General features: G+C 41.9%; 2 protein-coding genes across 4 annotated transcripts; one reads left to right on the plus strand and one right to left on the minus strand.

Annotated features, from left to right (window-relative positions):
• Nucleotides 1–4,658: 4,658 nt before the first annotated feature.
• rnf26 (ring finger protein 26) lies at nt 4,659–9,872 on the minus strand. Its single transcript, XM_063038353.1, has one exon. It carries the CDS (start codon nt 9,565–9,567, stop codon nt 8,197–8,199), a length of 1,371 nt encoding a protein of 456 aa, XP_062894423.1. The 5' UTR covers nt 9,568–9,872; the 3' UTR covers nt 4,659–8,196.
• A 92,600-nt stretch (nt 9,873–102,472) lies between these two features.
• On the plus strand, nt 102,473–235,718 carry mcamb (melanoma cell adhesion molecule b). 3 transcript variants are annotated; one of them, XM_063038205.1, is made up of 16 exons: nt 102,473–102,618; nt 189,407–189,534; nt 196,117–196,330; nt 206,644–206,714; nt 207,744–207,840; nt 208,625–208,807; nt 213,675–213,796; nt 216,116–216,284; nt 220,931–221,055; nt 222,073–222,211; nt 222,849–222,970; nt 223,628–223,763; nt 224,125–224,163; nt 228,987–229,131; nt 229,999–230,116; nt 232,117–235,718. In XM_063038205.1, the coding sequence occupies exons 1-16, from the start codon at nt 102,534–102,536 to the stop codon at nt 232,117–232,119; spliced, it is 1,896 nt and encodes a 631-aa protein (XP_062894275.1). In that variant the 5' UTR covers nt 102,473–102,533; the 3' UTR covers nt 232,120–235,718. The 3 variants fall into 3 exon arrangements, with proteins under 3 accessions (XP_062894275.1, XP_062894273.1, XP_062894276.1); XM_063038203.1 differs by having other exon boundaries at nt 232,122–235,718; XM_063038206.1 differs by lacking the exon at nt 196,117–196,330 and having other exon boundaries at nt 102,481–102,618; nt 232,122–235,717.
• Nucleotides 235,719–243,793: the final 8,075 nt, after the last annotated feature.

The following is a 243,793-nucleotide window of genomic DNA, read 5'->3' on the forward strand; positions in this document are numbered from 1 at the left end:
GCTGGAGAATTGGAGGATAGCTAATGTTATTTTGCTGCTTAAGAAAGCTTCTAAAGATAAACCAGGGAATTATAGGCCTGTGAGCCTGACATCAGTAGTGGGGAAGTTATTGGAAAATATTCTACGGGACTGTATAGACAAGTGTTTGGATAGACAGGGACTGATTAGGGATAGTCAGCATGACTTTATGTATGGTAGGTTGTGTCTAACCAATCTTATAGTTTTTTGAGGAAGTTACCAGGAAAGTTGATGAAGGCAAAGCAGTTAGTGTTATCTACATGGACTTTTGCTAGGCTTTTGATGAGGTTCCACTTGGGAGGTTGGTCAGGAAGGTTCATTCACCTGGCAGTCAAGATGAAGTGGTAAATTGGATTAGACATTGGCTTCGTGGGAGAAGCCAGAGAGTGGTAATAAATGGTTGCCTTTCTGACTGGAGGCCTCTTACTAGTGGAATGCTGCAGGGATCAGCGCTCGGTCCATTGCTGTTTGTCATCAATATCAATGATTAAATCATAATTTGGTAACTGGGTCAGCAAATTTGTAGATGACACCAAGATTGGGGGTGTAGTGAACAGCGAGGAAAACTACAAACAAGAGAAAATCTGTAGATGCTGGAAATCCGAGCAACACACACAAAATGCTGGAGGAACTCGGGCAGCCTGCCGAAGGGTTTTGGCCCAAAATGTCAACTGTACTTTTTTTCTATAGATGCTGCTTGGCCTGCTGAGTTCCTCCAGTATTTTATGGGTGTAGCGAGGAAGACTATCAGAGCTTGCAATGGGATCTGGACCAGCTTGAAAAATGGACTGAAAAACAGCAGATGGAAGTTAATGCAGACAAGTGCAAGGTGTTGTAGGACCAGTCAGGGTAGATCTTACACAGTAAATGGTAGGACACTGAGGAGTGCATTAGCATAAATGGATCTGGGAATACAGGTACATCATTCATTGAAAGTGGCAGCACAGGTAGATAGGGTCATAAAGGAAGTTTTTGGCACATTGGCCTTCATAAATCAAAGTACCGAGCAGAGGAAATGGGATGTTATGTTGAAGTTGTATAAGACATTAGTGAGGCTTAGTTTGGAGTATTGTGAGGAGTTTTGGTCACCTACCTGCAGGAAAGATGTAAATAAGGTTGAAAGGCTCACAGAAAATTTACAAGGATGTTGCCAGGACTGGAGGATCTGAGTTATAAGGAAAGATTGAATAAGTTTGGACTTTATTCCTTGGAAAGTAGAAGACTAACGGGAGATTTGATAGAGGTATACAAAATTATGAGTATAGATGGGTAAATGCAAGCAGGCTTTTTCACTGAGGTAGGGTGGGACTACAAACACAGGTCATAGGTTAAGTGTGAAAGATTAAATATTTTAGAGGAACATGAGGGAAAACGTCTTCACTCAGAGGGTGGTGAGAATTTGGAATGAGCTGCCAGCATAAGTGGTGGATGCAAGCTCGATTTCAACATTTAAGAGAATTTGTATGGTGGTGGCATCCGTTAGTCTCCCGAGACCATGGATCTGCACCTGGAAAGTCCAGCTTCAGTCTCCCTGTTGTGCCGTCATGGTGAGGCAACACTGGAGTGTCCTCTCCAGGGCGTAGGCCTGGGCAAAGTTGTATGGAAGACCGGTAGTTGCCCATGCAGCAAGTCTCCCTTCTCCACAACACTGATGTTGTCCAAGGGCCGATACAGCTTAGCACCAGTGTCGTCGCAGGAGTTGCCAGAACGAGGTTGAAAGCAACGTCGGACTGCCTTAGGGACTCCAGCTCCGGATTTGTCCTCAGGGTTTACTCCCGAAGCCTTTCCCATCAGTGGGCATGGCCGCAAGGCAGCTGAGGTTTGCAATCAGTGTTTCCCTCTCTTAGATGGACTGCCTTCCCAGGCTGATGAGCTCCATCTACCCGAAGCACTAGTTTTAAGGCACCAGGACCCGCCTTCGCCCCTTCTCCTGTCAGTAGAAACAGTTCCACCGGGCTCAGAGGCTAAGCCACACGAGAAGGCCAGGAGTTGGACTTGGTTGTCAGAGGCTATTTGAGGGGCATGCCGTGAGGAGCACTTTTAGGTAGTGGGAGCTTGTCCCCACTACCACTCCTCGAATTGACAACCTTGGAACCATTTGTATAGGTACATGGCTAGTAGGGCTATGGATGGCTAAGGTTCAGGTGCATGACGATAGGAGTAGGCAGCTTAAATGATTCAGCCACAGACTGCATAGGCCAAAGGGCCCATTTCTGAGCTGTCCTTTTCTATGACTCCATGATTGGCAGCTCAATGTTCCAGGGTTCTGTTGCTTTAGATGTGATAGAGCAGGAGTGATTAAAGGAAGAGGGTGGCATTACTAGTCAGGGAAATTGTCACGGCAGTACTCAGTCAGGACAGATTGAAGTACTCATCTAGTGAGGCTTTATGGGTGAAACTAAGGAACATGAAAGGTATGACCATGTTAATGGGGCTACATTACAGATCACCCAACAGTCCACAGGATTTAGAGGAACAGATTTGTAGAGAGATCGCACTGTTGCTAGAAACATAAGGTTATTATAGTAGGTGATTAGAGTTTTCCACATATTGACTGGGACCCCTATATGGTAAAAGGGCTGGATGGGAAAGAGTGTCAAGTGTGTTCAGGAAAGTTTCCTTCATCAGTACAGAGGTCCCAACTAGAGAGTGTGATACTACATCTCCTATTACAGAATGAGATGGGGCAGGTAACAGAAGTTTGCATAGAGGAAGTCTTTGTATCTAGTGATCATAATGCAATTAGTTTCAAGGTAATTATGGAAAAAGACAGGTCTGGTTCTTGGGTTGAGATTCTAAATTGGGGAAAGGCCAATTTTGATGGTATCAGAAAGGGTCTGGCAAGTATGGATTGGGACAGGTTGTTTTCTGGCAAAGTGTACTTGGTAAGTGGAAGGCCTTCAACAGCGAAATTTTGAGAGTACGGAGTTTACACGCTTCTGTCACAATAAAAGGTAAGAATAACGTGTTTAGGGAACCTTGGTTTTCAGAAGATATTGGGGCCCTGGTTAAGAAACAGGAGTTGCACAGGCAGGAACAAACAAAGTACTTATGGAGTAAAAGAAATGCAAGAGTACTTAAGAAGAAAATCAGGAGGGCTAAAAGAAGACATGAGGTTGCTCTAGCAGGCAAGATGAAGGAGAATCCTAAAGGCTTCTACAGATATTATAAAAGCAATAGAATAGCAAGAGAAAAATTGGTTCTCTGGAAGATCAGAGAGGTAACATCTGCATGGAGCCCAAAGAGATGGGGGGTGGGGTGGGAAAGAGGTTTTAATGAATTTTTTACATCTGTATTTACTTGGGAGACAGACACATAGTCTATTGATGTGAGGATATGTAGCATGGAGGGCATGGACCCCATACAGATTTCAGAGTAGGAAGGGTTTGCTGTCTAGAGGCAAATTGTGTATCTAAATCCTCAGGGCCTAGCAAGGTTGCTTTGGGAGGAGGTTGCTGAAATTGCAGGGGCCCTGGCAGAGATATTTACAACACCCTTAGCCATGGGTGAGGTGCGGAGGATTGGAGGATAGCTAATGTTGTTCCATTGTTTAAGAAAGGCTTTAAAAATAATCCAGGATGGATTAATACAAGATAGTGAGCCTGATGTCAGTAGTGGGCAAGTTATTGAAAGGTATCCCAAGGGATTATATATACAAGTATTTGGATGGACAAGGACTGATTAGGATAGTCAATATGACTTTGTGCATGTCAAGTTGTATCTAGCTAATCAGAATTTTTCGAGGAAGTTACCAGGAAAGATGAAGGCAAGGCAGTGGATGTTGTCTACATGGACATTAGCAAGGCCTTTGATAAAGTCCCGCATGGGAGGTTAGTCAAGAAGGTTCAGTCCCTTCAGATGAAATTTAATGCAGACAAGTGTGAAGTGTTGTAGTTTGGTGTGGACCAACTAAGGTAGGTCTTACACAGTGAGTGGTAGGGCAGCACAGGTCCATAATTTGTTGAAAGTGGTGTCACAGGTAGATAGGGCTAAATAGAAACCCTTTGGTATATTGGCCTTCATAAATCAATGTATTGAGGACAAGCATTGGGATGTTATGTTGAAATTGTACAAGATGTTGGTGAGGCCCAATTTGGAGTATTGTGTAAAGTTTTGATGACCTACCTACAGGAAAGATGTAAATAAGTTTGAGTGCAGAAAAAAAAAATTGAGTATGTTGCCAGGACTTGAGGAATAGGGAAAGGTTGAATAGATAATGATTTTATTCCCTGGAGTGTAGAATGAGGGGAAAGTTGATAGAAGTATACAAAATTCTGAGCAGTATAGATAGGGCAAGCGCAAACCGACTTTTTTGACTGAGGTTGGGTAAAACTAGAACTAGAGGTCATGGGTTAAGTGTGAAAGGTGAAATGCTTAAGGAGAGCTGAGGGGGAATTTCTTCACTCAGAGGGTGGCGAGAGTGTGGAACGAGCTGCCAGCGCAAGTGGTGGATCCGGGGTCAATTTCAACATTCAAGAGAAATTTGGTTAAGTCCATGGGTGAGAGATGGTCCAGGTACATGTCAATGGGCGTAGGCAGATTAATGGTTTGGCATGGATTAGATGGGCTGAAGGCACTGTTTCTGTGTTGTCGTGTTTTTAGACTCTAATAATAAAAAATAGATTTATTTTAAACAATTACATATTCAGCTCACTGAATTAAACACAGTGCAGCCAGTGAAGCTGATCTTAGCAGCTGTCCGTTTTACGGATCATACAAACAATACTCATTAAAGAAAACACAAATTTACAAAAAAAAACACCAACATTATTTATATTAAAAAATTCAGCTTCCATGCACTGATTGATTTTCTACTGATTGCATTATGACATGATGGTTACCAAGTTTTAGCCAACCTATTCAGCAACTAAATTAAAGGAATATCAGAATGCTTCTTGCACCCCTGTTGCTGCTTTGAAGATCTTTGACCAAATGAACATTTCTGTTAACTCATTTTGTATTTCTGAAGTAAACAGCAAGCTATCATTAACTGCAGTATATAGTGTACTCTATATCCAATGGCTCACTTGACGGATATACCACCCAATTTAAAAAGAAATCACTCAGCCCACAAAGGGGGAAAGAAAACCTTCAAGTCCAGACCCATTCAATACTTTTTAACCCAATGTTCACAAATATCCAACCTTCAGAAAGAACTACTGGATGCTATCAAAAGTGGGAGGGGGAGAGTTACCATATGTTCCCATAATCACCATTGAAGTTAATTGCAATGCTGTACCTCATTATCAAAAGCCCCCAATTAGCATGACTTATTTCCTGCCTCAACATCTTTATTGGGAAAACCATGGGAAAAATAAAACAGCCTTTAAGTCCTAGACATGGGTCAGAAAATACTGAGTTATTTACCGAGTCGGTTACACGAACCTTAAAGAATTTTAGCTAATCTTTACTGCTATTAACAACTACATTCCAAGGTCCCAGGAAAATAGCATAGAAACCCAAAACCTGCAATAATTAAGATTCTGCTTGTCAAAATGATCTAAATTCATTGTAAACATGAACAGATTACAGAGTAGGGGCTTAATTCCATTGTGCCTGTTTTAATAGGAGGTGCGGGGCGTAGGAACAGCTCAGTAAGAGAGAGTAGCTGGGTGTGCTGCTTCGAGCTTCTCCAGGTCATACTCAATTAATTAACATTGTTGGACTAAAATTCTAAAGGGATTGGACAGGCTAGATGCAGGAAGGTTGTTCCTGATGTTAGGGAAGTCCAGAACAAGAGGTCACAGTTTGAGGATAAAGGGGAAGCCTTTTAGGACCGAGATGAGGAAAAACTTCTTCACACAGAGAGTGGTGAATCTGTGGAATTCTCTGCCACAGGAAACAGTTGAGGCCAGTTCATTGGCTATATTTAAGAGGGAGTTAGATATGGCCCTTGTTGCTAAAGGGATCGGGGGTATGGAGGGAAGGCTGGTACAGGGTTCTGAGTTGGATGATCAGCCATGATCATACTGAATGGCGGTGCAGGCTCGAAGGGCCGAATGGCCTACTCCTGCACCTATTTTCTATGTTTCTGTGACTCCTGACCAGATTCACATCTTGGCTTGTGAATAGGGGCAGAAATAATTCAACAAGAAAGGACTAGGAGAAAATCCTCAAAACTCTATGGCTGGAAGTGATTTCATTACACTTCATTGAAAGTGGGGGGCAGGGGTAGTGGGAAATTTCTTCACATTTGTTCTCCACTCAGTACAAAAAAAACAATAGGACATCTAGGCTGGAGTCTACTCTTGAGGCCAAGGGAAATAAAGAGCAGCACGATAATATAGCTGGTACTGCTGCTGTTTCACAGTTCCAACAACCCGGGCCTCTGATGCCATCTGTGTGGAGTCTGCATGTTCTCCCTGTCAGTGCATGGGATTCCTCCAGCCATGGTGGTTTCCTTCCAAAGATGTACAGCTGGTAGGTTAATTGCAGAATATGTTACCCTAAGTACACAGGTGAGTGATAGAAACATAGGACTTGATGGGAATGTGTAGAAAATAAGTTACAGAGAAAATTATGGAAGGGAAGTACGATTGCTCAGAAGGCTGGCAAAGACTCAATGGACTAAAATAAAATGTCTTCCGATGTTGTAAGGAAATAGGGGAGTTAAAACTTACTGGGCTTTTTGGTGGCCATCAACCCTTTCTGCCAGTTTTAAAGATTGACCACCATCTTTATATCATTTAATTTGTCTCACCTTCCACTATCAGATTTTAAATGTGTTCTTTCTTCCCCTTAATTCACCTTATTCATTCCCCCCCCCCCTTAGCTCCAATGAAAGATGATTAACTCAAGCATAATTTTTTTCCTCAGACATTGCCCGATAACCCCCAAGCTGGGTCTTTTTGTGCTCAAATTTGGGGTAGGGTTTGAATTCAAAGTTCAAAATCTCCATCTACATTATATAAAAAAAAAGAGGTTGGAGAGTGGAACAGCATATCGAAGATGAAATGCCCAATACTTCTGCAATGTGTTTAAGACAATCCAAGTGTTTGTTATCACCAAATTCACATTAAAAAGACATTAAAAAAGACTAATGTGCTGTTGTCTTCTCTTCTTACTAATACCTGTTATCCCCAAAAAGTTTCATCCATCTCTTTAAATTCCATAATCTGCAGAAAGCAAACCCAATGCATGGTACTTGACAGAGTAAGTCTACACTAAGTGTTTCCAATCTGAACCACGTGCAAAATTTGGGTCCCTAGCACAAACAAGAACACCTCAAACATCAGTTGCCATCAAAGATCTCCAAACGTAGTTGCTAGAGCATTAATCATCTCTTGTCTGGCTTCCCATCCACCAGATGAGAAAGAAATTACTTTAGCTATTCATCCTGGAATAGACACTTGTGCTGTTAGAAACCACGACTGTTGCCACTTATATTACTGCAGATGAAGAACGTCACTTTGAAAAGTCATACTTGTGCAACAGAAAGCATGCATTATTCAGCCATATTCTGCAGTGGTAAACGTTTGGTACTTGAAAGATTGTTATTTGTTTAACCAATGTCTTTATCATTTAATGCATGATACGTTTCACCATCAAGATCTCCAATTCCATCTCAAGTTCTCATTCCAAGACAAAAATTGTTTGAACAAAAAAAAATGGATCTGAAATGATGCAGATCCATACCCAGTGCCTCAAATATGTATCTGCAGCAACCCCATTCCATCTTTGATGAGGAGTTTTAATTACAACAGCAAACAAATAAGTGTCTATCATCTCAAAATAATTCACATTTTTTGAAAAAACATAAGAAAATTATACATAGGTGGACCCTATAGGAAGCTCAGAAATGCAGGATTATTGGGCTCTCCCCTGTGCAGTTCACCATTAATAAAAAAAATACACATCTGACAGAAAAAACAACCTATTAAAAAGTTGGCTATTTCTTTTTTTTTAAATAATTAAAGGAAGCAGTGAGTTTGGTTTCCCAATGCCTTATAGAAGTAAATTACTAATGTAACATTCTTGAACAGCAGTACTTAGATTAGTCATGGATGGAAAAAAAATCTACATTCTGACACTAATGGCTAAGGATCTGCATAGAAACTTGAATCTCAGATTGCCAAACCATCATTGGACCCCCCACAACAAAATATTTTTATCATGATTTTTTAAAAAAATAATCTGCTACACTGGCTTTTTCCTGTCCAAGCTATTTCAAACAGTTGATCAGAAATATACATCTACGGTTTGTAAAATCATTTGTCGGCAAAGAGGGCAATTGTGTTGATAGGCGGGCTGCTGCAAGAGGATACCCGTGCAGCCTTGACAGAGACACAGGTGTCTGCATGGAAGCAACAACACAGATTTTGCTTGGTCCTGACAGATGACACATTTCTTTCGTTCTTCTTGCTCCCTCAAGAGCATCCAGAGGTCATTCTCTGCAGGGACATTGTCATTATTGTCCCTGGTGCCTTCTGGTCGCAAAGGCTGATCTCCAGTTTCTGGACCACTAGCACCAGTCTCAGGCACAACCACCTGTTGCTCTTCAGCAATGTTCTCTCCTTGAACATGGCTTGATTCTGTTTCTTCCAGCATATTGACTGGTTGTTGTACTACAGCTGTTTGGTCCTCTGAGTTCCTATCAGGAAAAACCTGAATCCATCTTATTTGGTCAAGTGGCCAGAAATTCACATAGTCTGGGTTAAGTCTCTGCAGCTGTTGACTGTACACTCGCCGCCAGGTCTCCGAATTTACTATTAGCTGTGCATTAGTCACTACTAGTGTGCAGAAATGCAAGATCTCTCTCCTTACCCGGTTGAGATTTGGAGCAGTATTTAAATGAAGACTCACTTGATTAACAATCCTCAACATGATCTCTGGGTTTGCGTAGATCATTGCGCTGGAAATGACAATAAAAGTGATTGCCAAGCCGTAGAGATTTAAGAGAAACAAGTCCGCCAGGACGCTGGAGACAGAGATGAGCACTTCAATCACAAACTGGCAAGGGGTCCAGAGCAGGATCACGTTGCCCACCACGCTGCTGGATAGGTAGGCCAGGATGGAAGCAAGAGCCTCTGCAGCCTTCACCAAAGGGTCGCCCAGCACTGCGACTACCGACAAAAGGTTCTGTGTCCCAATGAGGAACATGTTGATGATGGTGTTGACCAAGTAGGCTACCAGGCTGGCCAGGATCCCCACGGCATCCCACAGTTGCTTGAGGAAGAGGTGTCCGGAGCAGAAGGCGGTGGTGAGGCCCCGCTGCAGCTCCTCACGTCCCCGCACGCTCAGGTAGGACATCAGGTGCCCCACCATCTTCAGACTCTCGGCCAGGCCACATACCGCCCTCAGCAGACTGCACACCAGGTTGAAGGCGAGCTGCAGGCCGCCGCGGCACAGCTCGGCTGCCTCCAGTGCCAGTAGGCAAAGCAGGTTGGAACAGAGGCTGAGCACATAGGCGGCAGCCGCGGGGATGGAGAGGACCAGGTGCACCAGGGCCGAGACCACCGCCACCACCGTGGACACTAGCCAGAAGTTGAGGTCCAGCAAGAAGTAGAGCAAGTCGAGGGCTCGGACCAAGCCGACGATGAGACTAGCCATGGCGTGGACCAGAAAGCCACCGCTGCAGCCTCAACGACCCGCCCCCGCCACAACTGTCAAGCGCGATTCAAACATAAACACGCAGCCCGAAGCAACCGATCGAAGAGATGAGCGGCGAGGCAGCACAGAGGAGCGCCGAGAGCAGCTCAGGCACCGGCCCGTTTAAAGCCCTTCGCAATGCAGCAAGCTAAATATTGATTTCATATTTAGCTTGGTCTTGATTTCACTGTCGTCATCATCAATATTACTTAACTCCGCGGGACAAGTATTGTTTATTTACCTCCAGAGTTGCTGCCTGCCCTGCGGAGTTTCTCCGACATTTTGTGCGTTGCAAAGTCGAAGTCGAATTTATGGTCATGTGTCTAGAAGTGCATCTTATCCACGGGTGCAATGAAAAACTTACTTGCAGTACCATCACAGGCACATACCATAAGGCCCGTTGTGTGAAGTATAGCAGCTGGAGCAAGTTTTTAATTGCACCCCTACCTCACCGAACGTGTACATTTGACAATAAGCTAGAGAATCAGAATCTGGTTTAATATCACCCGCCTATGTCGTGAAATTTGTTGTCTTTGCGACAGCAATATAATTCAATAGATAATAATAGAAACAAAACTGTGAATTATAATAAATATATATTACTAAGTAGTTAAATTAAAGAAGTAGTGCAAAAAAAGTAGTGAGGTACTGTTCACGGGTTCACTGTCCATTCAGAAATCGGACGGCAGAGGGGAAGAAGCTGTTCCTGAATTGTTGAGTGTGTGTCTTCAGGCTCCTGTGCCGCCTTCAAGCTCCGGTACTGCCTTCGTGATGGTAACAATGAGAACAAGACATGACCTGGGTGATCAGAGTCCTTCATGATGGATGCTCCCTTTTTGAGGCATCGCTCCTTGAAGATGTCCTGGATGCTATGGAGGCTCGTGCCCATGATGGAGCTGAATGAGTTCACAATTTTCTGCAGCTTCTTTCGACCTTGTGCAGTAGCCCCCAACCCACCCCCCATACCAGACGGTGATGCAGCCAGTTAGAATGCTCTCCATGGTACATCTGTAGAAATTTGCAACTGTTTTTGGTGACATACCAAATCTCCTCAAACTCCTAATGAAATATAGCTGTTGCCGAGCCTTCTTTGTAGCTGCATTGATATGTTGGGCCCCAGATATATCCTCAGAGATGCTGACACCCAGGAACTTGAAATTGTTCCCTCTTCCACTTCTGATCCCTCAATGAAGACTGGTGTGAGTTCCCTCGTCTTACCCTTCCTGAGGTCCACAATCAGTTCTTTGGTCTTACTGACATTGAGTGCCAGGTTGTTGCTGCGATACCACTCAACTAGCTGATATATTTCTAGTCATAACCAACCTCTCAACGCACTTCATCACCATAGATGTAAATGCTACTGGACAATAGTCATGAAGGCAGCTCACCCTGTTCTTCTTGGGCACCGGTATGAATGTTGCCCTCTTGAAGCAGGTGGGAATTTCCAATTGTTGCAATGAGAAACTGAAAATGTCTTTGAACGCACCCGTCAGCTGGTTGGCACAGGTTTTCAGAGCCCTACCTGGTACACAATCAGGGCCTGTCGCTTTGCATGGGTTCACCCTCTTGAAAGATGTTCTGATGCTGGCCTTCGAGACAGAGGTCACAGGGTCACCAAATGCTGCAGGGATCCTCATAGCTGTCGTTTTACTCTCCCTTTCAAAGTGAGCATAAGAGGCGTTGAGCTCATCTGGGAGTGAAACATCACTGCCGTTCATAATGTTAGGCTACGCTTTGTAGGAAGTAATGGGCCGCAAACCCTGCCAGAGTTGACATGCATCCGATTCCATCTGTAACCTCTTGAGTGACCCAATAACTGCCTCTCTTCTCTACTTACCCCTTCTGCCACCATTGTTGTGTTCTTTATATGTACCGTGGGTTACTCATAAAGCCACGTATTCTGGAAGAACATAACTAGAACTTTTAATTAACAGCAAACAGCAACGACGTCTTAACATACAAGCTTCTCGATCATTCTGTCATTTCTGCGCATGCTCCCGACTCTGTCCAATCATGTTCTTACACGTGACACGTGATATCACCACATTTTCCTTAAAAAGAAAAACAAGTAGCAACATTGATCTGAACAAATAAATAATTTAACATGTCTCTATCAGTCTCTCTGGTGGTTCCACACGGTAGGCTTATTCAGAAAGTCAGAAGGTCTGGGATCCAGGGAGGTTTGGCCAGGTGGGTTCAGAATTGGCTTGCCTGCAGAAGGCAGAGGGTGGTGGTGGAGGGAGTACATTCAGATTGGAGGATTGTGACTAGTGGTGTCCCACAAGGATCTGTTCTGGGACCTCTACTTTTCATGATTTTTATTAACGACCTGGATGTTGGGGTAGAAGGGTGGGTTGGCAAGTTTGCAGATGACACAAAGGTTGGTGGTGTTGTAGATAGTGTAGAGGATTGTCAAAGATTGCAGAGAGACATTGATAGGATGCAGAAGTGGGCTGAGAAGTGGCAGATGGAGTTCAACCTGGAGAAGTGTGAGGTGGTACACTTTGGAAGGACAAACTCCAAGGCAGAGTACAAAATAAATGGCAGGATACTTGGTAGTGTGGAGGAGCAGAGGGATCTGGGGGTACATGTCCACAGATCCCTGAAAGTTGCCTCACGGGTAGATAGGGTAGTTAAGAAAGCTTATGGGGTGTCACCTTTCATAAGTTGAGGGATAGAGTTTAAGAGTCGCAATGTAATGATGCAGCTCTATAAAACTCTGGTTAGGCCACAATTGGAGTACCGTGTCCAGTTCTGGTCACCTCACTATAGGAAGGATGTGGAAGCATTGGAAAGGGTACAGAGGAGATTTACCAGGATGCTGCCTGGTTTAGAGAGTATGGATTATGATCAGAGATTAAGGGAGCTAGGGCTTTACTCTTTGGAGAGAAGGAAGATGAGAGGAGACATGATAGAGGTGTACAAGATAATAAGAGGAATAGATAGAGTGGATGGATAGCCAGCACCTCCTCCCCAGGGCACCACTGCTCAATACAAGAGGACATGGCTTTAAGGTAAGGGGTGGGAAGTTCAAGGGGGAAATTAGAGGAAAGTTTTTTACTCAGAGAGTGGTTGGTGTGTGGAACGCACTCCCTGAGTCAGTGGTGGAGGCAGATACACTAGTGAAGTTTAAGAGAGTACTAGACAGGTATATGGAGGAATCTAAGGTGGGGGCTTATATGGGAGGCAGGGTTTGAGGGTCGGCACAACATTGTGGGCCGAAGGGCCTGTACTGTGCTGTACTATTCTATGTTCTATGTTCTATTTACGAACACAAGTAGACCTTCTAAGTGGTTCACACAGTTCTTGTGTTTCGTTGTTATTTCCTTGTTTCGTCTGGTCTGCATCAGTTAACTGAAACTCTGAAGTTGGCTCTTTCTTAAGGTCTTTACAATTTCTTCTTAACACTGTTCCTTCTTCTGTTTGGACCATGTACGATGTGGGTTGTACTTCTTCAAGTACAGTAGCTTTCTGTGTCCATGTGTTCATCTTGTCTTGTATCCTTACTTCATCTCCTTGGTACAGTTCAGGTAATGGACGAGAACATCTGTCAAAATATGTTTTCTGCTTTGCTTTACGTTCATCTTTCCATCTTTTCACTTGTTCACCTCCCTTTGTTCTCAGAAGGCTCTCATCTATTGGCAGATTGGATCTCAAACAGTATCCCAGCTAGAGCTGAGCAGGTGAAAATCCACATTCAAGTGGGGTACTTCGATAGGCTAACAAAGCTTTATAAAAAATCACCTCCACTATCTTTTGCTTTGTGTGTCAGTTTCTTGATAATTCCTGCTGACTTCTCAACCAATCCATTAGACTGAGGGAAAAATAGACCAGATGTTGTATGAACAAAGCCCCATTCATGAGCAAAATGTCTCATACATTCACCATTGGATTGTGGACCATTGTCTGTGAAAACTTCATCAGGTACACCATGTCTGGAAAAAACTGATTTCATGCATGTAATTATGTCCTCTGCTGTTGTTCTGCTCAAACCACACACTTCAGGATACAATGAGTAGTAATCTGTTATTAATAGATAAGCTTTGTTGTCAGTTACAAAAAGATCAACGCCTACTTTCTGATAAGGTCTCTGAGGACTAGGATGTGGATGCAGTGGCTCCTTAGGGTTGCTAGGTTGGTATTTAAAGCATATTTGACAAGAAGACACCAATTCTGCAATTTCTTGATTCATCCTGGGCCAAAACATCACTTCCCGCGCCATTCTCTTACGCTTTTCAATACCTTGGTGGCCGTCATGAATTTTCCCAAGAACTTCTTTTTGGAGACTTTTAGGAATTACAATTCTGCTACCTTTGTACAATATCCCATCCACAACAGACAGTTCTGATCTGTGGTTCCAATATTCTTGTACTTCTGAGGTAAAGTCATGCCTATTATCTGGCCATCGATCCATCACCAATTGTATAACCTGACTGAGAATTTTGTCCTTCTCTGTCTCCAGACGCAACAGTTCCAACTTTTTGGGAGCAACAAGTACAGTTTCTATGACCATATCAACAAATATCTGAACATCAACAGCGTTCCTGTGACTGTCTTTTGTTGTTGGATCCACAGCTCTGGAAAGTGTGTCAGCTGTGTTCATGAATTTTCCAGGTGTGTATGACACATTCAATGCATATCTTTGCAATTTGATCACCATTCGCTGAATTCGCAAAGGACAGTCACTTAAAGGTTTGTGAAACAATGCAATCAGAGGCTTATGATCAGTTTCAACATCAACAGATTACCCTGACACAAACTGATGAAATCTCTCACAAGCAAACATAATGCTGAGCAATTCTTTTCCAATTTGGGCATACCTTGTTTCTGGATCAGATAATGAACGAGACGCATATGGCACTGGTAGCCATTCCTGCTCATGTTTCTGGAGTAATACTGCCCCGAAGCCTGCTTGAGATGCCTTACATGAGATTTTGATGGGTCTCTCAGCATCATAGGATTTCAACACAGGTTCTTTGGTGAGCACTTTCTTGAGGTTTTGCCATGCCTTCTCCTGTTCATGATTCCAGCTCTATTCGTTTTTCTTTTCTGTTATCTGCCTCAATGGAGTAAGCTGTTCCGAAAGATTGGGTATGATTTTCCCATGTAGTTGACCATTCCCATAAACCTTTGAACATCCTTTTTACATTGCGGGCTTGGCACGTTCTCAATAGCAGAAACCTTCAATGGACCAGGACGCACACCCTCATTGCTGACGATATCACCCACAAATGTAAGTTCAGTCACTCCTATTCAACTTCAGGTTTGCCTTGTGTGTTGCCTCTAAGACTTGTCTAAGTCTGGCGTCATGCTCTTGTTTAGATGATCCCCAAACAATAATATCGTCCATGGATGTATCTACACCCTCAATGTGCTCATATAGCATGTGAATGGTTTTATGGTACACTTCAGGAGCTGATGCAATTCCAAATGGAAGCCTAAGAAAACAGTATCTGGCAAAAGAAGTGTTAAAGATACACAACTTTGAACTCAGTTCATCTAGTTTAAGTTGCCAGAATCCAGAGGATGCATCTAATTTACTAAAGCACTTTGCATTAGCAAACTGTGACATAATTTCTTCACGAGTAGGCAACTTGAAATGCTCTCTTTTAATGGCTCGATTCAAGACTCTTGGATCTAAGCAAATCCTCAGTTTTTCATTTTTCTTATCAACCATGACAAGCGAATTGACCCATTCAGTCGGTCCATCAATTGTTTGTATGACTCCTGGCCGTTCCATTCTGTCAAGCTCTGTTTTCAGTTGATGACGTAATGCAAAAGGTACTTTTCGACATGGATGTACTACGGGTGGCACTGTGTTGTCAATTTTAATCGTGTGTTCTCCTGGAAGACAACCCAGCCCTTTGAACAAATCCTCATACTCTTTCTTCAAATCACTGTATTCTGACTCTGTGTCACGATCCAAGACTAAAACTCTTTTCACCAAATTCAGTCTCTCACAGGCAAATAAACCCAGTATTGACTGTACATTCTTTGGCACCACCACAAATGAAAGCGTGTGCACAATATTTTTGTGTGATACTTTCGCCACACATGTTCCTTTAACTGGAATGTCTGCACCTGAATACCCAGTCACTTTTATATTTGTCTGATGTAACTTTGGTCTTGGCTTTAATGCATTAAACTCTGATTCTGCAAGAACATTTACTTGTGCTCCAGTATCCAATTTAAACAGAATAATGTTTTGGTTCACTTGCAATGGCCAGTCATTCTTACTCCATTTGTTTTCACAAAGCACATCTATATAAAACTCCTCACTTTCATTTTCAAGCACTGTACTTACATGTTTTATTTCCTTTCTACTTCTGCAACAGCGTGAAAAATGATTACTCTTAGCACAGTTGTTACACATTTTTCCATACGCTAGACACTTTTTAGGTCGGTGCTCCTGCCCACAGCGATCACAAAGTTTTTTCTTTCAGATGACGTTTTGTTCTCTGTCGGTTTCGTTGCCGTTTCATTATTTTTCTAATACAGAATGTTCGCAGTTATTCACAGCGTGTACTCTGCAGTCTCAATTAAAAGCTCTTTAGCCTGCAACTTTACGGTTTCCGAAGCTTTGCAGAGAATCAAAGCTTTTCCCAAATTTACGTTCTGGTTCTCTTAAGCGTCTTTCTCTCAGAGCATTATCCGGAATGCCGCAAACAATTCTGACCTTAATAAGAGAGTCCATCAGCTCTGCAAACTCACATGTTTTACTGTGGTTTCTTAATTCTGTAACAAATTGATCAATCGTTTTACCAGCTCTCTGCCGACAGGTAAATAATTTGCACCTTTCACACGTCACATTGTACTTCGGAATACAAAATGCATCAAATTTGTCCATTATCGCTTTTAGATTCAAATTATCTCCATTCTCAAAAGTAAAATGGCTATATACCTCAATTGCGTCGTCCCCAATCACGTGGGGTAGAATTGCAGCTTTCGTTTCCTCCATTTTATTATCTGCTCCGATTGCCGATAAATAAATTTCAAAACGTTGTTTAAATCTTTTCCAGTTTTCAGCTATGTTCCCAGTCAGCTGAAGTGTTTTCGGAGGTTGCAAAACTTCCATTCTTAAAGCTGTTAGCAAACAACGAAAAGGTTTGCGCTTTTTTTTTGATTATCTTCGCTTCTCCCTTGTTAGCAAAACGAATTATTCTTCCAGACCGACTTCTGACACCATGTTGAATTCTTTATACGGACCGTGGGTTACTCATAAAGACACATATTCTGGAAGAACATAACTAGAACTTTTATTTAACAGCAAACAGTAACCACGTCTTAACATACAAGCGTCTCCATCATTCTGTCATTTCTGCGCATGCTCCCGACTCTGTCCAATCATGTTCTTACACATGATATCACCACACCCCATGATGACCATGTGTAATTTTATATGCAATTTGTCTGTATCTACATCCCTGTGATTCTATTACAAATAAGCTTTTCATTGTACTGTACCTCACTGTACTTGTGGCATATAGCAATAAACCCAACTTGGCACACTGATGCACCTCAGCTCTACGTACTAGCTTGGACATGCCTTTGACTCATGCCCCAAGGTCTTTTATTCTCCCTGCCACATCTATTCATGACTCTAATAAAGAGATGTCCATTGCAGGGCTGTTGGTGGCAAGTTACAGTGACTTTGGGAACTTCGGAGGGAGTTTCAGCTTTTCCTCTCCATTTTAACTCCTCGTCTTCTGTACTGTTTCTCGCCTTTACCTGGTTCCCACCTCACATCTTTCTCTCCTTCCTCTATCCCTCCTCTGTCTCTTCACCCCTCTCTCTTCCATTGTTTCAAATCCCTAATTCTCTTGCTCTCCTCCTTCCTGGTCTTGGATGTGCAGCTTGCTATGCCAAAGAGTTACTCATTTATGACCCTTTTCAACAGTCAGACATCCATTCTGCCATGTTTCCATTAATTAACATGTTCTGCCCTACTAATTAATGGCTACGGAAAATGGTCGATACAGGCCAGTCCATCACAGACGAAGCCCTCCCCACCTTTACGTCACTGTCACAGGAAAGCAACATTTTTGATAAGACCCCCACCATCCAGGTCATGCCCTCTTCTCACTACCTTTGGGCATGAGGTACCAAAGCCTTAGATCGCCCACCATTATTACCCTGCAGCCATCAGGCTCCTGAACCAGCTTCAGCAATTTCATTCACCACTATTTCGAACTGATTCTATGATCTACAGACTCATTTTCAAGGGCTCTTTACAACTTGTGCTTTTAGTAATATTTTTTATTTGCACGGTGTGTCTCTTGCACATTGGTCTTTATTTCTGTATAGCTTTAAACAAAATTTGACAGTATTTTGTTTTTTCTATAAATGTCTGCAAGAAAATGAATCTCGATGTAGTATTTGGTAACATAACCATCCTTTGATAATATATTTACTTTGATCTTTGAACACTGTAGAACAGATGAAAGTCTGGATACATTATCTTGAGGATTATTCTGGAGTTATTAAAATGAGAACCAGGTTCAAGAAATAGATCCTGTTCACAATTTAACTTCAACTGATACTTTAAGGCAATTGAAACCAATCATTAGGTGTGGGATGATCTGATTTTGTACCATTGAAACCATGCAGGTGAAGCTATTAGATGAATTGCTTCTGTTAATTGGAAGTCATTGAAAACTTCAGGATGAGAGCAGGAAAGCATTAAGTGGCCATCTCCTGTATGAACACATTGTTAAAGGCATATCTTTGTCAGTTCATATGCAATTCGGAACAGGTCTGTTTTGTCAAAGAAAATTCTGGCTAGTTGTATATAATGGGAACATCCCTCAACACTAATAACAGAGGAGTATTTTGGGTGTCTGGGGTTTGTACTTTAAGAAGCTGTTTGACTGGCTACCAGTACTGAATAGTCAAAGGAGTATTACTATTATAAATACTGTATGTTATTCTGCAAGGTTGCCTGTCTACATTCAAATGTTAAGGTTATAAACATTGAAACTGGAGTTAATCATTTAATATTGTCTTGGCATTTAAAAAGAAATGTAAAATGCTGTGTGAAGCAAGCAGAAAGAGAGTCTCTCCAGAAGATCTGCTATTTTGGATAAGGGATTCTAAAAAGTCTGGAGCTGGAGCTGATGTACTCAGGACCATCGGGGAGGCTGAAAATCTTGGAGATGAGACTTTTGCCGAGGTGGTTGCACCCAGAGTACAGGCTGCAGATAGTGGACAGGTAACCACCAGGAGAAGTGAGGGGAGTAAGCAGTCCGTGCAGGGTTCCCCTGTAGCCATTCTTCCAGTCATAATGCTTTTATCCTTCTCTAATCATTCATACCTCATCAAAGAGTTCAATGAAGTTGGTCTAGCAAGATTTTCCTTCTTGAGCATTCACGTCGCACATTTTTGTTTGGTTGACAATTTACTTTGTTGAGCAGTAATTTAGAAGTCTTTCCAAATCTATCGTTTTACTTATTTCCCTGTCTTTTTTTTTTAAATAGAATGCCAGTTATCTGCTCCCATTCCAACTCTGTATCTGTTTCTGATCAATTATTAAGATATGTAACAGTGCATCTGATCGATTATTTTAGAATTCATCCAGTCCTGGGGCCTAATCAACTTGAGTTTAACTATTTGCTGATAAAACTCTTGCAAAGACTTTATTATCTCCGGAGCTGATACACTTGTAGTCAGCCTTGCCCTTCTACCCACTGTAAACTTGAGGTCGCTTGAATCTCAGCAGCCCATAGGTTAGTGTACAAAGTTCTGTTCATCCATCTGTTACTGTTGACTTAAATAACACATTCAAAATGCTGGCGGTACTCAGCAAGTCAGGCAGCATCTATGGAAAGGAATAAACAGTCAACATATCAGGCCAAGACCCTTCATCAAGATTGGAAAGGAAGGGGGAAGAAGCCAGAATAAAGAAGGTGGGGGGAGGGGAAGGAGTACAAGCTGGCAGGTGATAGGTGAAACCAGGTGAGGGGGTTACTATTGACCTAAAGTGGCTATTAGTTAAATTACCATCCTTATTCTCAAATCTCCACTTGCCCTTCCTTCTCTCTGCACTTTCATCGTGCCAGATAGCCCTACAATACATATCAAAACTTCTCTAACTCTGGCTTCATCAACATTCCTGACTTTAATCATTGACAGTCATGTTTCTGTCCCTCAATTTCCCTCACCTCTCAAATAGCCTCCTTAAATTCCCTCACTAATTCCCTTTCCTACTTTAAACTTTACCAGATAACTCTGACTAATCTGCTCTTACTTGTCTCATGTGAAATGTAATAAGGTTCCTCTTAAGGATGTTACATCACCAAAAGGAATTAAATAATTTTACATTGTTATTTTCTCTCAGCCAATAGCTTGCCAGGAATTTGAAGAAAATTCCTTCAAGCCATTAGCTTTGACAGAGGTCAAATTACTTTTACACTTAAAATGGTAGTATTGCAGTTGGTGCAATGCTTTACAGCACATCAGCTGTAAGAATGGGGTTTGATTCATTCTGTAAGGAGTGTGTACGTTCTCCCTGTAACCGCGTGGGTTTCCTCCAGGTGCTCCGGTTTCCTCCCACATTCCAAGGACGTGTGGTTAGGATCAGTGAGTTGTGGGCATGCTATATTGGCACCAGAAGCAGGTCGACACATGCGGGCCGCCCCCAGCACAATCATTGCTGATGTGATCTGACACACGTGATGCATTTCACTGTACATTTCAATGTTTCGATGCACATGTGACAAATCTTTAAAAATCTTTTTTAAGACAAATAACATTCCTTGTCAAAAGTTATATATGTGTAACACTCTGGTTCCGTTGGCTGCGCAAGTCTAGGGGAGACACCCCCCGGCCCCGCCAAGCGTAGGAGATTGAAGTGCAAGACCCCCAAATCCCCCTGATTGTGTGGATACTGCGTGATTTGTACCACAAAATAACGGACAGCACATCGCATACAATTCAAAGATTTAGCTTTATAATTCTTAATTTGACTAAAGGGTTAGTGAAGAAAAAGCAAGTGAAGAGAAGGGCCCATTTTAAATGAAACAGCCTAATGTGCACAAGTTGGAGCTCACGGTTTCCCCTTCGCCAATCCTCCTTCGCCCTCCCCAGGTTTCATCGAATCACGGCCCCACTCTGGGCCGACTCCTCCGACCTCTTCTCTCCCGCGTCTTCTCTCTTCTCCCCTCTCAAAAGCCCCAAGCCCAGCCTTAGTGTCCCCCACCAGAGAAACCTCCCCTGAATCCGTTCATCCTGATTGGATGGCACACATTTCTCCTATCTCTTATCTTCAACAGTAACCCAAACAAGCAGCTTACACAGAGAACAGAAAAGCACAACAGACAAAAATATGAACCATGTGAACCAGGGCATTACATATGATTGACGCGATAAATATTAAATTTCATTATGTTCCACATGATAGGCTAGAGCGGATTGGATGTGGGAGTGGGATGGAGTTGTGGGTGTGGTTATGTGTGGGGGACATATGCAGTCTTCAGAGTTAGGTACAGAGCATATGATTACGCTACCTTTTACCTCTTCATGACATGGAGCAGTTGAACTATACAGCTCATTTAAATTGATATCCCATGTTTCAAAAGTTAAAAGATTGCTGTTTCACAGCCTCCTACTAATTTCATATCTGATTGGGCTCTCATTTCCCCATGAATACAGAACCACTGCTTTCATCATGTTTCTAAATTTATCGCTTTGAAAACATCAGAAATCAAAGCAGGAAAAGGTCATACTGCCCATTGTTCAAGTCCATGGATGATCTTTTACTGCACAACCACTTTCATATACTAACTCCATGTTGCTTAATTTTTTTTTTACACAAACAATATATCAAACAATTGGAACTCCACGGTCCCCCCAGATAGAGGGTTCCAAAGATTCAATACCCTCTGAGTGAAAAATCTCACTTCAGTCCTGAATAACTGCTCCTATTCTGAAGAAAGTGACTCCTAGTTCCAGATACCTCAGCCAGAGGAAATATCATCCTCATATATCTGTCCTCCCAAGCCCCTCAAAAAAAAATTTGCAGGTTTCAAGAAGATCACCCCTCATCCTTCTAAACTCCAGAGAGTTTGGGCCAATCTGCTTAAACTTGGAAATAATATAGGGCTTCTATGCTTCCAGGGTTTGAGTATTACAGAGTGTAGATCAGAGAATTACTGAAATTGTGGTCGTTAATTGGGTTCCAGAATGGAACAAGAGTAAAGGAATGTAAGAAAAAAGGTGGCAATGTTTTCAAAATAATAGTGGTTCATCTGCCACTTTAAAAGAAATGGGGGGGGGGGGAACAATGTTTAAAGTTGCCAGTGTAGGAAGGTATGATAAACAGACTTCCCTCTCCCTTGTGACACATTGCCATTAATTTGCAAGCTTGCCTATAAATTTTATATTACCAGTTATAATAGTATTTATAAAAAGAAACTGGAAAGAAAAGGAACAATCATGTACACTAACTCAAGTCTTCCCCTACCATTTAATCTGCTAAATTTGGGAATGTGTTGGTTGAGTTAAATTTAGTGTCACACTTCCCGCCAAGTTCAGTGCCAAAATCATTTGAAGGATTTCTTTGAGTAATACTTTTACTCCTTGTAATTTTATAAATTACTTTTAGTTCATCAATCTTTGAATTTCCATTTACTGTATTCAAAATCTTTATTGAATCACTGCATGGATAACTGCTGATATTTGCTCTTTAAATCTGATGCATTTCTTGTCCAGTGACTGAATGATTTTGCTGTGCCCTTGTAGGGCTTCAAAGGGTAAAAAAAATCTCATGATGAGCAAGTATTTTTTTAACCTCATTCTTTTGAAATAATCACTTGTTTCCTCATCTGTTATTTTTGTTCTTTCCAATCATGAGAACAGCACAATACACTTCTGTATATGAAGAGCCTATGTCCAATTGGACTGAAGTGGAACTTGGGTCAATGTGATAACAAACCTTCTGCTGCTGATTTTGCTATGATTTATACGAGCTGACTTTCTTCCAAAGGAATCACAGCTGCAGACCTATTTGTTCTTGCAGAAACTAGGCCACCAATTAAGTCAACACCAGTTAGCAATAGTACCACAACTGCTGGCTTGTCGCTTTTTGGGAGCTGGGTGTGGTGTTGCTTGTAATATGAAAGGCAGGTGTGGTGGTTTAACCATGGAAGTGGCACAGCAGCTGGATAAAGTGTTGAAGAAATCATGTGTCCATAAGACCATAAGGCATAGGAACAGAATTAGGCCATTCAGCCCATCAAGATTGCTCCACAATGGCTGATTTATTATCCCTCTCAACCCCGTTCTCCTGCCTTCTCTCCATAACCTTTGACGAACCTATCAACTTCCAATAAATATACCCAATGACTTGGCCTCCACAACCGTCTATGGCAAAGAATTCAACACTTTCACTACCCTCTGGCTAAAGAAATTCCTCCTTATCTCTGGTCTAAATGGACATCCTTCTGTTCTGAGGCTGTGCCCTGTGGTCCTCGACTCATGCTAGCCTTTATTGGCTGTGACTTAAAGTGTAAGGATCGAGATGTTATATCGCAATTTTACAACTTAGGCCACACTTGAAGTAGGTGTGCATTTCGGGTCGGCAGACTATAGAAGGGATGAGATTACACTGGAGAGAGTGTAGAAGAGACTCAACAAGGTGTTGCCCAGATTAAAGGACTTTAGTTACAGCAAGGGATTGAATAGGCTGTGTTTGTTCTCCTTAGAGCAGAAGAGGCTGATGGAGCTACGTAAGATAATAAAGGTGAATAGAAAGAGTAGGTAGTTAAAGTCATTTTCCCATCTTGAGGGCATCTACTACAAGAGCACCAAGGTAGGAGGATTAGAGGGGGATTCTTTTCCCATGATGAGCCTGTGGAATTGGTGGACGCAGATGCCAGTAAAATTAAACCTGATTCCGATTCTGAGATGTCCTCACATTTATCAAGTAGCTTGACAAGTACTTGATTCGCCAAGCCATAAAAGGCTATGGACTTAATGTGGGTAAATGCCAATGGGGCCAAATGGAGAGTATAGATATAATGGATCAAAGATCCTGTTTCTGTGTTGCATAACTCTATGACAACGCGAGGCAAAAATAGGTACTATGACACATACAGTGGCATGCAAAACTCATTCTCTCTCGTGCCCATTCAGTCCATCTTGATTCCCTCCACCCCCACACAGTTACACCAGGGGTAATTTTGAGTAACCGATTATCCTCTAACCAGCATGTCTTTGAAATGTGGGTGGAAACTGCAGGAATCCCAGAGGTCACAGTGAACACATACAAACTCCAGAAACAACACCTGAAGTCAGGATCAAACCGTGGGGCACCTGCACTTTCTGTGTCACACTGTTCCACACTGATATTTTGGAGATTGTGCCCAAGTTTCTTCTGAAGCCAACAACTTGATTGGTAGGTCATATCCGAGGTTCTTCTGAATCATAGTTGTCACTTTTTACCTTAAGAGATCGTAAGTGTGGTCTGACTAGTGTTGGATAATTTGAACATTGGCCCCCTCTGTCTTCCTCTATACCTGATTCTTGATATGATCCATAGAACTAGGAGTATTTAGCATCATAAAAGTTATAATGTTTTTCCTTCAACCGTAAGTGAAGCATTTGTGTTCTGTTAACAGCCCAGAAATCCTTCCATTTTAATTTTTGACAGTTCAAAACCAGTTGCTGCTTAAATTTGTAAAGTACCATCAGACATCTACAGGACTAAATAGAAACATTTTCACCCTTTTCATGTAAAGACAAGTCAGAGAATCTGAAAACCCAAACAAAACTGCAAATGCTGGAAATCTAAAATAAAATGGTGGAAATACTCAGCAGGTCTGGCCACATCTGATGGAAGAGAAACAATTTGAGGTTTCAGGTCCTGATGAAGAGTCTCGGCCCGAAACATCAACTGTGTTTACTTCTTCATGGATGCTGCCTGACCTGCTGATATCCTCCAGCCTTTAGTGTGTGTTACTAAGGTCTCAAGTTGAAGACCATTTGTTGGAAAGACTGTCGATTGTAAATTATGACTCAGTTTAGGTTTAACAGCTTTAGGAGCCAAGTTATTTTATTTTAATGAGCCAATACTGAGTGATGTGCATTGTTACAGTATCTGAGGAATAACTGAAACAATGCAGCAGTGTCCCAAATAGCAAGTTAACAGCCATATCCGTGTTGACACACGTAAGGTCTAAGCATGTACATCCTGCTAGTTATAATCAATCAGGACTTGGTGACTTCTTTTTAATTGTGCACTTTGGAATGCCTGGATTTCCCTTGGAAGTCAATCCACCCACAATCAAATGTAGGAAATGCAGTCATGTGGTGGTTGTGTATATCCAGCAATCCCCACCGGAAATGCGCTTGACAATGTGATTGTGCATTGTTGACATCTTATTAAAACATGCTGGCTGCAGGAAATTTTCACTGTAGACAAGGCACAATAGAAAATCTGAGCAATACTGTTCACAATTTATGAACCGTTAGCGCAGACTTATGCAACGATCCCAGTTTGGTGCATTAAATTAGCTTTGAAGAAAATCAAGGTGATTCCATTATGAATTTGCATACCCACCAGCTAGCCTCAGCAAAACTTGTGAACCAAAATTTTGAATAAAGGTCAAGATAATTGAGCTTGATCCTATTGGAAAAGAAGTGGCCTAATTAGAATTTTAGTATTAAAATTGGAAAAAGGTGATGCAGGTATGTAATTTAATTACTCCGGCGAACAATTTGTACAATGGGATGCTGAGAAGGAAAATTAATCACAGTATTTTCACTCAAATGATTGTGGTGTAGAGTACTCCATCTAAATGAATTTGTATACAGTCCAATTGCCTGATAGAGAGCTCTTAGGAGTCAATTTTACATTTTTTTCTCTAAATTTTGTTTCAAAGAATGAGAGATTTCTTCCTGTATTTCGAAAGTGCTTGTAATTGATGGTGAGTATGGCTGATGAGCTTGTAGCTGGCCAGTGGTGTAGTGGTATTTGCAAAGACCTTGTGGTCCTGGGTTCGAATCTGGCTGGCTCCCTGCACACTTTCCATCCATGCCGGATTGAGAGTTGGGTTAAATAAAACAGTCAAATGCTAAAGAAATGGCAAGATTGTCTCCTGATGTGCCACAAGGCGTGGAGAGGAACAACAAAAAATGGCTATGAGCATGAGCAGTCTGTGATAAGTCTGACGCTACCTTCATACATTTTTTTACAACTTAACAGAATTATGATTAGGCGGAATATACTAGAGGATTGTAATTGTTTCTGCAAATCTTTTTTTTTTAATTTTATTTTTATTTGGATAAGGAATTCACAAATATCATGTACTTTTTTCACATATATAACCTTTTCCATTTTTTTATATGTATAAAACTATAATTATTTATACATTCTTCAGTACACATTGAGATGATATAAAAGGAAATTAGACACTTAAATAGATAATTATGTACTGTGGTAATTCTAATCTATTAGGCTAAGTAATGGTATTAGTTGTTAAGAAAAATAGTAATAATAATTTCCATATATCTCTTCCGGACCATTTCTACTGGTCCAAAATGTTGTATGTAAGCCTATGTAACAACCATTGTAGGTGTTTATATCCTAACTTGTTCATGCTTGCTCCTGCCCGCAGACATAATTATCCAATCCCTATATACTTATTTACTTAATTTTATCATTTTTTATCCCTTTCCCAAATCTTTCCCTTTACTTGTGTTAATTCTCTATTTTCCAAAAGAAAACAAAAAAAAAGACATTTAGACTAGGGGTGCTTACGTTAGCAATATTACTGTGTTGATGAGAAGAGCAGTATAAATCATTAGGATAGTCATCTAAAGTCTGCTTGCATTGGGGTTATATATTCAATCCATTTATTCCAGATTTGATAAAATTTTTCTTTTTGAATTCTCAGGGAGTAAGTCAACTTTTCCATTTTAAATATTTCCAAGATAATTTTGTGCCAATCTTCTAATGTAGGTGGTATTGGATTTAGCCACTTTCTAGTGATTGATTTCTTACTTCCCGCTAAGAGGGCCTGCAGCAACTTTATATCTTCCTTCTGTTCAAGGAACAATACATGCCCCAAGTAGAGCGTCTCAAAGTTCAGAGGTATCTGGGACCTACGTACCTTAACTAATGTTCTATGAATACCTTCCCAATATAGACTTAATTTAGGGCAATCCCAGAAAATATGAAAATGATTTGCCTCCTTGGAGCCGCACCTTCTCCAACACGTCACGTTTGTATCATTATATTTTTCCTGATATGGGGTCTTGAAGTATCTTATAATGTTTTTCCAACAATGTTCTTGTTTCTGCAAATCTATAAAAAGAATTGTAGCACAGCCAAATGTGGGGCCAAAAGGGTGAAACAGTAGAAATTTGTGCACAGATTAAAATGTCTACAGAGGACCCCATCTCTCTTGCATTACATTCACTGCTGGATCACCTTGAGAATAAGAATATCTACTGTATGTCAGAATGCTATTCATTGACTACCTGTACAGCATAGTAGTAGTGGTTAGCACATTGCTTTACAGTGCCAGCAATTAGGGTTCAATTCTCGCTGCACTGAGCTTGCACCACTATTCAGTCATGGCTGATTTATTATCCCCCTCAATACCGTTCTTGTTTCTTCTCCCCGTAACCTTTGACACCCTTACTAATCAGAACCTATCAACCACCACTTTAAATGGCCTCCACCACCATCTGTGCAATGAATTCCACAGATTCACCACTCTGGCTAAAAATTTCTCCTCATCTCTGTTGGAAAGGGATGTCCACTGGTCCTAGACTCTCCCACTAATGGAAGCAACTTCTCCATGTCCACTCTATGTAGGCTTTTCAGTATTCATAGATTTCAATGAGATTCCCTGTCATTCTTCTAACTTCCAGTGAATACAGGCCTAGAGCCATCAAACACTGCTCACACATTAACTTGTTCATTCCTGGGATCATTCTTGTAAACCTTCTCTTGGACTCCCTCCATTCCCAGTGCATCCTTTCATGGATATGGGGCCCAAAACTGCTCAAAATACTCCAAATGTGGTATAGCCAATGCCTTCTAAAGCCTTAACATTACACCTTTGCTCTTATATTCTAGTTCTCGTGAAATGAATGCTAACATTGCATTTGCCTTCCTTACCACTGACTCAACCTGTAAGTTAACTGTTAGGAAATCTTGCACTAAAACCTCTGGTTTCTGAACTTGCTCCCTGTTTAGAAAATAGTCTGCCACTTCTTTGTGCATTCTTCTAATCTGTCCAAGTCCTTCGCAGATTTCTTGTTTCCCCAACACTGCCTGCCCTTCCACCTGTATCACCTGTAAACTTGGACACAAATCATCAATTCTGTCATCCAGATCATTGATATTCTTTGTTGCTTGTTGCACCTGTGCATTAATGTATTTGTGCACATGAAAATAAACTCGACTTTGACTTTGGTGCTCATCAGGGTTGTTTGCACAGTGCACTGCTCCCTATGTACCCATAACGCTGTGGCTAGGTGTAGTGACAACTTGATCTTTAGGTTTGCTAATGATATCTCTTATTAACAGATCGACAACAATAGTGAGATGGAACACAAGAAGGAGATTATAAACCTTGTGTATTGGTGTCACATTGTACTTAACATCAGCAAGATAAAAGAGATGGTTGTTGGTCGAAGGAAGTTGGGTGAGGGGTGGTTGGTGATTGACATAAGCATGTCTTCGTCAACAGAACCACTGGCGAGATGGTCAACAGCTTCAAATTCCTTGGCATCCAAATTATCTCCAACCTCAACCTCGCGCTGTTGCAGTCATCAAGAAAGAAGATCTGTGTTTTCACTTTCTTAGTTACTGAGAAGATTTAACATGATCATAAGGATTCTCTCAAACTTCTACAGACTGAAGGTGCATAGTCAAAGTTTTAGTAGCAGCTTCTTCCCCTCCACTACCAGATTTTTAAATGCTCCATGAACCCATGAACACTACCTTGCTATTCCTCTTTTACTCTACTTATTTATTTCACTTTTTTATGGCAGTTAATAGTAATTTTTTAATGTATTGCACTGTACTGCTGCATAAAAATAACAAATTTCATGACATATGATAATAGTACCGGATTCTGATTCTGTAAGTATTCCGATAGGTTGCATATCAGCGTGGTATGGCAACAGCTTTGCTCTTGACCAACTCAACCTGCAGGGCATGGTCAATCCACTGCTCAGTCTATCACAGGCTTGTCACTTCCTTCCATTCAGTCCATCTTTGCAGCAGTCTCAATATGACTTCATGCTTTTGGCAAATTGAAAAGAGGTTCTTAAAGAAGGGACTAGCAGAGTAGATAAAGATAAAAGAGACACAGGAAAATCTGCAGATGCTGGAAATTCAAGCAACACACACCAAATGCTGGAGGAACTCAGGAGGTCAGGCAGCATCTATGGAAAAGAGTGAACTATCGACGTTTCAGGCCAAGACCCATCTTCAGGGCCTGATGAAGGGTCTTGGCCTGAAACGTCGACTGTTTACTCTTTTCCAAAGATAAAGCCGTTGGTGCAGTAGCATCAGTACCGGACCTGGCGGCGAGTGTCCCAGGTTTAAATCCGGCTGGCTGCACACTTTCCATCCATGCTGGGTTGAGTGTTGAGCTAGCAACTCGGCCTCGTAAAAAAAAAGACAAATGCTGAGGAAATAGCAAGGTTGCTACCCGATGTGCCATAAGGCACAGTAAGGAACAACAAAGACAAAAAAGAGCCTTGTTCTTAAGTCACTGGATGAGCATACAAAGCCCTGGATTAATATTCTAGAAATAAGTCTTCAGGTTCCACCATAGGAGCTGGTGTATGTACAACTAATTACTTAATGTGGTACTAGAAGTTTGTATCAATAATGTATTATACTGTTGATGTAGAGTGAGAATGTTCGGGTGATGAATGAGATTCCACTTAAGTGAGCTGCCTTTTCCTTGTGTCTAACATCTTGATGGTTGTAGAAGCTGTACTTGTTTAGGGATGTGAAAAATATTCCAATGCACTTCTGATAATGGAAAGCCCTGAGGGACTCGGAAGTTGAGTCACTTCCTGAAGGACCTTTTGCAGCCTTTGATTTCCCCCTCTAATCACAATATTTATGTGGCTGGACCAGTTACATTTCTGATTAAAATGACCTCAGGGATCTTTATGAAAGGACTGAACAATAAAAACTCCCTTTGAATATCAAGAGGATATTGTTAGATTTTCTGTCATTGGTAATGATCTCTGCCTGCCACTTGAGTGGGGTGAATGTTACCTGCTTATATGCATGATCAAATACCCCTCTCTGGTGCCTCTCCAGACACACTCAAGAAGTTCACCACCAGCCAGTAGAAAGCAGATTGTCCAATTGGCATTCTATTTATCACTCTAAACATTCACCTCCTCCACTGGTATACTGTGGAGCAATGTATACCATCATTATGGAATATTGCATTTATTACTTACAGTACTTCTGCATTGCCTCCCAAACTCATGAGCATATGAATATCAGCATCTGAGGGTTGCCTTCCAAGTAGCATCTCTGGCAAGACCTCAAGGTAGCTGTCCACCGCCGTTCCCTGACTAACCTAGCACAGTTTGAGCAATTTTACAAGGAGGAATGGGCAAATCTTGTTGCATCATGTTGTGCAAAGCTAATAGAGACTTATCCAAAAAAAAACACTACTGGCTGATATAGCTGCAAGAGGTGGTTCAACTAACACTGAGCAAAGGGGGATGAATACTTTTGAACTGCTGACATTTCAGTTTTTCATGCTTCACAATTCTCCCCGTTTTTATTTTGGGTTCTACTGTGGAAAAAAAAGGATAATATGATTCACAAATAAAAATTCTCAGTTAAACTGATCAAAATCCCTGGTTGTAATACTCACTTATGAAAACAAAGGGTTGGAGACTGAATACTTTGGCAAGGCACTGTAGTTTTAAGGAAGCAGGGAGGCTGCAGAAGGACTTAGACAGATTAAGAGAATGGGCAAAGAAATGGCAGATGGAATACAGTGTTGGAAAGTGTATGGTCATGCATTTTGGTAGAAGGAATAAAGGTGTAGACTATTTCTTAAATGGGGAGAAAATTCAAAAATCCAAGGTGCAAAGGGACTTGGGAGTCCTCTTGCAGGATTCTCTAAAGGTTAACTTGCAGGTTGAGTCTGTGGTGAAGAAGGCAAATGTAATTTTAGCATTCATTTTGAGAAGACTGGAATATAACAGCAAGGATGTAATGCTGAGGGTTTATTGGTCAGACTACACTTGGAGAATTATTAGCGGTTTTGGGCCCTTTATCAAAGAAAGGATGTCCTAACGTTGGAGAGGGTTCAGAGGAGGTTCACGAGAATGATTCTATGAATTAAAGGGTTATCATATGAGGTGCGTTTGATGGCTCTGGGCCTGTACTCGTTGGAATTTAGAAGAATGAGGGGAGGATCTCATTGAAACCTATTGAATGTTGAAAAGCCCAGATAGACTGCATGTGGAGAGGATGTTTTCTATAATGGGGGAGTCTAGGACCAGAGGGCACAGCCTCAGAATAGAGGAATATCCATTTAGAATGGAGATGAGGAGGAATTTCTTTAGCCAGAGGGTGGTGATTCTGTGAAATTTGTTGCCACAGGCGGCTGTGGAAGCTAGGTCATTGGTGGAGGTTGATAAGTTCTTGGTTAGTCAGTACGTGAAAGGTTACAAGGAGAAGGCAGGAGAATGGGGTTGAGAGGAAAATGGATCAGCCATGATGAAATAAGGAACAGATGCAATGGGGTGAATGGCCTATTTCTGCTTCTATGTCTTATGGGACATTTAAGAGACTCTCATATAGGCATATAGATGAAAGAAAAATGGAAGGCTACGTGGGAGAGAAGTGTTAGATTGATCTTAGAGTAAATTAAAAGATTGGCACAATTCATGCATCATAGAGCCTGTACTCTGCTGAACTGTTCTATGTACTGACCTGAGAAGATATCACTGATCCATCCACATCAGAATAGAACCGCATATTCAAACTCCTTATGCAACTCTGCTGTAGGAGTACTTCTGCCACAAGGTTTAAGGAAGCAGGTTTTCATCAGCTTCTCATAGAAAATTTGCCACCATCACTCCCTTCCTGTGGAATGAATGAAAAAGAACTTCAAAAGACATTTGATTAACTGTTGAAGGAGAAGTTCATAGGATCAGAGAATAATATGCATTGATGGATAAAGGAGAGAAAAGAAAATAGGAATACTGGGTCATTCAGCAAATTATTATGAGTTAGGGTCTCAGAGGGATCAGCACAGGTGAATGAACTATTTATCATTTATGTGAACAACCAAATGTGAAGATTATCATGGTTCTGAGAACGTCTGGAATACCCCTGAGCTGGGGTAGTTGAGGTCACAGCCTTTCTAATTGCCCTTGGCAAGTTGATGTCATCAGCTATGTAGATGTTACATATGGTATATCAGCCACTGTGAATGGACCTCTGTGAATTTTCAGGGTTACTGATAAGGATAGGATAGCAACAGGTTATGACTGCGATTCCTGGTATATCACAGACACCCACACATGAGGTGACTGAGAGACCAAGTTCAGGCCAACTGTTTTACTTACCTAAGGAGTTTGCATCCAGGACTCTCATTGGAGTTAACACACCACCAGCAGCCGACTATAATCAAGCACTTGAGAAACTGCATGATGCCGTCTCCAAACAAGAAACAGTCCATCCTGATACAGTTCAAATCTTAGTCAGAGACTTCAATGAGACTTGTTTGAAGAAATCCCTGCCTAATTACCATCAGCATATAACCTGTAGCACCAGAGTTCCCAACACATTAGACCACTGTTATACTAAGATAAGAAATGCCTACCGTTCCAAGGCCAGACCACATTTCAGTAAATCGGATCATTTGGCTGCCCTTCTCCTACCCGCATACAGGCTAAGGCTAAAGAGCAAAGCTCCAGAGATTAGGACAACAAAGAAATGGTCGCAAGAGGCAGAGTAGCGGCTGCAGGATTGCTTCAGGTCTGTGTGTCAGGGCCGTGCTCAAGGACTCATCTGTGGATCTGAATGAATTCATCACGGTTGCCATGGACTTTATTAAGACAACACACAGACAATGCTGGAGGAACTTAGCAGATCAGGCAGCATCTACGGAAATGAATAAACAGTTGAAGCTTTGGGCCACAACTCTTCTTCAGGACTGGAAAGGAAGGGAGAAGACACCCGAATAAGTGGAGGGAGGGGAAGGAGGACAGCTGGAAGGTGATAGGTGAAGTCAGCTGGGTAAGAAAGGTCAAGGGCTGGAGACGAAGGAATCTGATAGGAGAGGAGGGTGGACCATCCCATGGGAGAAAGGGAAGGAGGTGAGAAGAGGTAAGAGGTCAGAGTGGGGAATAGAAGAAGAGGAAAGAGGGAAGGACACTTATTTTACTGGAAGGAGAAATCAATATTTACGTCATCAGGTTGAGGCTCCCCAGATGGAATATAAGGTGTTGCTCTTCCACTCTGGAGGTGGCCTTATTGTGGCACAAGAAGAGGCCATAGACCAACATGTTGGAATGACTTTATAAAAATAGTTGTAGATGAGTAATCATTTAGAGTCTTCCCCAATCAGAAGCCCTGGACGAACCATGAGATGCATAATCTGCTGAGTGCCAGATCAGAGGCATTCGAGTATGGTGACCAAGAAAGTTACAAGAGATCCAGGTGCAATCTCCGCAAAGCCATCTCACAGGTGAAGTGGCAATTCCGAACTAAATTTGAATCAGTGAAGGATGCTCAACATTTGTGGCAAAGCTTGAATGCTATCACCTTTTATAAAGTAAAATGCAGTAGGCAACAACAGGGCTTCGCTTCCAGATAAGTTTGATGCCTTCTACGCTCGCTTTGACCGTCAGGATATGGAGGAACCATCACAAACTCCCACAGCCCCTGATGATCTTGTGATTTCAGTCTCTGAGGCCGACGTGACAGCAACCTTCAGGAGGGTGAACTCATGGAAAGCATTCGGCTCAGACAGGTTACCTGGCCAAGTACTAAAGGCCTGTGCTGATCAGCTGGCTGGAGTGTTCACTGAGGTTGTCACATGCAGTGGAAGATTTGTCGATGATGTCCTGCATGTCAGACTCAGAGCTTGCGTTGAGAGTGCAGTCGACAGTGAATAGGAAGTCTCTCAGCACCGCCTCTTTGACCTTAGTAACAGCTTGAGGCCTGCGCAGGTTGAACAGCTTGCCATCCATCCCGTATTTGATGTGGATTCGAGGATCGCTGCCCTGGGATGCTTCAGTCAGCACCACACTGATCGTCATGCTGAAGAGGGTGGGTGCCAGCACACATCCCTGCTTGACCCCATTTGTGACCGAGAAAGCAATAGAACAGCCATCACCATCGAGCACATGAACTGACATCCCGTTATGAAACCGCTTGACCATGGTGATGAATCTGCAACCAAACTTTGCCATGATCTTCCATAATCCCTCTCGGCTCACAGTGTCAAAGGCCTTTGGTAAAATCAACAAAGGTGGTGTCGAGCTGTCTGTTCTGCTCCTGGCACTTTCCCTGGAGTTATCTCGCAGCAAAGATCATGTCGATGGTTTCTCTTCCTTTCTTGAAGCCGCGCTGACTTTCTGGGAGATGACCTTGTTCCACATGAACTTTTAGCCTGTCTAGCAGGACTCTGGCTAAGATTTTCCCAGCTATTGAGAGCAAAGAGATGCCTCTATGGTTGTCACATGCTTGGCGGTTTCCCTTCCTCTTGTACAACGAATGATCTTTCATTTTTTGTGGAATCTGACCCTTCTCCCAGAAGGACTGGATGAGCTGTATCAGTTTGCTGGTAATGAGTGGACCACCTGTTTTGTAGACCTCTGCTGGTATAGCATCTGCTCCAGGAGCCTTGTCGCTTGACAGCTGGCCAATTGCTTTCTCAACTTCCTCTTCTTGGGGAACAGAGTCCATCTCATGGTTGATGTCTACTTGATTGAGATAATCAATTGGTTCCCTGTTTATGGAGGCTGGTCTGTTCAGCACAGATTCAAAATGCTCTGCCCATCCGTCCAGAACCTTGGCCTGCTCAGTGATGAGTGTGGTGCCATCTGCGCTTAGGAGCGGCGAGATCCCAGAAGACTGGGGGCCAAACAGTGTTTTGATAGCATCAAGGAATCTCTGCGAGTCATGTCTATTGGCGTAGCCCTGAATTTTGTCAGCCTTTTCGCAGAGCCGAGTCTCGCATCTTTCTGAATTTGGCTTGAACTATTCTGCATGTATTGGCAAATGCTGACTTCTTGGAGATGCAGGAAGGATCATTCTGATAGGCTTTATGTAGCCTGAGCATCTCCTGCAGGAGAGCTATTATCTGCTCGTCATTCTCGTCGAACCAGTTTTAGTTCTTCCTTGTTGTATGACTAAGCGCCTCGAAGGAAGCAGAGTAAGCATGATCCCTGAAAGCAGCCCAGCCTTTTTCAACATCTCCTCCAAGATGAACATTGGTGAACTGTAACTGGAAGCTATGAACCAGGCGGAATGCAGTCATACCCGACTTCAGCTTGCTGACGTTGAGTTTCTTGGCAAATTCCCTTACATGTGGGCGTCGTTTGGGTTGGATGTGGATGTTAAGTTTGGAAACAATTGGACGGTGGTCTGTCCAGCAGTCTGCACCACACAAGGCTTTGGTTACTCTGACGTTGCGTCTGTCACATCTCCTGGTGATGATGTAGTCAATCAGGATGCCAGTGCTTAGAGCGAGGATGCATCCTAGAGGTCTTGTTACAGTTTGGCAGGTGGAAAACTGTGTTGGTGCTTATCAGATCGTGCGTGACACAGGTTTTCAGCAGAAGCAGGCCGTTGCTGTTGCATTTGCCTATCCCATAGTGCCCTTGGACTCCATCCCAGGTATTGCGGTCTCTTCCCACTTGAGTATTGAAATCTCCAAGGTCAAGGAGCTTGTCGACCTTGGTACAGCCACAAACATGGAATTAAGCTCTCCATAGAACTTGTCTTTGGCTTCCTTTGGGTTGGACATCGTCAGGCCATAGGCGCTGATCAGCATGACATTGCGTTTGTTCCTCAGGGGTAGTTGCATGGTCATTAGATGATTTGTTCTACCCTGTTGAAATAATAAGACCAGAAGACATAGGAACAGAATTAGGGCATTTGGCCCATCAAGTCTACTCCGCCATTCAATCATAGCTGACCCATTTTTCCTCTCCTCAGTCCCACTCCCCGGCCTTCTCCCTGTAATGGTTCTCTAGTACAATAAGGTGGGCTCGTCACTTGACAACTTACCTCGTTACGATCTTGCACCTTATGGTCCACCTGCACTGCAGTTACTCTGTAGTTGTTACACTTCATCTGCATTCTGTTAATGTTTAAACTTGTCTCACCTCAATGCACTGTGTAATGATTTGATCCATATAGAACAGTATGCAAGGCAATTTTCACTGTATCTCAGCACATGTGTCAATAATAAACTGGTTCCAATTCCAATTAATCGACATGCCTTTGGGAATGTTGCAGGTGTGTGTCAGGTGCTTTAACAGATTCAATTTGTGGCAGCTGGGCTCGCTAGTGTGGTGCTGAGAAAGAGTGGGCTGTGCCATATTGTGCAACTGCAAAAGGATTCAACCTATGTGAGATACAACCTAGAGAAAGCAGAGCCTCTTTGAAATATTTATCATAGTTTCTCTACTGTAATTTCTGCAGGTCCTGAAGGAAATTATATACACAAGGTAGGACCGTCTAGGTAATACTACTTGAAGTTAACATTGTGAAAATACTCATTGTTTTATACTTATTGCTGACTCCAAGGCCACATGAGTGGATATTTATGCTACTGTATGTGTTTTTGTGGTATGTAGAAAGTTCCCGTTGTCCCTTTTGCTTTCTCTAGGTTCCCCTCTGCAGGTGAAGTATGGAGAATTGTGGATTGTTTTCTGTCAGTCCCTTTTGTTCTGCAAAGACATACATGTATAAATTATGAGCCTCTTGGTCATCCAACCCTGTTTAACAGATTACAACGAACCTGGTTATCATCTCAACTCCTCATTCCTGTATGACCATGGTAATCTTTCACCTCTTTGCTTATCAGATATCTTTCTTTCTCTGCCAAACATATTTAAAAGCTTTGCTTGCACCAACCATTGAGGAAAAGACTCATGGGCCTCTGAGAGGAAAAAAAAAATCTCATCCTTGTCTTCTTTGTTTTCACATGGTAACTCTTAATTCCAGGATATGCATCCTCTCCACTTCCATCCTTTCAGGACCCCTTTTTTGATACTGTACAGAGGAGCCCAGGACAGAAGAAAGACTCAGGAATCAGATTAATGAGGGGACTGAAATGGTTCTGTGGAGACCATTTCCTGATTGTGATCAGGGCAGTTGGCTGATCTTGTGTAGGGATGAAGCTGAATGCCAGTGGTCTCTGCCTGGATAGCAAGGGAAGGAATTGAAGAGGCAGAGGAATGGCTATAATTGTTTGAGGAGTGATGATGTGATTTGGATAAAGGTGAGTGTACCACTGTACTTGCCTTTCCTGATTCAATAGCTAATAACTTGAAATAGCTAATACTTTTGAAGCTACAGTATGTCCAGTCAGATCTAGAGTCATAGGCTCACAGAGCACTACAACACAGAAACAGGCCCTTTGGCCCATCAAGTCTGTGTTGAACTGATATTCTGCCTACAAACAAGAGAAAATCTGCAGATGCTGGAAATCCGAGCAACACCTGCAAAATGCTGGAGGAACTCAGCAGGCCAGGCAGCATCTAAGAAAAGAGTACAGTCGACCCTTTGTCCTGAAACGTCGACTGTACTCTTTTCCTAGATGCTGCCTGGCCTGCTGACTTCCTCCAGCATTTTGTGTGTGTTGCTGTTCTTCTACCTAGTCTCATTGACTCGCACCTGGACCATAGCTCTCCCACTTGTGTACTAATCCAAACCTCTCTTAAATGTCACAGTTGAATCCACACCCACCAATTCCACTGGTAGCTCATTCCACACTCATGGCACCCTCTGAAGTTCCCCTTCAGGTTCCCTTTAAAAAAAAATCCCATTTCATCCTTAACCTGTGTAAACTCTGAGTGAGCGCCATAGGAAGTTTATTTTAAGTAATTTATTAAATGTACTATCAGTGGTGATCAGTGCCATGGTAATGGCCAGAATCCATTTCAGAGCTAATGCATAGACAGTTTGGGAGAAGGAGAACTAAAATAAGCCCCTCAATTGAACATGTGATCTCTCTTTGACATGATTGACACAACCTTCCTCCAATGCCCCAGTTGATCAGGTGAGGGGGGCTGACCTCTCCTGGTTCGATTCTTGTATCCAACTGAGCCAAGAGAAAACTTCTCTTCCCTATCCCTTCCTATTACCTCTAGGAATTCTCCGAGAATCAATCCATGGCTTTGTCCAAATTTTTAACTGGATGCTTCCTCTTAGTACAAACACTCCATTTTGAATACAGAGAATGTGCATTGGCCCCCAGGTTAACTTTCTGGTCTCAGATGTGTGAATGTGTGTCATGAACATTGGCATCGGGTGTCAATCAAGCTAACCAGAGATTCTAATTAGGTTTCGAACTACAAATGACTCTAGCCAGCTTCTAGTTAGCTACAACACAGACATGATAACTCTAGTCTGTCTAATTATTGCCCAAATCATCCCAATCAACAACATTTGGGAAGATGTTATAAATAATGCTGTTAAGTGGCATTTTTTTCACCAATAATTTCTTCTTTGGTGCTCAATTTGAACCTTATTCAAATCACTTGGTATCAGACATAATTGCATGTTGGGCCCGTTATAAGGCTGCACTGTCTGCTCCTGACAAAAACATTGTGTTTACTTCAGTATAGAGTCAAGGAGCCATGGTAAAACTGAAGTCAATATAAATCAAAGGGAAATCTCTCCACTATCTGGTGCAATATGTCACAAAAGTACAACTGATGGTTAATCACCTCAGCCTAGGGTAGTGCTACAGAGATCCTCAAGGCAGTATCCCACACCCAACCATTCTCAAACTCCTATCTCCCATTATAAGTCGGGATATTCGCTGATGATCTCAAAGTTCAATTTAATTTTTTTTAAATCACAGGAAGTAGTCAGATATAGACAACATTCAGGAATAGACTATAGTTCAACTTCTAGGAATGGGCAGGGAATGGTCTTGCCAGTGATGCTGTCATCCTGTAATTGGATTAAGTAAAGACAACTTCAGGCTTCTTCAGAATCAGGTTTATTATCATTAACATGTGTCATGAAACTTGTTTTGCGGCAGCAGTGCAGCACAATACATTTTTTAAAAAAAGTGAAAATAAGAAATGTAAAAATAGTGCAAAAAGAGATGAAGACTTGAGGTAGTGTTCATGGGTACATGGTCTATTCAGAGATCTGATGGTGGAGATGAAGATTGTTGTTTATAAAATGTTGAGTGCATTTCTCAGGCTCTTGCACCACCTCCATAGCAATGAGAAGAAGGCGTGTCCTGGATGGTGAGGGCCCTTAATAATGGATGCTGCCTTCTTGAGCTGTTGCCCACTGAAGATGTCCTCAATGATGGGGAGGCTAGTGCCTATGATGGAGTTGACTGAGTCTACCCCCCTCTGCAGTCTCTTCCAATCCCATTCGTTAGTGCCTCCATGATTGACAGTGATGCAGCCAATCAGAATGCTCTCAACAATACATCTGTAGAAATTTGCTAGAGTCCATGCTGTAACAGACAGTGGGCCTAAATTTAGGAGTGATTTTTGAGAATAGCAAGAATATGGTTGCCTCTGATTCATCAACCCTGCTTTGTTTTACCATGCCCCCCCCCACCTACGAGGATTTCCATCCTTGCCCTACCCTACTGACAGCTGCCTCTGAGCTGAAGTTCAATACTGAAGCTGCAGGAACCTCAACTGTCAAAATGGCTCCGGTCTTTTGCTTGATATCCACCAGTAATGAAAGCTGGCTCTTACAGCCTGGCAAAGACTACAGAATGCATTATGTGCTTCAAGATACTCAGAATGCTTCTGGTTCATTGCCAGGAAAGCTGTTACTGGCCATCCAAGCATCCAGCATTCAGAAAGGCTCTCTTGCCAAGTTTATGGTGCGAGGAGTGGAGACAGGGGAGGAACAGCATCGGGGAAGAAGTGTAGTGTTCACAGAACTCAAATGAGTGACTCTGCTCAAAATGGTGTCACCTTCAGGCGGCCATGTGGTTTATCAGAATGGCAGGGGTTTCGGAGGAAGGAAAGGGTCTGTAATATATTGCTCATGAGTGAAGGTGGGCCCAGGGTGGAGGGAGGAATAAGAAACAGAAATCACAGGCAAGATTCAGAAAAGATCAAGGCTGATCATTGGCAAAGAACTTGTGGTGGTGATGAGGTGAAAGGCAGTGAGCATAGGAGAGGTGAGGGCGAGATTGGTTGGAGTTGAGGCTTCTGTTATAGTTCTAAGGAGTGGAGCTGGTGGTGGTCAACAATAATATTGTAGAGTTACCAGAAGGATAAGAGGTAAATAAAGGGATTACCCTTTGTAGGTGCTCATGTAATGTTGCACTGAGACACCATGGTTGTTCCTGGGTGCCAAATGTTTTTCACATATTGTGCAAAGGCATTAAGTATGCCTTATACCTGAAATACATCATATCTCTTCCTGTATATAAAAATGCCTGTTTGGTGCTTCATCTTAGACTTGTGTTGCCAAGGCTGCGACAGCAGTAGGTGCATTCTGAACTTACATGTCTAGAAATCCAGGCTCAAGTGAGAAAGTAATTAACTCATCTGCAGGGTTCTCCTCTTGATGTCATTTTGAAAGGAAGTATTTGCCCTTACCCTGTCATCCCTGACAACCTCAGTTCTCCTAAACCTTAACCTGGCCCTATTTACCTGAAGTCCATTGAAAAGCTATTGATGTTCCAGCTTGCATTCTACCAGCAGGTCCATTTCCATCATAACAAGGCCTATTATCTGAGGCTTCTCAAACCACTTGGAATTCCTTGGTCAAAATCAGTGGCTGAACTAAAGAATACATTAAACAGAACTCAAAGTCAAACATCTCTGCCTCTTTCCCCCCCCCCTTTGGATTATTCCCCATAAGTAAATGTGTTTGGCACTCAATGCACAATGAATTCGGCCTCAGGAAATGTAACTTGATTGAAACACTGTAACATTAATAAAATGGAAAATTTATCATAGAAGCTAATTTGTTTTGGGGTTTCTTCCCCAATGTTGGATGATGTTTCTGACTAAGATAGTTAAAATCCCATTTGAAATGTGTTATGTGCTTAGTTTCTACTGTACTTACAATCACAGAGAGCTTCAATGAAGTTCCCAGCCTCTCTTCACTAAGGTAAATAGAGGAATAAAGATCTAAAGAAGTAATGAGTAGTAAAATAGCAATGAAAGGTCAATAATTTGCTGGTTTGCTGCAGGTATTTTAAATAAGGCATTTCTAGGAACTCTGCTGTTTCTAATAAACTGACATTGATTTTTAAAACAATGTCTCCTCATGTGAAGAGGTAAAAGAACCAAGGATGATTAAGGAAAACTACTGCTGGAGTGAACACACTGCTAGATGCAGTTACTCCATATATTCAACTGGTTTAAAATCTTTAATCAGAATCAGCCTTCGAACCATTTTAAAATGTCGAGCTACAACATACCATCTAATTCACCTCTTGTCATCTGATAGTAAGCCAGAACATCTACAAATGCAAGAAAGTGCAGATCCAAAACTAAAACAGAAAATGCTGAAAAGACTCTGGCATCAGTCGCAAAGATGCGTACAAACTAATGTTCCAGTTGTAGATCCATGATCAGAACTGTTTGCTCAGACATTGCTTTCCTAATCTCAAGGTCAAGCTGGTGATGTTAAGTTAATATTTCAAATTCAGGAAACATAGGTGGGAACAAGCCAGACAACGTAGAAGTGTAGCAAGGCTAGAAAGGATAGAAGAATAAAAATAAATTGAACATAGTGATTAAGCGACACCATTCTAAGAGCAAGGACAGATGAAGGAGATAAAGGGTGGCTTACGATAGCTATGAAGAGGTGTTCATTGTGGAGCTGAACTCATTGCCTGCATGAGTTCTGGTCCAGAAACTCTAAGGAAACCCAGCATCATCCAGGACAAAGAAAGGTACTTCACTGGCAACTCATCAACTACCTAAAACATTCATTTTCTCCATCACTGGTGCATAGTGGCTGAGTGGTACCACAACAATAACCTCTCACTCAACGTCAGCAAGACCAAGGAGCTGATTAATGACTTCAGGAGGAAACCAGAGGCCCAAGAGCCACTGCTCATCAGGGGATCAGAGGTGGAGAGGATTAGAAACTTTAAATTCCTCGTTGTTACCATTTCAGAGGATCTGTCCTGGGCCCAGCATGTAAATGCCATTACGAAGAAAGCACATCACTGCCTCTACTTCCCATCACTGAACTGTTCCCACAACCTATGGGCTCACTTTCAAAGACTCTTTATCTCATGTTCTCAATACTTATTGGTTATTTGTCTTTTTTTTTCTTTTGTAGTTGTCTTTCACACATTGGCTGTTTGTCCATCCTGTTGGGTGTGGTCTTTCATTGATTCTATGGTATTACTCGGATTTGCTGTGTAATGCCCGCAAGAAAAAAATCTCAGGGTTGCATAAGGTGACATGTATGTACTTTGATTATAAATTTGCTTTATAGTGGATGCAGTGTTCCCATTATCAACCAGCATGTCCCAACCCCTCATAACCTCCAGTACCAATCAATCATGAGGAGATATAAACTCGTGCTAACACCACCACCTCCACTTGAAGGTTCCTCTTCAAGTCATGCAACACTTTGAATTGGAAATACAATGCAAATCCTTCAAAATTCTGGGATTCCCTACCCAAATACACTGGGGGCTTACTTTCACCAGAAGTGGATCACTGAACTGTTCCCACAACCTTGGGAAGCACGTTGCCTTCTTGATATTGATGGGCAATCAAAGTGGCCTTGTCAGTAATGCCCAGATCCTGGGAAAAAAAGAATGTACCTCATAGGTTCAACAACTTCAACAGGATGTAGTTCTTCTCATCACGTGATCTTCCAATTCTAAAATGTGACTTCCAGATCCAGCTCTCACACAGCCTTTCTTCAAATTTTTAACAGTTTTATAACCAGAAAAAGAAACTGTTCAAAGAAAACAAGAAAGCCACAATTTTGTTTTATTCCAAATACATTTTTTGTATGCTTTTGCTTTCAGCAGGAGCCATCTTCAGTTCTTGGAGACTTTGCCATAAATCTAGATGGCTGACAACAGCAGGTTGCCAGACAAACTTTTCTGATATCATAGGGTCTGAGTCTTTTGTGATGCGGATCTGTTTTGTACCCATTTAAATCCATGTCAACCAGTGTAATGTTACGCATTGCAGATTTTTGCTTCATAAAATAGCAGCTTGCAGTGCCAGTGTGAACATGCTAGCTTGTACCCCTATTAGGAAATGATTTTTGATTGAATTATTTCTGTTCTGTCTTCAGGAAAATTTCTCTTAATAAGGAAATGTTGCAATTTTAGGGATTTTAGACTTTGATTTTCTAAAATTAACACAGAAAAAATGTGCTTATTTATGATCACTTAAGTACTCCTTAACAATAGAATTGGGATGCGTATATTGAGAAGGGTGGATTCTTAGGAATACAGATGAAAATTTAGTTCCCTGCCATATCCCAGCACTCCATTATTAGTTCTTCTTCCACCCCCGCCCCCCCCCACCCGCCCAGCATTGAAATGTCAAGTTTTCCCCATGTGGTTTAGTTGGAGCAGGCAAGTATTTCCCACCAGTCACAGGGGCTTCCCTCTCTTTAACCAGAACAATCCTCACAGCTGTTAGGTCATGATTGCAATTATGCAAAATGAGTCTAAAGAGATACACTGGTATTCTTGTATCCATGTACAGTAATTTAAAAAATTTTTAGAACCTATAATAATGCAAGTTCTCACAAAAACATTTCAACCTGTAACCCTTTTTTTTGAGTTATTCCTATTTTCTTGTCATGCTTTGATATTTTAACCCACTGATGGGACCTTTTCTCAAAAGCAGTTCTCCAGTGGTTCATTGGTACATGAAGATTCCCCAAATCCCACAGGTTACCAACCCGGGGGACATTATTTTCCCTCAGCCATAGAACCATAGAAACTACAGCACAGAAACAGGCCCTTTGGCCCTTCTTGGCTGTGCCGAACTATTTTCTGCCTAGTCCCACTGACCTGCACGCGGACCATATCCCTCCATACACCTCCCATCCATGTATCTGTCCAATTTATCCTTAAATGTTAAAAAAGAACCCGCATTTACCACCTCGTCTGGCAGCTCATTCCATACTCCCACCACTCTCTGTGTGAAGAAGCCTCCCCTAATGTTCCCTTTAAACTTTTCCCCCCTCACCCTGAACCCATGTCCTGTGGTTTTTTTCTCCCCTTGCCTCAGTGGAAAAAGCCTGCTTGCATTCACTCTATCTATACCCATCATAATTTTATATACCTCTATCAAATCTCCCCTCATTCTTCTACACTTCAGGGAATAAAGTCCTAACCTATTCAACCTTTCTCTGTAACTGAGTTTCTCAAGTCCCGGCAACATCCTTGTAAACCTTCTCTGCACTCTTTCAACCTTATTTATATCCTTCCTGTAATTTGGTGACCAAAACTGAACACAATACTCCAGATTCAGCCTCACCAATGCCTTATACAACCTCATCATAACATTCCAGCTCTTATACTCCATACTTCGATTAATAAAGGCCAATGTACCAACAGCTCTCTTTACGACCCTATCTACCTGTGACGACACTTTTAGGGAATTTTGTATCTGTATTCCCAGATCCCTCTGTTCCACTGCACTCCTCAGTGCCTTACCATTAACCCTGTATGTTCTACCTTGGTTTGTCCTTCCAACGTGCAATACCTCACACTTGTCAGTATTAAACTCCATCTACCATTTTTCAGCCCATTTTTCCAGCTGGTCCAAGTCCCTCTGCAGGCTCTGAAAACCTTCCTCACTGTCTACTACACCTCCAATCTTTGTATCATCAGCAAATTTGCTGATCCAATTTACCACATTATCATCCAGATCATTGATATAGATGACAAATAACAATGGACCCAGCACTGATCCTTGTGGCACACCACTAGTCACAGGCCTCCACTCAGAGAAGCAATTCTCTACCACCACTCTCTGGCTTCTTCCATCGAGCCAATGTCTAATCCAATTTACCACCTCTCCATGTATACCTAGCGACTGAATTTTCCTAACTAACCTCCAATGCGGGACCATGTCAAAGGCCTTACTGAAGTCCATGTAGACAATATCCACTGCCTTCCCTTCATCCACTTTCCTGGTAACCTCCTCGAAAAACTCCAACAGATTGGTCAAACATGACCTACCACGCACAAAGCCATGTTGACTCTCCCTAATAAGCCCCTGTCTATTCAAATGCTTGTAGATTCTGTCTCTTAGTACTCCCTCCAATAACTTACCTACTACTGACGTTAAACTCACCGGCCTATAATTTCCCGGATTACTTTTTGATCCTTTTTTAAACAACGGAACAACATGAGCCACTCTCCAATCCTCCAGCACTTCACCCGTAGACAGCGACATTTTAAATATTTCTGCCAGGGCCCCCGCAATTTCAACACTAGTCTCCTTCAAGGTCCGAGGGAACACTCTGTCAGGTCCCGGGGATTTATCCACTTTAAATTTCCTCAAGACAGCAAGCACCTCCTCCTTTTCAATCTGTACAGTTTCCATGGTCTCACTACTTGATTCTCTCAATTCCATAGATTTCATGCCAGCTTCCTTAGTAAATACAGACGCAAAAACCTATTTAAGATCTCCCCCATTTCCTTTGGTTCCGCACAAAGCCGACCACTCTGATCTTCAAGAGGACCAATTTTATCCCTTACAATCCTTTTGCTCTTAATATACTTGTAAAAACTCTTTGGATTATCCTTCACTTTGACTGCCAAGGCAACCTCATGTCTTCTTTTAGCCCTCCTGATTTCTTTCTTAAGTATTTTCTTGCACTTCTTATACTCCTCAAGCACCTGATTTACCCCCTGTTTCCTATACATTTCATACAACTCCCTCTTCTTCTTTATCAGAGTTGCAATATCCCTTGAGAACCAAGGTTCCTTATTCCTATTCAATTTGCCTTTAATCCTGACAGGAACATACAAACTCTGCACTCTCAAAATTTCCCCTTTGAAGGCTTCCCACCTACTAATCACATCTTTGCCAGAGAACAACTGTCCCAATCCACGCTTTTTAGATCCTTTCTCATTTCTTCAAATTTGGCCTTCTTCCAGTTTAGAACCTCAACCCTAGGACCAGATCTATCCTTGTCCATGATCAAATTGAAACTAATGGTGTTATGATCACTGGAACCAAAGTGCTCCCCTACACAGACTTCTGTCACTTGCCCTAATTCGTTTCCTAACAGGAGATCCAATATTGCATCCCCTCTAGTTGGTCCCTCTATATACTGATTTAGAAAACTTTCCTGAACACATTTTACAAACTCTAAACCATCTAGACCCCTAACAGTATGGGAGTCCCAATCAATGTATGGAAAATTAAAATCCCCTACCACCACAACTTTATGTTTCCTGCAGTTGCCTGCTATCTCTCTGCAGATTTGCTCTTCCAAGTCTCGTGGTCTGTAATACAATCCCACTAATGTGGCCATACCTTTCCTGTTTCTCAGCTCCACCCATAAGGACTCAGTAGACAAGCCCTCTAATCTGTCCTGCCTGAGCACTGCTGTAATATTTTCCCTAACAAGCAATGCTACTCCCTCACCTTTCATTCCTCTGCCTCGATCACATCTGAAACATCGGAACCCTGGAATATTAAGCTGCCAGTCCTGCCCCTCCTGTAGCCAAGTTTCACTAATTGCTACAACATCATAATTCCACGTGTCAATCCACGCCCTCAACTCATCCGCCTTCCCCGCAATACTCCTAGCATTGAAATATATACACCTCAGAAGATTTTTACCACTACTCACAACCTTTCTATCAGCGGATTTGCTTAAACTTTCAATATCATTTATTTTCACCCCAGCCACACTGTCAGCTCTGGCACTCTGGTTCCCATCCCCCTGCAAATCTAGTTTAAAGCCTCCCCAATAGCACTAACAAACCTCCCTGAAAGGATATTGGTCCCCCTGTGGTTCAAGTGTAACCCGTCTCTCTTGTACAGGTCCTACCTGCCCCAGAAGAGGTCCCAATGATCCTGAAATCTGAAACCCTGCCCCCTACACCAGTTCCTCAGCCACTTGTTCCTCCTCCAGAGCATCCTATTCCTACCCTCACTGGCACCTAGCACAGGTAGCAATCCTGAGATTACCACTCTTGAGGTCCTGCTTTTCAACTTCCTACCAAGCTCTCTATACTCACTGTCCAGGACCTCTTCACTCTGCCTTGCTATGTCATTGGTACCGATGTGCACCACGACATCTGGCTGATCACCCTCCCACTTCAGAATGTCATGCAATCGATCAGAGACATCCTTGACCCTGGCACCTGGGAGGCAACAAACCATCCTGGATTCTCTGTCACGACCACAGAACCTTCCATCTGCACATCTAACTATCGAGTCCCCTATCACTACTGCTCTCCTCTTTTTCCACCCTCCCTTCTGCACTGCAGAGCCAGACTCAGTGCCAGAGATCCGGCTACTGCAGCTATTCCCAGGTAAGTCACCAACCACCCCCCAACAGTATCCAATGCGGTGTACTTGTTGTTGAGGGTAATGGCCACAGGGGAACCCTGCTCTGCCTGCTCTTTCCTCTTCCCTCGCCTGACAGTGACCCAATTTCCTGTCCTCTGCTCCTTTGGCGTAACTACATCCCTGTAGCTACGATCTATAATCTCCTCATTCTCCCGAATGATCCGCAGGTCATCCAGCTCCTGCTCCAGTTCCCTAACGCGGTTTGTCAGGAGCTGCAGCTGGATGCACTTCTTGCAGGTGTCGTTGTCAGGGACACCGGAGGGCTCCCTGACTTCCCACATCCTGCAAGAGGAGCATTCCAACATCCTGCCTGGCATTCTCTCTGCGCTAGACAATCTGAACAAAAAACTTACCGGAACTTACCCTACCTGCCTACCTACCTGCCCTCGGAATTTTCTACCGTTTTGAGCTCTTTGTGTCTGCATGCCATGTCATTAGCTGTTCTCCTTCATGAAATGAACCTGTGCTTTAACAGTGCAGGGAGAACTATTTGTTGCACTCTTTGATGGAAACAGTCATAAATTTGCAGCTATCTTGAACTGGCAGGGAAGTTTGTTCATCAATATCCCAAGTCCATAAGACCAAAAGACAGGAGCAAAAATAAGCCATTCAACTTATCGAGTCTGCTTCACCATTCCATCATGGCTGATTTATTATCCCACTCAACCCCATTCTCCTACCTTCTCCCCGTAACCTTTGGCACCCGTACTAATCAAGAACTTATTAACCACCAATTTAAACATACCCAGTGACTTGGCACCACAGCCATCTGTGGCAATGAGTTCCACAGATTCACCACCCTCCGACTTGAGAAATTCCTCCTCAGCTCTGTTGTAAGGGGACATCCTTCTTTTCCAGGGGTTCCCAATCCTTTTTGTGTAATGGACCAATACTATTGAGCAAGCAGTCCGTGGACCCCAGGTTGGGGACCCCTGTTCTGTCCTGAGGCTGTGCCCTCTGGTCCTAGACACCCCACTGTAGAAAGCATCCTCTCCATATCCACTCTATCTAGGCCTTTCAATATTCGGTAGGTTTCAATAAGATTCTCCAGCCCCCCCCCACACCCATTCTTCTAATCTGCAGCAAGTACACGCCCAGAGCAATCAACTGCTCCTCATACGTTAACCCTTTCATTACTGGGATCATTCTTGTGAACCTCCTCTGGACCGTCTCCAATGCCAGCACATCCTTTCTTAGATTAGGGGTCCAAACAGTATTTAAAGTGCAGCCTGGCCAATGCCTTATAAAGCCTCAGCATTACATCTTTACTTTCGTATTCCAGTTCTCTTTAAAATGAATGCTAACATCCCATTTACCAAGCAATTAAAAGTTATCCCCCTCTCGCAGCCCCTCAAATAGTGCAATCACTATGGCTGAGCACTGAGTAGAGTGATTCATTTGGTTTAGTCTTACCAAAGGAACAGATAACTAAATTCACTGTTATCTCACTCTTTGTTTATCTGAACACACTGGGTCCACCTGTCTCCCTTCCAAGCTGTTAAACAGTACAACTGAGTAAAGACACAGTCCATAAAATCTGATTGCTTTGTTGTTTCCATAAAAGGCCATCATCCTCCTCAGCCTGAATTTCAATCTCTGAGCTAACTGCAGATTTAAAACATTTCAGTTCACCAACTACATTTACTGTTGGCACAATTCAGAACATTGACATCTACAGAGGAAAAACTGCAAATGAATCCAGGACTTCTGCTTTACAGCATAGAGAGCTGGTGGGGGGGGGGGGGCATTGGGAAAACTATACATTTCCCCTCTCCCAGTAGTAATCAGTTTAAAGTTCAAAGTAAATTTATTAGCGAAGTACATGTATGTTATCATATACTACAGTGAGATTCATTTTTCTTGCAGGCACTTGCAGGAAAAATAAATACAATAGAATCTTCATAAAACCATACATAAAGACTGACAAACTGTATAATTAAAAAATACTACTAAGAACTTGAGTTGTAAAAGAGTTCTTGAAAGTGAGATTGTAAGTTGCAGAATCAAGAAGTTATCCACACCGGTTCAGGAGCCTGATGGTTGTAGAGTAATGACTGTTCCTGTAGTGTAATCTGATCTGCTTGGCATGTAATTTCTGCTTCAGTTTGGCAAAACTGATAATGCTGTAGAATTCAAGAGGTTAAAGTACTGTTTGTCCTGACGTCTAGCATACCAGGAAAGTCAGCCTTGTTTAGTAGGTAGACTGCTTTACTTCCATATATAGTGAAACTAATCATTCCTCTCTATGAGCCAAAGTAAATCTCTCCTAAACATCTTCAGGGCTTGTCCAGTTCTCCCTGGTAACTGAATTTAAGGCTGAAAGTCCTCTGTACAAGAATATACCAATATGAACTCAGTACACTAAATCTTCCCAATGTAGACTATATGGGTGGAGAATGGAGATGGGCATTCTTAAAAGGGCTGCATCATCTTGTAGTAACACTTGTCTTGGTTATAAGGGAAGTGTGCCCATTTTTTACATCTTTGAGATTAAGTCAGCTCATTGTTTTTAAGTTCCATTTTATCATCTCTTACTCTTACTCCCTCTCACTACTATCTGTCAGGACATTCCTAGTGAGATATTTCAGATTTCATGGTAAAAGTGGCACATACTGAATTAAATCTAATGATTTCTCACAAATGTTGACCTTTGCAACTTTCTTTAGCATGGTATTGGCCTGCCCTGGAGTGGGTTTGCCATAGAGGAAAATGCTGGATGGCATTATTTAACTGCCTTTTAGGCACAAAATCAAAGCAAACACTACAATTTATGTAAAATTGTCAAATCTGGTGTCAGGAAATGAAGTTTAAATCAATTATGACTTGCCAGGATTTACAGTCCAAATTTAGAAGGTAGAACCCCCCCCCCCCACCCCACTATTTTGCTTTGACTCTGGCGGAAGAACTCCAAATTTAATTGGATTGTGGAAGATTCAGTTGACGCATCACGAACTCAAAATGTGTGTGTCAGAATAGAACTTTGGCACTGCTGTAACTTCATGAGTGACCATAGTGAACCTTACAACCTTGGATCTTCTCATTTAACATAAATACATTAATGAATATACATTTTTATATTCATGAAAACACATTTCTAATATTTTTTACAGCTGCACGGACCAACCATTGCTCTGAGCAGGTTATTTTTACATGGAAATTTTTGTGTTGCACTTTAAGTGTTTTTGTAATATGCATACTATCAATATTTACAATGAAAATTGAAGAGGGTATAATGAAATACAGTACAACAAATCTTTCACATTTTGTAAACTTTTGCTAGCTGCGTCCAATTCCAGCTGTGTGGCAACAAAGGCTATATGCATGGGAGCCTTTCAGTTATTGCATGGCTGTGCACCCACGCAGCTTAGAAGGAACAGTGATCACAATCTAATTTCCTGATCGCTAACCCCAAAGGGTTTATTGTATCATTTTATATTTGATTGAATTTCCCAGTATTAGATTCAAGATTCAAAGATTCAAAAAACTTTATTGTCATTCTAACCATACATCAGCTCTGCAGGACAGAATGAGACAGCATTTCCCAGGAGCAGCAAGGTTATAGAAGCTATTTAACTCAATTTATACAGTATGTGTGAAGAAGAGCATATTTCAATGTTAGTATTGTAATGCCTCATTTTCCTGTAAATTCGCTCTGATCCAGAGACCTGAATGGTTGGGGCCTTATCTCTGCTGTCTTCATTGTACTAAGCTTCCTGAGATTTCACAATAGCAATTAAGTTGTAATTGTACTGAATCACTTTCTGGGGAATCCATGTGGAAAGGGAATGGAAAGTAGAATATCGGACATCTCAGACCCATGCTGCCTGAAGCTGGGAACAAAGTTTGGCTCATCCACCTTTTTAAAAAAAAAATCACAAGTGGCCTTATCAATCAAGTTCAATGATTCAAAATGCACCTTCATCTATTAACTGTCAGAATAAGATTTAATATCACTGGCATATGTCGTGAAATTTGTTAACTTTACGGCAGCGGTATTATGAAATATACGATAAATAAATATACAGAAAAGACTGAGTTGCATTAAGTGTGTTAATATGTTTATATGTTTATTAAACAGTTAAAATAAGTAGTACAAAATAACACAATTCTTAAAAAAAAAGTAGTGGGGTGGTGTTCATGGGTTCAATGTCCATTTAGAAATTGGGTGGCAGAGGGGAAGAAGCTGTTCCTGAATCGCTGAGTGTGTGCCTTCAGGCTTCTGTACCTCCTACCTGATGGTAACAGTGAGAAGAGGGCACGTCCTGGGTGATGGGGGTCCTTAATAATGGATGCCACATTCCTAAGACAACACTCCTTGAAGACGTCTTGGATAAAGTATACTATGGAGGCTAGTATCTACGATGGAGCTGACTAATTTTACAAGTTTCTGCAACTGATTTTGATCCTGTGCAGTAGCACCCTGCCCCCCTCCCCATACCAGACAGTGATGCAGCCAGTCAGAGTGCTGTCCACGGTATAGAAACATAGAAAATAGGTGCAGGAGTAGGCCATTCGGCCCTTTGAGCCTGCACCGCCATTTATTATGATCATGGCTGATCATCCAACTCAGAACCCCGCCCCAGCCTTCCCTCCATACCCCCTGACCCCCGTAGCCACAAGGGCCATATCTAACTCCCTCTTAAATATAGCCAATGAACTGGCCTCAACAGTTTGCTGTGGCAGAGAATTCCACAGATTCACCACTCTCTGTGTGAAGAAGTTTTTCCTAATCTCAGTCCTAAAAGGCTTCTCCTTTATCCTCAAACTGTGGCCCCTTGTTCTGAACTTCCCCAACATCGGGAACAATCTTCCTGCATCTAGCCTGTCCAATCCCTTTAGGATTTTATACGTTTCAATCAGATCCCCCCTCAATCTTCTAAATTCCAACGAGTACAAGCCCAGTTCATCCAGTCTTTCTTCATATGAAAGTCCTGCCATCCCAGGAATCAATCTGGTGAACCTTCTTTGTACTCCCTCTATGGCAAGGATGTCTTTCCTCAGATTAGGGGACCAAAACTGCACACAATACTCCAGGTGTGGTCTCACCAAGGCCTTGTACAACTGCAGTAGTACTTCCCTGCTCCTGTACTCGAATCCTCTCGCTATAAATGCCAGCTTACCATTCGCCTTTTTCACCACCTGCTGTACCTGCATGCCCACTTTCAATGACTGGTGTATAATGACACCCAGGTCTCGTTGCACCTCCCCTTTTCCTAATCGGCCACCATTCAGATAATAATCTGTTTTCCTATTTTTGCCACCAAAGTGGATAACTTCACATTTATCCACATTAAATTGCATCTGCCATGAATTTGCCCACTCACCCAACCTATGCAAGTCACTCTGCATCCTCTCATCATCCTCCTCACAGCTAACACTGCCGCCCAGCTTCATGTCATCCGCAAACTTGGAGATGCTGCATTTAATTCCCTCATCCAAGTCATTAACATATATTGTAAACAACTGGGGTCCCAGCACTGAGCCTTGCGGTACCCCACTAGTCACCGCCTGCCATTCTGAAAAGGTCCCGTTTATTCCCACTCTTTGCTTCCTGTCTGCTAACCAATTCTCCACCCTCATCAATACCTTACCCCCAATACCGTGTGCTTTAAGTTTGCACACTAATCTCCTGTGTGGGACCTTGTCAAAAGCCTTTTGAAAATCCAAATATACCACATCCACTGGTTCTCCCCTATCCACTCTACTAGTTACATCCTCAAAAAATTCTATGAGATTCGTCAGACATGATTTTCCTTTCACAAATCCATGCTGACTTTGTCCGATCATTTCACCGCTTTCCAAATGTGCTGTTATCACATCTTTGATAACTGACTCCAGCAGTTTCCCCACCACCGACGTTAGGCTAACCGGTCTATAATTCCCCGGTTTCTCTCTCCCTCCTTTTTTAAAAAGTGGGGTTACATTAGCCACCCTCCAATCCTCAGGAACTAGTCCAGAATCTAACAAGTTTTGAAAAATTATCACTAATGCATCCACTATTTCTTGGGCCACTTCCTTAAGCACTCTAGGATGCAGACCATCTGGCCCTGGGGATTTATCTGCCTTCAATCCCTTCAATTTACCTAACACCACTTCCCTACTAATATGTATTTCACTCAGTTCCTCCATCTCACTGGACCCTCTGTCCCCTACTATTTCTGGAAGATTATTTATGTCCTCCTTAGTGAAGACAGAACCAAAGTAATTATTCAATTGGTCTGCCATGTCCTTGCTCCCCATAATCAATTCACCTGTTTCTGTCTGTAGGGGACCTACATTTGCCTTTACCAGTCTATATCTATAGAAGTCTGAGTGTTTTAGTTGACAAACCAAATCTCCTCAAACTCCTAATTAAATATAGCTGCTGTCGTGCCTTCTTTGTAGCTGCATCGATATGTTACATCCAGGTTAAATCCTCAGTGATATTGACACCCAGGAACTTGAAATTTCTCACTCTCTCCGCTTCTGATACCTCTGTGAGGATTGGTTTGTGTTCCCTCATTTTGCCTTTCCTGAAGCCCACAATCAGCTCCCTGGTCTTGCTGACGTTGAGAGCCAGGTTGCTGCTGCGACACCACTCCACTAACTGGTAAATCCCACTCAGCCTAACTCTGTTACCTGGTCAGAATTTCAGCAGATTTTTGATTTTAAAAACCTACCTTTCTAGGTTTGGGATACTGTATCAGGTTTGTTAGTGCTCTTCCTCTTGGAATATTGTCTTCATTGCTCAAGGAGGGAAATCAGTGATGAGAGAGAAAAGAGGAAGTGGAAGCTTCAGATACAAAAATGAGAGATAGAGAGCCTAGTGCTTGGAACAACACTCTGAAAGTTAGCTTCTGGTTTAAAAACTGCAGTGGATTGTTTCCAGTTGGGAATTTCAAGGAATTCAGAGGTTGTGTGGAGATCAGAGACAGCGTGGGAATTCTCATAGCCTCCAGACAAAAACTGGAGGGCTGACAATTGTATGACTGATCATTTAAAATAAAAATAGCAGCAATGTATATGTGCCCATGATGCCGTGGAGAAATACAAAATGAAAACTGTAGGAGTGTTGAACAATACATCAACTGAAGTGAGCTGAATCTGACCAGAATGAATGTCTATTGTATAACTAAAAGGCACCTGCAAGCAGAGATATTACTTCTTGCAAATGGGTGAAAACGTAGCTTGCGTATGTCAGTATCTCCATCAAAGATATAGGTGGGTAGCTAATAAATTAAGCTAACAAAAATGCTTTATCAAATAATGAGAGGACAGCACATTTTTTACTTGCATTCCTACTCCTCAAAAGTTCAAGGTAAAATGTATTATCAGAGTACATATATGTCACTGTATTCAACCCTGAGATTCTTTTTCTGCGAGCATACTTGACAAATCTATAGAACAGTAACTAAACATGAACTGTAAACTGCAAACACTGTGCAAATACAGATAATAAATAAAAAGCAATAAATAATGAGCATGAAATAACAAAGTTAAGAGTCCTTAAATGAGTGTAGTTATCCCCTTTTGTTCAAGAGCCTGATGGTTGAGGGGTAGTAACTGTTCTTGAACCTGGTGGTGAGAGTCCTGAGGCTCTTGTACCTTCTACCTGATGGCAGCAGCGAGAAAATAGCACGGCCTGGGTGGCAAGGATCTTTGATAGATGCTGGCTTTCTACGGCAGCATTTCATGTAGATGTGCTTAATGGTTGGGAGGGTTTTGCCCATGATGTAGTGGGCTGAATCCACTACCTTTTTTGGACTTTCCACTCAAAGGCATTGGTGTTTTTGTACCAGTAACTATGAAAGTAACCATATTGAATCAGTAGCAGAAGATACTGAGACAGCAGTTCCATTTTTTAAAAGGTTGTACAGTATAACCAATTGTTAATGAGCCATATACATTATACCCCTTCTATAATAATAAAAATGGAAAATGAACTAAACATCCAAAATAATTGTCCAGTCTTTATGTTTCTGCTTCAAAGCCACTGGAACACACTTTGTGGATGTACAACTGGCTGCTTTCTCTACTCTAGGGCTAGATGATATTTGGCCTCTCCCTATTTTGTGAAAAGCACCTGCATTTGCATCTGTGAGTGACTTTGGCTAAGGACATTGCGTGTATTGAAACAATCATCTACTGTATTGTAAAGCTACCAAGTTTAGTGCAGAGTTATTGCAACAATTCTCCAAGAGTTTCTGGACCTGCACAAGTCATCTCACCACCCCCACGCCCCATGAACTTTTAAAGTACTCTTCACCATGCATTGAAATGGTTTTCCAGTGCAGATTCCACACATTTTTCCCATCTGCAGGGTGTTCCTTTCTCAGCTGCTTGTGACAAAGCCCACAACATCCATGTCGTCTGTAACTTCCCTGTCCTGCATTTTGTCTCGTGCTTCACTACATATATTTTGTTCAATTTATTTTAATTAATTTATTTAAATCTTACATCTGTCCCACGATGTGAGAGTAAAAATCTTTGCGTTATGACTCTGTTGCAATGTACAGACATGAATTTAAAGGTCTAATGGCTTGTAGAAAGAAGCTGTCCTGTAGCCTGGTGGTCCTGGCTGTAATGTTGCGGTACTATTTGCCAGACAGAAGCAGCTGAAACAGTTTATGGTTGGGGTGACTGGTGTCCCTGATGATCTTCCAGGCCTTCTTTCTGCACCTACTGCTGTAAATGTCCTCAATGGAGGGAAGTTCACATCCACAGATGCGCTGGGCTGTCCGTACCACTTTCTGCAGTGCCCAGCGATCAGGGTCGGTGCAGTTCCCATACCAGGCGGTGATACAGCCACTCAGGATGTTCTCAAAGGTGCCCCGTAGAAGGTCTTGAGGATCTGGGGGCTCATGCTGAACTTCTTCAGTCACTTGAGGTGGAAGAGGTGCTGTTGTGTTTTTTTTTGCCACAGAGCCAGTGTGCACAGTCCAGGTGAGAGCTTCGGTAATATGTATACTGAGGAACTTGAAACTACTCACCCTTTCAACTACAGTCCCATTTGATGTTGACTGGGGCGAGCCTGTCTCTGTTCCTCCTGTAATCTCCGATCAGCTCTTCCTTCAGTTAGTCCTGGCGAAGGGTCTCGGCCCGAAATGTCGACTGTACCTCTTCCTAGAGATGCTGCCTGGCCTGCTGCGTTCACCAGCAACTTTGATGTGTGTTGGTATCAGCTCTTTTGTTTTTTGGACATTGAGGGAGAGATTGTTATCTTGGCACCACTATATCAGGGTGTTAAGCTGACACAGTTTTTAGCTCAACTTTGGATAGTTTCACAGCTTTACATGATTTTGTGTACTTTTACAGAGTTAACTGTTTCACATAGAAATCATTTCCTCAGGCTGGAGTTCCACGTTCCACAGGAAAAACTGATTTCTGAAAAATGAGGCCTTCAGATATGCAAAACTGCAATTATTTATTAATAGTCTTAGTTCCATTAAGGATTCATCTTTCCTTTTGCTCCAAGTGCTGAGTAAAATTGAGACAATGTTCAATTATTTCATTATTGGATGCATCCTGTATCTTCATTCTTATTTCAGTGCTTTGCTGCAGAGTCGTTGAGTAATACAACAAGGAAACGGGCCCAACTTTTTGTATTTTGGTTTGATTCTTTGTTGAGTGAAATGAAGAGTACAGCACAGGACCAGGCCATTTGGACCACAATATTGTGCCAAACCAGCTAAAAAAGTAAATTGGAAATGCCCAAACACTAATCCCTCCTACCCTACACCATGTCCATATCCCTCCATCTTCACATCCTTGTGCCCATCTGAATGTCTCTTAAACGCCTCTAATGTATTTACCTCTACTACTGTACCAGGCATCTACCACTCTGAGTTTAATAAAAAAAAACTTGCCCCTCACATCCCCTTTGATCCTACCCCCTCTCACCTTCAATGCATGCCCTCTAGTATTAGACATTTCTACTTTGGGAGGGAAAAAGATACTCCCTGTCTACTTTAGTCTAATGAGATATAAGAGGAAATTGACTTTAATATGTAGTGGTTTATCATGCATAGCCAGCTTAATGTATAATATAAAAGTTTTCTCTCTGCTGTCTCTATTTTTGGGACTGATTAATTGGCTGGAAATTCAATGGCTTGGGTATGGCTATTTGGTTGATTGTGTCGTAACCTACTTAAATCACACAGCTCGTTGTCTCTCCGTAACTGTCCAAGTGTTAGCTTGATTTTCAGGAATGGTGTCTAAATTTAGTAGTTTCATTAACTTTCAATTCTAATGTCATGTATCAGTATCTTTCTTTAGGTTACTGGAGGATAGTGGTAAGGCAAAATTACGAAGTTTTTAACCAAAAGAGCAGAAGCAAGAGAGAATATGTTCCTGTTCCAAGGCAGCCAATCACTTGGACCTGCTCAATATTCACAATGTAACAATATACTCAGCAGATGACATATGATGTGGTATTATTATAATAGAAAATGCCCATATGTTTGAAGAGTGATTGACTGACTGTTGGCTTCATGGTCTTTGTTGTTCCTTCTCGCACCTTGCGGTGAATTGTGTGGCATCTTTGACTTTTTTTGAGTTGCTAGCTCGACACTCAACCTAGCATAGATGGAAAGTGTGCAAGGAGCCGGCTGGATTCAAACTTGAGACCTTTCACGCTGAAGTCCAGTGCTGATGCTACGGCAACACCGGCTGGTTTTCATTGTCTTTGAGGCCTGCTTAAAGGCAGCAGGCAGACTGCCCAAACACAAACACCTAGAGGAGCTGTGAAACATGGATGACCTTACTTTTTGTTCTTTTTGCCTGCTCGGAGCCGTTGTTTCAGATGGCACAAAGTGTTCTCCGAATTTCCACATGAAGGTCATAACTGATGGAAATAAGACAAAAGGAGAATGACTACTTTCAATACACCTCCAGCCCAGTTACCCTGGGCACAGCTGTACAATCAAAGTGCTATACACCTTTTCAGGAAAATGCTAGGAATCTATGGTTTAACAGTCTTTTCAATATGTCCATGTTTGGATGCAACCACAGTTTCAAAGTTCAAAGTAAGTTTATTATCAAAGTACATGTATGTCACCATATACCACCCTGAGATTCATTGTCTTGCAGGCATACTCAATAAATCCATAATAGAATCAATGAAAGACCGCACCAACTTAGACATTCAAACAGCATACGAAAGACAACAAACTGTGTAATTACAAAAAGAAACAAAGAGTGAGCGAGGCCTTCGTCAGTCATTCTGGGTTGACCATGGATACTGCATCCCAGCTGCCTAGATACACAAGCCTGCGCAGTACGATACGGACAGCAAGCTGTTGCCCATGCAGCAGGCTCCCCCCTCTCCATGTATCGGATGAACCCAAAGGAACGGCAGAGGCCAATACAGTTTAGCACCAGCAGCATTGCAGGAGTTGCTAGTCAGTGTTGAACCCAATGTAAGACTATTTTAGGGGCTGCAGCGCTGGATTTTTCCCTCAGTGTTTACTCCTGAAGCCTTTCCCATGAGTGGGTATAGTGGCAATGCATCTACATTGAGTTTGAGGTCAGAGTTTCCCTTCTCCTAGATGTGCTGCCAGCCACAGCTGACGAGCCCCATCTGCCCGAAGTGACTGGTTTTAAGGCACCAGTAACCTGCCTTTTCCCCTTCTCCCGTCAGTAGAAACGGTTCCGCCGGGCTTAATAGCTAACCCTCACATAAAGGCCAGGAGTTGGACTTGGTTTTCAAAGGCTATTTGAGGTGCACATCATTGGGAGCATTTAATAGGTAGTGGGAGCTTGTCCCCATTACCATCCCCGGTTACAAACAACCTTAAGGAACCAGAAAGAAATAAGAACAATAAATAAATAAGTAATAAATATCAAGAACATTAAATGAAGAGTCATTGAAAGTGAGCCCATTGGTTGTGGGGACAGTTCAGTAATGGGACAAGTGAAGTTGAGTGAATTTATCCCCTTGGTTCAAGGGCCTGATGATTGAAGGGTAATAATTGGTCCTGACACTCCTGTACCGCCTTCCTGATGGCAATAGTGAGAGGAGAGCATGACCTGGGTGGTGGGGGTCTCCGATGATGGATGCTGCTTTCCTGCGACAAGGCTTCATGCTGATGTGTTCAATGGTGGGGAGGGCTTTACCCATGATGGATTGGGTCTGTGCACCGCACATCTACAGAAATTTGTCGAAGTTTTAGATGTCATGTCGAATCTTCGCTGACTCCTAAGGAAGTAGAGGTGCTGCTGTGCTTTCTTCATAATTATACTTGCATGCTGGGCCCAGAACAAGTCCTCTGAAATAATAACACCAAGGAATTTAAAGTTGCTGAACCTCTCCACCTCGGAGCCTCCGAATGAATACTGGCTCATGGACCTTCAGTTTCCTCCTCCTGAAATCAATAATCAGCTCATTAAACTTGTTGACATTAAGTAAGAGATTGTTGCTGTGGCATCATTCAGCCAGATTTTTAATCTCTCTCATATACTGATTCATCACCACCTTTGATTCAGCCTATGACTGTGGTGTTGTGAGCAAACTTGAACGTGGCCTTGGAGCTGTGTTTGGCCACACAGGCATAAGTATAAAGTGAGTAGAGGAGTGGGCTAAGCACACGGCCTTGTGGTACACCTGTTGTGATGGAGGTCGTGGAGGAGATGCTGTTGCCAATCCAAACTCTGGGCTCAGCAGCTGAGGAAATTGAGGATCCAATTGCACAAGGAGGCTAAGGTCTTGAAGCTTATTCATTAGTCTTGAGGGGATGATGATATTGAATACTGCTCTGTAGTCGATAAAGAGCATCCTGATGTATGTATCTTTGCTGCCTAGATGTTCCAGGGTTTCAATTTCCAAGAAAACTAACAAATGGCCTTCCAACCCCTTCACACATATACTGAGCAGTGTTGAAGTACAGAGAGCTGAAAGTTTCAAATTCCTAGGAGTGAGCATCACCGATAGCCTGGCTTGGTCACAGCCAAGAAAGCACACCAGCTTCTCCACTTCAGGAGGCCAAAGAAATTTGGCATGTCCCCCTTGACCCCTGCTAATTTTTGTCAATGCACCATTGAAAGCCTCTATCCAGATGCATCATAGCTTGGTATGGTACCTGTTCTGCCCGAGATGGCAAGAAACTGCAGAATGGTGGACCCAGCTCAGAACATCACAGAAACCAGCCTTCCCTCCTTCTACTCTGTCTACACTTCTCACTGCTTTAGTAAAATCGAAGACCTCACTCACCCTGAACTTGCTCTGTTCACCCCACTGCCATCAGGCAGAAGATACAAAACGTGAAAGCACATGCCACCAGGCTCAAGGACAGCTTCTTTTCCCGTGATAAGACTATTGAATGGATCTCTAAGATAGTAAGATTCTCACAATCTACCTGGTTATGCTCTTTGCACCTTATTGTCTGCCTGCACTGCACTTTCTCTGCAATTAAGACTTTATTCTGCATTTTGTTATTATTTTCCCCTATATTACTTCAATGTGCTGCTATAATGAAATGATCTGTATGGATGGCAAGCAAAACAATTTTTACTGCATCTTGGTATATGTTACGATAATAAACCAATTACCAATTTGGTTGCTAATTTGTCCAGTCCTCTTGGGAGCACTGAATTTCTCCAATAATCATATAAGTGTCAAAGGTCTTTAACGACCTCAGAGGTGAGGTCATTAGCAATAATCCTATTGCTCGGTATTGGTTTATTATTGTCACAAATATCAAGATACAGAGGAAAGTTTATCTTACATACTGTAATGATCAAATCATTACACAGTGCATTGAGCTAGAACAATGTAAAGCAATAACAATGCAGAATAAGGTATAAAAGCTACCGAAAAAGTGTAGGACAGGTAAACAATGAAGTGCGAGATCATAATAAGGTACATTGTGAGACCAAGAGTCCATCTTATTGTACAAGAGGCCCATTAAAGAGTCTGATAACAGTGGAATAGAAGCTATCCCTGAGTCTGCTGGTACGGGCTTTCAGTTTTTTGTGTTTTGACCTAATGAGAGAAGAGAGACTGTCTGGGGTTAATGCTGTCAATATAGTACCAAAATACCCCTACCCCCAAAAAAATTGCATAAGAAAAGTTTTATGGTCATTTCTTGTACTTTCAGACATACTGAACAACATATCAAAAGTTGGACAGAAGCAGAGCACGGGAAAGTAAAAAAAAATCAGATGTTTAAAAAATGGCCGCCAATGAAAAGAATTGGACCCATACCTGTCTTATTTTGCTATATTTCACTGTTTCTAACAATGGTAGTGCCATAATTGTGTAAAACGTGAATGGGAATACCTGCAGGGCGCGTTTTATCACCAGAACTATGAACTATTATTTCATGATGTTATATGACGTCCTGTCATGACGTATTCATGGTATTTTAATGGTTATTGTCACTGTTAATCCAAATGTCTTATTGTTTCAATCAATTTAAGTTTCCCTACCAATGTTCTCTCTGACTTTGACTCCATATTTGAGGTTTTAGCGCTCCATAAACTACAGTGCTGCCATCTTCATGCATATTCGAAAGTTAAAACAAAAGAAAAATCTCAATCATGATAATCCTGAATTTTTTGGGGCAGGGGTAATGACATGTTTCTTTTATATTCATCGGAAGTTCCAGTCTGGGTGCCATGTAAGCAGACACAGCAGCCAATACTGGGCTGGCTTAGCCCTGATCTTGTGATAGAACAGACACTAATGCCCTCACTAAAAAGCCAAGGCGGCCTAACGTGAGGAACTGGGATGTCAGAGCACCAGAGAGCGGTTTGGACTATGTCTTCCACTGAGCCATCCTCTTACAACCTTGCCATGCAAGAACTGACCGCTAATAGTCACACAACAGGTGAACAACATAAGGAGTTGTCCACCTCCAGAGTGAGTAGAGATGAGGCTGACCTTGGGAAAAAATCGCAGCAAAACTGGACTGTTTCACGCCATTTTCAGATGATAAATCATTGCACAACATCATGGGGTTTATACAAATGAGGATGTCAATGTACATGACCTGTTTGCAATAGGAAATGACATAGTTAGGAAGGTGGGCTCTGTTTTCTCGTATTCGCACAAAAGGAGGTCAAGAACTAGCATCCAGCAGGGCAGACAAAGTTGCTGAAGACCGTACCATAGATCCAGCATTGCTATTCCAGGGGTTCCTAGTTGTGTCACAGACAGGTGATCTCTGGCTAGACGAGGTGATGAACTATGAACTCTGTCCATATCTGATGTCTTTGTTTGAAACAAAGAAAATCTTGCGCCAGCCCGATAAGCCACAACTGGCAGAAACGATAAAGAACTATGTCATTATCATTTTTAAATCTTTTTATTAATATATAATCTTCTACAGCTACAAAATACAGAAATTCAAGAAATTATGAAGAAAAAAAACTTGTATATGCTAATGAGAAAAAAAATTTATAAAAGGAAAAGGAGAAAAAAAAAAGAAACCCAGCTAACTTAAAAAAAAACCCACTAACTATAAAACAAAAAAATAAAAACAAATTAGGAACTAACTCCTGGAGCAATATGTCTTACAATTTTATATAGAAAAAGAAAACAACAACCACCAAATCATACTTATATAACATAAAATTGGAAGGAAACCATGTAAATTGATTCAAATTAAATGATAATATTTAGCAAAAGAGCTCCACCTTCTCTCAAAATCAAATCGGGGATCAAAAGTTCTACTTCTAATTTTTTCCAAACTAAGACATAACATTACTTAGGAGAACCATTGAGTTAGTGTAGGCGCAGAGGTATCTTCCCACTTCAATAAGTAGCTCTTCTTGCCAACAATGTAACGAATACAATTACATGTTGGTTTGAAAATGAAATGCCCTGAATGTGATGCGGAACTATTCCAAATAGAACAGTCAATGTATTCGGTTGTAAATTAACTTTCAAAGCTTTAGAAATAGTAGAAAATAAAGATTTCCAAAAAGATTTCAATGAGTGACATGACCAGAACATATGTGACAAAGTAGCTACTTCATTTTTGCACCTATCACAATAATTATCTATATTAGGAAATATTTTGGATAGCCTCTCCTTTGTTAAATAATAACAGTGAACAATTTTAAACTGAATTAAACAATGATTGGTACATATCGAAGAAGAATTGACCATTTGCAGAACTCGCGACCAATCTTCATTAACAAAAGTCATATTAAGCTCGCTCTCAAGAACTATGTCACCTCCAAGTCGGACAATGCTGTCACACAGACAGATCACGATGTTCTAGATAAACTTTTGCACCACTTAAAATGGACGGAGGGGTGCACCTACAGTTCAATTGCAGATGACTACGCCTCATTCACTGTCAAACACTATACCAGAGCCACTGTAGCGTTTGATGGTTATGCCAAGCATAAAGGACTGTACTCATCAGTGTCGAAGTAGAACTTTGAATGCGAACAAGGTGAATGTTACAGGGGTAACAAAATTTGTTGGGGAAAAAAGGAGGACTTGTTGAATGAGGCAAACAAGCAGGTAATTATCCAGCTCATCACGGAACGTTTGCGACAGAGAGGCTGCGAAGTGATTCAAGCTGAAGAAGATGCCGACGTTGAGATCGCAAAAGCAGCAGTCACAATGTCTGCTTTCAAATCTACCACCCTCGTTGGAGAAGACACAGATCACCTCATACTCTTGCTCTACCATGTAGAGGTAACAAACTGCACCGAGCTCTATTTCCGCTCGGACAAGGTGAAATCAAATGCCTATAATATGAAGGTCCTTAAGCAGATACTCGGAGAAGCAGCTTGTAATGATCTGTTGTTTCCCCATGCCTTTACCAGAGTATTTGGGATCGTAAAGAAGTCTGGGTTCCAAAGAATCGTCAAGAAAGAAAAGGGAATCAGAGACTGTTCGAAAGCATTCTGTTCACCAAAGCAAAGTCAGGATGTTGTGAAAACCAATGGCTGTAGGGCAATGATGGCATTGTTCAATGGAAATCAGAACGACTCCCTGGCATCCATCAGATACAATATGCTCTGCAAGAAAGTTGTGAGAGCTAAGACTTTCGTCACGTCTGAAAGACTACCACCAACCACCTCGGCCTGTAAATTTCACTCCCTGCGGACTTACTACCAGGTCGTACACAAAATAATCTGCAGATGCTGGGGTCAAAGCAACACTCACAACACGCTGGAGGAACTCAGCAGGTCGGGCAGCATCTGTGGAAAAGATCGGTCGACGTTTTGGGCCGGAACCCTTCGTAGTCCTGACGAAGGGTTCCAGCCCGAAACGTCGACCGATCTTTTCCACGGGTGCTGCCCGACCTGCTGAGTTTCTCCAGCGTGTTGTGAGTGTGACTTACTACCAGGTTATGGAGGGTAGAAGGGGAAAAACTCATTCCAGTGATGACAGACAAAAGGCCTGCTCCAGAGGTACTTATTCAGATGATTCACTGCAACTGTTCGGGAGGGTGCAATACACTAAAGTGTACCTGCAGAAAGCATGGGCTGGAATGCATCAGTGCATGTGGGCATTGCCAAGATGGCAACTGTGACAAAATGACAAATGAGCCAGTGACAGAAGAGAATGATGAACAAGACTGCATCTGAGAAGCCATAAGGTAGCATATTATGTGTCATGACATAAGTACTTAATACCAGAGTTGTCCCTTGATTATGTCATTGATGATGTCATGATGTCAGTATAAATGCAACTTTAATTCCAGGAACTACTGTTATTTAAAAAAAAAAAATTGGTGAAAAGAGCATTCATTAAAACATCAGGTTTTAAAAAAACTTGTAATTTAATGGTTATCAGTCAGATTTTTGATGTTTTTCTGCTGGTGGCCATCTTTGTTTTTTGATGTCATTTTTGGAGACTTTCCCATGTGTCAAAATTGCCCAACTTTTAATATATTCTCCACATCAAATAGTACAGTAAATGATCATAAAACATTTTTTGCAATTTTTTTTGGGGGATAGGTGGTATATTGACCTGCCTAGGTGGAGTCTTCTATTATACTTCTATGCTGCTTTACTGAGGCTGTGTGAAGTATAGACACAGTCCATAGGGTGGATGCTGGTTCTTGTGATGTGTAAATTTTTTATGTGATCCTATTAACCTTTCTGCCAATAGGGACAGTGTCACCTTACCTACTATGTCTTATAATTTAATAATTTAAATGCCCTTAATAATTTTCATTACCTCCTCTGCTCCAAGAAGAACTGTTCCAAATCCTCCTCCTATCCACAAATGAGATGCCTCATCCCTGGAACTCATTCAATAAATCACTTGCATGTGTACATCCTTCCCAAAAATGTAATTTCCTAAATGGACACAATCGTCCTGCTGTGGCAAAGCCAGCATTTTATAATTTTCAACATGATTTTCTGTTGCACTCTCTACCTTCATTTATAATCCTCTGAATATTCTGCCACATTCAACACACTTTACAAAGATAGCCCCCTAATCTTTCTGCACCCTTCTAAATAATACTTTCTAGAATCATAGAATTGTACAGCACTGAAGTGATCCCTTTTAGCCAACCTCGCCCATGCCAACTGCGATGCTATTTACACTAATCCCATTTCCTGCCTTGGGCCCGTATCATCCCTTGCCTTTCCTGTACAAGTACCTACTGAAACACCTTTTTTACGCTCTGATTGTATTTGTTTCCACCACCTCCCCTAGCAGTTCTAGATATTCACCACCCACTGTGTGAAAAGCCTAAATTTTTCTCCTCTCACCTTAAACCTTTGCTCTTCAGTTCTAGAATCTCTTGCCCTAGGGGAAAAAAGATCCAGATTATTCATCCTTTCTACACACCCTTCATAATTTTATAAACCTCTGAAAAGTCTCCTACATTCCAGTGAGAATAACCCCAGACTGTCTAATCTCTCATTCTAACTGAATTTTATGCAGCATCCTGCACTATCGCTATTGCTACCATAACCCTACTGTAGTGTTCCAACCAAAACTGGCAGTTCTTGGCTCTTCAACATGCTCCCAAGTATTTTTTTTAAGGTGACACAGTAAACAATCTGCTGGAAGGTCTCAGCAGGTCAAGCAGCAGCTCTTTGGGGGTGAGGGAGGAGAGGGTAAGGGGGATTGAAAGTGTTAATGTTATGGATCAAAATGATGCATCATGTACTTTTTAAATGAGGGGATGGTTTTTGTCTCTCAAATTCTTCCAGGCATTCATTCCAGGCTTGGGCTGGAAAAGCTTTTCCTCATCTCCATCAAATTGTACCAATTTAAGGAACTGGTTTTTTGGCCTCCCTGCTGAGGAAGATGGGTCTTTTCTATCTGCTCTGTGTTGGGCTCTTATAATTTTATATTCATTCAAGTTTCCCCTTGATCTTCTGTTGCAAAAAATAAACCACTCCATCTAAGTTTTCTTCATAGCTAAACTTTTCTCATTGTTTTACAACACTCTCTGTGACAAGAGACCAAGGTGAGGATGGTTAGGACCCAAGTACTGAAGTACCGGAGACTAGAATCGAGACACGATATGAGACTGAAACAAAAACAGCGTTCTAAGCTAGACACTAGATGAGAATCCAAAACTGAGCTGACGACTGAGCACCAAACCTTAGTTCACGTGCTCTTTAAATATTAAAATCCTAGCACCAAAACATGGCCGCCAATTAATGGGGCAGCCTGAATCTTTAAAGGGGCTGCGCCAACTATCCATATTCCAGAGAGTTGGAGCATCTAAACACCAGAGGCTGGCACGCTCGGGTGCGTGGCATAACACTGTATTTTCTCAATTTCCTTGTGCAGTGTTGACTAGAACTGTACACAATACACAAGATGAGGTATAATTAGTGTTATATACTGTTCCAACATGGCTTCCCTGCTCTTCAGTACATTGACTGGTAAAGGAAGGCTTCCTTTATGCCACATTAATTCTGGTGAATCTGAGATGACTTCTCAATAAAGTCAATATATCTTTTCTGATATGGAATAACCCAGAGCTAAAACAAAGACTCCAAATAGGGTCTGACTGTGGGAGCTACTAAGTGAATATCACCTCTTACCCTTTGTACTCCAGCAAATGAAGATAACAAGCCTATACTGTTTACTCCACACACAAACCCTCTTGTTATCAGTTGGTTGTAAGACTGACAGTGTCCAGCTATATTAATTACTGATAGGGGTATACACCTTGAACAATTTGCTTAAGAGTGTAATCATGATCCAGGATTTTCCTGACACTGTTTCATGGTTAATTAATTTAAAATGTATACTATATTGCCATGTTATTTCCAAACCTTAAATCTGTAAATTTAAAACCACTAAATTTGGAATTGGTTTCTGCTAAATTTTACTCTAGATATGTGAAATGCACCATTGACTATTGAGATAGGAGTTGAATCAGGCCATTCAGCCCATCAAGTCTGCTCTGGCATTCTACAATGGCTGATTTATTTTTCCTCTCAGCCCTATTCTGTCTTCTCCCTGTAACCTTTAATACCCTTACTATTCAAGAACTTATCAACCTCCACTTTAACTATACCCAATGACCTGGCCTCCACAGCCATTTGTGGGAAATAGCCCAGTAACACAACCATTACATGACTGTAAACACAAGATGCTGGAAAACCAGAGTAACACACAAAATGCTGGAGGAACTCAATAGGTCAGGCAGCACCTATGGAGAGGAATAAACAGTTGATGTTTTGGGACAAGACCCTTCATCAGGACTAAGCTTTACGCCCTCCTATGTAAGTTCAGATAGTCATATTTTGAAACATTCTTGTAAAACTGAGGTAGGGACAAACTGTACATGTTTATGCAAGATGCAAATCAAGATAAGATCGGTTTAGGAACAGTATTGAAGAGTCGATCTTGACGAAGGGACTAGATCAGTGAAGAATGCATAATCTGACTGCGCACAACTGTATTTTCATCAGGATTGCTAAACAATTTGACCAAACTCAAGGACAGCTTCAATCCCATTGTTATTAGACTCTTAAATGGATCTCATGTATATGGAAAGATGAACTCCCAATTTACCTTGCCAAGGCCCTTGTATATTATTTGGCTGCCTGCACTGCACTTGCTCTATAACCATAGCACAATATTCTGCATTCTCTTTTCCTTGATGTACTTGTGTATGACATGATCTGTCTGGATGACACACAAATCAATGTTTTCACTCTATCTCAGTAAATGAGATTCAACAAACCAATGCCAATACCCATTTGAACGATCCATGCTTACACAAATAACAAACTAGAGATTTTCAAAGGTTCATTTTATTGTCAGAGTATGCATGTACAATGCAACTCTGATTTGTCTACTCCCAGATAGCCATTAAATACAGAAAGACGATGGGTATTGGTGAAAGAACAGACGTCAAGTCTGGCCCCCCCCCCCAGCATGAAAAAGGAAAGAAACAAAACTCTAAGACCCTAAAATAGCCCCTTTTCTGCAGCAAAAACATTCACAGTAACAATCCCTGACTTGCAGAAAAGAAACACACACACGCACGCACGCCACAAGAAATAACATACCGAAAAACTGAAGGAAACCAATATTAAGTTCAGTCCAATATTCACAAGGCAGCAGAGAACCATCCAATGTATTTTTACATTTACAAGTAATACATTGCCTTCAGGACAGGAAGAAGGGTCAGGGAGGGTAAAGCCAACTTTAGTATCTAAAACTACAAAACCCAAAATAAATAATCTGTGCATTTACGTATCTCACTGCTCTTTGTGGGACCCCGATGTAATAAAACTTCAGGAAGTATTTAATTGGTTGTGATGTGCTTGTTCACTTTTACATTTTGTTTACTGGGTGACAAAATGTGACAATGGATGGTACCAGTCCCAGTCAAGTGAACAGATATTCTCTGTTGTGGCAATCTCATTTCTCGTGTTTTCTAAAGCTTTGAACCATGAAGATAATTCTAAAAGGAGGAAAGATTAATGGAATTATCTAAATCCCATGGGTCTTCATTTTAATAACCTCTATAAGATTATCGACAATTTCTCAAGGGGCAGGGCATACAGTAGTTGTGTGTTTGGTTGTCACTGTAGCATTATTCTCTGACGAGAGATATTAATCACGAGAGAAAAATTACAGAAAATAGTATTAACCGTTGAGATACTGTTGCAAAATGGCTCTACCTCTGGATCCTTAAGGTTGTTTTAGCTAGGGGAGGTAGTGGGGACAAGCTCCCACTACCTATCAAGTGCTCCCAGTGACATGCGTCTCAAATAGCCTTTAACAAACAAGCCCAGCTCCTGGCCTTCACGAGAAATTCTGCAGATGCTGGAAACTCAAGCAACACACATCAAAGTTGCTGGTGAATGCAGCAGGCCAGGCAGCATCTCTAGGAAGAGGTACAGTCGACGTTTCAGGCCGAGACCCTTCGTCAGGACTAACTGAAGGAAGAGCTAGTAAGGGATTTGAAAGTGGGAGGGGGAGGGGGAGATCCAAAATGATAGGAGAAGACAGGAGGGGGAGGGATGGAGCCAAGAGCTGGACAGGTGATTGGCAAAAGGGATACGAGAGGATCATGGGACAGGAGGTCCAGGAAGAAAGATGGCGGGGGGGGACCCAGAGGATGGGCAAGGGGTATAGTGAGAGGGACAGAGGGAGAAAAAGGAGAGTGAGAGAAAGAATGTATGTATAAAAATAAATAACAGATGGGGTACAAGGGGGAGGTGGGGCCTAGCGTAAGTTAGAGAAGTCGATGTTCATGGCAATATGCCTTGCAGCTATACCCACTCATGAGGAAGGCTTCAGGAGTAAACCCTGAGGAAATATCCGGAGCTGGAGTCCCTAAGGGAGTCCTACGTTGAGTTCAATGCTGACAGGCAACTCATGCAATGCCATTGGTGTCAAACTGTATCGGTCTCTGGCTCATGACAGGTTTCATCCCCTGAAGTCAGGAATCAGCTCCTTGGTCTTGCTGACGTTGAGTAAGAGGTTGTTGTTGTATCATTCAACCAGATTTTCAATCTCTCTCCTGTACGCTGATTCATCACCACCTTTGATTTGGCCAAAGACAGTTGTGTTGTCAGCAGACTTAAATATGGCATTGGATCTGTGTTTACACAGGCATAAGTGTAAAGCAAGTAGAACAGGGGCTAAGCACAGAGCCTTGTGGTGCACCTATACTGATGGAGATTGTGGAGGAGATGTCTCTGCCAATCAGAACTGACTGGGGTCTGCAATTGAGGAAATCGAGGATCCAGATGCACAAGTAGATATTGAGGACTAGGACTTGAAGCTTATTGATTAGTTGATAGTATTGAGTCAGCTGATGGTGTAGTGACATCTGCACTGGACTTTGAAACGGGCTGGACCCTTGCACATTTTCCATACATGTTGGCGTGAGCTTTGAGCTTTGTAAAACAGACACATGCTAAAGAACTGGTAATTGCCAGCCAATGCATCACAAGGCACAGAGAGGAACAACAATAGTATTGAATACCAAGCTGTAGTCAATGAAGAGCATCTTGATAAATGCACCTTAGTTGTCCAGATGTTCCAGGATTGAGTGAAGAGCCAATGAAATGGCAACTACTGTTGACCTTTTGTAACATGAGGCAAATTGGAGTGGATCCAAGTCACTTCTCAGGCAGGAGTTGATATGTTTCATTACTGACCCCTCAAAGCACTTCATCACAGTGGGTGTAAGTGTTACCGGATGATAGTCATTGAAGCAGGTTACCACGTTCTTTTTAGCCACTGGTATAATTAAAGCCTGCTTGAAGCAGGTGGGTAACTCAGACTGCCAAAGTGAGAGGCTAACTATACCAGTGAAAACACTAGACAGTTAATCAGCATAGATCTTTAGTACTCGGCCAGGTCTGCATCTGGGCTGGAAATTTTCTACGGGTTCACCCTCCTGAAGTATACTCTCATGTCAGTCTCAGAGACGGAAATCACAGGGTCATCGTGTTGCCCTGGTTTACCAGACTGCTAGGGCACAACATCCATGGTTAACCCCATGCCCCCCCACCCCCCCAGCAACGGAGGGCCTTTAGATTTCTGGAACTGCCACAATTTTCTTTGAACTTGTCCTTTTTTCTATTAAATTATGTAATTTTTACCAAGATTTAACAATTAATTATGTAGCCATCAGTTTTCAATTTTGTACAATTTACAGCCCAGTTTCACATCAGATTCATCAGCTATTGAATCATGTTTTTGCAAAGCCTTGTACGTAAATAACAGTTTCAAAGTAGAAAAGCACTCCAGTACAGCCAATGAAAATAGGAAATAAGAGGTGATTTACTCGGACACCTAATGGAATCTCCAGTTATCGGAATGCAATGTTCTTCTTGTAGCAGCAATAACGGGGAATTTCAGAAGGAAAATCAAAGTGGCCTCTCTCATACAAAAATAAGTCTCTTTCCTGAGCACAAAAAATTTGCAATGAATAATCTTAATTGAATAAGCAAAATCTGTGGGGCAGCCAATGGTCTCTGCCACCTGAGAGTGCCAGTAATTTATGTGAGAGCAAAGGACAAAGTAACGAACAGGAGGAATCGGATAGAAACACTTATCAAAGAGCCACAGAAGCAGCCACTCCACATCTATTCATCATAGTAATTAATCAAAGAGCAATTTTCAAGCCCATCACAAAACTATGGATAATTTTCCAGCCAAATAATGATAAAGGAAGGAATTATGTCTTTGAATGCAGTATGCTTGCTAATGTTTGCATAAGTATCTCCAACCAGAAAGACTAGTTAAATACATTCAGGTTTTCCTCCATTTTTCTCTTGACAGTCTGATTCTTGTTGAAAAACCGTAGTATGGAAACGAGCTCAATACTTCATGACAGCAACTGTTATCAGCCAATTCCATTGAGGCATGGATCATGATGAGGCCAGTACTGCTCTCTCTGAATGTACAAATTCTATTACAGGTTCTAAATAACAAGAAGGGAAACCTTTGCCAATTTTTCTCCCCTCTATCCCAAGACACGGTGTTCACCATTATCCTGACTCTACTAAGCAAATTCAGTGCTGACCCCCATTCAGAATCCTTCCAGCCTGCATGATGTCCAGCATACACTCTGTTTAAATGGTGCTTTTACACAGTTAATGTGGAATAAAGTAGTATTTGAACAATTTGCAGACTATAAGATGTCAAGTCTGATGTACTGAAAGGAAACTGTTAACTGTCTAGCGCACAAATAACCAGAGAACTTGAGAGTTGTTTCTGACAATGGGAATTCAATAATGCTTTTGGTATTGCTTGGTTTATTAAATCACACATTTATTAAGAGAGAAAAGATTCACATACAGTATGTTTATTTTTTTTCTCAATTGGGGACTTATGTTTTATTTTAAACCTCTCATCAAAACTACATCTATTTTTAATTAAACTGTTTCTGTTGTAGATTGGAAAATAGGGTCTTTTTGGATTTAACATCAAGTGAGCTTATTGGGTTCTAGGACATAAAAAATTAGTTTGCAGTGTAGGGCCTGCCTGTTATCTTATAGAACACTCCTGTGTCAGAGAAAGATATCCAATCTCAGATATTCAGTGGCTATGACCATGGTAACCAATGACCATTTGTAAATTGGACTAAAGATCTTATCACTACTATGCATTTCAAGACTTAATATACCCTCTTCTTGTTTATTGAAGTATGTGTTTGGCTACGTTAAAAGGTATAATTTTCTTATTTAATATGAAAAGGGAAAATGCAGGAAACACTCAGCAGGCTATACAGAATCTGTGGAAAGTGACTAGAATGTGTTTGATTACCTTAAAATATTGTTTTCTTATTTTAATCTGAAAACAAATGCTAGAAATTCTCAGCATGCCGGGCAGCATCTGTGAAGGTGATGAAGCTGCTTTGACTTGAAACACTAGTTCTTCCTCTTTGCACAGATACTGCCTAACTTGCTGAGTATTTACAATATTTTCTGTTTCTATCTTAGATTTACAGCAACTGTAGTTTTTGATCCTCAATATTGTAATTTTCTTACAAGTAGATTTGTCCACATTCATTAGCATGCAGGGTTCACTTTGAATGGGAAAATATTTTCCTGTTTTCTGTTAAAGGTACTTATCAAATGAAGCATCACTTGCACACTGCACAATTATCTCATCCCTTTTAATCTTTCTTCAGTGGATTAGTGAACACTGAGCAATCTGTTATTTTAGCAGTCCAACCTTTCCAGACCTCTGATTTTTCCAATGTTAATTTTCCCTTTAACTCCTTTTTCTTCACTGCATTTTATTCCTCGAGTAATGCACTCCCACATGTCCATGTGAGTTGGCCCAGCAATCATTCTACAAAGTATGCTTCCAATCTGACCGTACCACTCCAACAATTGAGTGGCAATTGATGACTCAGCCATAAGTTTGGGCACCTGATCTTCCCTGACCATTTTAACAGTTTTTATTAAACAGTTAGTGTCCTTGGACACTACGTCACTTTTTTTAAATATACAGTATTTCTGTTTTTTTGCACATTTTTTAAAATCTATTCAATACACATATACTGTAATGGATTTACTTTTATTTTTATTATTTTTTCTCTCTTCTATATTATGTATTGTATTGAACTGCTGCTGCTAAGTTAACAAATTTCACGTCACATGCCGCTGATAATAAACCTGATTTTGATTCTATATGTCTTGTTCCTTTATTTATAATTCTCATTCAACCTCATTTCAGCAACGTTATTTTTCCTCCCATCTGGCCTGGCACTTCCATGTTATCTTAGGAGCAGAACCTGTTGGACTTTTAACTTCAGAACTCTTACTGCTCCAAGCATTATATCCAGCATGGATATATCCAGCAAAAATATTCATTTTTCCTCCTCGGGATAATGTTCAGCTGGAATCAATAATATTTCTTTAAGCCCTTTCTCGCACATAAATTACATTAAAATAGTAAACTGCATTCATAATCAGATTGGAACAGATCCTGTGGTGATTTATAGCTCCTATTTTCCTTTGGTTATTTATGAGTCAACTGTTTGGAGAAGCTGGTATCAGTGTGGAAGACTAACAAAAGTTTGAAAGCTGTTGACACAAAAACTTAGTTAAAATAGACTTGCAATTGGGCATCTCACAAGGTAACTATTCACATTGTAATGACTGAGAAGTGGAATCAGGCATAATACTTGAAAGCGAAGAAGTTAAACAGCAGCAGAAAATAAATTGGGCTAAGTTGGAAAGCTGTGTCAAAGAATCGACAGACAATATTGCTGATCATGATCTACTGACAGCATGTCTTGTCTTCCACATACTATGTAAAAGAAAATAAAAGGAGTTAAATCTTCCCTATTTCCAAACACACTGACGTGTAGCAGACATTGAATCTGAGAGATGCCCATCTGCCTTACACATGGGCAATTAATTAGAATATGGTTATGGTGCCTGGTTGCCAAGGTTGAATTCTTAATCTGATCTTTCCCTTCAAACCAACACAGTAGAAATATGTGGCAAGAAAAAATGCACCAAGGAAAAGAATGAAGCTGTCCAAGGAAAGGGAGAATATATTTAAAAAAAGTCTATGCAATTCAACATTCCTTGCAAAGAATATCAATGTGGTCAGATGTAAATGGCTTGCACCACTGCTTGGTGACTTTTGATCTGCTGTTTAGATAGGATATTCTCCCACTACAAATATACCAAGCTTAAAATAGAAATTTATACTGTGAAAAATGTGCATCTTATTAATAATGCATTATAATATACAAGTAGACATTGTAGAATTGGAAGATAAATTTAAACCAAAAATGGACACTTAACTGTTGTAAGTTCTATTTGATGCTGCTTTTGGATTTTTCTTACTGCCTTGAAGATTGAATTCTAAAACAACCTACACTTCTGAGGAACTCTAATATAATTATCTTACTAGAAGCTTGATCTTTATTCATCTTTATTTAAAGATGGATAGCTCCATAGTTAGATGGCATGTACCAGTTGTATTTAGGTATCTAAATTTAGTCATCCTCCAATATTGGAATTGTAAAACTATAAGAATGGGTCAGACAATTGTGAAGAATCCAAGCACATTCTCCATTGTGCTGAGTGTCTCTAGAAAGCTTCATGATCCAACCATTCAAGACCCTCAATAAGAAAGAAATTCACGTAACTTCAGTCTTAAATGGGTGACCCTTACTCGAGTTCTAGATTCTCCCACAAGAGAAGATATCCTCTCTACTGTACCCTGTCACAACCCACCAGAATCTTATTTGTTTCACTCTTCTAAGCTCTAGTGAATAGAGGAATGGCCTGACCAAGTTTTCCACATTAGAAAATCAGCCCATTTCATGTAATTTCACGAAAAGTAAACCTCTCCTGAATTGCTTCCTACATCCTTCCTTAAACAGTGCCTGGCCAGTACTGTGCAGAATACTCCAGATGTGGTCTCACTAATGCCCATACTACCAAAGCATAACATCCCTATTTCAGCTACCTTGACTATCTTGGTCTGCATCCAGTCAGAGATTCCCTTTGATCTCTTCACTCCTCCCCCTTTCTTACAGTTCTGATGTGGGCATCAATCTAAAGTGTAAACTCTATTTATTGCTGGAGGAACTCAGCAGGTCAGGCAGCATCTATGGAAATAGATAAGCAGTCAATGTTTCAGGCCGGAAGGGTCTTAGCCCAAAACATCAACTGTTTATTTATTTCCAAAGAAACTGCCTGACTTGCTAAATTCCTCCAGCAGTTTGTATGTGTTACTCTGGATTTCCAGCATCTACAGAATATCTTGTGCTAACTTCATTTCTCTCTCCACAGACGCTGCCTTGTCTACCGATTATCGGCAGCGTTTTCTGTTTTTGCTTTTTTCACAAACTGCAGGTGCTAGATATCTAAAACAGAAATATAAAGTACTAAAAATACTTTTATACTTTATACTTGTCACCAAACAATTGATACTGGAGCGTACAATCATCACAGCAATATTTGATTCTGCTCTTCATGCTTCCTGGAGTACAAATCGATAGTAAATACTTTAAATTATAAACCATAAATAGAAAATAGAAAAGGGAAAGTAAGGTAGTGCAAAAAAACCGAGGCGCAGGTCCAGATATTTGGAGGGTAGCAGATAAGACTGCATTTAGGTAGAGTGAAAGAGAGTTAGTATTTCAGGGGAATGACACAACAGTGCCTTTCACGTCAGATGGTTGAGGAAGTTTGGTATGGGCCCCCAAATCCTTAAAACTTGCTACAGGGGCACAATTGAGAGCATCCTGACTGGCTGCATCACTGCCTGGTATGGGAACTGTACCTCCCTCAATCACAGGATTCTGCAAAGAGTGGTGCGGACGGATCAGTGCATCTGTATTTGTGAACTTCCCATGATTCAGGACATTTCTGAAACTTGGCTAAAGGATGGCTGCCACTGGGAGTTGAATGTCCAAGGATATACAGTGTATCAAAAAGATAGGTTAGTAGGCAAAGGGGGTGGTGTGGCCCTGTGTATAAGAAATAATATTAAATCATTAGCAATGAATGACATAGGATCGGAAGGTGTAGAGTCTCTATGGGTTGACTTAAGAAATGGCAAGGGTAAAAGGACCCTAATGGCAGTTGTATACAGGCCTCCAAACAGCAGCTGGGATGTGGAATACAAGTTACAGCAGGAGATAGAAAAGGCTTGTCAAAAGGGCATGTTATGGTAAGCGTTGGAGATTTTAACATGAAAGTGGATTGGGAAAACCAGGCCAGTACTGGACCTGAAGAGAGAATTTGTAGAATGTCTAAGGGATGGTTTTTTTTTAAAACAGTTTGTTGTTGAGCCCAATTGGGGGATCGGCTGTGCTGGATTGGGTGTTGTGCAATGATCCGGAGGTGATAAGAGAGCTTAAGGTTAAGGAATCCTTAGGGAACAGTGTTCACAATATGATCGAGTTCACTTTGAAATTAGAGAAGGAGAAACTAAATTCCAATGTGTCAGTATGTCAGCGGAATAAAGGAAATTACAAGGGCGTGAGAGGGGAACTGGCCAAGGTTGACTGGAAAGGGACTCTAGCAGGAAGGACAGCAGAGCAGCAATGGCTGGAGTTTCTGCAAAAAATGAGGGAAGTGCAAGACAGATATATTCCAAATAAGAAGAAATTTTTGAATGGAAGAAGGACACTACTGCAGCTGACAAGTGAAGTCAGAGGCAAAATAACAGCAAAAAAGAGGGCATACAAGGAAGCCAAAGCCAGTGGGAAGATAGAAGATTGGGAAGCTTTTAAAAACTTGCAGAAGGAAACTAAGAAGGTCATTAGGAAGGAAAAGATGAATTATGAAAGGAAGCTGGTGACTAATATCAAAGAAGATGCTAAAAGTTTTTTATTTAAGTATATAAAGGGTAAAAGAGAGTTGAGGGTAGATATAGGACCAATAGAAAATGAAGCTGGAGATATTGTAATGAGAGATGCAGAGAGGGCAGAGGAACTAAATGCATATTTTACATCAGTCTTCACAGTGGAAGACATCTGCAGTATACTGGACATTCAAGAGTGTCAGGGAAGTGAAGTTTGTGCAGTGAAAATTACGACTGAGAAGGTGCTCAGGGAGCTTAATGGTCTGAGGGTGGATAAATTTTCTGGATGTGATGGAATGCACCCTCGGGTTCTGAAGGAAGTAGCTGTAGAGATTGCGGAGGAATTAACAATGATCGATAGATTCTGGCATTGTACCGGATGACTGGAAAATTGCAAATGTTACTCCGCTATTTAAGAAGGGTGGGAGGCAGTAGAAAGGAAACTATGGACCTGTTAGCCTGACATCAGTGGTTGGGAAGTTGTTGGAATCGATTGTTAGGGATGAGATTACGGAATACCTGGAGGCACATGACAAGATAGGCCAAAGCCAGCATGGGAAAATCCTGAAAGGAAAATCCTGCCTGACTCACCTACTACAATTTTTGAGGATATTACAAGCAGGGTAGACAAAGGAGATGCAATAGATGTGGTGTACTTGGATTTTCAGAAGGCCTTTGACAAGGTGCCGCACATGAGGCTGCTTAGCAAGATAAGAGCCCATGGAATTACAGGGGAGTTACTAGCATGGGTGGAACATTGGCTGATCGGCAGAAAACAGAGAGTGGGAATAAAGGGATCCTATTCTGGCTGGCTGCTGGTTACCAGTGGAGTTCCACAGGGGTCGTTGGTGGGACCACTGCATTTTACAATCTATGTCAATGTTTTGGACTATGGGATTAATGGATTTGTGGCTAAATTTGCTGATGATACAAAGATAGGTGGAGGAGCGGGTAGCGTTGAGGAAACAGAGAGCCTGCAGAGAGACTTAGATAGTTTAGGGGAATGGGCAAAGAAGTGGCAAATGAAATACAATGTTGGAAAGTGTATGGTCATGCACTTTGGTGGAAGAAATAAATAGGCAGACTATATTTAGATGGGGAGAGAATTCAAAATGCAGAAATGCAAAGGGACGTGGGAGTCCTTGTGCAAGATACCCTAAAGGTTAACCTCCAGGTTGAGTCGATGGTGAAGAAGGCAAATGCAATGTTGGTATTCATTTCTAGAGGTATAGAATATAAGAGCAGGAATCTGATGTTGAGGCTCTATAAGGCACTCGTGAGACCACACTTGGAGTATTGTGTGCAGTTATGGGCTCCTTATTTTAGAAAGGATATACTGATATTGGAGAGGGTTCAGAGAAGATTCACAAGAATGATTCCAGGAATGAAAGGGTTACTGTATGAGGAACGTCTGGCAGCTCTTGGGCTGTATTCCCTGGAGTTCAGGAGAATGAGGGGGGATCTCATAGAAACATTCAGAATGATAAAAGGCCTGAACAGATTAGATATGGCAAAGTTATTTCCCATGGTAGGGGAGTCTAGGACAAGGGGGCACAACTTCAGGATTGAAGGACGCTCACTTAGAACAGAGATTCGGAGAAATTACTTTAGTCAGAGGGTGGTAAATCTGTGGAATTTGTTGCCACGAGCGGCTGTAGAGGTCAAGTCATTGGGTGCATTTAAGGCAGAGATAGATAGGTTCTTGATTAGCCAGGACATCAAAGGATAAGGGGAGAAGGCAGGGGAGTGGGGATGACTGAAGAATTGGATCAACCCATGATTGAATGGCAAAGCAGACTCAATGGGCCAAATGGCCTACTTCTGCTCCTATATCTCATAGTCTTATTTACAAAGACAGGTGTGAAAAAAGGGCCCAAAGGATCATTGGGGACTCGAGTCACCCCAACCACAATCTATTCCAGCTGCTGCCATCCGGGAAATGGTACCACAGCATAAAAGCCAGGACCAACAGGCTCCGGGACAGCTTCTTCCACCAGGCCATCAGACTGATTAACTCATGCTGATTTGAGTGTATTTCTATGTTACATTGACTGTTCTATTTATTATAAATGATCATAAATTACTAGGATTACACATTGCACATTTAGACAGAGACGTAACGTAAAGATTTTTACTCCTCATATATGTGAAGGATGTAAGAAATACAATTCAATTCAAACCATCAGATTCTCGAACAAGAGGGGATATTGCCCATTTGCCCATCCATTAAGGTGTTCCCACAGCCAATAATCTCACTCTAAGGACCTTGTTATCTCATGTTCTTGTTATTTATTTATATTTGCATTTGCGCAGTTTGTTGTCTTCTGCACTCTGGTTGATCTTTCATTGACCCTGTTATATTTACTATTCTATAGATTTGTTGAGTATGCCCACAGGAAAATGAATCTCAGGGCTGACTTTCGTGATAAAATTTACTTTGAACTTTGAAACTTTCTAGTTCATCAATACAGTCATCAATGTAGCAGAGAAGTGAGAACTGTCTGCAGTATTTTGCTTTAGAATGATACACGTATGGCTCAGCACATTTTTCCTCGTTGCTTCTCCTCACACCAGTAGCACTAATTGTGAACAAATCTATTCAGAATTTAACAAAACCCAGAAAGATTGTTGAAAGGAGCAATTTTCTTCCATCTTGAATGTTTAAGAGTTTGAGAATACATTGTCCCCTTGAATGAAGTGTTGTCGATGATTAATAGAAGTACTTATGCAAACTGAGTTTATCGATTGGTTGTGAGTTCAGATGCCGTTTAAGTACTTGCAGTGCTTTGTATAAATGAATTCACGGTTTGATGATTGACTAGGAAAGATAAAGATGTGAGTAAAAGATTGCAGTAGTGGTGGAGGATGTAGATTGCTAAAGCTGTCTCGATATCACACATTGTATCTGTCTGCATCTTGTGACATTTGTTGAGATAAGCCTGATAAGCCACAGTTTTACTCACTGGAGCTCAACTGCCAATCCCTTTTGCCCTTAACTCCAGGCAGTAATAATTTCACAAGTGCAATAGAGACCCTGGGACCACTTCCTGATGATGATTCCCTACCATATATATGTTGCTTCTGGTTTAGATAGCTTTTGCTCAGTGATGCCCCTCTTTCACTGGCTGGAGCCTTTTAACGACATTTAGAAGAGTACTTGCTTTCCGATCCTCTCAGCAGCAATAACTGTAACAATTTGGGGCAGCATGGTTAGCGTAACGCTATTACAGCATCAGCGGCCCGGGTTCAATTCCTGCTACTGCCTGTAAGTTCTCTCTGTGACCACGTGGGCTTTCTCCAGATGCACCGGTTTCTTCTCACAGTCCAAAGTTATACAGATTGGTAGGTTAATTGGACTCTTTAGACCATAAGACATGGAGTAGAATTAGGTCATTTGGCTCATCTAGTTTGCTCCACCATTCAATCATGTCTGATCCTTTTTTCTCCTCCTCAATCCCACTCCCTGGCCTTCCGTAACCTTTGGTGCCATGGCTAATCAAGAACCTATGAATCTCTGCATTAAATACACACAAAGACCTGGCCTCCACAGCTGCCTGTGGTAACAAATTCCACAAATTCACCACCCTCTGGCTAAAGAAATTTCTTTGCATCTCTGTTTTAAATGGAGACACACCTCTATCCTGAGGCAGTACCCTTTTGTCCTAGACTCCCCACCATGGGAAACATCCTTTCCATATCTACTCTGTCTAGGCCTTTCAACATTTAAAATGTTTCAATGAGATCCCCTTCATCCTTCTAAATTCCAGTGAGTACGGACCCAGAACCATCAAATGTTCCTTGCATGATAACCCTTTCATTCCCAGAAACATCCTTGTGAACCTCCTCTGGACCCTCTCCAATGCCAGCGCATCTTTTCTAAGATGAGGAGCCCAAGACTCTTCACAATATTCAAAGTGAGGCCTCACCAGTGCCTTATATCGCCTCAGCATCACATCCCTGCCCTTGTATTCTTGACTTGTTGAAATGAATGCTAACATTGCATTTGCCTTTGTCACCACCAACTCTACCTGAAAGTTAACTTTTAGGGTGTTCTGCATGAGGACTCCCAAGTCCCTTTGCATCTCAGATTTTTGGATTTTCACCATTTAGAAAATAGTCTGCACATTTATTTCTACTACCAAAGTGCATGACCATGCATTTTCCAACATTGTGTTTCATGTGCCACTTTCTTGCCCATTCTCCTAATCTGTCCAAGCTCTTTTGCAGCCTACCTGTTTCCTTAACACTACCTTCATATTATCTGCAAACTTGGCAACAAAGCCATCTATTTCATCATCTAAATCATTTATATACAGCATAAAAAGAAATGGTCTCAACACCGACCCCAGTGGAACACCACTACTCGCTGGCAGCCAGCCAGAAAAGGATCCTTTTATTCCCACTCACTGCCTTTTTCCAATCAGTCAAGGCTCTAACCATCTTAGTAACTTTTCTGTAATACCACGGTCTCTTAACTTGGGAAGCAGCCTAGTGTGGCATCTTGTCAAAGGCCTTCTGAAAGTCCAAATATACAACATCCACTGCATCCCCTTTATCCATCCTACTTGTAATTTCCTCAAGGAATTCCAACAGTTCATCAGGCAAGATTTTTCCTTAAGGAAACCATGCTGACTTTGTCTTATTTTGTCCTGTGTCACCAAGTGTTCCATAACCTCGTACTTATCAATTGATTCCAACATCCTCCCAACCACTGAGGTCAGTCTAACTGGTCTACAATTTCCTTTCTGCTGCCTTCCTCCTTTCTTGAAGAGTGGAGTGACAGTTGCAATTTTCCAGTCCTCTGGCACCATGCCAGAGTCCAATGATTCTTGAAAGATCGCTTCCACAATCGCTACCGCTACCTCTTTCAGAACTCTAGAGTGCAGTTCATATGGTCCGTGTGACTTATGTACCCTAGGTCTTTCAGCTTTGAGTGCCTACTCCCATGTATTAGTAACTGCATTCACTTCTCTTCCCTCACACCCTTCAACATCTGGCACATTGCTAGCGTCTTCCATAGTGAAGACAGATACAAAATACTCATTTAGTTCATCTGTTATCTCCTTGTCTCCTGTTATTATTTCTCTGGCCTCATTTTCTAGCAGTCCTATGCCCACTCATCTCACTTTTATTTTTTTACATACTTGAGAAAGCTTTCACTATTTGCTTTGATATTGTTTGCTAGCTTGTTTTTATATTTAATCTTTTTCCACCTCATGATCCTTTTAGTTGCTCTCTGTAGGTTTTTTAAAGCTTCCCAATGCTCTGTCTTCCCACTAATTTTTGTGTTGTTGTGTGCCCTCTCTTTCGCTTTAATATTAGCTTTGACTTCCCTTGTCAGCCATGGTTGTACTACTTTGCCATTTGAGTACAGTATTTCTTTGTTTTTGGAATACATCTGTCCTGTGCCTTCCTCATTTTCCCCAGAAACTCGCACCATTGCTGCTCTGCCAGCATCTCTTTCCAAATTACTTTGGCCAACTCCTCTCTCATGCCACTGTAATTTCCTGTAACCACTGTATCCACTGAAATTCTGCTATGTCAGACTAAACTTTCTCCCTATCAAATTTCATGTTGAACTCAATTATATTGTGATCACTGGTTCCTAAGGGTTCCTTTACCTTAAGCTCCCTAATCGCCTCTGGTTCATTACATAACACCCAATCCAGTATAGCTGATCCCCTAGTAGGCTCAGCGACAAACTGCTCTGAAAAGCCATCTCATAAGCATCCAACAAACTCGCTCTCTTACCAACCTGATTTTCCCAATTGACCTGCATGTTGAAATCTCCCCTGACTATCATAACACTGGCCTTTTGATGTGCCTTTTCTATTTCCCGTTGTAATCTGTGGTCCACGTCCCAGCTACTGATGGGAGGCCTGTATATAACTGCCATCAGGGTCCTGTTGCTCTTGCAGTTTTTTTAACTCAACCCACAAGGATTCAATATCTTCCCAACCTAAGTCACATCTTTCTACTGATTTGATGTCATTCTTTACCAGCAGAGCCACGCCACCCCCTCTGCCTGCCTTCCTATCCCTCTGATACAATGTGTAACCTTGGACGTTCAGCTCCCAATTACAACCATCCTTCAGCCACGGTTCAGTGACGGCCACATTATACCTAACGATCTGTAATAGTGCAACAAGATCATCCACCTCATTTCTTATGGGTTGTTGGGCCAAAAGGGTCTGTTACCACGCTGCATCTCTCAATAAAAAAAATAAATTAAATAAATAACTTCTTGTGCACAGAGCTGAGAAAAAGTCTTGATAGATGCAGTAATCTGCTCCAGCAATAACCTCCCCATGGGAAAAGAATCCAGCCAAATTTATGCCGTGTATCTGAAGCATGTACATGCAAGTAAAAGTGCAATATACTAGTCATTTAATTTTCATTTAATCCCACCTCAAAAGTCTTTGACAAGAGAGTGTAGAAGAAATGTTTGAAATCTTTGTCTGCATCAGGGTTTTTGTACATTGTGTTACTAGGATTCTCACATTTAGCCTATGGTCTGAACTTGCCTCCCTGAACCTATTAACATCCTGTTGCTCCTTTTAAGATGATCCCTAATAACAACCTAATTAATCAGGACTTTGACTATTGGTCCTGGCTCGATATCAAATCTTGATTGGTAGCATGGAACACCTGGAATGTTTTGCTGTATGAAAGATGTTGTATCTAATCCTTGTTGAATCTCATGCTTCATGCAATGGGGTATTCCATTCTTCAAAATTAATATATTTTAATTCAATGAACAAGACCTGCAAACTATCAAAGCAATCATATAAGTGAAAAAGAAAGTTATCCAAGTTTGGCAACTCTTTGCCAACTACATGCAGTTTTGAAATAAACATGGAAAATGCCAGAAATACTCAACCGGTCATACAGTATCTGCGGGAAGAGAAGCAGAGGTAGTATTTCAGGTCAATGACTCTTCATCAAAATTGGGAAAACTAAGAAAAGAAGCACGCTTTAAACTGCAGAGCAGGGGGGATGGGCGGAATGAACAATGAGAGTGTCTGTGATAAGGTGGGTGGACACCAGGAAACTGAATGACATGCTGGTGATGCTGGCTTAGAAAGGATAATGAAGGCTTGTTGATCACAAATGATCTGCCCAGAGGAGATGTAAATAGGATGAGAGAAATGAAAGCGAGAGAAAGAGAGAGAAAAAAGGAGAAAGCTGGAACTGTAAGATGCAAAATGCAAAAGAAAACACTGCAAATTTAGAATGAAAACATAGAAGGCTGAAAAGATTCAGCTCTTCTGAAAAGATTCAGAGACAAGAGAAGCAGCTAATATTTCAGGTTGATGATCTTTCAGCAGAACCAGCAGTTCTAAAACAAACTGTTAAAGCAGGTGGTCTGAAATTGTCAGATTCAGCGTTAATGCTCAAGGACTGTAACGTGCCTAGTTGGAAGATGAGGATGTGGTTTCTTTAGTTTACCATCGGACTTCTTTGGTATAATGTAAGCGGTCAAACACAGAGGTCAGAGTGCGACTGGCTTGGAGAATTAAAGTGCCAGACAATTGGCTTTTCAGGGTCATCTTTACAGACTGAACTGAGATGTACCAAGAAGTGTCAACATGCTGTTTTGGTTTCTGAAACACTTGTTTTATCTGCATCTTTCAATCATTGTCCTTGTCTGTTCCGGATTACTACACCTCTCTATCTTTGTTTATGCTTCCTTGATTAACTTCGTGCAGCTTTGAGTTTCTTTCTCTGTTTCATTCCTGAATTCCACCCCTCCCCCCTTCCTTTCCCTTTCCCCTTCTCATGCTGACTTTCTGAATGCGTCCCTTTATGAGTTTAATTTTTCCCTAATCCCTGTGTCTGGATTTCGGGCAAGAACATCTGACACATTTTCTTTCCAGCTTTTTAATATTTTTCACTGAGCTCTCTCATCTGTTAGCAAGGTCTCACCCAAGAGACTTGTACATGTTGAGGAAATTCATATGACAAATCTTAGACAGCAGATGTCCCATGTAACAGCCATTGTAGTGCAAGTAATCCTGATATTCCATATGCCATGTCTTTGATCTGATAGTCTGTCACAGACAGTCGTTCATAATTGATTTATTCAAGGGATTCACAAATATGAGGCTTTGTCCCCATCACTGTTTAAAGCAGTGATTCGTTTTTTTTTGCTAGCTGTATTTTCAATATGCGCTCAAAATTATGCCAAGGTACCACTATACCGACTGCTAACAGTATAAACTTTCATTGGGTGGGTGAGATACAGCCTGGTTATTCTGGTCAAATTGGAAAAAAATTCCCCACGCTGTATATCTCTTTGTGGATTTGCAGAGATTGCACCAATGGTTTTAACCAGCTCTCAAGACTATTGTTGTAAAGTCATTAGAGTGATACAGCACAGAAACAGGCCCTTCAGCCCAACTTATCCATGCTGACCAGATTGCCTTCCTGAGCTAGTCCTATGTGCTTGCTTTTGAACCATATCCCTCTAAACCTTTCCTGTCTGTGAACCTATCCAAATATTCTTTAAATATTGTAATTGTACCCACCTCTACTACTTCCTCTGGTAACTCATTCCATATACCCACCAACTTCTGTGTGGAAAAATCTTTCCTCTCTCACTTTAAACCTGTGTTCTTTCGTTTTAGACTCCCCTGCCCTGGGAAAAGACTATGATTACCCATGTCTCTTGTGCCTTTATAAACCTCTATAAGATCACTCCGCAGCCTCCTTCACTCCAGGGTAAACCTATCCAGGCTCTCCTTAGAACTCCTGCCCTCCAACATCCTTGTGAATCCTTTCTACACCCTCCCTTGCTTTGTCACATTCTTCCTATAGTATAGCAACCAGAAATGCCCACAGTATTCCAGCTGTGGTCTCACCCACGTTCAATACCTCTGTAACATTAGAAGACATAAAGACATAGGAACAGAATTAAGCTGTTCAGCTCATCAAATCTGCTCATTTATTTTCCCTTTCAGTCCAAGTCTCCTGCCTTTTCCCCGTAGCCTTTGACACCCTTGGTGAGTAAGAACATTTCAACTCCCTTTTTAAATATACCCAATGACTTGACTTCCACACCCATCTGTGACAATGAATTCCACAAGTTCACCACTCTCTTGTTAAAGAAATTCCTTCTGATTTAAAGGGATGACCATTTATTCTGAGTGTGCCCTCTGTCCTAACCTCTCCCACTATTAGAAATATCCTCTCCACATCCACTTTTTCTACTGCAGGTCTTTCAATATTTGGTAGGTTTCAATGAGATCTCTCCTCATTTTTCTAAACTCCAGTGATTGGAGGCCCATAGTTATCAAACACTCCTCATACATTAACACTTTCATTCCTGGGATCATTCTCGTAAAAACTCCTCGGAACACTCTCCAATGCTGGCACATCTTTCCTTGGATATGGGGCCATCTCTTTGTATAGTGCCCCAACTCTTGTACTCAATTCCCCATCTGATGAAGGCAAACTTTATACCTTAGACTGCCTTTGCTTCTTATTTCTGTAATAAACAGGTTTGATCTTTTTGACTTCAAAGTTTCTTAGAATATACACATTTGATTCACTGTAATTTGAAGCTCATTTCAGAATTGGAAAAGTGAGGTAAATGTGAAGAAAGTGAGTTACTACATCATAAGGTTAAATTTAACTCCTGCACAGGAATCATCACAATCTCAAAATTTTGAAATTATACAAATTGATGGATATGATTAATGCAGTAGAGGATTGCAACTCAACAGCAAAATGGGAGTATGGTTAACAAACAAAGTGGCGATGTAATAAAATTAGCAGGAAGAATAACTTCCTGAAATCAAGTATTTGTAAATAGAATAATATCACAGTCATAGAACACCAGAATACAGAAGCAGGCTCTTTGGCCCATCTAGTCCATGCCTAACCATTAATCTGCCTAGTCCTATTGATCTACACCAGGACCATAGCCCTCCATACCCCTCCCATTCATGTATCCGTATACATGTCTGAGATATTTAAATCAAACCTGCATTCACAACTTGTGCTGGCAGGCCATTCCACCACACTTTGAGTGAAGAAGTTCCCCTTCATGTTCTCCTTAAATATTTCAACTTTCACCCTTAATTCATGACCTCTGGTTGTAGTCTCACCCAACCTCAGTGGAAAAAGTCTGTTGCATTTACCTTATCTATACCCCTCATAAATTTGTATACCTCTATCAAATCTCCCCTCAATCTTCTACATTCTAGGGAATAATATCATAGCCTATTCAACCTTTCCTTATAATTCAGATCCTCCAGTTCCAGCAACATCTTTGTAAAAATTCTCTACACTCTTTCAAATATATTTACATCTTTCCTGTAGGTAGGTTGCCAAAACTGCACATAATACTCCAAATTAGGCCATACCAACATCGTGTATAACTTCAACATGCCATCCGAACTCCTGTACTCAGTACTTTGATTATGAAGGCCAAAAGCTTTTGTTACCACCCTATCTACATGCGACAGCACTTTCAAGGAACTATGGATCTGTATTCCCAGATCCCTTTGTTCTACTGCACTCCCTGGTGTCCTATCACTCACTGTGTAAGACTACCCTGGTTGGTCCTCCCAAGGTGCAACACTACACACGTGGCTGCATTAAATTCCATCTGCCATTTTTCAGCCCATTTTTTTTCCAACTACAGGCTTTGATAGTTTTCCTCGTTGTCCACTCCATCCCAGTCTTGGGGTCTTCCGCATATTTTTTCTGATCCAGTTAACCACATTAACATTCAGATTATTGATATAGATGACAAACAACAATGGACCCAGCACTGATCCCTGTGGCACTCCACTAGTTACAGGCCTCCAGTCAGAGAGGCAACCGCCCACTACCACTCTCTGGTTTATCCCACCAAGTCAATATCTAATCCAATTTACTACCTCCTCTTGAATGCTAAGCGACTGGACCTTCTTGACCATCCTCCGATGCGGGATCTTGTCAAAGGCCTTACTTGAAGTCCATGTAGACAACATCCACTGCCTTGCCTTGATCAACTTTCCTTGTAACTTCCTCGAAAAACTCTACCATGCACAAAGCCACATTGACTGTCCTGAATCTATACTTGTATATCCAGTCCCTTAGAATACTTTCCAATAACTTTCCCACAACTGATGTGGCTTATAGGCCTATAATTTCCTGGCTTAATTGTAGAGCCTTTCTTGACCCATGGAAAAATATTAGTTTTTCTCCAATCCTTTTAGGATTTCCTGAGGAGTCCTTAGGATTCTCCTTCACCTTGCTTACTGGAGCTAACTTGTGCCTTCTTTTAGCCATCATAATTTCCTCCTTGAGTGTTCGCTTGCATTTCTTGTATTCCATAAGTACCTCTTTTTTTCCCCCTAGCTGCCAATACCTGCCATGCACTTTAATTTTTCTTAGCCAAGTGAAAAGGCAGAATCATTCGGTGTTTCGACAAGTGGTACGATGGCTTCGCGATCAAGCATCAAGCCGCTTGCACTCAGCACCAAGAGCAGTAGGACGTCGACAAGTGTGGCTGCCCTCGCAAGAGCTAAAGCAGAAACCGCCAAGGTGCGAGCGCCATACACTAACCAAGAAGCAAAACTGAAAATGGAAAAAGCTGCCAGAGAAGCGGAAAACCAGTTGGAAAAGGGCTGAAAAAACTAAGGTTCCCTAAACTTGTTATCCTTGCCTTTTATTCTGACAGGAACATACAAAGTCTGTACACTCAAAATTTCACTTTTGAAGGCCTCCCACTTACCAAGCATACCTTTGTCCATTGTTCATTCTAAACTGCACAGGAGTGTGGCCGCGCGGTAACTGAAATACTCCCGCACACATAGCCTTTGTTGCAGCGCAGCTGGAATTTTTTAAATATAATATTAATATAATTCTGGAATAATGCTAATATAATTTTGAAAACTATGTTAATATAATAGTGAAATACCTTGTAATTATGTATTAATGAACATCAATTTTATAAATAAATAATATACCACAACTTTGAAACATTTTAGAGTATGTACATGTTTACATTGTCAGTGTTTCAAGTTGCAACACTGTTACAACTTGTAACAATAAACAGAATGGAACTCGGTCGCTCATCGTTAATAAACCACCAGCCCATTGAACACCAACACTGTCTAGTTAAAGCATTCTACTTTTGCCATTGTGCCTGTCAGTTGCCTGACATTGTTTAATTGTGTTGTGAGTTGTGCTTTGTCTTTGTTTGATCAGCATATTACAAAATAAACATTTAAAGTGGCACGCAATTTTCAAGCCATGTAAAAATTTCCTGCCCTGAACAATGGTTTGTCCGCACAGCTGTAAAAAAAATTAGAAGGAACGTTACCTTTGCTAGAAAACAATCTGTCCCAACCCACAATTGCCAGATTACTTCTGATACTATCAAAATTGGTCTTTCTCCAAATGTGGATTCTCAACCCATGGTCCAGACCTATCCTTCAAAGTTATGTTAAACTTGCAAAGAACCTAGGTTAGATTGCATTAGGGAGTACTGTGAACGGTTCTGATCCCTACATTATAAAAAAGAATATAAAGGATACTGTGAAGATTCAAAAATGATGTACTAAATTGATACCAAACTGGAAAATTGTGCCCATTATGAAAGATTGAATTCATTGGAATACTTTTTTTTAAAAAAAAGAGAAATGATGAAGATCTGATGAAGGATCTCTCACCCAAAGCATTAATTCTGTTTTCCTTTCCACAGATGCTGCCTGACCCACTGAGTATTTCCAAAATTAATGGATGGGGTACGAGGGGGAGGTGAGGCATTAGCCGAAGTTTGAGAAGTCAATGTTCATTCCATCAGGTTGGAGGCTACCCAGACGGAATATAAGGTGTTGTTCCTCCAACCTGAGTGTGGCTTCATCTTTACAGTAGAGGAGGCCGTGGATAGACATGTCAGAATGGGAATAGGAAGTGGAATTAAAGTGTGTGGCCACTGGGAGATCCTGCTTTCTCTGGCGGACAGAGCGAACTTCTGCTAATGCCCCACCTCCCCCTTGTACCCCATCTGTTATTTATTTTTATACACACATTCTTTCTCTCACTCTCCTTTTTCTCCCTCTGTCCCTCTGACTATACCCCTTGCCCATCCTCTGGGTTTTCCCCCCCTCCCCCTTTTCTTTCTCCCTGGGCCTCCTGTCCCATGATCCTCTCATATCCCTTTTGCCAATCACCTGTCCAGCTCTTGGCTCTATCCCTCCCCCTCCTGTCTTCTCCTATCATTTTGGATCTCCCCCTCCCCCTCCAACTTTCCAATCCCTTACTCACTCTTCCTTCAGTTAGTCCTGACGAAGGGTCTCGGTCTGAAACGTCGACTGCACCTCTTCCTAGAGATGCTGCCTGGCCTGCTGCGTTCACCAGCAACTTTGATGTGTGTTGCTTGAATTTCCAGCATCTGCAGAATTCCTGTTGTAAGGGATTTACAAAGATGGGGTTGGGGGTTGTGCAGAGGAAATGACTGAAAAATGGTTGCAAAGCATATTTGGAAGAATTTAACATTTTAACCCATCTGTGAGCCCTGAGTCTGAGGCTATTTTACCAAAGGGGACTTCATAACTAACCCTGTCTCCACCCAAGGCTTTTCATGCATAATTTCAGCAGAGGCTTTGGATATGCCTTCCTTTTGATTTAATTTATCTAAATCTGTATGTGAATTGAAGCCAACTACAATTGAGACAAAACGTGATTAAAACTAATCCATGTCATTCAATTAATCACTCATTGTAATTCTATATGAGTAACAGACAATTATAGTATTGTGTGGTTCCTCAATTAATAAGAGAGTCAGGAACACAAAGGAATATCAGCAAGATCATGTCTTCACTTTTGGCAGATGATCAGAGAGTAAAGAAATGTCAAAAATAAATTGAAAAAAGATGCTTAAATAGAACCAAAAAGTTATAATAAAGGCAACAGAATAAGGTGGCACTGTTCTTCAGTTTCAAACATGGTGAAAATTTGATAACTTCATAATTCATATTAATGTTTTTAAAACATTCTGAAATTTATTCAGCTATGTTTTGCAGCACTGCAAAAGCAATTAATTAATTTGTGATAAGAAGTTTAAATATAGAGCTATTGATGATTATAAATAATGTGAGAACCTATCCTAACTTGTGACTGAGTATCTTTTGCCATACTGACAAGGTCCTTTGTTATAAAAGTTGAAAGGCTGCTGAATATTTGATGTTGGACTTGGTGGTTGTTCATCGTGTCCGAGGAGGACAGGAGACCTGTGCGGGAGAGTTTTTAAAGTGAAAAAGCCGTTGCACTGGGGCTGTTCCACTCCTTCGACCTCAGAAGTCTGGGTTCGGTGGTAAAAACAAGCATCACAGAGTAGGGTCTTCATTATTTGCAGTGAATGACCTTGATGTCTTCTGTGCCTTGTCATACTCATCACTCTCTATGGATTGTTACAGTGACACCTTCCAGGTCGTTCTAGGATAGGCATGTCTCTATCTCACCTATGAGGCCGCCAGCTATCCCCACTCGGTGTAGGCGGCCTGCCGAGGCGGTGTACCCAGGTGTGGCCACTGTCGCGTGCAAACAGCTACCTGGAGCCACAGGTGAGCTTAATAATACATTTGCATTCCTACTCAGTTTTGAGACATGACTGTGTCTTCCTGAACGTAGCTGTACAATGGAACTTTATGATCATCATGTTTAACATTTATCCAGTGTGCTATTAGAAAACCAGGTAAAACAATAAATAAAAGGGTTATAATTGGAAGTTTACTATCTCTCTTGGAAAGTCTCAGTCCATAAGAAGGAACAGAGTTAGGCCATTGTACCACTATAAACAGGGACTAACGGGTTAAAGAAAAATGTTTCCATCAGCACTAGAGCACTGCAGGGATGTGGACATAGCCCCCCTGCTCTACTCGTTTTACACCTACGACTGTGCGGCTAAGTCCAGCTCCAACACCATGTGCAAGTTTGCTGATGACACCACTGTTGTGGGCTGTATCAAAAGTAGTGATGAACCAGCATACAGAAGGAGATTGCAAACTTGGCTGAGTGGTGTAATAATAAAAATGTAAATAAGACTGAGGAACTGATTGTAGACTTTGGGAGAGGGAAACCAGAAGTCCATGAGCCAGTACTCATCAGAGGACCAGAGGTAGAGAGGGTCAGCAACTTTAAATTCCTGGGTGTCGCTATCTCAGAGGACCTGTCCTGGACCCATCATATAAACATAATTGCAAAGAAAGCATAACAGCGCCTCTACTTCCTCAGTCTGTGAAGGTTTGGCATGTGGAAATGATCTCAGTTCATTAAACCTGGATATTTGTGGTACTGAGACCAAAGCATGGATTCACATGGGGAAAAATTGCCCCTTTGGGCACCTTACGAGCTAAGGAGACTGTCATCATTGGACCCACTTCTCTAACTTGCTGTGTGTGTTTCTTTTGACTCTCCTGTCCTCCCCAACTTGTTACCTAGCTTCCTTCCTTTCGTTTCTCTCTTTAGATGATTTTTCCTTACACTGATTACTTCTCATGTTCTTTCTTGTGTTTTGTGTTGACAGAATTGTAGGGATCCTGGCACACACAGAAGATGAAAGATCTGGCCACCTGGTTGCACTTTCCCCCCCCCCTCCCTCTTCTCTCCCCCCTTCTCCCCCCCACCCCCTCTCTCTCCCTCCCTTCTCTTCTCTCTGCCCCCCCCCCGTACCCTCTACATTTCTCATTCTTGTGATCATCAGCTATCTTTATGTACTTCTTGCATTAGGACTATTTCCAGCAGCACATTGACATAGACAGGGGAAACCAGTTTGGGATAGATCTCATTGCAATTTCATGTCATACTGTATGCCAATGATAAGTCAGTATTCATTTTTTCACTTCAGCAATGAATATCTAGAGGTCTTACCCTGAGAATATGGATACTGTAGTTCAAGAATGGCTTGTATTGTCTCCAATACTTGCATTACCTCCTGTAAAGAAGGATACCTTATCTAAAGCAAATTATATTTGCCTTGGAGGTTGTGCAACATCGATTCACCACAAAGTTACCCTAGTGCCTCTTCCTTTTCCATTATTGAAGTTCTTCAACCTGCAGACAGTAGGAATTTCAATCTTGCAACTATCAGCTCACATTGCAGAACTCAGAAGATATAGAAGTAATGTTTACACTTAATGGAAATTTGAATATGATTTGGCTATTGGACAGAACAGGGTCCCAGGAGACTGAAGATACCACTTTTAAGAGAACAAAGTTGTACATGTATTCTGATAGAGGGTAAGTGATTAATTGCAGTAGCCTGTACAATGAAGCTATTGAATACGTAGTACAAAAGTATTCATCTTGTTGTCAGAACCCATTTGACAGTCACTTGGACGCAGGTTCAAAGTTAAGAAATTTCCCTGATTTTTGTTTTCAGTTTGTGTTGCATTGAAGGAGACGATTTGCTTCAGGACTCATGGACCAAGAAGGAAATGGAATGAGTTGAGTGTGCTTTACTGACTGTTATCTAAGACCTTCTCAGTAGGTTCATGTGTGCATGGTCATTTATGGAATATTCCTCTGCTCTGGGTGCGTCAGGCTTCAATGAAAACTCAATGAAGAGGATGCACCACGCCAATTGTGCAAAACAATTTTAGATTATTGTTCCATTTCACTGATCTGTTTAAAAGTTGCAGTAAGCTGCGACTGGTGTGTTTTCTTAATGTTGCCAATCAGTTCTGCCAACGGCACAAATTAGAAACCTGAGCACACACCAGCTGTGATTTTGCTTCAACTGATGACGCTTTCCACAATGTGCACTTGTATTTCTACTTGAAAGACTACTCACCAGCAGTGTAGACACAGATTAAACTTTGTACATAATTTGCTTGTCTGGTAACACCCTCAAGCACAAGTAACCTGGTCCAAGATTCTTGCTTTCAACTGTCCTTTCTTGATTGCATTTAACTTAAAACAATGAAGCTGGATTTCAAAGGCCCTCATTCCATTTCTCTTTTTTTGGGGGGATTTAATTCAAACCTGTTGATTCCTTTAAGGAATCAACTCACCAAGTTTTTATTTGTATTGCTGTCCAATAACTCATTTGGTGCCCAGGATGCATTCCCAGGAACCAACGCACAGTGCTAAGAGGGACCAGAATACATGAGAGTTGGTGCTGACAGTGTTGCTGTGCTGGGACCCTGGTGTGGAACTCTGACTCTCCCACTGCTTTACTGGGAACCTGTGAGCCAGAAACCTACTGCAAATCTGGAAGTTAATCACTCTACATGTCGGTGTGGAGAGGCTGATGTTGGGGCAAGTGGTACACCTGATCAATGCTTTTCATCCAGATATAAACCACAGTTTTGATTTACCATTTTGTAATTTGTGTATCCATAACCAAGATCATATGCACCTCTAATACAACATTATTCTTACAGTCCAAGCTCCATGTGACCTCTTTCTTCTTTCTACCAAAATACACATAGAAACATAGAAAATAGGTGCAGGAGTAGGCCATTCGGCCCTTCGAGCCTGCACCGCCATTTATTATGATCATGGCTGATCATCCAACTCAGAACCCCGCCCCAGCCTTCCCTCCATACCCCCTGATCCACGTAGCCACAAGGGCCATATCTAACTCCCTCTTAAATATAGCCAATGAACTGGCCTCAACAGTTTCCTGTCGAATCCTCTCGCTATAAATGCCAGCATACCATTCGCCTTTTTCACCACCTGCTGTACCTGCATGCCCACTTTCATTGACTGGTGTATAATGACACCCAGGTCTCGTTGCACCTCCCCTTTTCCTAATCGACCACCATTCAAATAATAATCTGTTTTCCTATTTTTGCCACCAAAGTGGATAACTTCACATGGTGAAACTTAGGTCAAGTTTATTGTCATTTCGACCATAAGCTGCAGGTACAGTACACAGTAAAAATGAAACAAGGTTCCTCCAGGACCATGGTGCTACCTGAAACAACACAAAACTACACTAGACTATGTGAGACAGCACAAGGCTACACTAGACTACGTAAAACAACATAAAAACTACACTAGACTACAGACCTGAACAGGACTACATAAAGTGCACAAAACAGTGCAGGACAGTACAATAGTTAATAAACAAGACAATAGGCACAGTAGAGGACAAATTACAATATAATAATAAATGATGTAGATGTCAGTCTAGACTCTTGAGTATTGAGGAGTCTGATGGCTTGGGGGAAGAAACTGTTACATAGTCTGGTCGTGAGAGCCCGAATGCTTCGGTACCTTTTGCCAGATGTAGGAGGGAGAAGAGTTTGTGTGAGAGGTGCGTAGGGTCCTTCACAATGCTGTTAGCTCTGTGGGTGCAGCGCTAATGAGGTCAGTGTATCAGTGAAAGTTCAGACTGACCTGGCTGTGTGCACCTCTTGACCAGTTGTGAAAATTGCACTAAATATCAAGGACATTTATTAAATGCTTGGGCCTGCTGGTGGTGTAGTGGCATCAGCACTGGGCTTCGAGGCAGATGGTCCCAAGTTCAAATCTGGCTGGGTCCCAACCAGGGCAGCAGCAGTATCTGTGCAGAAGAAAGGCCTGGCAATCTACTTCTACTTTCTTAACCAACACCATAAAAAAGTTATCTTTGCTGTTGTAGTATCATGTAGCATACAAATTAGTTGTAGTGTTTGCATACATTATAACCAAAAACAGACTTTAACCACTTGTGATTTATTTTAATGGGACATCCAGCAGATGTTAAAACTACTGGTAAAATCTCATGTTAAATTTCCAATATACAGTACTGTGTAAAAGTCTTGGGTACAGATATATATAGTGAGGATGCCTTTTGACTTTTGCACAGTACCATAGTAATTTTATGTAGGTATTGGACTGGTACTGCTGCAAAAAAAAAAACACAAATTTCATGAGATATGTGAGCGATGATAAACCTGATTCTGTTATGGGTCTCTATTGTGGATTGAAAGTGGGGAAGGGGGCAGGGAGAGGGGAATCATGGTTGGGAAAAGAGGAAGGGAAAGGGGAAGGAGTGGGAAGCACCAGAGAGGCATTCTGTAATGATCAATAAACCAATTGTTTGGAATCAATGACCTTGCCTGGTGTCTCAGGGCGGGGTGTGTCTGCATCCACACCACCCCCTGCCACTGGCACTCCCCCTGCCCCTAGCGCACCACCCTTGCCATTCCCAACATCCCTTGGTCTTGCCAGATTTACAAACTTGCTCTCTGCTCCACGTTGACAAATACAGCACTGTGCGAAAATCTTAGGCACTCTAGCTACATATCTGTGCCCAAGTCTTTTGCACAGTGCTGTAGTAGTGTTGGTGGAAGAATAAAGGGGCAGAAGGAATAGCCAAAGTCTTGGCAACAAGGCGAACCAATGGAGATGTGACTGGGTCATATCACATGGTCATCTGCAACTGCCCCAGTAAGTGGGTGACGATGTTTTACTGCTAAAGATCCATTCACTGTTAGACTTAGCTGGAACAACATAATCAACATTATTTGCCCCCATGAAATCTGAAAGTTTTGTTTTTATTTTGACAACATCATAATAGAAATAAAGTGAAGTATTGTGCTCGTGTCAGATAAATGAAGTTAAAATAAATAAAACAGTGTTAGTGGTGACTAACTGCATTACTGGATGATTAGTGGCGGGTTTAACAAGGTAGATGCCCCAGAGGCTATGAGTCTAGAACTAGGGATGATTCCTCTGCAATTATCCCATGCCCTTTCTGAGTTATTTAGGTTAAAGGTTGGATAATTACTTTTCAGTCTGAAAACTGTCAGTCTTTGGTGTTCCCACCCAGGGTGCTGTGGTTGTTGAGAGGATGGCAGAAATGGTTGGACACCAAAGAAATCAGGATACATTGGGATAAGGTGGCAGAGTGGAGTTAACTTAGAAGCTCTCCATGTCTACGTGAATGACACAAAAGATTGTTGTTCCTGCTGAAAGAGTTTGGTGAACACTTATTGATTGTAGCTGACCTATCTGGAAGAGATGTAAAGAGGAGGAGGACAGAGGGGAAAGACAAGCAAACAATGCTGAAACTGTGAGATACAAAACACAACAAATTCTGAAAATGTGAAATAAAAGAGAATGCTGGAAATATCCAATAGGTCAGGTAGCAGATGTGGAGGGAAAAGAGCTGAGTTCACTGAAAGGGCCAGTTATCTGAAATTACTGAATTCATTACTGAGTCCTCACGCATGGATTGTTCAATAAGTGTTTGGAAATTGTAAGCATTTCAGATGTAATTGCTGGGGTAGTGACCCATGAGTTTTAACTTCTTAAGCACACGAAGATTCTCACAATTAATCGGTGGCTAAACTGAAGTGTGACATCTAAAGTGTGATGGGAAGACTGGTGGTCATTTACAAGAATTACATGAGTCATGAACCTTTTTGGAAGATTTATATTTTAACTTCCATAAAATGTCATCACCTAATCCATATTAGCTACCAGAGCAACAAGCCTTCAATTTTAAAATTCTTGTCCTTATTTTCAAATCACTCCATAAAGTTTCCCTTGCCATTCCATAATCTTGCCCCTCCCTGTTTTCTCATCCCGCAATCAGTACCTGTCTGACTTCTTTCTCAAACTTTGTTGTCTGCCCTAATAATGCTTTGTAGCTCAGTGTTTATGTTCATTAATACTACATCAGGGAAGCAGGATTTTTACTACAATCTGGTGGTTTCATGGTGTAATGTGCAATTCAAACTCAGTTTTTTGGTAAAGTAGCTTCATCATGAATTGCTGAACACTTGCAATGTAGAAAATGGCCGAAAGTTTATTCCTCACCAGGTGCTACAAATGCTGATAACAATCAGATATATGACTTTTGAGTTGTATTCGTTGAGAGATTAAACTTAGTCAGGTTAATTTTAGGCAGAGCTCTGATTCGCTATTTATTTTTGTGCCTCTTGTGTATTCCCAGATCAAATTTCAGCAATTCCAATGCCCAAGTGCATATTTGAATAGTGACAATTTCATTGGAGAGTGACTTAAATGAAATTGGAATTTCTTCTGCTATGAGCAATGTTATATGAACACAGTTATTTTCATTGTTTCCTGAACTTCAAGATGATCTCACTTCATATACATCTGACTGCCTGTAATAATGCTGTAGAATCAATAGTTGGCTATCATAATTGATATATGATTTCTCAGAATACAGCATATTAATCCTACTGTGAATGTATCAGATTCAATTTTGTGAGGAAGCAATGAGATCTCAATAAGATAATGTAGTGGGGTCTGTATTTCAAATAGCAATGAGTTCAGAGTGAAATTATTTCTGTTGGAAAGAACACCTAATTAAGGACCCCCACCATCCAGGACATGCTCTCTTCTTGCTGCTGCCGCCATTGGGAAGGAGGTACCAGAGCCTGAGATCCAACACCACCAAGATCTGGAACAGTTTTTAGCCTTCAACCATCAGGCTCCTGAGCATGGATAACTTCACTCTCCTCAACACTGAACTGATTGCACAACTTATGGACTCAATTTCTCATGTTCTCGGCATTATTTATTTATTATTTGTTTATTGTTTTTTTTATTTGCACAATTTGTCATCTTCTGCACATTGATTGCTTGTCAGTCATTGTGTGTAGCTTTTCATTGATTCCATTGTATTTATTTGTTCTACCGAGAATGCCTGCAAGAATCTGAATCTCAGGGCAGTATATGGTGACATATATGTACTGTGATAATAAACTTACTTTTTGAAGACAATTAAAATAAATTTCATTATGGTATTTTCCCCATTTGGAAAAATGTGTGCAAGCATACGTCCAGTTTGAAAAGTTCCAAGATTATCAATAATATTGGCCAATTATTATCTTGTCCTGTTATTGATAGGTATGGTTAACAATTATTTATATGGCTATATATGGATGTGACTGCCAATTATCTCATTATTAGTAGAAATAACAATCTAAGAAATTGTATACCATGTGCATTTGCCTTGATATTTTCAATCAGCACAGAGGCATCCATGAAAAACAAAGGGAGAGCCAGAGGTGGGATAGATGGGAGTAGTTATTCTGTAATAAAAGGAAGGTACTGCAAGGCAAACATTAGTCAGACAAATGGAGAAACAAACGAACCATCCAGTATTTGTAAATGGCAACAAAAACATTTATTGTTGATAACCTGCCATCCAGAAGAATGTGAAGTGGCAAACTCATTGGTGAATCTGGATGGCTTAATGTTCATCATCAAAATAAGACTTGGAGTCCAGAAGAAAGGTCTCGACCCCAAATGCCAGTTTTTCTCCACAGAATCTGCCTGACTTCCTCCAGCATCTAGCAAGGTGTTGTGGTTTGACCTTTCTTTTAATTTCTTCAACATAGAAGATAGAAGTCGTACTGAGAAAGAGGATCTTAAAATGGCAAGCGAGTTGTCCTTGCAGTCAGTGGAGGTACTCGGAACAGGACAAAATACATTGAAAGGTACAATTACTGCCTATTGGGGTTATTGTATTCGTTGGTTGTTGGCCTATCCACAGAAGGGTAGATAGTCAATAGGGAAGGGAGCCAGGTGACATTGGCCAGTTAGAGTTGCGGTGAGGGTAGCTGATGACTTTTTTCACTTTGGAGTTAGAGCAGATGCCATTTCATTGGCTCTTCACTCAGCTCTGGAACATCTAGACAATGAAGATGTATATATCAGGATGCTCTTTATTGACTTCAGCTCAGCATTTAATACCATTATCCCATCAAATCTAATCACTAAGCTCCAAGACATAGGCCTTGATACCTCTTTGTGCAATGGAATCCTTAATCTTCTCACTTGCAGACCCCAGTCAGTATGGATTGGCAACAACATCTCCTCCACAATCTCCATCAGCACAATCAACAACCTCTCACTTAATGTCAGCAAAGCTAAAAAGCTGATTTGTTGACTACAGGAAGAAAAAAAGTCCTCATTCGGGGAATCAAAGATGGAGAGAATCAGTGTTATCATTTCAGAGGATCTGTCCTGTGACCAGCACATAAGAGTCATTACAAAGTAGGCACTACAATTCCGCTACTTTCTTAGAAGCTTGCACAGATTCAGCATGTCATCTAAAACTTTGACAAACTTTTATAGATATACAGCGGAAGAGTATCCTGGCTGGTTGCATCACAGCCTGGTATGGAAACACCAATGCCCAGAAATGGAGAAGCCTAAAAAAAAGGTGATGGGTGCAGCCCAGTCCGTCACAGGCAAACCCCATCCCATCATTCAGCACCATCCAGGCCATGCTCCCTTCTCGCTGCTGCTGTCGGGAAGGAGATACAGGAGCCTTAGATAACACGCCACCAGCTTCAGGGACAGTTATTACCCCTCTGCCATCAGGCTCCTGAACCGGTTTGGATAGCTTCACTTGCCTGAACTCAGAAATGATTCCACAACCTATGGACTCACTTTCAAGGCCTCTGTAACTCATGTTATCAGTATTATTTCTTTCTTTCTTTCTTTATTTGCACAGGTTGTCTTCTTCTCACATGTTGTGTAGTTTTTCATTGATTCTATTCTATTTCTTTGTTCTACTGTGAATGCCTGCAAGAAAATGAATATAGTATATAGTGACATATAAGTACTTTGAAAATACACTTACTTTAAATGGATAATCACTTAAATGGATAACCATAGAAGCTTGTTAAACTAATGGAAAACGTTGGAAGGAATAGGGTAAGATTATCATATATTTTTCCATTTTTTATTGATTATATTAATGAATACATAACCATGTATGTGAATTCTTACTGTTAATTGGGCCCATTTAGTTTAATGACTGGAGTAAACATTAAGGCCCATGGAGGTGGGTTTTCTTTAGGGTTACAAATAGTAAGCCACTAACTAGAAAACAACAATCAGTCTTGGCCTGCTTGGGCCAAAATATTAAAAAGAAACCTAAGCAACACACACAAAATGCTGGAGGAACTCAGCAGGCCAGGCAGCCTCTATGGAAAATAGTACAGTAGGTATTTCGGGCCGAAACGTTGACTGTTCTCTTTTCCAGAGATGCTGCCTGGCCTGCTGAGTTCCTCCAGCATTTTGTGGGTGTTGTTCGAATTTCCAGCAGCTGCAGATCTTTTCTTGTTTGTAAAAAGAAACCTAAATGGGACTGGACTTAATCGAATTTCCATTGATGGTTCTGTAGAGTTGGGCATGAGCTCCGTGCTCGGGACAATGCCGTTCCGTTGATTGTTTCTCGCTGCTAAGGAAGTTAAATCATTGACGCCTCGAACTGCAGTGTTCTGAGGCGAAAGGTGCACAAAGTTATGATTATTGAAATAGACGCCACATTCAAATTTTTCATTTTGCTTCTAATTTACAAGTTGTCGGTTAAAAAAGAAAAACTTCAAAATCTTTACCTCCTATCCCCTAGCCTCAAATCCACAATAAAGTCAAAGGGTCTCGCCTCCTCTGCCAGCTGTAACCTAGGATAGGATCTGAGTGGCGATTCCACGGCAGACTATGCAACCTGTCACTCAGCAACTCCGAGACCTCTGAGCAGGAATGCAGCAGCGTCCCGTTCTGAAGTTTAAACAACTGAACATGAGAACTGCCAACCCCAGCAAACAAGATTTGACCCAATAAACCTCACTGTGACCAAATCTTTGCCACTCCACAATAAAAGTTCAACACCACTCTCTTCAATGGTTCCCACCCTTTCCTGTCTCTTGCCTAAAAACCTGTTTTATCTGTAATATTTTTCCGTTCCAAGAAAAGTTATCGACCTCAAATGTGAACTGTTTCTCTCTCGGTGAATGGGGCCCGAGGATTATTTTCAGCACTCTCTGTTTATATTTCACATTTCAAGCATTCGCAGTGTTGCTTAGTGTTCTCGTTTTAGGTGGTACGGTGTTAAATTTTAGTTACACCCTGGGATGTTTTACTATGTTATGGATGTTATAATAATGCAAATTACTATATCATTCTGCGGCAAATGTATTTCTGTTATACCAGAAACACAGTTTTTGCTGGATATATTTGCGGAGGCTCGTTCCAGTGGGTGGGGCTTGGCTGTTTTCCAATGCCTCGCCTCACTCCTGAGCCGCTGCCTCTCTCAATCTCTCATTCTTCTTCCTAAGCTCTAGGTGGAAACATGTCTTCAGCGGTCAAACCGGGGCGAGCATCAGTTAGCGGCAGCTTCTGCCTGACCCTGCTGACGTTCATCCTTCCAATCCCAGGTAAGAGATGCCGAGAGAGGGGCCAGCCCGCCTCAGGCTCCGCTGCGGGAGCGGAGAACCCTCCCTAGTTCCAGGTGTCTAATGATAGCGGATCCGCACTGTTTGTACATGGCACAGAAACGGGCTCAAACCATTGAGATCAGTAGAAAAAGAATTGCAAGAATTTGTGGAATTTTGTAAGGAAAATATTGGTAGTTTGCACAGAGTGAATTTTGTGCTTGATTTGTTTTGATATTTAGATTTGCAATGGTAAATGTTGATGGGAACCTGTAGTTCGAGCTTGCACTGATATAGGAGATGGGAATAGTCCTAGGAAAGGGGCTACTGTCCCGGGAGCGTTGCCTAAATCTCGGAACATCCAGCATCAAAATTCCTGCGGGATCGGCGCAGCAGACGGGTGCTGCAACTTCTCCGCACAGTACCGCGGTTTTTTAAAAATGCGGAATCCGAGGTGTGCGGCAACCCGCGTCTTCTGAGGAAGATCCCTGCCAGAAAAGTGGAGCCGTGAGTGGCGAGGCAGGGAACTCTACTGACCGAGATAAGAACTCTGGGGGTCCTCGAAAACGTGCTGGAGGCAAGGAAATGTGAGAAAGAGTCAAAGCTTTAAGATATCTAATGAAGAAAAACAGCAAACGGGCAGAAACCATTCTATTTCGGGAGTTTCTGGAGTCCGCAAAATGTTTTATAAAATTGCCGCCAGGCAGTATAATTGGAATATTCACCTGAGAAACTTTATATGTTTTACGTATAACTTCCACCAAGATTATTTAGGAATTATCCCGGTGCTAAATGTGTACATGTAAATTCAAAATGTTTAAAATCTATTAATAAATTCTCAAACATGTTTCACTCAACTCAGCTTGTGATAAAGTGGAGGAGACTGTGGATCAGATGCTCAGATAAATTATCTGTGGATGTAAAGCAGCCTAAGGAACCGAGTTTAAAAATCTATAGTATCTTTACTAATTGTTGTTGTTGTTTATACCTATCTTATTTCAGGACCTAGGCGTTGATTGTTTTCTTACAGACAGATCTCTGAGCTTTAGAGTTTAGGGAGTCTTAAATCTGCTGGTAGCCACTCCCTAGAGTAAGAATAGTTTTGTTAGATTATATGGGATTTCATACTGCTCAGTGATTAAACAAAAGTTTTATAGTCTATTAATTTCCCTTTCTATTAATGGTAAGGGTTCAACTAATTTGGGATTATGTACTGTAGAGTTAGTCTTTACCAGAATGCTGAATGTCATTCAGCCCCACCCCAGAACCTAAACTCTGTGGGCATTCATTAGCTCATACATGTTAGAGTAATGCATGCAGATTAAGACTGTTTTCCATCTCTCTGAGACTTTATTTTTAAACTTTACTAGCAATTCGCTCTTTCCTAATTTATTCTTCTGTAGTTAAGTTTGAATGCTACTTGTTCTAATATCCCCTCTACTAATTCTTGGGTTGGTTGTACTACTCGGTTCAGATATCATTTCCATTGTGTACTTAGTCCATGAAACTTTCTGATCTTAGTTCAAGAGACATTTCTTCATTTCTAAAATTATTACCAATGTACCCATTTTCAGTGCCAGAGTGCAACTAGTCATTTTTCTCCATTTTTGAATCAAAGCATTTTTCTGAACGGCATAACAATCTCTTCAGTCGTCTTGATGTGGTCCCAAAGTGGCCGTCTTTGATTCAGGCTTCAAACAATAGCTCCCCCCCCCCCGCCCCCAATTCAGTGAGGTGAGCCAGCCTGTTAGCCTCTAGCCTCTCCCCGGATGGTGATAAGCGTTGCTCGCTCTTTCCACCAGGGGTCACGTTTTAGGTTTCTGAGAACTGGACAACTACCTCACCCAGACCAATGCAGCATTGGCTCTGAGAATGATCCCAGTTTGTGCCAAATCAAGTACAGGATGGTACTTCTTATATAAGTCTCGTGCTTAACTGCTTAACCATTAGGCTATGCATGATTGTCCCTCCTTTAAACGCCTTCAGAGCAGAACAGGACAGGTCCTTTAGCCCACGATGTTGTGCCAAACTAATTAAAACAATAATTCCTAATTAATCTAATCCCTCTTCCCCCCCCCATTAATAATACCCTCATCCCCTGCCTTCTCTGTTTGCCTATCTGAAAGAGCTTTAAACATTTATGCTGTCTGCCTCCACCACCCCAGGCAGCGCATTCCAGACACCCACCACTCTCTATGTAAAAACACATCTTCTTTGAACTTTTTCCCCCTCACCTTTATTAGATGCCCTCTGGTATTAGACATCTCAGTCCTGGGAAAATAACACCGGCTGTCTATATGCCTCATATTGTAAACTTCTATCAGATCTCCTCTCAGCCTCGGCTGCTCTCGAAATCCACTTCAGCCTGTCAAACCTGTCCTCATAGCACATGTCCCCCAAACCAGGCAGCATCCTGGTAAAACTCCTCTGTTGCAGCAACCGCTTTGATGTAAACCAACATTTGGGACTGGACTGCCAAAGTAGGAAGCCCTCAGTGAACAAGCCCTGCTCAGAGCTTACACACGAATAAATGGTTTGAAAGCAGGTCAACGAGGCACAACCACGCAGACTGAGATAATTGGGCACAATGCTCATGTTTCTAGATCTGGGCACTGCTGACCAGACCAGCATTGACTGTCCATCCTAGCTCTCCTGAGAAAGTGGTGGGTGGGGCACAGCTGACATGATGAAGGTTGGAACTGTGAACCACATCAAGGACTAGTTTCTGTGCAAATTGTTGTAAACTGTTCAATACCTTTGACTGTAGATTTGTGTAGAGTACAGGAGAACAAGAAGAAGCAAAGAAGGAGAAAATGTAATTGTAATGAATCTCTGGGTAAGAGAAAATCAAGGTACAACAATTTGACAACAAAAGCATAACTGATATGAATACTAAATTACCACAGAAGGAGAATGTTGGAAAGTTTTGGATTATATAGTGTAGCTGACATGAACCACTGGGAAAATGCTCAAAATGCTACTTGTATCACTCCTATGACAATGTTCATTTGGAGGAAGCGATTAAAAATGGAAGTTTTCAGTTTGTAAGAAGATATATTTAGAAACAAAATATATTTTTAAAAAGCTTGAGGATATGGCTGTATCTTCACCCAATGAAAGAATGCTTTAAATTCTTATAAAGAAGCATACGTTGAAATTGTTTTCTAGATGTATGCTCAAAGTTATCAAAAGATTAGTACTTTTATCACTCAGCCAAGGGTTGCCAGCACTCAAGGTTTTGACGACTTTTGGTTCTAAGCCAGTTTTGAACACACCCAATTTCCATCCCCCTCCACTCCAGCATGACTACACAGCAACAGTCCGGGATTAGTCTGACTTCCCTGTGTATTCTGTTTTAGAATGGTGTTTAAAGCATATCTTCATGTCAGGCTGATTCAGACCTAGTCCAGTGGTTAAATAGTTGGAGTGACAATGACCTTCATCTTTACAAGGAGAGGAGTCCTGGCAGGCATATGGATCTGCAGAATGTGAGATGTATTTGTTACTGTTAAATAAATCTGCTTTCCAACTGCATTTTTTCTTGGGGCTGGATGTAGGAGAATGGGATAGGATTCCCATGAACTTTCTTTATCTCCAGGCTTCCAGCCATCTCTTTCCTAAGGCTCCTTGGGTGGTGTATTTCAGCCCTCTTCTCTTGCTACTGGTTCTACAGTTGTACCATCACTTTGCTCTTGCATTTTATGTTTCTGACTGCGCGCTCTTCCTAACTCTGGACATGAGTTCCACAATTATTTGACGATCAATCTGAATGTGAATCTTTTCTAACTGACTAATGGTTCATTTTAAATAGTGCAGGTATAGGAGTGTCCTTGCTGTTAAGGCTAACTTTGCCCGGTTCACACCTTGTGCTAATGACATATCCATGGTTTAGTTTCAAAAGGAGCTTGCAGATACACAGAAACTGATGTCACCTCTGACACCCTCTACATCTTCTGCATGGACACCTTGCTATCCCCGAATGTGGGATGAATGCTGTTGGTTGCCATTTGCGAGTATGTAAGCTCGATAGCAATTTATGCCAAAAAAACACTGCCACATGACTGAATTTATACCTTGCTGAATGCAAGTCTCACTTTTATTCATGGCCTTATCTTGTGTTACAATGAGGCCACCCTCAGGGTGGAAGAGCAATATCTTATATTCCGTCCGGTTAGCCTCTAACCTGCTGGCATGAATATTGATTTCTCCTACCAGTAAAAAAATTTTCCCCCCTCCTCCTCTCTTCTTCTGTTCCCCATTCTGGTCGTTTACCTCTTCTCACCTGCCAATCACTCCGCCGCCCCCCCCCCCGGGTTCTCTCCTCCCTCCCTTTCTCCTCTCCTATCAGATTCCTTCCTCTTCAGCCCTTTATCTCTCCCAACCCACGACTTCTCCTATTACCTTCCAGCCAGCCTCCTTCCCTTCCCCCACTTTTTACTTCTGGCATCTTCCCCCTTCCTTTCCAGTCCTGGTGAAGAGCTCAGCCCAAAACTCATGAGCCCTAACTCATATCAGTATACTTCGGCTCTGTTTTATCCCCCTGGTTCAGTCCCTCCCTACCTACACCTGTGACACCTCACATGCTCTTGATCTTTTCAAGGATTTCAGGTTTCCTGGCCCCCCATCATCTTATTTTCGCTACGGATGTCCAGTCCCTGTACATCTCCATCCCCCACCAGGAAGGCCTCAAAGCTCTCCGTTTCTTTCTGGACAACAGGCCCAACCAGTTCCCCTCCACCACCACTCTCTTCTGTCTAGCGGAACTTGTCCTCGCTCTAAATAATTTCTCCTTTGGCTCCTCCCACCTCCTTCAGACAAAAGGGGTAGCCATGGGCACTCGTATGGGTCCCAGCTATGCCTGCCTGTTTGTTGGCTACGTGGAATGGTCTATGTTCCAAGCCTACGCTGGTGATTGTCCCGCACTTTTCCTACGCTGCACTGACCGCTGCATTGGTGTTGCTTCTTGTGTGTCGAATTTGTCGATTTCATCCACTTTGCCTCCAATTCCACCCTGCCCTCAAATTCACCTCCTCCATTTCCATCACCTCCCTACCATTCCATGACTTCACTGTCTCTAACTCCAGAGACCACTTACCCACCAATATCTATTACAAACCCACGGACTCTCGCAGCTACCTGGACTATACCTCGTCCCACCCTGTTATGTGTAAAAATGCCATCCCCTACTCTCAATTCCTCTGTCTCCGCTGCATCTGCTCTCAGGATGAGGCTTTTCATTCTAGAATGAAGGAGATGTCCTCCTTTTTCAAAGAAAGGGGCTTCCCTTCCTCCACCATCAATGCTGCCCTCACCCACTTCTCTTCCATTTCACATACATTTGCTCTTACCCCATACTCATGCCACCCTACTAGGGAGGATTCTTCTTGTCCTCATCTACCACCCCACCAGCCTCCGTGACCAGCACATAATTCTCCGAAACTTCTGCCACCTCCAATGGAATCCCACCAGCAAACACATCTTTCTTACCCCCAACTCCCCCCCCACCCCACTTTCTGCTTTCCTATACGGCTCCCTTATCCATTCATCGCTCCCCACTGATCTCCCTCCTGGCACTTACCCTTGCAAGCGGAACAAGTGATACACCTGCCCCTACACCTCTTCCCTCACCACCATTCAGGGCCCCAAACAGTCCTTCCAGGTGAGGCAACACTTCACCTGTGAGTCTGAGTCTGTTGGGGTCATATACTGTGTTCAGTGCTCCCGGTGTGGCCTCTTGTATATCAGTGAGATCCAACGTAGATTGGGAGACTGTTTCGCCAAGCATCTATGCTCCGTCCGCCAGAACAAGCGGGGTCTCCCAGTGGCCACCATTTCAATTCCACTTCCCATTCCCATTCTGATATATCCATCCATTGTCTCCTCCACTGTCGTGATGAGGCCACACTTAAGTTGGAGGAACACCTTATATTCCGTTTGGGTAGCCTCCACTCCAACCTGATGACATGAACATCAATTTCTCAAACTTCCAGTCAGGTCTCTCACCACAACCCCCCCCCCCTTCACCATTTCCCATCCCCTTTTCCCACTCTCACCTTATCTCTTTGCCTACCCATCGCCTCCCTCTGGTGCTCCTCCCCCCTTTTTCTTTCTTCCATGTCCTTCTGTCTCTTTCATCAATCAACCTCCCAGCTTTTTACTTCATCCCTCTCCCTCCACCTGGCATTTCTCTCTCCCCTCCACCCACCTTTTAAATCTACTCCTCATCTTTTATCACCAGTCCTGCCAAAGGGTTTTGGCCCAAAATATCAACTATACTTTTTTCCATAGATGCTGCCTGACCTGCTGAGTTCCTCCAGCATTTTGTGTGTGTTACAAGTCTCATTAGTTATAGAATAAATGCAAACCAAATGAATTTGCATGATAGCACCAGAAATCAAGCCTGATTACTATTGTCAGTATTGTCATTCAGTACAAATCATTTACTGTTGGACTCCAGAAATTGAAATTATATGAATCTCAATACCTTTGGTGCTCAGTACAAGCTCATGATTATATTCATCTTTTAATCCCTTTGGGAAGCTGGTATGAAAATGTCCCTTCTCATTGAACGTATCTCTACCCATTTATCATCTTGGCAGTATGGATGGCAAAGCCACATACCTGTTTGGCAGAATTTTGACAGCATGTGTTGTTCACTGATATCTCCAACCTCTCACTCCAGCAGTGTGTAGTACCCACCTGCTTCTTGGTCTTCAGTCGTACCGGTGCCCAAGAAAAACTTAGTAACCTGCCACAACGACTATCGCCCAGTGACACTTACATCCACGGTGATGAAGTGTTTTGAAAGGCTGGTGTTGAAATGTATCAGCTCCTGCCTGAGAAACGACTTGGATCCGCTCCAATTTGCCTACCAGAGCAACAGGTCCACAGCTGATGCCATCTCATTGGCTCTTCTGGACTGCAAAGACGCGTATATCACGATGCTCTTTATCGATTACAAGTCAACACTTAACACCATCATCCCCTCAAAGCTAGTCAGCAAACTCCACGACCTGGGCCTCAATACCTCCTTGTGCAATTGGATCCTGGATTTCCCCACTTGTGGACCCCAATCAGTTCAGATTGGCAAAACCATCTCCTCCACAATCTCCATCAGCACAGGTGACCACAAAGCTGTGTGCTTAGCCCCCTGCTCTACTCACTTTACATCTATGACTGTGTGGCTAAGTACAGCTCCAACACCATATACAAGTTTGCTGATGACACCACTGTCATCAAAGGGGTTGATGAATCAGCGCAGGAGGGAGATTGGAAATTTGGCTGAGTGGTGTAATAACAACAAATTCTCACTCAGTGTTAGCAAGACCAAGGAACTGATTGTAGACTTCAGGAGAGGGAAACCAGAGGTCCATGAACCAGTCCTCATCGAAGGATCAGAGGTGGAGAGGGTCAGTAACTTTAAATTCCTGGGTGTTACTATCTCAGAGGACCTGTCCTGGACCCAGCATATAAAGCACCTGTACTTCCTTAGGAGTCTCTGGTGATTCAGCATGGCATCAAAAACTTTGACAAGCTTCTCTCGATGTGTAGTGGAGAATGTATTGATTGGCCATGTCACAGCCTGGTATGGAAACACCAATGTCTTTGAATGGCAAATCCTACAAATGGTAGCAGATTCGGCCCAGTACTTTACAAGTAAAGCCCTCTCAACCATTGAGTACATCTACATGAAACACTGTCATAGGAAAGCTGCATTCATCATCAGAGATCCCCACCACCCATGTCATGCTCTGTTTTTGCTGCTGCCATCAGGTAGCAGGTACAAGAGCCTCAGGACTCGTACCACCTGGTTCTAGAACAGTGACTACCCCTGAAGCATCAATATTCTTGAACAAAAGGGGATAATTACACTCATTTGTTGAGATGTTCTCTCAACCAATAATCTCACTTTAAGGACTTCCTTATCTTATTATTTCAAGTTCTCATTATTCATTGCTATTTATTTATATTTGCATTTGCACAGTTCGTTGTCTTCTGCACTCTGGTTGATCTTTCATTGATCCTGTTATCAATACTATTCTATAGATTTGCTGAGTCTGCCCACAGGAAGATAAATCTCAGGGTTGTATATGGTGACATGTATGTACTTTGAAAATAAAGTTTACTTTGAACTTTGAACTTCTAGTCATTGGACCATGACCCTAGATGAATGGCAAGAATATTTATACACTAATGCATCTTAGCAATTGAATGTGTTAGTTTAAATGTATGTTACATGATATGTTTTTAGCCTCAAGAACTAAAGTATTCTCCATTTTACCTGGCAAAATTCCATGTAACACCCACCATTGTAAATTGCTACTGGATCAGTGCCTACGAAGAACTGGGTGGAGAATGTCTCAGGCTAAATCCATACAGAGCCATGAGCGACATGTTCATTGCATCTGTCTGGGCAAGACGGAAGGCCAGGTGCTGGAGGTGAAAGAGTATTTCACTCTTTAATCTCCCTTGAAATCTATTTTCAAAGAAAAGTCTAAATAAAGCACATTGCAAACTCTTGGAGCAAGTGTGGATAATCCTTATGTTACATTTTGCATGTATACAGAGTCATTTCTGGAGTCATAGAAAGTTTTCAAGCAAACCTTTGATGTCAGTTACATAGAACAAATGCAGTGCAGTACAGGCACTGGCTGTTCACTCTATCCGTGCCTCGTCTCTTATACACCTCTATCAAGTCACTTCTCATCCTCCTTTGTTCCAAAGAGAAAAGCCCTAACTTGCTCAACCTGTCCTCATAAAACATGCCCTCTTAATCCATGCAGCATCCTGGTAAATCTGCTGTGCACACTCTCTAAAGCTTCCAGATCCTCCGTATAATGAGGAGATCAGAACTGAACACAACACTCCAAGCGTGATCTAACCAGAGTTTTAAAGAGCAGCAACATTACCTCATGGCTCTTGAACTCAGTCCTCCAACTAATTACAGCCAATACACATAAACTTTCTTAACTACACTCTCAACTTCCAACTTCGAGGAATCTATGGATGTGGATCTCAAGATCCCTATGTTCCTCTGCACTGCTAAGAATCCTGTCATTAACTTGTACTCTGCCTTCAAATTCGACCTTCCAAAATGTATCATTTCACACTTTTCTGGAGTAAACACCAACTACCACTTCTTAGCCCAGTTCTGCATCCTATCAATGTCCCGTTGTAACCTACAACAACCCTCTACACGATCCACAACACCATCAACCTTTGTGTCATCTGAAAACTTACTAACCCACCCTTCCTCTTCCTCATTTATACAAAGAGCAGAGGTCCCAGAACTGATCCCTGAGGAACACCACTAGTCACTGATCTCCAGGCAGAATACTCTCCATTTACTATCACCTTCTGCCTTCTACCTTCTGCCTTCTGTGGATAAGCCAACTCTGAATCCATATAGTGAGCTTTCCCTGGATCCCATGCCTCCTGTCTTTTTGAATGCCTTACTAAATCCATGGACACCACATCTGCTGCTCTACCTTCATCAATTTGTTTTGTCATTTCCTTGAAGATTTCAATCAGGTTCATGTGGCATAGCCTGTCCCAAAGGTCAAGCCATGCTGATTATCCCTAATCAGACTATGCTTCTCCAAATATTTGCATATCCTGTCTCTAAGAATCCTCTTCAATAGTTTGTGCACTACCAATTTAAGACTCACTAGCCTATAATTCCCAAGATTATCACCGTTACCTTTCTTCAGCAAAGGAATAGCATTTGCCACCTCCGATCTTCAGATACTCCTGTGGCCAGTAAGGATGAAAAATCAGTACAGCAATCTGTTCCTTTGGTTCCCATAGTAACCTGGGACAAATTATGTGACCGCCCTCCAGCCGAACAATCGGATGGATACCAAATGCCACGGTAGCGTAGCGGTTAGCTCAGGGTGTCAGAATTCAAAGTTGAATCCTAGCGTCCTCTGTAAGGAGTCTCTGCACAGTGGAATGCATAGGCTTTCTCCGGGTGCTCCGGTTTCCTTCAACAGTCTAAAGACTTAACAGGTAGGCTGATTATTCATTGTAAATTGTCCCATGATTAGGTTTGGGTTTAATCAGAGTTGTCACGGGTTGCTGGGTGATGCAGTTCAAAGGGCTGAAAGGGCCTTTTCCACACTGTATCTCTAAATAAATAATTATTCCATTGGGCCCTGAGGACTTATCTATCCTAATGTTTCAGTACATTCTCACTTTTAACGCCGACATGTCTCGGCATATTAGTCCGTTCTATGCAGTCCTCACATTCATTAAATCACTCTCACTGGTGAATACTGAAGCAAAGTGCTCATTAAGGACATGCCCTACTTCCTCTGACTCCAGGTACATGTGTCCTCCTTTATCCCTGATCAGTCCTACCCTCACTCTAGTCATCCTTCTGTTCTTCACAAACGTGCAAAATGCCTTGGAGTTTTCATTAAATCTACTTGCCAATGTCTTCTCATGTCACCTTCTCGCTCTCATAGGCCCCTTTTTAAGCTCCTTCCTGGCTACCTTGTAACTGTCAAGAGTCCTGTTTAATCCTTGCTTCCTAAATCTTAAGTATGCTTCCTCCTCCCTCTTGACTATGCTTAAGTATGCTTCCTTCTCCCCTTTGTCACTTCACCCTACCATCCTTTCCCTGCCTCAACAGGAAAAGCCTATCCAGAACTTCATGCAAGTGCTCCCTGAACTACCTCCTTATTTCTGTTGCACATATCCCTGAGTACATCTGTTCCCAGTATATTCTTCCAAGTTCTTGCCTAATCAAATCATAATATGCCCTCCCCCAATGAAGTACTTTCCCATACTGTCTGCTCCTGCTCCTATCCCTATCCCAGGCTACAGTAAAGGTCAGGAAGTTGTGATCACTGTCTCTAAAACGCTATCCCACTGAAAGATCTGTCACTTGACCTGGTCCATTGCCAAGCGCCAGATACAGTATGGCCTCTCTTATTGTCGAATCCTTCCTGGATGCACCTAACAACTTTTGCCCCATCCAAACTTTGCACCAAGGAGGTGCACTCAACATTAGGGAAGTTGAAGTTCCCCCATGACAACAACCCTGCTATTTTTTTTTGCACCTTGCAACATCTGTCTCCCAATTTACTTTTCAGTGTCTCTGTTACTATTGTGGGACTATAGAACACTACCAATGGAGTGGTTGCTCCTTTCCCGTTTCTGACTTCCACCCATGCTGACTCAGTTGACAAGCCCTCCATGACATCCTCCCTTTCTGCAGATGTGACAGTATCCCTGATTAGCAACGTCAATCCCCCACCACTTCTACCTCCCTCCCTGTCCCCTTGAAACGCCTAATCCCCAGAGCATCCAGCAGCCATTCCTGCCCTTGTGACAGCTAAATCTCTATAATGGCCACAACATTGCAGTTCCATGTACGGATCCATGTTCTTAAGTTCATCACCCTTGTTCCTAATACTTCTCGCATTAAAGTAGACACATTAAAGTGACTTGTAAACTCAGTCAGCTCCATCATGGACACTAGCCTCTAGAGTATCCGGGACATCTTCAAGGACCGATGCCTCAAAAAGGTGGCATTCATCATTAAGGACCCCCATCACTCAGGGCGTGCCCTCCTCTCATTGTTACCATCAGGAAGGAGGTACAGAAGCCTCCTGCACAAACCCTCTACCATCTGATTTCTAAATGGACATTGAACCCATGATCATTACCTCACTACTTCTTTACACAACTTATGTAATTTAATTATTTTATATATATATGCTTATGGTAATTCACATTTTTTTCTCTATTATGTACTGCTGTCACAGCAACAACAAATTTCACGACATATGCCTGTGATATTAAATGTAATTTTGATTCTGATTCTGATATTTCAAGCCATCCAACTGGCTGCACTTATGTCCTACTTGTGCTGAAAATGACAAACAAACTCAAATTATATTTCCATTATTTTTAATCCATTTTATTAAAAGTAATTTGTAGTTTTGAGCAAACTCTTATCTGCTGTATTCCCATCATTGCCATGACATGTCCCTGAGTTGCTTTCCATAATAAAAAAAAGAAACTGGGAGCCAGTTCTGAGAAATACTCTCAGTACAGAATAAGTTTTTTTGAATGTTGATACCCATTTGTTCTATTCTTGCATTTTCATTTAATCCCAATATAAGTAGAAATTGACCATGAACAGAAATATTGTAACACAAGGCAAATGCCAGTGGAAACTAAATTTGGTGGCCATTCATGCCTACTTTTGCATTCTTTGCCACACCTTTCTCCTTTCCTTTGCATCACTGCAAGGCACGTGTTACGTTATAGTGAGCATGTCTTATGGGGACAGGTTGAGCGAGCTACTGCCTTTCTCTTTGGAGCGGAAGGAAGATGAGAGATGTCTAGATAGAGGTGTACAAGATGATAAGAGAGATCGAGTGGATAGCCAGAGACGACTTTGTAGGCTAATAAGAGGGGTATCATTTTAATATGTTTGGAGGAATGTATGGGAGCGTAGCAGAAGTAAATTTTTGCATTGAGTGGAGGCTGTATGAAATGCTGTGCCGGGAGTGGTGGTAGAGGCAGACATATTAGCCATGTTTAGGCACATGAATGATAGGAAAATGGAGGGCCATGTAGGAGGGAAGGGTTAGATTGATCTTAGAGTAGGTTAAAAGTTCAGCACAACATTGTGGACTGAAGGGCCTATACTGTGCTGTAATGTTTCATGTAATAATTATTACGGGCAGTGCCAAGCTCCAATGAAAATTGTCCATGAACCATATCAAAATCAGGTGGAAGTTTGGCATCCTGTGTCCTTGTGGATATTGTACCTTTGGTTAGGCTGGTGTAAATATTACTGAAGTCACAGTGTTGCTGAAACTCTTCTTAAAAACTCATTATGTCAAAGCGCAAACGTTTCTTGACCTGCTATGGAGAAGTTGTTGGGTTTTGGATCTGACAGTATCCAACAAGATTGTAAAGATGCTTGAGGGACTGAGTAAAGTATTGGCTTTTGGCCATTCTCTTTGACAACAAAGGCATACCAAAAATGTCTATCGCCCTGCCAGAATGGTTGCTGCTTTTGTGTTATGATTTGGCTATGATGGAGACTAACATAAATCACAATGTGTTTTGATTGTTCAGTCCCTCTCTCATAGTTCATCATTTTTAAAATGCTGCTATTATCTTTTGTTATAGTATAGAAACCAAAATTGAGGAACTAACATATTTGGCATTGGCTGTTAAAGGATGAGTCTGACTTTAAGCTCAGTTCCTTGGTGAAGAATTAAATCATATGATTAACTTTTACCCGAGTTGCAGCAATAATCTGTAATTGCTTGCTCTACTTGTTTGGAGCATAGATCTATGCTGAGTTCCAATTATTTATTTTCTCCCTCATTTTCTGCACAAAGAACCAAAAACACACTTATGATTTCAAGCTACTGTTATTTCAAACCAGGTCCTTACAACATGCTTTTCATCCAGATATAAACCACAGTTTTGATTTACCATTTTGTAATTTGTGTATCCATAACCAAGATCCTATGCGTCTCTAATACAACATTATTCTTACAATCCAAGATACATGTGACCTCTTTCTTCTTCCTACCAAAATACACATGGTGACAATCAAGTCAAGTCAAGTCAAGTTTATTGTCATTTCGACCATAAACTGCTGGTACAGTACACAGTAAAAACGAAACAATGTTCCTCCAGGACCCTGGTGCTACATGAAACAACACAAAACTACACTAGACTATGTGAGACAGCACAAGGCTACACTAGACTATGTAAAACAACATAAAAACTGCACTAGACTACAGACCTGAACAGGACTACATAAAGTGCACAAAACAGTGCAGGGCAGTACAATAAATAATAAACAAGACAATAGGCACAGTAGAGGACAAACTACAATATAATAATAAATGATGTAGATGTCAGTCTAGACTCTTGAGTATTGAGGAGTCTGATGGCTTGGGGGAAGAAACTGTTATATAGTCTGGTCGTGAGAGCCCAAATGCTTCGGTACCTTTTGCCAGATGGCAGGAGGGAGAAGAGTTTGTGTGAGGGGTGCGTGGGGTCCTTTACAATACTGATAGCTTTGCGGGTGCAGTGTGTGGTGTAAATGTCTGTAATGGCGGGAAGAGAGACCCTGATGATCTTCTCAGCTGACCTCACTATCCGCTGCACGGTCGTGTGATCCGAGATGGTGCGATTTCCGAACCAGGCAGTGATGCAGCTGCTCAGGATGCTCTCGATACAACCTCTGTGGAATGTGGTGAGGATGGGGGGTGGGAGATGGACTTTTCTCAGCCTTCGCAGAAAGTAGAGACGCTGCTGGGCTTTCTTTGCTATGGAGCTGGTGTTGAGGGACCAGGTGAGATTCTCCAGGTGAACACCAAGAAATTTGGTGCTCTTGAACATCTCAACGGAGGAGCCGTCAATGTTCAAGCTATAATTAGGCCTAAAATTTATTTTTAAAAACACAGAAATGAATTACCAGTAGCAATGTTACAAATTATTTTAAAGATCACATCTAACTTGTCATGTTGTGAGTTTGAGGGAGTCCTAGTTCAAAGAGCATGTGTCACACTTCACAACAACATTGTGTCATCTGGGTCTCTGTTTCTTAAAAGGATAAAGTTTGAAAATGGGTTATAAGTTGGCTGGGTACATTGAGGAAGTGACATGATTTGGCAAGGGAAACAGAAATAGGAATAGACCATTCAGTGAGTTTATGGCAGAACCAAATTGCCTTCAATGTCCTGCTCTCCCCCTATATTACATAAATCCTTTGTAGTTCACGTACTGTACAGATGATCCAGCAGAATTTGATGGTTGTGGCAGATGAAATATATTTCTGGGAAATACAGAATGTTGTATTCTGGTTGGAAGAGGAAGAAGTAGCACTATAGAGGACACAATTCTGAAAAGTGTAAAAGAAAAAAAGAGATCAGTGCATATTTGTTGAAAGTGGCAGGTTTCAAAAGTAGTTTAAAAATTACTTCAGGGATCCTGGGCCTTATAAATGGAGCTGCCTGATGTCACCATTTTGTGATCCAAGGATCAGCGTCACAGTCTCCAGAGTTCTTTGTTCCTTCAGAGCAGAACACTCAGTGTCCACTCAGTTATTGTTTGTGCCTTTGTCTTGTTGTGCTTCTCAACTCTCTGGATTAAATTCCGTTTCCAATTTTTCAGTTCCCTTATCAGCATCAACCACATAGGTCCTATTTTTTAATGTTTATATCCTCTGTAAGCTCTTTTATTGTGCCCTACATTATTTAAGATTAAATTGTTAGTATTTACCATAGAAAGCAAGAGATGAACTCTGAGACCCCAATTGTAGCTTTCTAGTTAGTTACACTTCTATAAGGAAAAAGGCTAGTTTTTCAAATGTAGGACAACATCTTTTGTTATTGTTTAGGTGAAAAAGTCCTTGCCCAAATATTTTGATGTATTGAAAATATCCTTTGTATCCTAGTGAACAAAATCAGATCGTGTTCAGGAGTTCATGTTGACAGAGATTTGAAATGTGCTACGGGGAGAGAGACAGCACATGGACTACATACAGATTTGGTTTCCATGTTAAAGGAAGGATATACTAGGAAGGCAGTGAAGCTTCATTAGAGCGATTCCTGGGATTAAGGGCTTGACATATGAAGGAAGGTTGAACAGGTTATGTCAATGCTCATTGGAATATAGAAGGATGGGATGGCATTCTTCTGGTTGATTGGGTGGCTACTGAAAGAATAGCCTCTGGTTAATAATTATTCAGGGAGTAGATAGAATATAAAGAATAAACTTAGTGGGGTTATCTGGACCCAGTGGGGCAGAGTTTCAAAATACGGAGCTGCACATTTAAAAAGGTAATGAGTAGGAATTCTCTGGAATTCTTTACCCTAGAGACCTGTGGCAGGTGAGTTATGGGATATATTTAAGACTGTGGTGGATGAGTATTTAAACTAGAAGGGAATAGGAGCCAATGGCAAGAGACTAGGCAGGCGATGTTGTGGCCATGCTGGATCAGCCATGATCTAGTAGAGCAGGTTAGAAAGATCAAATGCCTATCTCTGGTCCTATTTTTTAATGCTTTTATTTAGAGCTGGTATCAGAAGGGATTTATTTACACAAAGAATAATTTAAAGCACATTTCAAATGAAAAAATACACAAGAGATGGTGCCATGCGATGGATGTGCTGTAATTTTTTTTGTATTGCAAGGTTGAGTATGGTGCTTTGCTGTTTTTAATGCACAGTGCCTATAAAAAGTATTCACCCCTCCCTTGGAAGTTTTCATGTTTTATTGCTTTACAGCATTGAATCACAGCGGATTTAATTTAGCTTTTTTGACACCGATCAACAGAAAAGACTCTTACATGTCAAAGTGAAAACAAATTTCTACAAATTGGTCTAAATTTATTACAATTATTAAACACAAAATGTCAGATTGCATGGGGATCGTGAGTGAACAGCCCTTTTCAAGTCCAGCCACAAATTCTCAATTGGATTGAGGTCTGGACTCTGACTTGGCCACTCCAAGACATTAACTTTGTTGTTTTTAAGCCATTCCTGTGTAGCTTTGGCTTTATGCTTGGGGTCAAGGATAATCTTCTCCCAAGTCACAGTTCTCTTGCAGACTGTACCAGGTTTTGTTCCAGGATTTCCCTGCATTTTGCTGCATTCATTTTATCCTCTGCCTTCACAAGCCTTCCAGGGCCTGCTACAGTGAAGCATCCCCACAGCATGATGCAGCCACCACCATGTTTCAAGGCAAGATGTGTGGTGTTTGGCTTACACCAAACATAGCATTTAGTCTGATGGCTAAAAAGTTCAATTTTGGTTTCATCAAACCATAGAAACTTCTTCCAGCTGACTTCAGAGTCTCCCACATACCTTCTAGCAAACTCTAGCCGATATTTCATGTGTTTTTTTCCCCCAACAGTGGCTTTCTCTTTGCCACTTTCATAAAACCGTAAAACACCCGGGCAATAGTTGTTGTCTGTGCAGCCTCTCCCAACTCAGCCACTGAAATGTGTAACTCCTCCAGAGTTGTCATAGGTCTCTTGGTGGCCTCCATCACTAGTTCCCTTGCACGGTCACTCAGTTTTTGAGGACGGTCTGCTCTAGGCAGATTTACAGCTGTGCCATATTCTTTCCATTTCTTGATGATTGACTTAACTGTCTAAGGGATATTCAGTGACTTGGAAATTTTCTTGTATCCATCTCCTGACTTGTGCTTTTCAATAACCTTTTCCTGGGGTTGCTTGGAGTGTTGTTTTGTCTTCATGGTGTAGTTTTTGCCAGGATACTGACTCACCAGCAGTTGAACCTTCCAGATACAGGTGTAGTTTTACTACAGTCAATTGAAACACCTTGACTGCATACAAGTCTTCAAAAACAGATATCCATTTAACTAATTGTGTGACTTCTAAAACCAATTGACTGCACCAGTGATGATTTAGTGTGTTATATTAAAGGGGGTGAATACTTATGCAATCAATTATTTTCTTTTATATTTGTAATTAACTTAGATCACTTTGCAGAGACCTGTTTTCACTTTGACACAAAAGTCTTTTTCTGTTGATCAGCATCAAAAACAAAAGCCAAATTAAATCCACTGTGATTCAATGTTGTAATACAATAAAACATGAAAACTTCCAACAGGGGTGTGAATACTTTTCACAGGCACTGTATATATGGCTTCTGATTTGTGGTTGCTTCTCTCCATCCCTGCCACTTGCTTCACTCATTCTGGGAGTACAGAACAGTCAGTGACCAGAGAATAAGCTGTCTTGTTTCCAGTGATACTTAACTTCAAGTTTCTATTCTAGAATGGGCTCAACTGACTGCTCTGATTACTCATTACACCGCCAGTGTCTAAACTGACTGATCATGGTTACAAAAGCTGACATTTTGCAAATCAGTTGAGATCATGCATTAAAGTAGATACTCAGTTCGGTTTAAATTCGTGGACCCGATGGGTGAATTGCTGACCCCATCCCATATGATATTTAGTCATTGAGTCGATTTGCCTCTGTAATCTCTGTTGAAAGCATTAGGCAGTAATCATCAAAACTGCATGGTTTTAAACAGTGAAGCAGTGTGAACTGTGTATCTTTCCATCCATTTCATATTTCACAGACTTTTTTAGGGTTCTAGTAATCAGGGAATTGATGAAAGATTTGATTTGACAGTTATGAATGGAAATGGTAGGCTTTTAGTGCTCTCGTTAGAGATCCGTTTATTGTCCCTCAAGTGGACGCATACTTAATTTTACTCATTTCCATAGGTGTGTCTGACCTGCGGAGTTGCTCCAGCATTTTGAATGCGTTACTCTTAACTTTCTTCGCTGTTCAAAGCTCTACAGTGTCAGATATTGTAAATAAATATGAGAGAGATGGAGATCGGTGTGTAAAGAAGAGAGTGTAGAGAGTTGGAGAGAGGGAGTGTAGAGAGTGGTAGGGAGGGAGAGAGTGTAAAGAGTGGTAAGGAGGGAGAGAGGGTAGAGAGTGGCAGGGAGAGGAACACTTGGAAGTGGTTTTAAGTTTCAGCTAGGAATGAAGCTGCAAAATTGAGAGTTGATGGATGGGGTGGGTCTGAGAAGATGAATGAAAGCCAACGTTTGGATATCCACAGACTATTAAAAGCTGTCTTGTTTTTATTTTAAGTGAAAAGCTATGCGATGTCCTGTTGGACATTGCTAATGAAAGGCAGGAAGGCAATGCAGTTTTAAAACCAGGAAACTGCAAACTAGCTCGCTACTCTCCTCCTTTGTCCTGGGTTTAGCAGCAGTTTGTTGATTTTAGAAGCAGTTAATTAAGATTCCAGTTTAATTTGATGAAATGCTTTTTGACAGGATGTTTTAAATGTGTTTTTAGACCACACAGAGAGCCACTGATTGTTCCAGCTTTTCAGTGTTATAGAGGATTCAGTGCTTTGTACTTCCTTTCATTCAGTGAAGCGAAGTTAACAAAATGTTGTCACTGAATTTAAAGCATGCTAGACTTTACAAAGTGTAAAATAAAATGGTATTAAAGAATTAGTGAGTCAGAATGTCATGAACATCAATTTGTCAAAGCTCAGGCATAGGAATCCACCTTCACACACTGTTGACATTGCTGTTTGGTGCCTACTCTCATACCAAATGCAAAAGAACATCCAGCCTCAGATCTTTGTGTTTGGTTGAACATGGACAAAAATCTGAGACTGCAAGTTGACATTAGCTATCAGTACAAGGTAGGAGTGTGATGCGGAGTGGGAGGTGCACTTCACATCTGGCCCCTCGGCTTGAAACCAGGGCTGGCAGGTGTAAGAGCACCAATTTATTCATCTGAGTGAGTCACTGATTCTGTGAGGAAATTGAAGTGGATTACTTCAATTATTTTGTTTTATTATTTGCTGGCAATTTACGGTATTTCAATTGAATGTTTTTCTCCTTGCTTACATTCCTTTTTCAAATTATTAAAATCTCTTTGCACAGATTAAATCTTCTCGAATAAATCATAACCTTTTCCAAAACAATCAGACAATGGTTAGATCAGGGGTTCCAAACTTTTTTATATGCCGTGGACTGTTACCGTTAATTAACTGAGGAGTCCGTGGACCCCAGGTTGGGAACCCCTGGGTTAGATAATAAAGTCTATCAGAGATATAGAAGCAACTACTCATAATCTGACACCTTTGGCATCTTGTGGTTCAAATCAATGCCTCCCTGAAAGAGGCAACACAAGTAGAGAGGGTGGTTGAAGCAGATACATAGCAAAATGTGAGGCACGTGAACATGCAGGGAATCGTAAACACAAAATAACCTGCAGATGCTGGGGTCAAAGCAACACTCACAACACGCTGGAGGAACTCAGCAGGTCGGGCAACCTGCTGAGTTCCTCCAGCGTGTTGTGAGTGTCAACATGCAGGGAATACAGTGATATAAACCATGTGAAAGTATTGTGAGCTAAAGGGCCTGTTTCTGTGTTGTACTAATATATGTTCTAATTCTGGCGTCTGCTCTGCCTCACTGGACGCCTTTGACGGTCAGCTAGGACAGGTGTTTGTTCCAGGAAAGGTTAGTGTGGGCGAATCGGCAACACAAACCAGAGAGTTTGGGCAGATCCAGGATAAAGCACCTCACACAGATTAATTTGTGTTGATCAATTATTCTATTGCTAATATTCCTATTAGCAATAGAAAGAACATGACTCTAGAACATCGATTTATATAAAACTAGAAAATGCTGGAGTTACTCAGAAGGAAAGGTAGCATCTACGGAGAGAGAATCTGATTTAATTGGAAAATCCTGAATGCAAGCCTGTTAAAAGTTGCAGACAAGGGCGGAGTGGAATGTCCAGGATAGAGTGAAACCTACGATTGTCCCAGTGTCACAATTGTTCAAGTTAAAGTTTATAGTCAACTTGACTGTACATATATACAACCAAATGAAACAACTTTCCTCTGGGCCACAGGGCACCCACAAAACATATATCAAACACAGCATATAAACCAAAATATTACCATTAGTAAATTTATTAAATATAATTCAAAATGCATGTAGTGCGCAGTGCAGATAAGCAGTAAACAGCTCACTGTCCTAATAATGAGACCTCAGTGTTGGCAGGGTATTCATTAGTCTCACAGCCTGAGGGAAGAAGCTGTTACCCAGTTTGCCAGTCCTAGTCCTGTTTCTTCAGTACCTCCTTCCTGACAGTAGTGGGTCAAAGAGATTGTGGGACAGCTGGTAGGGAACCTCAACTTTTAATCATGCCTAAGCTTGTAATTAACTATAGCCAATTTGTAGACAGGTAATGAATGAGAGCATTTAGAGAGAACCAATTCACAGTGTGCAGAAAACAGTTGTTAGAAATTTGAAATTAGAAACAAATTTCAGATTTCCCGCATCTGCAACGTTACCAAGAAAGGGACAGATGTGTTGTTTCAAAATAAACTGCTTGCGCTGCCTTTAGGATGCTTGACAAAGAAGTTCTGCTTGTTTCCTAAGACGGCACGCGAGTATTTCTTGCCTTCATCGTTGCATTGGTACACATTTTAGCCATGGATTCTACCAAAGTGCCAGTAAACCGAAATATTGATGCAACGGCCTGGTTTCATTATCAAAGGCTGATTCAGCAATGAAACAAAATGGAATAAATAAAGCTTTAAATTACCATTAAAATGTTGGGCTGACAATTGTGATCTGTTTTTGATGCCATGGCTTAATATGTTTAACGCATGTCAGAGTGTTTCTTCATAAACCATTGAGTGTTTTCCAGATATTTTTCTGATTTCGAAACAGAGGGGAGAGCAAAGCAGCAACTTTCAAATAGCAGCTTCTGCTTTGAGCTTGTTATTGAGAAAAGGGATTCATTGTGCTCATTATGGAATGCAGCTGAACTCAGTTCCATTTACCACTTGCCCTCTCTTGTACTCACATAATTCACTGTATTGTGTATTAGCCATATCCTTGAGCTTAGCATGTCTCACACTGACCCCATTTGGCAAAGACTGAGCCAATCAGTCCTTCACGTCTGAGCTGGGTACTGTTCCACTTTAAATTTAATACTATAGGGTGAGATAAAAACAATTCCATTGTAGTATAATTTTATCTGACAGTTGCTCTGTTATGAAATTAGAACATCCATAATTTTGGTATTGGCAACTGTTTTAATCTGCAGAGATCCCATTTGCTGGGTCAGCTGTACTTGAGAATTTGGCCCTGGGATATAGCTGATGAGTGTACTGAGTGGGAAGTCATTGCATCAGAGTTACTCTTCAATAACTTAAACGTGCCTGTAATTGATTGCTTCATGTAATCAGTTTAAGTCACCAGCTTCATTGGAGAGGAATTACCATTCATATCAGATGAGAGGAAACTGAGGCCAAAATAGTTTTTAAAAAACTTCTCAGTTAATCCTGTGGAGCTTCAGAAGGGTGAATGGGCATGCAGTTCTGAAGTTCATTAAAAGTATAATACCCCTGCTGCAGTATTGTAAAGGCAAAGTTAAATATAGAGCTTCCAAATTGGATGCTATACACATATCACTGGCATATGCACCCTCAAGTTATCTCATGTAATAATACGTATCAGTACCTTAACTTCTAATAAAAGGCTACTTTCCTTCTGAAATCTTACATTTTCTTTCCACTGACATTCATACACGTCCTCTCCAGGTTATGAGCACCTGACTTAGGTACGGGCTGTACATATGAATGAGAATTTGGGAGACTGATGGGATGGATTTGCCGGCTGCTGCGGGACTGGGGCTGCAGGTGTCTTCTATTGCCTGCAAACCCAGTTTGAGGCTGCATTTCCAACTTGCGAGCTGTCCACGTTATGAAGAGTTCACAGAAGGGAAACCTTATGCTGTAAGCTGAATAAGGCTTGTAGTTACAACTAAAAGGATTTTTGTATAATGCCCAGTTCAAGAGTTTAGTATGACTTCATTCATTTGGTTTGAAGTGATTTTCAAATTCTCAACTAATTTTAAAAAGGAATCAAAAATTTCCCTTTTATAGTGTTTCATTGCAGAGCTGGGTTTGAAATACGCCTGTTATCGTTTATAGTTTCTCATTGGGGATGTTGTTGCTTTGCCAACTAGTATCTTGCTAAATGTGCACATATGTCCATCTGTAACCCAGCACGTTCCAGACATGATTCTGTTTACTTTTTTGCCTTCTGTTGCCTTTCATTTGTTGCCAGTTCCACAGCAGAGTTCGGGAGTTTCGGAGCGGATTCTTATCACAGAAGCTGCAGGATATCACAAGCGCACAAGGTTTTATGGTCTTTTTCTACCAATCCCTCTACTATCCACGCAGTGTTGGTAGGAAAGGCTATAAAACCTTGTACGTCGGTGAAGTCTTCATGAAAATGTAGCACCTATTTTCACCTCAGATAGTCAATGGACAGAAGTGCAGGGACTAGTGACTGGAGCTTATGGCAGGGATTGAAAACAATAGTTTTCATCATCACAAAAGTTGTGTAGCCCCCTGTTAAGCCTCAGACTCGCTCAGCTCGCTTTCAGCTAGAGGGGGTAGCCTCTGGCCCCACCAGCCTGGGTAACCAAGTTTGTGTGGATGCTGTGTGATGTACCCCACCCTGCCAAATAACAGACAGTACACCAAATGTGATTAAATGAATAGACTTTATAGATCTTGCTGGAACTATGTAATCAGAGATAAAATATAAAAGGAAAGTAAAAGGCACCAAACTTATCAAAGTTCAACCACTTCATGCACAACAGTTGGAGCTCAATTAATGAAGTCTTCTTTCCACCATTCGATCCCCTCCGACCTCCTCGACTCGCTGCCTGGGACCAACCATGGTGGTCAACCAGAGCATGTCCAGCACGTCCTTCCTCTTCGATTCTCCTCCCGTAAAGCCCTGGGCCTCGGGCTCCCCGTTGGATCCGATCCTCGCCCAGCTTACAGCATCGTGTCTCCTCTCTCTGTCCCCATTGCACCTTCTGCCCAAGGCCCGCGAAAACAATAGCTTACAGACACACAAGAAAGAATAACATCTATCCCAATTGGTTAGCAAATGAATACAATTCGCGTTATCAATAATTATAACACAAACATGCTGCTATAGAGAACCACTGTCTCAGTAGTTAACAGTACAGAGAAGCCATTTTATTATAACATAACAAAGAAGCCATTTTATTAGCCTTAGCAGTAACATAAAAGAAGAAACCCCTTATGGTTGAGTGAATCTTTGTTCATCCAGTACCTGATGCCAGAAAATACTCCAATACCTTCTTACATAGAAGATCGCCATTTGGGTCATCGATTCTTGGGGCAATCTAATCTTTGTATTTCAAGTCTTGTAACTCATTCTCTCTTGTGCCCATTCAGTCCATCTTGATTTTCCCCCACACAGTTACACCAGGGGTAATTTTGAGTAACCGATTATCCTCTAACCAGCATGTCTTTGAAATGTGGGTGGAAACTGCAGGAATCCCAGAGGTCACAGTGAGCACATACAAACTCCAGAAACAACACCTGAAGTCAGGATCAAACCGTGGGGCACCTGCACTTTCTGTGTCACACTGTTCCACACTGATATTTTGGAGATTGTGCCCAAGTTTCTTCAGAAGCCAACAACTTGATTGGTAGGTCATATCCGAGGTTCTTCTGAATCATAGTTGTCACTTTTTACCTTAAGAGATCATAAGTGTGGTCTGACTAGTGTTGGATAATTTGAACATTGGCCCCCTCTGTCTTCCTCTATACCTGATTCTTGATATGATCCATAGAACTAGGAGTATTTAGTATCATAAAAGTTATGATGTTTTTCCTTCAACCGTAAGTGAAGCGTTTGTGTTCTGTTAACAGCCCAGAAATCCTTCCATTTTAATTTTTGACAGTTCAAAACCAGTTGCTGCTTAAATTTGTAAAGTACCATCAGACATCTACAGGACTAAATAGAAACATTTTCACCCTTTTCATGTAAAGACAAGTCAGAGAATCTGAAAACCCAAACAAAACTGCAAATGCTGGAAATCTAAAATAAAATGGTGGAAATACTCAGCAGGTCTGGCCACATCTGATGGAAGAGAAACAATTTGGGGTTTCAGGTCCTGATGAAGAGTCTCGGCCCGAAACATCAACTGTGTTTTCTTCTTCATGGATGCTGCCTGACCTGCTGATATCCTCCAGCCTTTTGTGTGTGTTACTAAGGTCTCAAGTTGAAGACCATTTGTTGGAAAGACTGTCGATTGTAAATTATGACCCAGTTTAGGTTTAACAGCTTTAGGAGCCAAGTTATTTTGTTTTAATGAGCCAATACTGAGTGATATGCATTGTTATATATCAGCGATCCCCAACCACCTGGCCATGGACCGGTACCGGGCCGCAAAGCATGTGCTACCGGGCTGCGAGGAAACGATATGAGTCAGCTGTACCTTTCCTCATTCCCTATCACGCACTGTTAAGCTTGAACATAGGGTTGCCAACTGTCCCGTATTTGCTGGGACATCCCGTATATTGGGCTAAATTGGTTTGTCCCATACGGTACCACCCTTGTCCCGTATTTCCCCCACTAAGGTAGAGCGTTCCTATGAAACCTTTCATGCCGAAATGGCGTGAAGCGAAGAAGCAATTATCATTAATTTATATGGGAAAAATTTTTGAGCGTTCCCAGACCCAAAAAATGACCTAACAAATTATACCAAAATCACATAAAATGGAAAATAAATAACACTAACATATAGTACAAGCAGGAATGTTATGATAAATACACAGCCTATATAAAGTAGAAATAATGTATATATAGTATAGTCGGGAAGATGAAAGCAAAACCGATTTGTGGGGGGGGGGAATCAGCATGTACGCGCATGCGCACACAGGTGCCCGCGCAAGGCTTCGTGGTCATTGTAGTCTTTCCTGGGGTAAACACAAGTGTCCCGGGATTTGACTGCTACTTTTGTCCCTTATTTGGGAGTGAGAAAGTTGGCAACCCTAACTGTAAAAGACATGTGGAGGTGAGTTTAACCCTACTTGAACACCCGCCCCTCCTCCCGGTCGGCAGGTCCGCAAGAATATTGTCAATACTAAACCAGTTCGCAGTGCAAAAAAGGTTGGGGACCCCTGTTATATATGACACATAAAAATATACCTTGTAACATGAATGTTTGACTCTTAATACAAATGTGCCTCTTATATAATCAGTTACTTCTCATTTGCGTGGAGTACTTTGTAATCAAATCAGTAGATTATTATGATAAGATATATTTATGGAATAATGCTTCAGGTGAGGCTCTTTCCACCATCCTTAATCTGTCAGTTATCTGCTGGCTTTTTAGCTTACTTCTGTTGAGCTCATCACTGGAAGATTGAAGAGGAAAACTCTACCAGTACTTTCTATCCACCTCACCTTCACACTTCAATGAAACTGCACTTTCAATATTCCTCTGATTAAAACCAATTTATGGTTTAAAAAAAAATCTGCAGTAATAGTTACAGAAATCCCTTGTAATGTTAAAATCCTCTACTCAATTTCTTCTTTGCCTTCCTTCCTCCTTTCAACTTATTCCATTACTCATTACTGCTTGTACCTTTAGTTTTCCACCTCTGGTACCATTCTGGTGTACATACACAGTGTGATTTTTATTGTTCAAATGTCCTTTGTAATATTGTTTCACTGTACACATTAAATAAATCAGGGGAGAAAACACACCCTTGTCCAACGCCTCTCTTGGTTTTCGTAAACTGACTCACTTCTCCATCTATTCTTACAGCAGCAGTTTGTTCCCAGTAGGCGGAGGTCTTTCGAATTTAGATACACTGACACTGTGTTAATTGCAAGTACGGAGGAAGAACAACAAAACTTAATTGATATAGTTGTTGAAGAAAGTGCAAAAATGGGTCTATCTATCAATTGCAAAAAGGCAGAATGTATGGTGATATCCAAAAAGAAGGAGAATCCTATCTGAGGGCTGAGAATAAATGGGGGAGACATAAAACAAGTACAGAACTTCTGCTACTTAGGAAGCTGGGTGACATCAGATGGCAGGTGCAATATGGACATCAAAAGAAGAATAGAGATGGCAAAAGACACCTTTACGAGAATGAAGAGTATACTGACCAATACTAAACTAAGCATGACAACCCACCTCAGAGTACTGAAATGTTACGTTTATCCAGTTATGTTATATGGCTCAGATTGTTGGACAATATCTAGTAACATGAGGAAACGAATTGAAACAGCAGAGATGTGGTTTTTGAGGAAGATGCAAAGAATGTCATGGACGAAACGAATATCTAACGAGGATGTCATGAACAGAGCAAACACAAAAAGAGAAATAATGTATGAGATCATGAAAAGGCAACGTAACTTCATTGGACATGTGATTAGGAAAGAGGAGTTGGAATGCACGGTAATTATGGGAACAATTGAAGGGAAGAAAGCAAGAGGAAGACAAAGACAAATGATGATGGAGACAGCAGCCAGAGAACTGGAAATGAATACCAATGAATTGATCCACTTGACCCAAAACAGGAGTGTGTGGGCCATGGCAGTCAAAGCTCAAACTGGGCACGGCACCTGATGATGATGGTGATGTCCTTACTTTGTTGGTCTGCTGGAAGTACACACAGTATTCTTATCCCTGTAAGCAGTTGTGTTTTTTCTCTGGCTAGTCTATTGCCCTTGCAATTTTATAGAATGGTGCAGGTTATTCTGTGCATCGACACCCTTCATGGTCTCCCCACTCCTTGACATACAAGTTTATACTACAATGCATAGGAATACACTGGCAGAGGGGCGCGTAGTGGTTAGCGCATCGGTTTACAGTGCCAGCGATCACTAGCGGGTGTTCAATTCCAGCTGCTGTCTGTAAGGAGTTTATAATTCTCGCCGTGACTGCGTAGGCTCCTCTCACATTCCAAAAAGACGTGGTTAGAGTCAGTGAGTTGTGAGCATGCTCTGTTGGCTCTGTTGTGTCTTGCTGATTTGATTTGACACAAACGATGCATTTCACTGTATATTTCAATGTTTTGATGCACATATGGCAAAGATAATCATTAAGTCTCTCTTTATTGGACCAAATTCCATGATGCATCTATCCTTCTATATTTAACTTTTGCATGATGAAATGTTTTATTGGAATTCATTTCTTTTGTAAATTAATAAATCATTGCCAATTAGTTGCATTACCTTGCACTTTTACACAATGAGTTGCATCTGCTGCTCTTTGGCTCAGACTTGTCTTTCTGAAATCTTTTACTGTCTCTGCCTTTTTTACCAAGAAACTACAGTACATGGTTGGTACCAGTGTATCTGATCTTTCAGCAAACTGGTGCTTCCCTAAGATGAGAATGCCAGAGCACCCAACAATGTAGTATTGTCTTGGCCACTGTTTTTGGATAAGTATTATCCCCAGGATATCCTATATCCAACCCGTCTCACATCTGAGCAATATTGATTTACTCCTCCTTTTTGTTTTCTCTGTATTCATGGTGCTTGATTTATAGCATTACTCATCTGCAGGAAGACATGTTAAAGTATTGTACAGCAGGGAAGAAGAGGAAATAGGCAATGGCAGCCATAAGAAAAGGTGGAAGCCTACAAGGTTTCTTGCAATTGAAGGATAGGAAATGCTCAGATATGGTCCTCAGATGTGGACAGATCATGCTAACTTGTAAAATCACTGACAACCTTCAACGTTCAGAATTTTACATGAAGAATTGTGCCTTGGTTGATATTCATGAAGCTATCGTGCCCAGACAAGTTAATAATTTTGTCTTTATTAGAAGCAGGTAAAGAGTGAAAGTCAAAAAAGGGAATGGGATTGGAATGTATATTATTTTACAACATATTAAGAATGATTTGATTTAGAAAGGAATAGGGATGAAAACCAACCTGGACTCTACTAAGTTGGTAATACATATTCAAAATACTGGAGGAACTCAGCAGGTCAGGCAACACCTATGGAGAGTAATAGACAATTGACATTTCAGGCTGAGACCCTTCTCGGCCCAAAACGTCAACTGATGATCAGTGTAGAGAGTAGATCTTTAAGCAAAAAGGAGAAGATAAAATTCTTGAAAAACTTATGGGGCAACTGGAGACTTGTTTCATTCTTAATGGCTATTGAAGCTGGACAGTATCTCTCATCTGAATCCATCTTGTGATTGGACTGATTTGGAAAATAACCATTTAAGGAATCCTGGCATTTCCTAGGAGTTGTATAAGTTCATATCTACAATTGCTAAATATAATTAGTGCTTTCTCATTATTATTTCCATCGTGAGTACTGCCTAATTTCTTCAAGATCAGATGATCCTCAAATATCGGTTTATCGTGTATTGATGTATGATAAAGAGATTTGCATTCATTTAGTAGCTTTCATGATCACAGTTTAGGTCAGTAAATGACCTTTAAAATGTCATTTGCCTTGCAGTATAGAAAATGTAGTAGTTAATTTGTAACAGGACACTCCCATAAATATTGATGTGAAAATGACCAGATCTGTTTTTTACTGATCTTGATTGAGGAATAAATATTGGCTGGGACACCAGGAAACTCACCTGCACTCATTTGAAACAGTACCCTGCTTCATTAAAGTTGGAATTTCCAGCAATGAATCCCTCCATCTGGATTGTCAGCTTAAGTTTTAGGTTCAAGTGTCTGGAGCATGACTGTGCACTTACAACTTTCTGTCTCAGGGGTAAGACTGAGACACAGATTGATTCCTCCTTACTCATGAAATCAAACATTTTGTCCAAGTCAGCTGAGTTTGGTTCTTGCTGAATCGTCTTGTGTGTTTTCACACATTTTGGTTGGCTGGGCATTAAAAAGCAAATGGCAAGTTGCCCCAAAAGTTGTTTTATTTTAGTTTATAAATTGTAACTTTTTTATTGTTCATTGAGCCAGCATTTAGTTGCCAATTCATAATTGCCCTTGAGAAAGAGGTGGTGGTGAGCTGCCTTCTTGAACTGCTGCAGCCCTTGAGATGTAAGTACCCCCACAAGGGTACCAAGATTTTGACCCAGGGATGGTGAAAGAACGATATACTTCCAAGTCAGGCTAGTGTGTGGCTGGAAGACAACATCCCCATGCTTTTTCTGCCCTTGTCCTTCTAACTGGTAGAGTCATAGGTTTGGAAGGTGTTGTCCAAGGAGACTTGGAGAGTTGCTGCAGGGCATCATGTAAATGGCACAAACTGTGCATCAGAGGGGGAGTGAGGGAATGTTGTGGACGGGATACCCAACAAGCAGGCTGCTATGTCCTAAAGCTTCTTGAGTGTTGTAGAAGCAAGTGAACACTTAAAAGGTGCTGACAGTAAGCAGCAAAATCAGTTTTTTACTCTGGTCTTTTTATTCAATCATTTTCTGGCCTCTATATTGTGACCATTTTGAATCCAATGAATACAATTTCTCATTTTAAATTTCTTCTGATTATCTCTCATTTCTATGTTAGACAGCAAACGAGTTACTGCTTCTAATAGTTGTTTGAAGGTTTTCTTTAGAAATGTAAAATCAATTGCCATGGCTAACCTGGTGACTTCCTTTTGCATATGAAGTGCCATTGTCCTAGTGCTCTTGCTACAGCAAGAACAGAGGCACAGCTGAGGATTTATCATAAGAATGGAAGTGCCCATGGACGTCATGACATCTCTCTCTCTCTCTCTCTCTCTCTCTCTCTCACTCACTCACACACACACACACACACACACACACACACACACACAATCTCTTTCTCCTTGCTGCTATATCAATGTCCGATTATAAATCAGATTATAATTAATCTAAAACGTGTTTGGAAATCTCCATGCAAGCTGAACCACTCAAGCCTGCAAGGAAGATTAATTGGTAATTAGACCATAAGACATAAGAGCAGAATTAGGCCAGTTGGCCCATTGAGTCTGCTCTGATATTCCATCATGGTTGATTTATTTTCCCTCTCAGTCCTGTTTTCCTGCCTTCTCTCAGTAACCTTTGACACCCTTACTAATCAAGGACCTATCAATCTCTGCTTTAAATATACCGAATGACTTTGTGATGGTATTGGGTTTGCTAACTGCAAAGGTCTAAACTCAAGCAAAGATGTTAAGCCCTATTGGATATAGAGAACTACGAGTACCCTCACTAAGGGGAGTTTATACTGTAGCCACCTACTTTTCAAAGATGAGTTTACTTCCCTGTTTATTCTCCATGGCGTGTTTTAGCTGCCAAAGCCCACTATTTAAGCACTGGGTCCCCCCCACCTCCCTACCAAGGAGGAGTTACTTCCAGCTGACAAAATAGGTTAAACACATTTCATTTATTTTTAGTGATACATGTTTAAATCCAGATCAAATCCTTAAAACATATCTAAAACTCAGAGGATTTCTATCTTATAAAAGTTTTTCAAAAATTACAAATGATTTCTAAAAGACTAAGAATTTTTAAAAACACAGGTACAATTCCTATTGGCTAAAAAGACATACCAATGAATTGCAGATGAACAAATTGTCCATCACAGAAATCGAAGGCAGAAGAATTCTAGTTCATCCTGTCTTTCTGTCATTCACACACGTGATAATATTTCAGATACCTTTTCACACGTCACTTAAAAGCTTCTGGGTACAGAGATTCCCAAACACCCACAATTAATGCTGTGAAGCTGACTCTTTGATTATACACATCTTCCAACATCAGCTGTTTGATGTACTAAGTGATGAAATTGAAAATGAACAGCAAATTGAGAGGCAAATTTTAATTCCTAAAACTGGGTGCATTTTGCTCATGGGCTGTGAAAATTTTAAAGATTTTATATCTGAACACAATCCAGAACTAGAACCCCATATTTGGTTTTCAAAAAGGCTAGCCGTGTTTTGCTAATTCTCCATTCCCAGTAGTCTTTAATGGGACATGATGCTTCGGATTTGTCCCCGCACTGCTCAAGTTGCTCACTAAATGGAACTGAGGATGTTTTCATTACCAAAAGAGTGGAAATATTTCCTTCCTTTTCAGCGGGACTACTTGTCTACCTTTGCACTTGCCCCTGCACCCCCCCCACCACAAACATGGCAATTGATAACCTTTAGATTGCACCTTCCCCCACATGGCTTTTGTGGGCTGCCACCATGAATCACTGGATGGAGGTCACATTTACTCAAGACTGTTAAACTGTATGCTGAATAACCTTCTACAAGCCATAACATAGATGAAATTAATGTACAGGGCTTTGGAATACTGACTTTCAGAATTCCCACCTGCGCAGTGAGGATCAGCTGAGGAAATTTCAGCAGTGCGTGAAGGCCGATGTTTCTGAGAGAGAGCAGTGTTCCAACAATGAAGATTTGTCCCTTAGTTCCAGAGGTAGAAACTGCACCATCTCATGTTATCATAGTAGCTCTGAGGGAAACTAAAAGGAATAGAAAGACTGTGTCTACTTGGACAACCTACCTGCAATCTGTCACCACTCTGACAGAAAGGAGTTATTTCCATTTCATGATACTTCACCCAGCAGCTATACATACCAGAAAATCACAGACTGTGATCCCATCGTAAGCATAACTTGTGGAAAAACAGTGGCGTGCAAATATTGCTGGCAACAAAGACAATGAGCGAAAATAAATCAACTTCTTAAAGGTTAAGTCTGAGTGGTCGAAGACATGCCTTTCTTCGGGCTATGAACATTGTTCTTGCAAAACCGTCTTTTAATAATTCATTGAGCTGCCTGTCAGCAGGATGGGTTTCAACACAGGAGATGATGTGTCATGAGAACATTAATGGGATTGGGAATTATTCCTGTTTTCTGGCATGAGGGTTTTCCAGGGACGAAAACAAGTAAATAGGTGGGGTACATTGTGGGATTTGTTACTCTGCTATAGAACCAGAAAAATCATAACTGTGGTTTAGGATGGGAGAAGACCAATAAAATAAAACTTTACCCAAGATGTCCTACATCAGGAATATACATTGTATTCTGAATCTTTAAAAGTACTTCATAAATCTTACTAATTTAAAAAGTAAAAAAAATGTCCCATATTCGTTCCACCTTTATAAACTCAGGTAATATTGCTGTGAAAATTAGAGCATAAGTGCCACTTACTTCAGCTCCTGGTCCACATATGAGCATTTCCTTTTGGACATGGAGTGGTTGCTGAATCTGTTTGAGGATGAATTTTCTGATTTGACATTCTCAGCTACCTTCTTCCAGCCTTGCTCCAGAATCTCCCTGCACATAGTAAAGCATACCTGTCTTCTGGCTCACTATTGCCATGTGTATCAAGATACATTAAACGACTTTATTTGCCTGCTTTTTCAAGAAGGATCATCCCTTATATCCCTAACCATTGGAGTGACTGTTTAGCACTAACGTCTCAATAGCTGTCTCATTTTTTAAAAAAACGTAATAGTCTCCTCACTTTAAGGAAGTGAAGCTTGCCTTTGACTTCCTGCCATCCAAAGCAATGACCCATCAAGATGCATGTGAGTTCCACCCACTTGAAGGGATCTGACCTTTAACAACTGGTTTCACTGGGGTTGCCAACATACCAATTAAGGACAGGAAAAGGCGAATCAGTCCCTCAAGCCCGTTCTAGCATTCAATGAGTTCTCAAATCTGCATTCTAGTCTGTTCCTTGTAATCATTCACCCTTGCTTATCAAGAATTTATCGACCATAAATTTATGTCATGGCTCTGATGGCTTATACTTAAAAGGAAAGTGTGGTGAACTACATTTGAGCTCATCAACAATTTAGTGAAGCCACATCACTTGGTTGTTTTTCAGTATTGTGCCATGATTGAAGGACTCTTGGACCTTGTGATTCCACAGTTGATGTATTCTTGGCCTTTTTCCAAAAAGGGGAACTTAGTGAGAGGAATCAATCATTTTAACAGCAAGAACACAAGTAGAATCAGAAGCTGAAGAACAAAGTGTTTAGCTACCTTGTCAGATGCAAACAATGCATAAGGGACCTCCAAATATTCGGCTGATCTTGAAATAGTCATATTTTTTGAAAGAATCTTTGAACAGGCGCAATCATGAAAGAACCAGCATAATTTGGCATTGCTCAGCTTGTGAGCATCTGCTGAAGTATGAGGTCTGAAATGTGGCAGTCACGGTAGATGAAATGTGAACTAGGCATGCGTGAGGTGCTGCTCATTCGAAGGATAAATGGCTCACATACAATTTACTTGAATGATGTTAAAGGGTGAAGTTGAAAATAACCAATGCATTTCAAAGCAACACACATAAAGTGCTGGAAGAACTCAGCAAGTCAGGCAGCATCTGTGGATGGGAGTAAACAGTCGATGTTTCAGGTTGTGACTCTTCAGTTTGTGAAACAGTAAAATACAAGTCAGCAATATTAACTTCTATTTATATAATTCCGTTAACCTAATAAAAGGCCTCAAAGCGCTAAGACAAGGAATAAAGGCTGGTTGGTGTGAGGAAAGATCTAGGGAGCTTGGTTAAGTGAGGGCACAGTTGTCAATGATCATAACTGAGAATGCCCAAGAGGCCAATGAAGCCATGGGGGAATTTGAACAAAGGATGAGAATTTTCGAATCTACATTCCCAGCATCAGAGTCTAAAAATTCTCATTCCTGTTTTCAGATTCCTCCAAGATTAAATCCTATCTGACTATAATTTCCTTCAGCTATACAACCTTCCAAGACATCTGTGCTGCACACACAAAATGCTCTTCCAGCATATTGTGTGCATTGCTTGGATTTCCAGCATCTGCAGATTTTCTCTTGTTTGTGAGAAGATATCAGTGCTCTTCAGTTAATTAATGATCTTTCCACTTCTCAAAACCTCAATATTAGAATGTTTTGATAAAACCAGTTCCAACCATCTATTCTCCTTTTAAACTCTGCTCGTTTAAAGACGTTTTGGTTATCTACACAAGTATTTCCTTACATTGTTCAGGAGCATTTTCCAACCCTATTGTAATGTGTTGAAATAGCTATCTCGGTACAAGTTGTTGATCTTGCTTCTTGGTGGATGAAGCATGATGGTTTAGGATTTCCGATCACAGTACACGCATTGACCTCAGTGTGTGTGAGAAGGATTGAAGAGAGAAGGCAGGACTATACATCTCATCTGTTCTTCACTTAAATTAGTGGTAGTAAGATTGTGTTTTTGCTTTCCTACAAAATACTTTACCAATATATGACCTGCCGTTATATTCATTCCTTCCCTCAATGTTCTTTGCCCATCTATGCCTGCTGCCTCTCAACTATCTTTCCAGGGCAATTCTGGAGACTTCAAGAATTATTGATCAATTTCCAAGATACAATATTACTAAAAGAATCTGGAAAAAACCTGTACATTTAAAATTTATTTGATTACTCTTGTTTTCTCTTTTAAAAAAATTAACTTCAGAATAAAAGCTATTCGAGTTTAGTCACTTGGATTAGAAAGGTCATGTAATGAAGTATTTGGGAAATCACCCAATCAGACCTTTGCTTTGTTTTATCAAGAAAGCATTATTTTGAACGAATCTGTTCACTCCCACTGCCTTTCCAGATCAAACTATTCTTTAAATGCTCTCTGTACTATTGCTTTCAATTATTCCTTTCAGTCTTTATTAGCTGTAATTCTTTATTGTGAGGTACCAAAAACCCAAAGGTATCTTTCGCACAATGATTGTGTATGGTGACATTTATGTACATCGATAATAAAAATTTACTTTGAACTTTGAACCTTGAACTTTAGAGTCATGTAGCAGTGAAATGGGCCTTATGGCCCACCATGTCCGCACAGATCATTGAGCACCACCTATACTAATCCCATTTATTAGCATTTCATCTGCAATCTGGTATACATGGCAATTTGGATGCTTGTCTAAATGCTGCTTTCATGTTGTGAGATTCTGAGCCCCAATCATACCCTCAGCCAGGGCTTTGCAGATTACCACCACCTTTGAGTGGAAAAAAAAATCATCTCCAAGACCTTTCCCCTTTGCAGGAAGTCTTGATAAATGTAATATTTAAGTGCTTTCTTGTTAATTTAAGGTCAAAATATTAGTTACAGTCAGGCAGTCAAGGCGAAAACAAGAAAAACATGGAGGAATTTCTTTAGCCAGAGGGTTGTGAATCTGTGGAATTATTGCCACAGGCAGCTGTGGAGGCCAGGTCATTGGGTGTATTTTAAGTGGAAGCTGGTAGGTTCTTGATTATTTGGGTCATCAAAGGTTACGGGGTGAAGGAAGGAGCTTGAGAAGGACTCAAAGGGCCAAATGGCCTGATACTGCTCCTATGTCTCATGTGAAAATGAGCAGAGTTCCCGTTTCAGTTGCAACCCAGAAGGTGATTTTTGTTAGGGAGTGGTTATATTGTGAGATACTATCCATAGATAATTCAGTCACTCAATTGTTTGCTTGACACCCCTTAAAAGCCTGCCTAGGTGACAGTCCCCACTTTCAGTTTGAGTCATTTTTTTTAGTTTAAAGAGAGAGCAGAAGGGGAAAAACAGAAAATGGCAAAATAAATAGTTAGAGAAATACCACTTCACTTCAGAGACATGTCAGGGTTAAAAACAAAATATCATGTTTCAGATCCCGCTGTTGGTCCAGTGGTTAGCTTCTAGCTGCCTGGGGTTGAGGTGTAATATCATCCACTCAGATGGTAAAAAACGGCGGCTGTTGTACGTCTGCTGCTCCACACCAGGACAGAGAAGGGGCTTTGTCCCAGGAAAGCTCAACAGACTCAATGTCTGGGGTAGCACTCCACAGGGCTTTGCCTCAGGAGTTACTCGGACTTAGCTGCCTCACTTATCTGTTCAATGATGTAAGGATTTAATTCAGTATTGCTGGAACGTTGTTTGTAACCAAACCCAGAGCGAGGAAGGGAGCACAGTATCTTATCTGGCACATAAATGAATGAAATCTTGCAATGATTAGCGGAGAGGGTAACAATCGAAGTGTGTAGGGTGGCTGTTTCATTACCCTGGGAGGTAGTTAGTTCTTTTAATTAATTAAGTCCTACGGGGTTATGGCTAATCACTGATGCACCATCAATTACTCCAAAAGACTGGAAGTAGAGTAAATACTGAAAGGCTTTTATTAACAGTAAATGGACCAACGTCCATGCTGAGTATCTGTCCTGGACTGAGGGAGGAGCAGTGACACAATCGCCTTTATTCAGGGGTCTGTGGGAGGAGCCACAGGAGCAGACAGCAGAGGGGCGCGTCCAGACCTGTCCAGACAGGTATACATGGTTTACCACAATCACAGAATTAGATCAGTTGTAAGCCCAGCAACACATTATCAGGGTGAAATCCTGCCATTTTGGCTTCCATTTCATCGTCCTGCTGGCAGAGATAAAGAGGGAGAGCTTTATTTGTCACATGTACATTGAAACATGCAGTGAAGTGTGCCATTTGTGTCAGCAACCAACACTTTTCGAGGATTGTGCTGGGGGCAGCTCGCAAGTGTTGCAACAATTCAAGCACCAGCATAGCACACCCACGACTCACCAGCATAGCACACCCACGACTCGCCGGCATAGCACACCCACGACTCACTAGTCCTAATCCTGAATGTGGGAGGAAACCAGAGCACCTGGAAGAACCTGACACGGTCACAGGGTGAATGTATAAACCCCTTACCCATTACTTACAGCAGCGGGAATAGAACCCCAGTCAGTGATCACTGACGCTCTAAAGTGCTGTACTAAGTGTTACACTACTGTGCTGCCCTTACTTGTTTAGATCACCAGGATGGAACATTTTCCCAGGTATCCCTGTCTTTGTTTAAATGCCACTGTACATGTTTTCTGTGATGGTAACATTCTGATTTAAGTGATATTTGTACAGATCTCACTGGAATTCAGAAGAAAGAGGGGGTGATCTCATTGAAACCCATTGAATCCTGAATGGCCTTGATAGAATGGATGTGGAGAGGATGTTTCCCATAGTAGGGGAGACTAAGACCAGAGGACACAGCCTCAAATAGAGGGACGTCCTTTTAGAACAGAGTTCAGGAGGAATTTCTTTAGCCAGAGAGTGGTGAATCCGTGGAATTCGTTGTCACAGGCGGCTGTGGAGGCCAGGTCATTGGGTATATTTAAGGCAGAGGTTAATAGATTCTTGAATGGTCAGGGCATTAAGGGCTACAGGGAGAAGGCAGGAGATCAGGGCTGAGAGGAAAATGGATCAGCCATGATGAAATGGTAGAGCAGACTCAATGGGCCCAATGGCCTAATGTCTTATGGTTTTATGGCTGGGAGGGTGCCTGCATTGGTGACTCCAGACTTCTTATGCCAGTTGTCCTCCATCACAAATTTTACTTGGAAATGTAACTCCTGAAGAAAAGCAGAAATAATTTATCTCCTCTATAATCCAAGTTCTACAGTTTTCACAGAAACAAGCAGCATCTTGCAGTTTGGGAATAAAGTTAGTGGTATAAACCAAATGATCCATTCCCCAACTCGCAGGAAAAGCTTGGATTTACCCTGCGCTTTTCACAATTTCAGGTAGTGGAGAATGTTTTGAAAGAGTCACTGTTGTAATTTAGTAAGTGAAGCAACTCACTTGCTCTCTGCAAAGTTGTGCTGTTTGGAAAGAATGATTACAACCCATGACTGGGGTGAGCAACACAAGGTTGTGACTTAATGAACACTGTTACTTTTCATATAGAAATCACCAAGCTGCATCACTATACATAGGAGACAAGGAAACAAGGGGGAAGGTGGGGCATGTACAGTTTGTCAGTGTTTTGTTAAAATCCTGAGCACGGCTTTCTTTTGGTATTTTATCCAATGACCTTTTGGAGTCCAGATCATGGACTGGCGGGATGCACTTCTTCTTTCCTGAGTTTCTGATCCGAGTTCTGTGTTTTAAGGGAGCAAAGATCTCTGATTTGGAAGGATGAAAATCAAATGGAGTGAAACTTACAGAATTGCCTGGAGAATGGCCTGAGCTTAGAATAATAGTGTGAATGTGAGTCTCGGCAAGAGTGCTGTCACAGAGAAAATAGGGGACGGTGTAAGAAAAAGCAATTCTTTCAGTCAATTACAAAGTTATATTTATTGCAAAAACTCAAGGTTATTTTCACAGGATCTGCCAAGGGAGCTGTTCTTCCTTTCAATATTTTTATTAATATTATATAAATTGCATAAATACAAATACAAAATTCATAACGATACAGGTAAGTAATACGAATTGCACTACATTTAAATCACAGTAATATGATCACAGTATCCCATATTCCAAATCAATCATGTAGAAAAAAAGTTGAATTATGAAATGAAATAAAATAAAATAACTGTATTTTATTAAAAAGAATCTACCCTCACTACCAAAATGAGCTGGTTGGTAAAAGAAAAGAGAAGAAAAAAAAGAAATTTCTTACCATATAATAATATAATAATAATAATAATGGCTCAGATCCATACTACAGTTCAAAGATTATGAAAATAACTCAGAAAGGGTCCCCATAACATTAGAAAATCGTGCTTAGAATCAGAAATCGAACAACGAATCTTCTCTAGATCAAGCCATAACATCAGATAGCCATTGAACAAACATGAGTGGGCGGGGCAGCCTCCTTCCACTCGAGCAAGATCTCCCTCCTGGCCATAAGAGATATAAGGCCAATACCCGAAAATTAGATGGCTTCAATTTTGTTGCACTATCCTCGACAATACCAAACATAGCAGTCAAAGGATTGGGCTTAAAACTAACATTGAAAAGTACAGAAAATGTTTGAAATACATCTTTCCAAAATTTTTCAAGGCTTGGACACGTCCAAAGCATATGAATTAGTGTGGCCACTCCATTAGTACATCTATCACAGTAACGGAAATATCTGTGTAGAAACGAGAGAGCTTGTCTTTAGACATATGAACTCTATGTACCACTTTGAATTGTAATAAAGAATGACGAGCACATAATGATGAAGAGTTAATCAATTTTAAAATAATCTTCCAGCTCTCTTCAGATATGAAAATCTGTAAATCCTTTTTCCCCAATCTCCTTTAATTTTATCTAAAGAGGCCTTTTTCAGTCCCAACAGCAGACCATAAATGTAAGATATTGAACAGTTGTCAAAGGGTTTCAGATTAAAAATTGTATCTATTATATTCTTATCTGGACTTGTAGGAAATGTATGTAATTGAGATCTTAAAAAATCTCTAATCTGTAAGTATCGAAAAAAGTGGGTATTGGAAAGGTTAAATTTCATTGAAAGTTGCACGGAAGAAGAGAGATTCCCTCCATCAAACAAATCCTGAAATCGTTTAATACCCAATCTATCCCATTCTTTAAAAGATGTCAATTAAAGATGGTTTAAAAAAACAATTAGAAAAGATGGGACTTGAGAGGGAGAATCTCAATAAACCAAAATGTTTTCTAAACTGTAACCAAATCCTCTAAGTATGTTTGACCACCACATTGTCAGTTAGTTTATTTAAAGATAAAGGAAGCGAGGATCCAAGTAAAGAGATAACGGAAAATTTCATAACAGCGTTGACTTCCAAAGAAACCCATATAAGGCAATTCTCATGGTTAAAGTAATATATCCAGAATGTAATATTTCGTATATTAACTGCCCATTAATATAACCTAAAATTGGGTAAGGCAAAGCCTCCATTCTGTTTGGTTTTTTGAAGGTGAGCTTTATTTATACGAGGTTTTTTATTCTTCCATATATAGGAAGAAAGAATTGAATCCAAAGAGTCAAAAAAAGATTTAGGAATAAAAACAGGCACAGCTTCAAAAAAGTATATAAATTTAGGTAAGATATTCATTTTAATAGAATTAATTCGGCCAATCAGTGATAAAGAGAGAGGCAACCAATTAGAAAGTTTTTTTAACATAATTCATTAAAGTTAAAAAATTTTCCTTAAATAAATCTTTATAATTCTTAATAATTGTTACTCCTAAATACGTAAATTGTTTTCTTAAAATTTTAAAAGGAAGATTAATATCAGTTGGTATTAAATTGTTTAAAGGAAACAGTTCACTTTTATGTAAATTTAATTTACATCCTGAGAACTGACTAAAATTAGTCAGTAGACAGAACACAAATGGTAGAGAGGTTGTAACGTTAGATATAAAAAGCAACAAGTCATCAGCATAGAGCGACACTTTATGGATAATACCTCTCCTTAAAATACCAGTAATCTCTTTAGACTCTTGAAAAGCAATTGCTAAGGGTTCTAATACCAAATCAAAAAGCAGAGGGCTCCTTGTCTAGTTCCACATTGGAGTTTAAAGGGTTTAAGGAGCTGTTCTTCCTGTTAAAAATTAGACCATTGTTCTGTTTGCCTGCTGTTATTCTCTTGACTTTCCACATGTTTCTGGAAGAGGGATACATCTAGATTAATTCTGTAGTCACATAGGAAGTTGATTCTGACAACCGATGTGATCGTTATATTGCAGAAGGTTGGGTAAGGTTCAACTGAAATCCCTCATCATAGCCACCACACACCAACCGCACCCCCCCCACCCGACTCACTTCCGTCAAGTAAACACTGCCTGATGTAACAGCTTTCTGGCAGGGCTGCTGGCGCAGTTGGGAGATTTGTCTGTTCTGCAGCTGACAGTATTTTGGCTTCAGAGCAGATGGTTTGAAGACAGGCTGTAAAGCTCCATTGCATCTCAGTCACAGTGGGGTTAAACTCCATAAGTGAATGAGATCCCTGCAAGGCAGCAAAGTACAGTGGGGCTACTGCCTGATAATTATCTACTGTATCATGATGACATTATTATGTAAATAACAGAGCTACTGGGGCTGCAACATCTGATCAGCCTAGTTTACTGCTTTTTTGAAAGGCTTTTGTTTTAGTTCCTTTTTGTGGGATTTTGTTGCTGATGAGAAATAATCACTAAGAGCCTTATTTGTATGGACTCATTGTCTAGTAAAACATCTTTAACTTTCCCCATAATCTGCACGCTCCTTCTGTAAAGGCAAGAGCTGTTAGTTGATAGCGTGGCGTGTAGTAAACCCTCAAATAACCGTAATTATGTGTCAGGCCAGATTACAGTGATATTTTGTCATAGTGTGACTCAGAACCAAAATCAAACTATGTTCCTTACTGAGGAGTGCAGGAACAGGCCTTATTTGTTCAGGCTCTCTGGCCTGTTTTGTCATTTAATCTAATCTACATCTGAATAATAACCTCTCAACCTAAGCAAAATCAATTGAAGTTTTCAAATTGAGATCAGTTGACATTGAACTTTCAGTTTTATGGGAAGATAATTACAGATTTGCAAATTCCTTTGCCTGAGGAAATAGTTTTTGGCATTGGCTAAGACTAATACCTCCTTACCCTACTCTCTTTTCCCCTACCAAATCCTTTAGTCACCTTAATTTCTCACTTAGTTCACTCCTTAAACTGAAGTCAACATGAACATTGGGCTCAAAAGTTTCCTGCATGGTACAAGGTTTTTGTGAATTTTTACACAGAATGTGATCACCTTGTGTAACGGGTCCTTAAAGGATATGCACAAGAGAGCATTCCCAGGGATTTGACTTCGGTCCCACATCCATATGATGCTCAGACATACAACAGGTCTCCAGTGACGCCAAGCATTTGCACATCTTGAAGACACCCCAGCAGCTATATATCATTAAGGGTTTGAGGAGGTTTGATATGCCACCAAAGACTCTAATAAATTTCTACAATTGCAGTATGCGGAGCATTCTGTTTGGTTGCATCCCAGCCTGGTATGAAGGCTCCATTGCACACGATCAAAAGAGGCTGCAGAGTGTTGTCAACTCAGCCAGCTCCATCATGGGCACACCGTCTCCACCATCGAGGAGATTTTCGAACAGCGGTGCCTCAAGAAGGTGGCGTCCATCACTAAAGACCCTCACCATCTGGGACATGCCTTCTTCGCAATACTACCATCAGGGAGGAGGTACAGGAGCCTGAAGACAAGCACTCAATGTTTTAGGATCAACTTATTCCCTTGCGCCATCAGATGTGTGAACGGTCCACAAATTCATGAACATTACCTCACTATTCCTCTTTTGCATTATTTATTTATTTTATATTTTATTGTAACTTGAAGTGATTTTTTTTTTCAGTGTCTGCACAGTACCGCTGCCACAAAACAACACACTTCACGGCACATGTTCCGATTCTGATCTTCATATACAAAATTCTTTCCTGTATTTTTGAGGACTGTGTATGGTGCAGTCTCCTTCACGTATGTGAACCTCAATTGGAGGACTTCTTCGGGCACTGATAAATGGAAACCGAACCAACTTGACCTGAGATAGGCAGCCCAAAGCACTGATTTTATTAGGTTGGGATGTCGAAGTACTTTGCTTCCCATTTGTGATATTGACACCCCCACCACAGCTACACCTGATGTACTTCCAACCCTTCACTTGCTGCTACTACCTTATTCCCCTGAAGGTAGTTCTCTTCAGGATACTCCAATGCTCTTTTCCCGGATTTGCCCCGGATCCCTATACTTACTCCAGCCCACCCGACACACCCAGGCATCTCTCTGCCCCAGTGCTGTGACAGTCACTTCACAATGTGCAACCAGAGGAAGAGATGTGAAGGCAACAATCACAACACGCTGGAGGAACTCAGCAGGTCGGACAGCACCCTTCGGCCGGCCCGAAAAGTCGACTGATCTTTTCCACGGATGCTGCCCGACCTGCTGAGTTCCTCCAGCATGTTGTGAGTGTTGCTTCGACCCCAGCATCTGCAGATTATTTTGTGTTTAAGAAACGTGAAGGTCTATTCTACCACAGGCAACACTTGTGTGCACCTCCAAATGAAGTTCATTTGAGACTCAATGTCTGGGTCCTTTGTTCAAGGGAAGAGCACCTTAGGAAATTCAAGCCAGTTTCTCCATTCTTATGCTGAGCAAATTCACAAGGGCTGTTGGACATGTAGAGTTGCATCAAACACAGACTGCAGGTGGACTCACTCTCTGAACCCTTTTAGCCCAGGCATCATACCTGGGAATCTGCACATAGACGCACAAAGTCACACAGCACAGAAGGAGGCCTTTCAGCCCAATTTGTTCCTGCTGACCAAGATGCCCATCTAAGCTGGTCCCATTTGCCCATGCTTGGGCCATATCCCATGAGACCATAAGATATAGGAGCAGAATTAGGCCATTTGTCCCATTGAGTTTGCTCCACCATTTCATCATGGCTGATCTATTTTCCCTCTCAGCCCCAATCTCCTGCCTTCTCCCCATATCCCTTCATGCTCTGACCAATCAAGAACCTATCCCTTTAGTCTAAATCTTTCGTATCCATCTGTCTAAAGCCAGTGACGCATCTTCCTAATGTGCATTGCCCAGAACTGAATGCTCTCATTTAACTAGGTCTCTGAAAAGCTGGAGTGAATCTTCCACATTTTCAGTATTCCAATCACCAAAGTTCCATTAGCTTCTTAATTGCATTTTTAGCACACCCATTAGATCTTAGTCATTTCTGTACAGGCATTCTAGTTAGAATCTGTTTTTTCAGAATATCAGAAGCAAACATCCGGGTTTTGACTGCGGTACACTGTTGTATTACGATTGTCCTGTAGCTGAGAGCTGCCAACAGCACTAAGTGTTGCCCAGCTAATGGGCCATTGGAGTGTTTGGCTACTTGTTCACTTTTTCATTGCTTGGCTTTTGAGTAAATCTCCCAAATAACACAAATGATGAGACAGTGCTCCTTCCTGAACAAATCCATATTATTTTCAAGGAGTTGAAGTTGCCAGGGCTTTTGCCTGTTAACAATTCTAAGCCTCCAGCAGATGTGGACAGATTTTGCCCTGTACCTCTTACGGGAATGTGCTCAGCCTGAAGACTCCCATACATGGTTTTAACTGTTAACAGCCCTGGCACAGGCTGCTTGGTACCTACAAGATTAATCATGATCACAAGGGTTGAGGCAACCCTTATGTGAACTTCAGTTCTGACCTAAAGAACACTTTGGTCACACTGTTAATGACCTGGCAACTTTGAGCCTCACAGACTAAAAAGGTGGCAACTTCAGCCCTTGGTTTATCCTGAATTGACTTCAGTCAGACCATTAAGGCTTAGTCTGGGATCACAACTGTGGTGATTGTTAATTCTGATTGGAAACCAGTGAGTCTTGCTGCAAGATGTAAAGCCTGATAGTGAACATTGAATTATAAATCTGGTTTTTGATGAAATTAAAGCTTAAACAGGAGCAGGAGTAGGCCATTCACCCCATCAGTCCTGCTGCATCACCCAAGACGATAATGCATGCAAATTCAGTATGAATCCCTGTTCATACTCTCTACCCATGTTGCTTGATTTCCTTAGTTACTTGTTCAATATCTAATTCCTTTTTGGATGAATTTAATGATTTCTTGAACTGCTTTTTGAGATGGAGAATTCCATAGGTTCATGGCTCTGTGGGTGAAGACCCAGTGAGGACTATACCTCGGCCCTCACTGGCTCACCTTGTATCCTTAAGCTGTGACCCCTAATTCTGGACTTCCTCACCATCAGGAACGTCTTTCCCACATCTAATCTGCCCCATTCTATCCTGGTTGTATAGGTGTCACTGAGGCCCACTCTAAATATTGCTGTAGTAAATGTGCTCATTCGAATATTCCACAGGTTAGGTGTCCAGAATTACAGTGTCTTATTCATCTCCACATTCACCCACCTCAACATATTCCAGTTAAGCAATTCCATAATTCATAAATTCTCATCCTTGTTTTCAAATTCCTTCAGGGCCTCTCCCCTTCCTGTTTGAGTAATTTCCTTAATCTGAGCAACCTTCTGAGATATCTGCACTATTCCATTCTGGCACTCTGTGTTTATTCACTCTGCCACTGCTGGCCACGTCCTCAGTGACCAAAATCTCAAGTTCCAATCCAAAACTCCTCTATACGTGGGATCATATGTCACCTGGTAATAAAGAATAACAACAGGAATTCTGCAGATGCTGGAAATTCAAGCAACATACATCAAAGTTGCTGGTGAACGCAGCAGGCCAAGCAGCATCTATAGGAAGAGGCGCAGTCGACGTTTCAGGCCGAGACCCTTCGTCAGGAAGGGTCTCGGCCTGAAACGTCGACTGCGCCTCTTCCTATAGTTGCTGCTTGGCCTGCTGCGTTCACCAGCAACTTTGATGTATGTTGGTAATAAAGAATAGTGTGTTACTGAGAGAAGCTGAGATTGGACCAAGTTGAGTCAAAGAATGAATGATCAGATATGGTTATTTAACCTGTTTGATCTTGGTTTGCTTTAGACTAATGAGTAAATATAACCAAATAATATCGGCATGTTCTAAGTAATTTGTGCTTGGTACTTCGGTTGTTTACTTTTAATACTGCTTCAGCTGAAATCTATGAATTTAAAGGTCCAAATGTCATAGAGTACCACAGCACAGAACCAGGCCCAGTGGCCCATCCACTCTGTGCCAACTTGTTTTTCTGTCTAATCCCATCTACCCGTACCCAGACCTCAGCTCTCCATGCTGCTCTCATCCATGTATCTGTCCAAACTTAAATTTTACAATTGAACCCACATTCACCACTTCTGCTAGCAGCTTGCTCCACACTCGAATGACTCTTTGAGCAAAGAAGATCCCCCTCGGCTTCCCCTTAAATATTTCACCTTTCACCCTTAATCTATGACCTCTAATTGTAGTCTTACCCAACCTCAGGGGTAAAAAGCCAGCTTGTATTATTTTCCCTATCCATACCCCTCATAATTTTATGTACCTCTGAAAGATCTCCTATCGTTCTCCTACACTCTAGGGAATAAACTCCTAACCTATTCAATCTTTCCCTAGAACTCCAGTCTTCAAGACCCAGCAACATCCTTGTAAACTTCCTCTGCACCCTTTCAATCTTATTGATATCTTTCCTGTAGGTAGACCAGAACTGCAAACAGTGTTTCAAATTCGGTCTCGTCAGCTTCTTGTACAGACATTGTCTGTTACAGTATTCCTACCATTGTGTGGAAAACTGTGATAGTAATGGATGGATGCAAAATTGTAGTAAGAGCAACATAAAATCATAACTCTTGCACTTCATCTATGAGCATCATACTAATTATTTCCCTTCTTTGGGGTACTTTTTGAAAACCAGCCCATTTGAATAAGCATTTGGATATTTGTCCAACTATCTACTGTGGCTCAGTGCCCAGTGTGTTTGATAATGTCCTGGAAAGTGCTCTCAGGAATCTGCAAAATTTAATCTGCTATATAAATTATGTTTGTTATTGTAAATTCAGACTCTTCCCCACATGTGACAATAACTTTAGTAAATCCTCTTCCCGGTTATTTGTAGAGGGGTTGAAAAAGATTTTTTTGAAGCTGTTACTTGTGAACTCTATTCTTATTGCTCTTAAGACAGATCTGGGAGGATGATTTGCAACAGCAAGTCATTGTCCTTCTGTGTTGCCAGCTCTTTGATCACTCGGCAATAAATTATGGCTGTGTTGCTATTGTTATTTAAGTTTTAGACACTTTTTCAAAGTTAATTTAGATTGTAACTTTATATGAAAGCTTGTTATTCAGGCTTTTCACATAACATTTTAGAACACAGTTAAATTGTCATACAAGGCAATTTCAATCTTTGTGAAACTGACCTTTTCAAGGATATTTGGTGGAGGCAATCATTGAGTTTGTTCCAGTTGTCACCTGATGCCCAGACTTAGAAGAAATTAGCTATGGGAACAATAGCTGTTGTTTCCCCTTAATGCACTTAAGGGTGTTAAAATCATTTGTGGTGGCCCAGTTGGTGACTCAACTCAAGTCAGCTGTCTCAACAGTGAGACTGGGGACCATCTGGTTCTGTTATGAAAATTTTAAGTTGATAATGATGGTGCATGAAGTGAGATCAGTTGAAAATTAAATGCACTGTGTTACTAAAATAACCCAAGACCTGATATCACTCCCATTAAGGAAAGAGTTGCAGAACAAGCAGACATCCTGTGTATTGTGTTGAGGATGTCACAGCTGCTCAAGGTATTCCTGGTGTGAAGCCTATTGTGCATTCTTTCATGAAATGAATCACTGGTGCCTTTGGGCCATCTGCTTTAATATTTATTGCCCAGGATCAGCAATTCAGATATAAATTTTCCAATGACATTAGGAAGAAGCATTCTTGAATTTTTCAAACAGTGTTTTATCGTTGTTTCATTAAGCCATATAGCTCCCACCTTGATTATCAAATTGGGCTATCGAGTGATTTTAGTTTTTACACATTTGAGTTACTTAGGTCTGCGATAATGACTGTAAATGCATTCATTCTCAGGACAGTGGAACAGTTGGGGACTTTGTTTCATTTAGCTCCTGAGTTCTGGATGGATGAAGACTTCAGTCTTTTGAAGAGATTTGTTTCTCCTAGTTTTCAGATATGAAATGAGAGATTTGAAAAAGTTCAAAGTAAATTTATTATCAAAGTACGTATATATCATCATGTTATTCATTTGCGTGTGGGCATTCATGGTAGGTACAAAGAAACACAAAAGCATCAATGAAAAACTACACACAAAGACTGACAAACAACCAATCTGCAAAAGGCAACTTTGCAAGTACAAAAAGGAACCAATAATAAATAAATATTGGAGAGATCATGCATTATAGATTCCTCGTGGAATGACCTTTGGAATTCAGGTCTTTGGGAACAAAATGATGAATTTTGATCCGCTCAATTTCTATTCCATGGGACTGAAGAGAAAGGAAATGTTTTTATTGAGCAACAAAGAAGGTGGATCAACTCAGCTGGTCAGGCAGCGTTTATGGAGGGAAATGGACAGTTGACATTCTAGGTTGAGACCCTACATCAGTCCTGATGAAGGGACTTGACCTGAAACATTAGCTGATATTGTTCTACTTGGCCTCTTGGATCCAAGATCATGAAGGAAAAACTACTTACCTGATAATATTTCATTACCTCAATGTTATTTATTTCAGCTTACATCATGTGCTCAAATCCTACATTGAGAATCAATGTTTAGTTTTTAACTTGTACCATAGAACCAAGCTACTACCTGAATGGAAAATTTGTCTGGATTAAACTCTGACCATCTGTGAAGTTTACAGAGTTTTGGCAAGGAGCAAGAGAAGTAATCAATAACATTTTCATGTCTAATTGGAACCATATGTTGATATTTTTCTTTGATTCAGGTTTAGCTATCTGTGCACCTAGGTTTGGCACTTTTATTGTAAATTTTGTTTTCTTTCGGATGAGCTGTCTCGTTGGCTCTATGTGTATAGATATGGACGTCAAAATTGAGGTAGGTGAGTTCAATGGCTTTGAGGTGTCTGGAAAGAGATGAGGGAAAGATGTTGACATGATTTTAATATATCGAGATGCAAGTTGAAGAAATATATTCAGCATAAGCCCATAAGACATAGGAGCAGAATTAGGCCTTTTGACCCATCGTGTCTGCACTGCTATTCCATCATGGCTGATTTATTATCCCTCTCAACCCCATTCTCTTGTCTTCTCCCTGTAACTGTTGATGCCCTTACTAATCAAGAACCTGTCAACCTCTGCTTTAAATATGCCAAATAATTTGGCCTCCATAGCCATACATGGCAATGAATTCCACAGATTCTCCACACTCTGACTGAAGAAGTTCCTCCTCATCTCTGTTCTAAAGGGACGTCCTCCATGCTGAGACTGTGCATTTTGTCCTAGACTGACCCACGAAAGAACCATCCTCTCCACGTCCTGTCTATCTAGGTCTTTCAATGTTCAATAGGTTTCAGTGAGATACTCCCTTCATTCTTCTAAAGTTCAGCAAGTACAGACCCAGCACCATTAAACACTCCTCATACACTAATCTTTTTATTCCCAAGATCATTCTTTTCGAGATCATCCAGAACTTTGCTTTTCAATTGCACTCAGTAGGAGGGAGGGACATGTGGATGCAGTTGTCCAGATTGTTTCTTCTCAGTGAGGTTATGATCAAAAACAACCACGTTCCTTGCCTTCAGTCTAATTAGTTTGTTGAGATCGTCTGTGGAGATAGATACAGAATTCATGGTCCAGTATACACTAGAATTTAGAAGGATGAGAGGGGATCTTATTGAAACATATAAAATTATTAAGGGATTGGACATGCTGGAGGCAGGAAGCATGTTCCCGCTGATGGGTGAGGCCAGAACCAGAGGCCACAGTTTAAGAATAAGGGGTAGGCCATTTAGAACGGAGATGAGGAAAATTTTTTCACCCAGAGAGTGGTGGATATGTGGAATGCTCTGCCCCAGAAGGCAGTGGAGGCCAAGTCTCTGGATGTTTTCAAGAAAGAGATGGATAGAGCTCTTAAAGATAGCGGAATCAAAGGTTATGGGGATAGGGCAGGAACTAGATACTGATTGTGGATGATCAGCCATGATCACAGTGAATGGCGGTGCTGGCTCGAAGGGCCGAATGGCCTACTCCTGCACCTATTGCCTATTGTCTATTCAGTCAATGATCATCCATTAGACCAGAATCGTTAACCCTGCTATTCTCACTGTTGCGGTTAGCATAACGTTATATCAGCGCCAGCAACCCAGATTCAATTCCGCCACTGTCTGTAAGGAGTTTGCCTGTTCTCCCCGTGCCTGCACGTGTTTCCTCTGGGTGCCCTGGTTTCCTCCCATATCTCAAAGATGTGCAGATTAGGGTGAGTGAGTTGGTGCCTGAAGCATGGCAACACTTGTAGGCTGTGCTGGTCATTCACGCAAATGATGTAGTTGACCGTATGTGTTGAAGTTTTGATCTACATGTGATGACAAAGGTCAATCTTTTATCTTTAAATAAACAAAAGAAATAGATGCTGTTTGACCTTTTCAGCACTGTCTGTTTTCATCTGGGACTAGAACACTTGCATACTTTCTGTTTGACAGCAAAGACTTGCATTAAAGTAGCACCTTTTACAATTATTTGGGAAATAGCAGAACATCTTTCAGCTTTTAAAGTACTTTTGAAGTGAAGTGATTGTTTTAATGTAGGAGACAGGACAACAAGTTTATGTACCATGGTCCTTCCTGAGCATTGTGAGAATGACCAGATAATCTGTTTCAGGGATACCATTGAGGGAGAAATGTTGACAATTCATATGTTCTTCCTTGAAATAGTACCACAGGATTCTCCAGGGTTTATTATTAAAAGCCTGAATTTAACTCAGTTTAACATTTCTTTTGATAGATAAGATCTCCAACTTGTGTTCATTTGCACCACTCCCACCAGATTTCTGCCCTAATGTTTTTAGAATGGAAATTAGTATACGTTACCCTCTGAATTGGAAGCATCAATGCTGCCAACTGAGCCACGGTTACATTCAGTCTCTTTTAATGTCCTTTCTGATGTGTTTTTCTCCGTCTTTCATTTCTGTTCAGGTCTGTCTAGTCTCACAGGTTTTGCTATTGTTTTTCATGTAGCACCACAAAGACAATGCAACAAGGACAGTGCTGCATTATTCATTGCCATTCAAACCCCTTTGAAGAGCTGCATTGCAAGAGTGGAAGATGACTTCTGTTACTTGTGGCTCCAAGTTAGCTTTGCATGAGCTCCTGGGAATGAGCCTGTTGATGCCCGTTCACCCCCGCCACCCCCTACCCGCCCCCCGAGATGCTACTAATAAGAATGAAGAAATTGGTGGGAGGTGGGAAAGGAATTGGGTTACAAAGCACCAGGAGACGGGTTTCACACAGTAAGAGCTCCAGAATAGTTAGTTCCTTGGCATCCAAGATGTGTAATTTATCTGCATTCTCAGATTGTTTACTATATTGTATTCAGTGACCACAGTTCTTAGTTGAAAGTATGCTGAGTTACTTTGAAGATAAATTCCTACAACTTATCTCTTGTTTATTAATCTGGTTTTGCACTGTGGACTAGAGGATATGGATATAAATGTTTGCTTTTCCATCATTTTTGGATTTTGTTATAATATTTTGCAATACGACTTCTGGAAAAGCTCCACAACACAGTCATTGAAGTCCAACTGTTCAGAAATCCTGATGATCTGTAATGATTGTGAAAACTACTTTCCTTCAACTGTTCGGTTCTGGAACCAGCCTGCTTTACACTAATCGCTACCTCAGCCTAGCTTTAACAACTTTAACCACTTTGCACTGCAAAACATGTTTTTTCTTTCCATTCCACTTGTATCCTTTCTTGCAAAAAAATCTGAATAATTTATGTTTTTATGTGTACTTGTGCATATGACAATAAACTTGATTTTGACTGTCTTCTGCCCAGGATGTCATTTCCGAACTAATCCCTTCAATATTTATGTCATCCAGTTTTATCTTAAGTTCACATCATTGTACAGACAGCTACTTGGGGGACCACTTTGTCGAGCACCTCTGCTCCATCTGCCAAAAGCAGAACTTCCCAGTGGCCAAACACTTTAATTCCTTTCCCCTTTCCCGTTCCAACATGTCGGTCCATGGCCTCCTCCTTCACCATGATGAGGCCACTCATATTCCGTCTGGGTAGCCACCAACCTGATGGCATGAACATCGATCTCTCCTTCTGGTGTTTTTTTTTCACCTCGCCTGCCTATCACCTCCCCCTGGTGCTCCTCCACCTTTCCTTTCTCCTATGGTCCACTCTCCTCTCCTATCAGATTCCTTTTTCTCCAGCACTTTGTCCTTCCCACCCACCTGGCTTCACCTGGCACCTTCCAGCTTGCTTACTTCCGTTCCCCCACCCACCTTTTTATTCTGGTGTCTTTCCCCTTCCTATCCAGTCCTGAAGAAGGTTCTTGGCCCAAAACTTCAAATGTTTATTCATTTCCACAGATGCTGCCGAATCTGCTGAGTTTCTCCAGCATTTTGTGTGTGTTGTTCTGAATTTCCAACATCTGCAGAATCTCTTGTGTTTATGATCAGCAGCTCCCCGTAGATAACTTCATGCCAAAAAGTGGGTGGATTAAATGAGTTTCTCACTGATCACCATACAGGCAACGCTCTGACAGGCTGCTGAGCAGGTATCTTACTACAAGGCTGGGCCCTGAAACTTCCAGCCTTCAAGATTTACAGAGATTCACCAGTATGCTGCTGGCATTGGAGGCCTTGTGTTAAAAGACTGGATAGACTGGGACTCTTCTCTCTGGAGTGAGGGAAGCTGAGGGATACAGAGGGCTTATAGAATTATGAGAGATATTGATAGGTTAGAGAGTGCCAGCCTTTTTCTTAGAGTAGGGGAGGCTAAAACTGGAGGCATAGATTTAATGTGGGGGGGTAAGATTTCAAGAGATCTGAGGGACAGGTTCTTCACAGTAGATGCTGGGTATGCTGCTAGAGGAAGTGGTAGAGGCGGGTCCCATTAAAATGTTTACAAAAACATTTGGACAGGTACTTAAATAGGATATGTTTAGAGGGAGATGGGCCAAACGCAGAGAAATGGAATTAGCTCACTGGGACAGGTTGTGCTGAAGGACCTGTTTAACTCCAGAAATTCCAGAATTCCATGAATTCCAGAAATGATGAATCTTTTCTGTTTGTGAACACATTGCATTGAGAAGTTTTGGTTCCCCCGGACAACTTGTGTTATTTGTGATCTCAGACTGTGTGAGGTCCCAGGAAGAAACAAGATCTCAGGCTCATTCTGGGTTTTGGTAGTGTGGTGGGGATGGCAGAATGGAGACATTCTTAGTCAAAGTTCAAAGTAAAATTTATTATCGGAGTACATGCGTGTCACCACATTCAACTCTGAGATTCTTTTTCTGCAGGCATACTTAGCAGATCTATAGAACAGTAATGTCTGTAATGTCTGCACTGAGAGGAGTGGTGCTATGTAGGAAGTCCTCTATTTCTACCGGATCTTGGCTATTTTGGCAGCCCAATTCAAAAAGATTCCTTTCCCGCAACCTTGCCAACCCTTAAATGTCTTCGCTACATTAAGTTTTTAGAGGATGTAAAAGAAGTACGTGCATGTGTACATTTCAGAAATCTAGCTTGAATTCCCCTTGTAGAGCCCGATCACTAGGAGAATTTTTACAAGGTATAGAATTGTACATCTTTACAGTTATAGGAATACATTCTGAAAATGCCAGTTAATGTTGAAATATAAATGGATTCTGATATTGCATTTAGACTTTCTAAGATGGACTAATATGTTCCAATTATTCTGTATGTGTCTGCAAATTGTTTGCTTATTATTAGATATTTATATTTGTCTGAATAAATTAATCTGCTAAAATTGGGCTATGTTCTTGATGACAAAATTGACATTGGTGTGGAAATTCTGAAATTCGGCAAGAGGAACGAATCATCTACGCTGCCTGTAAACCGATGTGATGAAATGGGGATCCTCCAGAAAACACAAGAGCTGCAGCTGTTGCAGGAGGCAGATCGTGCAGCATTGTTTAGTCTGCTCACCTGAAAAAACTGCCCCTTCATGGAACAAGATCTTGTTTAAAAAGTCAGCTTGTGGACGTTGAGATGTGCTCATTTACTTGAAAGAGCGCATGAGAGAATCTGCAGATGCTGGAAATCCAAAGCAACATGCACAAAATGCTGGAGGAACTCGGCAGGTCAGGCAGCATCCATGGAAAAGAGTAAACAGTTGACGTTTCGGGCCGAGACCCTTCATCAGGACTGAAGTGTGCAGTGTTGAGTTGAGAAAAGAACCAACCTGATAGTAGATAGGTGTCATCTTAAACTTTAACTCTTTTGTGCATCTTTCTTTCTTTATGTGGAGATATTTAGAGAGGAAACCCTGGTAACAGACCCTGCTGCCCAATTACACCCATGTGACCAATTACCCCACTACCCTGTACGTCTTTGGACTGGAGCACCCGGAGAAAACCCACACAGTTATTAGGAGAATGTACAAACTCCTTACAGACAGCAGCAGAATTGTGCTAACTGTGCTGCCCGCATATTATCATCCAGCGAAGAAATTGACTCCTGTTCTCTCCCAGTACCAACTGCAGGCTGCCTCTCTGCCTACGCGTGAGAAACGTTTCATGAAAACTGTTAAATGTAGCATTAATGTGAAAAGCAGAGCCAGCTGTGGGTATAATGTGCTTGTCAGTCACGGTTCAGAGTTCGAGGAAAGGATATTTATTTCAGGGGAAAAAAACTGATGAGGTCAATCCATGATGCATGACATCTGGCTCACAGGGTGGTATGTCTTGCCACTCGTTCAGTCTCATTGACCCAGCTGCAGGCTTGCCAACAGCCTCAGGACAGCCCCAGATCCTGCCTGATCCTTCTCAATAAGACAACCCACTCATTCCAGGGATCAACCTAGTGAACTCAAACTGAACTCCTTCTGAGGGTTCCTTGGATATGGAGCCCAAAACTTCTCACTGTGCTTTAGGTGTGGTCTGACTGTAAGTCCTGTTCTATTTCTTTACTTTCCTGTAAATGTCTGCAAGAAAATGAATCTCAAGGTAGTTTATGATAACATTAGATTTTACTTTGACTTTGACTAGAACCTCATACAATTATATCAGGGCATCTCTGGTCCTGTAAGTCTGCAATGAAGACTCAAGTAACTGCCTTTACTGATTGTATGTTAACTTTGTGTTTTATGAACCTGCAGACACAGATCCTTCTCTGAACCAACATTTACCATTTTCTTACCAAGCTGTCTTAGTTTTCTTTTTGAAATGAATGGGCTTACGTTAGGTGAGGCAACACTTCACCTGTGAGTCGGCTGGGGTGATATACTGCGTCCGGTGCTCCCGATGTGGCCTTCTATATATTGGCGAGACCCGGCGCAGACTGGGAGATCGTTTCGCTGAACACCTACGCTCTGTCCGCCAGAGAAAGCAGGATCTCCCAGTGGCCACACATTGTAATTCCACATCCCATTCCCATTCTGATATGTCTATCCACGGCCCCCTCTACTATAAAGATGAAGCCACAATCAGGTTGGAGGAACAACACCTTATATTCCATCTGGGTAGCCTCCAACCTGATGGCATGAACATTGACTTCTCAAACTTCCGCTAATGCCCCACCTCCCCCTTGTACCCCATCCGTTATTTATTTATATACACACATTCTTTCTCTCTCTCTCTCCTTTTTCTCCCTCTGTCCCTCTCACTATATCCCTTGCCCATCCTCTGGGTCCCCCCCCCCCCCGTCTTTCTCCCTGGGCCTCCTGTCCCATGATCCTCTCATATCCCTTTTGCCAATCAACTGTCCAGCTCTTGGCTCCATCCCTCCTATTCCTGTCTTCTCCTATCATTTCGGATCTCCCCCTCCTCCTCCCCCTCGCAAATCTCTTACTAACTCTTCCTTCAGTTAGTCCTGACGAAGGGTCTCGGCCCGAAACGTCGACTGCACCTCTTCCTAGAGATGCTGCCTGGCCTGCTGCGTTCACCAGCAACTTTGTTGTATGTTGCTTGAATTTTCAGCATCTGCAGAATTCCTCGTGTTTGGGCTTACATTATTTTTCATGTTGTATTCCGGTTACCACCTCCTTGCCTGCTCGCTTAACCTATTATGTCCCTTGGTCAACTCAATATCCCACCTAGTTTTATGCATCAGTAAACTTGCATGTTGACACACTTTGTCCTTTTATCTAGATTATTCATAGAACAGTACAGGCCCTTCATCCCACAATGTTGTGCCAACCTTTTAACTTACTCCATGATTAACACTTTCCTCCCACATAGTCCTCTATTTTCTTTCATTTATGTGCCTATTTAAGAGTCTCTTAAATCTCCCTCATGTATCTGCCTCTACCACCACCCCAAAAGAGCATTCCTTGCATCCACCACTCACTATGTAAAAAAAAATAAACGTACCTCTTACATCTCCCCCATTCTTTCCTTTAGTCACCTTCAGATTATGCCCTCTCATATTAGCTATTTCTGCCCTGGGAAAAAGTTATTGGCTCTCCACTCTATCGATACCTCTTATCATCTTAACAAATCACCTCTAATTCTCCTTCATTCCAGAGAGAAAAGCCCTAGCTCGTTCAGCCTTTCCTCACAAATCACGCTCTCTAACCCAGGGCAACATTCCGGTAAATCTCATCTGCACCCTCTCCGAAGCTTCACCAGCACTGGTATAGACCCTGTGAGACAAGCAGAATTAGATATGTTTATTTTAAGTCAATTTATTTATTTACTTGGTGCACAGTGCAGAGCTGGCCCCTGCAACTCCCAACATATCCCATTAACCTAATCACGGGGCAATTTACAAAGACCAACTAACCTACCCAGTACGTCTTTGGACTGTGGGAAGAAACTGGAGGACCCACAGAAAACCCACGCATACCATGGGGAGGACATTTTGAGACTCCTTACAGAACGGCGACACAATTGAACTCTGAACTCTGGAATGCCCCAAGCTGTAATAGCGTCGCACTAACTGCTACGCTACCGTTGTGTCCTGAACCGTTGCTTTTGATGTTTTTCAGAGGTTTCTTTTTTTGGGTTGCTGCATGTCCTAACGTGACTGCGCAGATCCCTTAAAACTCTCTGCAGCCCTACTTCTGCGTGACACAGTTGGACTTGACATTTGGTGAAGGAGGTTCTCTGAATTCCCTCTGTTCTCAAAGGATATCCAAATCTGCTCCAGTCAATCAGCTTCTCTGCTGTAAATTTGGATGTTTGGAATCCTAAAGGGAATGGGCTCCTTGGCACCTGGCCAGGAATGTGCTGGTTTAGCACTGGAGAAGCCATTTTGGGTCAAGCCGCTATTTTTACTGGCAGTACCACACTTCTGGAATTTAACCGATCCTCGTGACTAAGCGAATCCCCAGGCTCTTACTCCTTGCCACATCAAGCAGAAATGGTACCATCTCCTTGCAGGAGCAAAGAAAGATCTGGGAGTGAAAGGAGAGATAGAAGCATGGGGTTTAATGCTCAGCGGTCTTTACCACTGCCTATGGGAAATGGTTGGTAACATGGAAACAAACAGTTGATGTTTCAGGCCGAGACTCGACATCAGGACACGGGAGGCAGCCTGGGCCCAGAATGCCGACTCTACCCGCTGGAAATCTCAAGGATTCCAGACCTGCAACTAAAAAGAGGAACAGGAAAATCAAATTGTCCAAATAGATTCCAAATGACAAGTTACAAATGAGGAACAGAAGCTGGATCAATTGACATTTACATTTGTAGCTGGCACACTTGCTTCTGTTCTCCCTGTCCTCCAGATCACACCTGCCACCTGTGTCTCTGGATTGCTCAGCAATCGAGTAAGAGCTTTGATTTTGCACAGATTTTAGATAGTGGTTGCTATGGAAGCAGACAGTATGTCTGTCAAGTGGAGTATTTATTGGAGGCAGGTGTGTGCAGAGGCAGGCCTTAAACCCCCTGGTGTTTGGGATTTGAAAGAGGTTTGGCGTTGAACAGCCCCAGGAATTTGAGTGTAAGTTATACCGGACAGCACCAGCTGACAAGGAAATCTATCATTTTAGCTGCTTGAGGCAGTGGGTAAATTGAACAATTAATATGTATGGAAAGTGTCTTGCAGTGGTCAATGGCTCTAATATTCTACTGGTAATTATGTACTGAAAAATATATTTGACATACAGCCCAATTTGTTAACTTAGTTGATAAGGCCAAGTTCACTTAAACACCTTTCACAATGTATCAGAACAGATTCAAATATATTCCAATGCATCTGTCCTGTTATTTTAGATAAACTGGTACAAATCTCTGTTGTCTGGATCCCAATTCACACCTAATTTACCAGTGCTTCCTTATTTACCATCTGCTCTCAGCCCAGTAAAGCATCAGCTTTAAAAATGTAATCTTTATTTTCAAAGACTCCATGACATTGACCTTCCCTAGTTTCTCTTGTTCCTGTGCTCAGAGGTCCCTGCACAACTCCAATTCTGTTCTGCAGCGTATGCTCAATTTTAACAGACTGTCAGACGTTCAGCCCCCTTCTTTCCAGTCCTCGACCCAGATGTTAACTGTTTATTCCTCTCCATAGATGCAGACTTGCTGAGTTCCTCCAGAATTTTGTGTACGTTACCTCCTCATTGACTGCAGGGCTGACTACTACGGAATCCTCTCCACATTAACGCCAAAGGATCTCTCAAAGGAAAAGCACTGAGGAGCTTCGAACTAAATCTGATTCTTGAACCCTAACTCCTCGTCCTTGCGATTCTCTCTCCAGAAAGCTCCAGATTACTGAATTCTCCTCTCAGGGAGGATGATATTTCATCAAGTTTGCAACCATCTCTTGGTCCCCACATTCTCAGATCAGTCCTATCTCAGACTGTTCACATACCCTCAAATGTTCACTTCAAGGGAATCTTTATTTTTATTCACAGAGTGTAAATGGTGACATCGACAAGACCTACATCTATTGTCAACTCAAAACCAAGACCACCCTCACTGCTGATAAATTAGTGTCCTTCATGATATGACCTGGCAAAAGACACTTATTGTTGTAAAGTCCCTGATAAAACTAAACAAAGTTCATTTAATGAATGTACGTGGGGGAGGTTCAGAAGGTGAAAGCACAAAGTGCAGTTTTAAATTTCCAAGGCATGGTTTAACATTCTTTGGGTATCACAGCTGCTAAGTAGCAGATGTTGGAATTGTCTCTTGGATCCCCGAACAGCAGAACTAAGCCCTTTTGTTAAAGGATTTGTCTCTGGAGCATTGTTTAATGTTCAGAGTATTATCAGACAGAAAGCTTTTTAAAATTAAATTTAAGATTCCTGCTCTAGTCTCACTAGCGGTTTTGAAAGTCAGTCCACATCCAATTGTAGTGATGAAGATTGAACTGTGACTTTCGCTATAACTTGCTGTGAATCTCTGCCCCAGTCTTTTACTGACAGCATAGAAGAGTATAGCACAGAAGAGTACAGCACAGAAACAGGCCATTCATCCAACAATTTTGTGCTGAACCAGCTAAAAAGCAAAACACCCAAACACGATTCCCTTTTGCCTACACAATGTCCATATCCCTCCATCTTCCTCACATCTATGTGCCTATCCAAACATCTCTTAAAAGCTTCCAATGTATTTGCCTCTACCACCACACCAGGCAGTGCATTCCAGACATCCACCACTCTCTGAGTAAAAAACTTACCCCTCACATCCCCCCTCTCAACTTCAATGCATGCCCTCTGGTATTAGACATTATTAACCCTGGAAAACAGATACTCTCTGTCCACTCTATCTATGCCTCTCATAACCTTGTAAACCTCTGTCAGGTCTCCCCTCAGCCTCCAACGCTCCAGACAAAACAACCCAAGTTTGTCCAGCCTATCGTGATAGCACATACCCTCTAAAGTAGGCATCATCCTGGTGAACCTCTTGTGCACCCTCTCCAGAGTCTCAACGTCCTTCCTATAGTGGGGCCAAGATATTGTTTCCAGTAGTGGTACTAGCGCTGTGTGTGTGTGTGTGTGTGTGTGTGTGTGTCCTGTGCTTCTCATGGTGCTAACACAGGAACTTCTCATGTACTTAGCCTAATCTTGGTGCTGGTCACAGCATTACTGTATTTACATGGAGCCATTATACGGTCATCTGAGTCTCTATATCAATATGACACGTGTCCCTGATGCAATCCAACACTTGCTTTACACGAACACTATCTGAGCACTTCTCAGCAACATGAGACCAGACTTGTCTGACACAAGCTTAGAGAAGGTTTTCTCTGAATGAATCAAGCAACCACATAAACCCACACAAAATGCTGTAGGAACTCAGCAGGTCAGACAGTTAACATTCCGTAGCAAGACCCTTCAATATTTCCCTCCTTAGATGATGTCCAGCTTGCCGAGTTCCTCTCACATTTTGTGTCTGTTGCTCAAGATTTCTGGCATCTGCAAAATCTCTTACGTCACTGAGTAAATCCAGGCACACTCAAGAATAGTGTTCTCTAGACCCATTGGTATGGGCTGGCAGTGAGACTGGACTAAATGGTGTGCTGTGGGGTGGAATCAGGGACATTCTTAGCTTTGACTGTCTGACGAACAGAATGTTTGGAAGTCGAGACCACAGAGCTCATGGTCTCCTGGGCAAGTGTAGTTTCTACTGTTTAGTATGCTATGGATTCAGGGACAGACAGATGAACATAGAAAAAAGGAAGAGAAGTAGATCTCCTGGCTCCACAAACCCACCCCTGCCCTAGGCCTCATTCCCCAACAGGCAGAGGAGACTTCAAGCATCTTCAGGAAGTCTGTTTGTAACATCCCAACAAACTACTGGGAATCCCAGGCTTGTGTCTACACAAAATAGAGAAAGTCCATTTGGAATGGCATTGAGCATCTCAAATCCATGCCTCTGCTTTGCACAGAAGCTCAGCATCAACAGTGGAAGGGGCTCGATATCTTCTAAACCTGTGCAGAGTCTGGGCTCTGGAGTTGAAGTAAGTCATCCTTGAGCCTGAGAGCTTGCCTTAGGAGGAGAGTCTCTGTACTAATTAATTACTACTGGTTGAGTACTCCTTTTCTGAAATTTCAAAATCTGAAAACCTCTGAAATACAAATTTTTGAGTGCTGACATGATGTCAACTGGAAAATTCCACAAGGTGCTGCAAAGGTTCCCAGGCAGTTCTGAAATGTGACCCCGCATATGGAATGAACAGAAGTTAATGAAAAATAGAAAAACACTGCATAACATGAAAAATGAAGATCTCAATAGTGTATTGAAAGAGTGGATTTGTCAGCATCAGAGTGAATATATGCTGATCACGAAACAAGCAAAGGGTCTATCACAACGAACTGAAGATTGAAGGTACTGTAATTGTGAAGGCTGGTTGCAGAAATTTAAGAACAGGCATGGCATTAAATTTTTAGAGATTTTAAAAAGTTTAAAGATGAAGTGTCTGCTGATCATGAAGCTACAGAGAAATCATTGATGGGTTTGCCAAGATCGTCACTGATGAAAATCTTAACACCAGAATAAATCTACAACGCTGATTGTTTTATTCCTTACATAAAACTAAAAAAGTAAAATACAAATACAGTGTACCGTAACCTTTTATTGAAAACATGGCATCATAGGTGGAGACTGAGAGGTTGCCATTGCTTGTTGCTGTTGAACAGCTGATTCAGGTAGTCTTCCAATGCTGCTGTTGTTACTCTGCACGTATTCTATTTTCATTATATTAATGGTTTGTAATAATTTTTACTGTTAAGTACACATGTGTGATGAACGAGTGTAAGACACAGACTGCTTCCCGGTAGCACATAAATTCAGAATGTGAAATGATGGCATTCTCAAGCTATCTCATTATATATTCCAAAATCCAAACACTTCCAGTCCCAAACATTTCAGATAAGAGTCGCTCAACCTGTATCTGTACAGGAGATCCCCATGGCTACCTTTCGCTACAGCATACTCTTCTGCATTTTACCATTCTCTTGTCTCCATGGCTTTTGAAGCAGGAGAATCAGAAATGTCCCAGTGTAACAGGTTCAGTGATCTTTATGAGGGCTTCCAACTTGAACCTTTGTCGGTCTCTCATTATCCTCTGTTGCTGTCTCGTCACAGTGCGTGCTGCTGGGGTAACTGGAACAGCTCCTTTCCCTGCGCCATCAGATTTCTGAACCCATGAACACTACCTCACTACTGTGCACTATTTATTTATGCCCATATTTCCCTATTGTAATTCATAGAAATTATGTATTGCCCTGTACTGCTGCCGCAGAGCAAGTTTCACGACATAGGTCAGTGATAGTAAACCTGATTCTGACTCTGAATTGTTGCTGATTTGCGTCTCTGCTCTAGGCAAGAGAAGAGTTTGACCTGCAACACTACTTTGTTAAGTGATGCTTGTCAGAGGAGGATGAATTTACAGTTATCCTTCACTTTTCCTTCTGACCACAGTACAGCTAATTATTATAGATGAGCCCTGGCCCAAACACAAGGGGCGATTAATGGACTGGAAATAAATATATTGTGAGAAAATAGCTTGATAAAATAACACTTTCCTAGAACACTGTTGAAATACGGTCAGTGTGACTAAAAGCCATTTAAAGCAACATACTAAAAGCTGGGGGATCTCAGCAGGTCAGCCAGCATGAATAGAGGGAAACGAACAATCACTTAAAACAAGTTTAAAAGTTTTTATTGTGGATGGTAACTGGGTGCTGTCTTCTCCTCTCAGTCACCGCAATAACATGCAGTTAGAATATTAAAGGGATTTCCATTTTGAAAGTGCCTCTTGTAGATCTTTCAAAACCATTGAAATGAAAATATTGAAAATACTAAGCAAGTCATGTTGGCAGTCGTGTTCAAAGTAAGCTTTATTATCAAAGTACATATATGTCACCAAATACTACCCTGAGATTCATTTTCTTGCGGGCATACTCAATAAATTCATAAGAGAATAATAACCACAATAGAATTAATGAAAGACTGCTCCAATTTGGGGGCTCAACCAGTGTTGAATTTGAAGAACAAGGGGAAAAGGTTTTAACGTTTCATGAGTCTGGAAAATGCAGGAGACATGGTCAGTTTTAAACAAGAACAAAGGCAGGATGGGTGGGGGGTGGTGGAGGTGGAAAGAACAAAAGAAGGGCTGAAGAAGTTAAATGACAAAAGGAGTTGGAGGATAGAAATGGGATCAAAAAACAACAGATGGGCCTAGAGAAGATGTAAATGGGAATAACTGACGGCTGCTGTGAGAGAAAGAAGGGTTGCTGTAGTGGTGATCTCGAATTGTTGAATTTAGTCAGTATAAATGGTTAAGCGATGTATTTAACGCCGAATCATTGATAACAATACAATATAGAGTTTAAAAACACTAATGTAAGTACCTCACAATTCCCAGGTCATTCCCTGTAGGCAAAGTGCAACTTTTAAAACTGCACGTAAATTGATTCCTGTCTTTGTAAAGGGCACTAGAAATAAACATAGATGATAAACATTCCCAGCTTCCGAATAAATTCAAACTCCATTGGTTGATGTGCAGTTGAAGTCAGAAGGTTACATACACCTTAGCCAAATACATTTAAACTCAGTTTTTCACAATTCCTGACACTTAATCCTAGAAAACATTCCCTTTCTTTGGTCAGTTAGGATCACTACTTTATTTTAAGAATGTGAAATGTCAGAATAATAGTAGAGAGAATGATTTATTTCAGCTTTTATTTCTTTCATCACTTTCCCAGTGGGTTAGAAGTTTACATACACTTTGCTAGTATTTGGTAGCATTGCCTATAAATTGTTTAACTTGGGTCAAACGTTTTGGGTAGCCTTCCACAAGCTTCTCACAATAAGTTGCTGGAATCTTGTTCCATTCCTCCAGACAGAACTGGTGTAACTTAGGCCTCCTTGCTCGCACACGCTTTTTCAGTTCTGCCCACAAATTTTCTATCGGATTGAGATCAGGGCTTTGTGATGGCCACTCCAATACCTTGACTTTGTTGCCCTTAAGCAATTTTGCCACAACTTTGGAGGTATGCTTGGGGTCATTGTCCATTTGGAAGACCCATTTGCGACCGAGCTTTAACTTCCTGGCTGATGTTGCTTCAATATATCCGCATAATTTTCCTTCCTCTTGATGCCATCTATTTTGTGAAGTGCACCAGTCCCTCCTGCAGCAAAGCACCCCCACAACATGATGCTGCCACCCCCATGTTTCACAGTTGGGATGGTGTTCTTCAGCTTGCAAGCCTCACCCTTTTCCCGCCAAACATAATGATGGTCATTATGGTCAAACAGTTCAATTTTTGTTTCATCAGACCAGAGGACATTTCTCCAAAAAGTAAGATCTTTGTCCCCATGTGCACTTGCAAACTGTAGTCTGGCTTTTTTATGACAGTTTTGGAGCAGTGGCTTCTTCCTTGCTGAGCAGCCTTTCAGGTTATGTCGATATGGCAACTAATGGCATGCTGGCCTTCATAACAAGGGGAATTGAGTATAAGAGCAAAGAGGTGTTTCTGCAGCTGTACAGGGCCCTGGTGAGACCACACCTGGAGTACTGTGTGCAGTTTTGGTCTCCAAATTTGAGGAAAGACATTCTTGCTATTGAGGGAGTGCAGCGTAGGTTCACAAGGTTAATTCCCGGGATGGCGGGACTGTCATATGTCGAAAGATTGGAGCGACTGGGCTTGTATACTCTGGAACTTAGAAGGATGAGAGGGGATCTTATTGAAACATATAAGATTATTAAGGGATTGGACACGCTGCAGGCAGGAAGCATGTTCCTGCTGATGGGTGAGTCCAGAACCAGAGGCCACAGTTTAAGAATTAGGGGTAGGCCATTTAGAACGGAGTTGAGGAAAACTTTTTCACCCAGAGAGTGGTGGATACATGGAATGCTCTGCCCCGGAAGGCTGTGGAGGCCAAGTCTCTGGATGCTTTCAAAAAAGAGATAGATAGAGCTCTTAAAGATAGCGGAATCAAAGCTTATGGGGATAAGGCAGGAACTGGATACTGATAGTGGATGATCAGCCATGATCACAGTGAATGGCGGTGTTGGCTCGAAGGGCCGAATAGCCTACTCCTGCACTTATTGTCTATTGTCTATTGATTTAGGACTCGTTTTACTGTGGATATAGATACTTGTCTACCTGTTTCCTCCAGCATCTTCACAAGGTCCTTTGCTGTTGTTCTGGGATTGATTTGCACTTTTCGCGCCAAAGTACGTTCATCTCTAGGAGACCGAACGCATCTCCTTCCTGAGTAGTATGACAGCTGCGTGGTCTCATGGTGTTTATACTTGCGTACTGTTGTTTGTACAGATGTACCTTCGGGCGTTTGGAAATTGCTCCCAAGGATGAACCAGACTTGACATCATTTTCTGACCTCAATCCGATAGAAAATTTGTGGGCAGAACTGAAAAAGCGTGTGCGAGCAAGGAGGCCTACAAACCTGTCTCAGTTACACCAGTTCTGTCTGGAGGAATGGAACAAAATTCCAGCAACTTACTGTGAGAAGCTTGTGAAAGGCTACCCAAAATGTTTGATCCAAGTTAAACAATTTAAAGGCAATGCTACCAAATACTAACAAAGTGTATGTAAACTTCTGACCCACTGGGAAAGTGATGAAAGAAATAAAAGCTGGAATAAATCATTCTCTCTACTATTATTCTGACATTTCACATTCTTAAAATAAAGTAGTGATCTTAACTGACCTAAGACAGGGAATGTTTTCTAGGATTAAATGTCAGGAATTGTGAAAAACTGAGTTTAAATGTATTTGGCTAAGGTGTATATAAACTTCTGACTTCAACTGTATCATTTAGACTGCAGTAATCTCTGGCTATATTAAGCGCACCTGACTTATTTTTGTCTAAATTCTTATTGTTTAACTTCAGATGGGGTAGAAAAAGGGGTCGTAAGAGTTTACAGATCCAAGTGAATTGTAAATGATCATTCTTTTTCACATTAAATGTGAGGGTTTTAACATCTTTATGTCTTTGCCAATTGGCTGAGATACTTATAACAGATTGAGAGTAAATAATAAGCCTTTCATTAGTGCTCTCATTATTTTACAAGCAGAGGGCAAGAGTCAGAGGCCCCGTTTCCTGCTGATATTTTAAACTGGTGAGGTCAGGCCAGTTTAGTGTTTCATTGATTCCTTCCTGAGCTGTTTTTAGTCAAGAGATTAGTAGACCAGGCTTTTCCCTACTTATATTCCTTCCTCTGCTCTTGAGCCTCCTCTCCGTTCAGGAATGAATGGGTCATGTGATGCCAAAAGCAGGTAACAGGGCTCCAGAACAATGTTTGTACACTGGTCATTACGCAGTCCTGCAGAATAGACCCCAGATTTCTCTGCACGACTTCAAAACACACCGCAGTGGAATTGTATTCTTATCCATTTACATTGTATTCTGCTAAAATGTCAGAAGCAGTATAGCTTTTTTTCACTGTTTTCAGGATATCCCAAAATACTTTACAGACTGAAGTACTTCTGAAGTGTTGTTCCTGTTGAACTGTAGCAAATGAAGTGGCCAAACTTGTGCTCTGCAAATTTCTGAAAACATGGCCAGATAATCTGCTTCTCAGTAAAACTTCTCTCAGATATAAATTGTGTCTGACACTTCTCCATATTTCGCGTTTTGTCATCTCTTCCATTCACTGAGGAGAGTGTGAAGATTGGTTCTATCTCACTGTTATCACACTCTCGAATGGACCTCTTGTACGATAAGGTGGACTCTTGGTCTCGCAATCTACCTCGCTATGATCTTGTATTTGATTGTTCGGAATCAGAATCAGGTTTAATATCACCAGCATATGTCGTGAAATTTGTTGTCTTTTAGCAGTAGCAGTACAATGTGATACATAATAATAAATAAGTAGTGAGGTAGTGTCCATGGGTTCAATGTCCATTTAGAGATCTGATGCCAGAGGGGAAGAAGCTGTTCCCGAATTGCTGAGTGTGTGTCTTCAGGCTCCTGTACCTCCTTCCTGATGGTAGCAATGAGAACAGGGCATGTCCTGGGTGGTGGGAGTCCTTAATGATGGACATTGCCTTTTTGAGGCATCGCTCCTTGAAGGTGTCCTGGATAAGCTACAGAGGCTAGTGCCCATGATGGAGCTGGCAGAGTTTACAACTGTGCAGTAGCCATCCCCCACCCCATACCAGACAGTGATGCAGCCAGTTAGAATGCTCTCCACGGTACATCTGTAGAAATTTGCGAGTGTCTTTGGTGACAGACCTGCACTGCACTCTTTCAGTAGCTTTTACACATTATTCTGCATTGTTCGTGTTTTACCTTACTCTAGCTCAATGCACTGTGAAATGATCTGATCTGTATAAACAGTATACAGGACAAGCTTTTTACTGTATTGGTACATGTGCCAATAATAAACCGATACCAATGTAGGTCACTTCTTCATTCCATTCAAATCATTGTGACAAAACCTTTGATCAAACAGTAACACTTCTATTAGAGCACTGCAACTCTAATGTTTACACCACTACCAGGTCCTAGCGGGCCTCTAATTCCTGGTCCACTCACCCTGCACCACCCACCTCTGACCAGGCATTGTGGTTCAAAATCAACTCTTGAGCAGAGCAGACTCAAGTTCAATTGTCGTTCAACCACACACATGAATACAGCCAAATGAAACACTGTTACTCCGTGGCCAAGTTGCAAAACTTAGTACCAACAGTCACACACAGCACACAGCATGTATAGCACATATAGTTATGATAGCTTTGAACATACGGTCACAAAATAATACAGCCGCAAGTCCCTGAGTGTCATGTTCTGTAGACTGATGGTGCATGGGATATTATCCAACTTGCCCTCTAATGAGCAAACACTGGGGCCGCACTGAGGAGAGCAGCCAGCCCCCATTCCAGTACAGACACCCACTGTGCCACACTGTCTCCGGCATCTCCTCGATAAGCCAAATGGCCTAATTTTGCTCCAATGTCTGATGGTTTAGTGTGGGACTTGAACCCACAAGTCATGATTCAAAGGTGACTCCCAGCTAATCAGTAGCTGACTTTCAGTAATTAAGAGTCTTTAAGTGTCTCTTTGTTATAAGACAGCCAATCACACTCAAAAACATTACCTTTCTCCACGTCAATGACTGATCGGTATGGCTGAATATGCATGGAGCCATGGGCAATGGTCAAGATCCTAAATGAATATCTCTTGTCTCTTGTCTCTATTTACTGCGGAGAAGGTCACAGAAGCAAGTGGGTTCAGGGAAGAGAACGATGTTGTCCTGAAACATGTCAACATAGAAGAAGTGGTGGTGGTCTTGAAGTGTATAAAGTTGCAGAAATCCCTGGGGCCTGACCAAGTGCTTATTATAAAGTTGTGAGAAACAATGGAGTGTTACTTCAGTGGTTGGTAAGTTGATGGAGAAGAGAGGCAGGATTTATGAACATTTGCAGAGGCATAAGATGATTAGGAATAGTCAGCATAGCTTTGTCAAAGGCAGGTTGTGCCTTACAAGCCTGATTGAATATTTTGAGGATGTGACTAAACACATTGCTGAAGGTAGAGCAGTAGGTGTAATGCATATGGATTTCAGCAAGGCATTTGATAAAGTACTCCATGCAAGGCTTATTGAGGAAGTAGGGAGGATCCAGAACTGGCTTGCCCACAGAAGGCAAAGAGTGGTTGTAGACTGGTCATATTCTGCATGGCGGTTGGTCACCAGTGGTATGCCTCAGGGATCTGTTCTGGAACCCCTTCTCTTCGTGATTTTTATAAATGACCTGGATGAGGAAGTGGAGGGATGGGTTAGTAAATTTGCTGACGACACAAAGGTTGGAGGTGTTGTGGATAGCTGGAGGGCTGTCACAGGTTACAGCGGGACATTGATAGGATGCAAAACTGGGCTGAGAAGTGGCAGATGGAGTTCAACCCAGATGTGTGAAGTGGTTCATTTTGGTAGGTCAAATATGATGGCAGAATATAGTATTAATGGTGAGACTCTTGGCAGTGTGGAGGATCTGAGGGTCCGAATCTATAGGACACTTAAAGCTGCTGTGCAGGTTGACTCTGTGGTTAAGAAGGCGTACAGTGTATTGGCCTTCATCAATTGTGGGATTGAGATTAAGAGCTGAGAGGTAATGTAACAGCTATATAGGACCCTGGTCAGACCCCACTTGGAGTACTGTGCTCAGTTCTGGTCGCCTCACTACAGGAAGGATATGGAAACCATAGAAAGGGTGCAGAGGAGATTCACAAGCATATTGCCTGGATTGGGGAGCATGCCTTATGAGAATAGGTTGAGTGAACTCGGCCTTTTCTCCTTGGAGCGACGGAGGATGAGAGATGATCTGATAGTGGTGTACAAGATGATGACAGGCATTGATCGTGTGGATAGTCAGAGGCTTTTTCTCAGGGCTGAAATTGCTAGCACGAGAGGACACAGTTTTAAAGTGCTTGGGAGTAGGTACAGAGGAGATGTCAGGGGTAAGTTTTTTACACAGAGAGTGGTGAGTGCGTGGAATGGGCAGCCAGTGACGATGGTGGAGGCGGATATGATAGGTGCATGGAGCTTAGAAAAATAGAGGGCTATGGTTAAGCCTAGGTAATTTCTAAGGTAAGGACATGTTCGGCACAGCATTGTGGCCTGAAGGGCCTGTATTGTACTGTAGGTTTTCCACGTTTCCGTGTTCTGTGTTTCCTAGGTTTGATCTCTGTATTGTTCTCATTGTTCTGATTCCAATGAGGGCAGTGGTTCAAAGTTTGTAACTGCAATTTGCAAAAGGAAAACAAGCAGTTAAACAGGGACTTGAACAGGCATAATCATTGGGAAAGTCAACATTAGCCTTGGTAATGTCTCTGAAGATACAGATGTCAATGTTGAAGGTGTTGCATGCAAAACAGTTATTACTACACGGTTCAGAGGATAAACACTCATTGCATTCCTTAGGCAGTCCATCTGAATTGAGGTTGACTTCCAGCCAACTTTGGTGAATCTTGAGGTGACTGATGAGGTCAAAATGGAAACTGCCATCTTGCCTGCAAAAAGGGCAAGTGGGTTGGCAGTCTGTGAGACCCACTGTTTCTGAGGGTTCTCTGTGTGCTCCCAATGCATCCAATCCAGTTCTCAATACTACTCCAAATGCTGCTTTTTCCACTTTGAGCCATCATGGGCCAGAGGTTCCGGGAATTAGTGAAGAATTGCATTTCTCTTGAGTCTTTCCCTCTGTCTGGTAACCTGTTGTCAGAACTGAGTGTCTGCCCAGTATAAGGGCCAGCTTGTCTTTACCAGTGCGGAGAAGTTCACTTGCCCTAGCAGTGAATGCAGAACATCTTGCAGAGACAGCATTGGCCATTTCCCATGCCATAAGGCTTCTGCTGCAGGATACCGAGCCAGGTGTTTTGTGCGAGGTCCAAAGCCTTGACGTTCAAATACCCTTTTTCGCAAACAATTAAAGGCTGTATTGATGCATTGGAGGCAATGGTGAATCTTATCACTAATGTCCACCTTCACTTAGAAACGGGTCCTGAAACATGGGAAACTTTTCATGTTTTCCAGGATCTCACCATGAATCATTTTTGCCAGATGGCAATGTGATGTTACAGGGGTGGGTTTGTAGAGGACCTTTGTCCTGTGGGCATTAAGTGTAAGGCTAACCCTCTCTCCTATGCTTCAATGAAACCATTGATGGTGGCTTGAAGGTTGGTCTCTAAACATATGCTGTCTTGTCTACTGTGATTTGCGTAACCTTGGTTTTACAATGCATTCACTGTAGGTGAACTCCTAACATTCTACCTGGAATCAGTAGCACATCTCTCTCTCTCACTTAACTGGATTGCAATAAAGGAACTTACATTGCCCTCTTTGTTAAGCTGAATGAAGCTTCACCTTAGCGAAGGAGCATCTTGTACGATTATGGCCTCGGGAAAAACACGTGGATATTAAGCTCCTTGATAACACAACTGCAATGGAGCTAAAGCTGCCCCAGTGAGGATCAACAACTCAAGAGGAAATAATATTTCCCCTCACTTTGCCTCTATCCTTTGCACCTTAATTATTTTCATTTTCAAATCTGCTGTTTTATAATTGTAAATTTAAAGGAAAATGTAATGAAACACCTGTGGGTCATTTCAAGAGGTAGAAGCCAGAAACTGTCATAGACCATAGAAGATAGAGGAGTACAGCACAGGAATAGCCAACAAGGTTGTCACAAGTTTATTAAAATAGGAATCAAGTGCCCAACTAATCCCCTCAACCTATCCTTCCATTTCCTGCACATTCATGTGCCTATTTAAAAACTTCTTGAACACTTGTATCACCTTTAAGTCCACCACTCTTCACGTAAAAAATCTTGCCCCGCACATTTCCTTTGAACTTGCCCGCTCTCACCTCAGGTGCATGCCCTCTAGTATCAGACATGCCAGCCCCAGCAAAAAGATACTGTCTGTCTACCCTATGCCTCTCATAATCTTATAAACCTCTAACAGGTCTCCCCACGTCACCCACGCTGTTCCAGAGAAAACAACCCAGGTTTGTGCAAACTCTCGTTAAAGCACATGCCCACTAATGTCGGAAAGTTATTATCCTTCCTGATTAGTATGATGGCCTCACTCCCAAAGTGAGATATCAAGGCTGCTGGAACTTGCAAAAATATTATGTGACACTTGTCAACATGGGTTGCTGTTCTGTGTACTTATCCTCAGGGAGTGTCACTTACACTTCAGACACTGCAGTGCAAGCAATACTACATTAGACTGATGTTGGAATGAGCATGGCTGCATCCTGTTAAAACATTGTGAAAGGGGGACTCTGAATAGATTTCAAGGAGGATCAAACAGATGCAGCTGCATTTACAAAGCAGAGATTGATTGGATACCAGGGCCTTGTGATTAGTGCTAATATTCCACTTCCTGCTCAAGACAAAGAAGAGTTTGAGCCTGTTGAGTGATGTCACGGCGCAGAAATGAGCTGGTCTCACAGTCTGAGTGTGGACACTGCAGAGGAGAGGAGAGGTGAGGGACGGGGCAGAAAAAGTGCCTACAGATGAGGACTGGGGAAGACAGGCTGGCCACAGGAGATGGAGAGGGCATTGTGGGGGTAGATGCAGGTGGCTTACAGGGTTAGGAAAAAGAATTCAAAGTTCAAAGTAAATTTATTAACAAAGTACATCTACTATATGTTACCATATACTACCTTGAGATTATTTTCTTGCAGGCTTTTACAGGAAAATAAAGAAATACAATAGAATTTATGGAAAACTACACATAACAAAGACCGACAAACATTCAATGTGCCAAAGAGGACAAATCATGCCAATAATAAATTTTAAAATGTAAATAAATAATACTGGGAATATGAGTTGGAGAGTCCTTGAAAATGAGTCCATAGGTTGTAGAATCAGTTCAGTGTTGAGGTGTGTGAAGTTATCCACACTGGTTCTGGAGCCTGATGATTGTAAGGCAATAACTGTTCTTGAGCCTGGTGTTGTGGGACCTAAGGCTTCTGTACCTCTTGCCTGATGGTAGTAGAGAGAAGAGAGCACAGCCTGGATGATGGGGAATGCTGCTTTCTTGTGGCTTTTTCGTCGTCACACTGGAGCAGACAGTGGACCTGCTCGCGAAGGGGCAGGAAGCCAGTGGTGGATGGGAAGGGAAGGCCACTGCCTGGGGAGAAGAACGAACAGCCATTGAGCGAGATGCAGGCATGCTTGTGACCACACTTACGGAACTCAGGAAGAGCTGCGGAAATAAACTTGCACTTGGGCAAATGATTTTTAAAAAATCTGGGAAGTAGCAGATCAGATCTTGTTTGACAGACTGTTCACTTCATGTGCTAATTAACTGAATAATGCATTCATATCAATAGCTGTCCACACTCCATGACTACAATCCGCCCTTGTTTATGTGCAGCTGAAAACAATTTCCCTTCCAGAGAAGGAGGGGTGAGCATGATGAAGAAAGGTTCAGAATATATTGTACTAACTCCTGTCCTAAACTGTTCATTGAGAGAATGATTAAATTAGTTGCAATAATTTCATTATTTTATGAATATTTGTAACTCAGTATTGCCAACTGACCACCAGGCACATGCCCATATCTGGTCCCTTCTCCCACATCATTAACACTTTTAATAAAATGCTTGTTTTATTACAATAATTTTCTGCATCATGGTAGTGACATCACTTCACTCGCTGTCAAAGGCTTTTAGCCACCCCAAGTCATGAAGGGTGTGATTTAAATTTTCTGCCATGGACGAGATGTTTCACGGTGATGAGTGTGCACTGATGTTCTGGGGTGAATTTTAACTAAGAATGTGATGAGGGCAAATTGCTTCAGAGGGCAGAGGGAAACAAATCCCAACTGGGGGCAAAGGGTAAATCACAGATATACTTTCCAATATCTAGTGTTTTCTTGAATAACAAGCTCTAAACAGGAAAAGAACCATTGCTTTCCACCATTTCATTGCAGCAGCTAGGATAACAAACCCTGAGGTGATACGGGGACACATCATGGGGAATTTTAGGAATCAAGGGCCCTTTTCAGGTTAACAACAGTCCTGTATTATGCAGGACATTCCATATTTGATAGGAATGTTGTTTGTTCCATACAAATGATACAGAATGCCTATTTTTCCATGGAGACAACCAAGTTTGTTGTGTCCGTGCCCAGAATCCCCAGGCTAGCCATGATTTTTGATGTCATCGCTCAGTACCCTAGAAAATGGCACAACATGGCAACTGGAGGCTGCGGCCAAAATGGAAGCACAAAATTCCCTGGCATTGGGTCCTGCTGCTTGGATCTCTCCCAAATCAGGTCCAAGACCTCGGAGTGAGTACCACTGACCATCCTAGACAGGTCTCTCCCTGACACTAACTGCAGTTTCAAGGAGTTAGTTTAAAGAGTTTTTATCCTGTCCACCCCTGCCTTCTAAAATTTTCTTTTGTCTGAGATGGGCACCAACTCTTGAACTAGATGGATAAAGCTGAATCTTCGAAGGGGAGGGGATATGTTTCCAGCAATTTCCTGGCCCTGTTGGGGCAGGGTGGGGGAAGAAGCACTTTTTCTTTCTACTTTAGGCCCATAGGATTCCACAAATAAGTGACATTCCCAAAGTTACCCAGGGCTCACCTGCCTTGCCGTGATTTCCACTATGGCCCTGCTGTCAGTATGCAAGTAGTGTGTCAGACTTTCTGCTGGAGAAACTCAGCCGACAGCAGTGCCAGTGGAAGGAAAGGGATTGTCAGTGTTTCAGGTCAAACCATTTCTGATCATTTTGACACAAAATGCCAATAATTCCTTTCCTCCCACAGATGCTGAGTTCCTCTAGCAGATTTTTGTTGCTTCAGATTCCAGCATCTGCAGCCTCTTCTTCTGGCTACTGGTACTGTGGGCCTCTGATCTTGCCAGGAACAGCTTAGGGTTTGTGCTTGTGGTTCAAACACCTAATGAAAGCATCAACAGCTGATCTGGGAGGCAGCTTTACAGTGTAATTAATGTACATCTTATTTTTACTAACTTTCTATGTTAGTAAAACAAGTCACAGTTCTAATCTTACTGTATAATAGCCAGCAATATCACTCCCAAGGCCCCCCAATTTCCTGTTTGATTCTGGTTTGGGATCATTAAACTAAGTTCTCAATGACCCCTTCTGTTGATCCGCAGTTTCAGGGTCACTGCGAGGAACAAAGTATCTGCTTCTGATTTTCTGATTGTGCTGGGCTTTTTGCCTTTCTGTTTTGGAATATTTTTCTATAGAATTATTTTGCACAGAAATAGGCCCTTTGTCCACTATGTCTTTACTGACCATCAAACACCCATTTGAACTCACGTACTCTTCCCCATCTCCTCCAGATTCTACCGCTCACCTAAACACTAGAGGCAATTTACTTTGCGTCACCGTCTGCTATGGAGGGACCACTGCACAGGATCGCAAATAGCTGTAGAGAGTTGTAAACTCAGCCAGCCCCATCATGGGCACCAGCCTCCTCAGTATCCAGGACATCTTCAAAAGGTGATACCTCAAGAAGGCAGCATCTATCATTAAGGAACCTCATCACCCAGGACCTGTCCTCTTCTCTTTGCTACCATCAAGGAGGAGATACAGGAGCCTGAAAACACACTCAATGTTTTAGGAACAGCTTCCTCCCCTCCGCCATCAGATTTCTGAATGGACAATGAGCCCATGAATACTACCTCACTTTTCCCTCTCTTTTTGCACTACTTATTTAATTTAATTTTTTAATACATATATAGAACCATAGAACCATAGAAACTACAGCACAGAAACAGGCCCTTTGGCCCTTCTTGGCTGTGCCGAACCATTTTCTGCCTAGTCCCACTGACCTGCACACGGACCATATCCCTCCATACACCTCCCATCCATGTATCTGTCCAATTTATTCTTAAATGTTAAAAAAGAACCCGCATTTACCACCTCGTCTGGCAGCTCATTCCATACTCCCACCACTCTCTGTGTGAAGAAGCCTCCCCTAATGTTCTCTTTAAACTTTCCCCCCCTCACCCTGAACCCATGTCCTGTGGTTTTTTTCTCCCCTTGCCTCAGTGGAAAAAGCCTGCTTGCATTCACTCTATCTATACCCATCATAATTTTATATACCTCTATCAAATCTCCCCTCATTCTTCTACACTCCAGGGAATAAAGTCCTAACCTATTCAACCTTTCTCTGTAACTGAGTTTCTCAAGTCCCGGCAACATCCTTGTAAACCTTCTCTGCACTCTTTCAACCTTATTTATATCCTTCCTGTAATTTGGTGACCAAAACTGAACACAATACTCCAGATTCGGCCTCACCAATGCCTTATACAACCTCATCATAACATTCCAGCTCTTATACTCAATACTTTGATTAATAAAGGCCAATGTACCAAAAGCTCTCTTTACGACCCTATCTACCTGTGACGACACTTTTAGGGAATTTTGTATCTGTATTCCCAGATCCCTCTGTTCCACTGCACTCCTCAGTGCCTTACCATTAAACCTGTATGTTCTACCTTGGTTTGTCCTTCCAACGTGCAATACCTCACACTTGTCAGTATTAAATTCCATCTGCCATTTTTCAGCCCATTTTTTCAGATGGTCCAAGTCCCTCTGTAGGCTCTGAAAACCTTCCTCACTGTCTACTACACCTCCAATCTTTGTATCATCAGCAAACTTGCTGATCCAATTTACCACATTATCATCCAGATCATTGATATAGATGACAAATAACAATGGACCCAGCATTGATCCCTGTGGCACACCACTAGTCACAGGCCTCCACTCAGAGAAGCAATTCTCTACCACCACTCTCTGGCTTCTTCCTTCGAGCCAATGTCTAATCCAATTTACCACCTCTCCATGTATACCTAGCGACTGAATTTTCCTAACTAACCTCCCATGCGGGACCTTGTCAAAGGCCTTACTGAAGTCCACGTAGACAATATCCACTGCCTTCCCTTCATCCACTTTCCTGGTAACCTCCTCGAAAAACTCCAACAGATTGGTCAAACATGACCTCCCACGCACAAAGCCATATTGACTCTCCCTAATAAGTCCCTGTCTATCCAAATGCTTGTAGATTCTGTCTCTTAGTACTCCCTCCAATAACTTACCTACTACTGACGTTAAACTCACCGGCCTATAATTTCCCGGGTTACTTTTCGATCCTTTTTTAAACAACGGAACAACATGAGCCATTCTCCAATCCTCCGGCACTTCACCTGTAGACAGCGACATTTTAAATATTTCTGCCAGGGCCCCCGCAATTTCAACACTAGCTTACTTATTGTAATGTTTTAATTACTTTGTATTGCAATATACTGCTGCTGCAAAACAGCAAATTTCACAACATATACCGGTGATATTAAATCTGATCCTGATTCTAGTTCTGGTTGATTAACCAACCAGGATGTCTTTGGGATGTGGGAGGAGACCAGAGCACCTGGAGGAATCTCGCACAGTCACAGGGAGATCCTGCAAACTCCACACGGACAGCATTAGAGGTCAGGATGGAAGCCGTGAGACAGAGACTATTGAAACACCAGTGCTTAAGGCGGTGTATATTGCTGTGATCACTGTTGAGTCACAGAGCAATAACATGGGCATCTGATCACTAAATACAGTCTGTCAGTGACCACTTGAGCCTTGCTTACTCTGCTCTGCCCTGCTTTGCTGGGTTTGTCTGTAGTATGGTGAGAGGAGACTGCCAGGCTTAACTTTACCAGAATTGATTCTGGATGTTGACAGCTGATGGTATGAAATATTAAATTTATTTGAATTATTTCTCACAAGTTTGAGGACAGTTTTTAGAATTCTATACAGGCTATAAATACTCCCTTGAATGGAATTCGTGTCAGTAAGAGCATGAACAAGGACTGTATTTGGGAACCCTGGTGTGGTGTTCAGCAAGCCTCAGTTAGCCCAATGCCAGAAACACACAGATTATACAACATGTCAAGTATATATTTCTGTGTACACTTCTGCTGGATCTGCAGATTTAAGTCCCAACAGGGTGCAATTAATCAAACAAGCGAACACAATGCCAGCTCAGTGGTGACACTAAGCTGGGAGTATACGCAACCCTTCGTCCCATAAACCCACGCTGGATATTTTCAGTCTTGCTGTTAGTGGTGAAGTGGACATTTTATGCACTGTGCCTCTACTTTGTGTGAGAGTTGAGTCAAGAGTCATAGAGCACTACAGTACAGAAACAGGCCCTTCAGCCCATCTAGTCCATGCTGACCTGGTTTTCTGCTAAACCCCTACACCTCTCTTTGCCCATGCCCAATTAACTCCCTGGAAACTACCCCTCCCTAGTCGTGTCTATGTGCCTTTATTATCCCCTACAGTAAATGAAACATTTTCCTACATTGCATGCAGACTGACGCACAGCATCTTTTAAAAATATTTCTGTGCTTCTAATACTGGATGATCTCAGTGAACACATTTAAGCATCCTATCCAGTTTTATCTCCACTAAAACAGACAGAAATTTGGACTAACTATCTTAATGCCAGAAGGTCCTTGCTGACTCATTTCCCTCTCATGAGTTTGTTGAAATAGCAGAGTGGTGAAGGTCACCCACTGGTTGAAAGGGCTGGGTATTCCTCAGCCAGTGGCCCAGTGAGAGAACAGACAGACAGAAGGTCACCACCTTTGCAATTGGTGAGCGACTTGGCAGGTCCAGCTACCTTTCAACTTGAAGAGAGAGTAGGTGGTGACAATGGGAGAATAAACCTGCTCTTATAACAAATATACCCAGATGGATTGTTTCTTCTGAAAGCCTGGGATCCTGGGTCAGATATTAAGGCCCACTGCAGACTACAGCACCTGCCATATAAGCCATTTGGAAGTACTGGATGAAGCTTGCTTCCATAAGACCATAAGACATAGGAGTAGAATTAGGCCATCTGGCCCATCGAGTCTGCTTCGCCGTTCAATCATGGCTGATCCCTTTTTCCTCCTCCTCAACCCCATTTCCCGGCCTTCTCCCCATAACCTTTGATGCCATGTCCAATCAAGAACCTATCAATCTCTGCCTTAAATACACCCAGCGACCTGGCCTCCACAACTGCACATGGCAACAAATTCCACAAATCCACAAATTCTGGCTAAAGAAGTTTCTCTGCATCTCTGTATTGAATGGACGCCCCTCCATCCTGAGGCTGTGCCCTCTTGTCCAAGATTCTTCCACTATGGGAAACATCCTTTCCACATCTACTCTGTCTAGTCCTTTCAACATTTGAAAGGTTTCAATGAGATCCCCCTTCATCCTTCTGAATTCCAGCAAGTACAGACCCAGAGCCATCAAATGTTCCTCGTATGATAACCCTTTCATTCCTAGAATCATCCTTGTGAACCTCCTCTGCACCCTCTCCATGTCAGCACATCTTTTCTAAGATGAGGGGCCAAAAACTGTTCACAATACTCGAAGTGAGGCCTCACCAGTGCCTTATAAAGCCTCAGCATCTCATCCTTGCTCTTGTATTCTAGACCTCTTGAAATGAATGCTAACATTGCATTTGCCTTCCTCACCACTGACTCAACCGGTAAGGTAACCTTTAGGGTGTTCTGCACAAGGACTCCCAAGTCCCTTTGCATCTCAGCTTTTTGGATTTTCTCCCCGTTCAGAAAATAGTCCACTTATTTCTACTACCAAAGTGCATGACCATGCATTTTCCAACATTATATTTCATTTGCCGCTTTCTTGCCCATTCTTCTACATCCTACCTGTTTCCTCAACACTACCTGCACCTCCACTGATCTTTGTATCATCTGCAAACTGGGCAACAAAGCCATCTATTCCATCATCTAAATCATTTATATACAGCATAAAAAGAAGTGGTCCCAACACTGACCCCTGCAGAACACCACTCACTGGCAGCCAACTAGACAAGGATCCTTTTATTCCCACTCGCTGCCTTTTTCCAATCAGTCAATGCTCTAACCATCTTAGTAACTTTCCTGTAATACCATGGGCTCTTAACTTGGTAAGCAGCCTCATGTGTGGAACCTTGTTAAAGGCCTTCTGAAAGTTTAAATATACAGCATCTACTGCATCCCCTTTATCTATCTTGTAATCTTCTCAAAGAATTCCAACAGGTTTGTCAGGCAGTATTTTCTCTGAAGGAAACCATGCTGACATTGTCCTACCTTGTCCTGTGTCACCAAGTACTCCATAACCTCATCCTTAACAATTAACTCTAACATGTTCCCAACCACTGAGGTCAGGCTAGCTGGTCTATAATTTCCTTCCTGCTGTCTTCCTCCTTTCTTAAAGAGTGGAGTGACATTTGCAATTTTCTAGTCCTTTGGCACCATGCCAGAGTCCAATGATTTTAGAAAGATCATTTCTAATGCTGCCACAATCTCCAACACTACCTCTTTCAGAACCCTAGGGTGCAGTTCATCTGGTCCGTGTGACTTATGTACTTTTAGGTCCTTCAGCTTTTCGAGCACCTTCTCCCTTGTCATAGTAACTGCACCCACTTCTCTTCCCTCACACACTACAACATCTGGCACACTGCTAGTGTCTTCCACAGTGAAGACTGATGCAAAATACTCATTTAATTCATCTGCCATCTCCTTGTCCCCTGTTATAATTTCTCCTGCCTCATTTTCTAGTGGTCCTCTATCCACTTTCATCTCTCTTTTGTTTTACAAACTTGAAAAAGCTTTTACGCTCCACTTTGATATTATTTGCTAGTTTGCGTTCATATTTCATCATTCTTTTAGTTGCTCTCTGTAGGTTTTTAAAAACTTCCCAATCCTCTATCTTCACATTAATTTTGTTTTGTCATGTACCCTCTCTTTTGTTTTTACTTTAGCTTTGACTTCTCTTGTCAGCCACGGTGGTACTATTTTGCTATTTGAGTATTTCTTCACTTTTGGAATACACATGTCCTGCACTTTCCATATTTTTCCAGAATCACACGCTGCTCTGCTGACATCCCTGCCGGCAGCTCCTTCCAATTTACTCCCCTTTCATACCACAGTAATTTCCACTGAAATACTGTTATGTCAGATTTTACTTTCTCCCTATCAAATTTCATGTTGAACTCAATCATATCGTGATCACTGGCTCCTAAGGGTTCCTTTACTTAAGCTGCCTAATCGCCTCTGGTTCAGTACATAACACCCAATCCAGTGTAGCTGATCCTTTAGTAGGCTCAGCGACAAACTGCTCTGAAAAGCCATCTCTTAGGCATTCAACAAACTCATTCTCTTGAGATCCTTTACCAACCTGATTTTTCCAATTAACCTGCATGTTAAAATCTCCCACGACTACCATAATATTGCCGTTTGACTCGCCTTTTCTATTTCCCATTGTAATCTGTGGTCCACATCCCAGCTGCTGTTGGGAGGCCTGCATATAAGTGCCATCAGGGTCCGTTTACCCTTGTAGTTTCTTAACTCAACCCACAAGGATTCAACATCCTCTGATCCTATGTCACATCTTTCCACTGACTTCCCTTCAGCCACGATTCAGTGATGGCCACAATATCATACTGGCAATCTGTAATAGTGCAACAGGTCATCCACCTTATTTCTTAGACTTCCACATCGAATGCATCTTGAACCAATTGTTCAGGGGCTGAGTCTGTCTTCCAACGCTTTCATTACAGTGCACTCTAATGTGCATGGAGTGTGAAGCCTGGGTGTTCATCTTCCAGCCTGACATTGAAACAGTGTTGAGCCATCAGGAGAGTTAGTGAAGGTATGGTCTGCGAGTTAGCTGCATTCAACTTGCGCAGCTGTTGACCCACTCTCCACATTTCTGACCAGCCTGGGTTCTGCTCCTGATTTTTATCAATTGGATGTCATAGAGTCATAGAGTACTACAGCACAGAAACAGGCCCTTTGGCCCATCTAGTCCATGTTGAACTATTATTCTGCCGAGTCCCATCGACTTGCACCTGGACCATAACCCTCCATACGCCTCCCATCCAGGAACCTATCTAAACTTCTCTTAGATGTTGAAACAAACACGCACTTCCGCTGAAAGCTCTTCCATATTCTCGCCACACTATGAGTGAAGAAGTTCCCTCTCATATTCCCCTTAAACATTTCCCCTTTCCCCCTGATCCCATAACCTCTAGTTCTAGTCTCACCCAGCCTCAGTGGAAAAAAAACCTCAGTGAATGGGTCTGTTCTGAAACAATGATGCAGATCGGAAAAGGCCGCAGAAAGTTGTAAACTCAGCTCCATCATGGGCACCAGCCTCCCCAGCGCCGAGGACACCTTCAAAAGGTGATGCCTCGAAAAGGTGGCATCCATCTTTAAGATCCCCATCACCCATGGCATGCTGTTTTCTCATTGCTACCATCAAGAAGGAGGTACAGGAGCCTGAAGGCACACACTCAATGTTTCAGGAACAGCTTCTGCCCCTCTGCCATCAGATTTCTGAACAAACAATGAACCAAACGATGAACACTACATCACTAATTTTGCCCTTTTTTCACTACTTAATTAGTTTATTTTCTTCCTTTTAGATAATACATCTTATTATAATTTACAGTTTTTGATATTATATATTGCAAGTAAGAAATAATAGTAATAAATAAATAATAAATATTGAGAACATGAGATAAAGAGTCCTTGAAAGTGAATCGATAGATTGTGGTAACCTTTCAACTTCACTTGCCCCATCACTGAAATGTTCCCACAGCCTACTTATAATACTTCCACACTCAGGCTGGAGGAGCAACGTCTTATATTCCGTCTGGGTAGCCTCCAACTTGATGGCAGGGGCAGCGATTTCTTGGACTTTAAGTAGTTGCCCCCGCTCCCCCTTCACCATTCCCCATTCCTGTTTCCTCTCTCACCTTATCTCCTTACCTACTCATCACCTCCCTCTGGTGCTCCTCCACCTTCCCTTTCTTCCATGGCTTTCTGTCCTCTCCTATCAGATTCCCCCTTCTCCAGCCCTTTATCTCTTTCACCAATCAACTTCCCAGCTCTTTACTTCATCTCTCGCCCTCCCCCGGTTCCACCTATCACCTACCACCTTGTACTTTTTCCTTCCCTCCCCCACCTTCTTACTCTGACTTCTCCCCCTCCTTTCCAGTCCTGATTACGGATCTCGGTCCAAAATGTTGACAGTTTACTCTTTTCTACAGATACTGCCCGGTCTACTAAGTTCCTCCAGCATTTTGTGTGTGTTGCTTTGGACTTCCAGCATTAGCAGATTTTCTCGTGTTTGTGTTTCAGTATTATAAAGACTTCTCATTGTATGGGGAATGTTTCATTACTGGTTACACATTAACTTTATCCTGTAGGTTTTGGATAGTGAAGAGGTTAACAGATCCCTTTGCCAATGCCTAATTTTAACCTGAACACCGACTTACACAAGTTTGATGCTGCAAGTGGGTCAGATGATTGCCAGCCAGTGAGGACAAACAGCATGAATGCAGCTATTGAGAGCTTACTGCCAAATATGTGAAGACTAATTTTTTTTCTAGACAGACTGTGAAACTCACTTAGAAACTCCTGTCAAGCCCCAAATGGAGAACAGCTTTGGGAGAGGGGGAGTCAGGCATGCATTCCTACAACTGGTACCAAATGTCCTTAATTGCTAACATCTGGATTCAGCAGTGCAGATTGGTTGTGTGTGTGTGTGTGTGTGTGTGTGTGTGTGTGTCCATCTATGTACGTATGTGCATCTGTGATTAGCTTAGCAACCCAACTCCAACTCCATCTAGATAATTGATTTAATCTTCTCTAAATTTTCATTTCTGTCCAACCCTTCCTTTCTTTAAATCTGTTTAGTGACTTAAAATAATTTACAAACTAAAAGATTGGAGAGCACTGAGTGACTAACGTGCTTCTTTATCTGCTTGAGAAATAAAACAAGTTGATTTCACTCTCTGGTGTTCAGTACTGAGGGTCACTTGCACTATTAGAAGTGTTACACCAATGCCTGGCTGCTCCCAGCCAGACCTAAAGCCTGCCATTTCCTTAATTCTGAAAAAGAACAGTGGAGATCTTTACCATCACTAAAACAGATTATTGGACCAGTATCCCTGTGGTTGGGAGCTTGCTGAAAACAAAATAATTCCGATTCAGATTTATTTATCACATACAGTGAAATGAGTTGTTTCCTCACAAATGACTCACGAAAAAGCAATGATCAATTTCCTTGTAGACACAAGAGACTGTAGACGCTGGAGTCTGGTCCAGATGAAGTGTCTCGATCCGAAACACTGACTGTCCATTTCCCTGCTACCTGATCTGCTGAATTCCTCCAGCAGCTCGATTTTTGTTGCTTCAAAGCTCCTTAAGGAGCTGGAGCTGCTTTGGGATTTCCAAGGCTTTAAATGGACATATAAATGCACATAATTTCTTTCTTTTATTTCAAAATTAAGTGCTACTTTCTCCTGCTGCAGCCTATGTCATCTGCCCCCGCGTGAGAGCCTGTCAGTACTAATGCCAGTTGTCTGCTAATGTTGTTGTCAGCCTGACCTTGTGGCATACGTCAGCATGGAGTGATCAGTCTGCTTCTGTCTGCAGGTGTTGTTATCTGGAATTGGAACTGCTTTATTATTTCCACATGTACCAAGATACAGTGAAAAGCTTGTCTGTTCATATAGATCAAATCATTACATAGTGCATTGAGGTAGTACAAGGTAAAACAATAACAGAATGCAGAATAAAGTGTGACAGCTACAAAGAAAGTGAAATGCTGATAGACAATAAGGTGTGAGAGGTAGATTGGGAGGTCAAGAGTCTATCCTATCATACAAGAGATCCACTTAAGAGTCTGATGACAGTGGGGTAGAGGCTGTCCTTGAGCCTGGTGCTTTCAGGCATTTTGCATCTTCTGCCCGATGGAAGAAGGGAGAAGAGAGAGTGCCTGGAGTGGGTGGGGTCTTTGATTATGCTGTTTACTGATGCAGCAAGAAGTTTACACTGAGTCCATGGAAGGGAGGCGGGTTTCCGTGATGTGCTGAGCTGTGTTCATAACGTTCTTGTCATTTCTTTTAGTCGTGTACAGAACATTTGCCATACCAGGTTGTTATTTGTCCCTGTAGGATGTTGTCTTGGTGCAACAATAAAAATTGGTGAAGGTCAAAGGGGACATGCCAAATTCTGTATGACACACCAAATGCTGGAGGAACTCAGTGGGCCAGGCTGTCAGGATGAAAGGTCTCGCCCGAAACGTCAACTGTACTCTTTTCCACAGATGCTGCCTGGCCTGCGGAGTCCCTCCAGCATTTTGTGTGTGTTGCTTGGATCTCAGGCTTCTGCAGATTTTCTCCTGCTTGTGATGTCAAATTTCTTTAGCCTCCTGAGGAAGTAGAGGCATTAGTGAGCTTTCTTGGTGAGGTGTCTGTGTGGTTGGACTAGGGCAGCTACTGGTGATGTACAGAGCTCTCATCCTTTTTGACCTCAACACCATTGACGTAAACAGGAGCATGTGGACCACCCCCTTCCTGAAGTCAATGGTCCGCTCTTTTGTTTTGCTGACATTGAGGGAAAAGTTGTTGTCATGTTATTTTCCTCTCCACATTGTCTGAGATTTTACAATTTATTTATCTTTCTCCATCTTTTTTATTAAAGGCAATTGGAGTTTAAAATTCTGTACCCAAATGATACTTCTTAATGGACTGAAATCAGCACTGAGTACTGGGAATGCTGCTTCCATTTTTGCCCAACATGAACTTCACAGCAATTAAAAACAAGATATTTGGCCCATTAGAGCTATGAAATCACAACAACGAGAAACACAGATAATCTACAGAGATGGATTTGTGCTCCTAGCTGCCAACTACACACATCATTCCTTCAGGCTGTGTTTTCTTCCACAGCTCTGAGTAGGATACCAGGTTAGATGAGGTGTCAATTAGTGGCTGAACTCAGCAGTAAACAAATGGATAAATTGTTAATTAAAAACAGAAAATGCCATTTATTTCTGATATATTTCAGATTTCCCGCATCTGCCTTTTTGTGATTTTTCAAATTATGCCTAAGGACATCAGAGCGAGTGTAAGGAGCGGTCCGTTAATGTCATCATTGCGACAGCATGATATTTGGCGCAGTGCAATTACAGCCTGGGGCCTTCTGGAGTTCAGAGTTTAATTCTGGTGCCATCTGTAAGGAGTCTGTACGTCCTCCTCGTGAGGGATCATTAATTTATTTTAAAAAATCATGAAATGTTCATTTCATGATTACAGCCCCAAGCTGTAATAGCGTTGCACGAACCAACACTGTTGGAGTTCGGAGTTTAATTCCAAAGTAATCTGAAAGGAGGCTTGACATCCTCGCCATGGATGGAATGTGAGGGTCCTCCCTCAGTCCAAAAGCATACAGGTTAATAGGTCATTGTAAATTGACCTGTGATTAGGCTAGGGTTCATCAATGGGTTGCTGGGTGTTGTGGCTCGTTGGGCCAAAGGGCCTGTTCTGTGTAGTATCTCTAAATAAAATAAATAAAGTGTAATTGTAAATATTATAATGAACTACATGGGTTTTAGTGTGATTAACATCATTACGACGTTTGTTTACAGATAGAGGAAGCTTTGTCAGGCTTATCTATTAAGGTATGGTGCAGTTACCAAATATAACACAGTTGTAACATGCCACCTGTGTGGAGATTGATGAGAGGAGTGAAGGAGCTGCAAAGTAACACGATGTGACACAAGGAACGGAGAACAGCTTTCGAGTGAGTTTTGAGTTTTTGGTGAGAAGAGGAAGAGGCTGAGATTAGGGGTGGTTTATAATTAGTGTGAGTTGTAACACCTGATTATCAAATGGTAGCTGGTGGTGTGTACTCAGTAGTTTGGCACTGATGCCTTATTAAACCAACATGAGCTGGCTGCTCTATTAAATCACTTCATTCTAACAGCAGTTGGTTTCTGTTCCTGCTATTTAATAAGAAAATTGCTACCATACAAAACCCAGTATATTTACTCAATGACTTACAGTGCACAAGTGTGCTACAGTTTGTATTAAAGAACTGAACAGAACTGAATAATTCACTCCTGTATCAATAGCCCAGGAGGTGTCTGTGATTCTTTTGGTTATCCCATACCAGGTGACCAGTTTCTAACCAACACATTCCTATTATTCTGATGAAGGATCTCTGATATGAATCATTGTCAGCTCCGCTTCTCTTTCCACAGATACTGCCCGACCAGATGAGTGTTTCCAGTACTTTCTGGTTTTATTTCAGGTTCCAGCATCTGCAGTCTTTTTGATATTCCTTTTCTGTGAATCAACCCTTCCTGTCTGCGAGCTATTCAAAAACAAGAATTGGTTATTACCCTTCAACCATCAGGCTTTTGAACCAGAGGGGATAACTTCACTCACCCCATCACTAAACTGATTCCACAACCTATGGACTCAATTTTAAGGACTCTACAACTGACGTTCTCAGTATCCATTGCTTGCTTGTTTGTTTATTTATTTATTTATTTATTATTTTATTTTATTTTTGTATTTGCACAGTTTTTTTGTCTTTTCACATTGGTCATTTGTCAATTTCTGTCATGTGCGGCTTTTCATTGATTCTGTCGTTTTCTTTTTATTTAATATGAATGCCCACAAGAAAATGAACCTCAGGGTAGCATATGGTGCCATATATGTATTTTGATAATAATTATACTTTAAACTCCAAATTTAAAACTTTCTGAAGTACATGCCCTGTATTGAAACTCGTTCCCAGCACAGACACACTTCATTTACAGAGCGGGAGACAAGTTGAGAGTTGTAGCTAATGTCTTTGCTTTTTGTTCACAGGGATAATTGCCACTGTTCGCGTTGTCACACCATCTGTAGAGGAGGCAGAGATCAAGAAAGCCATCAGCATTCCATGTGTTCCAGAGATTTCCACCCCAGACACAATACGATATGTTCAGTGGTTTGTTGTGAGTAGAACCATCTTGCTCAATGACAGCTGATCCTATCAGAAAGCATTCTGTCATTATGTGCCCGACTGTCCCACAATATTACCCACACTAATAGTAATGGGACCTATGGTTACATGCCTTGATCATGGAGGCATTACTGGCTGATGGATACATCCTTGTGTCACTGCCTACACAATGGTACGGTCCTGCCGCCATGTGAATTACTAATTCCTTATCACTGTCAGTGACTGACCCCACAGCAATGGGCACCGTGCCTCAAGGATCCGTGACTGAGTGATTATCTGATAGTGCAGCTTTGTTCCTGTGTGACTGAGTGACCCTAGATAATGCATTCAGCTGCTCTGTAGCAGATTGGCCTCCTTGTTCCTGTGATAATGGTAGAGTGGGGCCCACCACTCTGTTACAGACTGGGTTCTTGTTTCTGATTGTGCTGGAGAGCTCCTTAACATTCAGAGACATTGCAAAATTTACTTCAATCCATCGATTGGTAAACGGGAAAAGTGTTAAAGGTATATTTTACAGGAATGTTTTAAAAATCGCTTATTTATTATGCTGCAACTGAAGGCTTTGAAAGCTTCTTATAGATGTCCACTACAGCCCCAATCATGGTGACATCCACAGATTTGTTGATCCAGTTAACCACATTATTATCCAGATCGTTGAAATAGATGTAGTCACAGGCCTCCAGCCAGAGAGGCAGCCATTTACTATCACTCTCTGGTTTCTCCCACAAAGCCAATGTCTAATCCAATTTACTACCTCATCTTGAATGGCAAGCGACTGAAAATATCCAATAATACACTCCTGGAGTATATCATTGGAGTGGAACATTGACCAGTACAGGCACTTCAGCCCATGATCTTGTGCTGACCTTTTAACCTACTCCAAAATCAATCTAACCCTTTCCTCCACATAGCCGTCCATTTTCCCCAATCATTCACATGCCTATCTAAGAATATCTAGATGTCCCTAATGTATTTGCCTCTAGTACTACCCCTGACAGTGTATTCCATGCACTCACCACTCTGTGTGAAAATGCATGCCACAAATATCCCCCTTTATACTTTCCTCCAATCACCTTAAAATTATGCCCCCTTGTATTAGCCATTTCCACTTTGTGAAAAAGTCGCTAGCTGTCTTCTGCACCTCTGCCCTGTGGCACTAGAGGTAAGCGTGGGGTGGAGTGTTCATTGGATCCTGCAGGTGGCCATAGCTATGCTGACAGTACCCATGGTTTTGGAATAGGAAGTCGAGATTCAAAACCAAAACTCAAGTTTGTCTTTCTTCAGTATACGAGTGTAAAGGAGATAAAATGATTGTCACTCCAAATGCCATTCAGATTTTTAAAAAATAAGCCTAAAACACAATAAATATAAATATAAAAGCAATCCTATAAAACCCAATGTATGAGTAATTGTTGAATGTGACTGTATATCCTGTCAGCTTATATGTACCTAGAGTGATGCTAGGTACAGGAGTGTCTGTACACAAGGTGACTCTGACAGGAAAAATCCAGAGTCATAGAAAATTACAGTACAGAAACAGGCCCTTTGGCCCATCTAACCAGCGCTGAACCATTTAGACTGCCTACTCCCTGCACCTGGACCATAGCCCTCCATACCCCCACTATCCATGTACCTATCTAAACTTCTCTTAAACATTGAAATCGAGCTAGCGTGCACCACTTCCACGGGCAGCTCATTCCACACTCTCACAACTCTGAGTGAAGAAGTTTCCCCTCACTTAAAATTTTCACCTTTCACCCTTAACCTATGACCTCCAGTTGTAGTTCCACCCAACCTCAGTGGAAAAAGTGTGCTTGCATTTACCCAATCTATACCCTACATAAATTTGTATACCCCTATCAAATCTCCCCCCAATCTTCTTTGTTTTAGAGAATAAAATCATAACCTATTCAACCCTTCCCTATAACTCAGGTCCTCAAGTCCTGGAAACATCCTTGTAAATTTTCTCTGTATTCTTTCAAACTTATTTACATCCTTCCTTCCTGTAGGTGACCAAAACTGCACACAATACTCCAAATTAGGCCTCGCCACTGTTTTATACACCTTCAACATAACATATCATTTCCTGTGCTCAATACTTTGATTTATGAAGGCCAATGTGCCAAAAGCTTTCTTTATGACCCTATCTACCTGTGCTACCACTTTCATTGAAGTATGACCTGTATTCCCAGATCCCTTTGTTCTACCACACTCCTCAGTGCCCTGCCATTCACTTTGTAAGACCTACCCTGGTTGGTCCTACCAAAGCACAACACCACAGGGTCCAAGAGAACACTTTTTCAGGTCCTGGGGATTTATCCACCCTCATTTGCCTCAAGACAGCAAACACCTCTTCCACTATAATCTGTAATCCGTATAGGATCCATGACCTCGTTGCTGCTTTGCTTTATTTCTATAGATTCTGTGTCTGTCTCCCAAGTAAGTACAGATGCAAAAATTCCATTTAAGGTCACCCCATCTCTTTTGTCTCCACACACAGATTACCATTCTGATCTTCTAGAGGACCAATTTTCTACCTTGCAATACTTTGGCTCTTAACATACCTGTAGAATCCCTTAGGATTCTCCTTCACCTTGTCTGCTAGGGCAACCTCATGTCTTTTAGTTCTCCTGATTTATTTTTTAAGTGTTCTCTGCATTTCTTGTACTCCTTAAGTACCTCATTTGTCTCTAACTGCTATGCACTAACAATTTTTTTTCTGAACCAGTATCTCAATATCACTTGAAAACCAAGGTTCCCTAAACCTTGACCTGTCTAAATTCTGACAGGTACATACAAGCTTTATCCTCTCAAAAATTCATTTTTGAAGGCCTCCCACTTACCAAGTCACCTTTGCCAATCCACACTTGCCAGATCCTTTCTGATACCATCAAAATTGTTCTTTCTCCAATTTAGAATCTCAATCCATGGACCAGACCTATCATTTTCCATATTTACTTTGAAACTAATGGCATTATGATTACTTGATGCAAAGTGTTCCCCTACACAAACTTCTGTCACCTGCCCTGTCTAATTCCTTAATAGCAGATCAAGTATCACAAATTCTGTCTTTGGGAATTCTATACACTGATTCAGGAAACTTTTTTGAACACCTTTGACAAACTCTATCCCATCTAGTCCCTTTACAGTGCGGGAGTCCCAGTCAATATGTGGAAAGTTAAAATCACCTACTATAACAATTGTATGTTTTTTTAAACAGTCTGTGATCTCTCTATAAATTTGTTCCACTAAACCTCACTGATTATTGGGTGGTCTATAATATACCCCCATTGACAGGGTCATACCTTTCTTATTCCTCATTTCTACCCATAAACTCTCACTAAACTAATTCTCGTGTCTGTCTTGACTGAGCATTGCCTTGACATTTTTCCTAACTGGTAACGTCACCCTTCCCCTTTAATCCTTCCTGCTCTGTCACATCTAAAACAGAGGAACCTCAGAATATTGAACTGCCAGTCCTGCAAGCAGGTCTCACGAATGGCTAGAATATCATAATTCCAGTTGTTGATCCATGCCCTGAGCTCATCTGCCTTTCCTACAATACTTCTTGCATTGAAATATACGCGGTTCAGAACATTAGTCACTCCACAACCTCTCCACTATCTGTTCTGGCATTCTGGTTCCCATCCCCCTGCAATTCTAGTTTTAACCCCCCCCTCCCCCCACTGTGTAACACTAGCAAACCTTCCCGCTAGGATATTAGTCCCCTTCTAGTTCAGGGCAAACTGTCTCTTCAGTACAGGCCCCATCTTTTCTGGATCCAAAAATCTGACACCCTTCCTCCTGTGCCATCTCCATAGCCATATGTTAAACTGTATAATCTTCCTATTTCTGGCCTCACTAGCATGTGGCATGTAGCATGTAGCAACCCTGAGATCACAACCTTGGAGGTCCTGCCCTTAACTTAGCATCCAGCTACATGAACTCACTTTGCAGAACTTTTTTCACACTTCCTACCTATGTCATTGGACCATGACATGCTCACCCTCCCATTTAGGAATGCTGAGGACTCAACTCAAGATATCCTGGTCCCTGGCATCCGGGAGACAACATATCATCCAGGAATCTCGTTCTTGTCCACAGAACCTCCTGTTCCCCTAATCAACGAATCTCCGATCACTAGAGCTCACCTCTTCTTCTCCACCCCCCCCCCACCCCTTCCCTTTTTAAGGAAGATTGAAATCAACGAGGACGAGAGCAGAAGCCGGTGGTGCTGGTGGGGGCGGGAGTGTTTAGCGCCGTTTACCTGTGTATGAACGGACTGTCACTCCCCCTTGTTCACTGCTCCTGGAGAAATTTGCCTAAGTACTGTACGAATGGTTTCTCTCTCCCTCTCGCTCGATGCTGCCGGAGGGTGGTGCCAGAGTCCATGAGTCTTGGGCAAGGTGTAATCGTCGCAGTTTGTGGATTGGGCTCTGTACTTCGCATTATGATGTGTTTCTGATTTGCTGCTTTTTTTTTTGTTGCTGTTTTATGTGTGTTTTTGATGGGGAGGGACTAGCCTGCAGATAGTGAGAGACACGGCATTGGATTGAAGTGAGCGGAGCTGAACATGCCTGGACTCTCATGTTTTTGTGATTTGGTGTTTTGTATTGTGTTTTTCACTCGTTTTGTTTTTCTTGCCATTTGCATGATTTGTTTTTTTATTTTGTGTGTTGAGGATTTGATGTTTTGGGAAAACAAACCTCAGGGATGTAATGTACCTTGATAATAAATGCGCTTTGAATGTTTGAATTCTTCCCTTCTGAGCCACAGAGCTAGTCTCAGTGCCAGAGACCCGACTGCTGTGACTTTCCTCTGCTAGGTCATTCCCCCCAACAGTATCCAAAGCGATATACCTGTTGTTGAGGGGGATGATACAGGGGTACTCTGCACTGGCTGTTAACTTCTTTCGCCCTTCTGACTGTCACCCAGTCTCCTGTGTCCTGCACCTGAAGTGTATGTGCCTCTCCCTGTGTCCAATCTATCACCTCCTCAGCTTCCCGAGTGATCCAGAGTTCATCCAGTTCCAGCTCCAGCTCCTTAACGTGGGGTGTTAGAAGCTGCAGCTGGATGCACTTCTTGCAGGTGTGGTCGTCACGGACACACGGAGGTGTCTCTGCCTTCCCACTTCCCGCAAGTGGAGTATTCAATTATCCTGTCTGGTGTCCCTACTGTTCTAACTGAGTAAATATAAAGAAGGAAACAGTAAATAAACTGGGAAAGAGATCTACCTACAGCTTTTTTTTTGCCTTCTCTCACTCAAGCCTTGAAGAGCTAAAGCCTTAAAAACCCCCATTCTCACACCCTCCTTTTTAACAATGGGTGCTCTGAAAATAGCCGTATGCTTGTCCCTGCTATATATTAATTTGCTCTTGCCAATCAGTCTGGATCGCTGATTTTCCGTTGCTCAAAACGATGCAAATCAATGCCTTGCGTAGTCAATCGGCGCACGTGAGTGAGCTGTGTCTTCTCATGCTTCTGATCTGTGATTGGCCGCTGCTCAAGACACCAAAGTGCCGCAAATCGATGCCTTATGTACTCAGTTGGTGAACCTGAGTGAGCTGCGTATTGCCACAATTCAGATCGCTAATTGGCCACTGCTCAAAAGATGAAACTGCAGCAAATCAATGCCTTATGTACTTAATCAGCAAACCTGAGTGAGGTGAGTCATCTCATGCTTCAGATTTCTGTTTGGCCACTGCTCAAAACACCGAAATGTCGCAAATCCATGCCTTCTGTACTCAATTGGTGTACATGTGTAAGCTGCGTCTTCTTACGCTTCCAATTGCTGGTTGTCCGTTGCTCAAAATACTGAATTGCCATGAGTTGATACCTTATGTAATCATTCGGCAAGCCTGAGTGAGTTACGTCACATCGTCTCATGCTTCAGGTCGCTAATTTGCTGCTGCTCAAAACACCGAACTGCCGCGAATCGATGCCTTATGTACTCAGTCGGTGGCCCTGAGTGAGCTATGGCTTCTCATGCATCGCATCTCTGACCAGCCGCTGCTCGAAACACCAAACTGCCGCAAATCGATGCCTTACGTACTCAGTCGGCAAATGCCAGTGAGCTACGTCTTCTCACACTTCGGGTCGCTGATTGGGCCACTGCTCAAAAGATGAACCTGCCGCAAATCAATGCCTTATGTACTTGATCAGCAAACACGAGTGAGCTGCGCCTTCTCACACTTTGGATCTCTGACTGGCCGCTTCTCAAAACACCGAGCTACCACAAATCGATGCCTTATGCACTCAATCTGTGAATCCGAGTGAGCTACGTATTGTCGCACTTCAGATCGCTAATTGGCCACTGCTCAAAACTGATAAAGTGACCCCTGGCAAAAGGAACTGCTCTAGTCAGCAGCAAGGCATATGAAAACAGTGTGTCAGTACTGGTATGAAGTGTGAAGTGTAAGCATAACGTGGCAGTGCAGTGTGGGATGAAGGGTGCAGAGGGGCTGTGGAGAGAGTGGCTGATGTGGGGCGAGTTAATGGGTGGAGTTGTTGACAGCTTGGGGAAAATAATTGCAACCAACTTCTTTCAAAATCCCAACCTTCTGTGTACTTTCAGGTGGTGAAGAATCAGCGCAAACGAATCTATTTTCAAGACATGGATAACAAGGTTACTGACCCTCAGACCGACTACACTGATCGAATCAGAGTAGACGAGAACTACACCCTGACCATTAATCCTGTCAGGGTTGAGGATGAACGGGAGTTCCTCTGCCAAGTTAGTGCAGGTCCTGCAGGCAGTGGAGAAAATGTAACAAAGCTCAACGTCTATGGTGAGTTTGTTAGCACCATAACACCATAAGACATGGGAGCAGCCTCGGCCATACGGCCCCTCAAGTCTTATCTGATATTCAATCATGGCTGATTTATTATCCCAATTCTTCTGTCTTCTCCCCATAACCTCTGATGCCCTTACTGATCAAAAACCTATCAACCTCTGCTTTCAATATACCCAATGACTTGACCTCCACAGCTGTCTGTGGTAAAGAATTCCACAGATTCACCACACTCTGGCTAAAGAAATTTCTTCTCATCTCTGTACTAAATGCACGCCCCTCTCTTCTGAGTTTGTGCCCTCTGGTCTTAGACTCTCCCACTATTGGAAATATTCTCTCCACGCCCACTCTATCAAGGCCTTTCAATGTTTGGTAGGTATCATAAAGATCCGGCCTCATTCTTTTAAACTCCAGCTACAGGCCCAGAGCCATCAAACGCTCCTCATATGTTAATCCTTTTATCCCCAGAATCATTCTCATAAATCCCCTCTGGACTTCTCCAGTGCCAGCACATTGTTTCTTAAATATGGGGTACAAAATTGTTCACAATACTCCAAGTACAGTCTGACCAAAGCCTTATAAAGCATCCGCATAGGATAATACATCACATAAGAGATCATTTGGCCCATCATACTTGTACAGGCTTTGAACCACTTATGTTCTTACTATTTTATGATTGACCTGAATTTTTGTCCTTTCATCTAATTTCTCTTGTGTTGACACTGCTTCCACTATTCTTGCTTACAAAATCCTTACCAGGCTTTGTCTGTGAAGACATGCACCTTTTTAATACAAAGCAGTTTTGTACTGAACACAATGTGAAGATACCGCTATTCTTTGAGACATTAACAACTGCATGCTTAACGTTTTTATCCTTGGTGTTTTTTCCAGTTCTTTTTTAAGTACAAATCCTCCCAATGTCATGAACACTTACGTACAGATGTATAAGATGATAAGAGGTATTGTTCGTGTGGAGAGTCAGAGGCTTTTTCCCAGGGCTGGAATGGCTAGCACGAGAGGGCACAGTTTTAAGGTGCTTGGAAGTAGATACAGAGGAGATGTCAGGGGTAAGTTTTTTTTACACAGAGAGTGGTGAGTGTGTGGAATGGGCTGCCGGTGACGGTGGTGGAGGCGGATATGGCAGAGTCTTTTAAGAGTCTCCTCGACAGGTACATGGAGCTCAGAAAAATAGAGGGCTATGGGTAACCCTAGGTAATTTCTAAGGTAAGGACATGTTCGGCACAGCATTGTGGGCCGATGGGCCTGTATTGTGCTGTAGGTTTTCTATGTTTTTATGTTTCTATGTATAGTCCTTACATACGAACCAGCATTTGGAAGGAAATGAGAAGCGAATTCAGAAATTGGAAGTGCAAAGGGACTTGGGAGTCCTTGTGCAGGATTCCCTAAAGGTTAACTTGGTAGTTGAGTCAGTGGTAACACAGTCAAATGCAATGTTAGCATTCATTTTGAGAGGACTAGAATATGAAAGCAAGGATGTAATGCTGAGGCTTTATAAGGCATTGGTCAGACTGTGGTTAGAGTATTACGAGCAGTTTTCAGCTCCTTATCTAAGAAAGGATGCGTTGACATTGGAGAGGGTCCAGAGGAGGTTCACAAGAATAATCCTGGGATGAAAGTGTTAACATACAAGGAAGGTTTGATGGCTTTGGGCCTGTATTCGCTGGAGTTTAGAAGAATGAGTGGGAATCTCACTGAAACTTATCAAATATTGAAGGGCCTAGATAGAGTGGATATGGAGAGGATGTTTCCTATAGCGGGTGAGTATCGGTGCAGAGTGCACAGCCTCAGAATACATGAAGTCCCTTTAGAACGGAGATGAGGGGGTGAATCAATCTATGAAATTAATTGCCATAGTTGGCTGTGGAGGCCAAGTCATTGGGTATATTTAAAACAGAGGTTGACTGGTTCTTTAATTCGTAAGTATGTTAAAGTTTACGGGGAGAAGGCAGAAGAATGGGGTTGAGAGGGATAATAAATCAGCTATGATGGAGTGGTGGAGCAGATCAATGGGCTGAGTGGCCTAATTCTGCTTCCATTTCTTCAGGTCTTATGGATTTGCCATCTTCTGTGGGGCTGCGGGCAACTGTTCTTGACACTAACTGGAATTTTGTCCCATTAAACCTAACAAGAATATATTCTATTTGACACACTGATATCCATTTTACAGATCCTCACGAGACACAGCCTGTAGGACGGCAGCAGAGTCCTTTTACAAACACCTTGTCTACAGTAAAATCTTTTAAATAAATATCATTATTAACCCAAGATTGGCTCAGGCAAATTTTGTTGTTATAAACTTTATAAAAGAAACTGCAAACCAAGATTTAAAATGCTTTCCCCAGATGATCTATTCCCTATGGGACAATCGGTCTGTGCAGATACCAACTGCTATGTGGGAATTTGGTTCATAGCTACATTTTCAACTTGTGAGCTGCTCAGGTTATGAATGGTTTTAGATCATAAGACCATAAAACATAGAAGCAGAATTAGATCATTTGGCCTATCAAGTCTGCTCTGCCATTTCATCATGGCTGATCCTCTCAGCCCTGATCTCCTGCCTTCTTCCAGTGTCCCTCCATGCCCTGACTAATCACGAATCTATCAACTTCTGCCTTAAATGTACATAAAGCCTCCACAGCTGCTTGTAGCAACAAATTCCACAGCTTCACCACTCTCTGGCTAAAGAAATTCCTCCTCATTTCCATTCTAAAAGGACACCACTTAATTCTGAGGCTGTGTCCTCTGATCTTGGACTCTCCCACCATAGGGAACATCCTCTCCACATCCACTCTATCAGGGCCTTTCACCACTCAATAAGTTTTAGTGAGGTCACCCCTCATTCGTCCAAGCCATTCAATCCTGGAATCATTTTTGTGAACCCCCTTTGAACCCTCTCCTGTTTCAGCAAATCCTTTCTAAGATAAGGGGCCCAAAACTGCTCACAATACTCCAAGTGAGGCCTCACCGGTGCCTTATAAAATCTCAACATTACATCTTTGTTTTTATATTCTAATCCTCTTGAAATGAATGCTAACATCTCATTTGCCTTCCTCACAGACTCAACCTGCAAATTAACCTTTAAGGAATCCTGCACAAGGACTCCCAAGCCCCTTTGCACCTCAGTGTTTTGAATTTTCTCTCCACTTAGAAAATAGTCAACCCTTTAATTTCTTCTACCAAAGTGCATGACCATACACTTCCCAACAATGTATTCTGTTTGCCACTTCTTTGCCCAGTCTCCTAATCTGCCTAAGTTCTTCTTAGCCTCTCTATTTCCTCAAAATAACCTGCCCCTCCACCTATCTTCATATCATCTACAAATCCATCAATTCCATCATCCAAATCATTGACATACAACGTAAAAGGAATCAGTCCCAACACAGATCCATGTGGAACACCACTAGTCTCTGGCAACCAGTCAGAAAAAGCTCCCTTTATTCCCAGTCTGCCTCCTGCCAACCAGCCACTGCTTTATCCATGCTAGAATCTTTCCTGTAATACCATGGGCTTGGAGCCTGTTAAACAGCCTCATGTGTGGCACCTTGTCAAAGGCCTTCTGAAAATCCAAGTACATAACATCAACCAATTCTCCTTTATCTATCCTGCTTGTTATTTCTTCAAAGAATTCCAACAGATTTGTCAGGCAAGATTTTCTGTGCTTTCATGTTGACTATGGCCTATTATGTATATCCTGTACCTCCAAGTTCTCTGAAACCACATCCTTAACAAACGACTTCAACATCTTCCCAACCACTGTAGTCAGACTAACTGGTCTATAATTTCCTTTCTTCTGCTTCTCTCCTTTCTTGAAGAGTGGAGTGACGTTTGCAATTTTCCAATCTTCCAGAACCATTCCAGAATCTAGTGACTCTCGAAAGATCATTACTAATGCCTCCACAATCTCTTCAGCCACCTCTTTCAGAACACTGGGTGTACACCATCTGGTCCAGGTGACTTATCTACCTTTAGACCTTTCAGTGTCCCAAGAACCTTCTCCCCAGTAATGATAGCTTAACTTACTTCATCACCTCTAGCACCTAGAACTTCCACCATACTGCTAGTGTCTTCCACAGTGAAGACTGATGTAAAATACTTATTCAGTTCATCCGCCATTTCCTTGTTCCCCGGCATCGTTTTCCAACGGTTCAATATCCATTTTTGACTCACTTTTACCCTTTACGTATCTGAAGAAACGTTTGGTATCCTGTTTAATATTATTGGCTAGCTTACTTTCGTTTTCCATGTTTACCTTCTTAATGACCTTTTTAGTTGCCTTCTGTTGATTTTTAAGAGCTTTCCAATCCTCTGTTCCCAGTAATTTTTGCTATATTATATGCCCTCTCTTTTGGTTACTCTTGTTAGCCACAGTTGTGTCATCTTGCCTTTAGAGTACTTCTTCCTTTTTGGGATGTATATATCTTGTGCCTTCCGACTTGCTTCCAGAAATTCCAGCCATTGCTGGTCTGCCATCTTCCCTGCCAGTGTTCTTTTCCAATCAATTCTGGCAAACTCCTCTCTCATGCCTCTGGAATTCCCTTTACTCCACTGTAATACTGATACATCTGACTTTAGCTACTCCTTCTCAAATTTTAGGATGAATTCAGTCTTATTATGGTCACTTTCCCCTAAGGGTTCTTTTACCTTAAAGTCTTTTATCAATTCTGGTTCATTGCACATCACCCAGTCCAGAAGAGCAGATCCCCTAGTGGTCTCAACCATGAGCTGCTCTAAAAAGCCATCTTGTAGATATTCTAGAAAATCCCCCTCTTGGGATCCAGCACCAGCCTGATTTTCCCAATCTACCTGTATATTGAAATTCCCCATGACTAATTGTAATGTTTTGGGTATGCTTACTACTGTTTTGGGGTCTGTATACGACAGTTATAGAGGGAGAAAATAAAATAAATAAGGGATGGGGTATGAGGGGGAGGTGGGGCATTAACAGAAGTTAGAGAAGTCAATGTTCATGCCATCAGGTTGGAGGGTCATTTTACCTTTGCAGCTCTATCCACAATAATTCAACACCTTCCGACCCTATGTCACCTCTTTCTAATGACTTAAATTTCATTTCTTACCAACAGAGCTGCACCACTCCCTCTGTCTTACTGCCTATCCTTTCGATATAGTGTGTATCCTTGGACTTTAAGCTCCCAACTATAATCTTCTTTCAGCCACGATTCAGTGATGCCTACAACATCATACCTGCCGATCTGTAACTGTGCTGCAAGTTCATCTACCTTATTCTGTATACTGTACGCATTCAAATATAACACCTTCAGTCCCGTATTCACCTTTTGATTTTGTCTGCCTTTTACATTGCAACTCATCCTGTTGACTGCAATTTTGTCCTGTCATCAGCCTCTCTTGCTAGCAGTCTCACTGCATATTACCTTTGTTTGTAAACCAACTACATGCCCACATGCATATTGGACCCCCTCGGATTCAAGTGTAACTCGTCCTTTTTGTATAGGTCTTACCTGCTTCGGAGGAGATCCCAGTGATCCATAAATCTGAACCCCTGCCCCCAGCACCAGTTCCTTAGCCATGCTCAGTGGGACATAGCACAGGCAGCAATCCAGAGGTTGCTACCCTGGAGGACTTGCTTCTCAGCTTTCTACCTCGCTCCCTAAAATCTCTCTTCAGGACCTCCTCACCTTGTCTACCTATGGCATTGGTACCAATATGTACCAGGACTTCTGGCTGCTCCTTGAGAATGCCATGGACCCGATCTGTGATATCCCTGATCCTGGCACCAAGGAGGCAACATACCATCTGGATGTCTCTATCGCGCCCAGAGAAACTCGCCTCTGTTCCTCTGACTATGGAATCTCCTGTCAACACTGCATTCCTCTTCACCTCTCTTCTCTCCTGCGCCACAGCTCCTGACTCAGTGCTAGAGACCCGGTCACTGTGGCTCCCCCCAGTAGGTCGCCCCCTCAACAGTATCTGAAGTTGTATACTTATTATTGAGGGGAACTGCCACAGGTATACTCTGCACTGGCTGTGTATTTCCCCTCCTTCTCCTGACAGTCTCCCTGTTACTTGTCTCCTGCAACCTGGGGATAACTACCTCCCTGTAGCTCCTGTCTATCACCTCCTCATTCTGCTGTACGAGTCAAAAGTCATTGAGCTGCAGCTCCAGTTCCTTAATATGGTCTCTCAGGAGCTACAGCTCAGTGCACCTGGTGCAGATGTGTTTATCTGGGAGAATGGAGGTCTCCCAAAGTTCCCTCATGCCACACAGAGTAGAGAACACTGGCTCAGGAGTCCATTCTCACTAAACTACAATGCCCTAACAGATAAGGATGAAGAAATTAGAACAGGAAGAGAGAAACTTACCAGATATTTTTAAAAACACAAACACGAGGAAATCTGCAGACGCTGGACATTCAAACAACACACATAAAAGTTGCTGGTGAACACAGCAGGCCAGGCAGCATCTATAGGAAGAGGTACAGTCGATGTTTCGGGCCGAGACCCTTCGTCAGGACTAACTGAAGGAAGAGTTAGTAAGAGATTTGAAAGTGGGAGGGGGAGGGGGAGATCCGAAATGATAGGAGAAGCCAGGAGGGGGAGGGGATGAAGCTAAGTGCTGGAAAGTTGATTGGCAAAAGGGATATGAGGCTGGAGAAGGGAGAGGATCATGGGACAGGAGGCCAAGGGAGAAAGAAAGAAAGGGAGCCCAGAGGAAGATGGAGAGTAGGCAAAGAGTTATAGTGAGAGGGACAGAGGGAGAAAATAAATAAATAAATAAATAAATAAGGGGTGGGGTAAGAAAGGAAGGATTAAAGGGGCATTAATAGAAGTTAGAGAAGTCAATGTTCATGCCATCAGGCTGGAGGCTACCCAGACGGAATATAAGGTGTTGTTCCTCCAACCTGAGTGTGGCTTCATCTTTACAGTAGAGGAGGCCGTGGATAGACATATCAGAATGGGAATGGGACGTGGAATTAAAATGTGTGGCCACTGGGAGATCCTGCTTTCTCTGGCAGGCAGAGCATAGGTGTTCAGCGAAACGGTCTCCCAGTCTGCGTCAGGTCTCGCCAATATATAGAAGGCCTCATCGGGAGCACCGGACACGGTATATCACCCCAGCCGACTCACAGGTGAAGTGTCGCCTCACCTGGAAGGACTGTCTGGGGCCCTGAATGGTAGTGAGGGAGGAAGTGTAAGGGCATGTGTAGCACTTGTTCTGCTTACAAGGATAAGTGCCAGGAGGGAGATTGGTGGGAAGGGATAGGGGGGACGAATGGACAAGGGAGTCGTGTAGGGAGCGATCCCTGTGGAAAGCAGAGAGAGGGGGAGGGAAAGATGCGCTTAGTGGTGGGATCCCATTGGAGGTGGTGGAAGTTATGGAGAACTATATGTTGGACCCAGAGGCTGGTTGGGTAATAGGTGAGGACAAGGGGAACCCTATTCCTAGTGGGGTGGCTTGTATCCCTTTTGCCAATCACCTGTCCAGCTCTTGGCTCCATCCCTCCCCCTCCTGTCTTCTCCTATCATTTCGGATCTCCTCCTCCCCCTCCTATTTTCAAATCTCTTACTATCTCTTCTTTCAGTTAGTCCTGACGAAGGGTCTCGGCCCGAAACATCGACTGTACTTCTTCCTATAGATGCTGCCTGGCCTGCTGCGTTCCACCAGCATTTTGTGTGTGTTGCTTGAATTTCCAGCATCTACAGATTTCCTCAGGTTTGTGTTTTAAAATTCACTACTGCGAAGCCCCTTCCAGTGATGCCTACACTGAAGAAGTTCAAATCTTCTCTTCGATGGGAGTTTAGTGAAACCATCTCTCACTGCTCCCCATCTGTAATTTCTTCTGCTCTTCAACTTTTCGACCACATTTGGACTCAGACTCGCTATCACAGCCATATATCCTTTCTTGGAACGTGCCTCCGTCGCCAATTTACTCCAGTTGGCTTTAGGATTCGTTTCCGAGCCTCTCAATTTGGACCTTCTGACGATCCCAGGTACTCACATTTTATTGACTCTGCCTCTCGCCGCTTCTCCCGTCAAGCTCTGAAGGCGACCCTCTCTGCCATGAGGAGGTACTTGGTGTCCCTATCCCAGACCCTTCCACACCTTCGGGACACTTTCTTCGCCGTCTGTAATGGTCCTACCCGTTATTTCATCCTCCGTCGGATCCACGCCTGCAATCGCCGTTTTTTTGACTTTGTCATGTTAGGCAAAGATCACAAGATCTTCCATCTGCAAACCCCAGAGCCTGCTGGCCCTGACGCTAGCAGGCATGAACTTCGGACTGCGGCCCCCGCCATCGATCCCAGCGGCTCCACCAGCCCAGGGCATATTCAAAACCCGGACTCCAGCACCACCAATGCGGGTTCCAACAACCATGGACACCTTCAAAGCGATTGCGCAACTTCCAAATGCGACTCCAGCCTTGAACTCCGGGACGGGTGTTGACTGCAATTTTGTCCTGTCATCAGCCTCTCTTGCTAGCAGTCTCACTGCATATTACCTTTGTTTGTAAACCAACTACCTGCCCACATGCATATTGGACCCCCTCGGGTTCAAGTGTAAGTAGTCCTTTTTGTATAGGTCTTACCTTCTCCGGAACAGATCCCAGTGATCCATAAATCTGAACCTCTGCCCCCTGCACCAGTTCCTCAGCCATGCTCAGTGGGACATAGCATAGGCAGCAATCCAGAGGTTGCTACCCTGGAAGACTTGCTTCTTAGCTTTCTACCTCGCTCCCTAAAATCTCTCTTCAGGACCTCCTCACCTTGTCTACCTATGGCATTGGTACCAATATGGACCAGGACTTCTGGCTGCTCCTTGAGAATGCCATGGACCCAATCTGTGATATCCCTGATCCTGGCACCAGGGAGGCAACATACCATCTGGATGTCTCTATCGTGCCCAGAGAATCTCGCCTCTATCCCTCTCACTAAAACTCCTTGCCCATCCTCTGGGATCCCCCCTCCCCCTTTCTTTCTCCCTAGGCTTCCCGTCCCATGATCCTCTCCCTTCTCCAGCCTCGTATACCTTTTGCCCATCAACTTTCCAGCTCTTAGCTCCATCCCTCCCCCTTCTGTCTTCTCCTATCATCTTGGATCTCCCCCTCCCCTCCCACTTTCAAATCTCTTTCTATCTCTTCTTTCAGTTAGTCCTGACGAAGGGTCTCGGCCCGAACGTCGACTGTACCTCTTCCTATAGATGCTGCCTGGCCTGCTGCGTTCCACCAGCATTTAGTGTGTGTTGCCAGATATTTTTACCTCAGCAAAGCCTGATCTCACCTAAGCCTGATGGGCCAAGCCACCAACACTCACCACAATGGCTGCTCTGCTTGCACTTATGTCATTTTTATTTGCCTTTCTAATGATTTCCTCTTCCTGATTGGTTCCTCCTCAACTCAGAGCGACTTCCACAAAACTCTGCCTTTTAAATCTTGATCACAGCCCTGATTGAAAGGTAGCTCTTTTTACGCACCCCCTGACGTTGATTGTCCAACTCAGAGAAAACTGCCGCAAGCTCTGCCTTTTAAATTTTGTTTGCATTCCTGACTGGAAGGTAGCTCTTTTTACGCACTGCCTCTTGCTGATCGGTCGCTCCTCAACTCAGAGAAAACTGCCGCAAAGCTCTGCCTTTTAAATCTTGATCGCGGCCCTGACTGAAATGTAGCTCTGTTAACGCACCCCGACGTTGATTGTCCAACTCAGAGAAAACTGCCGCAAAGCTCTGCCTTTTAAATCTTGATTGCGGCCCTAACTGAAAGGTAACTCTTTTTACGCACTGCCTCTTGCTGATTGGTTGCTCCTCAACTCAAGGAAACTGCCGCAAAGCTCTGCCTTTTAAATCTTGACCGTCGCCCTGACTTAAAGGTGGTTCTTTTTGCGCACCCCCTGACGTTGATTGCCCATCTCAGGATCAGGAGCCTGCTGCAACCTGGGGGAAACCTCTACAGACTTTACAACTGCTTTCTTGTGGCTGGTTGGTTGTAAGCAGTTCATATATAAGCTTTCATGAAAACAAAGATTGTTGGAAATACTTAGCAGGTCGGGCAGCATCTGTGAAAAGGAGAGCAAAGTTAACATTTCAGGTCCAATGCCCTGAAACATTAACTGTTCTCCTCTTCGTGTAGATGCTGCCAGCCCTGCTTACTGATTGCAGCATTTTCTGTCTTTTCCTTCAGATTTTCAGCTGCTGCAATTTTTGCTTTGGTTTTCAAGAGCAAAGCCTCATTTTTTATAGCTGCATTAAGGTTGATACAGCTGTATTTAGCTGTAATGTTTGCTTCTGTGTAACCAACATTTACTGATTCTTTTGGCAGGTGCACCAGACGTGCCTGAGATAAAAAAAATTGAAAAAACCATATCAGTATCGGCCTCAAGACCAGAGGAGGTATGGAAAGCTAACAGCTGGCATTTAGTTGTGTTTATATTTAGACATTTTTATTGTGCAAAGTAATTTCAGAGATATTCACGTCCGTTTGAGCTTAAAAGCAAACTTCAGTACAGGTTCTCTTTCAGTACCATAATAAAAAGAGACCTTTCTTTCCACAGAGTCTTGAGTTTTGTCATTAACTGACATATATTTATCACAAATCAGCAATGGTATCATTGAATGTCAATTCTGTAAGGAGCTAAGTAGCTGAGTACCTGTTCCTATAATCCTAATCCCACAAATTTTGAGTATCTGTTTTAAAGAATATAGTTTAGTCAAGTTATGTGTCACAAGTAGGTAGCAGGCCATCATATTTTTGAAAACAAAATGGGTGAAATACTTAAGTCAAGTTTATTGTCATTTAACTATATATAGTACATGTATACTGTCAAATGAGACAACAGATTAACCAGTGACACTTCGAACGCGATGTGGCAGGAAGTTCAGAAGCCTAATGGCCTGAGGGAAGAAACTGTTTTCCCATCCTGACCGTGCATTTTTTATGCATCGGAGTCTCCTGCCTGCTGGTAGAAAGTCAAGGAGGGTGCTGGTGGATGGGTGGGATCTTTAATAATACTAAAGGCCCTGCGTACACAGCGCTCCTGATAAATGTCCCCGATGGATGGTAGGGAGACACCTATGATCCTCTCGGCTGCTCTCACAGTACTTTGTAGAGACTTCTGGTCCAATGCAGAAGTCTGCAATGTGCATTAAAGTGTAATAAAATTGAAGCTGCTGTCTATTAACTTGGTTTGATTGTTGTTTGGGCTACTTGCCGACTGAAGTTCAATCCTTTGCGCCTGTATGCAAACCCAGAAGATTGTTCTTTTATCTACGTAAAGTTTGTGGTAGAAAGCTAGAGAGAGTATGCAATTATGCTCATTTCAAAGCATCTGGAAATTTAAGGGCATTTTGTGCATATTGGTAATTTTCTAAACAGTCTAATCTTTTTTTCTATTTATTATGGAATATCTGTTTCTCTATTAGGTCGCCAGTTGTGTCACAAGGAATGGTTACCCTGCTCCTAATATCACCTGGTACAAAGACCGCACCCCTCTGCATCTCACAACTGAAACAAAAGAAAGTACGTAACAGTTTATGTCTCTTCTCATCCCCTTTCCTTCCACAACCATCTCTGGGACATGCGACCTGCAAATAGTGGAGAACTGTATCTCTTCTCCATATAAGCTGCATTGACTTGCTAAATCTACAATCACCTTTGGGGGTTTGAAACAGAACCAGGCGTGTGCAGTTGTATACGTGGGGTTTCCATGCTACTGCAAAGGTTTGAACAAGGCGCATGCATGTCTGGAGATAACTAGTTCACAGGTGAGAAGCAACTGAAGAAACAGATCATTTATTTAAACAAAGTATCAGCTGGTTGGTCTTCTTATTTTGGATACTGTCAAATATGTGGCCAGAATAGATGAATGAATCTCAAGCAAATCCTATCCTGTCTTGGTAGCAGCAGAGTTTCCACTTACTTAAGATAAATGAATATTTGAAAAGTAGTTAATTGACCCACGTTTATGAGGTTTCTTTTTCAAGCACATTACAAATTTCAGTGCTCACCGTTAGAAAACAGGGATTTTCTGGTGTCTTTTAGCACTTCCAGTCTAAACCACTTGTTGACACTCGGTCATGGTTGCAATTAGGAAAATCAAAACAATAAAACATGAAAACTTCTTGGGGGGGGGGAGGTTGAATACTTTTTATAGGCACTGTATATATACTTACTGTAATTCAGTTTTTTTCTCTGTATTTGTATTTCACTAACGAATTTCACGACATATGTCGGTGATATTAAACCTGATTCTGATTATGGTGAGTTTAACCTGATCTCTCTTTCAATGTATCTTTTTCTTCAGAGATGTTCGCGATAGTTCAGTCAACACAAGAAGCCAACGGCCTTAACTCGATCAGTAGCAAACTTCATTACCTGCCTAAAAAAGAGGACAAAGATTCTATGTTTTACTGTGAGGTGAGCTACAGGATGCCATACGGAGTGGACAAGATGATGGAGTCCAAAAAGATCAAATTCTCAATCTTATGTGAGTATTGATGAGCATCACAGGGAAGATCTAAACCCGGAGTTAGTGTGATATTGCCTTTACCTGTCTCACAAAGCCATAGCTGTAAGCACTAAGAGTACACAAATAGATAGATAGATAGATATACTTTATTAATCCCGAGGGAAATTTGGTTTCGTTACAGCCGCACCAACCAAGAATAGAGCGTAAATACAGCAATACAAAAACCCCCAACAATCAAACAACAAAATGCAAACTATGCCAGATGGAAAATAAATCCAGGACCAGTCTATTGGCTCAGGGTGTCTGACCCTCCATGGGAGGAGCTGCACGTTCGATGGCCACAGGCAGGAACGACCTCCCGTGCCGCCAAGTGTTGTATCTCGGTGGAATGTGGCCAAAGTCCAACAGTAAAAAGTTCAATATCCAGTCTGCAAACACGTTCCTTGATCGTAATATGCCCCAGATTGCACCATCTGTTGTTAACCAGATCAGTAAGCACCCCACTCCTTCACGCTGCTTACCACTCTCAGTGCACTTCCGGTACCGAACTCCTCTTCTCCAAAAGTCTCTGTTGTCTCGACCCGGTCCTCTTTCCTCGACTTTGTGATCCCCCTCTGCATCCTCTGTGTGTTTTCCTCCGGATTTCAGCAGGGGTGTCCGCCGCTCTGCTCGCTAAACCGGCCAGCATTAGCTGGTCCGTGAAATACACAATGCAACCTTGCTTCTGTCCCGCATGTCGGGATGTAACTATTTCCAGCGCTAAAAAAAAACCCAAATAAAACTCTCTCTACCAGCATGTTAGAGAGGGTGCAGCTTCAATGTGTTACCGTGAGAAAAAAAAATACAAAAAATAACGTAAATTAAAAAGTAAGAAGAAGAAAGTAAGAATAGATCGGAACGCAATAGGAGCAAGAGTAGGCTATTCAGCCCCTCAAGCATGCTCCACCATCTAATGGTCATTGTACCCCCGACCTTCACTCCTACTCTATGTGAGATCCCTGCATACCTCAACCTGCACTCTTACGAAAGATTAGTGCACACAGTCGTAATAAATACTAACAGTACAATGACAAGTACAAAACAGCACAGTGTCTCAGGGACCCACACTCAATGTCAGCAAGACCAAGGAAAATCACAATGGGGAGGTCAGAGGTCAGCAAAGTACACACTGGACCTCATCACGGAGTCAGCAGTAGAAAGGGTGAGCAGCTTCAGCACCACAGGGATCTAACCTGGGTCCAACATATTGATGCATTTATGAAGAAGGCATACGAGCCCCTGTACTTTGTTAGGAGGTTGAGGAGATTTGGTATGTCACCAAATACTCTCACAAATTTTGTAAAGACACTGGTGCACTTTCTTTGTGATGTCATAGATTCTTTCAACAAAGAGTTGAAAATTACTAGAGATACATAGGAATCAATCGGATAGCTATCTACCTTTCCCTTATAAATTGGAAGACTGCCTTTTGAGGAAGAGGGGTTCCAGAGACTCATAACCCTTTAAAAGAAAAAGTATCAAGCCGGATCTGGAGGTGACGTCAATTTTAAAATTGGGATTCCAACTTCTAAATTCTACCTCAAGAGAAAACATCTTCTCCATATCAGCTCCTCAGGATCTTGCTTTTTAAGCATTTGTATCTTATCTAAGGAGATACAAATACAACTCATTTATTAGTCTGGTAAACTGCTTGCATCATATTTTCACCCTTTATTAAATAAAGAGACCATATACCAGATTTTATTTCATTATAGAACTGAAGCATAACCTCACTACTTGTATATTCATTTTCCCAAGCAATAAACAATAATATTCTGTTAGCTTTCTGAAATTTATTTGCTGTATCCATATACCCCCATCTGGGTGGTGGGGTGGGGATATGTCTCTACCAAAGGAGGTGTAAGGCGCTCATTCCCTCTGCTCGCCTGCAGGTCACCCTTGGGCAAGGTGTAGCACTTACTGATCAGGGTCACGTGAAGCCATGGTAGCAGGCAGTGGATGGTCGTATGAGCAGCTGGTGTATATCACAAGCCCTGGTTATGTGACCACTGATGCCAGGCAGACAATCTCTGAAGTATATTGATAATGGCTGGGGTCACCCATCTTGTAAAGACACTGCCCAGAAGAAGACAATAACAAATCACTTCTGTAGAAAAGCTTGTGAAGAACAATCATGGTCAAGGAAAGACCATGATTGCCCATGCCCATGGCACACAATGACGAACCCATGCACTAGTAGATTCAGATCCCTCCAGATAGCTGAACTCTGCAATTTCTCACCATTTAGATTAAATGCTTCTTAATCTTTCCTGTCTAAATGGACAATTCCATAATTTTCAACAATATATTCTATTTGCCGGATCTTAGTGCATTCATTATTCCTATACCTTTTGAAGCCTCTTTCTGTCCTTTCAGAATTTATTTTCCTAACTACCTTTGTGTTCTTTCAGTACTTTCATCCAAATCATATACATAAATTGATACTTGCCACATACAGTGAAAAGATTTTGTTCGGCATGCCATCCAGACAGATCACATCCCATATATTTACACAGGTAAAAAGGAAACGTCATGTAGAAGGTAGTGCAGTATATTGTGACGTATATGTATGGACTGTGATAATGGATTTATTTTCAACTTTGAACTGAGCTTTACAGCTTCAGAGAAACTGAAGAGTGCTGAGGCCTCGACACTGATTTTTGTGGCAAACTACTCACACTCTCAAGTTCAAGTTTGTTGTCATTGGTATACAAACACAGGGTAGACATGCCATGAAAAGTAGCAGCTCAGCACATTACACTTCATAACAACTTGCCAAGATACATTTACACCTCTCTCCATTTCCTGTTGGCCAACTAATTTTCTGTTCACGCCTTCGAGTGGTCGGCATGGCCTGGCTGAATGGTAAGCAATATGGCACTGGGACCCTCTCATTCGATGGTCTGTGCTGCTTGGTTCCTACACGGGCAAGCCTGGCTCAGAGGTTCAGAGGTTTATCTGCCTCCCAGTAGAGCCCGTGGCTAAGGTCTCTAATTGCCGTCACGTCTGGCAAGTTTCTTTTCTGTTTCCAAGGCAGAGGACATGAATTATTTTGCAATCAAGGTTTCTGTTATTTTGATCAAGGTTTCTGTTTAGTGACTGATTGCACTTCATATGGGCTTCATCTGCCACAGCTTATGAGGTCTCTCCGCTGTCCAGAAACTCAGCGTCAGTGAGTATCGTAAGGGCTGAAGCACAATGTACTGACATGGCACAGGTTAAGTCTCAGGTCATTGATGAATTTTCTTAAGTGGCCTCCATCTTGTGGCAGAAAGCAGTATTGTGCTATTTCTGTTTGGTCTACATTCTAGGTACTTAACTCAGATCACTTCACATCTAAATTTCTTTCTACGTGACTGTACACTAAATTCAATGTCATATAAAGAAGTTAATGTGCAAAAATAGGCTGAATTTTATGGCCATTGGAGGAGCTACTGAATCATCAGAGAAGAAATATGTGCCTCTGTGAATCCTGATTTTAAGTTTCCCAATGATAAATCAGAATGTTCCACAGATAATACTTGAAATTATGTTCCAAAGTGTCCTAAATACAGCCCAGAGGAGGAAGTACTAAGAAATGCATTATTTTTCAAATTCAAGTTCAAGTTTATTGTCATTCAACCATACACATGTATACGGCTAAGTGAAACATTGTTCCTCTGGGGCCAAGGTGCAAAACACAGTCCATATAGTCACACGCAGTACATACAGTCAAAAATAATATTAGCACAATTCCCTGAGTGCCATTCCCTGAAGCTTGACAGGTTGATATAACGTGTGAGGTGCTTTATGTCAGCTGGTCACTAATGAGTTGTTAGTAATCATATCTGATGCAACTGGAACAACTGAATAAATGAGACAGCAACACACACAAAATGCTGGAGGAACTCAGCAGGTCAGGCAGCATCTGTGGAAATGAATAAACAGTCGGCATTTTGGACCAAGACCCTTCTTCAGGACTGATATCAGAATAAAAAGGTGGGGGGAGGGGGAGGAGTCTGGCTGGAAGGTGACAGGTGAAGCCAGGTGGGTGGGAAAGGTAAAGGGCTGGAGAAGAAGGAATCTGATAGGAGAGGAGAGTGGACCATAGGAGAAAGGGAAAGGGGGTGAGTGATAGGCAGGTGAGAAGAGGTGAGAGGTCAGGGTGGGGGAATCGAGGGGGGGGAGAATTTTTTTCACTGGAAGGAGAAATCAATATTCATGCCATCAAAGTTGTGGGGTACCCAGATGAAATATAAGATGTTGCTCCTCCATCCTGAGGGTGGCCTCATCTTGGCACAAAAGATGGCTGTCGACCGAAATGTCGGAATGAGAATGGGAATGGGAATTAAAATGTTTGGGAAGTTCCGCTTTTGGTGGATGGAGCGGAGGTGCTCAATGAAGCGATCCCCCAATTTATGACGGGACTCACCAGCGTAAGAGGCCACATCGGGAGCACTGGAGGCAACAGACAACCCCAGCAGACTCACAGGTGAAGTGTCGCCTCACCTGGAAGGACTGTCTGGGGCCCTGAATGGAGGTGAGGGAGGAGGTGTAAGGGCAGGTGTAGCACTTAGGCCGCCTGCAGGGGTAAGTATCTAGAGGGAGGTTAGTGGGGAGGGATGAGTGGACAAGGAAATTGCGGAGGGAGTGATTCCTGCAGAAAGTAGGGGGAGGGGGGAGGTAAATATATGTTTAATGATAGGATCTCTTTGGAGATGGCAGACGTTCCAGAGGATAAATGAAACATATTCCAGTGAAATGAATGCCTTCCTTATGAGTCAAATTTATTTGTTACATCATAATGCTCAGTATCAGTAATTTTATTACAGTATTCTAGTCCCTATTTCCTTTTGTTCCTCACTAGATCCAACAGAGAATGTGAAATTACTGATTCGCCCCAGTGTGGTGAGAGAGATGGACAACGTGACTGTGGAGTGCCAAGCCGATGGCTCAACTAGCGTTGACTATACCTTTTTCAGAGAACAGGTGAGGAGCATCATGAGAGCAGAATTGTGTCTGTTACTCTTAATCTGCAAGTAGAACAGCTCAGGAGCTCAACAGAATGGTTTGTTTCTAGAGAATACATATCACGTCCCTGCTTCCTTCCTTGAAGACATGATTGAGTCTGTATGGTTGCTAATAATGTCATGTTTCCTCATGTCAGAGCCCAGGTAGAGAAGTTCAGCAGCCAAAGATCACAGGAAAGTCCTTTTACATTGCTGTCTAATAATCAGCTAAAGTCATTGTCCATTCATTCGTCAGAATATCATGGTGATGTAGCGAGTAGCACAACACTGTTACAGCTCGGGACATTGGAGTTCAGAGTTCAATTCTGCCGTCCTCTGTAAGGAGTTAGTACATTTTTCCCGTGAGCACATGGGTTTCCTCCCACATTCCAAAGATGTACCAGTTAGGTTAAGTGGTCATTGTAAATCGTCCTGTGATCAGGCGAGGGTTAAATGTGTGGGTTGCTGGGTGGCGTGGCTCATTGGGCACAAAGGACCTGTATCTTGAAATCAATAAATAAATTTCAATATTCCTACAATCTGTATACAGGCTAGCTGTAACTCCTGCTACATTTACGTAGTATCTATTACAATGTAGAAGGTAGCCACTCAGCCCCCAATAGAACAATCCCATCATTCCTATTCCATCTTTTGCTTATTTTCCCTCCTGCTTTTGCCACTTTTCGAATTTACAGAAGTCAATTCATCTTTTAGATGTGGGATTGGCTGGAGCATCCAGCAGAAACATATGCAGACACAAGGAGAATGGACAGGTTCCTCACAGACAGTACCCAAGGTCAGGACTGAACCTGCGACCCTGGAGCTGGGTGGCAGCAGCACTAACCACTGTTCCACAGGTTCCACTTTCACGGCCTTTTGAGCATTTCTTTGATGTAAAAAATTGAATTAAACATTAATTTCAAATGAGTCATTGTGACCACTCAGGGCTCAAAAGGTATTCAGACAGTGGCCAATTAAAATGGAGGTGATTTCCCTCTCAAGACTGCAACAGTTAATAAATTCCACACATTTAAAGATACAGCAGGGTAACAGAGATTTATTCCGGCCCAACGAATCCGCACCACCCAATTATACCCATGTGACCAATTAACCCGCTAACTGGTGCATCTTTGGACTGTGGGAGAAACTGGAGCACCCGGGGGAAACCCACGCCGTCACAGGGAGAACGTACAAGCTCCGTAAAGAAAATGCTTGAGTTCCTCAGCTTTTTGTGTGTGTCGCTTTGGATTTGCAGCATCTGCAGATTTTCTGGTGTTTGTGAAACTCCTTAAGACAGCGGTGGGAGTTGAACCCAGGTCGCTAGCACTGTAATAGCATTACACTACCGTGCTGCCCACATACTGTGTATCACTAATCCTTTAGGACAGAGAAATAACATAAACAATGCAAATAAACATAATCAGCAAAGGCTGGGAGACTGTTACAAGACTGAAATTAGTATAGCTTGTCTAGCAAGATAAATCACTGGTGTAGATAACTAGGGTATATTCATTATTTTGTACAAGTGATGCTGATTGGCCTAAATGATTGCAATCATACTCACACTAAAAATAAATTATTGTAATGATTTGTATCCAGTCTAGTTTAACCTGGCGCTTTCTCAGCCTCTCTTCAAAGAGACTAAAGAATCACTAGTGCAACAGTTATGGATGTATCGAGTTTAGAGCTCAAGGAGACGGCTATTACCCTCACGCTCTGGGTTACACGACTGGCTAATTGGCTGCTACCCTAATGCTGAACTGCCCAGACTGTTCGAAGCCTTGCATCAATAGTACCTAAACCACTGTGTGAATTTGTAACAACCACGTAGAACCACAAGGTTGGGTAATTCAGTATGGATTAAAATACAAATCTAATTGTGCAATATTGTATAATATTGTATCTGGTTTCAGCTTTATTCCAAAAATGTTGCTTTATGTTTATTGGGTGAAAGAACATTACTCTGTTGGAGAAGTGGAAATGTGCCTTTTTTGAGATCACTGAGTTCAATGTTAAGCAAGCAGAGGCTGAGTTTAAATAAAATTTAATAATCGTCATGCATTAGTGTTCACTTCCTCTTATGTTCGACCCATTGCCAGCAGCCCACAGTCTGACACATGAGTTCCTCACAGGGTAAGAGGCAGATCCTATAGAAATGATTTCAATGGACAACATCCCAAATGAATGGTCAGGCCTGTGTTCCTGACACTGCAATGCCTTTAAACATTTAAGCATTCTCAGGCTAATTAGATGGAATGAATTTTATTAACATGAACTTGACTTCCTTTCTGATAAACAGGATGGAAAGATTGAGGACATTCAAAATCAACCTCCTTGGATAACCATCATGCACAGCACAATAATGTTTACAGGACTGACCCGAAATGACAGTGGTGTTTATGGCTGCAGAGTCCTGGACCTTGAGACAACAGAAGAAATCACTAGCAACAGGACGCTAATAGTGAATTGTAGGTATATACTTTCACTCCTCTTTTCCACCACATTCTCACCCAAAAACTCTGAACTTTAATCCAGTTCCATTGGTGTGTCTGTGTTATAGTAACAAATCTTTCCAAATGGATTCGAAGTGGGGGCGGGGAAGAGGGTTTGGGGTTTGATGTTCTTGCAGTTTGCACAATTTGTTTTTCAGCATGGGGGAAGGGCTTGTTGCTCTTGTTGCCATTGTGCTTTTTTTTGTGTAGGGAGTTCTGATGATCATGTTGCCATTTGTGCAGGAAGGGGTTGGGGTCTGATGTTTTCCTTTGAATGGCTTCTATGGTTTTCTTTGTTCGTGGCTATCTGGAGAAGACAACTCTCAGAGTTGTATACTGCATACGTACTTAAATAATAAATTAACCTTTGAATCTTTTTGAGCCTTTGGAGTGGATGGGAGCAGTGGAGGGTGTAGCGTGTGCTGGGACAGTGAAAATCTACCTTGCTGATGCAATTAGAATCATTGAATCAGAGAGCAATACAAATGGAATATAGGCTCTATGGCCCAAGCCCGTGCTGATCACGGTGCTTCAATTTCCTGCATTTGGCCCATAACCTGTCCAAGTGCTTCTTAAATGCAGTTCATTCCATATACTCACCACCCTCTGCATGAAAAAAGTTGCCTCTTAGGACCGTTATAAATCTTTCCCCTCTCACACTAAATCTATTCCCCCAGCTTTGGATTCCCCTAACCCATGGAAAAGACTGTTATCATCCATCTTCTCCATGCTCTCATAATTTTTTGACATTTCCACAAGGTCGCCCTTCATCTTCTTGTGTGTCAAGAAGTAAAATGTAGCCTGTCCAAACTCTCCCTATAACTCAGGCCCTCTTGTCCTGGCAACATCCTTGTAAATCTTTCCTACACTCTTTTGCAGTTTAGCCACATCCTTCCTTTAACAGGGTGACCAAAACTGTACACAGTACTCCAAGTGTGGTTTCACCAATGACTTGTACAACGGCAACATACAGTAATGTCCCATCTCCTACACACAACACCCTGATTGATGAATACCAGCTAACTAAATGCATTTTTCACCACCCTGTCTACCTGTGATGCTGCTTTCAATAAACTAAGCAACTGAACTCGTATGTTCCTCTGTTCCATTCACTCCCAGTACCCTACCTTTCATAGCATAAGTCAATTACTGCTTTGACTTTCCAAAATGCATCAGCTCACACTTACCTGTATTGCCACTCCTCAGTTACTTCCCTAACTGATTAAGATCCCCCTGAAATCTACCGTAACCTTCTTCACGATCAACAACAGCTCCTAATTTTGATCATCCACAAACTTGCTGATCAAGGCTTGTACGTTTACATCCAAGTCATTTATATAAATAATGAATAACAAGGGTTCCAGCACCGACCTGTGTAGCAGACTACTGGTCACCGGCCTCCATTCTGAGAGACAACCTTCAATCACCACACTCTACTTCCTATGTTTTTGGAATGTGGGAGGAAACCAGAGCACCTGAAAGAAACCTATGCAGTCATAGAAACATAGAAACATAGAAAATAGGTGCAGGAGTAGGCCATTCGGCCCTTTGAGCCTGCAGCGCCATTTATTATGATCATGGCTGATCATCCAACTCAGAACCCTGCCCCAGCCTTCCCTCCATACCCCCTGATCCCCGTAGACACAAGGGCCATATCTAACTCCCTCTTAAGTATAGCCAATGAACTGGCCTCAACTGTTTCCTGTGGCAGAGAATTCCACAGATTCACCACTCTCTGTGTGAAGAAGTTTTTCCTAATCTCGGTCCTAAAAGGCTTCCCCTTTATTCTCAAACTGTGACCCCTTGTTCTGGACTTCCCCAACATCGGGAACAATCTTCCTGCATCTAGCCTGTCCAATCCCTTTAGGATTTTATATGTTTCAATCAGATCCCCCCTCAATCTTCTAAATTCCAACGAGTATAAGCCTAGTTCATCCAGTCTTTCTTCATATGAAAGTCCTGCCATCCCAGGAATCAATCTGGTGAACCTTCTTTGTACTCCTTCTATGGCAAGGATGTCTTTCCTCAGATTAGGGGACCAAAACTGCACACAATACTCCAGGTGTGGTCTCACCAAGGCCTTGTACAACTGCAGTAGTACCTCCCTGCTCCTGTACTCGAATCCTCTCGCTATAAATGCCAGCATACCATTCGCCTTTTTCACCGCCTGCTGTACCTGCATGCCCACTTTCAATGACTGGTGTATAATGACACCCAGGTCTCGTTGCACCTCCCCTTTTCCTAATCGGCCACCATTCAGATAATAATCTGTTTTCCTATTTTTGCCACCAAAGTGGATAACTGCACATTTATCCACATTAAATTGCATCTGCCATGAATTTGCCCACTCACCCAACCTATCCAAGTCACTCTGCATCCTCTTAGCATCCTCCTCACAGCTAACACTGCCGCCCAGCTTCGTGTCATCCGCAAACTTGGAGATGCTGCATTTAATTCCCTCATCCAAGTCATTAATATATATTGTAAACAACTGGGGTCCCAGCACTGAGCCTTGCGGTACCCCACTAGTCACCGCCTGCCATTCTGAAAAGGTCCCGTTTATTCCCACTCTTTGCTTCCTGTCTGCTAACCAATTCTCCATCCACATCAATACCTTACCCCCAATACTGTGTGCTTTAAGTTTGCACACTAATCTCCTGTGTGGGACCTTGTCAAAAGCCTTTTGAAAATCCAAATATACCACGTCCACTGGTTCTCCCCTATCCACTCTACTAGTTACATCCTCAAAAAATTCTATGAGATTCGTCAAACATGATTTTCCTTTCACAAATCCATGCTGACTTTGTCCGATGATTTCACCGCTTTCCAAAGGTGCTGTTATCACATCTTTGATAACTGACTCTAGCATTTTCCCCACCACCGATGTTAGGCTAACCGGTCTATAATTCCCCGGATTCTCCCTCCCTCCTTTTTTAAATAGCGGGGTTACATTAGCCACCCTCCAATCCTCAGGAACTAGTCCAGAATCTAATGAGTTTTGAAAAATTATCACTAATGCATCCACTATTTCTTGGGCTACTTCCTTAAGCACTCTAGGATGCAGACCATCTGGCCCTGGGGATTTATCTGCCTTCAATCCCTTCAATTTACCTAACACCACTTCCCTACTAACATGTATTTCGCTCAGTTTCTCCATCTCACTGGACCCTCTGTCCCCTACTATTTCTGGAAGATTATTTATGTCCTCCTTAGTGAAGACAGAACCAAAGTAATTATTTAATTGGTCTGCCATGTCCTTGCTCCCCATGATCAATTCACCTGTTTCTGTCACGGTGAGAATGTACAAACTCCTTACAGACAGTGGTGGGAATCGATCCCCATTCAGTGACTGCTGCTGCTGTAAAGCGATTGCACTAATCACTACACTAACGTGCCGCCCCATCCACAAAACTATGCTGACTCCTTATAATAAGACTATCTATCCAAATGCTGGTAGATCCTGCCCCATAGAATTCTCTCCAGTAACTTCCCTACTACAGATGTCGGGTTGACTGGTCTACAGTTCCCTGGTTTGTCCTTGCTACACTTCATAAACAATGGACCAGCATTAGCACTTTCCATTCCTTGGTAAGTTCACCAGTGGCTAATGATGATGCAAATGTCTCCACAAGACTCTCCCCTGCCACAAAGTCCAAGTATACACTCAGTCAAGCCCTGAGGATTAATTCACCTGATTGTGCTGTAATGCTGCAAATATCTCCTCCCTGGTAATATGAATAGTCTCCTGTCTCCTGTAGCTTGAGATACAAGCAACCCTGCTGATAATAAGGAGAGCTTCTATCTCCCTAAACATCCTTTAGCTATAGAACCTCTTGGGATTTTCCTTAACCTTACCTGCTAGGTCTATCTCATAGCCTCTCTTTGCCCTCCCTATTCCCCCCCTCCCCAAGAGCATTCCTAATCAAGTGATACACTAATACCCAACCTCCTAAAGCCAATGTATTCTCCCTTTCTCTCAAACACCATCTAAAAATTTGCTGACAACACAACTGTTGTTGGCAGAATTTCAGATGGTGATGAGGAGTACAGGAGACAGATAGATCAGCTGGTTGAGTGGTGTCACAGCAACAACCTTGTACTCAACACCAGTAAGACCAAAGAATGGATTGTGGGCTTCAGGAAAGGTAAGTTGAGTGAACACACACCAGTCCTCATCGAGGGATTAGCAGTGGAAAGGGTGAGCAGTTTTAAGTTCCTGGGTGTCAACATCTCTGAGGATCTAACCTGGGCCCAGCATATTGATGCATTTAGTTTGAGGAGATTTGGTATATCACCAAAGATACAAGCAAATGTCTACAGGTGTACTGTGGAGAGCCTTCTAACTTGTTTGCATTACTGTCTAGGGGGGGGTGGCGGGCACTGCATAGGATTGGATAAAGCTGCAGAGGATTACAAACTCAGCCATCTCCATCGTGGGCACTAGCCACCCCAGCATCGAGAATGTACCAAGGATACCTATTCTGTTTGGTGAATTAGAGTCAAACACGCTGGTTGTATAATGAAATATGAGATTCCTGCTTCACCTGTCAATTAAGAGATGCCTACAGTTTAATCACAAAAAAATAGAGACCTTCTCTCCTTCTTGTGCTGCTTTCAAACAGATCTGGATCCCATTGTATTGAAACCAGAAGCTCCATACATTTTCACAGACGGTGACAGAAATATAAATATATCTTGTGAAATGGAGGCATCCCAACAGGCATCTGTGGTCTGGACAAAACATAAGGTATGAATGAAGCCTCAAAAATGATGTGGGGAACCATGCTCATTGTTAATTCCAATGTTGCCAAGAATTTAGAGCCATTTATACCATTTATATGTCTATACTAATTCTTGTCTCTTTTAGTGTTTGATGTAACAATTTAGGGAGTAGTTAAATACACTCATAAGCTACTGATTCTGGAAATGTGTTTTGGGATGGTGTAGATCAATGTGGCAAAGCTGGAGAATGGACAGAGTTAGGAGGTAGAGATGTGAACAGAGGTGGGCAAGGCTAAAGTGAGTCTGTGGGGAGGTGGGAGGAGGAGGTCAGAAAATGTGAATGAGGGAAGAGGGAGAGAATCGAAGATGCAGAGGGGTGGTGTCACATGTTGTGGGAGTTTCATACTCTCCCTCTTCTCTCTCCCTTGCAAACATACACAAACAGTTAATTCACAGTGATTAGGCATTGCCATTCTGAAAATGGCCCATTTATTTATACCCTGCTACACCTTGATTACTTTCTAATATTCACCCCTCAGTACATGCTAAAATATCAGGCTATTCCAGGAGCCCACATTCTGAACAGGAATTTATTTTATCTACTGTTATCCACCAGCATATTGAAGCTGCAAGCTTGACAGACTTGTCAAATGTAATTTGCTTAAATTAAATCCATTCTGATTCCTCAGAATCACAACTTGATTTTCTATCTGTCCACAATAAGAGTTCAGCAAATTCTCTTGCTCTGATATCATGCACGATTCCTTTTCCATCGCTCTCTACGACCCCAAGTGTCGGCATACATTTCTCACTTTATAAACCAGGGCAACTATTCTACAATCCAGTGAACTACACCCACTGAAGAAGGTTCTATAAATCCCAGAATATAGGCTGTTAAATCCTGGTAAATGTATCAAATTTTAATCCTATTTATTATTGCAATGATACTTGTCACATCTAGACATTACAATCCTTAAATATTTAAAGTTCCTAACTTTGCAGAATTTCTGAATTGTTCTGTTACATTATCGTACTGTTTCAGAAGACAACAGTTAACTCTGGAAATCTGCTCAGCCTGCCAGTGGTTACATTTGACGATGCTGGAAACTACAGCTGCAAAGCTACAATCCCAGGCGTTCCGAGCCTAAACCGGCAAAAAACCATCAGCATTGTGGTGAAAGGTATGAACATCCTGCCTGCAAAATCATTCTACAGAGTTAAGTTGAGAGGTGGGAAGTTTGGAGGGAATCTGAGGGGGAGTTTTTTTCACGCAGAGAGTGGCTGCAGTCTGGAGGTGGTGGGGGCATGTGCCCTCACCACATGAGAGAAGTAACTAGGCCCAGACTTAAATTGCCAAGGCTTAGAAGGCTACAAAGCAAATGCTGGTAAATGGAGTACAATGGACAGCATGGAGATGGTGGGGTGAAGGGCCTATTTCTGTGCTGTAGGACCCTATGAACACATTCTAATACATTCTGCTTGACTCTGATAGGATCCATACCCCTTCCTTTAAAATTCTGATATTCTTCACTCTCAATTTAATACCCAACACATCCTAGAGCTCTTCTGATTATGGTCCCTTTTCCTGCTGGAAAGGAATGAGATCGAATACAGATAGGGACAACCCAAACTTGGCCGGATAACTCCGGTTCAGATCCTACCCTTGCATGTATAGAATGGCTTAGGTGCTGTAAGATGCTGGTGCTAAGAAAATGTCTTTCAACATGAAGGACGTGGGGAGTAAATACAAGGTTGTATAACATTTGGCGTGTTGATTCAGCAGCCCAAGGAGTGAACACTGAATATTTCTTTTTGCAGGGCCACCTCGAGTGAACTGCACCAAGAAGGTGTTCCAGAGAAATGGACCCCATGTGAACCTGACATGTGTGTTCAAAGGTTATCCATTGCCAAGGGTTACATGTAATGCAGAAAAGAAGCCGGTATGTAAATAGTGAACGAGTCCACTTGATACAATTACCTGGAAAAGACAGTGAATTAATATAAATCAAAGCTTGTCGTAGAACGAACAAGCCTTGAACAAGTATACCTCTGGTGCAGTGGGGAAGGGATTTATGTCTGACTACTAAGGTTTATCTAGGGGTGGCGAACCTATGGCACACGCCAAAAGACTTGCCGGCACACCATATGTAGTGCTGCCTATCGATCCCTTAAACCCCACCGTAATAAAAAAAACATGATTATCTTCACTACCAAATGAAGGAGCAAATGATTTTTTTTTACAACCTGAGAGCAGTGAGATGTTTTTACAAGAAACTTCTCACACTGGCTTGACACCAGCTAGACAGTTGTGAGAACACTTGCCACTGGATGCTATATTTTGAAAAACCTCACAGACCTGGTGTACACATCAGTATTTAGATCGTAAACCGTTACAACAACAGTACTATGTAGAAATGATGTTACTTTTCATTTGTCATTGTCAAACATATTTCAAACAGTGGCTTCTGACAATATGGATTCATTAAGAACTTTGAAAAGGAAACTTAAATATTGGACACCAAGTTGTTTTCTTTGCTATCGCTGTTACTCATTTTGGTTTGTATTATAAGTTTGTGTTTTTGTTTCTCTTTGCATAGACATTAAAGAATCATCGTCAAAAGAACTACGTTGTTAGTGAACTGATTCTTCCACTCACAGTGGAGCAGCTGACATTGACGTGCAGTGGTGTCAATGTACATGGCAGCAAGGCTCACAACTTCACCGTGCAAGGAGGTGAGGATATGATAACTCGCTGTCCGAAAGTAGATTGAAGAGCTAGCACTAAGCGAAGCCCTCCTCCCAAAAGTACCCTGTGCAGTTTTTTTGCCTTACTCTCCTTAATGTTCTAGCCATGATAGGATACAGTTCCAGGAATTGCCACTCACCATAGCCTTATGGCTGTACTTTGTGTATAAGCCTAGGCAACTTTTGTAGGGACACTGTGCAATCATAGAAGCATTGCAACACATCCTATTCTGTTCCTGCCAAAAGCCACACTCACATTTTAAAGCAGGTAGCACACGAATGACAATGTAGAGCGGGAACTGTTTCTATTCACAATGCTTTCTCCTGATGACTCTCTCTTACTTTGCAGCCTCAGTGGCAGTTTCCACAACTGGACCTTCGACTATTGGTAAGAATTAGTTACGTAAGATCAGTTCATACAGTCTCGACTCTGATAAGTGTAGGTTCTTTATGAAACAAAGCAGGCTAACAGAGATTCAAATACGTGAATGATTTTGACAGTGTAAGTAGTAGAAACTGCAGTGGCCAAAGAACTGATAGATGGTGAATAATGCAGAATTAAGCAATTGTCAAAAGGACCAGAGATGACACAAGGAAGTAAAAGCAGAAAAAGTTGGAAAATGTCAGCAGGTCAAACAGCATCTGTGGAAATCTCTTTCCACAGATTTCTTATTTCTTATTGCAATTTACAGTATTTATGTATGCAATGCACTGCTACTACAAAATAACAAATTTCATGACTTATATCAATGATAATAACCCTGATTCTAATTCTGATTACCTGACCTGCTGAGTTTTTTAATAATATTTATTTGAGATACCAGTGCTGCAGTTATTTTTATTTCCATATTGAATCAATTGAATATTTCTCCTACCTAACCAGAAGTTACTAGTTGGAACATATTGCCTGAAAACCATATGGGTGTCATGGTAGCGTAGTGGTTAGCCCAATGCTATCACAGCTCAGGATCTTGGAGTTTGAAGTTCAATTCCACCATCCCGTGAGCACAGTCCAAAGATGTCCCAGTTAGGAGATTAATTGGTCATTGTAAGTTGTCCTGTGGTTAGGCTAGGGTGAAACATGTGGGTAGCTGGGCCGTGCAGTTTGTTGGGCTGGAAGGGCCTGTCCTGTGTTGTATCTTTAAATAAAATAAATGTGAAATTATGAGAGCTGTAGAAAGGGTAGATAGTCAAAGACTTGTTCTCTGAGGGAAGACGTCAAACACCAGAAGGCAGGATAAGAGGGGGAAGTTCAAAGGAAATCTAAGGGGCAAGTTTTTTTATACAGAGGGTGGTAGGTGCCGGGAAGGCAGTGCCAGGAGAGGTGGTGGAAGCAGATACAATAATAATATTTAAGAGGCACATGCACAGACAGGGAATGGAAGACCACGGGCAAACGGGGATAGGCTTAATTTGGAATAATGGGCCAAAGGGCCTGTTTCTCTGCTGTATTGTTTTATTTTCTATGAGAGGATGGTGGTGACGGCAGATATATTAATAAAATTCAAAAGATTTGGATAGATACCAAAGGAGTGGATTTAATTGTCCATCGTTTCCAAAGATGCAGTGCGGCACAATGAGCCAAATTGCTTTATTCCATGATGTATTATTCTGTGATTCCACATTTCCTGCAAATGTGATTTTCTTGAAATAGAAACAAGGCATTGGAAATAATCACATCAGGAAGCATCTGCAGAGAAAGAAAAAGAAAGTACACAACCTGAGTATTTCCAATGTTTTCTGGTTTATTTCCAGAACCTTCTTTTGTGTGATTGTCTTAAAATTTAGTAATTCAGAAATGGGGCCACATGAGCAACATCTACATTTCCAATGATCCAGTTATTTATATACAGCTGGAAATCTTTGGGTCATGTCCATATTTGGTGACAGTCTCTTTGCCAAAAAAAACTTATTTCAAGTTTAGACAATCTCCCTAAAAAAGACACTCAGCTATGCACCAGCATACTGATGAGGAGCATGATGCCAGGGAGGTTGGAGGTGGAGGGCAGGGGACTGAAGGTGAAGATCTGTGACTTGCTAAGTACAATTAATATTATATGCACAGACCAGGAGAGTTAGGGAGAATGCCGGATCATTGGATTGGCTTCATATCTTGCAGAATGTCTCTGTGGCTAAATGACATGATTTGAAAAGTAAATGTACCTCACTTTGCTTTGTATTATGGTGAATGCCTACCTTTTAAACTAGTTTACAAACTTATTAAGGATCCGTTGTGATGACAATGAAAAGCTAATGAATATTAATTATGGTGCAAGGGGGAGCATAGAACGTACCGCATGGTGCAGACCCTTCGGCCCATTATGTTGTACTGACCTTTTCGGCCTACTCCAAGATCAATCCTCCTATGCAGCCAATAACACTTCATTCTTTTTGTCTTTCATCCATTTGTCTATCTCAGAGTCTCCTAATTCTCGTGTTTGAGTTCAGTGCTATGTCCATTGACATGTTTGAATAGTATCTACACGTACTGCTAGTAAAATGCACTTGGCATCAGTAAAAATGCAGTGTCATTTAGCTTCAGGCCAAAATCTTATTGACCTGCAGGTCCAGCAGGTATATCAGATCAGCTGCCACACTAATAATGAAAGGGTTGTTTGATTGCCACCCTGTTTCTGTATCTGGTGCGTGTTACCGATCACATTCACTCTACACTCGTGTTTTCTACAGCTCATGTTGTGTTTCCTGGTTCATTTGAAAAATGTATTGATCAACACCATTGTCGTTTCCTCCTCATGATATCGTCATTCACTGTTGTCGCAGATTGCACGCTGTTGGAAGCCACAGCCTCATTCAGCCAGAAATAGTGCAGCAATTGATTACCTCAGTGCAGCAGTACTGTAAAGGAAGAAGAGCTGACATTCTCAGCTGGAGGAATCTGATTATACATGGAACATTGGCATTTTGCTCTGTGCTTATTTTTAATTAGGAAACTCATGACTCAGACTACCAAGGAATTCAAAAAGCATTCTCTTGCTATTCTTCTAAATTCTTCAGATTTTTTTTTCCTGAAATCATTCCTTTATAGACCAAAAGGTGTAGGAGCAGAATTAGGCCATTCAGCCCCTCGAGTTGCTCTGCCATTCCATCATGGCTGATCCCAGATCCCACTCAACCCCATACACCTGCCTTCTCACCATATCCCTTGCTGCCTTGACCAATCAGGAAACTATCAGCTTCTGCTCTATACCCATTGACTTGACTTCCACTGCAGTCCATGGCAGAGCACTCCACAGATTCACTACTCTCTAGCTAAAAAAAAAATTCCTCCTTACCTCTGTTCTAAAAGGTCGCTCGGCAACTTTGAGGCTGTGCCCTCTAGTTCTGGATACCCCCACCACAGGAAACATCCTCTCCACATCCACCCTATCTAGTCCTTTCAACATTCAATAGGTTTCAATGAGATCCCCACGCATTCTTCTAAATTCCAGTGAATACAGGCCCAAAGCTGCCAAACACTCCTCATTCCCGGAATCATCCTCGTGAACCTCCTCTGGACTCTCTCCAATGCCAACACATCCTTTCTGAGATATGGGGGCCAAAACTGTTGATAATACTCCAAGTGCGGCCTGACTACTGTCTTATAAAGCCTCAGCATTATCTCCTTGTTTTTATATTCTGTTTCCCTCGAAGTAAGTGCCAACATTGCATTTGCTTTCTTTACCACAGACTCGACCTGTAAATTAAACTTCTGGAAGTCTTGCACGAGGAATCCTAAGTTCCTCTGCACCTCTGATGTTTGAATTTTCTCCCTATTTAGATAATAATTTGCACTATTGTTCTTTTTACCAAAATGCATTTCCAGCACTGTTTTCCATCTGCCACTTTTTTGCCCATTCTTCCAATTTGTCTAAGTCCTGCTGCAATCACATTGCTTCCTCAGCACTACCCACCCCTCCACCTATCTTTGTATCATCTACAAACTTTGCCACAAAGCCATCAATTCCATTATCTAAATCACTGACAAACAATGTGAGAAGTAGCGGTCCCAATACTGACCCCTGAGGAACACCAGCAGTCAACCAGAAAAGACCCCCTTTATTCCCACTCACCACCTCCTGCCTGTCAGCCATTCCTCTATCCATGCCAGTCTCTTTCCTGTAATACCATAGGATTTTATCTTGTTAGGCAGCCTCATGTGTGGCATCTTAGCAAAGGCCTTCTATAAGTAAATGACATCCACTGCCTCTCCTTTGTCCACCCTGCTTGTTACTTCCTCGAAGAACAGAATTGTCAGACAATATTTCCCTTTACAGAAACTATGCTGACTTTGACTTATTTTATCATTAGTTTCCAAGAACCCCAAAACCTCAACCTTAATAATGGACTTCAACACTTTCCCAACCACTGAGTTTAGGCTAACTGGCCTACAATTTCCTTTCTTTTGCCTTCCTCCATGTCTATGTGGGCACGTGGCCAAGTGGTTAAGGCATTGGATTAGCGACCTGAAGGTCGTGAGTTCGAGCCCCAGCCGAGGGAACTTGTTGTGTCCTTGAGCAAGGCACTTAATCACACAGTGCTCTGTGATGACACTGGTGCCAAGCTGTATGGGTCCTAATGCCCTTCTCTTGGACAACATTGGCCTCATGGAGAGGGGAGACTTGCAACACGGGCAACTGCTGGTCTTCCATACAAAACTTGCCCAGGCCTGCGCCCTGGAGAGTGAAGACTTTCCAGGCTCAGATCCATGGTCTTGCAAGACTAACAGATGCCTTTATTTACTTATTTATTATTATGTCTACTGCATGTCAAGCACCTCCACAGAACACCGAACAGCAAAATCCTGAACTTCATAATTGCTGGTTAAATTGTTTACTGCACAGTTCATAGAAACATTGTGGTGTATGATAGACTTCCTAAGTCTCTGAATATTATTCACAGCCTTAGAAATCCAGTGGGATGAATTCCTACCCAAAAGCTTCATATTCATCTTTGGGTGCCTTCAGACTTTAGTTGTTGAAGTGGGTACATTTTAATTTGCAACAGAGCAACCTGCAGTGGCACAGGGTTACCTGTGCAAGGGATGAACTGGTGAGTTCCATCTCTGACACTGGGCAGTACAGAAAAAAGACCAGGGATCCCACTGTAACTACTCCAGTCCTTGGGCAGTGCATGTGATTCACAGATAGGAATGTGAAAAATAGGCCATTCAAGCTGTTTCTATTGCATTAACCATTCTTTCTATTGATCTAGATATATCTCACGCAAAGAGCAGTGGCGGAGTGGTGATCGTCGTCATCATTGTGTGCATTCTACTTATTGCCATCCTGGGTGCTGTCCTCTATTTCCTCTATAAAAAAGGGAAGATACCCTGTGGCCGCTCAGGCAAACAAAGCATGTGAGCTTTCCTGTTATCATTAGTGTGCATGCATAAGTGTATCTGCATACCAGGAGAAAATAAGAGTGAGAGTGTGTGTGTGTCAGTGAATGAAAGAGGATACACGTTTGGATATGTCCAACTCTCACTCTGTATGTATAATTCTGCATTTAGTCAATTCCCAATTACCCAGGAAGCACCAGGTACTGCAAAATCCATAAATCACAGCACAGAATGTGTTTATGGCTTATACTGTTTGACGCAAGGCAACTTCTTAGAAGAATCAAGTGACTAATGTGTTCCAGTCAGGAAAGTTACCATCTGTCCTTGGGACATTGGCCATCTGCTCCAGGTTTCAATCTGAGAAAGGGCCACTTGTCCCTGGCCTCTGGTCTCGAGGCGGGCTGACTACCCCAGGAGGATATCTGTGGGGATGAATGGAAACTCAAACCCAGGGCAGTACATATGGGGTTTGGTGTAGCAGGATTGATAGGTATCCTGAATAAACCATTGCTGGCTAATCTAGAGTGATGTGTTTTCCATGCACACAGCCAAATTTGGCCAGATAGTTGAGCTCCTTCCCCTCTGCCATCAGATTTCTGAATGGTCCGTGAAGACAACCTCATTATTTTGTTCTCTTTCCATACTATTTATTCATTTATTTTTTATAATTTTTTTTATATATTGCTCTGTACTGCTGCCACAAAACAACAGATTTCACGACATATGTCAGCAATAATAAACCTGGTTTGATTCCGGTTGTATATGCCCTTAAACATGCAGAATGTTTTATGTCTGTGACTCTGGCCAATGCTGTTATCTTAGTTTGGCTTTGGTGATGTTGGCCAGCCTCTGGTAAAGTAACTAAGTACTGTTTGGCTTGCTTAGCACACAACCTGAAGCTCACGAGAACATTGTGGTGGAAGCGAAGAATGACCAGAAGGTTCCAGAGGAAACGGTGCTTCTGCAAGGAGTCAATGGAGAGAAGAAGCCACCCAACTATCAGGTTGGTCAACTTCCTGTGAAACATTGTTTTGAATTGCGCTGGTAAAAGTGTGTGGGAGTTCACAATCTAGGAGATAACCATGATCACTCTGCATCAATACACACACATGTATTTTCACTCTTCAATGGCACTTAAATGCACATTAGTTCCAATGTTGGGCAGATGTATGTACTTGCTTATGTGCTCAAGCTCAGTAACAATGAGGAGATATATGAACCCAGTCTAGATCTAGAGCTGTGGACGGGTGTGTGTACTCTTCTCAGATCCATACCCTTACAGATGCAAGTGCCCAGTCTGCCAGTGCGTTGAATTATTCCTCCTTTGGTGTACTGGGGCACGCACTTGCACTGTATCAGTGCCTATGTTTGTGCTGTAAGTAATTATGGAGATGAATATCAGGAGACTATTCAATAAGGATGGAAGTAGCTGGACAATAAGAGGATTACTTAGGCATCTTGTTGTTTATATAGTGTCTAGAAAGTAGGAATAGCAACCTCGTGGCTTGGTCTGAAGAACTGATTACTCCTAGGTTTTTTTCCTCAGAATTTGTGCCAGTTTGATTCCACGATGCGAGTTAGTAGAAGGGGACGCACACTGTGCTGCAAAACAGCATTTACTGCCCTTGGTATCCAAGTGCCAATGTAGGGGCATGATGAAGAGGTTTCTAGGTACAAAAATTGACTGTAGAAAGACCTTCCACTGCAGGGAGACTGAAATGGTCTGCTCATTTCAGCAGAGAAGTGATGAATGGGACTTATTCCAGAGAATTGTGAAGCAAAGTGCAGCGGGCAAGGACACATCCACCAAGGGGCAATGTAATTGGCACAGCTGCAGCCTCACAGCAAGGAGGGACCAGGGTTTAATCCTGAGCTCTTATACTGTCTGTGCAGAGTTTGCACATGCGCCCTGTGACTGAATGGGTTTCCTCCCCCATTCCAAAGACAGGTAAACGGCTAGGTTAACTTGCCCCTGTAAACTCGGGAAACAAAATAACAAGTTTAGTGTATATGCATATCTGCAGGTCAGCACAGACTTGATGGGCTGAAGGACCTGCTTCCATGCTGTACGGTTCTGAAGAAATGGAAGATATTGAGTGGCATGGAGCAACAAAGAGATCTTGGAGTTTGTGTCCAAGGGTCCTTCAAAAGTAGGAAGACAGTTTAGTAAAGTGGCTGTATAAAGACATGGAATGTGTAACATTGGAAGTGATGTATACATCACAGGTTAGACCATATCTTGCCTACAGTTCTGGTCACCACATTGCGGGAAATATGGGATTGTACTGGAGAGGGTGCAGAGGAGATTTTCCAGGATGCTGGAAGTGGAAAACTTCATTCTGGGGAAAGCTTGAATAAACTGGGTTTGTTTTCTTTGGAACAGTGAAAGCTGAGGGGTGACTTGATTATGAGAGGATATTTCCCCTGTTTAGACGACTTCCCCCAGCAGAGGAGTCAGAACCCACAAGGGATGGAGTGAAAGTCATTGGTAAAAATTGGAGGAAAAGGAACACAAGGGTATTTCTTTCAGTCAAGAGTGGCAGAGACAGAAACAGTCACTATATATCAGGGGTTTCCAACCTTTTTTTTAATGCCATGGACCCCTACCATTGACTGAGGGGACTACAGACAGCAGTTGGGAAACCCTGATATATATAAAATATACTTGGCTGTATATGTAAAGAACTCAGAACAGCAGAGCTGGTAGGTGGGGAGGTTAGGTCAGAGACTGGCGTGGATACGATAGAGAGAAAATAAACTCAATGTCACAGCTCTCCAGGGACCTATAAGTACTCACCACGTTTTTTTTTTGTTGGCTAAGAAAGCATAGATTAAAAATATTAAAATGGAATGAAAGTGCAGATCAGTCACAGTGATCTAATTAAATGTAGAGCAAATTTAAGGAGCTGCTTCTCTTGTTTCTATGCCCATATTTCACTTATAGTAATCTAGGAGCCACACTCAATTAATACATTGATATTGTTTTCCCTTATTTTACTGGAGTGAAGGGAGAAGAAGGAAGATGCAGACTTTCGGAGTGAAGAGAAGTAATCAGTGCTTCCAGCTTGTGCCTGACCGCACGGATATCTTGAAATCTTGCCTTTACGAATGCTGCATACGCTCCTACACTGAAGCAATTCCAACCAATACTGGAGACTTTCCTTCACTGGAAACAGCAGAACACCTTACTGAAAGAAACACATGGCCTATCAAACTGGGATCCTGACATTTTGTTGAATTTCCATCAATAGAATCTACCTTTGGATGTAAACGTCTCTGCATTATTGCTTTGTCACACCAGCAGTTATAATGCGCAAAAACACCTGATCTCAACAGTTCTCCAAGATGTTTAAAAAGAAAATGTGCTTACCTCGTTACATAATTCATTTAAATCCCTTCAAATTAAATCAATCAGAAATTAAGGATGAAGAATTGGAATTATAAAGAAATATCTAGATTCTAATATCTGCCATTTAGAACCCTGCCCACCCTCTTCCTGGAATTTCCAATCTGTAACAGACAAATATTTTTATTTTCCACATAACTCATGAGTTGGGCTGAATTACCATATAACCTAGTCACTCATTAAGGGATTAATGTTCAGGGGTGATGTCAGTGCATTTTATTCTATTTCTTCTTTTCAAATCAATATTCCCAACCTCCACCAACAAATCATGATTAAGAATGTGCATCAGTAGGTTTTTTTAACTAGTCCCTTGCATATTACTGCCAAGCTAAGTTACAATGGTTCCAGTTGGTGATACAGAGCAATAGGGACAGATTTATTGATGGAAAAGGATTTCTAGTTAACTAACTAGTCCCACATTGCTTTGTAGAAAGTAACTTTGACATTTGAGCAGGAATCCTTTTGCATATTTATCGGATGTGATTGTGTTTCACAGGGAAGAGCTCTCTATTGAAACATCAATCACTCATTGAGTATGAAGTCTACTGCCCAAAGACTTCGAATTAAATCTACTTTGGTGGGTGATTTTTGGCATTATCTCTAAATTAAAATTCTGCATATCATGATTTGAGACGACTGAAGTGCAAAATTGAAATGAGAATGATCGCATCACCAACTTCATTCAGTCCCAAACACAAATCTTTACTAATGTCGTCACCAGCACAGGGTCCATATTTCTGTCGAGTGGCAGGTCTTGTGTGAATTAAGAGGTTCTGTGTTTCTATATGTCCAGGGTCTGTATTCCTTTGCCACTTCACATACTTCCTTCAAACATAACCTGTTTATTAATTGTAACATTTAATTTTTAACAAGTGATCTTTTACTCTTGGATAGGACTCTGAATGTTATTTTTGTATATGTTACAGTAAGTCCAATGGGCAGAATACAGCTGTCTGATGCGGCAGTACAAGAATTGCTGGAAAGTGTTTGTCTTCACTATAAACGAGCAGAAGACATGCAGTAGAGTGTAGGGCTCTCTTTATTAATTACTTGCAGGACACATTCCTGCAGCTCATTAGTTCAGATGAGGACAAGTAGCAGTTTCTGGCCATTTGCTTAGAGGCCCTACACTTCATGTGCATCGTGTTCCTGTCTTAGCTTGTGAAGAGTTTGTCGTATATAGATTAACAAGAATAAACTTTAGTGAATCCTCTTGTTGCCTTTTGCAGGCCAAGCCTTTGCTAGTCAGCAACACTGAAAGTAGTCATTTGATCTTAACCGCTTAAATAATAGTTGGGAGTGCATCACATTCTCCAGATACATGACTCTACCTTGTGGCTCCCTTTGACGAGAGAGGCAATATAACAAATCTATAAGTGATCACAGCCTCACTCTGAGTGGCCCAAAGAGGAAATCAAGTATTATCAGCTGGTGCACAGGGGAATTCTGCCCAAATAGTTAAGTGCCAGAACTACTTTAGTTGATGAAGATAGATGATCAGGGGTATGTTAGAGGAAGGAAGAGCCTAAGAGTTTCATTGAAAGGTCTTTTTCTCTTGAACACTGTATATGTCTCAACTTTCCCAATGTTGGCTTTGATTAGATGACAATCTTGGAGAAAAGTTGTTTGTTGTGTAAATTTTGATACTGACCACAGCTCCTAATGACCTGATCTGCAACCACCCCCCACTGGACTGCATCACTTCCTGCCCAGTACCTGCAAAATGTCATGCAACAATAACACTGAATAATGATATTGCTGCACAGGTTCTTCATGGTCCCACACGATCAATGGAGAAACTTCTGCAAAACGCTCAAGTGAAGATTACATCTATATAATCTGTCCCTCTGTGCCTCCAGTCAGACTGTTAGGAATTCCATCCTGGATTTGAAAAGTTAAGGATAAATATAGGAACAATATAGAAAAATACTCTTATGAGCACTGTCTCATTGTTACACAGCCATAGTGCAGCTCCCCTCCATCTGACTCATTCACAAAGGAATCTGTAAAAAAAAGTTAACACATTCTATGCCTTGCTCTTTTTTAAAAACTTGCTCTGGTTTGTTAGTTGTGTTGAAACTTACATAATATTGCTAAAACACTGAAGAAGCTTTTATGTATAAGTAGCTAAAATTATATTGTATTGGTTTAAACTGCTGCAAAGAAATAATAGATTAAGAGGTTCATTAGAAGTAAAAGGATTACTCCTGATTGTTAGAAACTATATGAATGATTAATTTTTGTGTCTGTTCTGGGCATGTGTTCAATCTTGGAGTCGATGAAGCAACTCAGTTTCTGTTCTTGGGCAGCTGGCTGTCACAATGAATGAGGCATCCTCGGTATGTTTAAGGTGCTGCAAACCACATCCCCCACAGTCAGTCATTGTACCTGAAGTGGCTTTTATCATCGCTTCCTGACAGCTTTCAGTGGAGGATGGTAGAACCGAAACTCAGGTAACTATAGGAATTAAATCACCCAACCATACAACACACTCTGCACAAACCACACAGTTATTATAGACTCAAATGTTTATACAGCTGTGTGTGGAGAAAATCTCATTCCATGACTGAGGCAGAAGAGCAAGGTTAAAGCACTGGACACCGTGGTGGTGGAGCAAGCAGAGCTGCTCTCTCACAGCTCCAGGCAGCTGGGTTTAAGCCTGATGTCCAGGGCTCTACGTATGTTCTGCCCGTTTCCTCCCACATCCCAAAACACTGCAGATTGGTAGTTTATTGGCCGCTGTATATTGTCTCTGATGTATAGATGAGTGGTAGAATCTGGGGAGAATAAGTTAGGGTAAGATTAGTGTAAAAATGGGGTCTTCATGGTTGGCATAGCTTGGGTGAGCCAAAGGCCTCGTTTCTGTGCTGTATCTCTCCACGACTCTACATAGAATTGTTTATAGATTGGTTAGTATTGGACACAACCAAGGCACGTCTATGATTGGGTCTGGAGTAGGCTCTGTGCTGCACAGGCGATGTCACCTTTCATCAATGAGTTCCTCTGCCCTGTATAGTTTAAGGTTTCTCTGCAAGTGTGGAACTTGCATTTGGGATCAAACACACAACTGAGATTTAAATCCACTGTAACTGTAAAAAAATTTGTTTTGTGATGAAAAATAATGCCAAATAAATATTGTTGCAAATTCCCAACGGTTTGTAGCATTCTGCAGTCTATTAGAACATTCCTTTGAATAAAACAACCCAAGAGATCCTTTGCTTGAACACATGCCATTCCCTTGTCATACATGCATATAACAAATTGTATATCAATGCAGGGGGTTGGGAAGAGAATTGAATGACTGCATTTCTACTTTTCTATCATATTGGTTTTGACTACTTGCCTATTTTTCCAAACTACTGCGCGAGGCAAGTTGCTCGACTCCAGTGCATTATCAGCAGAATGAAACCTGGCTTTGGCAGGAGTGTCCCAAATTGAAGGCACAAAGCAGACTTGGGAGGTGTATGGGAAGGGAGGCATGGGGTGGGTTAAAAAAAGTTGACAGGACAAAAGTAAAAGCATTTTGCCTAATTTAAAGGGATTAACATCAAGCACGAGTAGCTCTGCTATAATGGCACATGGATGAAAAGGAAATGGAGGACTACGTGGGACGGAAGCATTAGATTGGTCTAGGAGGTGGTTAAAAGATCAACACAACATCATGAGCTGCCGGGCCTGCACTGTACTGTTCAATATTCCATAACATTTCCCCAAGGCAAATTGGTTATAACATGAACATTACATGGGGTAATTTGGTTATAGTGCGTTCACTATTAGCAAAACCTTATTAAATCTGTACTTTGAAGGAAACTACGGCCTCTTCTGTCAAAACACAAGTTTTCTTTGTGTGCAACTAACATGTAATTGCAATAGTGATAATGAAATTGACCATAGCAACCCTATTAGGGAAGGGGTAATCATCCAGGATTTACTCTTCTCATCTCAATCAAATGACCTTTACCACAAAACACGTGGTGCCAGATGAATCTAGAAAATGGGCTTGGATTTAAATACAACCAGCCCACCACACTCACAGCCTCGCCTCCTGTAATCCCCCAATCAGAGGAAGGACTTTTTACACAGGAGATGGTAAAACTTGCAAAATGATAACTGGCAAGAAGTAATGGTTGTGAAGAAAGCCAAAAATATACATTTTTGTAACTGAAATTCAATATAATCAGGTTATTATCTCCTTTTAAAAAGTTGTGTGTTCTAATTAACTGCATCTTTGCTTATGAGGGAGAGAAATCTTGCCTTAATTTTCTTACAAAGCACTCGTTCATCTGTGGAGTCATCTGAGTTGGTTCCAAAGGAATTTAGCCTGAACTTACAGTCCCAGAGCTGAATGGGATTCTTTCTTCCTGAAATGTTCAGCAGCCACTCAAGTCGTAGAAACCCCTGCCTTTTGGCAGCAGAATAATTTTTCCAAAGATAGAGTCTCTTGGTTTCAAGGGATGGAGGAGCAAGAATTAAATAGGCAAAAATTAAAATATGTTTTAATTCCAAACCAGGTCTAACCAAAGGTTACTTCTATTGAATAGTCATTATCATTAATTTCTTAAAATTGAGTTTTTGCATCAAAAGCTTTTTTGCATCAAGTTGAAGGAGAGCTAAATTTTTATACTTATTGCCATATCTTATTCATTATCCTAGCTCCTGTCTCAATGGCAGTTTCACTTGTAATGTACAATTTAGGATACAATCTACCAATTTCAGAAAGTCAAACAAAAGAAAACAAAAGAAACAAGTTGGCCACCTGTCCCACCATTCAATATGATCACAGTTAATTTGCCCCAGGCCTCAACTACTCTTCACCGAGTACACTTGCTCATTAATGCAAATATCTAATCATCCAATCATGTGGCAGCAACTCAATGCATTAAAAAAAGCACGCAGGCATGACCAAGAGGTTCAGTTGCTGTTGAGACCAAACATCAGAATGGGGAAGAAATGCGATCTAAGTGACTGACCGTGGAATGATTCTTGGTGCCAGATTTGAGAATCTCAGAAACAGCTGATCTCCTGGGATTTTCACAGACAACAGTCTCTAAAGTTTACAGAGAATGATGCGAGAAACAAAGAACATCCAGAGTCTAGTGAAGGCAGGCAGTTCTGTAGAAGAAAGTGTCTTGTTAATGAGAGATCAGAGGAGAATGGCTAGATGAACAAGCTGATAGGAGGGTAACTGTAACTCAGATAACCACACGTTACAACAGTGGTGTGCAGAAGAGCATCTCTGAACACACAACACATTGAATCTTGAAGTGGATGGACTTCAGAAGTAGAAGCCCACAGACTAAACACACACACACACACACACACACAGGGTGCCTAATAAATTGGCCACTAAGTTTATGTTCAAACATATAACTCCTCTTTCTTCTAAACTCTGAAGAATAAGGATCCAGTCACTGTAGCTGCTTGTGGTAGGACAATCCCCTCAGGAATTAGACTAGTGAACAATGAAATTCAACAAAACATCCCCATCTATTCCCAGGAGCTCGTAGCTTTTTCCTTCCATATTCAATCTTGATTTATTTTCATTCTAAACAATGTGATTATTACCAACCAAATTTGGCTAACATCAGATCTGTTTGAAAAACCTTCCATAGGGGCTGTTGTTACTACCACAACTTGTTTAGCACATTTATTTAAGCTATCCTATTGTTCATGTGAAAGTGTATTACACGGGAAAAGACAAAAGGAATTCCATCATAGACAAAACTTTTAACTGTTTTCAATTCAGTGTTACACAGAGAAAACAAATTCCCCACTTCATTTGACTGTCTTTTCCAGCAGCTCCACTTTTTAAAAAAAAATTCAGCCTTGGGACAAGGGCATCACAGGAAAGGCTCCACATTATTAAAAAGAAACAAAATATTGTAGATGCTGAAAATATGAAATACACACAGAAAACAATGGAAATACGCAGTAGCTCTGGCAGCATTTGTGGGGAGAAACAGTTAACACTTTGGAGTGAGAAAAAGTTTATCAGCCGCAGAGATTAGCTTTATTTGTCACGTGTACATTGAAACATCAAAAAATACAGTGAAATACATCGTTTGCATCAACAACCAATACAATTCGAGGACGTGCTAGGGGAAGCACACACGTGTCACCAGCCTTCGAATGTCAGCATAGCACGCTGCTCACACACTAACGCTAATCGATACATCTTTAGAATGTGAGAAGAATCCAGAGAACCCAGAGGAAACTCGTGTGTTCACAGGGAGAACATACAAATTTCTTAGAAACAGTGGCAGGAATTGAACCCCAATCGTTGATGCTGCAAAGCATTGCACTAACCAAAACCTTCCCTACAAATACTACCTGATCTGTTGAGTATTTCCAGCATTTTCTGCTTATATTCCACTATTTATCATCCTGCCCTAAACGGCTCTGAAACTGGCCAAATCAGAAAGCAGATGTGTTAACCAATTGTGATGGGTCTGAAGTCCCACATTGACTAGACAGTATTCCTGTTGTTTGACTAAACAGGGTTAAAGATAGCAGGCTTACTTTCACAAACATTAGTGAACTAGACAGGTTTTTAGGACAAGCTGGTAACTGCACAGACACTATTACTCTTAATTAAACACAACATGGTGACAAGTTTTTAAATAACTTTAAATTCCCCAGTGGCTCACGCTGGGATTCCATCTTGTGTTTCTTGACCTTTAATTGTTTAGTTGTAAGAATATTGGTTGAGTATCACATCTGTGGTCCCTGTGAAACTACCACAGCTCAGAAAAATGTATAATCATCAGGAGGGAAGACAGTGGCTTGGAATCCAATCTACCTTTAATCTCCTCCGGAGTAAGTCAATCCCTGTATTTTAAAAGTCCTGTTTTACTGAAAGCATTGGTGGAAGGAACCCAGTAAGTCAGGGAATTGCATAATGATGCAAGTTAATGCAGCTGTAAATGCTGAAGATATTTCACAATTTGCTGTGCCATCAGATGCTGCCAATGCAGGAGAAATATTCTTGAACATTCCTTGCAAACTTCATCACTGCAGTAGCAGAGATTCAGAATCAGTTGTGGGGCGAATCTCGGGGATTTTATCCAGCACAGAAGATTTCATTCCAAAAGCATAGGCCAAAGGAATATTTCTGCCAGAGGTGTAATCTAGAGGATGAATATCAGGGAACTAATCCTTGAATGTGTTTATTTTATTTAGAGATTACTTCATTTATTATATTATTTAGGGTTTACCGAGTGATAAACAGGTATCTGGGCTTCTTTCACAGCCAGAAGTGACAAAACACAGAGAATGCTGCAGGAGCTCAGCAGGTCAGGCAGCATCTACATAGGGGAGCAAACAGTCAACAATTCAGGCTGAGACTTCATCAGGACAGGGAAGGAAGGGGTGGAAGCCAGAATAAGGTGGTCGGGGGGAGGGTATGGAGTGCAAATTGGCAACTGATTGACGAGACCAGGTGAGGAGGATGGTGAGTGGGTGGTAATTTCTCCCCCTCCCACCTTTTCTGTTTTCATTTCCCATTCTAGCTACCCTCTCACCCCTTTCTTTTATCACCTGCCCATCACCTTCCTTTGGTTTCCCTCCTCCTTCCCTTTCTTCCATGGTCCACTGTCCTCTTATTGGATTCCTACTTCAGCCCTTTAGCTTCTCCAACTATTCCCCCGCAGCTTCTTACTTCATTCCTACTACCCCCACCTCCCCACTCACCTGGAGCTACCAATTTGTACTCCTTTCCCACCCCTGCACCTTCTTATTCTGTCTTCCGCTCCCTTCCTTTCCAGTCTTGACGAAGGGTCTCAGCCAGAAATACCAACTATTTCTTCCCCTCCATAGATGCTGTCTGGCTTGCTGAGTTCCTCAAACATTTTCTGTATATTGCTGAAAATTTCCAGTATCTGTGGAATCTCTTGTGCTTATGAAAGTTCCAAATCACTGAGGTGATATTTATCAAGTTTGATTTGCTATTTGTGTATAACTTCCTAATTTTCAATTTTAAGTTGCTGGATGTTGCAGTTCATTGTCCTTGGGCCTAAACAATGGCCTGATCAGTGAGGATTATAACCTTTTCCATCGGCTCCTTCAAAGTCAATAACTTCTTTCCCAGCACTGTTGGTATTCACAGTCACTGATGTAAATCCAGTATCATCCCATACAAAATGGATCTAGATTCAGAAGACGTGCCACAGCTGCTGCTTCTTGGCTCCAATGACCTGGGTTCAATCTCCATACCCGTATGGAGTCAGCATGTTCTCACTGTGATCTCTAGGGCTTTCCCGGATACTCTGGTTACTCCCACATACCAAATATATGCAGGTTGGTAGGATAATTGGCTACTTTAAAAAGGCCCTCGTGCTGGTCGACAGGAATATGGGGAGGATGAAATAGGAATTAGTATCAGATTTATGCATTTAATGTTTGATGGTCAACGTGGACTCAAATGGGCTAAAGGACCTATTTCAGTGCTGTATGATTGGCATTGAATTCACTAACAAAAGACAAGTTATTTAATTCACTGCTCAAAAGCAGTAACCTACTCTAAAATTTCAACAATAATAAATTCCCTCCTGGAGCTCAGGAAACTTGATCTTGGCCACATTTGTATCTAGCACTCTCCCTCATCTCACAGTGCTGTTGTTATAGTTGAGAGACGCACATTAAGGCAAGGAGCAAATTCCTGTTTTATTTTGGATGAAAACTTTAAAGGGGAGATTTTAAATACTGCCTTGTTTATTTCTTCTCACTTGTACTTCAGGGCATCTGATTAAACATTGAAAGTGTATTAACACAGTAGCTGGAAAATCACAAGGGTTTCAGAAACAAGGCTCCAAGGAATGGAGGCAACAAGCCTTTCGGGCAACAGCACTGAACTGTGGAACACTTAAACAAAGAACTGGCAAACTGACAAGGCGAGGGAACTCTGCAGCATACACAGAAAGCAGAACAGCAAGATCAAGAGAACATCAGCAAAAGCAGACAACACAGGGGCACAGCTAATAGAGCTGTTGACTCACAGCTCCAGCAACCTGGGATCATCCATGCCTTCTGCACCATGTGGAGTTTGCAGGCTCTCCCTATGATCTGTGAGTTTCCTCCAACATTCTAAAAAAAAAAATGAGGGTTGGTAAGTCAGTTACCTACCTACCTACCTACCATTTGGTAAATTGCTACTAGTGTATAGATGAGTGGTAAAGCCTTGTGGGGGCAGTGGGGAGGTTGCAGTTGGAGAGGGAAACAAGTTGAGGTGAATTGGGGAGAATACAATGGGATGAGTGTAAGTGGGCAATTGATTGTCATTGTGGACAAAGTGGACCAAAGGACTGTTTCTATACAGTATGGTCCATGACTTCTGAGAATGAGGGAAGAGCAAAATGGATGCACCCAGAGACAAAGACACAAGGAGAACATGCGGCTGTAATAAGTTCAGTAGCTGTGGCTCAGTTCAGAGTCGGACAAGGATTGGACCAATAGCCAAACCAACAGTCCAGGACTTGCAGCTGAAGGAGAAACTCTGGCAGGAAACAATTTTGAAAAATTTTTGGATTGGACAACTTCCTTTGAATTGTGGCAAGATATTATGGCAAAAGGAAGCTATTGAATATTTGGAAAATAACTTACTAGAACAAGTGACCTTCACATTAGCCGGAACCTTCATGAAAAAAGTTAGTTTACACCAAGGAATGTGAGAATGTCAAATGTGTCAAGGTTAGTGATAACCAGAGCCACATGAGGGTTTCAGAACAGGTGATGGAAGGAAAGATGGATATAGTATTTTAGGAACAGGGCAGGAACATAGAATTAGGATACAAATCAGGGGGAGGTTGTAAACAGTACAGAATTATTAGAACAGTTCTATTCCTGTATTTTCTATGGAGTTCAAATTCTTCATGTTAAATTGGATCCTGGGATCTCAGACCTGATGGTGAAATGTTAGGTTTTATACACTGCACCTCATTCCAGCCCTGCGATTTACCACTTATGGTTACTCAGACTGCAGCAGAACACTTGTCACCATACCAGTTAAAGCTGTTCTCAAAACAAGTCACAGGCATGTGGTTTCACTCAACATTCTGTCAGATTCCACACAACCTTCTGAGACAGTGGAAGGCATCAACTTCATTGCATTCAAACACTTCACAGTGCAGTCTTCCTTACCAGCTGCTAACATAATTGTGAACTCAGCTAAAGCCTTTCAAACATCATTAAAACACAATCCACACGGCTAACTAGGTCCAAAGATCATCATCCAGCTGTTGCTCTGATTCAGGTAGTTAGTGAAAGAACAATACTGCTCTGTTATAGCGAGGGACTGCCTTTTCATAAAGAAAACTCAATACACTCAGGTAAGATTTCAAGTTTCTATAGGGTATTGTAAAGTTATTCAAGCATTTCATCCTACAACAACTGCTGTTTGACATTCAAGGCCAAAGATTCCCAACGCATGACCCATGGCAACACTTGCTTGTCCTATTAAACAGCAGCTCTGAGTTCCTGTTGCACACAAGGGCTCAAGGCCTTTTCTCTGCCATCTAATGTTGCAGAGATTGGAAATTACAGAGAAAGTGACTTAGAGGGAGTAGTTAAGAACAGTGTTGGTGGTCTGTATTAGTAACTATGGAAATTTAAAGGCAACAATTGCCTGGAGCAAAATAGACACTTCAGACTGTTTTAGAAGCAACCCACGCAGGTTGGACTTCAGGAATGAGAGATGATGTAATAGAAATATACATTAGATCCTCATGGATATGACAGAGTGGATACCTAGAACATTCCACATTTAGGAGAACCCGGAACAGGTCATTTGGAGGGCGGGGGGGGGCAATCATTTAAACTGAGATAGATATGAAGCTCTTCTTGCAAAGAGTGGCAAATTTATGGAGTTCTCCATCCTAGGGGATTGCAGAGGCTGGATCATTGGGTGGTATTTAAGAGGAAGTACTGTAGATAACTTTTTGCAAGTCAAGACATTGAAGCGGCTTGCGGCTGATCAGCAGTGATCATATTGAATGGCCAAATAGGCTAGTTAGACCGAATGGCCTACTCCTGAATTTATTTTTGTTATTTTGTTGAAGCCCTTTAACCAATGCTGAATTAAACTTCAACAGTTTAGCAAAACAGGCTTGAGTATTCTCACCAGCCTCATACGCATAGGAGAATGTTGCATGAAATACATCACAACTAATAACACCACTGAGCAGCTTGTTACACCAGCACTTTATCAATCTCTTCTCTAGGGGTTCAATGTTTTCCTTTGCTGTTTCTTCTCCTCTCCATGATGTTTCCTTATTTACAACC

The sequence above is a fragment of the Mobula hypostoma genome, chromosome X2 (assembly GCF_963921235.1).
Source record: "Mobula hypostoma chromosome X2, sMobHyp1.1, whole genome shotgun sequence".
NCBI lineage: Eukaryota > Metazoa > Chordata > Chondrichthyes > Myliobatiformes > Myliobatidae > Mobula > Mobula hypostoma.

Bases quoted from the DNA above. Each gene is read 5' to 3' on its own strand.
- mcamb (XM_063038203.1), top strand. From the start codon at position 102,534: ATGTCTTCAGCGGTCAAACCGGGGCGAGCATCAGTTAGCGGCAGCTTC. The intron at 229,132-229,998 runs GTGAGCTTTCCT...TGGCTTGCTTAG, and splicing joins CGCTCAGGCAAACAAAGCAT to CACACAACCTGAAGCTCACG. The intron at 230,117-232,121 runs GTTGGTCAACTT...ACTGGAGTGAAG, and splicing joins AGAAGCCACCCAACTATCAG to GGAGAAGAAGGAAGATGCAG.
- rnf26 (XM_063038353.1), bottom strand. From the start codon at position 9,567: ATGGCTAGTCTCATCGTCGGCTTGGTCCGAGCCCTCGACTTGCTCTAC.